The sequence below is a fragment of the Sphaerodactylus townsendi genome, linkage group LG06, assembly GCF_021028975.2.
Source record: "Sphaerodactylus townsendi isolate TG3544 linkage group LG06, MPM_Stown_v2.3, whole genome shotgun sequence".
NCBI lineage: Eukaryota > Metazoa > Chordata > Lepidosauria > Squamata > Sphaerodactylidae > Sphaerodactylus > Sphaerodactylus townsendi.
Window position 1 is genome coordinate 17072109 of NC_059430.1, and position 235445 is coordinate 17307553.

The window sequence follows — 235445 nt, forward strand, 5'->3', positions numbered from 1 at the left end:
TGGGGGGGGGGGGGGGTGGGGGGGGGGGGGGGTGGGGGGGGGGGGGGGTGGGGGGGGGGGGGGGTGGGGGGGGGGGGGGGTGGGGGGGGGGGGGGGTGGGGGGGGGGGGGGGTGGGGGGGGGGGGGGGTGGGGGGGGGGGGGGGTGGGGGGGGGGGGGGGTGGGGGGGGGGGGGGGTGGGGGGGGGGGGGGGTGGGGGGGGGGGGGGGTGGGGGGGGGGGGGGGTGGGGGGGGGGGGGGGTGGGGGGGGGGGGGGGTGGGGGGGGGGGGGGGTGGGGGGGGGGGGGGGTGGGGGGGGGGGGGGGTGGGGGGGGGGGGGGGTGGGGGGGGGGGGGGGTGGGGGGGGGGGGGGGTGGGGGGGGGGGGGGGTGGGGGGGGGGGGGGGTGGGGGGGGGGGGGGGTGGGGGGGGGGGGGGGTGGGGGGGGGGGGGGGTGGGGGGGGGGGGGGGTGGGGGGGGGGGGGGGTGGGGGGGGGGGGGGGTGGGGGGGGGGGGGGGTGGGGGGGGGGGGGGGTGGGGGGGGGGGGGGGTGGGGGGGGGGGGGGGTGGGGGGGGGGGGGGGTGGGGGGGGGGGGGGGTGGGGGGGGGGGGGGGTGGGGGGGGGGGGGGGTGGGGGGGGGGGGGGGTGGGGGGGGGGGGGGGTGGGGGGGGGGGGGGGTGGGGGGGGGGGGGGGTGGGGGGGGGGGGGGGTGGGGGGGGGGGGGGGTGGGGGGGGGGGGGGGTGGGGGGGGGGGGGGGTGGGGGGGGGGGGGGGTGGGGGGGGGGGGGGGTGGGGGGGGGGGGGGGTGGGGGGGGGGGGGGGTGGGGGGGGGGGGGGGTGCCTGGGGGGGGGGGGGCGCGGGGCGGGCGGGGGGGGGGGCCGGGGGCGGGGCGGGGGGGGGGGGGGTGGGGGGGATGAATGGGATTCTCATACACGGCTACCTTATCTTGAATCAGACCCTTATCTTTTATCAGTATTGTGCACTCAGTGACTTTCTTTGCCCATCACCCACTGCCTGGTTCTTTCCACTGGAGATGCCGGGGATCGAACCTAGGACCTTCTGCGTGTCAAACAGATCCTCTGCTTATGAGCTACAGCCCCTCCCCTATTGGAAGAGAGACGCACCAAGGCGCTGATTTTGACAAAGAAAAGGTCTTCCTAGTTCCGTGGTGGCGAACCTTTGGCACTCCAGATGTTATGGACTACAATTCCCATCAGCCCCTGCCAGCACGGCCAATTGAGCCCTTCGGGGATAGGGCAGTATACTAAATTTAACAACAACAACAACAACAACAACAACAACAACAACAACAACAACAACAACAACAACAATAATAATAATAATAATAATAATAATAATAATAATAATAATAATAATAATAATAATAGACCATGCTGGCAGGGGCTGATGGGAATTGTAGTCCACAACATCTGGAGTGCCAAAGGTTTGCCACCACTGTCCTAGTTTAAAGACTGTTCCTTCTCTTCTGTCTCCACAGTGCGGTCACAAGAGCATTTCCACATGTGATATTCAAAGCATCCCCGAGCCCCTTTGGGGTTGCTTGTGTGTATGTGTGAACAGTGTTGATTGGAGTCAGAAAGGGGGGGGGGAGACCCAGCTGAAAATTGAATGTGTGCAGTCAATGCCGTTTTCACAGAGAGGAAATGCACCGGGCGCACAAAAGCCAATTTATTTGTCGCTTGTAAAAAATGCCTTCTGTCACTTCCTCATTGACAATTTTTGTGGCAGTGAATTTCACAGTTCATTATGTGCTGCATTCGGGGATTCGGTTTGTCCTTAAACTGACTGATAAACTACTTTATTGGGTGACCACAAATTATTACGTTGAGCACGGCGGGGTGTGTGTGTGGGGGGGGAGAGACTCTATCATTCCCCTGCCCTCCTGAGACAAATATCTCCCTGGATGTCTTTCAAATTTCAGAACATTATTGGTTAGTTTTTAGTTGATTTTCAGTACAGTCTGCTTCTCTTGTGGAGGAATGGGGAATCAATCTCAGTTCTCCCGATTTAGTCCATTACTACACCATGCTGGGCCTGGCAGAGTCTAAGATTCTAATGGTATAGCTCTCAGCTCTGCTGACACACACAAGCCCCCTCGGTTTGTTGAGATGTGTTTCCAAAAGTAGCACTTAAGTTAGTATAATATATTTATTTTGTACATTTGGTAAACAGATTAGTATTGTACACCACCCAGAGCCCTTCAGGGGTGGGCAGTCTATCAAATCTAAATAATAAATAAACAAATACTTAGCAAGCAGGGTTTTTTTTTTTAAAAGGGACTGTCCTTTGTGATTTATCCATAACCTTTAGAGATATACTACTTCTAATCATGGGTGCTCCATTTAGCTATTATGGTTAGTAGCTTTTGACAGATCTTTTTTATCATCCATCAGTCAATTTACAGCAGCAACAAATCAACTTACAGCAGCAACAATCCAAACATGATTTAAAATGAGATAGTTGTTAAAAGCAGAGTGAAAATCTATCCATCGCAATATACCAAGCCGCACAGAGTCAAAGAGTCTCTGTTATTTTCCTTTCCTCTATTTCGTTTCCATGACAAAACCCTGTGGCCAGTTTAGACAGAGGGAGAGTGACTGCCCCACCCCCCACGCACCCAGCGAGCTTCCACAGCAGAGTGGAGATTCGAACCCAGGATTCCAGTCCAACCCCCCAACCATTGCTCCCCATCCATCAACTTCAGACTCTCATCTGTACAAAGGAGGTAATAAGAACCTACTTTGCAGGGTTACTGTCAGAATTTATCAAACAAACAGCGGCTTAGCGGCACTTTACAAATGAAGGCATTTTAATTCTGGCAGACATTTCTGAACTATTGATGTGTCTTGAAGTGATTGGGCAGAGCAGGCAACAGTAGGTCCTGCTTGCAAGATACTCCCGATGCAAAGGAACAACTGAGTCTGCCTTCTACGAAACCAGACCACTAGTCCATCTCTGTCTGCATTGCCTGCTCTGACAGGAAGCAGCTGTAGATTCCCAGGCAGAGAGAGTTCCCCTCCCAGAAACCAACGGGGGCCAGCGGGGATCAAAACAGGCTCCTTCCATGTGCAAAGCAGATGTGCTACCATTGAGCCACAGCTACAGCCACCCCGAATAGTTCTTGTGCTTTCATATATGCTGAATATGTTCAATATATTGTCGATAAACTGTAGCAATAATTGGCGGATGGATTTTGACATTTCACACAGTCAAATCGGGTTACAACAGGTGCGTACTGCCCAGGGGGTCAAAAGGGGTCAAATATCCCTGGGCTACGGCCGTTTAGACACACACACTCACACACACACACACACCGGTCCATACACTGATTTCAAGACCTGGTGCAAAAAAAACGTTGTTTGGTTATGGTGGGGGAGAATGGCCAACCATATGGGGGAAGGAGGGGCGGAAAACCCAGATTTTGCACCAGGCTGCATTTTCCGTAGATACACCTCTGGGTGACAAAATGCACTGAAAGCCAATTGAAAATGGTTTATTCAACATGTGTGAAAGGACCCAAAATAAGGAATGCATTGAAGAGACAAATGATGTTCACATGTGTCAGGAGAGTAAAAGCCCTTGGTTGTAATTGTCAAGCCTTTTGGTCATAAAAGCCTTTCGGTCATTAAATCAAAACTGCCAGCCTGGACCATCTGGTTGGGTCCTAATTCCACCTTGGGCCCTGCCTATCTCCTCCCCTTCCTTCCTTCCTTCCTTCCTTCCTTCCTTCCTTCCTTCCTTCCTTCCTTCCTTCCTTCCTTCCTTTGGCCTTAGATCGGGCGCCTGTGTATATATGTGCTTACATAATCTGGTTGTTTTAATTTATTTATTAATTGCTGCTGAGTTTTAATGGCTTAATTTTATGTTGTATTATTTGCTGTTGGGAGCTGCCTCGAGCCCTTCGGGGATGAGGCGGCCTACAAATTTAATAAATAAATAAATAAATAAAATAAAAGAAGACGAGTTTGTTTTTATGCCCTGCTTTTCTCTCCTGTGAGGAGTCTCAAAGCAGTTTACAATCTCCTTCCCTTCCTCTCTCCACAACAGACACCTTGTGAGGAAGGTGGGGCTGAGAATGTCCTGAGATTACCCAGCAGTCTTCATGTGGAAGAGTGGGGGAATCAAACCCAGTTCACCAGATAAGAGTCCGCCTGCCCTTAACCACTACACCACACTGGCTTGGCCTGAAAGTTGAGAGATAAATATTTTAAAAATTAATTTGCCTTTTTTGCCCTCATGGTGTTTCCTTTCCAACTAGGTTGCCAGCACTGATTGTGGGCTGTTGGGGCACAAAAAATCTATAGAAGAGCCCAGAATGGGGGGTTTGGATATTCTTCAGTCCCAAAGTCAGTTGCCTCAGAACTTTCAGGCCCCTTCCGCACACGCAAAATAATGCGTTTTCAAACCACTTTCACAACTGTTTGCAAGTGGATTTTGCCATTCCGCACAGCTTCAAAGAGCACTGAAAGCAGTTTGAAAGTGCATTATTCTGCATGTGCGGAATGAGCCTGAGTCAGTCCCCTCTCTCACCTCATAGCCACCACAGAGGAGTACCCATGTTAGTTTGCCTCAGCCAAAATAATTAAGAATCTTGTGGCACCTTAAAGACTACCACATTAATTGCGGCACATGCTTTCATGAGCTGCAGTCTGCCAGCCAGTGCGTGAAGCAATGCGTTCCATTGGTAGAGAGAGAGAGAGAGAGGCCCAAAGCTGCAAATAGCCAAAGGAATGGAGGGGGAGAGTCCCAAAGGTTAACTTTCCCAGGATGAGGTATGTGCCATTATATCACATCACAGATGACAAGAAGATCCAGTCAAAGGGCAAGTGATCCCTACCAACTGTTAACTGGAGCAGCAGACTCTAATCTGGAGAAAAGGGTTTGATTCTTCACTCCTCCTCATGAAGCCTGCTGGGTGACCTTGGGCCAGTCACAGTTCTCTCAGAACTTTCTCAGCCCCACCTGCCTCCACCCATCAACTCCACCCATCAACTGTCTGTTGTGGGGAGGGGAAAGCGATGGTAAACTGCTTTGAGACTCCTTAAAAGATGGAGAAAAGCAGAATTAAAAACCCAGCTCCCCTTCCTCCCCCTCCCCCTCCCCCTTCTCCTCCTCTTCCTCCTCCTCCTTTTCTTCTTCTTCTGAATTAGCAAAGTAGGTTGGGGCATTCATTTTTAGTAATAATTCCATATATATATATATATATATATATATATATATATCTATATATATATCTATATATATATCTATATATATATATATATATATATATATATATATCTATATATATATATATATATATATCTATCTATATATATGTATATATATATGAATAGATAGATGAATAGATAGATAGATAGATAGATATAGAGATATATATAGAGATATATAGAGATATAGATATATATAGATGTATATAGATATAGATATAGATAGATATAGATAGATATAGATATAGATATATATATATAGATAGATAGATAGATAGATAGATAGATAGATAGATAGATAGATAGATAGATATAGATATAGATATATAGATATAGATATATATATAGATATATATATAGATATATAGATATATAGATATATATATAGATATATATATATAACGTAGGATAGCATCAGATCCGTAGACGGCTGCTAACTCAGCAGTTTCTCTCATAAGTCTCCCTTAGAACTTTCCCAATGAAATAGTACAATCTTTAAGTCTATTACTGAACACCCAGAGAAATGGAAATGCTCTTTCACAGATTACTGTTTCCACTTTGATGTCTGATTTGCTCCCACTTATTCTCTATATCGGGGGTCTCCAATATGGTTCCCATGAGCACCCACTGACACCTTTCCGGGTCAGCCTGGTCGACCCAGGTCAGGGCCGTGCATGCATACTTACTCAAAGACCCATTATGGATGGAACACCTAGGCCCCTTCTGCACATGCAGAACAATCCACTTTCAGTGCACTTTGCAGCTGGATTTTACTGGGCGGAATAGCAAAATCCACTTTCAAACAATTGTGAAAGTGGATTGAAAGTGTATTATTCTGCATGTGTGGAAGAGGCCTTACATGGGGCTGTTCCCTGCAGAGCGGGGTTGTAGTGGGGTCTCCATGTTGCAGGTCAGCTTTTCCTGGTTCTCTTAACTCCACCCATCAACTCACTCCTAAAGGCACACAGTCACAAGATTGCTGACTCTGTCAAACCCCTTTAAGCAGCAGTGGAGTAGGAGGTTAAGAGCTCTTGTATCTAATCTGGAGGAACCGGGTTTGATTCCCAGCTCTGCCGCCTGAGCTGTGGAGGCTTCTCTGCGCAGAGTTCCAGTGTATAATTGGCCAATGTATTTCAACAAGAAAGGTGGGCTATAAATGAAAGAAGGGAATAAGGAAGTATTCTGCAAAACTCTGCAAGCTGCTTCAAATGCTCAGTTGGAGCTCATGAGGTCTAGAAGTCACCAGTGAAACTGCTTTGTACTGAGTCAGACTGTTGGTCCCTGTAGAATGTTTATTTCCCCTTACTTGGCATTCCGGCAGAAAGGGGTTTTAACCAGAGATCGAACAGTGAGACCTTTTGCATGCAAAGTACACCCTCTATCACCAAGCCATATCTCTACGGGTGGAGTTAATGACCTTATACCTCTTCCCCCTCCGACCCCCCGCCCCCACACACACATAAATCTTGGCCCCCAAATCTTCAGGAATTTCCAAACCCAGACTTGTCGACCCTAGGCAGGTTTGATTCTAAAGGCAGGGTCACAGAATCGTACAGTCAGAAGAGACCACCAGGGCCATCCAGTCCAACCCCCTGCCACACAGGAAGACACAATCAAAGCACTCCTGACAGATGGCCATCCATCCTCTGTTTAAAAACCTCCAAAGAAGGAGACTCCACCACCCTCTGAGGCAGTGAATTCCACTGTCAAACAGCCCTGACCATCAGGAAGTTCTTCCTCATGTTTAGGTGGAATCTCTTTTCCTCCACCTTGAACCCATTACTCCTTGCCCTAGTCTCTGGAGCAGCAGAAAACAAGCTTGTTCTTTCTTCAACATGAAGAGGTCTCAAGAGGGTAGCTGGAGGAATCAGTCCCACCTGGGTGATGCCTTCCATTGCCCTCCTCTTGACTTGCATTGATATAAATAAATAGTTACCATTGACGCTTGGGGGAACACTGGGAAGCTGGCCTTAATGACACCCCCAAGAAAGTTCTCTGCATGGGAGGAACAGTGTGTATTTTCAAACAGGGGCCGTCTTAGTGTGTCTTGGACCCTGAGCAAAGCTTTAGGATGGGGTCATGGAATGAATCAAGTCACACAGGGGTGATGGTGATGGGGTTCCCTATTCCTCTCCCCCACATGTTGGCTGAGTCTAGGGAAGAATGGGGGCTCAGCAGCAGCGAGGACTTGAGGGCAGTTGCTGGGGCAGCTGACCGTGGGGGTTTCGGGCCTTCCGGTGCAGGAGCCATCCAATGTAGGGTCCGAGGCAGCTGGTCCTGTGGCCGACAGCACCTGTGTTTACATATGTAGAGGCCAATTTACTGGAGGTCCCCGGCCCCTCAATGATGCGGCTGGCCTCCACTCGAGCCAGGGCCTTCACGGCTCTGGCGCCGGCCTGGTGGAACACTCTCCCTCCAGCTGTCTGGGCCCTGCGGGAGCTTGGGGATTTCCGCAGGGCCTGTAAGACTGAGTTGTTCCACCGGGCCTTTGGAGAGACTGGCCGCTGAGGGTGCCCCTGCCCCCTCCTCTTTACCCCCATGGGCCCTAATACCGTCAGGACCCATTGTTTCGCATTAGGAGGGTTTCGTAAGGGCGTGGGCGATGTTTTAAGATATGACTGTTGTTTTAATTATATATATGTTTTTAGCTGGTGTTTTATCTGTACACCGCCCTGAGCCCTTCGGGGATAGGGCGGTATACTAAATTTAATAAATAATAAATAATAATAATAATAATAATATAATTAATAAAGTATTAGAATATTTTAATGTTAATTGACTATGTTTTTCAAGATATAAGCCCAAAAGGGAAGGGGTGGCTTATTAAAACCAGTGAAATAAATAAAAAATAAAACAACAGAGCTCATAGTTGTGCACAGAAACGCATGAAACACTCACCCATACAAGGGCATTTTGCTATCCCATGATACCTGCCCTACATCTCCCACCCCATAGGCAGATCCAATGCCACACCGGACCGATAGGGTCGCCCACACCCACCGGTGTTCCTCCCGCAAAGCGTGCCCGTTAGATATACATATATTCTCCAATGTCCATTGAAGGCTGTAACAAGATTTGGGAATTTCTCCAAACAGAGCCGAGGGTAATTTCTCAAGCTTGATTTTTGGTGATTGACATGCTGTCCCAGGGATCATGAGTTAATCCCTTCTTCACTCAAGCCTTTTCATAACTCATTTCTCTCTGCTAGATGGAGACTCTGATGGTTGCCCAGGCAACCACGATAGCGCTAAGCCATTTCCCTCTCCGCGAGGAGTCCATTATTCTGCGTGCATAGGCCATTTGCAACAAAGGTCGCCGCAAAGTCATCCCCAACACGGCGCACGTTTATTAAACTTTTATTCTTTGTTTCTCTCCGTCCCTTCCCTTCTCTTCCCCCCCACCCTCCCGCCCTTTCCTTACTGAAAAGCTAGCTGGCACTTGTGCCTGAGGAGAGGGAGAAGACATCGCAAAATAGGCCACAATAATGGGAACAGATAATATTGTTCCTGAATGGCGTACGCTGGCAGAGGGAGGGGAAATTATCAAGAACCCGGAGCCCAGAGAGATCATGTTTACATGAGGAGGTTTTGTGTTGGCGATTTCTGTTTGCTGCCCTGCCCAATAAATAACTTCCAAATAAAAACGGGAAATTAAAATGTTGTGGGTTCCCTCCCCCTTCAAATAAGGAAAAAGAAGCAAGTGTATTCCCTCGGCGTTCATAAAGAAAACGCCTCTTCCAGCCCCGAATATTGTATCTTTGTAAGATCTGACCCTACAGGTCATTATGCTGGAAAATAACAGGCCAGCTTAAGGTGTAATGGCTGCTACACAGATCCTGCCAAACAGCTGGATCGGGGAGCCCGAAACAAGATCTCAAACAGATTGGATTTGCCTGGCGGTTCGGATGATGAAGTTCAAGGTGGAGTCTGTCAGTCAGAGGTTTGCTCTGGCAATCAAACCAACCTACCTCACTGGGATGTTGTGAAGATGAAATAGGGAAAGAAGAACCTTGTATAGTATCCTGAACTCTTTGGATGAAGAGCAGGATATTTTTTTTTTTTTTAAAAAAGGACTAGACAGATAAAAGGAGTTTTGACTTTCAAAAGTTTATACCCCCAAAATCTTGCTGGTCTGTAAGATGTTACTGGACTCGAATCTAGCTGTTCTCCCATTCGTAATTTTTCAAACCCTCTATTATCCCACTGTTACTATTTCCGCTCTGTTATTCCACTCTGTTCCCCCAAAATCTTATTGGTTTGTAAGATGTTGTGGTTTTGAATGTAGCTGCTCTCCCATTGTTAACTTCTCGAAACCTCTATTATCCTGCTCCAGTTCCCAAACATTTTACTCTTTCTCTGTGGCAAAATTTCAAAGCCTTGATCAAACTGGTTGTCCTTTTTTCCCCCTTCCCCAGTTATGTGATATCTTTAGGCCAATAGGTGACCAGAAATGGACACAGTATTTCAAACTCTGAACCAGCGTTGGGATATTGACAATCTTTTCCCAAATAATAATCAGAATCGAGTTTGCTCTTTTCCCTTCTGTGGATCGCTAAGGTTGTTTTTAGGGATGCTAGAACACCGGCCGGCTCAGCTCCTTAGTCCTGTTTGCTGAGTGCAGAGACCTGATTTTCCAGTGATTGGTTTGATGGTTTATCGATCTGGAGATGTTCAGAAGGATCTTTTCACTGTATTCCTTCCTCACCATGCCATACAGTGTACTTGACTTTTGGCACATGCAGATTCCTGTATACCACCACTGAGTTATCTTGCTCCCCCATCCTTTCTGCCTATCTGCTCCCCTAAGCAGGCAATGGTTTAATTCAATAATCAGTTCGCTCACGAATCATACGAATCAGGCATCAATAAATCAGCTCAGTTGTAACCGATTGGCTAGTTTGTTCAGTGTTTCTTAAACAATTGACTGTGGAGCAGCACACAATAAGACAAGGTCTGTGAAGGCCGATGAGAACTCACACTGGATTGGGGGAGCACGCACGTGTATGAAAGACAATCAATTGCACACTGGTGTATGGTTTGAATATGTCAAAACAACCCATTTAAAGCCCAAACTCTCTTGTCAGATTTTGGAAGCGAAGCAGGGTTGGTCCCAGTTACTACTTGAAAGGGTGGCCACCAAGGAAGTCCAGGAGTTGCTATGCAGAGGCAGGCAATGGCAAACTACCGCTGAGTGTCTTTTGCCCCAACCTGGATGGCCCAGGCTAGATCTCATCAGATGTCAGAAACTGACCAGGTTCAGCCTTGGGTAGTACTTGGATGGGAGACCACCAATGAAGTCCAGGGTTGCTATGCAGAGGTAGACAATGGCAAACTACCTCAGAGTGTCTTTTGCCCCAATCTGGATGGCCCAGACTAGATCTCATCAGATGTCAGAAACTGACCAGGTTCAGCCTTGGGTAGCACTTGGATGGGAGACCACCAAGGAAGTCCAGGGTTGCTATGCAGAGGTAGACAATGGCAAAATACCTCTGATTGTCTTTTGCCCTAACCTGGATGGCCCAGGCTAGATCTCATCAGATGTCAGAAACTGACCAGGTTCAGCCTTGGGTAGCACTTGGATGGGAGACCACCAAGGAAGTCCAGGGTTGCTATGCAGAGGTAGACAATGGCAAACCATCTCTGCTCATCTCTTGCCTTAAAATTTTATGAGGTCACCATGAGCCAGCTGCAATTTGACAGCTCTTTGACACCACCAGTAGCCAATGAGAGTTGCAACTCCCATAAGTCTAGGATATTTATTGATCGCTCTGACCTGGACGGCCCAGGCTAGTTTAATCTCATCATATCTCAAAACCTAACCAGGGTTAGTCTTTGGATGGAAGACCTTCAGGGAAGTCCATGGTTGCTACGCAGAGGCAGACAATGGCAACCCACCTCTGTCTGCTTCTTAGCTTCACCAGGATGTCCCACACTAGACCAGTCTCATCAGCTCTCAAAAGCTACAGAGGGTCAGCCCTGGTTAATACTTGGATGGAAGACCACCAAGGAAGTCCAGGGTTGCTACACAGAGGCAGGCCATGACAAACCACCTCTGAACGTCTCACACCTTGAAAATCCTTTAGGTTTGCCACAAGGTGGCTGTGACTTGACAGCACTTTCTACCACCAGTCCACTAGATAGGTTTGAGATGAACAGCAGCGCTCCACAGTGAAAAGCAAGCTGGACCGGCAACTACTAAAGCAGTGGTGGCGAACCTTATGGACTACAATTCCCATCAGCCCCTGCCAGCATGGCCAATTGGTCATGCTGGAAGGGGCTGATGGGAATTGCAGTCCATAACATCTGGAGTGCCAAAGATTCGCCACCACGGTGCTAAAGCGTCCCTATTAAGGAGCAGATCGGCTGAGGTCAAATGATAAACAAGTGGGTATTCCAGTGATAGATCAGACCAAGCCATGTATTAGATGCGCAGGGTAGTCGTTGGAGATATTTCCTCTTCCCTCATTTGTTGTATCTCCTGTGTTGAAACTAGATTGTGTATTGCTTGGGGCAGGGACCTGGTTTTGTTTTTATGCCACTCTCCAATGCACCATGTGCACTGGGTGTTATGTAAATCGTAACGTGTAACAATGTTGGCACGAGAGACGGCACATTGCATATATACCTTAGCCATCTGGGAATAAATGCCATCGGGGAGTCACAGAATAGCTGCATTGCAAAGCCTGTAATTGCAGAAGGATGTGGTCACCAGTTGAATCCGGTCACACAGTTTAACCCTGTGGTGACCAGTCAGATAGATAAGCCCACCACAGCAAGCTTGTAAGATCCCACTAGCCTTTAACATCAATGTCTGTTTAATTCTTGAACATATCAAACCATCTTATACTGAATCGCTGATACAAAATGGAGGGTGTACAGTCCAAAGGAATAAAAACAAACTGGGGAGCACTTAGGGAGCAGCAGTGGCGTAGTGGTTAAGAGCAGGTGCATTTTAATCTGGAGGAGCCGGGTTTGATTCCCAGCTCTGCCGCCTGAGCTGTGGAGGCTTATCTGGGGAATTCAGATTAGCCTGTGCACTCCCACACACATCAGCTGGGTGACCTTGGGCTTATCACAGGTTTTAGGAGCTCTCTCAGCCCACCCACCTCGCAGGGTGTTTGTTGTGAGGGGGGAAGGGCAAGGAGATTGTAAGTCCCTTTGAGTCTCCTACAGGAGAGAAAGGGGGATATAAATCCAAACTCCTCCTCCTCCTCCTCCTCCTCCTCCTCCTCTTCTTCTTCTTCTTCTTCTTCTTCTTCTTCTTCTTCTTCTTCTTCTTCACTGTACATGGGCTATTATATTTATTTTGTTTTATTTGGCTGATCTCCTGCCCTTTCCCAGACAGCGGCCAGCCTTAGAACAGCTAACATTCATGGACAAATGATACACTATCGAAAACAATTCAAAAGCAATAATTTACACCACCACCAATAGACATTAATAATAGATATTAAAATATTAAATATCAACTTTACCAGTGATGGCAGCTAGCCAATAATGGTGGCTAGTTACCCGAACCAATTGAGGTACTACTAAAAGGACCTCAACCTAAACTAAATTGACATCCCCTACCTCATTATGATTCAATTTGCAACTGATGATCAGAAGGGGATGAAGGGTGGATCAGCGGATCGGGAGAAGAAAGCAAGTATGAAAAGACCGCAGCTGTCTCAACAAAAGATCCAGTGGCAGGAAGGGAGGCAGCTCTTTCCTTGGCCTTGATGGGGGAAATCAAGCTTGGCAACAGGGCACGGAGGTGCAGAAAGGGCAGCCAGGGTACCCCCAGGTATGAGGCACCCAGGGCAAATGTCCCGGCTTACCCCACAGAAGATATGCCCATGTCTAATGGAACATCTCTGTCTTGCAGGCCCTATGGAACTGAAGTGCCTTAGAGCCCTGGTCTCAGCTGACAGAGACAACTACAAACATTTCATGGCATTCCATAGGGAAACAGTATGCATATCTGATAAGCTTTTTATAGTTCTTTCTAGTTGTCCAAGTCTCAAAAACTATATGTCACTTGGAGTTGAGATACACACTTTTGTACCACTGCTTATTGATTTATATGTTACGGTTGTGTACAATTTGTTCAATAAAGGGTATATTTAATAGGTAATTTATTCTACAGGTACAGCTTGTTGCGTCGAATATAATAGCCAACACACAGTTAGGTGTTTTTCGGGTTATTTTAAAAAAAACTGAATCAGAATATCAGTCCATCAAGGTCTACTCAGCCTGGCAGTCGCACTCTGGGGTCTCAGGCGGAGGTCTTTCTCATCATCTACTGAGAGATTGTTCAATTGGTTGCTCACAGGGGGTAGCAGTTGGTTGCTCACAGGGGGTGCCGCTAGAGACCATATTTCACCTGTGTTGCGCCACCTGCACTGGTTACCGGTTGAATTCCGAATCATTTTCAAAGTGTTGGTATTGACTTTTAAGACCTTGCGCGGCCTGGGACCTCCGTACCTGTGGGACCGTTTTGCCCCATACGTCCCAAATCGGCCTCTGCGTTCAGCAGAGGCCAACTTACTGGTGATCCCTGGCCCCTCAATGATGCAGCTGGCCTCCACCCGGGCCAGAGGTTTTACAGCTCTGGCCCCTGCCTGGTGGAACGCTCTACCTCCAGCTACGCGGGCCCTGCGGGATCTTAATGATTTTCGCAGGGCCTGCAAAAATGAGCTGTTCCACCGGGCCTTTGGGGAGTCCGGCCGCTGATGGCCCCTCCCTCCCCCCTTTTTCTACAATATCTGTGGACCCTGCGGTCCCTTCTCCCCCTCCCTTTTTTTCTTCTCAGGGGATTTCTTAGTAGGATGCCATCGATATATCTGATGTTAGAACGCTGCATTTTAATGGGGTTGGTTTTAATATATATAGAGCCACTATTTAATGATTATTTAAATCTCGATATTATTGATTTTATTGTGCTCTATCTATTTGTTTGTTCACCGCCCTGAGCCCTCCGGGGGAGGGCGGTTTATAAATATAATAATAAAAATAATTGGAGATGCCAAGGATTGAGCCTGGGACCTTCCGCGTTCAAAGCAGATGTTCTACCACTGAGCCATGACCCCCACCTGAATGGAATTGTCACATATTCTGAACTAGCACTAAAACTCATTGTGCTGAACACTACAACAGGAAAATAGTAGTGTTCCCTACAGCAGCAGCCTTTGCAAGGGCTGCTAGGAAATGTAATCCTTGCCCTTCCAGGAGGAGCTGGAATCTGGATCCTCCTGGATGGCTGAGGACTACACTTCCCAACAGCCCTCACCTTTTCTAATACGTCATCAAGAACACACTGCTCAATTGTATAGTAAGATTGCACTATGAGTCCATCCATCCATCAAGATCAGTATTGTCTACTTGGAAAGGCAGTGGTTCTTCAAGGTCTCACAGGTCTTTCACATTACCTACTGCTTGCTCCTTTTAACTGGAGATTCCATAGATTGACCCTGGGACCTTCTGCATGCAAAGAAGGGTCTCTATCACTAATCGACAACCCTTCCTTATTCCTCTTTACCCAGGCCTTCAATGTGTGTCCCCAGGGTCCCCTGCATCGTTGCCAGCTGAAGGATGGGGTGGGGGGGAGGATTTTTAATGATGTTTTTATTGACTGTTTTTAAAGGATGTTTTTATGGTGGTTTTTAATGTTCATTTTGTGTTTTTAGGATTGTATGTTTTAATGGACTTTTAACCCCATTATGTAAGCCACCCTGGCACTTCGGTGTAGATCAGGGTATAAATGGAATAAATACATTTATATTTAAATTTGTTGTTGTAGTAGTAGTAGATTTCACAGCTGCCAGATCTTTAGCTGGTTGTTGGCCTTCATTACAATTCGAGCCTCACCCAGAGGCCTAGGAAGTTATAATGTATCGGCGTAGTATTTGTGCGGATCCCAGCAGGGCTGCCTTCTGAATTTTGACAGATGTTAATTTTGTCAATTCAAAGATGTTTCAAGTGCTGCCCTAGTGTTTTTGGGATGGCGCCCAGCGTGCCGATTACCACTGGGACGACCTCAGCTGGTTTGTGCCATAAACGCTTGAAGCTCGATTTTTTCAAATCACAGTATCTAGTGACCTATTATTATTATTATTATTATTATTATTATTATTATTATTATTATTATTATTATTATTAGTGGTGGTGGTGGTGGTGGTAGTGGTGGTGGTGGTGGTGGTGGTGGTGGTGGTGGTGGTAGTAGTGGTGGTAGTGGTGGTAGCAGTTTCCTTGAGGAAACCATGAGAACCATTAGCCAAGCTGTGTTGACCCAAGTAGTCCTGCAGCATTGAATTCTCTCTATCCATCTGAGTTGGTTGACTTTTTCTTCTCAGCTAGTTCTGGGTCCATCAGGCTGAAGCTTCAGAGAAGGTGTGTAGGGCTGGCACAGTCCTTCCTCTTGAGATCTGCAATGGCATGCTTCAACAGGATCCAGCAGTGACCCACATCTCGCAAGTACCAATCTGAGGAACGTGCCCACAGGTCATTTCCCTGCGGCTACAAACCATCAGGTGCCCCGCTAATGACTTCCTCAAGATGGATCACCTGCTCTAGGGTGTCGAGTAGGACACCAAACAAACACCTTGCTGGGGGGGGGGAGGTTGACCCCTGGTGACCTCTGGAGACAAAACAAGGGAGAGGGTAAGAATTTGAGTTATGTCTAGAAGTATGCAGGACTATGATGGATACAAAATCCTATCTAGGATTGTCAGTCTTCCGGTGTGTGGTGTGGTGGAGATTTCCCAGAATTTCAATTGATTCACAGGCAGCAGAGATGAGTTCCCCTGGAGCAGTGTTTCCCAACCTTTTTGTGAGGTCCAGAATGCGCCTTTGGACTCCTCACTCTTCCTTCATATCTCACGCGGAACCCCCCTGCCCGCCAGCCTCCCACCTTCCCCACCCAATTGCCTTGCCACACCCCAGCCATTAATTTCACACCCTCCCAGGGGTGAGAGGGAAACATCAGGGGGGGGGGGGGCAACGGCTTGACTGCTGACCTTGTGGCAGGCCCTGGTCCATGGGCCCAGCTCACATGTCCTTGCCTGGTGCCAGTGGGAGACACCTACAAAATGAGAGCGGGTACTGTTTGCCTTGGTACCCCTAGGTTTGTACTCCATGGCACTCCAGGGTACCAGGGAACCCTGGTTGAGAATGGCTGCCCTGGAGAAATGGTTGTCAGGGGGGGGGGGGCTGTATCTATGGCATACACCCTGCTGAGGTCTCTCCCCTTCTCAAATCCACCTTCCCCAGACTCCACCCCCAAATCTCCAGGGATTTCCAATCTGGAGATGGCTACCAATGTCGTCCTTCAAGAATCTCCTCTTTCATTTCAGAAATGGAACGAGCTCACAGTTCTTGAGTTGACAGAGAAATGGGCGAAAACAGGGAATTCTTGACTTTGCCTTTTGCCACCACATCTACTTGAGCTAGCTTTGGATCCAGTAGCACCTCAGAGACCAACAAGATTTTGGAAGTATAATCTCTGGAGAGTCAAAACTTTCTTCATCAGATATATGATGAAGGAAACTTTGACTCTCCAGAGCTTATACTTTGAAAACCTTAAGAATCTCTGTGGTGCTGCTGGATTCCAATCTAGTTCTTCTGATGCAGAACAATACAACAACCCTCTGAAACTCTTCTACGTGTTTAATGAGTTCTTTTCCTGGGACAGCACCCACCTGCTCTGTTTATGTGTAGGTTGTGAATATATGTTTGTACCTGTAGTGTATATACGACCAGGGCAGGGCCTGCAGCTAGAAATGGAGGCCACGTTCTCCAGTCCTGGAGATGTATTCAGCCAGAGTTGAAAAGGCACGAGATGGTATATCTTGACCAGGAAAGGGCAAAAGGTCAGGTTCTTTGGCCAGTCAAAGGGCTTCAAACTTGCCAAGCGCAAGGTTACCAACTTCCAGACGGACCTTGCATTCTTTTCTCTTTTTTTTGCAAATTACATGTTTATTTCAACCAATGTGATACAATACAATAAAATTCCGTTTCATTTGTATATCAACAATTATTACAGTACATATATATAAACTTCAAAAAGGTTGATATTAATAGTAAAACAGTATACAGTGTGACAGAGAGAAAGAAAATAGAGAGTTAGAGATAGACAAAGAATAAGTTATTATCCGGCAGAGTAAAAAAAAAGAGAGAGAAAAATTAAAGGAGAGAAAAGGAAAAATTAAAGGAGAGAAAAGAAGAAAGGGAAAAGAGATATTTCCCATATATTCATGAATTAGTTATTATTTAACATTGAAGGTACAATAATAATGTGTTTGTTCCATCTCTTGCTTGAACGAAGTCATTTAAAGGCCAGAAGGACCTTGGCATTCTACCAGAAAGAAGAAAAGAAGAAGAATTTGGATTCAAATCTGACTTTTCTCAACTGTAAGGAGTCTGAAAATGGCGTACAAACTCCTTCCCTTCCCTTCCACAGACACCTTGTGAGGTAGGTGGGGCTGAGAGCAGAGGAGTATCTGCCAGAGGGACATGTGTGGTCACATATCCCTGGGCACCACTCATGTGATTATGTGGAGTACAAAATCGTCCCCACATCCAGTGGTCTGTAGCGTTCCCCATCCAGCCACATAGCAGCAGCCCAGAGCTCCCCATGCGCTGCTAGGGGCCCAGGAGTCCAGCCTGGGTGGGGAGCAGCACTTGAGCCCCCACCGGCCTCCTGCTCTGGCCCGTCAGAACGTTCCTGGAACTGGCCTGGCAGCCTCCGTACCCACCCCACCTCTGGCGCACCCACCCCACCCACTGGTCACATGATGCTGTACAGTGCTAGAGGCAGGAAGAGGTGAGTGCAGAGGCCGTCAGGCCAGTCCCGGAAGCAGGGAAAGTTTGCAGGAGGCCTGAGGACTCCAGCGCCGCTCCCTACCCAGCCAGACTCCCGACCCCCGGCAGTTCATAGGGAGTTGGCCTGCCATGAGTGGGGTCGGGCAGGGGGGCATGGGGGCCGTAAGTGGGGCCGGTCTGGGTGTCGCTACAGGCAGAAAATAGCCCTGGGTGCCATTTTCTGCCGGCATGCCTCTGGCTGAGAGAGTTCTGAGAGAACTGTGACTGGGGAATAAGGACCGGAAAAAACGAGTGACGCACGTTTGCTGCTCTGTGGCTTTAACTGTTATACGCAAAGATATCACACACAATTATACACAATACAATTCTAAATATTCATACGCTATAGTAACCAGTGAACCCTTTTCGGGAAAGACGCGACAATATAAATCCACGGCGCTTAAGTTGTTGAAATCCAGCATTATTGGGGATACAGTCATATTGTTATTTTCCATATGCTGTAATAATAATATCCCAAATGTCGTTATCTTAGTCTTGAGTTTCGGTCCTTATTCCTCAGTCTTAAAGGGCGCACGTTACTCATTATTCTCAGGACTGTGACTGGCCCAAGGACACCCGGCAGGCTTCATGTGTAGGAGCGAGGAAGCAAACCCAGTTCACCGGATTAGGGTCTGCCACTCATGTGGAAGAGTGGGGAATCAACCCCGGTTCTCCAGATTAGAGTCTGCTGCTCTTAATCACCTGGCTCTGAGAGTTAATTATTTGGCCCAGATCTCGCCAGCTGGCGGGCATCTTCTCACGTTTTCCCCCTCCTGCTGGAAGAAAGCTGCCTCGAACCTTTAGGGCCGGTTTCTCCCTCCCTGGCTGGCACTGCCAGCAGCTGCAATCTAGCCTTTCCCCGGTTATAATGAAAGTGGGGATTGAGCAAAACCGTGTGGGTGTCCGAGCACAGATGCCCAAAGCGACGTGGGAGTGGGAATTCGTGCCACGCCTGGACCGGGCTTGCAAGCCAGGCCGTGGAAGAGAATCAGGCCTGCACACCGGCCGGCCGGCCTCTCCAGTTGGGAGGCCTCTGGGTAAAAACCACACGGGGAAGGGCTCTATATTTTCTCTGTTTGATTGGTCTGGAACCAGGCTTTCCGGATGGGTCAGGACAGAGAAGTAGCAGTTTACAGGCTAAAGCGGTAATAAAGAGGAGGAAGCAGCCGTGTGAGGAATGATCAGCCCACCTGCTTTTCTTAAGAGAAGAAGAAAAGTTTGGATTTGCGCTCTTCTTTTCTCAGCCGGAAGGACTCTCAAAGAGGCTTCCAAACTCCTTCCCAGAGTGAGAGCCAGGAGTGATGAAGAGCAGCAGACTCTTATCTGGAGAAATGGGTTTGATTCCCCCCTCCTCTACACGAGTGGCAGACTCTCATCGGGTGAACTGGGTTTTGTTTCCCTGTGCCCCCACATGAAGCCTCCTGGGTGACCTTGGACCAGGCAAAGTCCTCTCAGAACTCTCCCACCTCCCTCACAAGGAGTCTGTTGTGGGGAGAGGAAGGGAAAAGGAGTTTGTAAGCTGCCTGGAGTCTCCCTGCAGGAGAAAAAAGGCAGGGTATAAATCCAAACTTAGAGTCTGTTGCTCTTGTGGAGGAGCAGGGAATCAAATCTATTTCTCCAGATAAGAGTCTGCTGCTCTTAACCACTACACCATGTTAGCTCTTTAGATAAACAGGTAGGTAGATAGAAGAAGAGATAGGAGAAGAGCTCAGTCGCCTGAGCTGTGGAGGCTTATCTGGGGAATTCAGATTAGCCTGTACACTCCACCATAGCTGGGTGACCAGCAGATAGTCACAGCTATAGAGACTCTCTCAGCCCCACCTACCTCACAGGGTGTTTGTTGTGAGGGGGGAAGGGCAAGGAGGTTGTCAGCCCCTTTGAGTCTCCTGCAGGAGAGAAAGGGGGGATATAAATCCAAACACCTCTTCTTCTTCTTCTTCTTCTTCTTCTTCTTCTTCTTCTTCTTTTTCTTCTTCTTCTTCTCTTTTTCTTCTTCTTCTTCTTCTTCTTCTCTTCTTCTTCTTCTTCTTCTTCTTCTCTTCTTCTTCTTCTTCTTCTTCTTCTTCTTCTTCTTCTTCTTCTTCTTCTTCTTCTTCTTCTTCTTCTTCTTCTTCTTCTTCTTCTTCTTCTTCTTCTTCTTCTTCTTCTTCTTCTTCTTCTTCTTCTTCTTCTTCTTCTTCTTCTTCTTCTTCTTCTTCTTCATGCATTTTGGTGCAGCCTGGCACTTATTTAAATTCAGGGGGCCGGCTGGGTCAGCGATCTGATCACAATGGGGGAGGGAAGTACTGACCTGGGATAGATTTTCCCCTGTTGGATCTTCACCTGACAAAACAGAGACAATGAGCAGAGGAAGACTGTGGCAAACTGCCCTCTGCTCGCTTTGGAAGCCCCTTGCTGGGATTGACAATCGGTTGCAACTTGATATCACATATGCCCATTACCCTAGCCATACGGCATCGTTGATTGGTGGTCTTTGCTCTCTTAGTGAATTGCTTTTCACTATCATTTTCTGAATTTTGTCTATTTTCTCCCCCCGGGAGGAAGAGAGCATTTTGGTTCGAGTCTATGATGGCTCCGAGGTGTGGCGTTGTGTGATGTTCTGGAATACTTTGGTGTTCAGTGACCATTCGGCCGGGGAAATCGTCTGCCGGCTCAGCCAGTCGGCTTGTAGGTTCAGGGTTCCCTGTATGTGTTCTGCCCTCAGGCTCTGGATGTTGTTTTCTGCCCAGGAGAGGATTTTGGAGACTTCTCTGTGTAGTTGCGAGGATCTCGATCCCCCCTGGTTGTTTATGTGAGCCTTGGCTACTATATTGTCCGTGAGGATTAGGACATGTTGGTTGAGGACAGATTTTTGGAAAAACAAGAGAGCTAGATGAATTGCTTTTACTTCCAGTACGTTGATGGCAGAGGTGGGATCCAGCAGGTTCTCACAGGTTCCCGAGAGTAGGTTACTCATTATTTGTGTGTGCCGAGAGGGGGTTACTAATTGGTGATTTTGCCCCGTGATTTTTGCCTTAGTTACGCCCCTCCTCTCAGCAGTAGCGCGCAGAACTTGAAGCAGTCTAGCAGGAGGTGCACCGGCGTGCGTGGCAGCCTGCACCTGTGTGCAATCATTTCCCACCCAAGGACCGGCTGCATCCTTGCCACAGCCCCGCCCAGGAATGCCCCGCCCCTGGAATGGCCGGCCATGTCCCAGTTGTGCCCCGCCCAGCCCCATTGGCACTACACCAGTTTGAATCCCACCACCATGGGAACCTGTTACTAAAATTTTTGGATCCCACCACTGGTTGATGGGCAGTCTGGACTGATCTTCCGTCCATTTGCCTTGACCGTATTTGTTCCCGAGACTGGCTCCCCAGCCTTGGAGACTCGTGTCTGTGAATATCTGTAACTGAAGTGAGTGTAGGTATTGTTTTCCCCGTGTGAGGTTCTTTTTGCACATCCACCAACGAAGTTGAGACTTTAGGGATTGTGGAATTTGCAATCTCCCGTCTCGCTTGAGAATGATGTCCTGTGGGTAGGAATGGAGGAACTGTTGTAGGGGGCGTGCGTGGAATCTCCCCCACCGGGTTTGTAATTTGTCATCTGCCTTGAGTGAGAAAGTCAGGTGGTAATAACTGCCACCACTACCATAATAAGCATCATCTCCCTTTATCGATTACAAAAGGCCGCATTGCTTGGATCTTTAAATATACTACGCCAATACATTACAACATCCTAGGTATCTGGGAAGAACCTGATGCATGTGAAGATCAACCCCAGCTTAAGATCTGGCTGTTGTGATTTCAAACGATGATGATGATAATAATAACAATAACAAGGGGCAAGGCTATCATGTGGCCTTCTAGATCAGTGGTTCTCAACCTTCCTAATGTCCTGACCCTTTAATACAGTTCCTCATGTTGTGGTGACCCCCAACCCTAACATTTATCCATTTTACAGATGGAGAACACTGATGCAGAGGGTCTTAGGTGACCCCTGTGAAAGGATCGATTGACCCCCAAAGGGGTCGTGACCCACAGGTTGAGAACCGCTGTTCTAGATCATCTAGAAGTATATTGATAATTTCGATGTCCCTCATGATGGAATGCATCATCGGTTATTTGTGTGTGCACGTTAAATGCCATCAAATTATTTCCGATGTATGACGTTCCTACACATTAATGTCCTCCAAAAACGTCCTGTCAGTTATTTATGGGAACCGTGCTAATCAGATCATCAATGCCCCAACACCTCCACGCTCAGCCTCGCAGGCTATGTGAACCATCACAGGATTGTCTGCAACAAAAACCCCACAAAACAAAATGAGGGATCTTTTGAGAGTAGAATATATGGCAGGTATCTACCAGGTCCTTGTACTAATTGACACCCGCTCTATACATCATCCCAGATAAAGGGTCTTCCTGCAGTAAACGCTGGTGTTTAGAGCCTCCAGATAGCATTTTGTTAACAAGAAGATAACAGAGGAGCAAGACATGTTTGTTTAGCTGCCTATAGATAAACCCACCGGCTTCTTTGTTAAGCTCCCCCCAATGACTGATGGCAAGGCCGAAATGCAATAAATAATACTCCAGCCCCCTGATTGGCCATTCAACTGTATAACATAGAATGCAACAGGAAATCTAACCAAGAAGCGCCCTTCCCCAGCCACAAATGAATTACTTTCCCTCTCCCTCTGGTGGCTAGGGTAATTCTTTAAACCCTCAACCTCTCCACGTATACTTTTGGAGCAAGCCTCCCTGGGGGCTAAAACAGTAAAGATAGATCAAAGGAGAAATGACACACAGTCCGAACTTCGGGCAAACTTTGAACGCTGGATTTTGGGTGCAGAGTGGAATCGCTCCCTTGCCACTTATCATAGGTCTAGTTCCAAGGGTGGCTCTGTAGCGTGGATCAAAAAATCTATGCCATGGGGCTATTCTGAGGCTAAGGCAGTGATGGTGAACCTTTTTGAGACGGAGTGCTCAAATTGCAACCCAAACCCCACTTATTTATAGCAAAGTGCCAACCTGGCAATTTAACCTGAATGCTGAGGTTTTAGTTTAGAAAAAAATGGTTGGCTCCCTCTTCCTCCGCCCCCACCACTGGAGCAGGGGCCAGCCTGCTCTAGTCTCCAGCAAGTCCCGCGCACACCTCTCTGTGCCTCTCTAGCATCTCTGCCTCCTCTGCACCCCCCACCCCCTGCAGCAGCCACCTGGAGCACAGGCTCCAGGCCCACCAGCCGAGTCCTCCTTGCTCACCGCAGAGCACGCACATCGTGCTCAGTGGCCCAGGCCAGCCTAGATGTGCGTGTATGTGAGTGTGTGGGGGGTTGATTTTCCGTCCCCCACATGATGAACTCTGTGTGTGCATGCCCACAGAGAGGGCTCCGAGTGCCACCTCTGGCACCCGTGCCATGGGTTCGCCATCACTAGGCTAAGGTATGGCCTTCTGCTAAACCTTGGTAAGGGTGAGGAGGGGAATCAGAGAAACATTAAAACGAGGGGAAATGGAATAAAATGAAAATTTTTAAAGTTTTTTGTTTTAACATCAAGATTTTATTGCATTCCTGTAGAATTCCCATCCACAGAGTTTTTAAATGCTGGAATTTCACTTCTGATCTCTCCCTGCTCTCAAAGCAGGTAGGTAGAGGAGAAGAAGAATTTGGATTTATACTCCACCATTCTTTCCTGTAAGGAGTCTCAAAACAACTTACAAATTCCTTCCCTTCCTCTCCCCACAAGAGACACCTTGCGAGGTAGGTGGGGCTAAGAGGGTTCTGAAGAACTATGACTTTATATTGATATAGTATCAGGTTTGTATATGGTATTAGGTTTGTAATTGAGCCAGGGTGATGTAGTGGTTAAGACTGGGTGGGCTCTGATCTGCAGAACCAAGTTTGATGCCCTGTTTCTACACTTTTAATGTCATCACCCCATTACCAATACTTGATGATGAAACCTTTCATGGCATATATATAAATTATACAATGGAAATTAAAATTGGCTGGTAAAAAAGTTAAAAAAAAAAACAAGCACCACGAGAGCTGGAATATTAAGCCACTGAATTGGGATTGAGTCTGCTAAGCATTTGGGAACGTTCAGTGATGACAACACACAAGAATCTAGCAGTTTGTTCGATGGTAACAGTTGAGTTGCTGTCTAACAAGAACAAAGTTTTGACAGCATCTGTAGTGTTGCCTAGATTAGCTAAGAGAGGATTCAGTAGTCTTTCCCGCTCTACAGCATATAGAGGGCAATATAATAGAACACGATGGACGGTTTCTTCAAGACCAGGATTGCAGGTGCAAGATCTATCAGAGGATGGAAGATGGTGCTCTCTGTTGTATCGTCTGGTAGAAGGAAGAACATTGCATCTGGCTAAGGTGACAGCGCGTCTCAGAGCGGGCTCATGTAGATAGTTAGCAGGAGTGGAAAAACAAGGCAAAATATGCATATGGATTGGAGACAGATTTTATTTGCTTGTGCCATCAGTTTCTGATAGTCCTGCTCAAAGAGTCTTTGGTTTCTACACATGAAGCCTGTTGGATGAATTTGGGTGAGTCACAGTCCTCTCAGAACTCTCTCACCTCCACCTAAAGTGTCTCTTGTGAAGAGAGGAAGGGAAAGGAGTTTGCAAGCTTCTCTGAGACTACTTGCAGTTGAGAAAAGCAGGATGAAAATTCAATCTCTTCTTTGTCTTGTCAATTATGTTTGATGGCAGTTTTCCATAGGTGTAATCAAGAATGAGAATAATACACTTTTTTCAGATCTTCGGTGGCTTGTTTGATGCCCTATCATTTCCACCATGGGTTGGATCTAGGGAATTGCATCTGAAGTCCAAGACTTCTGATAATGACCGACTTTCTCCAAAGGACAATACTTTCCCCACAGCCAGAGAAAAGCTTAGTGGAAGTGTGTCACTGAATCCAGCTGGGAGAAAGAGAGTATTTGGACGCAGCCCAAAGTAAAGAAATGCATACCACTTTAGTGTAACAAACACACCAGCTATACACAAGGCCAACAAGAAAATGACACCCACAGGGAGTGGCGTGTCAGCCATGAAGATTTTGGAGCTCTACAGGATGCAGTCACTGAAGGATCATGGGAGATCATTTTTCAAATGCTTAGCAAAATACTTTGTGAAAATGCATGGTAGAAAATGTGCCTGAACGAAGATCCAGCATGGTACAGTCAAGCAGGGGTCTGCAACCTGTGGCTCTCCAGATGTTCATGGACTACAATTGCAGACCCCTGGTATAGTGGTTAACAGCTGGTGGACTCAAAATCTGGAGAACCGAGGTCGTTTCCCCACTTACCTCGACCAAAGGTTGCTGCGGGCTACTCCCAGCGCGCGTCATTTCTGGTGCGCTCCCGGGCTTCCCCACGACCCCGCGGAGTCATCAAAAGGCGCCGTTTCGAGGAGCGCCAGGAATGACTTGCGCTGAGGGGGCGCAACAGCGGCAGCGTCGGGGCGGCTGCGTTGTCACCGCCCCTGTAGTGGGGAGTGCCGGGGGACCCCGCACTACTTGGGGAGAGTAGCGTGCAGCAGCAGGTAAGTGGGGAAACGACCCGAGTTTGATTCCTCATTCCTCCATATGAGCAGTGGACTCTTGTCTGGTGAACTAGATTGGTTTCCCCACTCCCCCCCATGAAGCCTGCTGGGTGACCTTGGGCTAATCACAGTTCTCTCAGAACTCTCTCAGCCCCACCTACCTCACAAGGTGTCTGTTGTGTGCAGAGGAAGGGAAAGAGTTTGTAAGCCTCCTTGAGTCTCCTTCCAGGAGAGAAAGGTGGGGTATAAATCCAAACTCCTCCTCCGTCATCAAAATCATCATCTAAACACTGGCATGTCCCTTCTTGGTGGTTTTGGTAATTTGGACCACAAGTGAGGAACTTTGTTTGGCATTTGCCAAAGCCACAGACTTTCAGTCTTGTATCAGGAGATATCAGATATTGAACTACGAAGCCTAAACTTTCTGAAAGTTCCGTTGATGCCTTGACTTCATTTCCCAGAAGAGAAATCAAGAACTCTTCAATTCTCCTGTTCGTAATAGTTCAGGGTCACCATGCCATCATTTGTAAATGAACAAGTGAGGTTGGAGTGGAAAGGGTCTATATCTGACAAAAGGCGCTAGGACAGTCGAAAGCACGTATCCTGAAAATCTAATTCATCTTTAAGATGCGACTGGACACAAATCCAGCCATGCCTCCTCATTGGGTTGTTGTGAGGGTAAAATGCAAGAGAGGAGAATAGAATCATAGAATCATAGAATTGGAAGAGACCCCCAAGGGCCATCAAGTCCAACCCCCTGCAATGCAGGAACACACAATCAAAGCACTCCTGACAGATGGCCATCCAGCCTCTCTTTAAAAACCTTCAAAGAAGGAGACTCCACCACACTCCAAAGTGGTGCATTCCATTGTCGAACAGCCCTGACTGCCAGGAAGTTTTTCCTGATGTTTAGGTGGAATCTGTTTTCCTTGAACCCATGACTCCTGGTCCTAGTCTCTGGAGCAGCAGAAAACAAGCTTGCTCCCTCACCAACCTGAAGAAGAGAAGAAGAAGAGTTTGGATTTATATCCCCCCTTTCTCTCCTGCAGGAGACTCAAAGGGGCTGACAATCTCCTTGCCCTTCCCCCCTCACAACAAACACCCTGTGAGGTGGGTGGGGCTGAGAGAGTTCCGAGAAGCTGTGACTAGCCCAAGGTCACCCAGCTGGCGTGTGTGGGAGTGTACAGGCTAATCTGAATTCCCCAGATAAGCCTCCACAGCTCAGGCGGCAGAGCTGGGAATCAAACCCGGTTCCTCCAGATTAGATACACGAGCTCTTATCCTCCTACGCCACTGCTGCTCTCCCTTCAGATATCTAAACATGGCTGTCATGTCACCCAGTGGTGGGATTCAAATAATTTAACAACTGGTTCTGAACTGCAGGTGATGGGACTCAGTAGTGGCGGGGTTACAACCAGTTCTCTGAACTAGAAAAAAAATTAACTACTGGTTCTACCGAACCGGTGCAAATAGGCTGAACCCACCCCTGATGTCACCTCTTAACCTTCTCTTCATCAAACTGAACATACCCAGCTCCCTCAGTCTCTCCTCGTAAGGCATGGAATCACTTCAGGTCCCCATTGGGGAGAAATTTGGAAAGCCAATGAAGTGAATGAATGAATCGAGCTGCTTGAGCTCCACTTGGTTCAGGTCACATCTTCTTTGTCGGATGAGAAGGAGTTGATTTTTTTGACAAATGGTTCCTTTGTTGATTGCCTTATTTATGACTACTTGGCAGATTGTTTACTGTGCTCCTTTCTAATGGGGCTGTATGGCACAACCAGCATTTTCCGTACGTGCGTCCTCACGTAGCCTTATTGAGTTCTAGTCCCTTTCCTAGTGCTGAGCCAACTTCGCCAATCAAGTTAATTGCTTTTAAATAGGCAGTTAAATCTGTCAGCAGCCTTAGAAAACCTACCCTTCACTATGCGATTCCTTTGAAATGTGGTGCCGGAGGAGAGTGGAGGAGAGTTTTACGGAGACTGTGGCCTGCCCTAAAACAAATAAGTCATACGATGAGAAGACAAGAATCATAGGATAAGGCAGTCATTCTGGGAAAAGGCAGCAGGAAAAGAGAAAGGCAGTTTCTGTTTGGAATGTCATTAATCCAACATCCATTAATCCAAAGGGTCACTTTGGGCGTTTCCCCACTCTCGAGGATCCCCCCTATGCCGCGCGCTGCTCTCAGCGCGCAGCATCCCTGGCGCGTGCCCGGGCATCATCAAAAGGAGCCGTTTTCTCCAGCGTCAGGGTTAGGGGCGCGACAGCGGCAGCGTCGGGGCGGCTGTGCTGTCGCCACCCCTGTTGTGGGGAGTGTCGGGGGACCCTGCGCTACTTGAGGGGAGTAGCGCGGGGCTTAAGGTAAGTGGGGAAAGGCCTTTTAAAGCCCTTTCTGCACATATAGAATAATGCACTTTCAATCCACTTTGCAGCTGGATTTTACTGTGCGGAATAGCAAAATCCACTTGCAAACAATTGTGAGCGTGGATTGAATGTGCATTATTCTGCAGGTGTGGAAGGGGTCTAAGTTGGAAACGACTTCACCATATGTAAAACACAAACTCTTTGGTGTTTGACTAAACCGTCCTGAGCAATATTGGTTGTTGCCGATTGGTTTGGGCAGGAAGCGTTTTGAGGAAAAAAGATAGCACCTGCTGTTGGGCAAGCATTTGAAACTTCTGGAGTCAAATAGATCCAATGACCCATTCATGTCTAGCCAACATGTCTGATGTGAATTATGTGGCACTCCATAATACCCTCTCTGATTTTGCCAGTCAGAAGCAGCTTGAGGTGTTAGAGTTGGCTCGGCATCTTCACACCAGTAGTGGAGGATAATGGAAAGTCACATTTTAGATGTTTTGGGGAGGGTCAGTGGTTCAGTGACGGAACATCTCCTTGGCCTGCAGAAAGTCCCGGTTCAATCTTCAGTATATCCAGTCCCAGTTCAATCTCCGGTATCTCTAGTGAAAAGGAACAGATCATGGGTGATCTGTAAAACATGTACCTGAGACCCTGGAGAGCCACTGCAAGTCTGACTAGACAATATGGACCCAGATGAATCAAGGATCTGTTTTCACTTTAAGGCAAGATTGCATGTTCAGTAGGCCACTATGTTAACAATGACCCAGAAGTAGAAAACCAGCACTGTGAGAAAGGACATGGGGAAGAACCTTATTTTACACTCTGCTAGTTTTCTTTTTCAGGGAGGCATTTTTTTAATGTGAAGGAATATTCCATTTTGGGATCCCCCCACATGTAGTCTCAAATGGCACAGTCCATCCTTCCGTATCAGCGTTCTGAATCTGACCTCATTCCTGCTTGCATGGGCGAACCAAACCTTGGATGGTATTGGAAGGTGAGATGGTTGACATGGAGATGAACTGGTAGGTCGATGTCAGCATCCCTGTCCAGGCCAGTTTGGTATAAATTCATACGACGACGACGACGACGACGACTACTACTACTACTAATAATAATAATAATAATTCAGATTAGCCTGTACACTCCAACACACGCCAGCTGGGTGACCTTGGGCTAGTCACAGTTCTCTCAGAACTCTCTCAGCCCTACCTACCTCACAGGGTGTTTGTTGTGAGGGGAGAAGGGAAAGGAATTTGCCAGCCCCTTTGAGTTTCCTACAGGAGAAAAAGGGGGGGTATAAATCCAAACTCCTCCAACTCCTCCCTCCTCCTCCTCCTCCTCCTCCTCCTCCTCCTCCTCCTCCTCCTCCTCCTCCTCCTCCTCCTCCTCCTCCTTCTTCTTCTTCTTCTTCTTCTTCTTCTTCTTCTTCTTCTTCTTCTTCTTCTTCTTCTTCTTCTTCTTTTTTCTCCACTCCTCCTCATGAGAGGGGGACTCATATCTGGTGAACCGGGTTTGTTTCCCTGTCCCTATGCATGGAGCCTGTGGGGTTTCCTTGGACCAGTCACAGTTCTCTTAGAACTCTCTCCGCCCCCAAGTATCTGTTGTGGGGAGAGGAAGGGAAGGAGGTTGTAAGCCACTTTGAGACTCCTTATGGTTGAGAAAAGCAGGGTATAAATCCAAACTCCAACTCCTCCTCCAACTCCTCCTCCAACTCCTCCTCCTCTTCTTCTTCTTCTTCTTCTTCTTCTTCTTCTTCTTCTTCTTCTTCTTCTTCTTCTTCTTCTTCTTCTTCTTCTTCTTCTTCTTCTACTCTCTTCCTCCTCCTTTGTTTCCTCTTTGTATTTCTTGTTCTTCTTGCTGTTGTTCTTCTTGTTCTTCTGAGACCAAACAAAACCTTGCAGCAACACCAAGCAGAACATCACAGTTGGGGAAACGGAGAGCTCATAAGAACTGCTCACGGTTTGTGGAAAGTAGGAGAACATTACAGTTCAACATGTTCAGAGTTTTGAATGGGCTATGATAACATCTTACATTATAAAGCAAGCCTAGACTTACATTATGAGAAAACGATTCCTTATGCTGATTATCTAAATTTGGGGATCAGAGGCGCAATCTTGGGTTTAGACATCATGCATTACTCATGACTCCATGAGTTACTCAAGTTTACACATAGACCTTTAATCTCTGAATTACACTTGTAGGATCATGATGAGATTGCAACCAGGAACACAACCAAACATTTGCAATTGAAACCAAGAAATTCCCATTGTCTCATAGCCTGCCATCAAGGTTTACACATGACAAAGGTACCAAAGATGCCCGATACTCTGTCATTGAGATGAAACACCTCTAAGGGTAATCAGATAGGAGTTTGGGACATTAGATTGGAAAACATTGCACAACTGGACAGCGTGATCCAATTGCTCAATTTGGATGGGCCAGCTAGCCCAGACTCTTCAAATCTCGGAAACAAAGCAGAGTTCGCCCTGGTAACCGCTTGGATGTTAGCACTTGACCTGTGCTACATGATACCTGCATTCTCATAGCATGTGTGAATCCAACATGTACAACCAGCTTGCAAGTTTTGCTGTCTGTGTCTCAGTCTGCGGATGTAGTGACTAGAGCAGCAGTGGCGTAGTGGTTAAGAGCAGGTGCATTCTAATCTGGAGGAACCAGGTTTGATTCCCAGCTCTGCTGCCTGAGCTGTGGAGGCTTATCTGGGGAATTCAGATTAGCTTATACACTCCCACACACGCCAGCTGGGTGACCTTGGGCTAGTCACAGTTCTTCAGAGCTCTCTCAGCCCCACCTACCTCACAGGGTGTTTGTTGTGAGGGGGGAAGGGCAAGGAGATTGTAAGCCCCTTTGAGTCTCCTACAGGAGAGAAAGGGGGGATATAAATCCTCCTCCTCCTCCTCCTCCTCCTCCTCCTCCTCCTCCTCCTCCTCCTCCTCCTCCTCCTCCTTCTTCTTCTTCTTCTTCTTCTTCTTCTTCTTCTTCTTCTTCTTCTTCTTCTTCTTCTTCTTCTTCTTCTTCTTCTTCTTCTTCTTCTTCTTCTTCTTCTTGATGCAGGACCATTTGCCTTTTGGCTCTTTGCCTTTTGAATGCCCTCACCCTTGATGATCATCTGGCATCTACTTCAGCAAGTCAAAACCAATTTATGGCAACCCCGCAGGATTTTCAAGGCAAGTGATTAAGCAGAATCCACATTTATACAAAGAATGCATCTTACAGTATAACAACAAAGGTGGCAGCAAAGTCAAACCCACAAGAGCATTGCCAGGGAATGGATCTTCCATATGCCACATTTCCCATGACCCTCTCCCTGGTGATGCTCTCTTCGGTTTAGCTTCGCTGCCACCTTGTACTGTAAGATGCATTCTTTGTGAATGTGGGTTTATTCCATGTTTCACATCCTGATATTGTTTTACTGTTGTGGGAATGTATTTTCTTTGATTAATGATTTCTACAGTGTTTTGCATTAATATGCATCGATAAAAGAATTTGTTAGGGAAAACCATTTGGGATTTTTGTGACTGGGCGCGTAACCTTTTTTTTTAGCTAAATCACAGGGCTGTTTATCTGTCGGACCCTCAGCATTCATTAGATGAAATGGCATGTAATCCACAAATATTTAACAGAACAAAAATCTTTTCAACATTCTACACTTCATTCTACTGCAAGATAAATATTTAGGTGTCTCTTATTTCCATCACTGGTGTTGTTGCCAAGTGAGTACCTGAGGGACTGCCTCTCCCCATATCGCCCCGTCAGGTCCCTCCATTCTTCAGAGGAGGACCTGTTGGTGATCCCTGGCCCTAAAGTAATCAGGCTGGCCTCCACAAGGGCCAGGGCTTTTACAGCCCTGGCTGCAACCTGGTGGAACAGGCTCCCAAGGAGATCAGGGCTCTTAGGGCCTGCAAGATGGACCTGTTCCACCAGGCATTTGGCCAGCCTGGATAAGAACACCGCTTCCATTCCATCTGGCCTCCCATAGGCACAAGGGGGGGAGGGGGAGGGATGACGCCATCTGATATTACATGGTTCCTGGTTTTAATTAAATATTAGTTTTTATTGTGTTTTAAAGTTGTATTTTATATTGGTTGTTCACTGCCCTGAGCCCTTTGGGGGAGGGCGGTCTACAAGACTAATACATACATACATACATACATACATACATACATACATACATACATACATACATACATACATACATACATACATACATACATACATACATACATACATACATACATACATACATACATACATACATACATACATACATACATTTTGTGTGAAGGGATTCTCCCTGCCTCCATTTGCTCAAGGTTGGGTCAGGTGTTTGCTCTGCAGGCTCTGATCCTTGGAGTCTTTTCAGTTCCCAAAATACATAATTGTAGTCAGCTGGTCCTGCCAATTCTGGTAATATATGGTTTCCTTTTTCCTTTTTGCAGAGGAGCTATCTTTGCAGCTACACAGACACACATGAGAATCTTAGTAGCCCAGAAGACAGGTCTGGGCCACTGCGAGTAGCAGAGAGCTGGACTAGATGGACTCTGGTCTGATCCAGCTGGCTTGTTCTTATGTTCTTATGTTCTTATGTTCTTATCTAAAATCCCATTGAAAAGCACTGAGTCGAATTGTCCTCCATAGACCAACTTAGTTTTTCTATGCAGTAGGAAAGCAACTGTTCATCCACGGAGGCCAGGTCAACCCAATGCTTTACAATGGGCAGCCGACCCATCTTCCAAGCCACTAAGATTCTCTTATGCGTGTCTGCGTAGCTATAAAGATAGCTCCTCAAAAAAAAAAAAAATAGGGAAAGTGCATATTGCCAGAATTGGCAGAACCAGTTGAGTACAACTATATCAGTGATGGCGAACCTATGGCACGGGTGCCAGAGGTGGCACTCGGAGCCCTCTCTGTGGTCACATGGAAAATCACCCCCCTCCCCCCCACACACACATCTAGGCTGGCCTGGGTCATTGAGCATGATATGCAAGCACCGCGGTGAGCAGGAAGGACTCACCTGGCGAGCCTGGTGCCTGTGCTCCTGGTGGCTGCTGCCCGAGGGGGGGAAGACAGAGGGGACAGAGGTGCTAGAGAGGCACAGAGCTGTGCACGCGGGACTTGCTGGAGGCTAGAGCAGGCTGGCCCCTGCTCGAGCGGGTGGGGCGGAGGAAGAGGGAGCCAACCGTTTTTTTTCCGAAACTAAAACCTCAGCATTCAGGTTAAATTGCCGGGTTGGCACTTTGCAATAAATAAGTGGCGTTTGGGTTGCAATTTGGGCACTCGGTCTGGAAAAGGTTCGCCATCACCAAACTATGTAGTTTTCAGGCTGAAAAGGTGCCCAGGATCAGAGCAGGCAGAGCAGACGGCCTTGGACAACCTTCAGCAAATGACGACTGGGAGAATCCCTCCGTTGCACACAAAATGTCGGGCACCAGGTGAGGGGGAAACTGACCAGGGAGCAAACGGATCAGGTGAGAATCAAAAGACACCTCCTGAGCAATGCATTCCACACAGCCAGGCAGAAGATGTCCTGCAGGCAGCTCAGGGGAAAAAGATCTACTTTGAAGCATTTTTTTAAAAAAGATTCCTTGCATAGAAATCAGGCGTCCTAAGGGTGTCTTGGGGGAAAGGCTGCGTGAAGTGCCTTCCCAGGAAACCTTTTTTCCCATCCTCAGGATGTCTAATTTCAGTTGTGTGGAACGGACCAATGTTACATACCTATTCTTCGTCCAGACTGCCTCAGTGAAACCCTTTTGTTCTTTGGCTGAGTCAATACGGAAGCCAATCCTTTAATCTACCTATTAACCTATTAGCCATTTTGTATTATTGAAATCAGCGTTTAACGAGGCTAGGAATTCTGATGGTTTTCTTTGTGTTTAGCTTGTGCTCTTTGTGTTTAGCTTGTGCTCTTTGGACGGCTTAGTTGATAGTTCCATGGGAATGTCAACTCAGTGCATGGCAGCTGTGAAAAAGGCAAACTCTGTGCTGGGGATAATTAGGAAAGGAGTTGAGAATAAAACTGCAAAGGGGTAGGGAACCTTTAACACTCAAAGGGCCATTTGGACCCGTTTTCCATGGGAAAAGAAAACACTTGGAGCCGCAAATAATTTTTGACATTTAAAATAAAGATAATACTTTATCTATTGGGGTTTTTTTACCTTTTACTCCACTCATTCTGAGAAGCGCATGGATGGACCCGCCCTGCTGCCTGCAGTGTGGGCAAGGATGGGGCCAGCGGCTCGGCCTTGCCGGCCACCAGGAAAGCACCCGCCCTGCTCGAACGGGGCGGGCGAGAGGGGAAGCCCGCGGTGCGGCCCAGCCGGCCATGGGCAATTGGTGCACCCGCCCTGGTGCCCTCAGGGTGGGCAAGGATGAAGCTGGCGGCTTGGCCTTGCTGGCCACCGGGAAAGCGCCCGCCCAGCTCCAACGGGGCGGGCAAGAGGGGAAGCCCGCAGTGCGGCCCAGCCGGCTGCGGGCAGTTGGTGCGCCCGCCCTGCTGCCTGCAGGGCAAGCAAGGATGGGGCCGGCGGCTCAGCTCGTGGAGCCACAGTGCAAGGGCAGAAGAGCCGCATGTGGCTCTCGAGCTGCAGGTTGCCTACCCCTGCCTTATATAAAGCCGTGGTGCGACCGCACTTGGAGTACTGTGTTCAGTTCTGGTCGCCACATCTCAAAAAGGATATCGAAGAGATAGAAAAAGTGCAGAGAAGGGTAACAAGGATGATTGAGGGATTGGAGCACTTTCCTTGTGAGGAGAGGCTGCACGTTTGGGACTCTTTAGTTTGGAAAGGAGACGTCTGAGGGGGGATATGATTGAAGTCTATAAAATTATGCATGGGGTAGAAAATGTTGACAGAGAGAAATTTTTCTCTCTTTCTCACAATACTAGAACCAGGGGGCATTCATTGAAAATGCTGGGGGAAAGAATTAGGACTAATAAAAGGAAACACTTCTTCACGCAACGCGTGATTGGTGTTTGGAATATGCTGCCACAGGAGGTGGTGATGGCCACTCACCTGGATAGCTTTTAAAAGGGCTTGTACAGATTTATGGGGGAGAAGTCGATCTATGGCTACCAATCTTGATTCTCTTTGATCTGAGATTGCAAATGCCTTAGCAGACCAGGTGCTTGGGAGCAACAGCCACAGAAGGCCATTGCTTTCACATCCTGCATGTGAGCTCCCAAAGGCACCTGGTGGGCCACTGCAAGTAGCAGAGTGCTGGACTAGATGGACTCTGGTCTGATCCAGCAGGCTCGTTCTTATGTTCTTATGTCTCATGCTGGTGTTGTTGGCTCATCCGTGATTGTCATAAATGAATTATGACGATGAATAAAAACTCACCAGCCTTTGAGATGTTTGGGTTTCCCAGTTCTTTTTGTCATTAAACAAAAACGTGCAATCCAGTGCACACTTTCCTGGAGTAGGCCCCACTGAACGCAGCGGAACTTACTTTTGAGCTAAACCAAATGGGACTGGGATTTATCATGGCCACAGATCGTCATGTGCAAATATGCACATATGATTTTTTTTTAACGTTCCCCAATATTCAAGGACTTTTCTCCAGCAGGCGATTAAGTTGTCGTCGCCTTAGAGCACACACCAAAGGAAACTGGTACAACCTGACCTAATTAAAATGTGAGAACTTGTCTGGGAGCCAAAGCTCAGCTTTGAGGCCTGATAGCAACACCTTGAGCAGAGACAAACAGACGCATCCTGCTTATCGCTGCCCACAGAATTAAAATAGGTAGGGGTGGAAAATGTGGCAGTTGCGTTCGGCCCACACGCCTCTTGTGTAACATGGATGCATGTTTGGTTCTGTGCCCAAAGCGTCGAGTCAATAACCGTTTGTACCTCTGGGATTCCAAGACTGAGGGAATTTCATGGACACTGTCTCCCTCGGCCCCTGAAAATGTCCCTCTACATTAAGCTCATAGCAGACACCTGCCTCAGAAATGAATCCCCTCCTAACCTCAAGGGTAAGGTAACCAGATGGTCACCTTTGTGGACCGGTACGGGGCTAGGCAGGGCGGGAAATGGCAAGCCCCAGAAGGCCGTGCTCCGCGGGAGGCTGCCACACTGCCTTGCACCCCAGAAGGCAGTGCAGCAGCCTCCCAAAAAGTGGGACAATTGAAATAACCCACGGGACGCGGGACAAATTGTTTGAGGGCAGGACTGTCCCGCCAAAAGCGGGACGTCTGGTCAGCCTGCTCAAGGGGAACCTTAGCCACAGGGCAATTGAGCCTCAAGCTGAGGAGGCCCTCAACTACTGAGACGCACTGGCTCAATGCTCAACCCCAGTGCTGGTTTCATGTGGCAGGGGAAGGCAGAAAGGGGCTCACCGTGCCAGCTGGTTGCTCTACAACTGTCAGCTAGTGCGGGCAGCAACAATGGGCCAGGTATTTGAAGGCCCACTGTCCAGGTAGAACCCCTTGAGTTTGTGGGACAGGACATATGGCCCCATCCTTGAGGTTTGTCTAGGGCGCCAAAATCACTAAGACTTCCCCAGCCTGGCTGGATGAAAAGGTCACAGTACACTGATCATGTGACAACAGTTTATATTTTCAGACCCAGTCCTCAAGCCCAGAGGTTCCCAGTGTGGTTCCCAACCACACCTTTCCCAGGACCTGCAAAGTGGGCAGGGCCAAAGAGGCCTTCTGGCTGGCCACTGGAGACTTGATTGGCTGCACAGATTTTTTAAAAGCTGTGCAGCAACTGCCGTCACAGCCCAAGAATCTTCACTGTGGGATTGAAGGTAAGCTACGGCAGCCATTTTGCGGCGGCAGTCAATTCTGGGCAGCCATCTTGGGGCTGTGCCCATGGTTAGGCCTCGATCCTTAAAACAATATGGCTGATCAGTAGTGTTTATTGGAAAGGTAACGAAGCACTCAGCTTGCAAGAAGACTGGCTTTTGCACCCCTCTTTATCCGGAAACAATCCCCCACCCGTCTTCCCAAACAGTGTGAGAAGGAGTTACATCGGAGCCTAAACATGCCCCAAGATCAGTGACAGAAAGAGATAAAGCCACCCGGACTCCTTCCTCCACAGATAACGGAAATATCCCACTTCCCATGGGAGTAGAAGGTGTCAGGGAAAAGCCTAGCTGTCTACCAAGCGTGTGAAACAGATCAGAGAAAGAATGTTCCATAAACACAGTGGTTAGAGTTAGCAGGCAGAGGACATATACCAGTGATGGCGAACCTTTTCAAGACCAAGTGCCCAAATGGCAACCTCAAACCCGCTTATTTATCGCCAAGTGCCAACCTGGCAATTTAACCTGAATACTGAGGTTTTACTTTAGAAAAAACGGCTGGCTCAGAGGCGTGCGTTACTCAGGAGTAAGCTTGGTGGTAGTCAGTGGCTTTCCTTTGAAGCAACCGTGCAACTCTTCCAATGGGTGAATCACGACCCTAGGAGGGTTTACGCGGAAGCAAGCCTTATTGCCAGCAACAGAGCTTACTCCCAGGTAAAGGATCACGCTTTAGTCTTTGCATGAAAATCAGTGGGGTTTAACAGCGCTTAACAGGGTTACCTACACTGCTCCCCCAAAACTAGGTCTTAGGTTTAATGCTAATAATTGAGCCCAGCAGCCCAGGCCAGCCTAGATGTGGGTGGGGGGGGGGAGGCACTCTACGTGTGCCCACAGAGAGGGCTCTGAGTGCCACCTCTGGCACCCGTGCCATAGGTTCGGCACCACTGACATATACCTAAAAGCAGTTACATTGATAGGGATGCATCTCAGCCACCTAGGAGTAGCAGTGGCGTAGGAGGTTAAGAGCTCGTGTATCTAATCTGGAGGAACTGGGTTTGATTCCCCGCTCTGCCGCCTGAGCTGTGGAGGCTTATCTGGGGAATTCAGATTAGCCTGTGCACTCCCACACATGCCAGCTGGGTGACCTTGGGCTAGTCACAGCTTCTCGGAGCTCTCTCAGCCCTACCCACCTCACAGGGTGTTTGCTGTGAGGGGGGAAGGGCAAGGAGATTGATTCTCCTGCAGGAGAGAAAGGGGGATATAAATCCAAACTCCCCCTCCCCTCCCCCTCCCCCTCCCCCTCCTCTTCTTCTTCTTCTTCTTCTTCTTCTTCTTCTTCTTCTTCTTCTTCTTCTTCTTCTTCTTCTTCTTCTTCTTCTTCTCCTTCTCCTTCTCCTTCTCCTTCTCCTTCTCCTTCTCCTCCTCCTCCTCCTCCTCCTCCTCCTCCTCCTCCTTCTTCGACTTCGACTTGATACAATCACCGTCTTCATTTGATATGGCCCTAACCCGGGGGTTAGGAATGTACCTCAGTCAAAGAGGTGCCATCCCTTACAACCATCCCCCTGCCTCAAAACTTCAAAAGTGCCTGCAGGCTCAGAAAGGTTGGGGGCTCCTGCTCCAGCCATTTGAAAAACAAAAATAAGAGCTAGTTTGAGACCCTGAGTCCAGAACTTCCTCCAGAACCTAGTGCTGGGTTCTGTGACCACAGTGCTGTTGACTGCCACGGATCCCATCCTTGATTCTTTTCCAGCTTGCTAGCCCCAGCTGCCCCTGACCTCCTAACGGCATCAAACCATTTGGGCACAGGGTTCCATTTCGAATAACCACAGATAAACAGACGAAAGGCCGCTGGAAGAGAAGAAAGATGACTTTGAGGGATGGGTAGCGGTTCATCTTGGATAGAGGCATCCCGTGCTCAAAACCCAACTCTTTCATTGGGTAACATCAACATTTTCTACCGCATGCATAATTTTATAGACTTCAATCATATCCCCCCTCAGACGTCTCCTTTCCAAACTAAAGAGTCCCAAACGCTGCAGCCTCTCCTCATAAGGAAGGTGCTCCAATCCTTCAATCATCCTTGTTGCCCTTCTCTGCACTTTTTCTATCTCTTCGATATCCTTTTTGAGATGTGGCGACCAGAACTGAACACAGAACTGAACACATTTTAAATGTATGAATGTTTTTAATGTCCAGATGTTCACCACCTTGGGTTTTCTATTTGGATAGAAAGACAGCACAGAAACATTTTACACAAACAAATGAAACATGGTGGCTTACTAGCACCTTGCTTATGTTCACTGCATTTCTCCCAGTAAGCTGTCATTGTTAAGGCAATGGCCCTTTCCACACAAACCTTTCAAAACATTTTTGAGGCAGAGAATAAAATGTTTCCCCCCTGGAGTTCTGTGTTGTTTTTTTCCCTCTTATGTTCTGAAAACTTTTTACTTCCAGCCTGGAAATGTTTTTATCTGAAAACCCTTTTATGACGATTCTTTCGTCTGAAACATTTTCAAATCCCCTTCCCTTGCTGTGTGGACATATTTAAAACATTTTATCTTTCCTGCTGTGTTTTCCACGCCTCTGTGCCATCTTTGAGTTTTCTCTGCTCCCTCTTGCCTCTTTATTTTTGTCAGTTCTGTGTTTTTTTTTTTAAATTAGTTAAATCTTCAAAGCATTGATTACACACAGCAACAGCGAATTCATGCATCAAGTCTTCAAAGCATCAATACTACAAACACTCAAAAAAGAGAGAGAAAACCCCTCATGATGGTAATGGAATGTTTCGAGGAGGTGAATGCGAACAAACGGGAGAGGGGATTGAAAACATTTTGCAAACATTCTGCAAACATTTTAGGTGACTTGTGTGGAAAGACATAGGATCTTTTGTTCATGGTGCATGATCTACTAACTAAAAATGATGTAGCACTGATTTGACTTGGTCCTTTGCAATCCTTGAGCAAGGCAATCCATCACGATGCGGTTCAATGATTGTCGACACCACTTTGATGTTAGGGCTTGTTGGTTCTTTCCATTTAGATGAAATTGTGGCCAATTCTGGGGCACCAGTGCCCATTAAAGGCAAATCTATGTAGAGGATCTTAGTCTTCAGGAACCACTCCCGAGATGGCTCACAGGGGCACATGCTGTTCTAACATGCTCATCTCCATGAAAACCTTGTCCCGTTCAGTGTCTGGACATGTCCACCCCATGAGCAATAAGCCATCTCCTGACTCAAAAACTTCACAAGGCCATTTTGTAATGGCACCTTGACAAAACCTCAAAGGTGAACTCCTTTGGTTAACATTACTAGCTTAAATGGGCCCAGAAGTGAAATTGCCTTCCTGATTTGATAAGCAACCCACGATCTGTTTCTCAATGTTGCTGAAAAGTGTGCGAGGAGCCAGTCTGTCGTTGTGGCTAGAACAGTGAACCTCAAACATGGCATCTGATGACTTTCTCAAGGCCCATTTCTTTCTTCAACGAAGAAGGACTTCCCTGCAACAACTAGTCTGTTCTAGCTTTCTTCAGCTTCGTTGGACTGGCAGTTGCTTCAGAAGAATCAGGGAGTCATCAATTTAGGGCAGTGATGGCGAACCTTTTCGAGACCGAGTGCCCAAATGGCAACGCAAAACCCACTTATTTATCGCAAAGTGCCAACACAACAATTTAACCTGAATACTGAGGCTTTTGTTTAGAAATAACTGTTGGCTCCAAGGCGCGCATTACTTGGGAGTAAGCTTGTTGGTAGTTGTTGGCTTTGCTTTGAAGCAACCATTCAACTTTTCGAATGGCTGAATCACGGCACTAGGAGGGTTTACTCAGAAGCAAGCCCCATTGCCAGCAACTGAGCTTACTCCCCAGGTAAAGGGATCACGCTTTTGGGTTGCTTGTATTGCATGAAAATCTGTGGGGTTTAACGAAGCGCTTTTAACAAGGGTTACCTACACTGCTTCCCCAAAACTAGGTCTTAGGTTTAATGCTAATAATCGAGCCCAGCGGCCCAAGCCAGCCTAGATATGTGTGTGTGTGTGTGGAGGGCAATTTCTCCCCCCCATGAAAAACTCTGAAGAAGAGAGCTCTGAGTGCCACCTCTTGCACCCGTGCCAGAGGTTTGCCATCACTGATTTAGGGGATGTAAGAACACCCATTAAGCACGAGCTCCTCCACAAGAGGTGGACGCTTACCTCGCAACTTCCCAACATCTTGTGGTTGGTCCCTGCTCTTCGTGAAGGCCATTTTGTGTTCGCCTCCTGTGGTAACTACTACAGTCTTGAGGAGCTTGGATTACACAACCATAGGGTGTCAAACTTAGGTTTGGCCCCTCAGATGTTGACTGAGGTTCCTATCATCCCCTGCCAGCATCATGCTGGCATCGGGAATCGATGGGATCTGCAGTCCATCAACATCTGGAGGGCCGCAATGCTTTCGACACCTGTGCTATAACAGATTGTCTACAGGGCTGACCTGAATGGCCCAAGGCTAGCCTGATCTTGTCAGGAGCTAAGGAGGGTTGGTCCTGCTTAGAATTTGGATGGGAGACCTCCAAGGACCATCAGGGTTGTGAGGCAATGGCAAACCACCTCTGAACATTTCTCGCCTTGAAAAACCGACATCACCATAAGCCAGCTGTGACTTGACAGCAAACATGTCTACACCGGGCTACTCTGGAAGACTGTTTGATTGCACTTGTGGAATGTTCTCATCTAGTTTTCTTGCATTGTTTACTGTAGCAGTTTATGTATTTATTTATTTGATTTATTTATTTGATTTATTATTTGGGCTTTGTATAACAGCCCACACATCTGTCTCCTCGAGGGCGCTGAAGTGAGCGCAACATAAAATTTCGCCACAAACACAACCAAAACAAGGAGAGCAAGAACTAAATACAGATAAATAAATTAAAATTTGCACAAGTTCCACTAGTTATAAAATATAATTACTAAAATCCCTTTAAAACAGCGGTTAATGCAATAAAACGGCATCCAGCGAAAAACCTTATACTAAAACCCTCCCAAGAGGGGAGGAACGTATGGTCCCCATCTATATTAAGGGACCCCTGATGTAAAAGGGGATAGAAGGGGCACTTCACTCAAAGGTCTCGTGGAACTTAACTCTGACTTTACAGGCTCCTGCGAATTCACTCAAGACTCCGCGAGGGGTCCCGGACAGCTGGAGGTGGGAGAGTGTCTCCATTCAGGCTCCGGGCCAGTGAGCCATAAAGACTTAATGGCCCACATGGAGGCCAGCAGCCACATCATTATTGTTATATTCCAGTGGTGGGATCCAAAAATTTTTAGTAACACAGGTTCCCCATGGAAGGTGGGATTCAAACTGTGGCGTAGCTGGGCCAATGGAGGCTGGGCAGGGCTACGACCGGGGGCATTCCCAAGCGGGGCTGTGGCAGGGGCGGGGGGCATTCCTGGGCGCCGGGCTGTGGCAGGGGCGGGGGGGGCATTCCTAGGGCGGGCTGTGGCAGTGACGCGCTTCGCTGGGCCGCTTCGTAGTCCTTGGGCAGGAAACAGAATGCACACAGGCTTACAGGCTGCCACGCACGCACCAGTGCACCTCCTGCTAAACTGCTTCAAGCCCCGCAGCATACTGCTGAGAGGAGGGGCGTGAACCAGAGGTGGGATCCAACCAGTTCTCTCACCACTTCTCTAGAAGTGGTTACTAATTTTTTTTCTGGAGTGCAGCAGAGAAGGGGTTACTTAAAGCAACCCTCCCCTGCCCAATAGGGACTGGAGGAGTGCGTGCAAAGTCTTGGCGGCTGCCACTGCTCTTGGAATCCCGCCACCATCGAACCTGTTATTAAAAAATGTTTGGATCCCACCACTGGGCGAATTCCTTAAGCAGCAAAAATAAAGGCTTTGGTAGTGAAAGTCCATTTATTAGACATCTTAAGCTCAGAATTGCGCGAGGTGGCAGGAATGACACTTCCGCCAAGCACAGGTTACTTATGCCAGTCACCCCATCCCTCCCTTCCCTGATTCCCTTGGGAGCGAGTTTCATCTCAGCAAAGATAAAGTCTCAGCCGTGCATCTATTGTCGCCCGGGCTGTGGAATACTCAAGGTTATTCAGCATCAACACCATTGAATCCTTTACCTCTGCCTCCCCTAAAGACCCCTTCCCCAGGTTTATCTTGGAAAGCGGTGGAAAGCAAAACTCGGTGGGGGGCTTCAATGTTTTCGGAATAAACCCATTGATTATACCAGAATATCCCACCAAAACTAAATATAGCCTGGCGGTTTGCGATTAAGCGAGGATCCGGATAAGCGTCAATTTATTGTGGTGCTGGCCATCAATAATAGTCGGGAGGGGCCTCTCGGCCAGTGCGTCTCAGACATGGTAAGGAGCCTCATGAGCAAGCTGGAATGGAGAGACAGGATGGATGTTACTAAGGGGATTGGAAGGCAGAATCTGGCGGGCATTGACTGTCATTAATCACTTTAATGTTGAAAAGGTCCCAAATCTTGCCAAAGTTTGGGAAAATTTATACCCGTCTCTGAATTTGCGTAGATAAATACACCCAGGAGCCTACGCGCAGAGGGAAACGTATCTGGCTTGGTGTTTATCATTGCGATTTTGGGGAGTTACTTTGCTTGCACTGTAAGTGGTCTGAACCGACTTCATCTCAGCTGAGGATGAAATCATTGTTAAAATTCTACCAGGGGGGGTCCGCTGCTGCGGGTGGTGTTAGTTGTAGTAGCGTGGGAGGAAGCGACCAAGATTTTCTTCAAGAGGTTTTCTTTGTACTATAGACATTATTGTAGGCGTGCTCTCCATAGCGGAATAAGCTTTCGCACCAGTGTCTTGGTGTTGGGTATGCTTGTAAATACTGCTCTAGGGTTCTGTTCGTTCTCTCCGTCGCCGTCCACTTTGAGCGTCTGTTGAGAGGCGGCTGACTGGCAGCTCAACAATCCAAAACGCTTTCCAGAACTTTGAGATGAATTGGAATGGGCTCCCTGCGGGGCGGATGGACAGATATAATTTGAACTCACCGTGCCAACTTAGGAGCAGGGGATGCGACACATGGAATAAAGTGGGCTTGCCGAAGAATAAGTCTACCCACTTAAACCGTGTTGCCAGCTGACTTCCGAACGGAAATCTGTAATGAAATCCATGGAGATGACTTCCCAGGCGGGAAGCTACGGAGGAACAGCAGTCCATGGGGCTTTTCGGGATGGTTGCAGCTTCTGCTGCAGCAGAGCAGCCTTTATGTAAGCCTCTCAATAACTTTGCGCGTGCAGCGCCACAAACTGCGGCGGGCCTGCAGTGCAGAAGTTTCAAAAAAAAGCAAAATATCCAGCCGAGCAGGGACATCGTGGCAGCTTTAAAAGAACTTGCTAACGGAGGAAGTGCGGTACCAACTTATTCCCCTCGCCAACTCCATTCTCCAAAAGCGCAATTGGGAGTCCCTTCAGCCGCTGGGGCTCATGCAGCCCGCTCCTCAATTCCGCAGGAAAGAGAGAGCGAGACTGGGAAGCGAGAGGGGGGTGGAGAGGGCGGTGCAGAATGGGTGACTAATAACCCAACTGGGAGGCGGTGCGTGGGAATGTCACCATGAGCCTCCACCCCCCCTCCCGGGTGGTGAGGCTGGCGTCAGCCAGTTGTTGGTTTCCCAGGAAAAAAAATGGTTTAATAAATGAAGCGAGAAAAGAAATGGAAGCTAGCGAAGTTGTTTCACAGGACATCTTGAGGTGAAGAGCTGCTAAGGTTTTTATGATCTAGACCAAACTTGAAAGGGTGCTTAGCCCCCCCTCTCCAGCCAGTGGCATGAAGTGTGGAAGTGCTGCTTTGATGGCCGCAGTCTCCTTGTCCTAGTCCAGTTGGGTTAGGCACCAGAAGGTACTGGGAGCAAATAAACTGCAGACCAGTCTACCATCTTTATTTTTTTGGGACTTGAGATGCTTTGTCGAGGCGTCCGTGAACCACAAGCGGAGAATCTGGGTGAGGTGCTTTAGGATAGGTTAGGAGTAGCATGAATTTTAATAGTTTGAAAGGCTGTTTGACATTCCCTCAATAGAGAAGGGCCCGGGCTTGGCCGGACAGAGTGAATCTTACCATAGTGCGTAGGGTCTGTGAGGAAGGAGTCAGTTCAGCAAATTGGGTGCTCAAAATCTAGGAAGAAATTAGCAAACCAAAAAAAAGCGACTAGGTTCTTCGCGGTTGCAGGTGGGGGGCAGGCCATGGAGGACTCACCATCAATTTTTTAGCAGGATCCATTTTTAAACCCTCGGTGAGATCGGTAACCAAATAATTAATGGGTCTGAGAGTAAACAACAGCATTTGGAGGTTTGGCAAAGAGAGTTGTCAAGCGGCGTTCAATATAGGACCAACATTTCAGCTCTTTATAGTTTCTTGGTAATTAAACATCATCTAAATATACAAGCAACTCCTTGGCACAGTAAAATCGTGGAGAACTTAGTTGATAAGGGCCATACGAAAACTCCGGGGCTAACCAACCGAGATAATTATTAAATATTGACTTCTCAAACTTTGTATTAGATCAGGTGTTCCATATCCTTGTGAGTTCTGACTCTGTGGTAAGCTTCTCAAGTCTAATTTGGTAAATCGTTATTTGCGAGTGCATCTAAAGATTCATTCCTTAGTCAAAAGGAACCAGGATATTTATTGGACAGGGAGACCGCATTGGAGACCTCGATAATCTACTTTTAAAAGCAGTAAGAACTACATCATTTCTTTTTTGAAAACAAACCACTTGGAGCCGTGTGTTTGGTAGCCCGCCCGATATGAAACCATGAGAGCAAGGTTCTTGTAGAAACGCAGTTCCTTCTCCTCATTGGGACTCATCGGTGGAATTCACACCCTTGGAGCCGGATTAAGCCCCCCTGGTTGTGGCTAATTTACAGTCAGAGTATCTCTGTGGGGTGGCAATTGATGTCCTGCTCCTGAAAAACTCTAGCTAGATGTCCTGATATGCAGATTGGGATGTCAATAAAATCAGGAGCAATCACTAGGAAACAGAGAGGAAGTCAGGAGACGTTGGTTGCTTTCTTTAATTCATGTGTTCGCGGAGGGTCAGTAATTCTAGGATGCTTTCTTTCCAGAAAGATTTTGGTTCATGTAACCATATGGGGCTGTGCTAAAACTAGCCGTTGATTTGTACTATTCGTGAAACTAATTTTCTCCCAATAAATTACAGTATAGCAGGAGGCCATTTAATGTTTGAATTGGGTCCTTACGTTTCGAGGGAGCTACAGATCCATTTTGGGAAGTGAATGGTATGGAAGCAGCCAGGGGAATTGGTCAGACCCTGGCTCCTCTGCCACCTGGGGCGCATTAAGCAGTGGGAGCAGCCAGGCTATAATGCGAGGAGATGTGTTTAGCGGGGTTGGCCAGAAATACTTGAACAGTATGGGGCTGCAACTTCACTCACCGCGCGTCAGAAATTGAGGCCCCATGTCCATGGGGGCTGAAAGAAAGAACAGACAGCTCGCCCCCCCTCCTCTGGGTGCTTAGTTCACCCCACAGCTTTAGAGCGAGCCAGATGGGAAGGCGGTTACAAGCCCTCGTGGTGGTTTGGCAGGCAGTCTGGCGGAGCCTGGAAGCTGGTTAGTTTGCTTCTTTAGAGACAGGTTAGGCTGTTAAGCCTGGCCCTCCGCAGTAAAGACACAGCCAAATTACGGCGTTCAGGGAGTGGTTTAGGTAGGCGGCTGGGCTTGACTTGGTGAGCGGTAGTGGTTTCGGGCGTGGAAATGACCTCCCTTGACAGGCAGTATTCAAAGCAGAGACGCCACTTGAGACCCCAACTGGATCCAATCTACAATAGATGCAGGAACCCGGATTAAAACACAGTTTCAAGTAGCTTGCCATGCCCATCCAGAAAGTACTGTAGCATCTCATGCGTTCAGGCCCTCAGGAGGAAGTCGAGCAGCAGCTGCTGAGAATTATAGGACAAATTCTGCAACCAGTGCCTTGCTGGATGGTTTTAGTGGTCGCGGACTAGCTTCATTCACAGCCTGGATCTTGAAAGCCCAGCACTCTCAAAGCTTCAGGAGGAATCTGGGGCACTGTCTGGGGGAGATCCTCATCTACAAATCTAAAATGATCCTGAACAAGTGGGCTGCCGCCCATCTAGGACTGAGCAGATATTTTTGATTCCCAGGCCGGTAGAGATCATCATAGTCTTCCAAGGAGCGTGGGTGCAAGATGAAAGTGGGGAAGTTTGGAGGCACGGTCCCATCAAAAGCAGACTTAGTGGCAGGGGGGCGAAAAGTAGCCCCGTTGAGCTGTCTGGCCTGCTGAGGAGGTGGTTGCGCTGGCTGAGCAGGTTGAGCGGCTGTTGTTGCTGGGGGGAAGGGCTGGGAATGGAAGCTGGCCCGGTGCAGCTGGCATTTGAATTGACAGGACCCAGGTGCGTGGCCCCTGGCACTGGCATGTCAGTAGCCTTATAGGTTTCCAACTTGCGGCCTCGGTCTGCCTCCTTAGTTCCCTCTCCAAAACAGCCAGCTCCTCTTAGGGCAATAGAAATGCCCAGATAGCATATGCAAAGCAGCACTCGCCTAATTTAGTTCAGTGCAGGTGGTTTTGTGGGCCTGAAACTTGCTGGCGTTACCGTTGTAAATCAGTCTGGACTGTTCCAGGACTTTATCGCCGGACTGACAGATTCTGGGCATATATTGCCTGGAGGCGGCGTCTTTGGCCCTTCAGGCTTCAGAACTTCTTTGCGTTACTGTTCCGGTCCCTCTGCAGGGGTTCAGCGCTCTTACTGCAACTATTGCCCATTCCTCTACTCCCTTAGCTGGCGTTCCACGGTTCCATGCAACTTGGGCATCTCGAAGTCGCCCTACTTCCTCATCCCAGTCTTCTCACAGTGGGAAACCGGTCGACTGGGGTGCAGGCTTTCTTCCAGACTCTTGTCATCAGAGCGAGCCCACCGAGGCGGGAGACTTACCATGCCCGTGCCACGGTGGCTCCCGAGAACACCCTCAAGTGCTGATTAAGCGGACCGGATGGGGGGGGGTCGATTGGGAGGCGATGCGGATACCTCCCAATTCAAGGTTGAGTCGGTGTCCTTTGGGCCAGACTGATGCTGTGCCGCGGTGGTTCTACTGGAACATCCGCAATTCGAGAATGGATTCAATGGATTCCCTGGGTTGCCGCACTGAAAGGTGAAATTAAAACTACCGTCTCCTCCATGACAGGTTGCATCTGGTTTGTAATCCTGCGAGGCTGGGTAGAATCCGTTTCAGGCTCGATCCATGGTTGGCGCCCAAGCGACTCATGGAAGTCCGCCATGCGTCGTCATTCTCGTTCCTTGAGTAAAGAGGCTTCGGTGCTGATAGGAAATGGGAAAAGAAACCCTGTAGGCCAGTTCTCCTGGGACTACCAGATCAGAAGGAAAGATTGGAGCCTCTTTGGGGCTACCGCATCCGCAGTAACATTCAACCTCTCCGCCTACATGAATAGGGTCCACTGCAAAAGTAGATGAATTGAGTTACCACCTGTGTAAGGAGAATTCCGCATAGCTGGCAAAAATAAAGGCTTTGTTGAAAGATCCCATTTTATTGAACCCATCTTAAGCTCGAGCTGCATGACAGCAGGAATGACACTTCCATGAAGACACAGGTTATAACTCTGATCACCTGATTCCAGGCGGAATATCTCCAGCGCCAGGAGCAAAAGTCCGCTTGGTACATCTAAGCTGCCGGACTGGAATACTCAAGGTTACTTCAGCATCAACACCATTGAATCCTTTACACCCACCACTGGGCGTAACTAAGGCAAAAATCACGTGGCAAAATCACCCATTAGTAACCTCCTCTCGGCACACACAAATAATTAGTAACCTACTCTCGGGAACCTGTGAGAACCTGCTGGATCCCACCTCTGGATATTATATGGTTATATTGTTGCATCTGCCTTGAGTCTTAGTGAGAACTGCAGACTAGTAAATAAGTCACTTGCCATTTGTGGGGCTGCTGATTCCTGATTGTCAACATTTCAAAGGTGCCGACAGGCTCCACAGGATTCAGAATCCCATCTTACAGCATCGAACCAGGTCCTGGAAGATCCAACTTCCAGTCTCCACTCTTCCATGAAACACATTGGGTGACTAGGACCAGTCAATTCGACCTATTTATTGAGAGGGCCAAGAGGATAGGTCAGAAAGCTACATGTGTCAGAAAGCTACTAACCCTAACCCTGAGCTCCTTTGAGGAAGGGTAGGCTAAAAATGCGATCGAGAGACACGCACAACTAACATTATATATATACACACACGATAGTTCATCCTTCATTGCAAAGATTCATTTTGAAATTTTGCAGCGGAAAATTCGGCAAATGTCACATCTTTGCCAACGTTCATTTTGGCCCTCGAGTAATGAGTAGATTTCAAAAGTCACCTGTAAAAAGAGATGATTTAGTGTTAGTAGACAGGCTGAGGAACGGATGATCAAGGAAATCCACAGATTCCCACTCCGATAGGAAGAGATGGCTTACGTTGTTTCCTGAAGTGCTTCTCTTGCTAATGTGATCCTAAATGGGAACCAACCAACGCCTTACCCAGATGGGCACACAGGCGTCATGCAAGTATTGGCAGGATGAACAACATTAAGGTGAGGTCCAACACCACCCTTGGGAAGAATCCAAGTAGTTGCCTCTGGGTCTTGGGAAATTAGTGTAGGATGTAGAGCTGGATGGCAGCTGGTTGGCTTGTACTTCTAGTTGAAAACACCATAATAAAAATGCAAACTTGCACTTAAGGAGACCGTACAATGGACCAGAATGACCCCATCCTATAGACGGGTGATGTCAAGGCAAGAGATGTGCAGAAGTAGTTGGCCATTGCCTGTCTCTGCATAGCTATCTTGGACTTCTTTGGTGGTCTCTCATCCAAATACTGACCAGACCCGGCTAAGCTTCAGAGGTCTGATGAGATCAAGCTAGCCTGGGCCATCCAAATCAGGTCCCAGGATCCATCTCCATCAGAAATTCCCACAGTGGCCATCGTCAGTTCCAATAGTGGAACTCAATGACCTACGACGTATCTTTTTGTGTGGGAGTTTTCACTACCCATCGAGTACCACTCTTGAGTTGATAGATGTAATTGCTGAGTCAATGCATGATTGCTGTGGTCACGTGACCAAAACAATGGTCACCTGGATTATTAGTACTGACAACAACACGACAGAAACCTGCAGTGCTTCATGAATGGGAAAGATGATCCCCGTCCCAGGGAAGTGACAGCGTGCGTTTGGGCATGGGAACGGCAGCAGAGGAACAGGAATTTACGGGCAAGGGGATGAAACAACAGAGAGAGGGGGAAACCAGAGGTGGGACCCAACCAGTTCTCACCACTTCTCTAGGAGCAGCAGTGGCGTAGGAGGTTAAGAGCTCGTGTATCTAATCTGAAGGAACCGGGTTTGATTCCCCTCTCTGCCGCTTGAACTGTGGAGGCTTATCTGGAGAATTCAGATTAGCCTGTGCACTCCCACACATGCCAACTGGGTGACCTTGGGCTAGTCACAGCTCTACGGAGCTCTCTCAGCCCCACCCACCTCACAGGGTGTTTGTTGTGAGGGGGGAAGGGCAAGGAGATTGTCAGCCCCTTTGAGTCTCCTGCAGGAGAGAAAGGGGGGATATACATACAAACTCTTCTTCTTCTTCTAGAAGTGGTTACTAATTTTGTCTGAGTGCCGAGAAGGGGTTACTAAAGCAACCTCCCTGCCCAATAGGGACTGGAGGTGCGTGTGTGCGGCGGCGCCACTGTTTGAATCCCACCACCATCGGAACCTGTTATTAAAAATGTTTGGATCCCACTCCTGGGGGAAACTGAGGAGAACCAAAGCAGTGTGGGGTAGTGCTTACGATTTTGGCTTATGATCTCATTTGACTTGCTCGGTCACCTGGGGCCCATCTCTTCCTCTCAACCAGATCTCCCTCAGGAAAAGGTGGTGAGGCTCACATAAAAGAGCATAGAACCATCTAAGCCAGAATTGTCAACCTCATTTGTTACGGGAGCCAGATATAACACAAATTTGACTTGGTTGGGGGGGGGGGGGGTTGGCTGCCTCAGAGGGTGAGCCCACAATGAGATTGCCTGCCCAGATTGGGGGGGGGGGTTTCGTTCACCATGATACATTGGGAGCAGGGCGGGGTAAGTGCCTGGACTGTGCCAACCCAATCTCCTCGGAAGAAGATCAGGATAAAAATGTCCTGAAATAATCAATAGTCAATAAAAAAGGCCATCATCCAGTGGTAGGACACATTTAGAAAAGCTCAGGCTCCAGCTTTGGAAGGGGGATTTTGCCATCCATTGTTGCAGGACCTTCATTTGAGAGTCACCCCTGGAGAAACACCCCCTTGGGATGCGATGGGTGCCAGCCAATCCAGCGCTTTTTGACTCTTGGTGTTGACAGCTCACTCAGCCTAGAGAGCTATGGAAACCAACCTGGCATCTGGACTGTCTTCATTCCTTGCTGGCAGATGAGAAAAATGCCAGTCAAATGACTAGTACCAGCTGAGGAAGGGTTGCCTAAAAATGAGATTGAGAGAGACATACAATTAATATTATACACACACACGATAGTTCATCCTTCATTGCAAATTTTCAGTTTGAAATTTTGCAGCGGAAAATTCGGCAAAGGTCACATCTTTGCAAACGTTCATTTTGGCTCTAGGGTAATGGGTAGACGTCAAAAGTCATCTGCAAAAGGAGAGGATATGGTGTTCGTAGACGGGTTGGAGAACGGAGGATCAAGGAAATCCTTCGACTCCCACTCCTAGGAAGAGATGGCTTATATTGTTTCCCGAAGGGCTTCTATTCCTATGTGATCCTAAACGGGAACCAACTGATACCTTATGCAGATGGGCATGTATTGCAAGTATTGACAGGATGAACAACTTACTAAGGTGATGCGTAATGCCACCCTTGGAAAGAATACTTAATGGTTTTCAATTTTTCTAACGTATTTTGTCATACTTGTCAATTAATGTGTTTTATCTGATGGAAGCCGCCCTGAGCCCGTAACGGGAAGGGCAACATATAAATGCAATAAATAAATAAGTCATCATCATCGGTTTGACTTGGTGAGAGGCAGCTTTAAGTGGGGGTTAGAAAAGACCCATGGAGTTCCATATATTCAGGTTGTGTTTCAACTAGCAAAGAAGAATGTAGAGGGAATCCCAAACCTTTATTGAGAAGGCGGGTCCTACAGGAGGAATTTGGGGGGGGGGGATACGGATAGCACGGTTATCTGAATTCTACCCAGAGGGTTTACAATCCACAACAGATAAAACAAGGATAGGAAAGCAAATCAGAGATTGAAAGATGAGTAGGAAAGATGGATAAGGAGAGAGTGCATCAAAATCACCGGAGGAGCCGGTCGAGTGGCGTCCTCCTATTGGCCTGCTTCGGCATCCACTTCATCTTGGCCTGGATTTGCCTACATGCTATTTCCCTATTTGGCTTAACTACCACCCTGCTGCAGCGGCCTCTCCTAAATCTAGATCACAGATAGGCAGAGCTAATAATTACAGCCTCTTTCACGGGGCCGACATCTGTCCGCGTGTGCATTTCATTTCCCCAGTAACCACAAATTGCTTCCATGAGGAGCCTTATCGACAAACATCTCCCAAGCAATGAAGATATCGTGAGATACATCTGCCGGGAGAAAATGAACCGCCTCCGCGTTCCCTCCCCCTCTCTCTTTCTCACTCTTTCTGGATTTCTAGATCCCGGGTCAGGAATGCGGAGATGCCAGTTCGGTCATAAAAGGAGTGGAAGGGAAAAAATGCCCGGACCGTAGCAGACCTTTGGGAGAGAGGAACTTTTAATTGTTTTGGCCCTAGCGGGTGAGCTCAGAGAAGAAAGCAGGAATGCAACCGCAGCGCAGCAAAGACATAAACAGCAAATTGGGAAACACAGTTTGGGAAAGCGCTTGAGATGATCCCTACCATGGTCCTTTTCAGAAGACATGTTCTGGAATGGTTCTGTCAAGAATGAGACAAGGCCACTGAAATGCCAAGCTACCATCATCCAACTATTTTCGCATCCCCAAGTCAGGTGGCCAGATTCAAGTCCAGTAGAACCTCATGTGGGTATTAGATACTGTCAACTTGATTTTCACCTATGGCGACCCTATGGAAGTCCTCTGAAACTTCTTATCACGAACAGCCTTGTTCAGGTCTTGCAAACCAAGGGCCATGGCTACCTTTAGGAGAAGAAGAGTTTGGATTTATACCCCACCTTTCTCTCCTGTAAGAAGATTCAAGGTGGCTTACAAGCTCCTTTCCCTTCCTCTCCCCACAACAGACACCTTGTGAGAGAGTCCTGAGAGAACTGTGACTACCCCAAGGTCACTCAGCAGGAATGTAGGAGTGTGGAAACACATCTGCCACTCAGGTGGAGGAGTGGGGAATCAAACCGGGTTCTCCAGATTAGAATCTACCTGCTCTTAACTACCACACAATGCTGTCTCTCAAGAGCCAGTCCATCCCATGTTGGGTCCTTCTCTTCTCTGCTGCTTTCAATTTTTCCTCGCGTTATTCTTTCCCAGTAATTATTGTCTTCGCATCATGTGACTGATAGCCTCAGTTTAGTTATTTCAGCTTCTAGAAACAGTTCAGGCTTGATTTAATCTAGAACCCACTGATTTGGTCTTTTGGGTGTTCCGCACTCCAAAGGAATAGAGACCAACAAGATTTTCAGGGTATAAGTTTTGAAGAGTCAAAACTCCCTTTGCCAGATAGCTGATGTATCTGATGAAGGGAGTTTTGACTCTAGAAAGCGAATATTCTGAAATTCTGGTGTTACTGGACTCAGATCTAGCGGTTCTACTGCAGACTTAAATGACTACCCTCTGGAACAATCTCCAGATAGGTAGGGATCCTGACCAGTTCACAACGAGCTGCTTCTTTAAGAGAGCCAGCATGGTGTAGTAGTTAAGAGCAGGTGGATTTGAATCTGGAGGACCAGGTTTGATTCCCCACTCCTCCGCCTGAGTGGCAGAGGCTTATCTGGTGAACCAGATTTGTTTCTGCACTCCTACATTCCTGCTGGATTATCTTGACCTAGTCACAATTCTCTCAGAACTCTCTCAGCCCCACCTACCTCACAAGGTGTCTGTTGTGGGAAGAGGAAGGGAAAGGAGCTCGTAAGCCACCTTGGCCGTTTCCCCACTTTTAAAATGACGTCGGTATCGTCTAGTCCAGGACCTTTTTAGCGCGAGGGTCGTGTTCCCGGGCTTCCCCACTGCCTCGCGCTCCACGCGGGGTCATCAAAAGGTGCCGTTTTGAGCAGCGCCAGAATGACCCGCGCTGAGGGGGTGCAAGAGCAGCAGAGTGGGGGCGGCTGCGTTGTTGCCGCCCCTGTAGTGGGGAGTGCAGGTGGACCCCGTGCTACTCGGGGAGATTAGCGCGCAGCAAATGGTGAGTGGGGAAAGGGCCCTTGTCTCCTTATAGGAGAGAAAGGTGGGATATAAATCCAAACTCCTCCTCCTCTTCTTCATGTATGTATTTTATCCTGTTTTAAATATTACCCAGTCTACTTGTTGCCTACCGGGAGCGATATTTATGACCCACTGGTTTGATACTGCTGTGGCATTTACGATGGCATTATAATTGTAAATTTGGGGTGGCTGGGGTTGTTCATTTGAATGTGTTCCCTGTATTGATTGTTGCCAGATTTTTGATGGTTGTTTTAATTGTTAGTAGAACTTTGGTGAGGCAACCCGCAAATCCACTGAATAAGACGAAATATGTATATGAGGCCCCCTGTGTTTTGGAGAGAGGTGGGAGATTTTTGGGAAGATCAAGAAGAACTACTGAAGACCACGGCAAAACGAGGCACTAACCAATAACAACGAATCAGGCACGGAAACGTCTTTTTGAGGATACAAAATACAGTAAACCAGGGTGAGATTTTTTTCAAACAAATCATAGATGGGGTGCTGTGTGGTTTCCGGGCTGTATGGCCGTGTTCTGGCAGCATTCTCTCCTGACGTTTCGCCGGCATCTGTGGCTGGCATCTTCAGAGGATCTGAATCAGAGGATCTGATCCTCTGAAGATGCCAGCCACAGATGCAGGCGAAACATCAGGAGAGAATGCTGCCAGAACACGGCCATACAGCCCGGAAACCACACAGTACCCCAGTGATTCCAGCCGTGAAAGCCTTCGACAATCCATAGACGATTAGATCGTGATGCCAGGACAGGAAGTGTTGAGGCAGGCATTTGCCAGAATGATGGCAGCTCATTGAAAAGACCAACCTACTCATTAAAGGAAGGAGCCACTGTAATGTGACAAGCCAACATATGGAAGGACTACTGAGGTTGATCACAGCACAGAGGGAAAGTCACTTGGTACATGCCCAGAAGCAATCGCTTATTGGGATCAATTCAAATGAGGCACGGCTGAGCCATGCTCTGACCTGGATAGCCCAGGCTAGGCAGATCTCATCAGATTTCACAAGCTAAGCATCACTGGTTACTATTTGGATGGGAGACCACCAAGGAGACCACCACGTAGAGGCAGGCAACAGCAAACCAGCAATGGCGTAGTGGTTAAGAGCAGGTGTACTCTAATCTGGATGAACCGGGTTTGATTCCCCACTCTGCCGCTTGAGCTGTGGAGGCTTATCTGGGGAATTCAGATTAGCCTGTGCACTCCCACACACACCAGCTGGGTGACCTTGGGCTAGTCACAGCTTCTCGGAGCTCTCTCAGCCCCACCTACCTCACAGGATGTTTGTTGTGAGGGGGGAAGGGCAAGGAGATTGTAAGCCCCTTTGAGTCTCCTACAGGAGAGAAGGGGGGGGGGATATAAATCCAAACTCCTCCTCCTCCTTCTTCTCAAACCCTGCAGGGTCCCCACAAATTGGCTGCAATTTGACAGCAAAGGAAAATTCAAAATGGTGGAGCCCTCCTGAACCTTTTCTTGGAATGGTTCATCTTTATCTCTGGGAATTGCTGGGGCTTCCCTTTGTGATCACGACTGGGAATGAGTCTTTCTTTTCTTTCTGGAAGGGAAGCTCAGATTTCTTAGGAGCAACCAGATTCCACATTGCCGTGGATGCTGATGGAAGTTAGCTCACAAAAGGAACGTTGCTGATGCTTGGGTTTAGGGGGTGGGGAATGCAGTGGACAAGAGCAAACTGAAGAGATCCAGCATGGTGTCGTGGTTATAGCATCACACTATGAGTGGGGAGGCCTTGGGAATATAATTTTAGCTCTTTTGAAATTGACATATATATTTTCATGGGCATCATGCCCGCTCCCCTCTTTTTTCAGCCTCAGTGGTAAAGCACCATCTTGGTATTCAAAGATTCCCTGGTGAAGGAGGAGGAGTTTGGATTTATATCCCCTCTTTCTCTCTTGTAGGAGTCTCAAGGCGACAGAAGAAGAAGAAGAAGAAGAAGAAGAAGAAGAAGAAGAAGAAGAAGAGTTTGGATTTATATCCCCTCTTTCTCTCTTGTAGGAGTCTCAAAGGGGTTTACAATCTCCTTGCCCTTTTCCCCTCACAACAAACACCCTGTGAGGTAGGTGGGGCTGAGAGAGCTCCGAGAAGCTGTGACTAGCCCAAGGTCACCCAGCTGGCATATGTGGGAGTGTACAGGCTAATCTGAATTCCCCAGGTAAGCCTCCACAGCTCAGGCGGCAGAGCTGGGAGTCAAACCCTGTTCCTCCAGATTAGATACATGAGCTCTTAACCTCCTATGCCACAGCTTACAAGCTCCTTTCCCTTCTGCTCCCCACAACAGACACCTTGTGAGGTAGGTGGTGCTGAGAGAGCTCCGAAGAACTGTGACTAGTCCAAGGTCACCCAGCAGGAATGCAGGAGTGTGGAAACACATCTAGTTCACCAGATAAACCTCTGCCAGTCAAGTGGAGGAGGGGGGGAATCAAATCCAGTTCTCCAGATTAGAAGCCACCTTCTCTTAACCACTACGCCACACTACTAAACCCTAGCATCTCCAGCTAAAAGGACCAGGCAGTAGGCAATGTGAAAAGCATTTCCCCGTGAAGGAGGAAATGTCAAGGAGAGGTCAGAGCCATAGGTCACAATCATATTAGAATGTTGAAGCAAGCAGTGAAGAGAAACGTGCATTTTTAAGTATCTGCTAGTACAAGGTCAGTTTCTGAGTAAGGGAAAGAATGTTTTTTAGCCCATCCCCCTACTTACCTGAGCGGTTAAAATAAGCCCATCAGCAACATTGACACTTTGCTAGCAAACATGGAACACAAGATAAAGTTTCGTTCGGGACAAACAACTTAGTGGGATTCTCAAAAGTTTGAAGAAAACGTCTTTGGGGCCTTGAAACAACTAGAGAACATTGACTTGGTTTTCGTTTGGTGTTGCGTTCAGTGCATAATCATTGGAGAAGGTTGACTTTTCTGTAGTGATGTAATTTTGCTTATATAAGATGGGAGTTTGCTTTGTTCAAGGATCAGAGTTATGAACTCACGTGGGGATTGACACTTTCCTTGATCATGGCCAATATGAATAAAGACCTAAGCTTCTAAGAAGGAATTTCTCTACTTGCCTACTTAGCAAATAAATCATGCTCACCCCTCTCTGTCGGAATAATACCGGAACAGGGGCACATAGCCAAATATCTTGAATTATTAAGTGAACCCCAACAGAGATGGATTATCACAAGGGCCAGATCCAATACCTTCCCATCGGCCATTACAAAGGGTCGTTACTTATCCATCCGTCTCCAGGATCGGGTTTGTCCACACTGTAAAAATCAAGTGGAGACTCTTGCTCATATTATTCTTGACTGTCTGAGATATGTGGGCATCAGGAATTTCTCTCCCAGGCTGGCCCTAGACAAATCTGAAAGTGACTCTGACTGTTCTGTTGTGGAGCTTCTGTTAAACAACACAGATGTCATGCTCTTGGGAAAAGTAGCAAAGTTTCTTTTACAAGTGACAGAACTTTCTAAGTAATGTATACTGCTATATTTATTTATTTATTTATTTATTTATTAAACTTTTATACCGCCCCATCCTCTAGGGGCTCTGTCTGCGCTTTGAATGTACTCTTGATTTGTATTTCAAAAATGTCTGGCAATGCTCTAGAACCTATTTTTAAATGCCAAATAAAGGTGGTGGTTGTTGTTACTTGCCTACTTTGAACCCCTTTGGTTGAACTCAATTTTTTCTCCTCCGCCAGAGACCTGGGAGAGCTTCTGTCAGTTGTGTGGGGGATGACTGGGGGTAGACGAGATTAGGTAGTCTACTTAAAGTCTTAAAGGTCTGGGACCATCGTGAGCCAGCATGGTGTACTGGTTAAGAGTGATGGACTCTAATCAAAAATGTAGGGCCAGTCGTGGTTACTTACTACACACGTGAGTGTGCTCCAATAAGCATGTGACTATCATGCAAAGCTTTTCACAAATCTGGTAGTGAGGCGGGGGACAGCAGGCTTGTGATCTGCAGTGTGTCCCTGCATTAACACCCCACAACCAGTGTAACCCCCATGCTCAGAATGGATTGACCCAGTAAGGGGTGGAGACTCAAAGCAGCAGAAGGCTGCAGAGCTAGTTTGGAGGAGACAAGGCTACCAGACTCGGACCTTGGTTGTATAAGCCCCTAACACCTTGTTAAGGTAAACTGCAATATTGTTGGGAACTACTGGGAAGGTATAGGGCGGTATACCAAATGCAATTAATAATAATAATAATAATAATAATAATAATAATAATAATAATAATAATAATAGTTGTTTATTTTTGCTATGTTGTAAATGTTGGAGTTTATTGTTTCAGGGTTTCTTTTTTGTGGTTGTAATGGGTGAGAGTTCTCCTGGAAACCTTCATCATGTTGAATCCTGTTCACCAAGCCCTTGGAGTCTTCAGGAGCCAACCCACTTGCAAAGAAGAATTGGACTTGGCAGTATCAGTAGACTGTAAATATAAGGACTTGAAAATGCAACCTGAACAGGACCTTGAAATGTGATGTTAAATGTTGATGTTATATGTTGTATGTTAAGAAAGTAAACCATTTTGTTTTTAAAAATTGTTGTTGCAAACTCATTCCACGTTCTGCCCCACAGAACCCACAAGATAGAGGTTACACCAGCAGACCAAGCCAAGAGACTTTTCTGCTTGTGTGGAACTTTTTTATACAAAGACACATCCGAATCCTGAATCCAAGACCTGCGACTGAAAGCCCTTAGGTTCCAATCCCAACATCTCCAAGGAACAGGGTTGGAAAAGATGCTTACCAGAGACTTGGAAGACCGGCCTCCTGTCAAGAGACAAGCAGGCCACACATACACGTCTTCTGGTTTAAACATACAGTAAACATTTTCTTCGTCAATCTACGAGGGTGAAAACCGAATCACTTGCGCAGCAAAACCCCCAAATAGAAGCCCACAAGGGAGGAATAACTTTTGCCTTTACAAAGCGTATGGAGAGGAGTCTGTGGGCTGAGTGCAGCGCATTTTAAGACCCTGGAGCGGGCATTCTTTTTGGAGAGATAATCTGCTTTTGGAAATGGTACGCCGAGCCGAGCATATAATTTCAGGGGGCGGGGAGGGACAAAGTGTTCCTTTTTTCTCGGGAAGGTGTCTGCAGCGGAGTACAGCGGGGGTCTTTATCCTCCCTCATCTGATTTGTGAGTCTAAAAGTCCTGGAGAGAAAAGAAAATCGGAGAGTATCAGAACCCCTCCCGACTTCGGCTGAGCTTTCCAGAGATAAAAATATAGTGCATTCCCTTTTCGGTATCACCTAAACCTCCTTTGTTCCCCTCTCTGAATAGGACGATTAAACAAAAGGCTCACTAACCAAATTAAAGTATAAAATGAAGGCTGAGATAGGGAGCTCTTGCCAGCAAGAATGTTAATGAATGAAGTTCACTGAAGCCACGCTGGCTAAGCTTTCAATACTAATAGTTTTATGCCCAATCTTTAGATCGGGCCAGGGTTTTCTCTCCCCTCCCCGTCTTTAGAAGTTTTTTAAGAGTCTAAAAAGGGGATGCATTTCCTTGGCTGGAGGTCGAAGCAGATAATATTCCGAATGAGGTCAGACGCTTTCTCTCTTTCAGCAAATGGTGTCGGCCGCTCTCTTGAGGAAGTGTTTTCTTTCTTTCTCGAAGTGGCAGAAACCTGGCTCCGCTGCCATCTCCCAAACACGCGGGGACTTTTGAGCCATTGACTTCGAAAATCAGATGCCATCAATAGGGAATTATCCATTAATATCTAGATAGGTGTACAGCCGGGGTATTTTAGAAGACGTTAACAGCTGGAGGGAACGAAAGGGAGAACTGGAAATTAGGGCAAGCAATTCACGTAAGGCAGAAGGTGGCTTTTTCGCCAAATGATTGTGTTTAACACGGCGAGCGTTCACGTCGGTGTGTTTTGAGCTTGCCCTGTGTCCAAAAAAGCTCTGGGTGGGATACAAGTAGTTTTCCATGTTCATCTCATGACAAAGCTGTAAGGTAGGTTAGGTTAAGAGAGAACAGCAGGCCCCAAATCTCCTGTTGAGTTATTCATACAACACATCTACACAACAGACATGCACATTGAAGAAGAGTTGGATTTATATCCCCCCTTTCTCTCCTGTAGGAGACTCAAAGGGGCTTACAATCTCCTTGCCCTTCCCCCCTCACAACGAACACCCTGTGAGGTAGGAGGGGCTGACAGAGCTCCGAAGAACTGTGACTAGCCCAAGGTCACCCAGCTGGAGTGTGGTGTACAGGCTAATCTGAATTCCCCAGATAAGCCTCCGCAGGTCAGGCGGCAGAGCGGGGAATCAAACCCAGTCCCTCCAGATCACAGTTCGCCTGCTCTTAACCACTATGTCACTGCTGCTCCGAATGATCTCGGCAAATTGCTCCGTCAACTTCAGGCAAGGACGCGGCCCGATTTTTTCAAGTTAATGTTGAAAACAAACCAGACGTCGAGAAGTCCCGAGCCTTTCCCCCGCGAGTCACTGGCAATGCTTCCAAGATGATAATAAAACGTTTCTTCCGTGGACTTCGGCACTTCCACTTGGCCCGTTCGGTTCCAGAAACATTTCCAAGCGGCTCTTACTGGATTGCTTCTGAAAACACTTTTATTGCGTTGTTTTTCGCCGAAACGTTTCCGAGCCAGCTTCCTCACACTGAAGTGTTCTTTTCAGCCCAAATGGTGAGCTGTTATCCACGCTCCCCCCCATCTAGTCCCCTAAACCAGGGGTGTCAAACTCGCGGCCCTCCAGATGTTCATGAACTACAATTCCCATCAGTCCCTCCCAACGTGAGCATTGGCTATGCTGGCAAGGGCTGATGGGAATTGTAGTTCGTGAACATCTGGAGGGCTGCGAGTTTGACACCTGTGCCCTAAACTCTCCTTTGGTGCTTACTCAGCACTTTTCGTCCCTCTCCTTGCCGTTTCAACCCCCCCCCCCCCAATTTCTTGCTTCTTGTCTTTTCCCCTCCCCTTTTGGGACCATCGAATCAGCAATGCATCATTGCTGAAGCGCAGGAGCGAAAAAAGAAATAATAATAATATTAATAATGGCTGCCAGGAAACAACATTTGGAGGAGGGCAGTGTGGACATAATTCATTGCGAATGATGGGATGGGAAACACCTTTGAAACGGGGTACGGCCAGTGTGCTGAAAGGCCCCAGCTGGGAGCTCTGCATTACACCTGTAGATCGGGGGCAAAGTGATACTTGCTCTGTCTGCACAATGGGAGACTTGGCAGCGCTCAAGACGCATATCAGGTACTCATTCTCATTTGCACTATTCAGAAGGAAGAGCGTGCGTGTAAAGTGCCATCAAGTTGCAGCTGACGTATCGTGGCATTGTAGGGTTTGCGAGGCGAGAGACTAGTCTGGGGGTGGTTTGCTGTTGCCAGCCTCTGGGTAGCAACTACAGAATTGCGTAGTGGTCTCCCACCTAAATAGTAACCAAAGCCGTCCCTGCTTAGCTTCTAAGAGTTGACAAGATTGAGCTACCCTTGGCCATCCAGGCTAGGGCAAATGAACACATTAAGAATTCAATAGCCCAGGCAGTGGTGGGATCCAAAAATTTTAGTAACAGGTTCCCATGGTGGTGGGATTCAAACTGTGGCATAGCGCCAATGGGGCTGGGCAGGGCATGATGGGAGCGTGGCCGGGCATTCCAGGGGAGGGGCATTCCTGGGCAGGGCTGTGGCAAGGACGCAGCCGCTGCACCAGTCTTTGGGCGGGAAACGAATGCACGCAGGCGCAGGCTGCCACGCACGCCGGTGCACCTCCTGCTAGACTGCTTCAAGTTCTGTGCGCTACTGCTGAGAGGAGGGGCGTAGCTAAGGCAAAAACCACGTGGCAAAATCACCAATTAGTAACCCCCTCTCGGCACACACAAATAATTGGTAACCTACTCTCGGGAACCTGTGAGAACCTGCTGGATCCCACCTCTGAGCCCAGGCATAAAAGGGGACACAAAAAGTGCACAGCTCAAGCCCATTTGATGCATACGCATGCTTAAGTAGTGTGCATGTGAAGAAGCAGAAAAAGACGACGACTTTGGATTCATACCCCACTTTTCTCAATTGTCCCAAAACGATTTGCAAACTTTTCCCCATAGCAGACACCTTGTGAGGGAGGTGGGGATGAGAGTTCTGAGAGAACTGTGGCTGCCCCAAAGTCACCAAGCAGGAAAGTAGGAGTGAAGAAACAAATCCAGTTCACCAGATAAGAGTCCACTGCTCGTGTGGAGGAGTGGGGAACCAAACCCGGTTCTCCAGATTAGAGTCCACTTGCTCTTAACTACATCACGCTGGCTCTTTACATGCAGAAGATCTCAAGCGTACCCCTCTCCCCCTCTTCATCATCAGCTGAAAGGGATCCTGAGTCGCAAACAGGGGGAAGATCCCAGCCTGTGACTCTGGAAAGCCGCTGCCTGCCAGCCTGGTCAATACCAAGCCATACAGACCAAGACTGCTGTCTCCGAATGGCTCACTCCACAATCTAATTCAATTATATGCTTTCCTTATGGGGAACGGCAGGGCTCTGCTGATTACACTGTCTTCCTAAGCTCCATGGGAGACCACCAGAGCCAGCGTGGTGTAGTGGTTAAGAGCAGGTGGATTCTAATCTGGACTGAAACACGGAGCAGCAGTGGCATAGGAGGTTAAGAGCTCGTGTATCTAATCTGGAGGAACCGGGTTTGATTCCCCACTCCTCCTCCTGAGTGGCAGAGGCTTACCTGGCAAACCAGATGTGTTTCCGCCCTCCTTCGAAATAAGTACTTTATAAATCAGACATCTTTTTGTCTTTGTGTATGTTTTGGATTTTGATTTTAAAGTACACGTAGGAAACTGAATTGAAAAGGCAATGGGATCTCTCTTGGCTTTTGTTTGATCACCCCGACCCCTCCTCTTCATTAACTCAAATTCCCGGCACACAAACATCTGCAAATCCCATGCCGCTTTGGGACTTCCCATACAATAAGAAGAAGAAGAAGAAGAGTTTGGATTTATATCCCCCCTTTCTCTCCTGCAGGAGACTCAAAGGGGCTTACAATCTCCTTGCCCTTCCCCCTTCACAACAGGTGGGTGAGGCTGAGAGAGCTCAGAAGAGCTGTGACTAGCCCAAGGTCACCCAGCTGGCGTGTGTGGGAATGTACAGGCTAATCTGAATTCCCCAGATAAGCCTCCACAGTTCAGGCGGCAGAGTTGGGAATCAAACCCGGTTCCTCCAGATTAGATACACGAGGTCTTAACCTCCTACGCCACTGCTGCTCTGTGTTTCAGTGGCAAAGCTCTTGCCATGCCGTGGGTTGTCTTCTTGAAAATGGTGAGAGCAACGGAATTTTTCTGTAACGCACAAGCTAAGTGAAGGGCCCAATCGTTTCCTAAATGCCCCTTCTGGGCTCAGCGAAAAGAAACGTCACCATTGAAACGTGCGCACTACCGTGTCACATGAAGGGGCAAGTTTTTTTCGGTATCCAAGGTTGAAACATGGAGTACAAATTGATTCTGATTCTCACCTTTACGCCTGCAACCGTTGTTCACTCTGGGGCTGACGTGGCAGACTGAAAAATACCATCTTTGAAAATAGAACTTGAGAGGCGGCGCTGAGAAAGGTAACCGTTTCTCAGCTTTAGTCCAAAATCGATATAATCTTATGACTGGAAAGCACATTAGTCAAGTTTCACATTAACAAAAAAGCCGTCGCGTTTATCCCGTCCGGGTGCTTGAAAATAAAACGACGGTAACTCACCGATCGCATCTGCTTATTTGAGGAGCAGGCGATTGGGAATGTTGGGATGCACCAGTGAACTGTACAAGAGGAGATGATATATGGGGGAGGGGGAAGGGGGTCTCTCTCCTATATTGCAGATTTACCCAAAGGAAGGAAACAAACGCACGCAGGGGAAAGAATGGCTCACGACAGAAACTTTTCTTTCTTAAAAAAGTTATTTCACAAAAAGCTCAAGCATTCTTTATTCGTGTTAAGTCTCAAAAATCGGGGGGGGGGGGGGGTGGAAAGGAGGAAAGAGAAGAAAAAAATCATATATTCTCATCACAAAAATATTTACCAGCCGCTTCGCCCCCACCCCATGTCATTTATGATTATCTGACTGTGGGATAGGAAGCGGAGAGCTTTCAAAATCTTTCTGAGTGTCGTCGTCCCCCTCCCCCAATCTCCTGCCTCGAGGACAGTCACTCAGATAGCAAGTCCTTTCCCATTTCTCCTGGGTAGAGGCTCAGAAGAAGAAGAAACAAACAGGACAGGGCAGAGGTATTTACAAACGTCGATGTGCCTGCCATCACAGAAGCGTTGCTCAGTTCACCGCTTTTCAGCCGATAAGTCCATGGCAGGTGATTCTTGATCAAGATCTGAGCTGCTTGATGATGAAAGGGGCAACTTAAAAAAAAAGAGAGAGAGAGAGAGAGAGAGAAGGAAAATTCTGGCTGGTAACAGACCGCCTAAGCTTATCCCTGATTCTCCCCGACAATCACATCCTCAGAAACTTGATGGGGACGAACGAGTCGGCTGAATTCCTCCACAAAAGAAATCGAGGCAGAAGTGCTGAAGCGACAGTCTGGGAAATCTCCGCAACGGCTTCAGTGGGTTTTGTGTTTCCATTTCTTGTGTTTTTTATCTTTCTTCTTGCTGGCACACCTGGAGCAGAACCACTGCATTTCTTCGGGGGGAGCTGCCGTAAGCCCAACGCAAGGCCTGGGTGGTTGACAAACACACACACACACACACATTTAAGGAAACGGTTGAGTGTTATAAAAAGCAAACCTGTTGTGTCGGCATGTGCAACAACCACTCATCAGTATGGTTTAACAACAGAAGATTCAGCTCTGCAATCACCTAGACAAAATGCTCTTCTGATCGGATACTGGTGACAGATGGGCCCCAGTTAAGACACCAGTAAAAATGACTGATGAATTATATTTGATAATGAATCCAATTAATCTTTTTTTAAAAAAGGAAACTGTATTAAGGATTTCTGCCCATCACACTGGAATGACACCTCGGCCCTGTAGTGATCCTCAGGGTTAAATTCTGCAGTGTCACTCAGACAGCACGGGTGGGAACTTCCTGGAGATTTGAGGGTGGGGCCTGGGGGAAAGTGCGGTTTGGGGAGGGGAGAGACCTTTAAAACAGTCATTTTCTCTAAAGAAACTGATCTCTGGAGATCAGCTGTAATTCTAGAACAGGGGTCTACAACCTGCGGCTCTCCGGATGTTCATGGACTACAATTCCCATCAGCCCCTGCCAGCATGGCCAATTGGCTGATGGGGATTGTAGCCCATGAACATCTGGAGAGCCACGAACATCTGGAGAGCCATGTATTCTATGAACATCTGGAGAGCCGCAGGTTGCAGACCCCTATTCTAGAAGGTCTCCAGGTTCCCCCTGGAAGCTAGCAATCCTACCCAGATCAAAGACAAGATTGGGAGGGCGGAACTATTGCTCTGCTGGGGTCGAGAAGAACGAGTCAGATTCAGGAACGCCAGTTCGGTTCCTGCTTTGCAGACGTTACAACCAGTATGAAAGTGGGCAGATCACTGTGGATCTAGGAAAGGTGCCTTCCCCGAGACAGGAGGTCCCTTGCACCAGAGGTCAGTGCTGCCATTAGCAGAAGGGATGCAGGGCATATGACTGCCATCTCTCTGAACAAGGAGTATTCTAAAAGCACCAAATCGTGTCCAAGCACAAGAAATCATCCCAAATTGACCGGAAAGAAATTTAAAATGTTTGATGTCATGGCTGGAGACGACATGCTGTGAAATGGGCAGCGGCAGGGGCTCAGTATATCTGGCGGGTCCTACTGCTGACTGGCCCCCTGTCTACTCGCTTGCTAGTGGCCCACTACCCATGCTCTCAGCGACATGCGCTTCCCCAAGCCGTTGGGAAAGGGTTGCAGGCAGCTGTGAGCATGTGATTGTGAATGAATGAATGAATCTATTTAGTGTTGCAGTCATAGGCCGTGACAGCAACATATGAAATACAGGGTGCAGCATGTAACAAGGTATAATAAGATGAAATACAATAATACTAAAAATAGCAGGTTAAATAAACCAATACACCATAAAGCTAGACCAGGGGTAGGGAACCTGCGGCTCTCCAGATGTTCAGGAACTACAATTCCCATCAGCCTCTGTCAGCATGGCCAATTGGCCATGCTGGTAGGGGCTGATGGGAATTGTAGTTCCTGAACATCTGGAGAGCCGCAGGTTCCCTACCCCTGAGCTAGACATAGCCAGAAAATCCTGTTTAAAACAGGCTATCCTAAAATCTGTTTAAAACAGGCTATCCTAAAATCTAACAATATTTGAGAAACATTTTTTCCTTACAAATTACAATTTTTTTCCCTTACAATATATCACAGGTGTCAAAACTCACGGCCCTCCAGATGTTATGGACTACAGTTCCCATCATCCCCTGCCAGCATGATGCTGGCAGGGGATGATGGGAACTGTAGTCCATAACATCTGGAGGGCCGCAAGTTTTGACACCTGTGCAGTATATGATAAAAAGGCAAAAGCAGCCGCTTCGAAAGTCCTTGAACCTATCCAGTGAGTTATTGTCTGAACAGGGAAACTGACATTTTGTTCAATGGGCTTTATTGCTACTGGTAGTTGTTAAGAAAAGGAAAGGTGGTGGGTTGGGGGGTGCCTGGGAACTCCCTACCTGAGGCCTCCCAAACTTTGAACCAGCGCTGTTGAACATACTAGTCGAAAGAATGAGGGGATGCCCGACCCACTCACCAGTGATACCAGTCGTCGCAGCCATCACAGCCAATCATCGGACTGCCGTCGTCTGGCTTCTCGCAGCCGGGGCAGATCCAGATCTTGTTGCCCCACTCGTCTCGGATCTGGGCAAGAGAAGCAGGCAGAAAAGAGGTGTCAGAGCAGGGGATTCATTCCGGATCACAAGGCTGCTGAGTGATCCCGGCACTGGCGCAGGCGTGGTATTACAAAGGTAGCTGGGAGCTCACTGGCGCAGGCGTTGTATTACAAAGGTAGCTGGGAGCTCATGGGAATGTCCTATTGTGACATGTTTCTGTGTGATTGAGACCGCTTGGATGCAGTGCCTGTGTAGACATCCCCACGCATCAGACAATCTGAATGGCCTCTTTTAAGGCAGAAGCAGACACATATCAAAGTGTATGCAAAGCCGTCGTGGTATTTCTACCCCACTCAGCTGAAATTTGGCACACCTGTAGCCCCAAGACACTTTGATCTGATAGTTCCATTGTATGCCCAGGACACTTCCCCCTTTCTTTTTTCCTAAAACAAAGTTTCCATCCCTCATTGTGTAAGGAAGAAAGCCTGAAAATATCCGTTTTCAGCACAGCAGTTAGAAAACAGAGAACGTGTGTATGTATGTATTTATTTATTTTTGGGGCTTCTATACCGCCCCATTCTCGAAGGGCTCTGGGCGGTGTACAACAAACAAAAGTAACAATATAAGACAATTAAAACATTAAAAGGCAGCAATAATTAAACAATAAATATCAAAAGAATAAAAGCATGAATGGCGTCCAGTATCCTAATTTAAAATTCCCTCCCCCCCAAAAGGGGGGGGGGCTTCTGTTAGAGGGGGCTTCTGTAGAGGGGCTTCTGTTAGGTCAGAGAGCAGCATTTCTTCCTCCGTATAAAATTGATGCACATCTGCCTCTGCATTTGAATTGCCTTGACTGCTTGGACCCCATGGTTTGAACATGGGGCCTTCTGGCATGGAAAGTAAATACCCTATCATTAAACAAATGGGCTGTCCCACTACCATCCTGCCCTATGTGCAAGAACCCAAATGAACCCAGTGTTCTGGGGTTGGAAAAGGATTGTTGATGGAGTTTGTCAATAGAATGGGGGTGTCAAGGACTTGAACAACCTTAGCTTGATTGTCAAGAGCTACCCAAACTCAGGGATTGATAGTGGTGAAGGCATAATGTGAAGAAGAAGAAGAAGAAGAAGAAGAAGAGGAAGAGGAAGAGGAAGAGGAAGAAGAAGAGGAAGAAGAAGAAGAGGAGTACCCTGTTTCTCCGAAAATAAGACATTCCCTGAAAGTAAGACGTTGTAGAGGTTTTGCTGAAGTGTGAAATATAAGGCATCCCCCGAAAGTAAGACGTAGCAAAGTTTTTGTTTGGAAGCATGCCCGCCAAACAGAACACAGAAAAATAAGACATCCCCTGAAAATAAGACATAGTGCATCTTTGGGAGCAAAAATTAATATAAGACACTGTCTTATTTTCGGAGAAACACAGTAGTAGTTTGGATTTATACCCCACTTTTCTCTCCTGTAAGGAGACTCAAGGGGCTTACAAGCTCCTTTCCCTTCTTTTCCCCACAACAGACACCTTATGAGGTAGGTGGGGCAGAGAGTTCTGAAGAGCAGTGACTAGCCCAAGGTCACCTAGCAGGAATGTAGGAGTGTGGAAACACATCTGGTTCATCAGATAAGCCTTTGCCACTCAGTGGGGGATCAAACCCGGTTCTCCAGATTAGAATCCACCTGCTCTTAACCACTACACCACCCTGGCTGGGGGTGGAAAGTGCCATCATTACAACTGACTTGCAGTGACCCTGAAGGGTTTTCAAGGCAAGAGATATTCAGAGTTGGTTTGCCGTTGTCTGTCTCTGTGTATACACCCTGGATTTCCTTGGCGGTCTCCCATCCAAGTCCTAACCACAGTCTTAGCTTAACTACTTAGTGCCAAAATCAGACATGATCAGGCTAGCCCAGGGGTAGGGAACCTGCGGCTCTCCAGATGTTCAGGAACTACAATTCCCATCAGCCTCTGTCAGCATGGCCAAGTGGCCATGCTGGTAGGGGCTGATGGGAATTGTAGTTCCTGAACATCTGGAGAGCCGCAGGTTCCCTACCCCTGGGCTAGCCTGTGCCTCTATGTCAGAGCACTGTAGATACTCTTTACTTCTGTGAGTCCTTTTCCCAAGGGGAAACAGTCACAGCCCCTCCTCCCCAGAAGACAATTTCGATGCTATGCATCTCCCATACAGAGGTGTGTGTGTGTGTGTGTTGCCATCTTATTACTTATTAGCCAAACTCTTCCAATTCAACTAACTGATAAGATCAAGGGTATAAAAATGGTTACTGAGTAACTTTCCATGTCTTTGACATTTATGCCACTGTTCCATTTTCTGAAGGGTAAATGGAAAAGAAAGCACGGGAGCGTGTTTACAGTTCAGCAACTGATTGTTAGAGACCACCTCTCCATTCTTACTCTACATGCTTAGGATATGTTATTATGGATTATCGTAATGTTCTCCGCCTGAAGAATTCTGGGACCCCTAAAATCAGGCTTGGGTCAATTAGCAGATCGTCACTGGCATTTTCTATATCAATTTTAAGTGTGTTTGGTCTTCTGACTCTTACGCTGTACAGAATCTGTGGGATTTTTTTCAAAAAATCACCAAAAAAAGACTTTGTAGAAATGTAAACACCATATATACTCACATATGAGTCGAATTTTTCAGCACATTTCAGCACCAAAATTTCAGGGTATCATCAGGTGACACTCCTGATGATATCAGCCAGGTTTGGTGAAGCTTGGTTCAGGGGGTCCAAAGTTATGGACCCCCAAAGGGGGTGCCCCATCCCCCATTGTTTCCAATGGGAGCTAATAGTAGATGGCGCTACATTTTGAGGGTCCATTACTTTGTATCCCTTGAACCAAACTTCACTAAACCTGGGTGGTATCATCAGGATAATCTCCTGCTGATACCAGCCAGGTTTGGTGATGTTTGGTTCAGGGGGTCCAAAGTTATGGATCCCCAAAATGGGTGCTCCCATCCCCCATTGTTTCCAATGGAAACTAATAGTAGATGGGGCTACATTTTGAGGGTCCATAACTTTGGACCCCCTGAACCAAACTTCACCAAACCTGGGTGGTATCATCAGGAGGGTCTCCTAAAGATACTCTGAAATGTTGGTACTGTTAACATAAACATTTCTCCCCTGACCAAAAATCCAGTTTTGAAGGATTTTAACTCTTGTGTTTTAGCTTGGTTGCTGGTTGAGCTAAGGTTTTTGTACTTTTAAAGTTATTGTTGAGACCACATTGTTCTTGTTGACCTTCTTTTCCACTTACAGAGCTAGTTTACTGTTGTTCTTTGAAATAAATATTCAAAAACATTTAACCTACTGATGCCTCAATTAATGTAATTTTATTGGTATCTATTTTTATTTTTGAAATTTACCAGTAGCTGCTGCATTTCCCACCCTCGATTTATACACGAGTCAATAAGTTTTCCCAGTTTTTTGTGGTAAAATTAGGTATATACGAGTATATACGGTAAATATATGATATATACGGTAAATTAAAAAAACTTCTCTGAACTATGAGCAACAGCAGACAAATGGTTTTTAAGTCAGCTTGATGGACAGACAGACTGCTGTTCAATATTTATACTGCATGATTTTACAGCGTGAGTTAAAAAAGCACATTCTAAAGATCAGACAACTCATGATGCCCTGTGTGTCAAACAACTGAGTCTGCCCTTTATGAGTTTTCTTTTTATTTTGGGGGAGGGAGTTTAAGAAAGGTTGTGCCTTATTCTGGAGAAATGGTGCTCCATCTGGTCTGAGCTCACATGAGCTCCCTGCCACACATTACTGAAAGGGGTGATTTCGCTGGCTGGAAAAGGTAGCACAGCTCAGCTCTCACCTCCTCAGGATTTTGGACACCTGAGAACCTTCAATTTGACATGTGAGCTAGGTGGGTTTTGTTAACAAACCCACCAGTTCTGAAAACGTCTAGGATCAGTAAGTTCATGCTAGCCATTGGGCTCTAGAAGCTGCCTTCTCCTTCCTTTCCCCTCTTTCCCCTTTATTTTTTATTTTCTAGGAGGGTTTTTTTGTTTTCATTTTTGATGTCCCCCCTTCCTTTTACCCGGATTTGCATTATGGGAAAAAAAGACTACCAGATTATTAATGCAGATCCACTTAATTTGGATGGGGCCATCAGTCTCTCTTTAGTTCAATTCCATATTTGTAAGAAACAAGAGGGAGCGACCTTTCTCTTGCATAGTTCCTTATTTTTTTTCTCTTTCTCTCAATCGTTCCACAGTAGCTGAGCAGAAGAAATGTTGAAAAACCTCGGGAGCTGAAGCAATATATTGGCCTGACTCCTACAGTTATGCTCAACAACCTTTGAAGACTTTCTGTATCCTAAAGAGTCCTTGTCCAAATGGTGGCTCTTCCAGAAGCAACAGAAAGCAGCCTTCAAGTTTTGCTGGAATACAAGCCAGTATGCATCTGGCCTTTGCTTTATGGACCGCTGAACCATTTATAATTTTTTTTGTTTAGTTTTTACAGGTCTGAGAGTTTTGGCTATGCTGAAAACCAGTATTATACTTGCATGGAAATCATGGCTGTTTTTAACAAGTTGCATCTAACCAGGGCTCGAGAGCTGGCACCCAGAGTGCGTTTACGGTTGCCGATCTTCCCTTTGCAATTTATTGCAGGAAACGCCAGCGGATCTGTGGCAAAACAGGATCACTGTTCAGACAGCCAGTAAGGGTAAGGGAAACTCTGAATCCTGTTTAGGGCACTCTGCTAGTGTCAAGAAGCATACTTTATTCTGCTCTATAACATCCAGCTGAAAAAGACCAGAGGCGTAGCTGTGCTATACTGCGCCCAGTGCACACACTGGGTTCCCCACCCCGCCACTGTGGCGTCCCGCCCTTACCTTAGTTCAGTCTGAAAGTGGAGGCTGGAAAAAGCAGCCTGTTCACTTGAGGCTGAAGACGGCCTGGTGAGAACTATATTTCCCAGGTGACCTTGGGGCTTGCAAGGTATCCTGGGAAGTGTAGTTCCCACCAGGCTGTTTTCAGCCTCAAGTGAACAGGCCACTTTTACAGCCTCCACTTTCAGGTTGAACTAGGTGGGGGTGGGGCAGGGGGTGATTTTCCACCCCTGAGGTGTGCCCCTCACCTCCTGGTAGTTCCAGCTCTGAAAAGGACATAATAATAAAAGAAAAAATAAACACTAGCTTTATAGTAATTTACTGCTCACAACAAGCAAGAAGAATATACACATAGCTGCCTTCATGAAGGTATACAATTTTTAGGAAATTTGTTTGGTTGCGTTGCATCCTTTTAAACTAGATGACAATCACACATGGACAAAAGTTGGCATTTACCAGTAACCCTTCATCTTTTAGGCATCAAGTTGATAAAACGTCAAAAAATGTGAATCTTTACTGGCAACCTTAAAGGCTACCAAGCAGTCCGGGCAAACAACCAAATTTTGTATGCCTAACTAGAATTTCCTGATAAAGAATACTGTTTACTAAATCGTGAGTGTAAAAGCTGGAACAGAAGTCTTGCGACACGACGGCTTTGGGCATTTAGATGTGCCGGAAATACTTGGGTCATGAAATTCATTCAGGGCATTTACTAATCTGTAGTGGTGAATGCCGGCCACGATCAGTAAAAGGGAATGAGGATAAAATTTGATCATTGGCCAGAAGCTTGGAATTTTACTAGTCCCAGCCAGAAATGTAGCTTATTCTGGACATTTACCACAAGGCCTTGGCATAGTTCTCTTGTCCTGGCAAATCACTCAAATGCTTTCTTGCCACGTCTATTGTTGATAAGAAATAAAGGATATCACGGTTCCTTCAGTATAGTTCAGATTGTCATGATGCATAACTGAGACAGTATCTCACCTTTACTAGACAGCTGAAGATGTTTACCTGCTACTAGGGGAATAACCAGGTGTGGAACTTAATCAGTACACCTGACTGCAATCAATGAGAGAAAAATTTATAAAGTTTTTTTTTAAAGGGGTGCAGACCATGGTGCATGTAAATATTGTTTTTAAAAAGGAAAAGAAAACAGCGTAGCAAACGTCTACGTTAGGGTTTCTAATCCTTATAAGCCTATGCAGAGTTGCGCAACACTTAATATTTCAGCCCTAGAAAGTGCTTAAAAGCAACAGCTGAGCCCTTCAAGGGTAGGGCGGTTTATCAAATTGAATAAATAAATAAATTAAATAAATAAAATAAATAAACAGTAACACTTTGCACGTTGACATTTAGGAAGTGGGGAGGGTTAATAATCCTCCTATAAATTGTTCTGAAGGAGGTTTGCAAGCCCTGAAAATATAGGCTTCGTAATACGGGAACTAACTTTTGGCTAAAGTGATACAGCTGAGCTAGGCAGTCGACAGGGCTTTTAAACCTGTAAAAACCAGCATTGCTCCCTCCTAATTTCATTTTGACAGAGTTTACCACCCACATGGGATCCCATGGATCTTTTCTGCTGGCGGTAGTGATTTCTTCTAGCGTAAGGAGCCTTCCCCGATTCAGGAGCCCCTTGAGCTGGAGGAAACAGCCACTCCCACCGGAACAGATCCACGGGATTTAATAAGCATTGCCAACTATGGAGATTTGGGGGGTGGAGCCTAGGGGTGTGGGTGAGGGGAAGAACCTCAATGGGTCATAATGCCAAAGAGTCAACCCTACAAAGCTTGCCATTTTCCCCAGGGAAACCGATCTCTGTGGTCTGGAGATCAGTCATAAAATCTGGGAGAAACCCTCTCCCCGCCCCCGACAGGTGAGCAACCCAGGACCCAACCCACTAAATGCCAAAACAGATGAGATCTAGGGAACGGGATCCATGTATGTTTACCCACGTGGGAGAATGTGTATGGTTTTTTTTAAAGATCCTGTTATTATTTTACAGGAATACATCAGAGAGGGGAGCTAAATACTATCCTGATACTGTTGACGGAAGACTTTTTCTCCAAGCCTGGCTCCAGAAGTGGCAGTGAGCCAGGCAGAAAGGAAAATACTTCAAGTGAATGAATAGAGTGGGGTATAGGATTCAGGTTGCCCTCACAAGTTGTGTTCTGTCATGAATAACAAAAACCTCTTCCTCTCCACATCACACAAGAGTGGGTAGAAACATGAACACATGGATCCTCCATTTAGTGTCTAGGTTACCTGAGAGCCGGCGTAGTGTAGTGGTTAAGAGCAGGTGCACTCTAATCTGGAGAACCGGGTTTGATTCCCCGCTCCGCCACTGTGGAGGCTTATTTGGTGAACCAGATCAGCTTGTGCAGTCCAACACATGCCAGCTGGTGACCTTGGGCTACTCACAGTTCTTCGGAGCTCTCTCAGCCCCACCCACCTCACAGGGTGTTTGTTGGGGGGGAGGGAAGAGAAAGGAGATTAGAAGCCCCTTTGAGTCTCCTTACAGGAGACAAAGAGGGGAAATTAATCCAACTATTCTTCTTCTTAAATGGCTGGCTGGGGAAGAATGGATTTACTTAAGGCTAAAGCAATGCCACACCATTATCAACCAGGGCTGATGGGCCTGGCGATTGGCAGGAGTGTTGGGGGTCAGATAATTGGGGGGGGGGGGGATTCACAAGAATGATGGGATTACTCTTGGAGAAACCCCAGAAACAGTAATGATAGCTCTTGAAATCGCAGGGCTTCTGGAAATTCCCAGATCTACTGGCACCGCTTATGGGATTTCCCATGATGTTCAAATGCTCACAATGCTGTTGAGGTTGTTTTTTTAAAGTCCCACTCTTGCCCCAGGTGGAAACTCAGGACAAGCGTTGGTAGTCCTATCATCAACTCAAAGACACATTCATGCCAAAATAAATTATAGTACCTACCACATAATTGCTGACGGTTTCCGTAACCACACTCCGAACGGGGGCTTTGGAGCCTCCAGTGGCGGACATCGCAGGAGATGGAGGAGGAATCAGAGCTGGGGAAATGGCGGCTGGAGGCAGCGGGGGAATGACCGGAGGAGGAGGAGGGTTTACGTGGACAGGAGCCGGTGCTGGAGATGGGGGAGGCGGTGGGGTTTTGGGCCGAGCCAAAAGAGGGGATGGCTTAACCTCCGGCGTCGAGACTACTTTGCTGATAACACTGTCAAGGAAAAAGAGAAAACAAACGCTGATATCATATCGTGCTAAAATGATGCCTGCTAAAACTTAGGCAGAAAAAAATAAAATGCACAGACATAAAATGGATGACACCTGGCTTGACATGTGAAAGGGATCTGGGAGTCTTAGTGGACCACAAACTGAACATGAGTCAGCAGTGTGATGCAGCAGCCAAGAAAGCCAATGCAATTCTGGGGTGCATCTGTAGGAGCATAGTGTCTAGATTGAAGAACATAATAGTACCGCTCTATTCTGCATTAGTCAGATCTTACTTGGAATACTGTCTGGAGTTCTGAGCGCCACAATTCAAGAATGATATTGACAAGCTGCAATGGGTTCGGAAGAGGGCAAATGGCGAAAAGTCTAGATGCCCAATGAGAAGCAGCTTAAGGAGTTTAGTGTGGAGAAGGGCTGACATGACAGTCATGTTTAAATATTTGAAAGGGATGTCATGTTGAAGATGGAGCAAGCTTGTTTTCAGCTGCTCCAAAGTCTAGGACCAGGAGTAATGGATTCAAGGTGAAGGAAAAGATATTCCACCTAAACATCAGGAAGACCTTCCTAACAGTAAGGAAGCTGTTTGACAGTGGAATTTGCTGCCTTGGAGTGTGGTGGAGTCTTCTTTTGAGGTTTTGAACCAGAGGCTGAGTGGCCATCGATCAGGAGTGATTCGATTGTGTGTTCCTGGATGGTCTTGTGAACTCTTCCAACTCTACGATTATATGAAAAATTCAATGGGAATTCTACGAATTCACAGGGAATTTTAATTTTACAATATGTTTCTTTAAACCAGCAATTGCCAACATGGCACCCCCAGTACCTGCTCTAGCCCCCACCAAATGCTTCTAGAAAGTGGGTGCAGCCAGGTAGGGCTTTTGGAGGCAAACTGCATTGGCCAGGGAACTCTTCCAAACACGAAGGGGGTTTCCCAAATGAATGTTGAAATGAGGTGGGGGGTGAGTGGGGAAGGCAGGGAAAGAAAGAACAAAACCAAGCTTCTAAGAAGGCCCCCTCCAAAACGTCCCATTTTCTGCATCCCATTCCCAACTCTCCCCTTTAAGCTGCAGAGGGACTTTCCTCAACCATTCCATTGAAGGAGAGGGGGTTAACAGCTGAAACTCTGAAGAAGAAGAGTTTGGATTTATACCCTGCTTTTCTCAACTGTGACGAGTCTCAAAGTGACTTACAAACTCCTTTCCTTTCTCTCCCCACAGCAGACACGATGCTGGCTTTGAGGACTCCCCCCCCCCACACACACTCAGCCCCTAGTTGTGGGTAAGGAAGCAGAACTGCATGCACCCCAGATCTCCCCCACCCCCAAAAAAATACAGGAATGGTGCGGCAGTCTCTAACACGCCATATCCCTTCTGAATCAACGGGAGTGACTCTGGGAATCCCTCAGTACACAGATAGTGGCACCTTTTTTAATAATATAATCGGGCCCACACAGAGTATGCTCAAAGCACACAGATCAGAGATTAGCTTCCCTACAGTTGCTCGCCTGGCAGTGTTATTGCCACAATAATACCCTTCATTAAAAGATAAAACATATATTAACAGGGAGATTTTTTTTTGCCCCTCCCAACCAAAATTGTCATCCCAGAGTGAAGGAGTGCATGAGAAAAGCCTCGGAGCTTTGTTGGGATGAGTCTTCAAGCCATTGAGGAAACCGAGTTGAAAGGTACCCCATGCGCCACTCCCTTCCCCGAAGGTGCCAGATCAGAAGATTCCAAACAGTGGCTGGCCTTATCCTAAGTACCCTGTCTATTTTGTTCTAACCACTGCTAAGCCTGAAAGAAAGAAAAAAAAATAAACAGCCTGAACACAAGACATACAGAGATCCTAACAGCTGTCACGCGGTTTGGGTGTCTCTCTTGTAATTTCTACATAAAACAAAATAATTTGTAATGACAGGGAACAGGTCAAAGATGTTTGCGTACAGGGGCTGCCCAAGATCTCCCCCCCCAAAAGTCTTAACTCGGGGTCCCCTATTTTATTTTATATTTATTTTATTTATTAAATTTGTAGGCCGCCTCATCCCCGAAGGGCTCGAGGAAAAGCATTTCATGGGGATCCAGGAAAAGCATTTCATGGGGATCAGTGGGTCGGAGTGGGCGGGTGGTAGATAGGAAAGATCCATCCATCAGGAAAATGAGTCTGGACGTAATCAATGGAGTTCTGTGTGTACATCGGAGACTTCACCTCTTCCCCAAGCCCCTGGGATAACAGCTGCATTCAGACATCACAACATGCTTCAGGCTCTCTGTGCATGGACGCAACGTCTCACACACCCCCTCCCCCATGGGCTTCCCCACTTAGGAACCCCTGAATCAAACTCCCAATTTGTTGCAACGTTCAGAATGCAGGCGCATGGGCAGGCTGAGTTTGCATCCTCCCCCTAAACTGGGTTTCTTCCGAGGTTTCGAACTCAGGTTTTCTGGAAGGAAACAAATTCCGATTTGTTCAGCGGCCTGCACGTGAGTGTCAGCGACAGTCAGCATTTGGGCAGAGATTTCCCAAACCAGGAAGTTTTGATTAGACCTTGGTCCGGAGGATGTGAGGCTCAGCCACATTTGTGCCCAGCAGGGCCAAAAAGGAGGGCTTGAACGGATTTTTCTCACTCGGCACCTGGAGACCCCGGAGAGAACAATGACTTGGCAACAAGTAGCCCAGGTTGACACTGCATTTCAACTGCTACTGTCCAATCCCATCCCACCACGTTTTTCTACTGAAGCACATCAAATCTCAATATATTCCCACCCCAACTGGTAGTGGAAAGTGGTGTCAAGTCAGTGCCAACTTGTGGCAACCCTATAGGGTTCTCAAGGCAAGAGGCATTCCCAGGTGGGTTGCCATTGCCTGCCTTTGTGTTATGATTATGGAGTTCCTTGGTAGTCTCCCATCCAAGTACCTGATCTGAGATTGCAAATGCCTTAGCAGACCAGGTACTCAGGAGCAGTAGCAGCAGCAGCAGCAGCAGCAGCAGCAGCAGCAGCAGCAGCAGCAGCAGCAGGAGGAGGAGGAGGAGGAGGAGGAAGAGGAAGAGGAGGAGGAGGAGGAGGAGGCCATTTCTTTCACATCCTGCACATGAGCTCCCAAAGGCACCTTTGGGCCACTGTGAGTAGCAGAGTGCTGGACTAGATTGACTCTGGTCTGATCCAGCAGGCTCGTTCTAACCAGGGCTGACCCTCCTTAGCTTCAGAGATCAGGCTAGCCTGGGCTCTTTCCCACATGCAGTCAAAGGCGCTGCCATATACTGAATCAAACCCTTGGTCCATGAAGCACAGCACTGTCTACTCAGACTGGCAGTGGCTCTCCAGGGTCTTAGACAGAGGGCTTTTATGTCACCTACCATCTGTTCCTTTTAACTGGAGAGGGCGGGGATTGAACCTGGGGCCTTCTGCATGCCAAGCAGAAGTTCTACCACTGTGCCACGGCCCCTGACCAGAATGGCACTATTACTAAATGGCACTTATACTAAATCGGATTGTTGGTTGCTCAAGGTCAGTACTGTCTACTCAGAGTGGCAGTGGCTCTTCCAAGCTCTCAAGGGGGAGTTCTTTCACATCACCTACCACCAGGTCCTTTTAACTGGAGAGGGCGGGGATTGAACCTGGGGAAGCGCCTCTTGGTGGAAAAAGCTTCTGCTTGGCATGCAGAAGGTCAGCAGTGCTTTGATGGTGTGTTCCTGCATGGCAGGGGGTTGGACTTGATGGCCCTTGGGGTCTCTTCCAACTCTATGATTCTGGGTCCCAGGTGCAATCCCCAGCCTCTCTCCGCAATTAAGCTTGGTTGATTCTGTCCAGTTGGGTTTGGACTCTGCTGTCATTCAGCTTCAGGCCAACTTAGTGGAGCTTTGCAGCCCAGACGGCACAGCCTAGATCCCGCAAAAGGGCAGAGGCGTTCCATCAGTCATCCTAAAGCCACAGGCAGGTAGGTAGGTCGGCTTGGGCTGTAATTGGTGCACACAGGTGCAAGCTGTAACACGCCGAATGCGAAGTGCAGGCAAGACTCTGAGATGAGAAATTATTTCCGATCTTTGGCAGCAGTTTATTTGATTTCAATCTCGTCCTCGCAGGCAAAAAAAAAAAAAAAGTCATGGACTGATTAAAATAAAAGTGGTGCCAGTAGGGGGATCGACACCCCGTGGGCACCGAAGAGGAAAAAACTTTTTTTAAAAAATCAGATTTAGTTCCCAGGTTTAAATGGCCGCTACAGTAAGAGATTGCTGGGGAATACGTGTGCGTCTGCTGATAAGGCGCAGAGCAATCTGGCTGTCCGCCCTCAAAAACACGCAAGTCCTGCAGCTTGAAAACCCCAACTTTTGTGCACAGATTTATGAAAGTCCTGCAAATTTACATTTACACTTGGATTATCTGATTTGCAGCTATTATCAACTGACAAGTGGAGGCCTGCGAAACTTTGCAGATTTGGCTTTTTTTTTTCGTTCTGTATGTGTCCCACCCTCCCTCCTGGCTTCAACATACTCCCATTCACATACAATATTCATCGACACACTAGTCCCATACAGAAGTCCTATATGCAGCCTAAGAGTAGTACTAGAGTAGTAAGAGTAGTACTAATAGTTTAGTAGTTGGACGCCATCTGTATTTAAAAATGGTTGCGATAATTTGAGCGCTGTATTTTAACTTTTTACTTTGTACGATTTTATTTATCCACTTGTTTACTGTTAATGTTGTGAACCGCCCTGAGCCCTCCGGGGGAGGGCGGTATATAAGTGAAACAATCAATCAATCAATCAATCAATCAATCAATCAATCAATCAAACAATAAATAAATAAATAAGAACTGAACAAGACTACTGTCAATGCCCACCTACAGTACTCTAGTCTTCTGGCAGCATTTCAATTTTCTTAAAAGGTGGAGTGTTCGTAAACATTCCGCAACACCTCAGAACATCTGAGCCAATCGCTGGGGACGGTTTATTTAATCAGCTGAAACGGCAGCACTTCCAGGGCGGCAGGATGAGTTTTCTCCAGCTTTTTTTTTTTTTAAGTTGAGCTTATCTGATCGTGCAGATAAAATTGCAAAACCACAATGCTTTTGCAAATCCATGTTCTGAGCTTAACTTTGATACCTTGGCTGGCTCCCTGTAACCAAAAACACTATCCCTAAAAGATTATCCAAGCAGGCTTTGCAATTATACAGTCAAAAAGATTATTTTAAAGAAAAAATTAGTGCAATTTAGTGTGTTGGTTGTTCTTCTTTTTCCTCTCCTTTTAAAGTGCTAAGCAATCCATGACTGACGTCCCTGAAGGACTACCTGCTTCCACAGAAACCTGCTGGTACTTTAGGATGTTCGGCTGACGGTTTGTTCCAGGCATTCCCATTCATGAACGAGGCTACTAGAAACAGAATCCTCTCATGGACAAAACTGTCTCATACTGACTTAGACCTTGTCAATACTGTCCAGAGTCTCAGCTAGGAGTCTTCCACGTTTCCCACTACATTACCCCTTCGGAGCCAGCGTGGTGTAGCGGTTAAGAGCAGGTGGACTCTAATCTGGAGAACCTGGTTTGATGCCCCACTCCTCCAACTGAGTGGCAGAGGCTTCTCTGGTGAACCAGATGTGTTTTCACACTCCTACATTCCTGCTGGATGACCCTGGGCTAGTCACAGTTCTCTCAGAACTCTCTCAGCCCCACCTGCCTCACAAGGTGTCTGTTGTGGGGAGAGGAAGGGAAAGGAGTTTGTAAGCCCCATTGAGTCTCTTGACAGGAGAGAAAGGTGGGGTATAAATCCAAACTCTTCTTCTTTGTCTTAATCGGAGACCCCGTGGATGGAATCTGGGACCTTCTGCACAGCAAAACAGATGCTCTGCCATTCAGCCACATGCCCAGCTATCTTGGAAACTTCAATTAGAAAGGTTAGGAGGAAAGGAAGGGTGTAAAAACTCTAACAAATAGCCATTATTTAAATCACCCTTCGACACAAATAATGGCTGTTTTTGCACAACACCACCTGTGCTGTCCCAAGCCAAGGATTCCTCAGCTCTGCTGTTCTCATAAACTAATGCTTTTAATGTATTTTATTTACTCGATGTGAATTCTATTTGTTTATTAACGTCTTCGCCTTGTTGCTCTTCAAGAATAGCTGCATGAGGGATCCCCAACCGTTTTGAGCATGCGGGCGCCTTTGGAATTTTGAGAGGAGGTAATGAATGCCTCCCCAAAATGGCCGCCACAGAAGGGGCAGCGAGGCTGAAAATGGCTGCCACAGGAAGTGGAGCCAAACATAGTGGCTACCTCCTCATTTTGAAAAATAATTTCAGGAGGGGAATGAAACAAACTAAGGAAAGCCTGGAGGAAAAAAGGGGCAATAAAACAAAGGGAGTTCTGAAGGGGGAATAGAACCACAACCCCTTTAACAGGCAGTCTTTAGGCAGCAGCTGGACAAATGCTTGTCTGGGATGTTCTAGGCTGATCTTGCATTGAGTCCCTTCCAACTCTATGATTCTATGACGCTTACTAGTCCTCCTGATTTTCCAGTGGCTCCTGCTATTGCTCCTATGGCAAGGTTTTTTAATTGGAATGACAGCAGTCCTGCCTTACAAAGGCCTCACCCACTTTCTGAACAGATTGACAGGTGCCAAAAGACATATTGGTGAATACCATAGTGTCCATGGACACTATGTCCATAGTGTTCATTGGGGGACCTTGAGTTGCATCCTTTCTCCTTTCTCTTTCATCTTTGGGAAGGGGGCTTTTCGAATTTCAGCCAGTTATAGGTTTATGATTGCACCCTTTCCCCCCTGATAGAAGCTTGCCAGGAACCTTGGGCCAGCCCACCCTGCTTTAAGATTGTCCTGAGGATAGAATGGAGGAGAGAAGAGTGATGTATGTCGTGTTGAGTGCCTGCTGGGGAGAAAGGTGAGGTGAAAGTAAATGAATAAAATGTACTCCAGAACCCCAATAAATTGCCACTAAGCTGGGAATTGTCCTCTTGTCTGTGGAGCACAATTAAGGATTCCAAGTTTGAGATGTTCTGAATAATCAATGCAACACCCCCTCCCACCTTAGAGATCCAGGATGGTGTAGTGGTTAAGAGCAGGTGGATTCTAATCTGGAGAATTGGGTTTGATTCCCCACTCCTCCACCTGAGTGGCAGAGGCTTATCTGGTGAACCAGATGTGTTTCCGCACTTTTCCATTCCTGCTGGGTGACCTTGGGCTAGTCACAGTCCTCTCCAAACTCTCTCGGCCCTACCTGCCTCACAAGGTGTCGGTTGTGGGGAGAGGAAGGGAAAGGAGCTTGTAGGCCACCTTGAGTCTCCTTACAGGAGAGAAAGGTGGGGTATAAATCCAAACTACTCTTCTTCTTAAATGGAGATGCTTCAGATTGGAGAGAACAGAACAGTCCCTTCCTGTGCCACCAAACTGTGACAGGAGGAAATCCTGCAGGCATCCATCCACCTTCAGGTTTGTGGCCTCGCAACAGAGAGTTTCTGTTCTGCTCCCACTGGTTTGTGCGCAGAAAGAGCCCTGCTCGGGCAGCAATGTGTCTGAACCTGCCTGAAGTTCTCGCTTGTTTTTTTCTTTTTAATTGAGATGTGCAGCTCGCCTGCGCCTCCGCTCTTGTGCAACGAGCAGCAGAATCAAACAATTTCGTGTTCCGTAATGGGCCTTTTCTTCCCAGTGACTCAGGCCTCTTTGTGGATTCACCTTAGGAGCCATGGCTTGAGTGCGGCCCAGCTAAATGAAAATAATTTTGACACTGCTCCCTGCCTAACACAACCCAGTGGAATAATTGGCGTGGTGGCTGCCGTAATTAAAAATACTTAAATTAACGTTTGGATGGGTTCTCACGCTTTAATTCTAGGTCAGCTTTAGGAGAAAGCCAGGAGGGTTATTATTGTTATTTTTTAAAAAAACCTTCTGGAACTGGCAATTTTATCTACAGAAGCCTAATTTACTGCCACATCAGCGTGAAAAACAGATAGCCCCACTAATCCGGCTTGCAAATCCATGGGCCCTGGACTTTGTAGAGGGGTATCTGAATTGGACTTTGCAGGGGAAAACCTTTGACTCTTAGCAGTCCACACAGGGCCATGTAAGTAGGGTTGCCAACTCCAGGTTGGGAAATTTCTGGAGATTTGGAGGTGGAACTTGCAGAAGGTGGATTTTGGGGATGGGGGCTCAGGAGGATATAGTGCTGCAGGGTCCACCCTGCAAAGCAACCATTTTCTCCGTGGGAGCTAATCTCTGTAGTCTGGGGATTAGTTGCAATTCTGGGTATCTCCAGGGCCCACTTGGAGGCTGAGATCCTTATGTGTTACCATATAAGCCAGCGTAGTGTAGTGGTTAAGAGCAGGTACATTCTAATCTGGAGAACCGGGTTTGATTCCCGGCTCTGCCACTTGAGCTGTGGAGGCTTATCTGGGGAACCAGAGTAGCTTGTGCACTCCAGGACATGCAGCTGGGTGACCTTGGGCTAGTCACAGTTCTTCGGAGCTCTCTCAGACCTGCCCACCTCACAGGGTGTTTGGGGGGGGGGGGAAGGAAAAGGAGATTGGAAACCCCTTTGAGTCTCCTTGCAGAAGAGAAAAGGGGGAGGGATATGAATCCAACTCTTCTTCTTCCTCCATGTAGTCTTCAGTTCTTAAAAAGATCGGCCTTGAGTTCTACTGAAGTTAGCATCAGGGATTCCAGCCTCCAGATGGGATTTGGGGATTCCTGGAATTATAGCTCATCTTCAGACTAGTGAGACCAGTTCTTCTGGAGAAAATGAATGCTCTGAAGGGTGGACTCGATGGTATTGTAGTACCCCACTGAGGTCTCTTCCCTCCCGAAACTGCATCCCGCAATCTCCAGGAGTTTTTCAACCCGGATCTGGCAATCCTATCGCCCCATCCCTCGCCGTGGCCAGGGCAGACCAGGCAACTGTAGTGGGACTTACGGCTTTTCACTCCTTCTCCTTGGGCTGGGACACAGGCACTTTGCAAGCCGCCCAGCTGAATGTGGTCCCACTTGCCCTGCATGGCGGCTTAGCAAGAGTTTTAAATAAGGTACGCAGGTTCAGGGCCATTCGCAGGGTGCTTTACATAGCTGCATAACAAAGTGAAAAGAAAAATGAGGAAGATCTCTGTCTTGAAAGGGGACAAACTGTGGTTGGCCAGTACTCCTGTCTTGCCTGAGGTTGGCTGGGATTTATTTATTTATTGGGAAAGTTCATGTGCTGCTTCTTTAGAGACCTCCTTCAGACGGCTGTGTTAACACGGGTTAACCAATAAAGTAAGAGAAGCTCAAGAAAGCTCAAGCCGATACAGAATAAAATCAGTTTGAATTTTATTCAGCCAACTGGGGCAAAAATAGTGTCAGAGGAGCCTAGTCAAAATGGCAGTGTGCTCTTACTTTTATAGCATTATAGCAGGTTACATTCAAAATGGCAGAAAAGAATACACCCCAAAATGCCCACATCATCAATCAATCAAACAGAAAGGTGGAGATTTTCCCTTTTCCCAAAACATTTGGGGTTGTCTAAGACCCTTATTGGAAGGTGTCGGCACCTGATTCTTTGATGCAAAATGAACTAGGGCCTGTTTCTTTCTTATCTCTATTGCCTTTTGTTGCCCTTCTTCCTAGACAAAGAGCCTAAACATTTTCATGTTTCTTTCTTCTGTCTCCTAGAAGAAGGGCAAATTCAAGGTATCTAGTCGGGAACAGTGAGACCTTAAAACAGTTAAGTTTGCACATTCTGTATAACTCTGAACAAGGGGCATTCTGTTGGGCTATCAAGCTTGCCTAGTAACAGGAAAAGAATAGATTCTCAAGCCTGCATCTTTACTTTGGTCAGCTACATTATGGTTGCCAACTCCCCATAACAGAAAGAAAGTAATGGGGGGCAAGAAGAAAACCTTTGCTTTTTCACAGAGTATATCCTCCTTATGCTTTCTGCGCCTACAGCTGTACCTGAACATTTCTTTCTGGAGGGCGGTGACTTTCTCACCTTCTTCCAGAATAGCTCCGGATGTCTCTCAGAATACTAAGGTGGACACTGCAAAAAGACAGCAGAGATAGAAAAGTTGTGTTCCTCAGACAGATATCCTTCTGTGCATAGATATACTCCAGGGCATCCAACACACTGACTAATAGGCACACTAATTGCCACACGTACCTTAAAAAAAGAATTATGTGCATCTATGTCAAGATTTTAAGCCCAGCAATCCCAAAGGTTCCGGATGAGACATGTGTGTTTGTGTGCTAACATCTCTAAATCACAAGATGGCATAAGTGTGCTCTTATGGGCAGCAGGGAGGGACATTTTTTAGATGTATTCATTTCCAAGAGTATATTTCTGCAACCTCACACTGAGAGACCTTTTACAATTTCACGGGACATTTAGGAATCTTGAGGAACCGCGACAGCGCATTTACCGAGGTCCTTAAATTGCGAGATCGGATGGTGATTCAGTAGAAATGCCTTTGCTGCGATCCCACAATTTAGGTATCACGGCAAATGCTCTTCCACGCTTCACAGTTCAGCCCATCACGCCGGTGTCCGTGGCTCGTGTAAGCACTAAGAACAAAAGCATTCTCAAAAATAAGTAAAATAAATAGATGCTGCTAGTGATTTCATCTGATGAACAATCTGGAGGAGTAGATGATCCTGATTCCATTGCAAAATCCAAGTTAACAGAACTTTGCACTCATCCTCAGTAGTTAAAAAAACAACCCAAAACCAATCCTTGATAATATATTTTTTAAAAGCCCTGCTAAGGCAACCAAACAAAAAACCATGCAGAATGCTAAATGTCGAGGCGGTACAGAGGAGCAGCAGTGGTGTAGTGGTTAAGAGCAGGTGCATTCTAATCTGGAGGAACCGGGTTTGATTCCCCACTCTGCCACCTGAGTTGTGGAGGCTTATCTGGGGAATTCAGATTAGCCTGTGCACTCCCACACACGCCAGCTGGGTGACCTTGGGCTAGTCACAGCTTTTCGGAGCTCTCTTAGCCCCCACCCACATCACAGGGTGTTTGTTGTGAGTGGGGGAAGGGAAAGGAGATTGTAAGCCCCTTTGAGTCTCCTACAGGAGAGAAAGGGGGGATATAAATCCAAACTCTTTTTCTTCTTCTACATCTCCAAATGCACGGAGCAACTCATGCCGGTCTTAACACCGCGTGATTGAAGAGATGCCAGTCCAAACTAGAATCCTATCAATAACTGCTTTTCAACTTCCTACTCTTTTTCCCCCTAGATTCGAGGAGGGGGTCGAAAAAGTGACCTGGCGGAGTCCCACTACCACTACCTCCGCTGTTCACGCTTAGCCATTCATGGCTAAGTGCTCCATTGTGCAATAATTGGGCTAACCATTACGCCTATAATCAACAGAAGAGACTCCCTGCCAAGCCTGCATTGTCCTGCTGCCCCCCTCCCCGCCCGGCCCAGGCGTCCGCTTAAGCCTCCTTAATGTCTTTCTTCTCCGAGTATCGCTTTTTCTCCCCCACCCCTCTCCCTATTTAATTCCACAGTCAAGTTCTCTTCAGGAACTTCCCCGCTGAATGGGCAGTGTCTGGCAGGGTAACCAACACCGCCCACAGCTGCAGGGCCACAATAGCTCCCTCCTGCTTGCGTTACCGCTCGGGGAAGAGTCGGTCACGGTGCCCTGCCCGAGGCGAACACTGGACCGATTCATAAAAACGTGCAGGGGGAGGGGCCTTCCAGCGGGATCCCTTCACCTGTTTCCCCACCACAGGACAGGGAGCTCAATGGAATGGGGTCGCGAGCGACTCTGGCCTGTAACGCAATCCCGCTGCCTGACAAGTCAATAAAGAGGCGACCCGCCCCTCCCCAGCCACACATAGGGAGCCAAGGTGAGAGGCAAGACGCAATTTGGATCGGCCTACAGCGGGGAGCTTAATGAGCCCCATTATTTGGCTATTGTGGGCAAACACTATGAAGCCGGTAATCTGAATTACCGGAGCCTGAATAAACTGGTCGCTAAATGGCACACGGAGTTCAAAATAATCTTTACAAAGGGCTGGCTTGTTTATCCTTTATGAGGAGGCTCATTGTCCAACCCCAAAGCCTGTGAAGAAGAAGAGACCTGGAAGGCAAATTATGAGCATTCTGTGCCTACAAATAATCTCTCTGGAACTATACAACTCTGCTAGGTTCTGAGCGAGGCGTGTCAACTACCGCTACCAATTTTTGCATAAAGCTGAAGAGTGCTGCTTTGAGAGAACGATATCAAACAAGAGTGGACAACAGTCTGAAGATCTGGATTGGTGCAGCTAACCGGGAGAAGAAGAGTAGAAGAGTTTGGATTTATACCCTGCTTTTCTCAACTGTAAGGAAGAAGAATCATAGAGTTGGAAGAGACCCCAAGGGACATCAAGTCCAACCCCCTGCCATGCAGGAACACACAATCAAGGCACCTTTGCCCGATGGCCCATCCAGCCTCTGTTTCAAAACCTCCAAAGAAGGAGACTCCATAAGGAAGTTCTTCCTAATGTTTAGGTGGAATCTCTTTTCCTGCACCCTGAATCCATTATCCTAGTCTCTGGAGCAGCAGAAAACAAGCTAGTTCCATCATCAACATGACATCCCTTCAAATATGTAAATATGGCTATTATGTCATCCCTTCACTTTCTCCTCTCCAGACTAAACGTACTTAGCTCCCTAAGCTGCTTCTGATAAGGCGTGGAATCCAGACATTTACTATTTTGTTAAAAGAAGAAGAGTTGGTTTATGTCCTGCTTTTCTCACGCGCGAGGAGTCTCAAAGCGGCTTACAACTCCTTTCCTTCTCCCTATCACAACAGATGCCTTGTGAGGTAGGTGGGGCTGAACGAGTTCTGAGAGAACTGTGACTGGCCGAGCAGAAGCTGGGAAATAAATCCAGTTCACCAGATAAGCGTCCAATGCTCCCGTGGAGGAGTGGGGAATTGACCCCCGTTCTTCAGATTAGAGGTCACCGCTTTAAACCACTACTACACCATGTTGGCTTCATGTCTCTCTCTTCCAATAGAGGAAAGGCCATGACTCAGAGGCAAAGCATCTGAAATCTGATTCCATCAGGCGAACCTGGCCCATCCAAGTCAAGGCAGGAGACTTACGGAAGTGATTGGACATTGCCTGTCTTGGCACAGTAACCCTGGACTTCCCTGGTGGTCTCCCATTCAAGTATTAACCAGGTTGACCCTGTTCAGCTTCTGATTCCATCAGGCGAGCCTAGGTCATCCAGGTCAAGGCAAGAGACCTCCAGAGGTGGTTGGCCATTGCTTGTCTTGGCATAGTAACCCTGGACTTCCCTGGTGGTCTCCCATCCAAGTATTAACCAGGGTTGACCCTGTTTAGCTTCTGAGATCTGATTCCATCAGGCGAGCCTAGGTCATCCAGGTCAAGGCAAGAGACTTACGGAAGTGGTTGGTCATTGCCTGTCTTGGCATAGCAACCCTGGACTTCCTCGGCACCCTTCCATCCAAGTACTTACCAGGGTTGACCCTGCTTAGATTCCAAGATCTGACCAGACAAGGCTAGCTTGGGCTATCCAGGTCAAGGCACCACCTAGGGTCTGATCCTTCAAACTAGAGATATTGGAGACTGAACCAGGGACCGTCTGCATGCCAACCAGGTGTTCTACCCCGAGTCACGGCCCTTCCCTGGATGTAAAATGTTGCAGAAGCATATTTCAAAATGATAGAAGACAGGTACCCAATGTCGACACTGGAGAAGTGAACAATTCAGTCAACACACGTTATTACTGGTTGAAGACAGGCGCCGTCTAAGTATCAAAAGTTACTGTAGTAAGCAGCTAAGATCTTCAGTTCAAATCTCAACTCTGCCATCAGCTCAGTAGGTGGCCTTAGATAAGCTTCTCCTGAAATAATAACGCTGCCTCCTTACAGGTCACTGTAAGGTTAATTATAAGACATTTAGCCATAAGAGACACCTTTGATGTGTGCGCGTGTTGGGCGGTGGGGAGAGTTGGATAAAGGCTGAACTATTAAGGAAAGGGGGACTTACTTCTTCCTTCCAAGACATTTCCTTAATTGAGGCCATCCCCCCCTTCTATTAACTCCATTTTTTGTGCTGTCAAGTCATAGGGTTTTCAAGGCAAGGGATAGTTGGAAGTGGTTGGCCATTGCCTGCCTCCATTTGTGTATGTGTGTTAAGTGCCATCAAGTTGCTTCTGCCTCGTGGCAACCCCATGAATTGCCTCACACAATGAACAACCAATGGCAGGCCACAGAGGGCAAGGCCTTCTCCTGACATGTTCGGTGAGAGAGTTCTGAGAGAACTGTGACTGGCCCAAGGTCACCCGGCAGGCTTCATGTGGAGGAGTGGAACTTCAAACCTGGTTCACTAGATAAGAGTCCGCCACTGTGAACCACTGCATCATGCTGGCTCTTGACTGCCCCTGAATGTGGAGGTTTCTTTTAGTCATCATAGATAGTAGGCACTGATGCACCTTATTTCCATGAGAACCAGCACGGTGTAGTGGTTAAGAGCAGGTGGATTCTAATCTGGAGAATTGGGTTTGATTCCCCACTCCTCCACCTGAGTGGCAGAGGCTTATCTGGTGAACCAGATGTGTTTCCGCACTCCTCCATTCCTGCTGGGTGACCTTGGGCTAGTCACAGTTCTTCGGAACTCTCAGCCTCACCTAACCTCACAACGTGTCTGTTGTGGGGAAAGGAAGGGAAAGGAGTTTGTAAGCTGCTTTGAGACTCTTTACAGGACAGAAAGGTGGGATATAAATCCAAACTCCTCCTCCTCCTGCTCCTCGTCCTTGTCCTCCTCCTCCTTCTTCATCGCTGTCTAGGCCTTTTAAAGCTGTCTATCCTCTGGCAGCATATTCCACATTTAATTTTGGCTGACGGTTCAACAGTAGACCATTTTCTATCTTTTGGGGTAAGACACCAGATGACTTTATTACTATAGCAGTGATTAAGAAGAGTGTTCTTAAAAAACCTATGCACGGAAAGCACAATACAAACAAACACACAAACACACACAGAAACAGGTTGACCAGAAAATAAACAAATAAACCAGTTTGCGACAGTGATTCAAGGCAGTTATTCCAAACCTTATTGGCAATTTAAGTACTGAAACTTCAAGCTAGTCTTTCCTAGATAGCCAATCTTAAATGCCTCCCCTACAGAGGCCGAATTAGTGATCTTGTGACTTGATAACACAGTACAAAACACACATGCACCAAGATGGTTCCCATCCTATATATTTTTTAAAAGTCCAATTTCTTAAAAACCCAGCAAACTAATAAGTCCTGGATCCATTAAGGATAAGATCTCTGCACCACAAATTAAATAAAACAATTCATTGAGGCCTGGGCTTGAGATAAACTAGATTTACTAGTTGACCTTTTATTCATTTGAAGAACAAAATTAGCTCTAATTGCATTAGAATAGAATCCAGTAAATTTCTTCTAATGTGGCATTTATGCAAGGGTTGCTGTAATTGTTTACTACAAAGATAGAAACGCTTGATTATAATCTATTTTCCACTTGGTTTTATTGTGCAGTCAGAGCACTTCAAGCAAACCCCTCGAAACAGAACACTTCCTTGTTCTCCTTATTAGGAGAACTACATCTAAACACTGACCTGTCAAACCGAATCGACTAAAATAATTCTAAATCAATTTTTAAACAATAAGAATGGGCCAACTCTATAGCACCCATGGTAAAGCTAACACCCAATTAGCTGACTTCATAAGTTTTAATTTATTACATCTGTAAGAATATGCACACGAATCAAAAATTCTGGAGGCGGGGAAGAAACCTTTCTTGGTGTAATGGTTAAGAGCAAGTGGACTCTAATCTAGAGAATCTGGTTTGATTTCCCCCGCTCCTGCACATGAAGCCTGCTGGGTGACCTTGGGCCACTCACAATTCTCTCTAAACTCTCTCAGCCCCACCTGCCTCATGAGGTGTCTGTTGTGGGGAGAGGAAGGGAAAGGAGTTTGTAAGCTGCTTTGAGACACCTTACCGTTGAGAAAAGTGGGGTATAAATCCAAACTCTTCTCCTTCTCTTCATATGATACAGGCACTGAATCACAGCAGGCAGCATTTCAGAAGAAGTATTCCCTCTGTGCAACTGGGAACTAGGAATGCCTCTTCTAAGATGGCTTCTGCCCCCAGCCATTTATGCGAGTACAGTACTTATACTCAAAATACCGGTAATTTACTTTTTAAAAATGAACCGCTGCCTGAACAGCTGTGCAAAATGAAATCTGAATTTTATTTCACTGTGTTCAAAAACAAGTTTTATACCACTCTGCAATCAATGGAATACTGACTGAGGTTTTTTCAAAGGTTCATCAGTTAGCTTCGATTCAACATTCATGGGCAGAATGCAAAGGCACAGCACAAAAAATGAAATAAAGAAGGAATGAGCTAGCCAGGTATTTAAGTTTGTCAACTCCAGACTCGGAAATTCCTGGAGATCTGGGGGTGGAGCTTAGTAAGGGTAGGGTTTGGGAAGCCCTTTGGGGGTAGGGCGGTTTATCAAATCGAATGAATGAATGAATGAATGAATGAATGAATGAATGAATGAATGAATGAATGAATGAATGAATGAATAAAGGGTCTCCACAGGGTACAATGCCGTAGAGTTCACCCCTAAGCTTGGTGCTCATTTTGCCAACCTTGGAAGGATGGAAGGTTGAGTCAACCTTGAGCCCGCTACCTGAACCAGATTTCCACTGGGACTGGACTCAGGTCGTGAGCAGAGCTCTGCAGCTTACCACTCTGTGCACACGCGCCAACAAACCTGGGCTGGGGACAGGGAAAACCCCGTTTCAGGGGGGAACTTCGCACGGCTAATGCCACTAAAGTGAGGCTGCCCCACGTTTCCCCCCTCCCCGAAACGGATTATTGGAGAACCGCTCTATCCGTGATTCTCTTGCTTTAATGTGTTTTGCAGCCACGAGCGAGCGAACGGCTGCCTCAGGAAGCGCTTTAAACAGCCACGCTTCCCGGGTTTTACTAGTCCCCGCCCACAGCCTTCTAGCGGAGGGAGGTGCATTTTTTTAAAAAAGCCATGTCTCCGTGCAAAGGCATGATGGCAGCTCACATTGCATCTGCGGGCTCCATTCGCTGCCTGCACGGAGGCATGCGAACGCAAAACAGGGGAGCAGGTTACTTTATCCCCCCAGCAACCCCCTCTCCCTGTGCTGTGCAGAAGGGGCCTGAGTTAAGCACTAGTTGTCGATGTTTCATGTTTTGTTTTATTGCCCATTTTATGAAGATATTCGGGTCAAACTTTTACTTCCACTTTTAAGGAGGCAGAACGAGTCGTCCAGTAAGCATAAAGTATTGTTTTTATTGAAAAGTCAGAATTAAGTCCTAATTAACAAAGTTGCAAAATTTTTTACAATTTGTTAAAAGTCTACGGGAGCTTAAACTCCAAGTTTAAATTTTGCACTACCATTGCACTACGGGAGCAGCAGTGGCGTAGGAGGTTAAGAGCTCGTGTATCTAATCTGGAGGAACCGGGTTTGATTACCAGCTCTGCCGTCTGAGCTGTGGAGGCTTATCTGGGGAATTCAGATTAGCCTGTGCACTCCCACACACGCCAGCTGGGTGACCTTGGGCTAGTCACAGCTTCTCGGAGCTCTCTCAGCCCCACCTACCTCACAGGGTGTTTGTTGTGAGGGGGGAAGGGCAAGGAGATTGTAAGCCTCTTTGAGTCTCCTGCAGGAGAGAAAGGGGGGATATAAATCCAAACTACTCCTCCTCCTCCCTCTCCTCCCCCTCCTCCTCTTCTTCTAAATGTGTATTTCTCTTTAGTTAGCCTTTGTTTATGTCAGTGAAGGACTGATTTGATTTGATTTGATTTAGTTTTGTAAGTAGATTGAGAGTCCAGGGAGAAACACCTGCCTTCTGAAAACTGTAAGGGTGGCACACAGTGTCATGTATTTATTATTTTTCAAACCATAAATATTCACAAAATAAGGAACATTTACCATCCATGCCCTGGAGAAATTCTGCTCTACCTAGTAACTAAGTTCGGAGCACTTAAACCTCAAGTAAGTGTGGTCGCTTAGTGCTCTCTCAGTTCTTCAGAGAGAACCATGTAGAAATTTTTCATGTCAAAATAGTCTGTCCCTGAGTTGGCAAATTCTTTACTGCAGGGAACATGAGGGTTGCATGACCAGAAGTTTGGATTTATGCTCCTGAGAAGAATAGGTGCTTTATTTAGATTAAATCAGTGTGTTTACATTTTCATAGCAGTAATAGCTGACAGAAAAGGGGCCGGGGGCGTGTGGTGGTGACGGCGGTGGGGAGACTACGAGTTTTTATATGCTGAGGAAGAATCTTTTAGAAAACACTGTTTAACCGTGGAACGCATTCTAACTGTTGCCAGCATACCGGGAGTTTCTGTATTGAGTTGGGAATTACTCTTAAATTTGGATGCTGGTATGTGTCTGAGATAGAACTGTGTGGCTTAGGAGCCTAAGGGACTGGACCACCTACAACAGTGGTGGCGAACCTATGATACGGGTGCCAGAGGTGGCACTCAGAGCCCACTCTGTGGGCACGCACAAACAGAGTGCCCCCCCCCGACATCTAGGCTGGCCTGGGCTGCTGGGCTCGATTATTAGCATTAAACCTAAGACTTGGTTTTGGGGAAGCAGTGCAGGTAACCCTGTTAAGCGCTGTTAAACCCCACTGATTTTCATGCAAAGAACTAAAGCGTGATCCTTTACCTGGGAGTAAGCTCGGTTCCTGGCAATGGGGCTTGCTTCTGTGTAAACCCGCCTAGGGTCGTGATTCACCCATTGGAAGAGTTGCACGGTTGCTTCAAAGGAAAGCACTGACTACCACCAAGCTTACTCCTGAGTAACGCACGCCTCGGAGCCAGCCGTTTTTTCTAAAGTAAAACCTCCATATTCAGGTTAAATTGCCGGGTTGGCACTTTGCGATAAATAAGTGGGTTTGAGGTTGCAATTTGGGCACTTGGTCTTGAAAAGGTTCGCCATCACTGACCTACAACATTACATTTAGACTACAGCAGGAAATAATTGGTCCACGGCTTTGGGTTTGACTACTAAACGAGCTGAGATTCCCTGATGCGAACGTAACGCTTAAATGCAGCCTGCTTAATTGAGGTTCTGTTTTTCGTGTTCTGCGCCTTTTGCACAATTTATTTGCATTAAACCACTTTGTTTACACTGTACATTAAGTTGTTTATTAGTCCCAGCAGCTTGGGCACGGTGCAGTTTGATGTTGTGTGTATATTTTTATAGCAACCAAGCACGCACAATTTTTTTAGCAATGCGCCAGCTGGCTAATTGGAACCTTTATTTAAATGAACGAGTTAACTTGCCTACATATCAATCAGATCGTCCGCATTTGACAACCAGTTGGGTCAATTTGCAGAAATCTCAACATGCCTTTGGGCTGCCACCCTGTATGCCAGGTTCCTCATTGGGATGCCCAGCAGTGTTTCCCTACTGGGCTTTTCAGAACGTGGGCAGGCCCATTGTAAGGCAGGCCTTGTTATTTGCTGCCCTCTTTCAAACGAAAGGACTTTTCATGGATGCAATAACAGCAGCAGCCACTAGAGGCTCAGGAGAACAGGTGGTTCCATCCCTCCTTCAGGTTTCCCATCTTTTCCTTTCCTCTTCACTTTTGCCTTCCTCCCCTTGCCTGGGCCTTCCTTTGTTTATTTTTATTTCACAAAACGAGGAGAGAGGCATTGTGGCAGCCATTTTTGGTTTGGCTCCACCCCCTGGGGCAGCCATTTTGAGGGGGCGCTCACCACCTTCTCTCAGAATTTTAAAGGTGGCCATGGGTTCAAGAAGTGTGAGGGCTCTTGTTGTTCCATTTCAATTGTACTGGTATAAAAGGTGTCCAGACTGGGAAACGAAATGATGGCGGGGTCGAAGCACCTTCCCCGCAAGGAAGGACTAAGGAGTAGGGTGCTTTTCGACTTAGGGAAAAAGACTAAAGGGGGTGGGGGAGTTCACAGAAGTTTTAAAACTAAGCACTGAGTGGGGAAAGCAGAAAGACAGACAGAACTTTTTCTCCCTCTTCCATAATACTAGAACTCAACTAAGCTGACAGGAAGTGAACTCAGGACGAAAAAGAAGTAATTTTCTCACACAAATGCACAATCACCTTGTGGAATTCACCGCCACATGACACAACAAGGCTCACTAGAGATCGTAAAGGCTTAAGAAGAGTCCCACTGGATCAGACCAGCGGTCCATCTAGTTCAGCATCCTGGTCTCACACAGTGGCCAGCCGGTTTCTCTGGAGGTCCGGCAAGAGGGCACAGAGGCCGAGGCCTTCCCCTGACATTGCCTCCTGCTACTGGATGTCAGGGGCTGACTGAATGTGGAGGTTATTTCCAGTCACCATGGTCAGCCGCCACTATCTTCCACGATTCCATCTGATCTCTTTTTAAAGCCATCTACGACTGTGGCCATCAACACAACCTCTGGTAGCAAATTCCATATGTTAATCACTCACTGTGCAAAGAAGTATGTTCTGAAGAGGGGTCTAGAACATTCATGATCATGATCTCTAAATGGAATCTCCATGCTGAGAGGCAGCATATCCATCAATACCAGCGGCTGGCTAACATTGTGGGAAACAATGCTGGACCACTGTCTGCCGTGGGTTTTTCAGGCGGTGATCTGGTGCTTTTCATTCCTAACCTTTTGCCCGCATCTGTGGCTGGTGATTTCAGAGGCATGGCACAATGAGATGTGCTTCTCCAATCGTGCCCTGGAGAGAAACACATCTTGCTGTGACATGTCTCTGAAGATGCCTGCCACATACGTAGGTGAAACGCAACGAGCTAAAATCACTAGACCAGGGGTCTGCACCCTGCGGTTCTCAAGATGTTCATGGACTACAATTCCCATCAGCCCCTTCCACCATGGCCAATTGGCCATGGTGGAAGGGGCTGATGGGAACTGTAGTTCATGAACATCTGGAGAGCCGCAGGGTGCAGACCCCTGCACTAGACCAGTGGTGGCGAACCTATGGCACTCCAGATGTCCATGGGCTACAATTCCCATCAGCCCCTGCCAGCATAGCCAATTGGCCATGCTGGCAGGGGCTGATGGGAATTGTAGACAATGAACATTTGGAGTGCTATAGGTTCGCCACCACAGCACTAGACCATGGCCATGCAGCCTGGAAATCCCACAACGGCTAGTTGATTCCGGCTGTGAAGCATTCGACAATACAGTGCCGGATATGATGGCAACCAAACATCCACAGACATCTTCAGTAGCTTGTTAATGCTGAACGAGAAGAAATGAAAGAAACCGGAAAGTGCCCCCTCCCCCCCACGTTTTTCCCAAATGGGTTCTCGGTACTCACATCTTGTCTTGACCGGCCCCCACTCTTAGAGTCAGCCTGGGGATTACTGGAGACGGTGCAGGAACGACAGGCTCCATTTTGATCTGCTGTAGAGAACACATGGAACTGTTAAGACACATCGCAGCTCGGAATGGAGGAACAGAAACATTCGTTTAGAAATTATCCCACGAAAAAAGGACTGACACCACTGTACAACAGATGAGAGTCCAACGCTGTCTTGGGGGTCCCTGTTCCCTGGCTCTGGATCCCTGTCTCAGTGGGGGGGTGGGGGGGGGCAGAAATGTTTTAAATACACATGAATAAAGATATTCAAAGGAATTTCAGGCATTCCACTAGCTATCTTTGGAGTAGGGAAGTAATTTTCCTCCAGGCTGGATTGGCCAGGGATCCTGGAGGCATGGGGGCAGAAGCGTAGCAAGGGGGGGAAAGCGCCCGGTGCGCTGGTGCATCCTCTCCCCCCCTCCCACCATGCCCCCATAGGGAGCGCGCCCGGTGCGTCGCACCCCCCTCCCCCTTGGAGCTACGCCTCTGTGTGTGGGCGATAACAGGAGAAGTAGTTGTGAATTTCCAGCATTGGGCAGGGGTTGGTCTAGAGCAGGGGTGTCCAACTCTAGTGCCCCAGATGTTCATGGACTAGGAATCATAGTCCATGAACATCTGGGGCACCAGAGCTGGACATCCCTAGTCAAGAGTACCTTGGAAGCTCCTTCCAACTCTCTGTTTCTATTATTTTATATACCACATAACAGTTTATCTGGGGTTGTCTTTGCGCTGAACTTCCGTTCTACCATTGTGGGCAAAAAGACAGAGGGGAAATTGGGTTTAGCTATGTTGTGAGCATACTGGCTTTTGAACAAGTGGATCGACCGAGCTGGTTTTAACTTGTTGTTTATAAAGTCTGTGTCTTTACTATGCCTTATTATGCAGAGAAATGGTGGGGTATAAATATTTTTTAAATAAACAAATTCAACTTCATGCATCCAATGTTCTTCTTTTCCTGTGATATAGATATTTCACAGGAAGGAGAAGGGCCTTCCAACCAACCAACCAACAAACCCCCTCCGAAACTGGGAACAGCTAGATGAGAATCACCAAGTGAAATCCCAGATTTCACCACCCTGGATTAGGCCAGTTCAGAGATAGGGAATACCTGGAGGTTTTGGGGGTGGAGCTTTAGGAGGGTGGGGTTAGGGGAGGGAAGGGAAGGGACTTCAATGGGGTATAATGCCACAGTGTCCACCTTACAAAGCGGCCATTTTCTCAATTGCCTCAATTGTCTAACGGCCACAGGTGTCAAAACTCGCAGCCCTCCAGATGTTCATGAACTACAATTCCCATCAGCCCTAGCCAGCATAGCCAATGCTCATGTTGGGAGGGACTGATGGGAATTGAAGTTCACAAACATCTGGAGGGCCACGAGTTTGACACCCCTGGATCTCCAATCACATGGAGGTTGGCAGACCTGCCCAGGATGCAAAATCCACTAGTATTAATTATTTATTCTGGCTTGCTGGATCAGAGCAAAGATCATCTAGTCTAGTGATGCATGAAGCTGCCTTCTACTGAATCAGCATCGTCTGCGCAGGCCGGCAGCAGCTCTCCGGGGTCTCAGGCAGAGGTCTTTCCCATCACCTCCTACCTCAGGGGTAGGGAACCTGCGGCTCTCCAGATGTTTAGGAACTACAATTCCCATCAGCCCCTACCAGCATGGCCAATTGGCCATGCTGACAGAGGCTGATGGGAATTGTAGTTCCTGAACATCTGGAGAGCCGCAGGTTCCCTACCCCTGTCCTACCTGGTTCTTTTAACTGGCCCCGCCAGGGATTGAACCGGGGACCCTCTGCATGCCAAGCAGATGCTTTACCGCTGAGCCACAGCCGTGCCTCCTCCCTGAAAAAGTGACCTGATTGTAACCAGAACCATTCAGATACCGGTGGGTGCACCAAGGGTAAGCACAAGATTTAATGGGCTTTCTTGGGGTATCTCTCCTAGGTTCTAGAATTCAGAGGTATGCTGGCTCTGCACATGCAGGTTCCGTTCTGTTCTTCTTCAGAGAACTCAGGACTCCTGTTTCAGTAGCAAAGGATATTATCCCACAAACTCATAAAAAGCCCTGCTGGATCGTCCCACCGAATCTGGCATTCTGTTGACACAGGGGTCAACCAGCTGCCTCGAGGAAGCCCACAAGGTGAGGAACTGCCACAGCATCCTCCCATCCGTCTACCCAAAAACTGATGTAAAGAGGCGAGGAGATATCTGTCACGGCTAGTAGCAGCTGTGACTAGTGGTCATCCTGACCGCTGTCTGCTTTTGATGGAGAAAATTCCACAGAAGTAGCCGTGCTACTCTGCTGCACAAGGAAGTCGAGTCTTGGCTAGCCGAACCATTTCATTTGGCTCACAGGGCTGCTTCACCGCTCGAAAGACCAAGGCTGGCCCTTGATGCTCTGGCAAGCCTGCTGGGGTTGAGTTGGCTCGCAGTGCAGCTAGTTAAGTACAACCTTAAGCTCCTTCCCCCTTTTCTTGCCTGGAACATCAGCAACTTTCTAGGTATAGACACTGTGGTTTGTTTGGGGTTTGTTTGTTTGTCATGCAGGCCCAAAAGATTGACTGCTTCCATGCTAGTGTACGATTGTCGCCCACCTGCTTGTTGCTATTTATGATGTCTTGCAACTACTCGAGAAACACCTCTACGAAGGGAACTATGGCACTTAAAAGTGTCAGAGCTGGCTGAGATGGCCAAGTTAACTCTGCTGCTTAAAGAAAAGAACTTAAATAAGACCGTGGCCAATTGGAAACCCTTGATAAAATATCTATTCAAAACAGAAAATAATAATAATAATAATAATAATAATAATAATAATAATAATAATAATAAGAATAAGAATAAGAATAAGAAGAAGAAGAAGAAGAAGAAGAAGAAGAAGAAGAAGAAGAAGAAGAAGAAGAAGAAGAAGAAGAAGAAGTTGATGACTAGCAGTTTCAAAGGTGAAACATTGTTAAAGTCAAATTCAATGACAATTTATGGACAACTGTCTATCTAAGCCAGTGGTTCCCAACCTGGGGGTATGTGGTTTTTAAAATAACCATGTTAAAGATGTACTTTCAACAGTAAATTTTTTTTTTAAAAGCTACGAGTTCTGGAATAACACTGGGTATCTGGGCCAGGAGAAGAGCATTTACAGTGGATTACCAAAGCTTCCCTAATCACCAAAGAGGTAAAGTCCAGCAATATAAGACTCCTTTGTAGCTCACTAAAAATACATTGTCAGTGGATTTGTCCAGTTTTATGTATAAGCAATACTTCTTTCACCTGAACTAATACTGGTAGTCATATAAGCCCCTTATTGCCATGTGCTGGTCTTTTTTTTGGGAGGGGGGGGTTAATCTTCAAGGGTTTAGCTTCTTTTCCACATACCTCAGGGCACCAACTGATAAAGCTCTAACTCTCCGTTTTTCCAGGACACCAGCAGAGCGGCCTTGCAAAAAATGAAAATCACTCAAGAGATTTAAAAGGGGGTGGGGGTGGATTTATTTTCAAAATCCTGACATGCAGCAAAGAGGAGGACTTTCCCCTCCCTTCAAAATATAGGGGGAGGGGGAAAAAAGACCTATCTCCGTTGAGATCAGTTTAAATTTTAATTCTATCTAGGGACTCTTTCATGCAGCCTAGCTTTAAAGTTTATCTTTTGACAGCGACTTTTCACCAAGGTAATGGGAAGCTTTGTCGGCGTAATCTGCCCTGGCTTATATTGCTTTCCCTAAAATACAATATATTTTAGGACTATAAAGAATAGACTTTTAATAGGGTTATACTGCCGCATTACCGTTTTAATGTGCCCCTGAATTTGAAAAATCAGAAAGAGAATACAAAAGCCACACCGAGAACCGGTGATGCGACCGGAGAAGAGCAATCGCTTGATTTTTGAGGAGATCTGTTTTAACAGCGCAATCATTGTTGGGTCACGTGTTCCATTTTAGGGTACAACCCATTAAAATGTGAATATTAAGTACCTGTTAACCCGTGGAGTTACCTGTGGAGTGTGGAGTTACAATCTGCAAAAACAAATCCACCTACAAACATGTGTTTATATATGCCAAGTTCCCCTCTAGGTAGATATAATACCCTCTGGTCAGTCGGCATATTAAAGAGATTTAATGGAGGGAGATGCCCAAATTTACAATGTTTATTTTAAAAAAAAACGGGGACTGAGTGAAAGTAATACAGGAGAAATAAAGAGAAAGGTTTCTGAGAAGATTAAAAACACAACCATACCCCTACTAAAATGTTCACTTCATCTCTCATGTCACCTGGTTTTCTCGTCAGCTCCCCAACCTCCCACTGGCAAGGCAACATTTATTACCTGTTAACTTACCTATAGCCCATCCTTGAGGCTCAGAGCAGCTTACAATTTCAATTCGCAATCATGCAAAAAACAATAAAGCCCTATTAATGCCCCCCCCCAATTAAGAAAACATTTGCAGCACAAACACTATTAAAATCCCTAGAAAATAAAATGGCCCTACAAGATCTTCAAAAAACTTGTAAAGACTTCTCCCCGCAAGGGTATTTCCCAAAAAGTTGGAGCCGCTACTGAAAAAGAACGGGGCTCTAATAGATGTCAATGGGGGACCATCTTAAGGGGCACCGTATTACAATGGATTAAATCAGTGGTTCTCAACCTTCCTAATGCTGCGACCCTTTAATACAGTTCCTCATGTTGTGGTGACCCCCAACCCTAACATTTATCCATTTTACAGATGGAGAAACCTGATGCAGAGAGTCTTAGGCGACCCCTGTGAAAGGGTTGTTCGACTCCCAAAAGGGTCCCGACGGGTTGAGGGCAGGTTGAGAACTACTAGATTAAATCCTATCTGGGAATGTCAGTCTCAGAAGACAATGTTTGGGGATTCCTGCCCTGCCCCATGGCCACTGACCTGTGGAGCGTCACGGGGGTTTCATCTTATCTCCCAGGCTATTTAATATCTATCTGAAGCTACTGGAAGAGATCATCAAGAGATATGATGACCTCTACCAACAGCTCATACAGGTATTAAATAGCATGGGAGACCTGCAAATAACAGAATATCTTTCTGTTCCACCTAATTCCAAAGATGCTGTTGATGTTCTGAACAGCCACTTGGGGTACGTAATGAGCAGGATAAAGGCGAACAACCAGTTCCTGCTGGTTTTGTGGCTCTTGACGTGGTTAGTGCTGGCCACTGCTTGCTGTTACTGACATACGATTCAATATGTCCGTAGGTTGCTCAGAGAACTGCTTGGAATAGAAATAGAACAGAAAAATTGTCTAAACAAAGAAAGACAATCCTGACTTTTTGGTTTTTTTACAATTCAATAGGGGACAGGTGTCAAACTCGCGGCCCTCTAAATGATATGATTGAAGTCTATAAAATTATGCATGGGGTAGAAAATGTTGACAGAGAGAAATTTTTCTCTCTTTCTCACAATACTAGAACCAGGGGGCATTCATTGAAAATGCTGGGGGGAAGGATTAGGACTAATAAAAGGAAACACTTCTTCACACAACGTGTGATTGGTGTTTGGAATATGCTGCCACTGGAGGTGGCCACTCACCTGGATAGCTTTAAAAAGGGCTTGGACAGATTTATGGGGGAGAAGTCGATCTATGGCTACCAATCTTGATCCTCCTTGATCTCAGATTGCAAATGCCTTAGCAGACCAGGTGCTCAGGAGCAGCAGCAGCAGCAGCAGCAGCAGCAGGCCATTGCTTTCACATCCTGCATGTGAGCTCCCAAAGGCACCTGGTGGGCCACTGCGAGTAGCAGAGTGCTGGACTAGATGGACTCTGGTCTGATCCAGCAGGCTAGTTCTTATGTTCTTATGTTATGGACTACAGTTCCCATCATCCCCTGCGGGCATGTTGCTGGGAACTGTAGTCCATAACATCTGGAGGGCCGCAAGTTTGACACCTATGCAATAGGGGAAGGGGGGAAAGATGACCCATAAAGCCCTTCCCCTCCTCACAGCCAATGCCCACGACTTACTTTTTCATGCTTGTGCTTTTCTTTTTCCTTTTCTTTCTTCTCCTTCTCCTTCTTCTCCTTTTCCTTCTCCTTCTTCTCCTTTTCCTTCTCCCGCTCCTTCTTCTTTTTCTTCTCCTTTTTGTCTTTCTTCTTCTCTTTCGGCTTCTCCTTTTCCTCAAACAGCTTCTCGGGAAGTATTGACGAGAGGGGGGGCAGGAGCGAGGGCAGCTTCAGGGCGGCCGGGGTGCTGAACAAGGGCAAGGGCAGATCTTTGGATGGCAGGAGAAGTGGAGCCGAGGAAACTTTCGCCTTGTCTTTGTTTTTATCTTTACCTTTCTCTTTCTTCTCTTTGTCCTTCTTGCTCTTCTCCTTATCTTTCTTCTTCTCCTTATGCTTCTCCGCTTCTTTTGGTGCCCCGCCCTCTTTCAGCTTCACCTCTTTGTCTCGGCTGTCAAAGAGTCCTTTACATTTTAGCAGATTTCGTAGGGGTCCAAATCTTCATCCTTCATCAGGTCCTTCCAGGGACACTTGCCCTCTTTGCCGCCTTCCTTGTCTTTCTCCTTGTTCTTCTCCTTCTCTTTGTTCTTCTCCTTGTTCTTCTCCTTCTGTTTCTCCTTCTTTTTCATTTTTGTCTTCAGCTCTTTCTTCAGCTTCTTTTTCACCTCCCCCGACGAAGCCAGCTTAGTTTTCTCTTCGTAAACCTTCAGCAGGGGCTCCGGGGTGGGCGGAGAAGCAGAAGGAGAGGAGAAATAAGAGAAGTTGGCCGGCAAATTGGCAGGAGCGCCCATGTTTGCCTTCCGAATGACCTCGTCGATTGAGTCATCCATTGTCCATGAAATGTCTGAGCTTGACGTTCCACCAGAAGGAGGAACTAGCGGGAGCCCGGGCTTATTTAAACTGCTGCTGGCCACAACGGAAACTTTTGGTGTCGTCGTCTCTGACACAGAAAGTCTTTTCGGGCTGGTAAAAATATCCCCCTCCGATTCCGACCCTGAAGAAAACTCAAACGGGTCGGGATCTCGTTCAGCACAAGCACGGGCGATGACGGCATCAATGGAGTCATCAATGGTCTTGTCGAGCACTGCCACTTTCTTAGTTGGGTTCTCACTGCTTGGTTTCCCGGGGTCAGCTGGGGCAGGGCCCAGTTTTACCTGGACGTTCTCCTTCCCCCATCGTTTCGCTTAATGCTGTTAACGGGGTCCGACTTGGCGCCTCCTGTTTAATTGCCACTGGGGGAACATGAGCTGGAACCAGCTCTTTGGGAGACTTCTCCGGGCTCTTGGCCCGGCCTGGCGACTTCTTCTCTTTGGGTCCGGTCTTTGGCGAGCGAAGGGGGCTTCCCATGACGGCTGGGGATGGAGACACTTTGGGCGTTTTAGTTTTCTGGCCCGGAGAGCTTGTTTTCCCCTTTGCTTTGGGCACAAATACTTTAGAATCCAAAGGTTTGGCCACAGGCAACTGGGATTTTGAAATGAGATCCAGAATGGGAGGTTCTGGAGAGGGAGGAGCCAGATCAGCGCTGTCCTGGACACAAACTGGGGAGAGCATTGGAGGGATCTTCTGGGTGTTGATAGAACTAAGAGGCTCACGAGGTTCCAGAATCCCCTCCTCAACTTTGATGCTGGATAATCTTGGCCGCTTCGTAGCAGGCATTTCCTCAGACTCCGGGCTCTCCAGCGGTCTCTTGCCTAGGTAATTTTTCATCGTTAACAGCCTCGTCTTCTTCCATCTCGCCGTCCTCTTCCAAAGGTACCTGCATGGCTTCTGCTGATGTTCCTCCATCTGTCGGCACCTGCTCCTCCTCCTCCTCTGTTGTAAGAAACAAGAACAAGAGAAGCGTCACTGGTAGTCTCTCTTGAAAGGAACGATTTTACGAGAAAACAAATTCGTGGGTGCCAAATCGCTCTCTTTAACAATTACAAATGAAGATAAGCAACTTAACTTAAGTATCACCCCACCTTAGCCGATTCCTTTACATTGGTGTGAAAGTTTTTGCTTAATATTTATTTTCTAAACCCATAAGCTACCATACACTGAATCAGACATTTGAGCCATCAAAGCCCATTCAGATTGGCAGGGTGTGGGCATCTCTCCTCCCTGCCATCCTTGCAAAGTAGGCTGGCACCCTGGTGAGCTACTCACATAGTGAAGAAGCATGCTGAGGTTAGCAGTTTCCAGCAGGTAGACTTTAATAGCAAGCAGTTTCCAGCACACTTCTCAACTCTCTCCTTCCTTTCCTTCTCCCCCGGCCTCCTCCCCTGCATCTCTTTCATCCCTCCCAAAAGGTTCCTCACCCCTTGGAATTCCCTGTTCCAGACAACTAGTGGCTGGTGGGCTGTCCATCAAGCCCTGCCAGTTCAGGATTGGCCCCTCAGGGCTCTGGGCCCTTTCCCATGATTTCGGCTGTGCTGGGGCTGTGGCTGGCCTCACCTTTTCCAGTGGAACAGCTGAGGCCTGCTCCTGCTGCCCAGGTAATCCAGCCAGTTGAAGCTTCTCTTAGCTTCCAGGAGGTTATGGTGTTTACTAGTAAGTCCAGGGGTGGAGTTACCAGTTGCAGGGCATCTTGCAGCCCCTGGGTAACTGTCTGGCTAAGGGAGAGGGAGGGAAAGATTTCAGAGTGCTAGGAGGCAGCCCCATCCCTAGGCACAGTGATACTCCAGGGTCTCAGGTGGAAATCTTTCACATCACCTACTACCTGGTCCTTTTAAATTGGAAACACCAGGAACCTTCTGGGTGCAAAGCAGAGACTTTTCCATTGAACCACAGCACCTCCCTCAACATATGAAGTTGCCTTATGCTGAACAAACAAAAGACGGGAGGAAAGACTTAACCCTAAAACAACAGGATTAAGTACCCAAAAGGTCAAGAACAAATGCACGTGTAAAGCCAACAAATTCAATTGTGAAAAATATATATACACAGCAGCTGAAAACAACACTACCAATAGGGTGCTTACTAGCCTACCTTACAAACATCTTTATACACAATGGTCACATACAAAATGATAACACAAAGGGACAAACAAATCCAGTTTCCAATCCTGATTAAATGTTTCTGCCAAATGGCCTTCCTCAGTGGTCAAAGTCTCAGCTCTGACAGTGGTAGATAGTTTTGCAGGACTAATCATAAATAATACTGAGACTTCCCCACATATTATTGGCTTTCATCAAAAGACAGAGCATTGACCTGGTGTTGATTGTTCTCATAAAAGACAAGATGGTGCATTTAAACCAGCCACAGTATCATAGAATCATAGAGTTGGAAGAGACCCCAAGGGCCATCAAGTCCAACCCCCTGCAATGCAGGAGCACACAATCAAAGCACTCCTGACAGATGGCCACCCAGGTCTCTTTAAAAACCTCCAAAGAAAAAGACTCCACCACACTCCAAAGTAGTGCATTCTACTGTCAAACAGCACTTACTGTCAGGAAGTTTTTTCCTGATGTTTAGGTGGAATCTCTTTTCCTTCACCTTGAACCTATTACTCCTGGTCCTAGTCTCTGGAGCAGCAGAAAATAAGCTTGCTCCCTCACCAACAGCAGAAAACAAGCTTGCTCCCTCACTAAACATGGCTATCATGTGACCTCTTCTCTTCACCAAACTAAACATCCCCATCTCCCTAAGTCTCTCCTTGTAGGGCAAGGATTCCAGACCTTTTACCATTTTGGTTGCCCTCCTCTGGACCCGTTCCAGCTTGTCAATATCCTTCTTCCATTGCGGTGCTCAGAACTGTACACAATCATGTAACGATGCCAGTAAAATGCCTGGGGCATGTACAACAGTTGTAAGGTCTTGACTTTTTGGGTGCTTAAGACTGCTCTATACTGAATCAAACCTTTGGTCTATCAAGGTAATCACTGTCTACTCAGTCTGGCAGCAGATCTGCAAAGTCTCAGGCAGAGTCACGCCACCAACAATGTGATCTTTTTAACTGGAGATGCTGAGGGTGTGGATCCCAGGACCGCCTGGGAACTTCGAAGTGGCAGCCCCGTTATACATCTCCCAAGTCAAACAGAATTAGGAAGGGATGCATCCCAGCACCTGAAGTCCAAGCTCCTTATCCTGCCAGCATGGCCAATTGGTCAAGGAGCAGCAGTGGCGTAGGAGGTTAAGAGCTCATGTATCTAATCTGGAGGAACCGGGTTTGATTCCCAGCTCTGCCGCCTGAGCTGTGGAGGCTAGGTGTGAGGGATGCAATTTAGCTTTTCACATAATGAACACATGAATCTGCCTTATACTGAGTCAGACCCTTGGCCCACCAAAGTCAGCATTGCCTACTCTGGCAGGCAGCAGCTCTCCACTGTTTCAGGCAGTGGTCTTTCTCCTCACCTACTGCCTGCTCCTTTTCACTGGAGGTGCCAGGGACTGAACTGGGGACCCACGCAGATGTTCTACTACTGGACGTATTACCTATAGCACAGAGGGGTCTGCAACCCAAGTGCTCTGATTTCACTGACTACAATTCCCTACTGCTCTGCCAGCATGGCCAATTGGCCTTGAAAACCCTTTGAGGGGTCACAATAAGTCAGCTGTGACTTCACGGTGCTTTCCACCTCCAGTATCTGCGCGTCTTAATGCTCTTGAGAAGAAGCAACACCTTGATGCCGCCTGGGAAGAAAATTGGCCATGCTGGCTGGGGCTGATGGGATTTGTAATCTATGAACATCAGGAGAGCCGCAGGTTGTAGACCCCTGCCATAGCACATTCCCCCTCCCCCCAAACGAATGCTGGTCACCTGAATTACAAACATGTCCTAGAATGGGACATCTGGGTGGCAGTACACCACTGGGCCCAGGCTAGCCTGATAAGAACATAAGAACATAAGAACTAGCCTGCTGGATCAGACCAGAGTCCATCTAGTTCAGCAATCTGCTACTCGCAGTGGCCCACCAGGTGCCTTTGGGAGCTCACGTGCAGGATGTGAAAGCAATGGCCTTCTGCTGCTCCTGAGCACCTGGTTCATGGAAGGGCATTTGCAATCTGAGATCAAGGAGGATCAAGATGGGTAGCCATAGATCGACTTCTCCTCCATAAATCTGTCCAAGCCCTGATCTCATCAGATCTCTGAAGCTAAGCAAAGCGGACCTTGGTTAGTAGTTGGATGGGAGACCACCAAGGAAGTTCAGGGTCAGCGTGTAAGAGGCAGGCAATAGCAAACCATCCTCTGAACCTCTTGCCTTGAAAACCCTTTGAGGGGTCACAATGTCAGCTGTGACTTCACGGTGCTTTCCACCTCCAGTATCTGCGTGTCTTAATGCTCTTGAGAAGAAGCAACACCTTGATGCCGCCTGGGAAGAAAATCCAGGACTATATGACCCCCCCTTCCCAAAAAAGTACATGATTTTATTGCTTCGCCAAACATAAAAAAGTAAAATCAAATTCTGAAACTCTGCAAAGTCTTCCTTTCTTCTGAATCCAATTTAAAGGAACTCATTTGGAAGCATTCCCCCCCTCTCTCTCCAGGCCTTTGGAGGGAATGCTTCTTTCCCTCTAAAATGTGTCAATGCCCCGATTTAGGAGAGTTGAGTCAAGAGCCCAGTCAGTCAAGTGAATCTTGGGTTGTAGCATCACAAATTAAGTAAAGCGAGCTAACAAGTCAAGCTTCTGCCAGGGCCCAGAGGATTTACAGCAGCCAGGCCAGAGTGGAGACTTATGCCCGGGGATAAAGCCTGAGCTGGCTGTGCAAAAGAGGAAAGTGTTACAAAGTTCGGTTTTGCTTGGCTGGACATCCGTATTTCTCTCTCTCTCTCTTTCTCTCTCAAAAAAAAGAACAGAACAGAAGAAGAAAGAACGAGCAACAGCAAATTGTTGTTGACTCAGTTGACCACCTGCTAGAAATAGATGCACATTGCAAATTCCACACATCTGATTCAATTGCTATCGGATAGATCATGGGAATGAAATCTACTCTTGTGCTCCTTAGTGGTGGGGATTCAAAGAGAAATTAGCTATTCTGGGAAAATACTGCCATAGGTGTCTTTCATAGGTGTGGGTCTTGGCATTAGGTATCAGGCCAACGCAGAGGTGAAAAAAAACAGCGCCCAAAACCCTTGCCTTGTGGCTAGCAGCCATGTTTTCAACCCTTGTTCAGGCAGAGGAGAGAGACTCCATTTTTGATTAAAAAAACCCCAGAGAATCAAGATCATTCCACACTCCATTAAAGAGGCGACTACATGAGGAAGCAGCTTGAAACCCGCAGGAATCTGGATACATTCAAAAGCAGAAGATTCTCATCCTACGACTACTCATATGAAGAAAAGAAGATTGGTGATGAAACCTTGATATAATGCTTGCTTTCTCTACCACAACGAGTCTCATAGTGGCTTACAACTTCTTCCCTTCCCTTCCCTTCCCTTCCCTTCCCTTCCCTTCCCTTCCCTTCCCTGTAAGCGACACCTTGTGAAGTTGGTGAGGCTGAAGGAGTTCTTAGAGAACTGTGACTGGCCCAAGGTCACTTAGCAGGCTTCATGTGTAGGAGTGGGGAAACCAATTCACCAGATTAGAGTCCACCGCTCACGAGGAAGGAGTGGGGGATCAAACCTGGTTCTCCAGATTAGAGTCCACCGCACCATGCTGGCTCTCACACACAAGGCCATGATTAATGACCAGTGTTTGTAGGCAATGCAGCCTGCCATGGAAAGGAGTCCTTTGCAATTAAGAAGAAGAAAAAGAGTTTGGATTTATACCCCACCTTTCTCTCCTGCAAGGAGACTCAAGGTGCCTCACAAGCTCCCTTCCCTTCCTCTCCCCACAACAGACACCTTGTGAGGGAAGTGAGGCTGAGAGAGCCCCAAAGAACTGCAACTAGCCCAAGGTCACCCAGCAGGAATGTAGGAGTGCAGAAACACATCTGGTTCACCAGATAAGCCTCTATCACTCAGGAGGAGGAGTGGGGAATGAAACCCGGTTCTCCAAATTAGAATCCACCTACTCTTAACCACTTCAGTGATGGAAGGAACAGCCAGGCTTAATCTTAGTTCTTTCTGTATTATTGCATGACACTGCACGCTCAATCACTTTCAAAGTGCACTTTTGACGCTTGGATTTTCCCAGCGGAATAGCAAAATCCATTTTCAAACAATTGTGAAGGTGGATTGAATGTGCATTATTCTGCATGTGTGGAAGGGGCCTAACAGGTAGAAAATGCTTTGTAGAGTTACCAACATAGTTAGTGATCTCCCGCTGTTACACCTGATCTCCAGGTGACAGAAATCAGTTCACCTGGAGAAAATGGTCACTTTGGAAGATAAATCCTGAGGATAGTGGTGGAACGGTTCTTATATCTCCAGATGTTAGGACTGTTGGCTCCCATCAGCCCCTGCCAATTGGCCATGCTGGCAGGGGCTGATGGGAATTGTAGTCCATAACATCTGGAGTGCCAAAGGTTCGCCACCACGGCTCTATGACATGAATGCTCCACTGAAGCTCCTCCCCTCCCCAAACCTCCCCCTTTTCAGGCCCCAGCCCCCAAATCTCCATGCATTTCCCAACCCAGACCCTTTCCACACAAATCCCCCAAAAGTTTATAAAATGTTTTCAATCCCCCCCACCTTTTACCATGATGTATGTCCGCACTCACCCTTTCAAAACGATCCCTGGCTGTCATTTTGTGACCCCCCCCCCCTTTTTAGTATGATGCTCAGTTGATGCTTTTGTGCTTCACAGCTTCACGCTGTGATTCTCTGAGCCTGCTATACTTCATACTTCAAAGATTAGCCCCCTCTCCAAACTCAAGAAACTCACAGAAATGGTGCAGGGGAAACAGGCAAGGGGAAAGGGGCGAGCTCAGAAGATGGTGCCGAGAAGGAAGATCAGGGAAGGCGGAGAGATGTGGGGAATGCCTTGAAGAGATGGCACAGGCAAGTGAAGCCTTTTTGAAAACATTTCAACTAAAGAACCATCTTAAAAGGGCATTCGCTTAAAACATTTTGAGGCTGCAAATAAAACGTTTGGGGAGCCAAAGGGGGTGAAAACAACGCAGAACTCCTTGGAGGAAATGTTTTAAAAGGTTTGTGCAGAAAGGGTTGATGTTTACCCAACAAATGTCCCATGGGCTTCTAAGTGCTAACCAACTCCTGTCTCTGTAAAGATGAGGCGTAGAATGCCGCAACCCCCCCCCCGCCCCCCCCGCCAGATTAAGACGTAAATTGTCAAGAACTGCCTTGGATGCTACAAGGTGGCAGTGTATAATTTCTACATACTTTATCAGACAGGCATTTGATTCTATACTAGCTTTTGTTGATTTCAAAGTGCTTCAGATATTTCAACACATTCCTTATGGGCAGGGGTCTGCGACCTGCGGCTCTCCAGATGTTCATGGACTACAAATCCCATCAGCCCCTGCCAGCATGGCCAATTGAGGCTGCAAATAAAACATCTAGTCCATGAACATCTGGAGAGCCTGCTCATGGGGATACACCGTCCATTGTTATTGAGAGTTGTTGTGCTGTAGCAGTAAGTGTTGGACTAGGATTTGTGAACCCCAGGTCTGAGTCCCTGCTCTGGGAGTTCCATTCAGGTTCGAACCCCCAGTCTGCCGTGTAAACTCGCTGGGTGACTTTTGGGCAAGATGTTGAAGGCATGAGCTTTCCAGAACCAAAGCTTCCTTTGTCAGATACAGGGGAACTTCTTAAACAATTCTCACCCTCTCCTTGCCCCTCAGTGTTCCCTCCGGCCTGTTCCCCACAGAGTTTCTTTTTATCCTGAAACCTGCATTGCGAAGAGAATGAACGTCCTTTCGGAAGCAATGACAAAGGAGAGGGGGAGATGCTCAGACGCGAAAAGGGCCTGACGGACAAAATTGCAGAGCCGAGCAGGTTTCACCGGCTGCTTGCAACAGGCTATGCTCCCGACTTGTCTCCTTTACCTGCACCTTCGTGATAAATCAGGCTTCTTTGACCACAAAACTCCATCAAGGATCCGCGCTGTATTCCTTGTTTAAACATATTTCATTTCCTCCGCCCCTCTCCGTTAAAAATGAAATTATTAGCAAAGACAAGGTAATTAGGCACTGACAACTCACACGCCGCGGCCAATCAATAACAGAAGTATATTAGCTGGGCTGACAGTCGTGTGACGCTGATGGGTTATAAATGGTTCGCGGCTGACCTGAGAAAACGCTGCAGTTTCCCTAACATCCCGCACAATAAGAAAAGAGGAGAGAGACAGAGCGAGAGAGAGAGAGAGAGGGAGAGCACGCGCACCCTAAAATGCTATATAAGCAAGCTAACCTGAAATGACACCTAGTATTATAAATGGCCTAATCTATATGTTAATATGGTTGTATCACATAACTGCAGCAAGACGCAGATAACAATATGACTTTGGGGTTTCTATGGCTACCATCCTGGGTGAACGCGCCAGAAAGCGCCTCGTTGCTGACACCACACAAGCTTTCCGAGGGCTCCTCTTTGGTTATTTATGATATGATTTATGACAACGACAACATCTCCCATTTTCTCCCCTCGTCAGATACAATAAATTGCCATCGTTAATCACCGCTCTCGGTTCGGACCCGATTACAATAGTATAATAGGGGCACCGCTATGGTAATAGCGTGCATTAGGGTGAGATTTCTCTCACAACCCGCTCGTCCTCGATAAAAAGAAATATACGCGCTCGGAGATCGTCTGAGACAACGTCGCTATCTGGAGTATTTCAATAATCTTCTCTTCGAGTGCTTCTGGGTCAGGATTTCGGAGCCATCTCAGATCCTCTGCCGATCGGCCGAGGAAAGGGTCGTGTTTGATGATGTAAAGATTGGAAACCCGGGCCTTTTACTGCACTCGAACACATGGTCGGTGGAGGGTATGCTGTCTGACAGAGGAGGTTTAAGATCGTTGCCTTGTCAAGAGAAGTGGATGGTCAGCTTTTCCACTCTGCTTAACAGCATAATTTCGGGAGAGGGGACAGAGCTTTTCATACGAGAAGGACGGGTCTTTTCTTTTTCAAGAAGTCACTCATTTTAAATGTGTCCATGTTCCAGTTCCAAATGGAAAAAGGCAATCAATTTCGCCTGGCCTTGCCATTTGCTCTGTGCCACCTGTATTATTTGGATGCAAGGGAAAGACCACAGGGAAAGGGAAGGGGCAGACAGCAATTTGGCTCAACAAAGGAGGGGGAGGACAAACCACCCCAAAATGGCCAGATGCCAAGAATTCTGAAAGGCTGGACAGGCAATGGATGCGCACAGGTAATGCCTTCAGAATGAGGTGCAGAAATGTAGCATTATGCAACTTGATGTACCTTATTGGCAACTCGAACGCAGCCTACGCAAGGACCTAGTTCTACTGAGTGGCCACACCTCAATCTGGCCTGTACAAATTCAGTAGGGGACCTCATGACTGGACGCCTGTTCCACTGAAAAGAAAACTCTTGCATTTAGAAGATCAACAGAGGGAGAAAGTTACTTCATTTAGTCAAATGGAACATGTGGGTTTGTTTTCCAAGTCTGCAATCAAAAAATAAAAGAAAAAAAGAGAGCGGGAAGTTATCTAACATTTGCAAAGAAGTTACAATTCTATTACTGGACATAACTGTAACTTCTATCGATGCAAATATAAGATGAACACACACCCCAATCTTTCATACATAACCTTTTTTTAATGGAGTTGTGTTAAATTCAGGGACACTATTTTTTAAAGTTACTGTGGAAGAATTAAACCTCCATCCCATCATTCCAGTTTTCTATCAAATGAGATGCCATGGGTACCACGGAGATCCCGAATAAGGAGGACTCATCTCAGTGAGAATTAGGGATTAGATTCATATGAATAATATATCTCTCAAAGCTCCAAGAAGACCTCTCCCTAGCTGGATAAGCAGGGGACATGTTGGAAAGGGAGGTTCAACACAAATACATGTAAAATGATGGATGCCAGGGTAAAACAACCACAACCCTGGAATGTACATGGGCAAAGTGTGAACAGGTGGCGACTCTTGCCTGGAACGCTGGCTGGATGGGGTCTCCATGCAACTTGGTGGCACATTTTTTCTTCCTAATCTGCCTTGAGCCAAGAGGAAAGGCAGCGTACCCATATTTTAAGACATCAAATATTAATTAAGAAATAACCTAGTGGTCCTGAGGCAGCGAATCACACAGTTATGCTCAGAGCGAAAGGGGACTTCCTTTTTCCTGTCCGGGATCTACTTTCCATCAACATCGTTGGGTGCCCCTAAGTTACAACATTCTGAGAAAAACGTATCTCGTTCAATTTTCTTTATCTCGTTTTACAACTTTATAAACCTCGTTCATGCCCCGCCTCTGAAAAGCTCCAATCTTCATAGCCTTTTCTCACAGAAGGTGAGACATTCCTCTAATCCTTTGGGTAACTCTTTTCCTGCAGCTTTTCTAGTGCTACAACGTTCTTCGAGAGATGCAGTGACCATACTCGACACTGTATTCGAAATGCAGCTGCACCATACAGATACGCAAAAGCATGAGTTATGGGCCGTCTTGCTCTCAATCCCTTTCTAATAATATTTAGCACACAATCTGCCTTTTGTGGCGCTGTTGCACACAGCGTTGATGGATTTGCTCAGCTATCCCATGATCCCTTCCCTGGTCAGTCACCACTTGTTTACTCTTTATCAGTGTACATTACAGAGCTGTTTTTGTTTTGCCCCAATAAGAACCATTTTACACTTATTCCCACTGTGAGTGCAATCCAGGGTGGAGTGAGGGAATGGAGCTTTGGAAGTGGGGTAGGGCTGCTCCAGCATGGGTGCCCACTCCACCAGCGTTAAGGGGCAAATATGCTGGCGGAGGAGCTATTATGCTGGCAGCAGAGCACTGCGCACCGGCATGACACCTGAACCCAGAAGCTACCACACGTAGTGGGGCCCCTCCGCCACAGGAGCCTGAACCAGCAGGGGTGGGGATGGTTTAGAGGCATTCCTGGAGGCAGAGTTTCCCAGTGCAGTTTCAGCCTGGGAACGTCTCCTTTTTGCAGCACAGACTTACACCACCAAAAAGGGTGGCATAAGTCATTCCTGGCTTCCCCAGAAGAGAAGAAGTTCTCCGCCAGTGCCTGCACTGCCAACCGCCTCTTTGGCTTCTGCTCTTCCACCCCCATCCCGGATTGGGCTTCCCATCTCACTTTCCAGAAAGTCCTCTGCTTTCCCAGCTTAGAGAGATCTTCTTGGAGCTTTTCATAAGCTGTTTCGATTCCACCACACTGAGTAATTTGGAATCATCTACAAACCCAGAGGTTTCTCTGCTCATTTCTGAGGACCGACTACATAACGAGTTCCTAACAAGCAAGAGTCCTGAAACCAAGTAGTTTTCCCAACAACCACACAGCACTTACAGGGAACATCTGATGTTTAAAGCCTGCGGGGGACCCATTTTGACTCAGGATCACAGCATGGGGAGAGAGGGTCTCCTGCCTTTCTCCCTGCTTGGTGTCTTCTTCAGCTGAAATGGCTCTCCCGGCGGGGGTGGCGGTGTTTACTTCCCCCATTTTGAAGCTGAACATGCACAGACTACTCTACGTGCAGCTCCAAAATTATGCCGCGGTTGTGCATTTGTGGGGAAAGTGAGTCGACCCCTCCAAAAAAGTGTCAAGAACTTCAGCCCTGATTCCTGATCATATAAAAATGGCAGAATTTCACAGGATATTGTACCAGTTCTATTTAATTAATAAAACTGGTACCATATCCTGTGAAATTCCGCTGCTCGCCACCACTGCAAGAACGGACCATGTACTCCTGCTATTGTTTCCTGCAGTTTAACCTGTTTCTAATCCACAAAGCAACCTGTCCTCTTATCCCGTCGCTTCTGAATTACTTGGAGCCATTTCTTCTTGCCCCTCTTCCTCACTCTTGGCAAGTCCAAAACACCGATGCAGATCAACGATTTCAAGCAATTCGGACTTGTGACTGCCAGCCTAGTTGGAGAAACCATCCATTGCTAATACACATATTTCAATTACAGCTGAGGCTCCAGAAAGTGGCTAACTCGGCCAGGGAACGGGGACCAGAGAGAAATCAAACTAAGGTGCTTCAAATCTAAGGGGAAGACAAATATGTGAAGGGGGTGGGGGTGGGGTGAAAGGAGGAGAGACAACAAGCAAACAGATAGGAAGGAAGGAAGGAAGGAAGGAAGGAAGGAAGGAAGGAAGGAAGGAAGGAAGGAAGGAAGGAAGGAAGGAAGGAAGGAAGGAAGGAAGGAAGGAAGGAAGGAAGGAAGGAAGGAAGGAAGGAAGTTTAGATCCAGGAGCATTTTTCATATTTGAAATGGGTAGGAAACCATGGTTTAAGAGATCAATGTTGCCGCACACTTCCACAGTTGGTGGCACCATATTTGATTCACACGCCTGTTGCACGATTCCCTCGCAAACCCAATTCAGACAGCACGGTGAGAGCGGCTGTGTGAAAAACCTGGATGGACAGATATTTAAAACTGTGCAGTCCACCCTTGTCAACTATTTTTGGCAGCAAAGGAAACATTTCTTATGTGCACGTACAAGTTGCTCTGCTCCCACTAAAACAAATTGATAGCATCTCTATAAAGAAATGACTCTCTCAATACATATGGTTTGCTTCTAGCACACTGCATCAGACGAAAGTATTCATAGCTCAATTAGCCAAATATCTTCCGGCACAGTATAGACAGGATCTAGGCAGGGCAAGAACCGCAATGACGCTACTAATAAAGACGATCCTGCCAATGCAGGTATTGAACTCTTGTGGTTCTGCCCTTAATAGGTTCCCTTAGCTGGAATGTCTTGTTCACTGCTGAATATTGATAGCATTCCTTGGGTTTATTGGGAGTTGGACATTTGTTGCCAACTTTCTTCTGCACCCGCCTACATGTATCGCCAAGAAGGGCATCTGGATTCTGAACCCACAATGGGGTAAGGAAGAGTCCAGGGAGGGGAGCATGGGGATGGGCTTTAACCTCTGAGGCATACGTGTCAAACTCGTGGCCCTCCAGATGTCATGCTGGCAGGGGATGATGGGAACTGTAGTCCATAACATCTGGAGGGCCACGAGTTTGACACCTGTGCTCTGGGGCATCCAAGAGGGATCTGAAGCTCTGGACATCTCCAAAGCAAAGGACAGGCACTGCAATTCAAAGGGCAGGAACCGCATTGTTTCATACAACAGCCAGTCAAATACTCCCCAAACAACTCTGCCATCTCCCCTGCCTCCTCGGTCATGCAGTTCATAGCTTTATTGCCTTGGAACATGGAGACTCCACCTAATTACTGACAGAGCTCATGAGAGCCAGCAAGATGTTGTGGTTAAGAATGGCAGACTCCGATCTGAACCGGGTTCAATTCCCCGTTCTTCCACATGAATTCGACTGTGTGATTTTGGGCCAGTCACCGTTTGCTCAGAACTCTCTTAGCTCACTCGAAGGCAGGCTACGACAAACCACCTCTGAGAGTCTGTTGCCGAGAAAACCCTACAGGGTCACCGTAAATCATGGTGATGGCAAACACACACACACACACACACACACACACACACACACACACACACACACACACACACACACACACACACACACACACACACACACACACACACACACACACACACACACACACACACACACACACACACAAGCAGATGAACCCCTCCCTCCATGAATTTGTCTAATTTCCTTTCGACGCTAACAAAGTGATTTCTGCAAGTTAGCTACTGATGCCAGAGTCCTGCTAATCGACAGCTACTGCAGTCAGCCATCAGGATGGTGCATGTTAGAAAGTGTCCTTAGATGGCATCTATATCATTCAGCACTGGTTTCACATAGATGTGCCCACCCTAAGGCAGCAAGGTGGTACGCAGGTCCTTGGAAGCGATTCCTGTCGAACCTAGTTGGCCTTCGCTCACATGCATGGGATTGGGCTCTAGGACAATGTGCCGAAAAGGAGCATGTCAGGTTCAAGAAAGTCTGCGAATAAATAACTGAGAAAAGTTCAGACGAGTGGCACTTTAAATCAACCAAGTTTTTATTCTTGGTATAAGTAGAGAAGAAGAGTTTGGATTTATACTGCACCTTTCTCTCCTGTAAAGAGACTCAAGGTGGCTTACAAGCTCCTTTCGCTTCCTCTCCCCACATCAGACACCTTGTGAGGCAGGTGGGGCTGAGAGAGTTCTGAGAGAACTGTGACGAGCGCAAGGTCATCCATCAGGAATGTGGAGTACGGAAACACATCGTGTTCACCTGATAAGCCTCTGCCACTCAGGTGGAGGAGTGGGGAATCAAACTTGGTCCTCCAGATTAGAATCCACCTGCTGTTAACCACTACACCACTCTGGCTTCAGCTGTGCATGCATACTTCTTCAGATACCAAATAACCGTTTGCCTGGTACTCACAGTAAAAATCACCTTCAAGCAACTGGGAAGATTTTGCAAAGTGAAAGGGTTGATCCCATCCACCTAGACTTGGAGAAGACCCTTATAAACTATGAATGGCATATGCAAAAAGGCAAGCTATTACAAAAAAGGAGGCCAGTAGGTTCGAAGTCAAGTCGAGCAGTATAGATTCTGGAAGACCTGGGTCAGGGAGGAAGCCCAATTTCTTAAGAAAAACAACCACATTTTCCTTACTGATCTGACTTTCCCCAATGCCTGAATGGGCTCACAGATACTTACAGCGCTGACTTTCTGAAATGCTCATTGCCAATGAATGTTCCAAATGCCTGTTTCAAAATGAGCCAGCATAGCGCAGCGGTTAGAGTATCAGACGAAGATCTGGGAAATCCAGGTTTGAATCACCACTCTGTCACTCTGCTGGGTGACTTTGAATCAGTGACTCTTTCTCAGCTTAATCTACCGTCCAGGGAGGTGGCTATAAAGATCAAATGGAAGAGTGGAGATTCATGGCAACAACTGGGGACCATGTCTGGGGACCCCTGAAGCTAAGAAGAAGAGTTTGGATTTTGCTTCCGAAAGGAGTCTCAAACAGGCTTACAAACTCCTTTCCCTTCCTCTCCCCACAACAGACACCTTACATAGGTGTCAAACTCGCACCCCTCCAGATGTTATGGACTGCAGTTCCCATCATCCCTGCCAGCTGGCAGAGGATGATGGGAACTGTAGTCCATAACATCTGGAGAGCTGCCAGTTTGACACCTGTGCTTTGTGAGGTAGGTGGAGCTGAGAGAGTTCTGAGAGAACTGTGACCGGGCCAAGGTCATCCAGCAGGCTTCACGTGAAGAAGCCAAAACATGTTGAGAATACAGGCACCAGTGACTTTTTAGGGCTTTTGCACTACGTAATGTGTGAGTTTTAATTGTAAACATGGCATTTTAATTGTGCTGTGAGCCGCCCCAGGCCAACATGGTCAGGAAAGGGTGGGCTGGAAACCAAAACAAATAGACATGATATTATACTATATAGTATTATATCAAACTGAAAGTTCTATAGATTTGCTGAGTTTTATTAGCAATCTGGAACATTTTGGTACCCTCGATTACCAATCACTGTTCTGAGTAATTGGGAAATGTGGCAACGAGGAAAAGTGTATTATAAATCACTTGGGGGGGGTGGCTGGCAAGAGGGTTGTTCATTTTCTCATTTATTTCATGCACTGACCCGTCTCCTCCCGTCTGTTCTATGAAGAGCTCTGAGCAGCATACTCAACGCTCCTTTTCCTGTTTTCCTGTGGCGTAGGTTAGGCTGAGCGTGTGTGACTGGCCAAGGTAGACCAGTGAGCTCCTGCAGACATTACACCCGCTGTCCTGCACAAGTTTTGAGAAAGTATACCATAATGAGGAGAGGGGGTGTCACCCTACTACCCTGATCTTATCACTCTGCGGCATCTCAGCCCTTTTCTCTTTGTGTTGTCTCTGGATGGCCTTGCCTTCCCCTATTTTCTCTTTCCACCCGTTCCCCCATCAAGTGTCCCTAGGGGTGCGGGTGAGGCCGGGAGGGAATTATCAGGCGGCGTGATCTCCTCTGCAGCTACACAGCAGCACCTCTCCGGCGGCACTCAACAGCCATCTGAAACCGGAGAGGAGAGGCCTACTCTCTCTGTCAGCTTCAAAACGCTCCTGTCAGCACCGCCCCCCCCCCTCCACCCCAGTAAAGTGCTACAAGAACGCCAGGCGATCACGCTGAGTAATAATTCTGCGGGCAGTTTTCTCAGTTGAGCGAGCAGCGCAAATTTAGAGGGCATGGGAAAAATTAAAACCACATCCAACTCCGAGGCCTCTTTGCGGCAGCGGTGGAGGAGGGCGACAGAAACCTACTACCTCTCCAGCCAGGGAGGGGGCTCTTGCGTCAGTGCAACACTGGAAAAATGAACCTTTCCCCCAAAGATCAAGAACTAAGAATTCTGTAGTGGGAACGAGCCACGGAGTTAGTTTATGAAGGGGCGAAAACATGAAGGGAAAAGGAATAATCAGTAACACCCTCTTTCCAAAAGAGCCAGTGTGGTCTAGCAGTTAGAGTGCCGGACTAGGAGATCCGGGTTCAAATCTCCACTCTGCCATGGGAGATTCGAACCTAGATCTCCTAGTCCAGCACTCTGACTGGGAGTTCGCCAAGCGCCTTTGAGCTACTCACATTCTTAGTCTAACCCAGGGGTCTTCAAACTATGGCCCTCCAGATGTTCAAGAACTACAATTCCCATCAGCCCTGCTACTTGGCCATGCTGGCAGAGGCTGATGGGAATTGTAGTTCCTGAACATCTGGAGGGCCATAGTTTGAAGACCTCTGGTCTAACCGATCGCACAGGATTGTTGGCAGGCTAAAATCAAGGACAGGACAATGTATTTTTTATTTATTGATCAATCTTATATCCCGTCCTATCCCAGAAGGGCTCAGGGCAGGTCACAACAGATCAATACATTAAAACATTAAAAAATAGGACAATACAAAAATTAAAACAATACTATGAACGCCCGATTAAACTGTACAGTATTAAGTTACTACTAAAAATAGATGGCTGAGTATAGTTCTTAGATCATCGTGATTTCCCCCTTCCTCACCCCAGAGGCCAAATGATGTTAAGCTGCTTTGGGTCCTATTGGGGTCCTATTGGGGAAAAAGACACGATATAAATAAAGTAAATCAGCCCCACCCACCTCACAGGATGTTTGTTGTGTGGGGGGTGGGTGGGAGGGAAAGGAGATTGTAAGCCCCTTTGAGTCTCCTTACAGGAGGGAAAGGGGGGGCTATAAATCCAAACTCTTTTTCTATGTGCCAAGCAGATGAGCTATGGTTGCTCCCCAAATGTGAAGGCAGCTCAATAGGTCCACATGCATACTTGGAAAATCCTCCGCTTCTAGGAAGTGGCAAATTAACAGCAGGGCTCAGATGTTACACAGCAGTAGGGGCAGAGAGGAACTCCACTATCCTTTTGTTTGTACTTTCCTGTATGCCAGATCTCAGATCTCAAGCAGGCCGCGTCTCCCCCTTGCTCAGACGCACAAGATCCCCGATTTGCAAAGAGCTGACGTATTTTGCAGCAACACAGGAGATGATTTCGCCTTTCAAATCAATCTGCCGCCTGGTTTTGCTTATGGAAAAGGATCCCCCCCCCCTCCCCCAAAAGTCCACAACTTGCAACAGAAGATAACTCACTTGCTGAAAGAGGCACACAGAGCGAAAAAGTCCATTTTAAAACCAAATCTGCAGCAAGGCCTAGTTGCTCTGAATGACCTTGACAAAAAATGGGGAGGGGAAGGGGAGAGAGAAAATCTCAGGACCTGGGGCTCTAAAACTATTTTAGACTGAGCTTTGAATAATTGTCCTACAATATGAGTTTCCTGATTAATTGCTTAAGATAAGGTCTCCTTTTCCTTGCCGGCCTCCCGTGGCTCCCCCATTTCACTTCCCATAATCACTTGTGTCTCAGTTTTCTGTACATTGGGAACAGCTAAGAAGGAGAGGGAGAGAGAGGGGGAAAAAATGAGATACACAATTCCATTACTTGAGGATTAGCCAAAAGATAACCCTAGGTATTCCATTACTGACCATTATTTGAGTAATTATGCAATCAAATTCAGTCAATTTGAAAGATACTCTAATTGTTTTCCGAGGTTTGTTCGCGCTGCACAGTCGACCAAACACACAACAGTAGGTTCAAGTTGGAAAGGAGAAATTAAAAAGTACCGGGGTCTGCTCCTGGAAGAAAATAAAAATAAAAGCGAATTAGGCCGCCGAGGGGCCGGCTGCCTACAGAAGGGAGTTAAGGATCTAGACTGATCAGATTTGTGGCCCCCAAACAGCCTCAAGGAGAACTGCAGAATTTAGAGATTTTCCAAAGGTGACTTTTCTATTTACCGCGTGCAAAACTGATATGCAGACGGGAGCTTTCTGGGAGAGAGTCAGGGCATACTTTCAAAAGGACGGAGAAGAATAGGTTCCTTACAGCCCCGAACCTGCCTGAGTGTTACCAAACGTGACCGAGTTCCCAAAAGGCAGCATCACAGACAGGAGAAGGGAATGAATGCAGCTGCCTCTCATTTAAATCGCGTCCTCAAAGGGCTTCTATCGGTGTGAATGACAACAGCTCCCACTTTCGACAAGAACTTAAGGCCTCTGCAAAACAGAGGCAAGAAGGTTAAGAGCTGACATGATAGCCATGTTCAGGTATTTGGAGGGATGTCATGTTGGTGAGGGAGCGAGCTTGCTTTCTGCTGCTCCAGAGACTCAGACCAGGAGGAATGGATTCAATGTGAAGGAAAAGTGATGCCACCTAAACATTAGGGCTGTCAGGGCTGTTCGACAGTGGAATGCACTGCCTCGGAGTGTGGTGGGGTCTCCCTCTTTGGAGGTTTTAAAAGAGAGGCTGGATGGCCATCTGTCAGGAGTGCTTTGATTGTGTATTCCTGCATTGCAGGGGGTTGGACTTGATGGCCCTTGGGGTCTCTTCCAACTCAAGGATTCTATGACTCTAAGACTCATGAGATAGAGCTGGCCTTCACAGAATCTGCTTGGGGGGTCCAAAATATTGTTCTACCAGTTGCCACCTCTGCCAGGGACACTAGATATAGAAATCAGGGGGAAATCCCAGGTTCCTTATAAGGTAGAACAGGGGTCTGCAACCTGTGGCTCTCCTGATGTTCATGAACTTCAATTCCCATCACTGGCCATGCTGGCAGGGGCTGATGGGAATTGTAGTTCATGAACATCTGGAGAGCCGCAGATTGAAGACCCCTGAGGTAGAAGTAGAGTTGACAGCTGTGGGTTGGGTAATTATTAGAGATCTGGGGGAGGGAGGCAGTGCCTGAAGAGGGCAGGGTTTGGGGAAGATGTACAGTTTTGAGCCTGTCTTCCTCATAAGGTATACTGAGACATTCTTCCTGAAAGTATCATAACGACACTTCTGCCCTTTTTATGACAGATTCATGGAGTTCTACACACTGAAAACTCACGAGAATTACTCACATTGTCAATAGCCAGAAATCCTGGAGAAGCCACTAGAAGCCTGTCCTTGCCATGGATTGGCACAAAGTCCGAGGTCAGAGAAGGTCCTCTAACCGGGTTGGATCCCCACTGCTCCACATGGGCCGGGGAAATCTAATCTGGAGAATTGGGTTGGATTCCCCCCTTCTCTGTGTGAGCAGCAAACTCTAACCTGGTGAACTGTGTTTGATTCCCACATCTTCCACATCAGCAGTGGACTTTGATCTAGTGAACCAGGTTCGATTTCCCACTGCTGCGTATGAAGCCTGCTGGAGGACCCTGGTCCACTCTCAGCTCACGCGGGGACAGCAGATGGCAAACCACCTCTGAGCATTTCTTGCCTTGAAAACCCCACAGGATCGCCATGGCTCAGCTGTGACTTGAGGGAACTTTTCACCACCACCTGTTGTCCAATTAATCGGATTAGGATTGGGAACATCATCCAGGTTCAAATCCACCCATCAGGCATGGAGCCGGCTGACCTTCAAAGAGTCCTTCCCTCCTAGCCAAAGCTACCTCACAGGACAATTCTAATAGAGAGACTGTGTGGTATAGTGGTTAGTGTCCAAATTAGGATCTAGGAGACCCAGGCTTGAATTCCCACTCTCCCTTGAAAGCTTGCTGGGTGACCCTGAGCCAGTCCCAGACTCTCAGCCAAATCTACCTCGTGGGGTTGCTGCAGAGGGAAAACGTAGCCTGGTGCAAAATCTGCGTTTTCCATGCCCCCCGCCCCCCCCCATAGGCAGCCACCCTCCCTCACCATGACCAAACAATGTTTTTTTGTACCAGGATGTCTCAAAGTCACCATCACATTATAGAACATGCCCCAACTCACAAATCTAAACATAGCAATGGTCCGTGCCACACAGCGGAAATACATTTTTCACAGAGGGGAGGAGGAGGAGCATTTTCTGCCCCCATGTGACTAAATGGCCACAGCCCGGGGACATTTGACCCCATATATCCCCCTGGGCGGTACACCCCTGGGTTGCTGTAAGGATAAAGCGGAGAAGATAAGAACGGTGTAAACTGCTTTAGGTCCCCACTGGACAGAAAGAAGCATATATAAGAACATAAGAAAGAGCCTGCTGGATCAGAACAGAGTCTACCTAGACCAGCACTCTGCTACTCGCAGTGGCCCACCAGGTGCCTTTGGGAGCTCACGTGCAGGATGTGAAAGCAATGGCCTTCTGCTGCTGCTGCTCCTGAGCACCTGGTCTGCTAAGGCATTTGCAATCTCAGATCAAGGAGGATCAAGATTGGTAGTCTTAGTTCGACTTCTCCACAAATCTGTCCAAGCCCCTTTTAAAGATCTCCAGGTTAGTGGCCATCACCACCTCCTGTGGCAGCATATTCCAAACACCAATCACGCGTTGCTTTGCTTCATATGAATGAAGCAAATAAAATAAATAAAATAAAATAAATAATAATAAAACAATCAGCATAGATGCTCCCCTCAGTTCCTCGGAGGAAGCGTAGGACAAAATGTACTAGAGAAATTAGGGTTGCCAGCTCCTGCTTGGGAAACATTTGGAGATTTGGGGGGTAGGGTCTGAGGAAGGGAGAGACTTCAGTGGGGTACAATGCCGAAGAATTCACCATCCAAAGCAGCCATTTTCTCCAGGTGAGCTGATCTCAGTTGCCTGGAGATTAACTGTAATAGAGGGAATTCTCCAGGCACCTCCTGGAGGCTGGCATCCTTAAGAGAGGGACAAAATTGTGATTTACTACTTTTGGTTGCTTCTACTCTACACTGTCTTGCCAAAAAAATGCCCAGTTTAGTGTTTGCTTCTTCTGCAACTATCTTGGCTCATCAAGCTGGAATATTCACTGGGATGCCAGCTAAGATTTCAGCTCTTCATCACGTCACTCTCTGCCTTTGAAATTATTAATCAGCTTGTTTTAATTTTAAGATTTATAGCTCACTGCATGTCATAAACCTCTGGGTGGGCGCAATCTCGTTATTTAATTTATCCCTGCAAGGTAAGTTGCGATTCCCCAACCCCCACCCCCACTCTCCCCAGTCAACAGATCGGGAACTGAAGATCGAGATAAGGGTCTTGCGCAAAGCCACCCAGAGAGTAGAAAGCCAAGACTGGATTAATTAACTAATTGAAATGCATGTTACCGAATCTCGACAGGAGGCAATATTTTGAGGATGTTCAATGGCAAGCGTTGCTTTCTTTTAAGCAAACAATGGAGCCCAATCACTCAGCAGTTGGAAAACACCCTTAAATACGTTGCATTCATCAATAAATAAGCACAGAGAGTTTCCAAACTGGGCTGGGGGGGAAAAGCAGGCGCATAAAAATACGAATTGAGGATTTAAGAACTGAAATACTTTCCCATTCTTTTTCCCAGCCTGCAGAGGCCTAATGCTGTATGATGTATCATCGAAGGCTTTCATGGCTGGATTCAACTGGTTGTTGTGGGCTTTCCGGGCTGTGTGGCCGTGGTCTGGTAGATCTTGTTCCTATGAGATACACCTCTGAAGATGCCAGCCACAGATGCAGGCGAAACATTAGGAACAAGATCTACCAGACCACGGCCACACAGCCCCGAAAAGCCCACCACAACCAACTAATGCTGTATATTTATTTATTAAATTTATATCCCTCCACACCTCCACACACAACCACAGTCAGGTTCGGAGTAGCTCACAGCATATAAAATCACACACTGATAAATAATCAAACAGATAAAGTACTATAATCAACATATAACTTCAGATGGTGAAGGAGGAGAAAATGAAGAAGAGATGGATTTATATCTCCCCCTTTCTCTCCTGTAAGGAGACTCAAAGGGGCTTACAATCTTCTTTCCCTTCCCCCCCCCTCCCCACAACAAACACCCTGTGAGGTGGGTGGGGCTGAGAGAGCTCCAAAGTACTGTGACTAGACCAAGGTCACCCAGCTAGCATGTGTTGGAGTGCACAAGCTAATCTGGTTCACCAGATAAGTCTCTATAGCCCAAGTGGCAGAGCCGGGAATCAAATCCGGTTCTCCAGACTAGAGTGCACCTGCTCTTAACCACGACACCACGCTGGAGAGCACCAATAATAAATAAATCACGCTATAAGAAGTTCATTCGGTTTACGGTCGTGATGGTTGGTGGTTAATGGTTGGGAGCAGTCAAGAGTTGTAGGCCCTACACCTTTAAGCCACCTATCTTTAACGTGCAATGAAAAAAGAAAGCCAATTACTGTGAACGAAAAAAATGCAACCTAAAAACAAGCTAGTCCCAGAGTTGCAGTGAGCCTTTCTTTAAAGAGGCACAAGATTTTTGTCACGAGTTCAGGCCGCCCTCCCTGGGTCGGAGGAGGCCGGGAGAGACTTATGGCACAGAGCTGTGAACTGTGGATAGTCTCATGATTCGGTTAGAATCTCCTCAGCCGTAGCCGGGCAACTTCATCCAAGTTGGGATTAAAGCCCCTGCTTGGGAAGCTTCCCTTTTAATGGATAAGAGGGCACGGCAGAGCACGCTCCGCCAGCCTCCGCCACCGCTTCACGTTTTGCCGATGCGCGAGGGCTGGAAAACGGGGTGGGGAAAAGGGGGCGGATTATCCCCTGGCTGCAGCTTGCCATGTTGAGAAACACCCAGCCTATTAATCTAGTTCCATGCCAAAACAGTAAAGCGGTGGTTTGATTGAATCCTATTAGCAACCATATGCCTAGCTCCCCCCCCCCCCCCACCAATGATTGGCCTGGGAATGCTGCAGAGAAGTAAATGCAAAGACTGAGGGAGCAAATGGTAACCTTAAGGTTTCTAGATGCATTCAGTTGTGTCCTTTGCTGGACGGGGTGTGTGTGTGTGTGTGTGTCGCGCTGTTTTGCCTGGGAACAATGCCCGAGGTTTTAGTCTCCTTCTCGGCAATTTTGAACACAAACTTTTGAAGCTCGGGATAGGATGCTCTTTCGAGCCCCAGCCCTTTCATTCTTTGTCAGTCCCAGACAGTCGGTGTTGAATTTCACCGGGGCATCGCCAGTGATTCTGAACAGGCAGCCGGTTCACAAAAAGCTAAAAAAAAAAGGACTACGGCATTAAAGGTAAAAGTGGTGGGTGTGGCGATATATGATCCATATTTAAAAATAGCCACTTGACTGGTTTGCCTTTAGTGGCTGAGAAAGCTTTTGCAAACTGGGGGAAAGAGTTACACACATCCCTCCCCGCTTTCGGGCTGTACAAATGACTGATCTAAGTATGTTTAATTGAGTGGATTGGTTGTTGCTGCTTTTAAAAAAAAAACTGGATTAGTCTTGGGTCCATAAAATAGTGCGCTCATATCCCACTTTTGAAACCATGAGACCATCGATGCAGGCAAAAAACAATGAGAAGCGATGCATCAAAGCTTTTTATTCAACAGAAGAAGAAGAAGAAGAAGAAGAAGAAGAAGAAGAAGAAGAAGAAGAAGAAGACGACGACGACGACGACGGAGGAGGAGGAGGAGGAGGAGGAGGAGGAGGAGGAGTTGTTTGGATTTATACTCTGCTTTTCTCAACCATAAGGAGTCTCAGGCTGATTCCGCATGGGCCAAAAACAGCAGTGTGAAAACGGTGTGAAAATGGTTTAAACGGGTTTAAAGTGATGTAAAAGGGTTTATACTGTTTTCACACTGCTGTTTTTGGCCCATGCGGAATCAGCCTCAAAGTGGCTTACAAACTCCTTCCCTTCCTCTCCCCACAACAGATACTTTGGGGCAGAGAGAGTTCTAAGAGAACTGTGACTGGACCAAGGAAACCCAGCAGGCTTCATGCATACGGGCAGGGAAACAAACCCGGTTCACCAGATATGAGTCCCCCTCTCATGAGGAGGAGTGGAGAATTGAACCTGGTTCTGCAGATTAGAGTCCAATTGCTCTTAACCACTACACCACGCTGACTCTCATAAATTCATACATACAAAAATTCAACAAGTCTACCTGGTAGCAACAGACTAATCCATGGGGGAGGGAATGAAAAAAAATGCAAGCACTACAGGAACACAGTCTCGGGTTATACGAATCCTGCACATAAATGTGCAAAAATTGTTGTAGTGATAGAGTTCATAATCTCTGAAGCTAAGGAGGGTCAGCCCTGGTTAGTAAGAACATAAGAAAGAGCCTGTTGGATCAGACCAGAGTCCATCTAGTCCAGCACTCTGCTACTCGCAGTGGCCCACCAGGTGCCTTTGGGAGCTCACATGCAGGATGTGAAAGCAATGGCCTGCTGCTGCTGCTGCTGCTCCCGAGCACCTCATCTGATATTTCAGTCATATTCAGAGCAATTGACTTGGAGTCCACTGTGGAATGGGGATGGGCTGCCTCTCAGTGGTAGGGCATATGGTTGTCATGTGGAAGGTCCCATAGGTAATCTGAGAAACCTCTACCTGAGACCCAGGAGAGCAGCTGCCACTCTGAGGAGACAATACTGGCCAAGATAGACCAAGGAGGTGGTTTGGTGTAACACTGTTTCATGTGTTCAGTTTGAGCCAGCATGCTGTAGTGGTTAAGAGTGGGGGACTCTAATCTGGTGAACCAGATTTGTTTCCCCACTCCTCCATACGTTCTCTCAGAACTCTCTCAGCCTCACCTACCTCCCAAAGTATCTGTTGTGGGGAGGGGAAGGGAAGGAATTTGTAAACCGCTTCGAGACTCCCTGAAGTTGAGAAAAGTGGGGTACAAATCCAAACTCTTCTTCTGCTCTTCTTTATGGGTTTGATTCCCCCACTCCTCCACATGAGCAGCGGACACTAATCTGGAAAACCGGGCTTCATTTCCCTCTCTGCCACATGAGCCGCAGACTCTAATCTGGAGAACTAGATTTGCTTCCCTGCTCCTCCACATGAAACCTTCTGGGTGACCTTGGGGCAGTCACAGCTCTCTCCGAACATTTTCAGCCCCACCTATCTCATAAGGTACCTGTTGTGGGGAAAGGAAGGGAAAGGAGTTTGTAAGCCCCTTTGAGACTCCTTACCATTGAGAAAAGTGGGGTATAAATCCAAACTCTCCTCCTCCTCCTCCTCCTCCTCCTCCTTTATGGCCTGTTGTTTTCTTACACTGTAAATTGATTGGAGTCCATGTTTAGCAGAATACACTGGGGGAAAATGTATTACTGCTACTAGTTTTAGCAACATTAGGAGTAGCAGTAGAAGTACTAATACTACTAATCATAGTAGTAATGTTGCTATTAGTACTACTACTAGCAGTAATGTTGATAAAATTATCTTTGCAAATTACCTTTGCAACTGAGCCCTTTGGGGATAGGGCGGGATATAAATCAAATCAAATCAATAAATAAATATAGTTTGTGTTGTAATATTCCAGTTCATGTGTGTGTGTGTGTGTGTGTGTGTGTGTGTGTGTGTTTTAGCAAAACTGCAAAACCCTGCAAGAGAATTTCAGAGATCTTGGCTTCTTCCTTGGACAGAACAACTTCCACAAACACTTGAAACTTGCCAATTTGTACTGAATGAGAAGAAAACCAAAAGACTGAGTAAAATTTAATTCAAAAACAAATTGTGAATAATCTTTTAAATCAAAATGAAGCACAGGAGGAAAAAAATTGGCCCAGGGCCACCACCAACCAGTTTATCTTTGCAGTGGATAAATGTGCAGGAAAGCAGCCAAAGAAAACTGCAGAGTCCTATCACATTGCAAAAAGAAAAAAGAAAAGAAATCTGACCACACACAAAGATCCATTTTAGTCCCTTCAAGGTATTTTAGGACTCTGTAATCCACTGCCTAAAAGACAATTATATAAATCTCATTTAAATCTCATTTTATAGATATTTCAGGAAGGGAAATGCATAGCAAGCAAGGGTGGTTTCCAAAACACAGCACTCTTCAAACAGGTTGTACATTCTCATCTATGCACTCCAACCAAGTGGACTCAGTTTTCAACATGCAGCATTAACAGAAAATTAGGAGATATGGACTTACATCCCACTATCTTATGGATTCAAAGTCCCGGTCCATCTCCCATGTATCAAACCTATAACAGTGGGAAATCTATTACAGCGTTCTATGATGTTGAAACTTCTGCCGGTGACCAGCTGAGCTGTACAAACACCACAGAAGAACAATCAATCATTATGATCACGGACCAGTAGGAACCACTGAAGAACAGACAGGAGCTGTTTGTTTCTTACAGGTAATCCTAAACACACGTTTTGGGGAGTAAACCCATGAATCCAATGGAACGTACTCTCAGTAGACATGTTTAGGAATGCTCCCTAGGCGTATGACAAACACAGTATTGAATAGGTCAATATTTTTAATGTTAGCAAGTTTAATTCTGTATCCAGATTGCTTGCACTAAGGTGAAAGAATGGGAAATTTTTGGCCAAACCATACCTTTCTATTACAACGTGTACAGCTTCTGTTTTCAGCTCCCTCCTTTCCCTGTCAGATGGCAAAACGTAAGAGTCGTAGGCTAATATAACAGAAGGCACAGAAGTTTGCAGCTCTCTCTGGGGGTCTATTGCAATTTTGTTGGTAGAAGACTAAGCATTTTACGCTTTCAAATGCCGTGAATATGCCAAACCATACTCTTTAAATTATACATTTGGAGATGGTAGCTACAGGCATGGATGGTTTAAAACAGAGATCAGATAGATCCTCAGAGGGCAGGTCTTTCCACACAACTCACCAAAAATGTCTACGGAATGTTTTCAATCCCCCCTTACCAGGATGTTTGTTCGGATTCACCCCCTCCAAGCATTTCATGTCCCTTTGTGAGGGATTTCCCCCCTCTTTTTTAGGATTATTTGCAGAAACAATGCTCCATAGAAGCTTAGCTTCTCTGTAGTTGTCATGTGTTCACGCTAAGAGACAGGAAAAAATGGTGCAGAAAGCAAGCTCGAGAGAGGCCACGGAGGCATGGAAAACGGCTGCAAGATAGAAAGTTTTAAAAGTGATAGAACAGCAAGAGAAGATGGCTTGAAAAAAATTTCAGACAATATAATGGTTATAAAAGGGTTTTTAGAAAAAAAATGTTTTCAGGCTGAAAATAAAGTGTTTCTGAAACCAAAGGGGTGGGGGGGGGGGGGGGAGAACCAGAGGAAATGCTTCATTTCCTGCCCGGAAACATTTTGAAAGTTGTGTGCGGAAAGAGCCAGGGGCAACCTGACAAACTTCTTTATATTTTTTAAATATTTATTGACACCTTTCTTTTTACGGAGCTCAAGGCACAATATTAATAAAAATGCATAACAATTTTTAAAACACACACACACACACAAAACACAAACTTAAAACCACAGTTTAGGATGGCTTTAAATAAACGCAGTCCTAAATACAACAGTTTTCAGCTGCCTACTACAGGTGGAAAGTGAGGGGACAGGCACATCTCTCTGGGGAAGACCCGCTCTTGTGCACTGACCAAACAAGATACTTTGATAGATGGCATAGTCAGGAGGAACCTCTCCCTGTGACCTTAATGCCCTGGGCAAGAACCTATGAGAGAAGATGGTCCTTCAGATACCCAGGTTCTAAGCCATGAAGACTTCACCTTGAATTGGCCTTGGAGGTGGATCAGTACCCATGTAGTTGCTGAAATATCAGGGTGACATGATCCCAATAACTGGCCCCAACTAGCAGTCTAGCTGAAGCACTCTGCACTAGTGATTCCTGTGAGGGGGGAAGGGCAAGGAGATTGTAAGCCCCTTTGAGTCTCCTACAGGAGAGAAAGGGGGGGATATAAATCCAAACTCCTCCTCCTCCTCCTCCTCCTCCTCCTCCTCCTCCAATATGAAAGTAGCATATTTTCCTTTATTGCAGGTTTATATTTCAGTCCTGGAAGTTTGCCACACCATTTTGTTACTGCTTGTGTTCTACTATTGTATCCTTGTGTGACATTTATATGTGCACATATTTGTTTTAAAAAAACTGCCTTGGAGAAAAAGAAAAAACCCAAACAGTAGCACTTTCCCCAAAGTTGCCAGCCTCTGAGGACAATGTATCATCACCCTGCCTGAACATAACTTAAATAAGTAAGACAACTGTTTTGTTCAGAATGTTTTAATTTATTTAAAAGAAAAAACAGAGAGGGGGGAAAAACTACTTCCTCAGCCTTTGGCCACAGACTGGCCTTTTGGAAAAGATTGTGTCAGGTTTTTTTTCCCATTTGATTAGCTCTGTGAGCAAAGCATTGCCCCCTTGAGTTATAGCCAGTTCAGGAATGCTCAAGGCCTCACTGGTAAAGCTTAGATGAAATTCTTACACAAAAGTGTATTCTACAGACTCGGGCACTTTTTTCGCTACAAGTTTTAATAGCCATAACATTCTGCTCCTGTACTGTCCTCTCCGTTTTGCTGAAGATTAGGGTGGAGAGAAGGAAGAATTATCTCCTGAGAACTATAAAAGATAGAATTGATTTTTGGTAAGAAGTCTGTAGAAGTTCTTAATACGACGTTATCTTGACTCCTCCACTGACTAAGCCTCTATCTTCGGAACTATTCTTGCCAATGTTATCTGTCGGAAAAGTAGCTTTTGAGGACGGGAAATAATATTGAGTTCCTCACTGGCTCCAATATGGCTTTGTCCAAGCACGTAATGCTGACTTGAGGTCCCATGTTGGCCAGGTATCCTCGAGTTTAGAAGATTCAACCATTTTGCTGTTGTGGAAAAGCACTGGGAAGCTATTATACACACAGTAAAATGGCCTTTTCTTATCCCAGTATTGGTTAAATTCCAACAAATAGCAGGGCAAATGAAGTTTGGAATTTAATCCATAGAATCGTAGGCTGTTTCCGCACGGATGGAATACAGCGACCCAGGGACGCTAAAAACAGCGTCCCTGGGGAGGGGTTCACACAGCATTGCAGCAGCAGCGGCCTCGCAACCCCCCCCAGCGGCGCAAAGCCGCTGTTTCCAAACCTCGCTCTCTGGGCGAGGTATTTCGAAAACAGCGGCTTCCAACCGCACCGTCTTGGCTTGGGAGCTGGAAGGTGCATATCCCTTCCTTTTTCTTGAAATGCCTTACCTTCCCTCCGACCTTCTGGCGCATTGTCCAGGCCTGGGGACACGCCCCCCCTGCCCTGCGACTCCAGAGCTGTCGCGCAGGGCAGAGGGCGTGCCCCCTGGCCTGGACAACGCGCCGGAAGGTCGGAGGGAAGGTAAGGCGTTCGGGCGACGGTGCAGCGCTGCGCCGTCTTCCCCGGCTCTACCAGGACAACTACTGAACTATGGCCACTGGCCAAAATCTAAAACAATTAAGAAAACAATATGGGTGATTTTAATGAAGGAAAATGCAAAAGGCAGCACCAACATAGAAGAACAACACACAGAACTGAACAAAACAAGCACTTGAGAGAATCCTCTATTCCTATGAACAACACCTCATATTATTTAATTCCTGGACAGTTGCATATTGTCAAACTGAAGTTCCAAACATCAAGACAGAGGATGAATAAGGTAAGCTCCCTGTCCAAGTTTGTAGCTTCCTCACAGCTGTCTCTTTTCTTGGCAGTCAATGGCTCTGTGATGACTTCCAACTGTCCTGTCACAAAATTAATGACTTGGGACCTCTCCCATTCAAAACTCCCATCTAGTTGGCAACAGGATGCGTCCCACGGCTTATAAACACATTTCGCAGAGACTTTGTCAGCCAACAATATACATGGGGGCCAGGCTCAGTTTAGGAAGGTAAATATCAAGGAGTTAACCTGTATAACCTCCCCTCTGGCTCACCTCTTCACGTTACTGAATCAAACCACAATTGGACCATTATATCAAAGCAGACCACTGAATCAGACCAAGCTCAGTATTGTCTACTGAGATCTCCCTACCAAAGCCCCACCCTCTGGCCTAACATATTTCACAACATTATCCAGAAGACAAGACAGTTTATTCTTATGTACGCTGTACATTCAACGACTGCACGGCCAAAGTTATTCCAAGAAGCATTTCCCACTGCTAAATTTCCCAATGTCAAATGGTTCCGTTTTCGGTTTGAAAGGTCTTGCTTATACAGCATATCCATTGAAACGTGTATCGGCATCTGAAAGACGTTGTCTTCTTGCCAGGATGGGGTTATGCGTATGCATAACAGCTTCCTTTTTATTTTCGAGATTACCTTGGCAACTATAGCAGAGGGAATATGATGGGACGAAGGGGGGGGGGGGCTGGAAAGAGCGTCTTGCAGATTCTCAATAAAAGATCCGTAGCCGCTGCTGAGTAGATTCTCTAGAGTGGGTGAAAAAAAAAGGAACTTTTCTGTGCATCCGCCGAGGCAAAATATGTCTGGCTTGAGCACTTCCAGAATTTTTGCTATCTGATAGAATACTTAAAACTGAGACTTCAATTCCGCTGTCGGACTGACTCTCCGCTTAACACGGTCTGTTCTGGTGCTCAATTGAGCTCTTGTGCTGCGTTATGAGGAGAAATATCATTTTTCTAGCCGGTCTGAAAAATGATACTTTTCCCCACTGCAGAGATTTTCGCCCTATTCCGGCCAGTTTAAATACAGCACAGTTATTCTCCCTGATATCCCTAATATGTCCTTTCCTAAAAACGCAAACATTTACAGGACACTGGCCAACACTGATTTAGAAACTGCAAACCTCAACTGCTTATCCTGGAACGGCGCCAACTGAAGTCAATAAGGCTACTCTGATGAAAGTGATCAGGGGATCTAAGCCTAGATTTCCAATGCAAAGTCTCGTGCCCCGTCCCTCCCCAGGATACAAATGAAGGCTTTCAAAAAGCTTTCTCTTCTGCGGAGGTGGTCAAGGCCGTCCTTCTACCTTCTTTCGGGGTTTCTTTGACCCTTCCAGTTCCTGCTCCATCTTTGATTTGCTCAGCTACACCAGCCAATGGGCAAAGCATCCAAATGGCAGTTGCCTTTACTGGTATGACTTTTCTTTTCTTTTTGAAGAAGGAAGATAAATCTGCAGGCTAAATATTTTTACTCATGTTTAGAAAGGAAAACATTCTCCCTTGCTCTCCTTATGCCAGGCGTCCTAAAGGTGCCTCTTTCCCTAAGACACCGTTCCTGTGGAATCCTGGCTTATGCCACGTCACACTCATCCTCACTGCTAGCCAAAATCAAATTTCAGCTCCTCTGAACGCAACTGTCTTTATTGCTCTGGCCTCTCCGTTCTATAACCTCCCTGTTGTTCTCTAACATACACGCTATCAAACTTTAGGTTATAAACACCCTAAGACAAGGACTGCCCTTTGCTTGCATAGCTTGAATAAACGAGAAATGATTAAGTTGGAAATCCTATACTGGTTTCACGGGGGTGGATTTCATTCCACAAAGACTAAACAGGCACTGAATTGCATTATGTAACAGTTCTTCCAAGTCTACTTGGACAATTAACTGATGCTCTGTTCTCCGTAGATATACGTGTTATTGTAACTACCAGAAATTTACCAGAACTCCTTAAAGTCTATAAGGCGCAACAGATCAGAGATGCTCTCGGAAGGAGATTTCTGTTTAGTTTTCTTTTTTACCTTTATGCCAGCCCAAAATGCTCTCTTTGGGAATGATGGAAATAAGGAAAGTGTTTTCGTATTTCCTAAAGATGACGAGAGCCAGCGTGGGGTAGTGGTTGCTGGGGCTGGACTGGGATCTAGGAAACCTAAGTTCGAATCTCCACTCTGTCATGGAAACTTGCTGAGTGACCTTGGGTCAGTCACACACTCTCAGCCTCAACACCGGCAAATATTTGGATGGGAGACCTCCAAGGAACACCAGTGGCATGGCACAGAGGCAGGATCAATGGCAAACCACCTCGGGATGTCTTTTGCCCTGAATCCTATGAGGTCATCGTAAGTCAGCTGTGACTAGATGGCAAAAACACACACACAAAGATACAGAATCATCTCTGACATTGACTTGGGCCCAGCCGATCTCCCAATGCTCTCCAGAAAGGTCCCTCAACTTGAAAATGAGCTGCTCTCCCTGCTAAGGCAGGAAAAATACTGGCTAGAATATGGTTGAGGGCTCCTACAGGAAGTGACATCATAAAGCTTTTCCTGCCTCTTCCTGATGGATGGAGAAACATTCCATCCAAGATGTCCTCCGCCTCCAGGAGAAGAGTCCTTTTGTAATCCTTCTGCAAGGCGCACTAAACAATGGACAGAATTCTTAAGAACCACAGGATCTTCTAAGGACAGGATTCTCTTCTCTCAAAAATAAAATGGAGCACCTTTCTCAAGGCAGCTTATAAACCCCTTTCCCTTCCTCTCCCCACAACACACCTTGTGAGGTCTGTGGGGCTGAGAGAGTTCTAAAGAAGTGTGACCGGCCCAAGGTCACCCAGAGGAGAAACAAATTCAGTTCAATATATAAGAGTCCACCACTCCTGTAGTGGGGATTCAAATCCAGCTCTCCAGATTAGAGTCCACCTGCTCTTAACCACTACACCACATTGGTGTTATGCTGCCAAAGTCGCAGTGCATATGTGAACCACCTGACAAGCACTATGGCAGTCCAGCTATGGCAGTAGCTCTGTGGCAGAGCTGGTATCAGTATACCCTGAGATGGGGCAGATGCCGGGGCCCACTGTCACTAACCACACACTAACCCACACACTTCCTGGACTACCTGCGCACCCTTCACTCTGCCACTTTTTTGCAAGCACTCCACCTACTATGCTCCTGGATGCCACCAGGGAAGAGTGCATGATTGGCATATGAGGGGCTCTGGATGTTCATTACAATGGCGCCTCCGAGCCGTACACGCTGCCTGGTGGTACTGAAGAAATGGAACATGGGAGTTGTATGGGAGTTGGGCAGCATCACGAGAAGGCGGGGGGAAGCAGGAGTACATGGAAGGCAAAAGGGGAGGTGTGAACAGGGATCCTGGTGGTGGGAAGAGGAAGGGGCTTCTCAGAGCACTGTCTGCCCAGGGCCCCACCCCAAACCTAGGACTGGCCCTGCTATATGGGATCATCATGAGTCAGCTGAAACATGACAGCACTTTCTGCCTACCTGGGCTAGTAAACCTTGGTTTGTAAATAAGATTTTACTCCCAAGACTTCCAGAAGTTTTGCCACACTGATTTCACATGCCACCTTTAAGATCCGGGATTAGTTCGTAGGCTGAAGGATAATTATCGGCATCATGGCTAGGCAGGGGGACTGGGTTGGTTTGACTTATTTTAATGCTGATTTCACGGATTGTTTCTAACTGAATGTAAGCCGCCCCGAGCCTAGCTGCAGTCAGGGATGGGTGGGCTACAAGTGAAATAAATAAATAAATAAATAAATAAATAAATAAATAAATAAATAAATAAATAGCTAGATAGCTAGATAGCTAGATAGATAGGTAGGTAGGTAGGTAGGTAGGTAGGTAGGTAGGTAGGTAGGTCAGCCGGTAGTGGATCCAGACCCCTGCACAGGCCTCTGATATCTAAGAAGAACCCAACAACAACAGGTACATTGGCACAAGTCCGTAACAGTTTCTCTGAAGTCGGCGAGCTGAAACCTGTATACGGGAGAGTGGATAAGGGTGTTGGAATGCGGCTCGAATAAAGCAAACAAAAAAAGGGGGGGGGCAGAAAGAGGATGCTCGGAATTGATTTTTCTAACGAGGCATTTACAGGCACTCAAAAACATGATCTCCACTTAAAACATAAAATAGTCATTGTGCTGATTTGCTACAGTGCGGCTCACTAAAGGATTTGATTCCACATTATCTGAAACGAGGCAGTTATCCGAAGTCTCATCTTCGTAATGGAATGGAATGTACAAAAGCAGAGCATTCAATTTAACACACAATATATTATCTATACAAATTGGTCCTCATTCAACAGACAAACTTAAAAAACCAAATTACAGCAGCCGGCCGGTTTGTTATCCTCCTGGAGGAATACTCCCCAACTCGGCGGCTCAAACCTACTAACTTAACAGGTCCATTTTTTTCCATTTTTCTTTCGAAAGAAATTGCAAGCCATCTGGGATTATATTTTTATTGGAGCCGTGTCCAATAAATGCTAGCCCAGATCTTGTCTAACTTGGATGCAAGCAGGGTCCTGGCGGGAGTACAAGAAAACAAATATTAAGCAACTTTTTATACTGATGACAACAATAGAAAGTAATATGAAATGGACAACTGTAACCCATTTGATGGTGTACTATCAGCTTGCATGATGTTTGCAGGTAGAGAGAGCAAGCTAATAAATGTACTTCTTTTTGCACTGGGATTTATGCAGTTTCAAATTCAAAACAGTGACTGTTCTCCAGATGTACAGCAAACATCAGTAAGCCGATAGTTGAATTTATACTTTGTATGGCTCACTTCAGACCATCACAAATAAACCAGACGGGAATAAACTTGGTTAACACCAGAATCGCACTCTCCGCCCCCTCCTGAAGTAATAACTCCACGATTGGTTATGACGCTCAGAACGGGAGATCAGTTTCTTTCCATGCAATCGGGATTACACCACGGTTGAGAATCCCAGTTACTGGAAAAGAATATCATGGCCAACTGCGGCTAGTTCCGAATTCCCGTCTTCTGGGTTTCAAGATTTTAAAAAGGTGACATATCTGGGCATTATGTTGACAAATATGAATTGTATATTATTTCAAAATAATTATGTCAAAACAGGGGATGAAGTTACAAAACTCCAGTTATAGTTGTCAGGGAGAACGTCTGATTAAACCGATGCTGGAAACTGATGCTCCATTTAAACAACGGCAGAAAGGACATACTAAACTTTGGTGGTTTCCACATAGCCCAAATACAACGGGCTGAGGAAGCTATTTATCCCTTGTGGGGGAAGAACTTTGCACAGGACGCTTCCCTCAAATGGGTTCAGCCCCGTTATATTTCCCTCGACCCGGGTCTTACAAAAATCACTGTATTAGCAATCTTTTTGGAGAAACGAAGGGGGCCACAGCAACCCAGACAGTTTGCAATTGCTTCCTGGAGTGGTGAAATCTGCATTGCGAAGACAAACAGGGGAAACTGAGTTCATCAATAACGTGTTACACACGTTATGAGTGTGCTGTGCAGAAACCACCTTCATCTGGCAAGGAAAGAAGCCTCTGTTTAAATATAAAATCTTGCAAGATGCAAAGGAAAGAGGAGGTCTAGATCTACCTGATGTGATGTTACGTTTTGCTGCCTGTTGTTTGGTTTGGATGGAGAAATAGACGATTGTTGAATTTAGAGGGACACGATTTGAGATTTTGATGGCATGCTTGCCTATGATATGATAAAGTTAAAGTCAGTAAAGATTTTAATAATCATTATATTAGGCATGCCATTCTGAGAATATGAGACAAATTTAAACCTAGACTGTTAAAAAACACTTATGCGGCAATCACCACAAGAAGGGTTACTCAGATGAGAATGATATTTGAAAATAAGTGGATAACATATTGTCATATTTTAGATTTCTCACATAGGGAACATAAAATGAAAATTAAGAGAAGAATTAAAGGCAGAAGGAAATTGGTTCCTTCAAGCACAATTATTAGAAGGATTTAAATCAGATAAAAGATACTTTGGTTTTGAATATCCTAAGACTGAATGGGAGGTAGGTTCAAATGATGTTCATGTTATTGCCAGAGTGTATAAGCTTTTGTTGAGATTTGAAACAGAAAAGGAGTGAGTGAAAGATTATATGACGAAATGGGCTATTAAATTTGGGGTAAAATATACAAATGGAACAATGGGAGAATATGCGATTAAAGGGTCTCAAATTTACTTTAAGTACTAGTCTTAAATAGAACTTTTATAAAATGATGTATCAGTTATTTTGTCACCAGAGAAATTGGCAAAAATGTATAAAAATCTCCTGAAGGTATATCATGAAGGCACTTATAATTCTGGACTTGTAAGGTTTAAATTCATGAAAAAATTCTGGACACAAATACAGTCAACAATCCAGAAGATTTTAAAGACTAATATACAAATGAGACCAGAGACTTTCTTCTGGGTCTTATAGTCAGAGATTGAAAAAAATATGGAATTTTGTTTTTAATTATCACATTAGAAGCAAGAATATTATATGTGCAGAAACGGAAAAGTTAATCTATACCTACAACAGAGGAACAGCTTGTGAGGTTGTTGGAACTGGCAGAGATGGGTAAACTTGCTTCTTTGATTAGTCAAAACAACTTATTCAATTTCATTGATAATTGAAAACACCTAGTAACCTTTTTGCATAAGACAGAAAAAAAGATGAACTGATGATTTTTGGATTGGAGGACCAGAAGAACAAGACAATAGATTTAATAGAGAAAAGTGTGAACTTTACTAGTAAGACTAATCAAGAATTAATTTTATAACTTTAATTAGACAGCAAGCAGTAAACTTTAATTGTGTCTATATTTGGTGCAGATGAAATCGGGAGCCTTCTCTCTCCCCTTGTAATGTGATTTTTAGGTACTTCTTGTGTGCTTCTTTTTGTTTGTTTGGCTTTGTTTCTTTTGTATGTCTTAAGAAAAATTGTTCACGAGGATTTCTGTCTTCCACTGTGGTGCACTATGTAAGGGAGGGAGAGCGTGAATGGGCAATTAACCAAGATCGCACCTGGCACCAATTGGTTTGTGATGTCAGAAATGAGCCCAAGGCTCAAGAGAAGTTTAAATACATGTGGGGTTCAGTTCCCATCTTCAAGTGCTGCTTACAAATATGTAATTTCACATTAGTAAACTCAATGGACATGCATATTTGCGAGAACGCCTCTTCCCTTATTGTCCTCAAAGGCCCCTCCAGTCTGCGGAGAGAATCTATTGGTGGTGCAGGATCCCAAGGATGTCCGGCTGGCATCGACATTGGCCAGGTGGAATGAACTTCCTAATAACATCCAGGCCTTGCAAAATCTGTCTCAGTTCTGCAGGTCCTGCAAAATGGAGTTCGTCAGCCGGGTTTCTTTGCCGAGCCAGCCAGGCATCCCTTCTTTTAATGCAGTGGTGGCGAACCTATGGCACGAGTGCCAGAGGTGGCACTCAGAGCTCTCTCCGTGGGCACGTGCAAACAGACTGCCCCTCCCCACACACATCTAGGCTGGCCTGGACCACTGGGCTCAATTATTAGCATTAAATCTAAGACCTAGTTTTGGGGAAGCAGTGTAGGTAACCCTGTTAAGCGCTGTTAAACCCCACTGATTTTCATGCGAATAACTAAAGTGTGATCCTTTACCTGGGAGTAAGCTCGGTTGCTGGCAATGAGCCTTGCTTCTGAGTAAACCCTCCTAGGGTCGTGATTCACCCATTGGAAGAGTTGCACAGTTGCTTCAAAGCAAAGCCACCGACTACCACCAAGCTTACTCCTGAGTAACGCATGCCTCGGAGCCAACGGTTTTTTCTAAACTAAAACCTCAGTATTCAGGTTAAATGGCCGTGTTGGCACTTCACCATAAATAAGTGGGTTTTGGGTTGCAGTTTGGGCCCTTGGTCTTGAAAAGGTTCGCCATCACTGTTTTAATGTCATTCCATGACCTACGCCTGGGTGTAATAAGCACGTCTGCCCCCTCTAGGTTCCTCTGCTAAGTTTTTATGCCATCTTGTTATTAACCGGTTTTTAATGTTAGTACTTTGTATTGCTTTTATAATTTTATATATTTTTTATATATGTAAGCTGCCTAGAGTCCCTTGGGAGATTGGCGGGATAGAAATGTAATAAATATAAATAAATAAATAAATAAATAAATGTTGCATATATAAGTGTGCACGTATGCATCTAACTCACACATGTAGTTGCCTCACCACTGCCTCCACCACACATGTAGCTGCCTCCACCACTTGAGCAAGACAAAAATTTTGTTAAGCTCAACCCCGTCACCCACCAACCCAGGCCCTGAACAAGGAATCAACAGCACAGTGGCCTAACTGAAGTACAGCTCCTTCCCAAGGGACCCCTTAGGCTGGTGAGGGCCACTGATACCGACGGTCTGTGTTTAGGAGACGGGGTAGTTTAACCAATATGGAATTTGGTGTGATCAAAGTTTGGTGTAGGGAAGAGGAAAAAGTCTAAACCATCTTTGAATCTGCAGACATGATTCAAAAGAGAGGAACGTCAACACAATCTCTTTGTAATGGCATTTTCATTTAAAATAGTCACTTTGAAACGTAGAAGTATGATCAGGTATTGGGGATTTCTCATCAGATAATAAAAGAGAGAACCCCCCCCCCCTTTCCTCTGGGCAATATCTGTCGAATTCTAAAAGATGATGCTTTAAAATGGTTACTTAAAATCTGAACAAAACAAAAAACCCAGAAATAAGCTCCGAGATCAACTTTAAAATGGTCTTAAAATTCGATTAACTAGATTTTAGAAAGTCTGGCTCTACCTGAGCAATTATACAACCACCCTGCATCACACTTGACGCTACATATTTTTTCTCTAATGGCTTTTCTCAATAGCTTACAAGCTTCTTCTATCTGAAGGAAATTTATCAGATCTAGTTTGACAGAAGGTTTTTTATTATTATTATTGAAGTTTGCACAAACACAGCCTTCTCGTTTTCAAGTGAGAAACTAGCAAAATATAATCTGGTGTTTCTCACTACACAGCATCACTGAAACCATTATAAACTCCGATTCCAAAATAGCTTTAAAGATGAAGATCAGCGCCGTCAATGGGTTCCATTCAGAAGGTCCCTTGAGTGTGTTTTGGGATACTCCCTTTGATTTGACCAAGGTAGAAAATGACTGGAAAAAGGATCGCCTGAAATTTTTAAAAGATGGGTACCTGAATGACAGTGGCAACGGTGATTTTTTAAGACAATACTCTGATATACAAACTTGAAAGTACTCTTCACACAATGTGCCAAATGTGCAGAGATTACTGTGGTTGAATCAAATGATGCATCACACTGGAGGAGTCAACTTCAGAACAGAAACTTGGGTACCTCCAACCCAGTTAAAAGTTGCTTCTTTTCTGGATGCAGGACATAAACCCAAATACGGAGGACTGTTTTAGACAAATTATTTATTTATTTATTTATTTATTTCATTTCATTTAATTTCTTCGACTTTTATACCGCCCACCTCCGGAGGATGTATTTGTCTATATGTAAAATAAGTCATTTGCTACACGGTCAAATGTCTTGATAAATTCAGAAAATGAAATGCTTTCCTGTCTAAAATGAGAAATAAATTCTGAGCATGCATACTTACTGTTTTAAAAGAGTTTTGTAGTTTGAACTTGAAATTTTTCTTGAATCCGTTCCATGACTACATTTAAATAACTTTTTAAAAGTCGCTTCTTCTAAACTCCAGAACTAGACAACCCAAAAACTTTCCCCCTGTTCTTGCTTAGAACATTTCTTCTAAATGCAACTGCATAATATTTTATTTATAAAGTCATGGGCAGCCCAATTCAGAACTTTGGGCGGCCAGGGAAGGCGTTGCTACAGCACTGCCCTCCTGTCACCAGAGGGCTTTAGGGCAGCATGGGGAGGGAGAAACCCCCCACCCCACAGAAAAACCCTCCACAGGGCTAAACGATAAACATAGGGCAACTGGCTGCAAACCCAGGATGGAAGCTGACTAATGGGCCATCAATGGGTTCTAATGTCAGCTACACCCCCAGGAACACCGCAACCACACCCTAGGGATGGCAAATCCATCAGTGCAAGCCAATGCCACTTCCACGAGTCACTTCGCCTGGTGGGCCACTGCGAGTAGCAGAGAGCTGGACTAGATGGACTTTGGTCTGATCCAGCTGGCTTGTTCTTATGTTCGCACCCCCCCCTCCAGTTTAGACCATTATAGTTCCCCTTTCTAACAAAGATGCAAGGTGTGTTACACGCTCTAAGTCAATTCAGCCAACAGTTTGCACATCCAATGGACAGTGCAGGAGCCAGCGTGGTCTAGTGGTTAAGAGCAGGTGGAGTCTAATCTGGAGAACTGGATTTGATTCCCCATTCCTCTCCCTGAGTGGCGGAGTCTTATCTGGTGAACCAGATGTGTTTCCCCATTTCTACATTCCTGCTGGGTGACCTTGGGCTAGTCACAGTTCTTCGTAACTCTCTCAGCCCCACCCACCTCACAAGGTGTGGGAGAGGAAGAGAAAAGAGTTTGTAAACCACCTTGAGTCTCCTTACAGGAGAAAAAGGTGGGGTATAAACCCAAACTACTACTACTGCTACTCTGCCTCCGCCACCTCTTCTTCTTCATCATCACCATCACACTCCAAGGCAGCATATTCCATTGTCGAACAGCCCTTACTGTCAGGAAGTGTGACCTAATCTCTTTCACTATACTTTGAATCCATTACTCCTTGTCCTAGGCTCTGGAGCAGCAGAAAACAAGCTTGCTCCCTCTTCAACATGACATTCCTTCAAATATTTTGTGGTGTTCTCACTCCCCTGCCAGGTGCTGAGCCTGGCCAACCGTTCCACCTTCCCTTTCCAGGGTGATGTTTTCTCCGTTGGTGGCCCAGGTCTTAGGGGGCCGTGAAAATGTTAGGGATTTCAGCCACAGGTTGCTGGTAGTCTCACCCGGGGTCAAGCTTCCCCATTCCTCAGGCTTCCCCCTTTCTCAGTAGTCTGGCCCCAGCTTTCTTCTCCCTCCTTAACTGTTCCTCTCAGCCAGCAGGCTCCCACTTCCCCTGCTTTCCCCCCTTCTGAAGTTCTCCACCAATGCTCTGACTCTGTCTGCTGCTTGCTCTGCTCTCCTTCCCTCGTTATGTCCTTTCTCCCACTCTCTGTCCCTCCTTCCCTTCTCTCTCCCTTCGTGTTCTCTTTACTGCTTTCCGCCACTCACTTTCCTCTGTTCGATCCTCCGCTCTCCTCCTCTGTCTCACGCTTCCAACCCCTCCAACTACTTCCCGCTGCTCGGCTCCTTGCCCGCCTGCCGCGCCCTCCTTTAAATAGGCCTGCGTGGCCTTCTGGGGCGACCCGCAGTTGTGGCGAGGTTCCTGTCGCCTCGCACCCAGTGCCGCCCCGCCTCATTCCACCTGGCCTCTTGAGACAGAGGCCTGCGCCGCTGCCGTCGGCATGGTCCGTTCGTTGCCACCCGCCCCCTCGACGATTGGCCGGCCTCCGACAAGGTCATGGCCAGCCAGGGTGCCGCTGTCGTCTCCGCCTAGGCTCTGCCCCGCCTCCTCGACAATCAGCCGGCCTCCGACAAGGCCGAGGCCCCATGGAGTGCCACCGATCAACCAGCTGGGCTGTGTGCGGCGGTGGGAGTTGGTGCCCCGTCAAGTCTGGGGTGGGGCCTCCGGGCCGCCCCTGGACAGATTTAAACATGGCTATCATGTCACCTCTTAACCTTCTCTTCTTCAGTCTAAACACAGCCCGTTCACTAAGTCTCTCTTTTTAGGGAATGGATTCCAGACCTTTAACCACTTTGGTCACCCCCCCTCTGGACCCATTCCAGCTTGTCAGTATCCTTCTTGAATTGTGGTACCCAGATCCGGACGCAGGATTCCAGGGGAGGTCTAACCAATGCAGAATAGGGAGGTACTATTACATCTCTTGGTCTAGACACTATATTCCTGTTGATGCAGCCCAGAATTGGATTGGCTTTCTTGGCTGCCGCATCACAACACATGGAATCTTATACAGGGATTTTGGTCTCAGTTATGGAAGATTATTTGTCCTTGAAACAAGGATCAGCTTTTTGCATGAAGAAGGCATGAAGAAGTCTTTTTAAAACCCCTCTGCATTTATATGCAGTCTATTGAGCCATTTGAGGCAGTTTATGGCTTTTTTAAAGGAGAGGTTTTCTCAGGTCTTTAATGGTCACAACTGATGTATGCTGAAAACATGCTAGCTCAATCTCATTATCTGGTTCAATGAAAAGGAAAGGAATCAGTCATTTGGAAATTTGTCTATTTGGGAACTTCAGTGTCATAAGCCAGTCCCTGGGTACTTACCAGGACACAGAGGACTCTGAGGCAGAACCTGAGGATATAGTACAGCTAGAGTTGGCTGCTCCGGAGGAAGACCAGGCAGCAGAGCCAACTCCCAACCCTTCCCCACCTGATGACATACAGGTGGAGCAGCCTGCAGACCCTCCTAGGGGAACCCAGTGATGAGCCAGCTGTGCATACGAGGCAGAAGCAGAGGCTGCTACTGCAGAAGCAAAGAAGAAGTGCTCGCTTGGCAGCAAGATACGGGAGATTAGACGTTTCTGCATCTGATGAGGATTAACTCCTTGCAGAATTCCAGCCCCTGAACAAGGCTCTCTATATAAGCCTTGCTGTGAGCTTGCTTTTGCCTGGGTGCAACAAGTGTGTTTCCTGTTGCCTCTGTGTGCCTGGTCTACTGCTGATCTCCAGACTGTTGACCTGATATCCTGTGCTGTGACTTGTTGGACTGTGACCTGACTGTGCCTTGCCTGCCGCCAGCCTTAACCCACTGGGCTGTGATCTGACTAGCTTGTGCTTGCCACTTGTTTGGCTCTGCTAGGTCAGACTTGGCCACGCCCTGCCTGCTGGCAGCACATTCAGCTTGTCCGCTCCTTTTTCCAGAGGAAAAGGTCTGGGGGACAGAAGGAGGGAATGGTGCTGGAAGATCAACAATCCCTGTGTTTCATGATTGATTCTGCTCTCATGAGTAACCAGTTTCCTCTACAGGAAGTAAACCCATAGTCCCAATTTGGATTGGCACAGGGTAGCTATCGAGAGCGTATTTTGAGCTGCAACCAGAGGCGTTCTATATGCAGTGCAGGGCTATAAGGAACTTGTAGCCGACGATCAGAGGAATTCCTCCAGTAGGTGTTTATTTAGGCAGCGTTTTCCTGTGCCTACACAGGATCTGGATGAGTCAGGCATCATACCTTCACTGAGGCTCTCCGGTTCTTTTCTAAGTTCCCAGTGCCCACTATTTTTTGTACGTTTAACATAACTCCAGGAGGTCACTGCTTTCAAAACAGATGCCAGCAACCCACAGCGGTCACTGCCAGGAATACTGCCAGGCTGACGGCAACATAGGAGGGAAAGGAGAATTTTTCCACTGCCAAGATGCAAAATGACTCGTGCGCGGGACATCATTTTTGTTGTTTTTTAATAGCTGGGGGGGAAAAAATCCAACTTAGCCAAAATAGTCAGGAAAGCTCCCAGTGACTGAGCTCCCAGTAAGAACAGCCTCTTGTAATACATATATCCTGAACCCAAGTCAGATGGCATTGTGGAAATATGATGGTGGATCAAGGCAGAATAGGATGTGGACCACCATGGACCACCACCAAATTCATGTTACATCATAGTAGACTCTTCATCTATTTGAGTGAAAAGGTTAGGGGGAGATTTGACTCTCTCTGGATCAGTGTGGGATTCAGTCTCAGGTACACTGAGTGTTAAAGCCAGCGTGGTGTAGTGGTTAGGAGCAGGTGGACTCTAATCTGGAGAACCAGGTTTGATTCCCCACTCCTCCCCGTGCCGCCTGATGCTAGCCAAATGACAGGAAACAAACAAACAATTGAAAAAATGGCTGAAGGCTTTCACTGCTGGATTCAACTGGCTGTTGTGGCTTTTCGGGGCAGTGTGGCCACGGTCTGGTAGTTTTTGCTCCTAACATTTCACCCACATCTATGTCTGGCATCTTCAGAGGCACGTCAAAGTGAGATCTGTTTCTGTCCATGGCACAGATGGGAAGAAGGCAAGGTGGAAAACCACTAGAAACTGAACTGACCCATACACCAATGGCCATTTCCAACAAGGGAACCGAATGTTCGAGCCTGGAGATCAGTTGTAACCCAAGGCCCACCTGGGGACTGGAATGCATGCACTCTGCACCCCCAAACCACTTGCCTTCCCCAAAGGATTGGGGGGGGGGGAGAGAAAAAACTTCTGCAAGAGGAAGAAGACAGGAAAGTCCCAGCGAATCCATGGAGTGGTGTCAAAGAGGTCCCTTCCGCACATGCAGAATAATGCACTTTCAATGCACTTTCAAAATTGTTTGGAAGTGGATTTTGCTATTCTGCACAGTAAAATCTACTGTATATACTCACATATAAGTCGAATTTTTCAGCACACTTTTTGTACTGAAAAGGCCCCCCTCAACTTATATGCGAGTCAGGTGTATTTTAAAAAATATTTTAGGTTTTTACTTTATCAACTGCCAGGCGGTGCAATTTTTAGGCTAGTTGCACCAAAATTTCAGGGATTTTTCAAGAGACTCTCCTGATAATATCACCCAAGTTTGGTAAAGTTTGGTTTAGGGGGTCCAAAGTTATGGACCCCCAAAGAGGGTGCCCCATCCCCCATTGTTTCCAATGGGAGCTAATAGTAGATGGGGTACATTTTGAGGGTCCATAACTTTGGACCCCCTGAACCAAACTTCACCAAACCTGGGTGGTGTCATCAGGAGGGTCTCCTAAAGATACTCTGAAATATTGGTACTGCTAACATAAACATTTCTCCCCTGACCAAAAATTCGGTTTTGAAGGATTTTAACTATTGTGTTTTTGCTTGGTTGTAAGTTGAGCTAAGGTTTTTGTACTTTTAAAAGTTATTGTTGAGACCATATTGTTTTTGTTGACGCTCTTTTCCGCTTACAGAGCTAGTTTACCGTTATTCTTTGAAATAAATATTCAAAAACATTTAACCTACTGATGCCTCAATTAATGTAATTTTATTGGTATCTATTTTCATTTTTGAAATTTACCAGTAGCTACTGCATTTCCCACCCTCGACTTATACATGAGTCAATAGGTTTTCCCAGTTTTTTGTGGTAAAATTAGGTGCCTCGACTTATATGCGGGTTGACTTATACACGAGTATATACGGTAGTTGCAAAGTACATTGAAAGTGGATTGAAAGTGCATTATTCTGCATGTGCAGAAGGGGCCAGAGAGAAACACATCTTACTGTAACTTGTCTCTGAAGATGCCAGCCATAGATGTGGGCGAAAGATTAAGAGCAAACACTACCAGACCACGGCCACACAGCCCGGAACACCCACATCTGCCAATCAGAAAATACTTGTCCCAACAACCGTCATGGCTCGAGAACTACCCACTGACAACCTGCAGCCTTGGAATACTTTTGCCATTTACCGCAGAGAACAAACAGCGGTCGGGTGCCGTGATTGTTATGAGCAAGTTTCATCCGTGCACCTGTCATCAGCTATAGAATAAGCTTTTATAGAGCAATCACACTGTCCCAGTTCCTGGCTTCTGTCAAGCCAAACAAAACCCAAGCACTAAACACATTTCATGCCTTGGAGTATCAAATGTTCTCCGCTATCAGTCGAAATGGAACTCTGTTCATTTTCATTACGGCGCCTTATGAAAATGTTAGCTCTATTCATGTTCTACATTCGGGATGTTCAACCTGAGCCCGCTGTATGAAAAGTCAATCATGCGTGCATAAATTCAATATATTCTTCCCATTTTGCAACAATACAACAGCCTACCTTGCAGACAGCAACGTTTGTGTATCGGTTCAAAACTATTCTCCTTGCCGGTCCCCCAATTCACTGGACGTATTTGAGTTGAAGACAAGGATGTTTCGGTTAAACAACCAATTCTTCTCATCACTCAAGACTCGTTTCATTTTGTACAAAAGCAAACACCCAGGTAACAGATTGTATATGCGGGTATGTGTGTGTTTCCCTCTCGAGCACATGTCATGACAGAAAGGGGTGTTTTTTAAAAAGAAAAAAAAAGAAAAAAGCCTGCTTTGCTGATAAGCAGGAAATATTTCTACAGTTAACATTTTTTGGTAAGACAGCAAACACTCCAGCTACATTTATGGATTTTAAAATAAACTTTGGAAAAGAGAACGTAACTAAATTGAAACCATCTTTCAGTCGGAGAACCGCGGAGACTTCATGAACATAAGATGCTGAAGGAGCCATAAGGAACATATCCTCCCCCCAAAAAACAACTGTTGCCCCCTCCAGCAAATTTTCACCAAGAGAAACTAGATAAGGTAGCCCAACTTTTACTAGAGACTATGAAATGAATTAACATTGAAACTGGACGCCTGAATTGCAGAGGGCAACAGCCCTTTCGTTACTTAAAAGGAACTTGAAACGAAGAAAGTTCTATCCGACATAACTTATAAAACTCTGGCAAAATGCCTGAAGCAAATGAACAGACACCAAAAACAAGAAGTCCTAAAAAACAGAGACTTGGAAATGATTTCTATCAAAAACCATGAGGCACGTGTACAATTAAACAGGCTTCAAAGTGAGAAGAAATCGGCGATAGGAAATTTTATTTTATTTTCACATCGCGCCCAACTAGTTTGGTAATTTGGGGAAAAAGAACTCTTCTGTGAGTGGGTAATTCAAAAGAAAGGCCCACCCGGTTCAGAGTGACTTATTCTCCAGCAAGAGCCCCAGTGACTCTCTTTGCTATGTTGTATTTCAGCGAAGACAGATTCCAGCGAAGGTAGCTGTATTCGTCTTTCGTGTGGAGCACAAATGCCTGTTGGCTTTGGGACAGCAAGATTTAATGACGTGGCAAGCTTTTGCTTCCTAGAATTCGCTCCATCAGATGCAACCAGCCAACAAACAAAGCCTTGGCAGAACAGGGGCACTGGATCCAACCCATTGTTTTTAAAGTAATGAGATGAGAAGAGAACCGCAACTGAGGGACGGGGGAGCCAAGCGTACAGAACACAATTCCTTTTTTCCTATTGTTTTGCCAAAGCTCTGGGGGACCTGTCCTTGGGACACCATACCCAGTGCCATCACTTAGTTATGCATCTAGGCCAGTGGTGGTGAACCGATGGCACGCGTGCCAGAGGTGGCATTCAGAGCCCTCTTTTTGGGCATGCGCACCGTCGCCCTAGTTTGGGCACTTGGCAGTGCCATAGCACCAAGGGGGCAAAGGGGGCGTGATTCACTGGGCATGCACCCCTGTGGGGGCATGACGAGGGTGTTCTGGGGGCATGGTGGGGGTGTTTTAGGGCATTCTGGGGGCGTTCCAGGGCAGGGTGGGGGCAAACAGGGGCATGGTAGGGATGCAGGGCGCACGTGTGCCCCAGGCGCAGTTTCCTTTTGCTCTGCCCCTGGCATTCAGTCTCTAAAAGGTTAGCTATCATGGATCTAGGCAATACCTAGGTTAGGGGCTGCTTTCTTCTGTGTGCCCACACTGATTCTTGCGAGGGGCTGTGGCTCAGTGGCAGGGTATCTGCTGGGAATGTGGAAGTTCCCAGGTTCAATCCTGGCATCTCTGGCTGAAAGGACCCAGTGGTAGGGGATGTGAAAGATGGGCTACCGGGGAAGCCCTGACCCAACTGCATGCGAGTGACTTGAGATATTAAGAGGCCTGCAGGCGCCAAGGGAACAGAGGAGATGAAGAAACAGAGCGGTAGGCACAGAAAGGAACAGCCAACCACACCAGTCCTTTCCTAGCTGTGCGGGGGAAAGCCTTAACACGTTTTTGGGCCAGGTGTAGCGCAAAAAGACTATTTCCCAAGGAGGAGAACAAGGCCGGTTCATCTCGAGGTCTTTTAGTCTTGAATTAGACCACAGAAACCTTCACAGCTGGAGAATGCTCCTGTTCAGACATGCCACAAACTGCTGGTGGGACTCCTGATATTTATGCAATGAAATATCTTCCACCTCCATGCCACAGACCCTAAATAACGAGGCTGGTCTCAATTTAACCGAAGTAGTTTAAACTGAAACAAAAAAAAATGCCATTCTTTGTCCGCTGCATTACACCTTAATTTCATTTTTAATTGCAATTTAATTTTGATTGTCAATTTATGCTGCTGCCTTGAGTATTTCAAAGCATGCCAAAGCAACTCTTTTTATACGACGTAACCTCCCGCAAGTTGGACTCTTCCAAAGTAGTAACCTTTTCTTTCTTCCTTAAAAAAAAAGAGTCCCTCGGTTTGCAGAACAGGTTTGGAAAACGGCACACCACTCCACATGAATGCAAATGCTCTGTTAATGATTCAACAAAAGCCTGGTTGAATCGAGCACCCTGTAAGTCTGGGTACACACCGTTTCGCTAAAATATGCAGAGGGAAACAAACAAGAGGCGTTTCCGTAAACGCTTCGGCAGAGGCGCGTGGAAGTGGAGCGCTCCGAGCGTGCGGGATGCCTACGCTAGTACAGCTAGCAAGGAGTTAAGTTTTTCTTGCAGGTACCGTTTCTGGGGAGCAACACAAAACGAACGATTCACAGTGCCCTGTAATACAAACCAGTGTGTGTGCTGCTGAGGAAATCAGCTCACTCCAGAGTGATTGACGCTTGCTGGCCGTCAAGACCACCTGCCTAAAGAGGCACCGGTTAGGAGCCTGTTATCCTGTGTGGCTACACGGACTGAGCACACAGGGGCATTTGAGAGGCTCAGTTAGTGTTAAATGAGTCCTAAATATCACGTCCCGGTTAATCATGTCAGAGGAACTGCTGTGCGCTGCTTTTGCCGAGGAAACGCTTCGGAAATCAGCCCCGTCGAAAACTGTGCCTCCTTAGCAGAAATGTGAAAACTTCCCTGCGGCTCTGGAATATCTGAAACGATCAGGCCGCCTATATTAATTGCTTTACAAGGTTCATCTTTCAAACGCAATTTAGCCTTGATGGAATACCGCAACCGTGTCTCTGGCTAACGTACCATTTGTTCCTCGTGTTGTAAAGGGTGAAAATACGAGTTAGCTGTGGGGACAAAAAAAGTACATTTGAAGGGTATTTGTTTCACTTTCTGGAATACAAACCGCCTGCTCCTTAGCACTGAACATTTTGTCAGAGAAATTTGCGGGTTTGTTTATCACCAGCGCAGGGGGGGGGGGGGGGGGGATCACAGTAGATCCAAGAAAAGAAATATGGTGCACAGTATATTCGGTTTAAACTGAGTCGAAATCCCATGATTTCTGTCGCCCAAAGCATTCTCTAAATCTCAACTTGTAAAATAGGAACAGCGTCCAACTCAGCACAGCGTTGTTGGGTAGAACAAGCCCAATACAACTCACACAGTGAACCGCCTGTTTTTGAAATGCTGCATAATACATACTCATTTTGATATCTCGGAATGTGTTGGAACGTTCTTGAAAAAGCGTTCGGCGCCCGCTCTAAAACTTTGCTATTGGCTGCAAAGAGACCAGACTGATAGAAGAGGATCGTTTTTCACTTCAAAGCAAAACTAATTATGTATTTTACTAATTACATTTCCAAAGACACACAAAGCTTTATCAATGAACCCTACACAAACAGACCAGAAAGCAACATCTATGTCTGCCCGGGTCTGGAAAAGAGCTCTCGAAAATCACCCAGGGATTCCGGCTTCCCTCAAACAGGGCAGCACTAATATCCTCCAGATTTGCTGGCCCAGCCTCGAACCATCTTAAGAAATTGTTTACATTAAAGTCGGGTTCAGCTGGAAGGTCAGCTAACTTTTAAGGCTTTTGGGAGAGAGAGAGAAAAATCGGCAGTGGTCTTGTCTTCTCTGGTGGGGCGAGGAGGGGGGGATCAAAAAGAAAATCATTAACCTGAAATGTGAATGAAAACTGATTTTGTTCTATTTCAGCGGCTACCAGAGGGTTTAAAAAGCCCACAGCAAAGATCTCTCAAGTTAAAGAAACAAACAAACATCTAAAAGTCCACATTTGGAAACTTCTGCATGATATTTCAAGAGAGTTTTTCAGGCTCAGCCTCTGAATCAAACCTTTTGGAAACCGGGATGAAAATAAAAAAGGGACTACCTTGCACAATTAGCTATGATTTTTATCAGCTCTCTGGCTTTGAAACTGCACGTGTATATCAAAGCAAACAAGATAAGGCTTTTAGATTGTACATATTCAGACTTTATTCCTTAAAAATGGCTTCGATGAACACAGAAGAGATGGCCGGAGATTATTCGCCACTTCATTATGTCCTGTGCGGGGATCAATACGAACTGGCTTTATGCTGGCCCGACAGCGAACACTACAATTTTACATCTTGCACCTGATGAATGATAGCAATAAAATGTGGTCAGCGGGGAAGCGTGTGAGTCCACCATTCATCTAATTGTCGGAAGTACATAAAACAAGTGAGAAACACAGCCTGTCGAAACCTGTTTTACAGGGTTTAGGTAAGCTAAGAGTATTGCAGCCCGCCATTTTTTTTAAACATCAGCCACATGAGTTTTCCAAACTGCTAAATAATTATAATTCTATGAGGATAGGAAGTCAAGAACAGGCTACGGGGAGCCGATTTTCATACACAAGAGTGATTCAGCTGGCAAATGCCTTCAAAACAATTGAGTTAGTTTAAAAAAAACCCAAGCATTAAATGCTTCTGGAGGTTACAACTGGTTGTGGATGCAAAGCTAATTCACATTAAATAAGTTTAGCACCACAAAGCCGGGCATCAAATGAACTACAGCAGACGGCAAAATCGAAACTACGTTCTGTGTAAGAATCCAACATTATACTGTTCACTTTTATTCAACAGTCCACAATGTAAAAAATGCAACGACAATGCATACACTTACGAATTTTGCCCATCCGAAATGCCTCATGTGCTTCTAGCTTTGAAAGTGCTAAAAGGTTGATTAATAAAAATCTCCTGTAATAACACAGCAAGGATCACATTCCAGCTTTTTTTTTACTGTAATGGATTCAGGACAGGAAAGCTCCAAACGTGGCGAGTAAAATTCAAAATATAATCTGCCCATATACACAACCGCACCTTTGTTGCTTCGCAATCTCCCCCCCTTTGGAGTTAAGAGTTCTGCTTTGACCAGATCTAGATTTCTTAAAGGCCAGAGAGGTGCCCAAAATGAAAAGTGTCAGCGAAGAAGCGTCCCAATCTTTGGAAAGGGGCCCTCTTGCCCAAGAAGGTCCTGGCAGTTAAAACCACTTCTGAACTGTCCCCTTATTGGACGCTAAAGACACAGGTGACAATTTAAACTACTAGGAAAGGTCTGTAAAACCACCCCATGGCCTGTGATTCGGGTTTGGACGGCGGCACTCAAGGTAAGCAATTCTTTAGCGATGAGAACGGCCAGCATGTATCTCCATGCAGAAATCCCGTATCAGAGGGGAAGAAACACAGAGCGCAAATTACAGAGCATCAGACACGTCAAGCAGCTTCAAATCACTCCACGGGGCCCGCGTTACTGCAGCACACACCAGCATTAAGTGGACGATTGGCACTGGCTTCGGCAACTGCCGCCGACTGCCATCTGCTCTTTCATACCTAAGTGTAACGTTACAGCCTGTATGTTTGTAACCTCCCTTGGAATCAACTGGCATGCGGTGAGCAAGATGAATAAATAAATATTATAATGCTGACTTCTTTCAAGGACTTGGGGGGGGGGGGGGAGAGAAAGGTAGAAAGCCACTTCTTTTGAACCCGGTTGCAAAATGTTTCTCCCACCCCATCTTGAAATGTAAAGTTAGTCCCCACTCAAATGTCTCTTGTGAAATTACAGTAATCTAAAACCAGATCCCCCTATCAGCTCCTGATTAAGTATAGGCCTCGATAATTAAGACATCTCTCCTACGGGCTTCCAGTTCTCCACATTTCCACCTCAACTCAAACTTCTGTAATCTATTAAAACAGCATCTCTTTATTGGAGCCAAACTGCTTAGTTGACATAAGCAATGGTGGGATTCAGCCGGTTCACACCACTTTGGCAGAACCGGTTGTTAAGATGGTGCTTGTAAACAACCGGTTGTTAAATTATTTGAATCCCACCACTGGAGATAAGTTATAGCCAGTGACAGCCTACTTGAACTTTAAAAAAAGTATTTTAATCTCCAATGACAGTTTGACGAAAACTCAAAAGTTAGGAACCAATACGCTCATGTTCAAAATATAACAATTATTCCACGTTATGTTTCTCATGGGGGGGGGGGGGAGAACAATATAATCGGCAAACATTTGAATACCAAAATGGGGGATTTCTTTTGGGGATTTAGCCATCAATGGACTTCTTCATGAATTTATTTAAACCCTTGTAAACCCCATGAATTATTAACCCTCCCCCCCCTTTAAAACTGAAGCGAGCAGCCATCATTATGTGGGTTCCACACAAGTTAAGTACCGCTTGCAAACTTACTTGGCCTGTTCTAATTCCATGGCCCATCAATCTAATTGGGTGCCTACAAGTTGTATTATTACAAGCAGAGACAAAAACATCTAACTGCTTTCCCCACTCACTTCTAAAATGTCAACTTATTTTTCCTCCAAACTAAAAAAAGACCCAAATTCCTGGGCCTTCCCTTGTAGAGAAAGTGCTTCTGTCCCTTGATCATTTTGGTCATTCTTTTTCTGTATTTCCAGAGTCATAATAATCTTTCTGTAGATACTGTGACCAGAACTGTACACAATACTCTAAATACGGCCACCCTTTAATGTACAACGATATCACAGTACTGGCTAGCTTGCTCTTTCCTACTAATCCCGAGTATAGATTTTTGGCTTTTCACTGTTTTCAGCACACTGAGTCGACGTTTTTGTGAAGATAGCCACCACAAACCCAAGATCTCTTTTCTGGTCAAATGAAAAGTGTCAAAACCTTAACGCCTATCTAAAATTAAGAATTTTTTTGCTTCACTGTGTACCACGTTATGTCTGGACTGAATTTCATTTGCCACGCGGTTGTCGGATCAACCAGTTGGGAGAGATCATCTTGGAACTTTCCATGATCCCCTGTGTAATTAGGAAAAATCTACTAACTTGAACATTTACTTCCACTTCCAGACTACTTATGGAAAATCTAATGGCAGTCGTCCCGATTTCAATTCCTGTGGGATTCTATTGACTACTTCCTTCCACTGAGAGAATGGTGCATTTATTCTTATTCAACTTCTACTCCTGCTCTTTAAGCAGTTTTTTGTCAGGATAGGGTCCTTCAGGAAGGACCTTGCAGAATGTTTTTACCAGAAAGTCAAGCTCATAAGACTGACTGGGATCACCACCGCCCACATTTGAGCTAGCAATGAAAGACCTACATAAAGTTGTTGAAACAGGAATGCTCTTTGAAGCAGCCAGTCTGGTTCTTCTTCAGCAGAACGTTTTCCCCTTATAACCTTAACCCATTTAGCCACAACAGGTATCAGACAAACGGGTCTTTAACAGCAGGCATGGCATGGGTAACTGCTTTACATTTCCTGCGGCAAAACAGGACACAATGAATCGTTTCTCTGCTTCTTCCTTTGTGATCCATCCCCCCATAACCTCTCTAGCAGTTTTAGTAAAGGTAAAAGTAGTCCCCTGTGCAAACATTCGGGTAATTACTGACCCATGGGATAATGGGGTCAGTAATGAAACTTACTGAAACTTAATGAAACCCATGAAACTTACTTGGCAGATTATCTTTACAATGAGGAAGGAAGGAAGGAAGGAAGGAAGGAAGGAAGGAAGGAAGGAAGGAAGGAAGGAAGGAAGGAAGGAAGGAAGGAAGGAAGGAAGGAAGGAAGGAAGGAAGGAAGGAAGGAAGGAAGGAAGGAAGGAAGGAAGGAAGGAAGGAAGGCTGAGTCAACCTTGAGCCAGCTACCTGAACCCAGCTGTGACTTGATGGCACTTTCCTCCACCATCAGTCTTATAAGATGGAGCAAGCTTGTTTTTTGCTGCTTCAGAGACTAGGACCAGGAGTAATGGATTCAAGGTGCAGAAAAAGAGATTCCACTTCCTGTTTGACAGTGGAATGCACTGCCTCAATGATGGAGTCTCCTCCTTTGGAGGTTTTTAAACAGAGGCTGGATGGCCAGCTGTCAAGGGTACTTTGATTGTGTATTCCTGCATGGCACAGGGTTGGACTAGCTGGCCCTTGTGGTCTCTTCCAACTCTATGAATCTAGGAGCTGGAATAATTTGGAGGAAGGTCTTTATGAACTGAGCCAGTTGTTGTGTACCGTGTTGCCCTGCCTTAAGGCTTCATACTCCTTTTGGAAGTTCCTTTTCATTGTAACGGAGGTGACCCCATTCCTCAATGCTTCATTAACATGGTACAGCTGTTACATTGACGCCCCATCCTTGTTGACTGTACTTGTCTTATGCTATGCAATTGGGCCTGAGTCTCAGTGAGGCAGGCGGTCTATAAATAACAGCAACAACCTCAGTTTTATCAGTGCAAAGGAGAACGAACCCACCAGCTCCATCCCTTAAACAGCCAGATCACAGATCTCATCAATGTAACTGGAGACTTTTAATTGTAAGGAGGTGGGAAGACAGACCACCTTTGTCTAGCATGGTGCCTTTAAAAAAAAGGGTACCCACTAGAGAGCTAAAAAAGTGGTAGGTGAATTTCATGATAAAGCATAAGCAGGACTATTTGGAAATCTGGGGAAAAAACCCTGAAGATTACAGGTAGGACTTCTGTGGCAAACTGGAAAAGAAAGGCACCCTCCCTTTGCATCTCTCAGAGGGAACAGAAAGGTTTGCACAGCTGGACAAAAGAGTACGCCTGCATTTCATTGGCTGGTTCTCCATCCCCAAATTGACTAATTTTTGTTTGTTTTCAATATACTTTGAAGAAGAAAACTCACGGCACGTTGTGGGTGGGTAGCTGTACTGGACTGCAGTAGAAGGGCAACATTTGACTTGAGAAGGAGGAAAAGGAGAAAAAGGAGGAGGAGTTTGGATTTATAACCCACCTTTCTCTCCCATAAGGAGCCTCAATGACGTACAAGCTCCTTCCCTTCCTCTCCCTGCAACAGACACCTTGTGAGGTAGGTGGAGCTGAGAGAGTCCAGAGAGAACTGTGACTGGCCCAAGGTCACCTAGAAGGCTTCATGTGGAGGAGCGTGGAAACAAATATGATTCACCAGATTATAGTCTGCCACTTGTGTGGAGGAGTGGGGAATCGAACCCGATTCTCCATATTAGAGTCCGCCATCCTTAACCACTGTGCCGTACTGGCTCTCTGACTTCCATGGTTTAAGCTTTCGAGAGTTGAAGCTCTCTATTTCTGAGACAAAAGAAGACTGCTATCTACGTAGATTCTCAAAACGCTGAACGCTGTGGACGAAGGTGTGAATGTGATCCATGTAGGAACTTGTTTCATAATGGGAAGGACGAGTGTTGAACTTGCTCTCTGAAGCGCATGAATTTGTTCGGCCCTTTGGAAGGCCACTTGAACTATTCAAGGTGCCTGATAGATCTACGCAGCTCGACTCAATGAAGCTACGAGCCTCTGTTAGCGTCTTCCCATTCCACGGGGGAAGCTGTCCCCAGTGCTTAAGTAACTGAGAAAGCAGGAGTGCTCATTTGTAACGGAAACAGATTCTTAGGTTTCTTCAAACTGGGAACTATAGTATTCAATGTCTGAAACTGTCTCAAAGTCATTTTTTGGGAAGTGAAATTCACTGACTTCATTGATACCCCGTCTATCTCCCCAAAGTGGTTCTCCTCTGCTCGCAAGAACCCTGTGAAGGAGGCGACCCTGTGTGTGACTGGCTGAAGGTCACCCAGAAAGTTTTAATTGCAGAATGGGGGATCTGAATAATAAATAAACACTATCAGGCAGATATTAGCCATCCCAAGGATTGGCCAGGTAGATTTGAGTTCATTGCACCTTAGAGAGGACAGCCTTTCCAGGGCATGCACCAACTTTCACTGTCTCTGACCTGGATAGCTCAGGCTAGCCAGAAGCTAAGTAGGGTAAGCATGGTCAGTATTTGGATGGGAGACCACCAGGGAACTCCAGGGTTGCAAGGCAGAAGCAGGCAATGGTAAACTACCTCTGAAGTCTCTGAAAACCTTACAGGATGTGCAATGTTGGCTGCGACTCAACCCGAAGGCTGGGGGAAGAGCTACTTTGAGAGTCAAAGCTTCCTTTGTCGAATGAAGGGAGCTTTGACACTCGCAAGTTTATACACAGAAAGTCTTGCTGGTTTCCTAGGCGCTACTAGATTTGAATCTATACTCTGTTTTCCACAGAAGGATGATAGTAGGGTTGTATATTCCTCCGTCACAGAACAAAACATGCCGGATCTTCTTTGTTGAAGAATGCTCCACTGGGGTCGTAGTGCCCACCTAGCCCCGCTCCCCTCATCCGTTTGAAAGTCAGACAGTAAAAATACATTTTGGCATAAATGCTCTTGTTCAATTATGCACAGAATAATGGTTTTGAAAAAAGACAGCGTGAAAAAATGAATAATTCTCATATTCGTCCAGGACTATATTCTAATGCGGAAGCATACAATGTTCTCAACCACTGCACCTCAAAACTGACCGAACGATCATCTTTCTGTGGAACAGAGTATAGTTGTTCTACTACAGACCAACATGGATTCCCACTGAAGCTACCTTCAGGGATCTGTCAGTATAGTAACAGGGACGGCTTGGTTGAGCACTTTAACTGGAGAATCAGTGGGACACTAGCCTTATAAACAGTAGGGTTGTTTCCCCCCCCCCCCCCCCCCCTTACCGTGCATCTTAAATGCATCTCGAAACCGAAATAACAACTTCGAGTACCCTTCTATACCTCAAGATCCAGGTGGTGGGTCCACTTCTACCCCCCTTTTCAACCTTCCATGTGCTCTTAGCTGGCAGAGGTCCACGAGGCCGTTGGTCCGTATGGATGCATAAATAATCAAGATACGCTTCAACACATGGAGGGCACAAGTACAAATAGGCACACTGAAAAGTTCTTTTAAAAAAATCTAACCAGTGCAAGCTTACAGAACAAGAAGCAAATGCCAGGAGGGCCAAGTTGCAACTTTTAAGGAATGCTGATTTTAGGATGGAGTTCTCCCTACAGAAAAGATACTTTTAAAAAATCCCTGTTCATCTGCAAAGAAGCTGCAGCAATCTGGAATCCAACAAGCTGTGCCGTAGCTGGGTACTTGGGTGTTCTTAAAATAAACATTCCGTCCCTTTGTGTGGAAATGTCGTTCTTCTCACTCTACATCTTTAGAAACAAAAGCCCCTGGAAAAGTATACAGAAAAACCTCCAGAACTCCCGCAGCACGTTTGCGTAGCTCAAGTTAAGATATACAACGGAAATGAACCTGTAACGCTATTGCTGGTAATGCAAACCATCACTGTCTACTGTCACCATTTAATTTGCATTACGGCTCCCTTTAGACATGGATCCTCCATTTAAAGGAAACATTATACAGAAAGAGAGAGAGGAGAGAGAGAGACTTTATTTTTCCTGGTACCGGTTCATTTTCTGCCCCGCCTCTTCCTCGGGGCTCGGTGGGAAAGAGCGGTTCGAAATAAAACATACAATTTTTTTTTAAAAAAAACCAAAACAAAACACACTCGATTCGAGAAAAATTGCCTAATGCCTGCTGATTACTTAAACAATAGGGAATGGTTTATCGCTCGTTCCATAAAGACCCCAGGCTCAAAGTCTGATGAATTTCTGGGGGGAAAGGCATTTCATAAGTTATAGCTCATGAAAGCCATTAACCCATCAACAAGACAGATTTTTTGCACAGTCAGCTAAACTAATGCCGAAAGGTCAGGGAGAAAAAGGATTGTACGTACCTCTTTCACAGGCTGTTAGAGGTGGCCACAGGATACCGAGGCAGTGTGACCAACGGAAGCTTCCTGTTGTGTTATGTTTCCAGATGGATTACTCTTTTTACTTCATTTGCGTAGATACATTCCCACGCGGAAACCGGTGCCGAACTTTAAGGCATTTCATCTTGGAATTGAATGCCATAAATTGAGCACACGTACAAAGGACGGTTATGGTGTTACTTTTCTGCAGCTGCATGCTAAAAAGGTGACTATAAACCACAGGAAAATATGGCCCCAAACAGTCCTCCCCTTCTGAGAAAGGTCTAAGGAGAGTCTCACATACAAGCTAACCAGAGAGAGGGAGCAGAACATTTCTGGGGGGAAAAAACGCAGTGCTTTAGTTTACCATACGATACGTCTCAATTCTAAGGATTTACTGTTTCACAAAATCAACAGCAATGAATGGATGCAGCTGCCAAAATTATACTCAGCAAACTCCCCAGTTTCAAAGTTGTAATAGATGGGTTTTTTTAAATTATTCTTAAGGACTGAGTAAGAGAGAACATGGACTTGTTATCAATTTGTGATTTTAACCCCCCCACTCCCCACATATGAGTCACTACTTAGGTCAAATCAAAAACAAAACTGAAATACATATTTATGCATCTTCTCATATTGTGGAAGGGACCTTTGAACTCAACCTGATACAGAACAGTACAAAAATGCTATCTGGAGTGATATTAAACTACATAAGAGCAACACACAAATTTTACAAGTGTTATTACAATAGGAATAAATTTAGTTGGGTGCTGTGTGGTTTCCGGGCTGTATGGCCGTGTTCTAGCAGCATTCTCTCCTGACGTTTTGCCTGCATCTGTGGCTGGCATCTTTGAAGATTCTTTGAAGATGCCAGCCACAGATGCAGGCGAAACGTCAAGGGAGAATGCTGCTAGAACACGGCCATACAGCCCGGAAACCACACAGCCCAAGTGATTACGGCTGTGAAAGCCTTCGACAATACACAGAATAAATTTACACGTAAAGCTTTAAATATGACTCAACATAAACTTAAACCATACAAGTTATTTTTTCCCCTAAACCAATATTTCAGTTCAAGTATTTATTGCTATTGGGCAAATTTGGCCTTTGGCAAAAAGGTGCCCGCACATGTCTGTATTCAGTGTGACTGTGACTCTCTGCTCTTGGAATTTCGTGGGCTCTCTGCCCTCTGAATGGAATCATGTCCTACAAGAGAAACACTTCCCCATCAAATCTATGGCACGATGCTTCATTCCACTGACATCGAGTTCAGTCCACTGACATCGATGAACTTCTAATATATACCTGAAACAATTAAGGTCAGCAGTATGATCACAGAACAGCATTTCCCTCTAAGGCGTTTTTCTGCCACGCAGTCAAAAGAACAGCAGCTACGAAACTCAATTTCCGGTCCTGTGTGTGTGTTTTAATTCGCAGCTGTGAAGTTATATTAGTATCTTTTTTTTACCCCTAGGATTTCCTCCGGTTTAAGAAAGGGAACAAACTGCAACTGATTACCCATTCTTAAAACTGCAAAGTTTATTTGAACACGAAGCGTGAGAGTTAAATGAAGGTGCTGATCTGGGATCTGAATATTCTCATATATACAAGATTGTCCATCGAAACAAACACAGCTGGAATTGATTTTGGTAGGTTGAGGTCTAGCTGTATGGGCTAGGGTGCCACTGGGCAGGAATCTGGAATTATGCACCTTGGTACATGAAAGATTATTGCTTGGGGCAAAGAGAAATGTGTGATCTGTAAACCAATCAGAGAACTTTTGGGAAATTAACACAGTTGTAGCTGTTGTATCAATAGATTCCAAGAAAAAGAAAGAAGCTCACTTGGTCCATGAATGTCAAGCTGACTGATTTCTTTGTGCTAAACACAGATACCAATCCAATGGAGAAGACTGGATCTCAACATGGGAGCCTGCGACAGATTCTGAACCTATGTCATAAGAACATAAGAACATAAGAACAAGCCAGCTGGATCAGCCCAGAGTCCATCTAGTCCAGCTCTCTGCTACTCGCAGTGGCCCACCAGGTGCTTTTGGGAGCTCACAGGCAGGAGGTGAAAGCAATGGCCTTCTGCGGCTGTTGCTCCTGATCACCTGGTCTGTTAAGGCATTTGCAATCTCAGATCAAAGAGGATCAAGATTGGTAGCCATAAATCGACTTCTCCTCCATAAATATGTCCAAGCCCCTTTTAAAGCTATCCAGGTTAGTGGCCATCACCACCTCCTGTGGCAGCATATTCCAAACACCAATCACACGTTGCGTGAAGAAGTGTTTCCTTTTATTAGTCCTAATTCTTCCCCCCAGCATTTTCAATGAATGCCCCCTGGTTCTAGTATTGTGAGACAGAGAGAAAAATTTCTCTCTGTCAACATTTTCTACCCCATGCATAATTTTACAGACTTCAATCATATCCCCCCCTCAGTCGCCTCCTCTTTCAAACTAAAGAGTCCCAATCGCTGCAGCCTCTCCTCATAGGGAAGGTGCTCCAGTCCCTCAATCATCTTTGTTGCCCTTCTCTGCACTTTTTCTATCTCCTCAATATCCTTTTTGAGATGCGGCGACCAGAACTGGACACAGTACTCCAAGTGCGGTCGCACCACTGCTTTATATAAGAGCATGACAATCTTTGCAGTTTTATTATCAATTCCTTTCCTAATGATCCCCAGCATAGAGTTTGCCTTTTTCATAAGCCATGCATTTGAGTCGGAGCATTCCTATGGAACCATCACCTAAGATGCCACAGGCTAGACTCCTGCCTCCCAGCCACTCACCTGCCAAAGTGGTGGCATTCAAAGGTAAGTCAAAAGTAGCAACCACACAAAAGTGTCACCCCAGCACACTACAAAGTTTGCTCAGCAGAGGAGCTTCGGGAGTTTATACTTCGCTTTTCTCCTCTGTAGGAAATCTCAAATGACCTTACCAACTCTTTCCTTTCCTCTCCCCACAACAGACACCTAGTGAAGTAGGTGGGGCGGAAAGTGTCTGGAGAGAACTGTGACTAACCCAGGCTCACCCAGTAGGATTCATATGGAGGAGCGGGGAAACAAATCCAGTTCACCAAATAAGAGTGTGCTGCTCATATGGTAGAGTGGAGAATCAAACCCGGTTCTTCGGTCGACAGCTCCGTCCAAGTCCTGGCAGCAGGACACAGTGCCTCAACAACAGCACGGGGAGGTAAACAACAAAGAAAAAACCCTCTGCCGCCCAAGAGCTCCCCATTGGGCTCTATGGACTTACACCACCCAAAGTGTGGCATAAGTCCAAGAGCTGGGCCACAAACCCGGGATGGAAGGTGCCTAATGTCAGCTCCACCCCTGGGATTGCCCCCACCACACCCCTGCTGTGCCAATGGATCTAGTGGCAGCGTGGTAGAGTTGCTGTGGCAGTGGGCGCCGTGTCCAGGTGCACGTGGTGTGGCGATGGCCTCTTGCCGGCGTTTCTGCCCCTTTGTCAGGGTAATAACCCCAGGGAGGGCAAATCCGCCAGCACAGGCATGTACCACTTCCATGGTGTGTTTCAGGTCCCCTCCTTTGGAGGGGGTCAGGGCTGTATTAACCCACAGCCAGGCCCCTAGGCATTCAGGAAATCTGGGTCTCCTCTGGCACTTATCTTTCACCCCACTACTGCTGACAATGTGATCCCGGTACTAGATCGCAGGACACAGCCCTATATCCATTTTGAGGGACTTCTGAAGAATTTTACTCACTCATATGCGATCAAGGTCATGACTTGACTGTGTTGCTCATGGAGGTGTAATAAGGGAGGAGGAGGCATGACGTCACAACCCTGATGCTAATGCACTATTGGCCTGCTGTCCCCCCCCCCCCCAACTGACTCAAAACAAGCTCAGTTCTAGGAGGAGCAGCAGTGGCATAGTGGCTAAGAGCTGTGGCTAAGAGCAGGTGCACTCTGATCTGGAGGAACCAGGTTTGATTCCTCGCTCTGCCGCTTGAGCTGTGGAGGCTTATTTGGGGAATTCAGATTAGCTTGTACACTCCCACACATGCCAGCTGGGTGACCTTGGGCTAGTCACAGCTTTTTGGAGCTCTCTCAGCCCCACCCACCTCACAGGGTGTTTGTTGTGAGGGGGGAAGGGCAAGGAGATTGTAAACCCCTTTGAGTCTCCTGCAGGAGAGAAAGGGGGGATATAAATCCAAACTCTACGAGCGTGCCTTGCAATTTGCTCTCAACCGCCTCGCATAACTGTAAGAAGGGCCGAAGCCTTAGGGCGCTGGTAACAGCACCTCAGCAAAAATAATAATAAATAACCGGCCCCTAGTCCCTGTGAGGCCAACAGGCTTCAGTCTAGTCTGCCTTATGGAGCTTGGAGCTACGCCTCTGAGATTCACAGCATAAAGCAATCATGGAGAGAAATCTGGAAGTGCCAAAGACTGAGCCTGAAACACGAACTCTGTTCCACCCTCTTTCCTCTGCTTCCCCATTTCTCCCTTTCCTATTAAATGTTTCTCCTTGGTGCCTTTAACTCAAGGGGAGCAGAGGAAGCTGAGATGAGGTTTGGGTTATGGCATCAAAGAGTACCCATAAAATAAACTGTTTCCAAGGACAGGTCTGATACATTTCAAGCTGTGAAAATAATTAGTTCCTTCGACAACAGTTAACGGGGAACATAGAAGGGAAAAGGACCAAAAGGGATATATGGAAAATGATGCTTGAGTTCAATCAAGACAAGACCGTGCTGTTTATACACGTTAGACTCAGGTCTGATGTACTGAAGGAAAGGACAAAGCTCACCCAACTGTGAAGAGAAGACGACATTAAATCTATTCAGTCTAGGTTTAATCTAGATCAGGGGTCTGCAACCTGCGGCTCTCCAGATGTTAATGGACTACAATTCCCATCAGCCCCTGCCAGCATGGCCAATTTGCCATGCTGGCAGGGGCTGATGGGATTTGTAGTCCATGAGAATCTGGAGAGCTGCAGGTTGCAAACCTCTGATCTAGATTTAACTGTCTAGTGTGCAAGCAACTGGCTTTAACACAGCAACCAAAAGGTTGGTTACCCCACCCCACCCCCCGGCCCAAGTTTGTTAAGAGCAAAATAATTATTTTGATGGATCGGGATGACCCAGCACCAAAGTAGCCACCTAGATACTTGTGGGAACCTCAAAGTAGGATGGAGACAGCCATTTCTCAGTGCTTCTCCGGGTAGACTTGGTACCTGGAACTGGTAAACCTGGTAATTTGGGAACTGGGAATGCTATTTTTCTTTTAAAAATTATAGCTTAAACGCCACTGACAGGACCTTCCTCCATAACTGCAGTCTAATCTTCTTATAAAGCTAGCCAAACCTGTGACTATCGCTACTTCTTGCAGAAATGAATTCTGAAAATTAGTGGCGGGAGGGTGGCCAGTTGGGTCTGCAGCAGCAGAGCAAGATTTGAGCCCAGTAGTGCTTTGAAGAGAGCCAAGATCAAGGGTCCAAGCTCCCTTAGTTAAAAATTGGCTGTGTACTAAAGAGACACCTCCTTTGGTTTGTCCTGCTGCTCACTGTTGCGTCAGCATCACTGAGAGGATCCCATGGTCATCTATCTCTGAACGCAGGCCAGGTCATCTTGGAGCCTGTGCGCTCTATACCATCTGTCCTTTCATAAAACTTTATCCCTGGTCCGCAACAGAAGAGGCCGATAGAGCCTAACAGACCAACAAGATTTTGAGGGGAAAAGCTTTCGAAAGTTGCAAATCTCTTGGTCAGGTACTGTTTCTGAGAAAGGGAGAACTGGCTGTTGAAAGCTTATACCCCCAAAATGTTGTTGGACTCTGCTACTGGACTTGAACCCAGTTTTTTTTCACAAGCTGACAATCTCACTGACTGCAGTCGGGGAGGGGGAGGGTACAAATCAATCAATAAAAATGGCCACAGAAATGTTTACATCTGTATTTATATCAGTTTTATGTATTATTGAATATGTTGCGATCCACCCTGAGCCCGTCAGGAGAAAGGTAGAAGAAGAAGAAGAGTTTGGATTTATATCCCCCCTTTCTCTCCTGCAGGAGACTCAAAGGGGGTTACAATCTCCTTGCCTTTCCCTCTCACAACAAACACCCTGTGAGGTGGGTGGGGCTGAGAGAGCTCCGAGAAGCTGTGACTAGCCCAAGGTCACCCAGCTGGCGTGTGTGGGAGTGTACAGGCTAATCTGAATTTCCCAGATAAGCCTCCACAGCTCAGGTGGCACGGCTGGGAATCAAACCCGGTTCCTCCAGATTAGATACATGAGCTCTTAACCTCCTACGCTCATCGTTGTCGTCATCGTCATCATCATCTGCTGCTGGCTCTGTGGTTTTCCAGACTCTCCCCTAAAAATACATACGTACACATTCTAAGGAGGGACTCTCAGGGCCTGCTGTGTTTTATTCCTAGAACATCAGGTAACTGTAAGATTTTTTCAACCAGGATATTTCTTTGAAAAGGGAGGAGACTGGGAGAAAAGACTGTGGCTAATTCCTCCTGACTGCAATTGTTCTAGGGTAGCCAACTTCAAGTTGGGAAATTCCTGATGATTTGGGAGGGGTGAGCCCACGAAGGGCAGAGTTTGGAGAAGGGAAGGACCTCAACAGAGCATAATTTGGTAGATCCTACCCTCAGAAGCAACCATTTTTTTCAGGGGGAGTGATCTCCAGGGCCTGGAGATAAATCATAACTCTGGGAGCCTGGAGGTTGGCAACCCTGGCTCGTTCAGTTTTGACCGCCTGAGTTGCTGAACAGCACAGAACTGAAAGTAATTTTGACAGAACTTAACCAGGCAAAAGGGAATTAGCTGAATGTCATAAAGACAAAGGGGGAAGAGTGATGTGGAAGGAGGCATAAAGATGCAGAGGACGGGGGGCGGGGGGCGGGGAGAGATGAAGCGGGGAGAAATTGGGGATTCACTTACTTAAGTGGCTTCGCAGAACTGATCACCACCTTCCCCCAGAGCCTCTTTAATCAACCTTGATGCAATTTCACTAAAGCAAATTCTATTTAATTTCATTGTGTCCGCCCAAGCGTCACAGTTCCCACTTACTGGACGCTTACTAGGCTTCACCGGAGGTTTTGCATCAGCGTTCATTCCCTGGGATTTATCAGTGCATTTATCTCCACGTTTCCAAAAGTGCTGGCTCCGTGAGGCTGAACCTCACGCTCAGTACGTTATTTGTATTCCGCAGACCAACCTTTCCGTTCCCGACTATGACTCGGAGGAGCGGTCCGTGTTTCCAGGATTGCTGTTGCTTTGCAAAACAATCCCCTGCATATACCAACATACACATCGGCTAGGCATCATGGCGCTGAAGGATTTTATTGCTTTTTATTAATTAAAAAAATACACATCAGGGTATTGTCGAAGGCTTTCATGGCCGGATTCAACTGGTTGTGGTGGGTTTTCCGGGCTGTGTGGCTTTTCGGAGCTCTCTTAGCCCCCACCCACATCACAAGGTGTTTGTTGGGGGGGTGGGAGGGAAAGGAGATTGTAAGCCCCTTTGAGTCCACCAGACCATGGCCACACAGCCCGGAAAACGGTCCATTGGTTCACTTACCGTGAAGAGGCCTTCTCTTGTGAGGCAGAAAGGCATCTTGTTGGGTGCTTTCCACCCCGGCTCAGGGAGGCAGGAAATAGAATTATGTCACTTCCTGTCGAGGCTTGGAACCCGCCCCTTGCCAGTATTCGACTGACTGAGCAGGTGGAGTAGAAGAAAAACTTAGAAATAAACAACGGTTAGAGAGAGACAAGAACATGTATAACACCTCTCTATCCTGAACAATGATAGGCCTAAACAATTAGCCCTTAACCCATAACAGGCGGGAAAATTCCCAACTATATACATGACTCCTCGGAGTCTGACTGATGATGACTGGAACTAATGACACAGCGAAAAACGACGCTAAGGGAGGGTCAAGATGCCTTTCTGCCTCACAAGAGAAGGCCTCTTCACGGTAAGTGAACCTCTTGGAGGCGAAAGGCATCTTGTTGGGACCTCCCAAAGCAGTGTCCCCAGTAGGGAGGGCTGTCATTATGCTTCTATGATGTGTTCCAGGACCCTTTGCCCGAACACAGTGTCGGCTGCCCCCCAAGACTGTAGTCTATAGTGTTTTGACAAAGGTCGAGGGGTTGGACCAGATCGCTGCCTTACAGATCTGTTCTACAGAAGCATTATGTCTGAAAGCAGCATTGGTAGAAGCTGATCTGGTGGAATGTGCCGTGATTCCTTCTGGTACAGGGAGGTCTGAGGCCCTGTAAGCCTCCACAATACATAATCTAAGGTTGGAACTAATGGAGGCTTTGGACATGGGAAGACCAATCTTGGGATTGGAAGTGTTGATAAACAGTGTCTGTGATTTTCTAATGGACTCTGTTCGAATTATGAACGCCTTAATGGCCCTCCTAACGTCTAGTGTGTGCCAAGAGCATTCTCTGGGGTGAGACGGACGTGGACAAAAAGAGGGTAGTACAATGTCCTGTTGCAGGTGAAAAGCGGAGGCCGCTTCAGGTTTAAAGGTAGGGTCCATTCTAAGAACCACTCTGTCATCATGGAATATACACAGGTTGGGGTCAATGGAGAGTGAGCTGAGTTCCGAGACCCTTCTGGCTGAGGTGATGGCTATCAGAAATAATGTTTTCATTCTGAGCCATCTCAGATTGATGGTTTGGATGGGCTCAAAGGGCGACTTGGTGAGTGCCGAAAGAACCGTGTGTAGTCTCCAGGATGGGAAGCGATGACAGGTGGGAGGTTGTGATTGTTGGACCCCTTTTAGAAAACGGATAACGTCCGGGTGTTGAGTTGCTGGGAGACCGTGGAAGGGATGCCATACCGTGGATAGGGCAACAACCTGTCTCTTAAGAGTGTTGCTACGGAGTCCCGACTCAAAACCTTCCTGAAGGAAGTCCACAACCAACACATAAGGGTGCATTTGATGGGTCGATGTGTTTGTTCCTGGCCCAACTGACGAATTTCTTCCAGGTGTAATTATAGATTCTGATGGTGGACGGACGTCTAGATGCCATCAGGGTGGAGGTCACTTCCTTGGAGTAGCCTTTGCTGGTTAGTTTTCTCCACTCAACAACCAGACGGTCAGTTTGAGCCAGTCTGGGTTGGGATGCAGGATTGGGCCTTGATGGAGAAGATCCCAAGAGACTGGAATCTGGTACCTGGGGCCTATGGCCAGTTCCTGAATTATAGAGAACCAGGGCCTTCGAGGCCAGAGCGGTGCCACTAAGATCACCCGCGCTCTCTCTGTCATGATCTTCCGGAGAATTTTGGGAATGATTGGAATGGGCGGGAAGGCAAATAAGAGTTCCTTGGGCCACGGACTGGATAAGGCATCTATCGCTAGGGCCTTGTGATGGTAGAATCGGGACATGAATTTTGGAACTTGGGCGTTCTGTGCCGTGGCGAACAGGTCCACTTCTGGTCTGCCGAACCGACGTTCGATGTCCTGAAAAACTCTCCTGTTCAGGGTCCACTCCGCTGGGGCAACGGTTTGCCGGCTCAGCCAGTCTGCGTTGAGGTTCAGAGATCCTTTGATGTGTTCTGCTCTGATGCTCTGAACGTTGAGTTCCGCCCAGTCCAATATCAGGGAGGCCTCCTTGGCCAGACGGGAGGATCGTGAGCCTCCCTGGTTGTTGATATAAGACTTGGCTGTGGTGTTGTCCGTCCAAATCAAGATGTGATGTCCCGCTATGAGGTGCTGAAAAGCTTGAAGAGCTAGGAGGATAGCCTTCACCTCCAGCACGTTGATTGGCAGTTTGGATAGGTGTTGTTCCCACTTGCCTTGGGCATAATGTTGGTTGAGGCTTGCCCCCCAACCCTGGAGGCTGGCGTCCGTGAAGATCTGTAGCTGGTTGGGGTACAGGTAAGGTTTGCCCTGGGTCAGGTTCTGTTGTTGAAGCCACCATCGGAGTTGTTGTTTGGTGGACTGCGGTACCATGATGGGATGGTCCCGTTTTAGGATGATGTCCCGTTGGAAGGGCCGAAGAATACATTGGAGGGGACGCGCGTGGAATCGCCCCCACTGGACCAGATCCATGGCCGCGATCATCGTGCCAAGGAGCTTGACTAGGAATAGTAAGGAGGCTGTTCTGGGGAGCATAATAGAGGTGGTCATTTTTCGGATTTTGGATATCTTCTCTTCTGGGAGAAAGAGGGCATTGTTCCTGGAGTCTATTAGGGATCCTAAATGCAAGATTCGTTGAGTTGGAGTGAGAATGCTTTTCTCCCTGTTGATTAGGAACCCATGGGCCAGAGCGACTCGATGTGCGGACGGGAGAATTGGTAACGACCGGTGGAGCGCTCAGGGGGCGCTCGGAATGCGTCCGCGCGGGTCGTATTGTTGGCGCCGAGGAAGAGGGGGCGGAGCCGGAGCTCTTCTTTCTGGCCGGCTCGTTAGTCAGGGCGCGTTCCTTATCGGTGCGGCTGTAAGCCGTTCCGCTGCTCCCGCGGTTCAGGTCTTGAGTCTCTAAGGACCTGGTGGAGTTGGAGCGTTTGCGCGCGGACCTGGTAGCTTCGGCTGCTGATTTATGAAAATATCGCCTGGGAGGGGAGAAGCGTTGGTCGGCCATATTGGTGGCTTTTTGGCGGGAAGGGAAGTGGGGGGGGAGGAACTCCGAGGGAACCCTCTATAAGACCCCCTGGGACCCTTAAACACTTACCCCTGCCAATAGAAGTAACAGACACAAGACAAAGGTAAGACAGGAAGACAAATAGGTTGAATAAGAATCGTCAAATGGAATTCTGTGCAGAGAGCCAGAATTTCGTGCACTCCCTGGCGAAGGCAGGAAAGAATACTGGCAAGGGGCGGGTTCCAAGCCTCGACAGGAAGTGACATAATTCTATTTCCTGCCTCCCTGAGCCGGGGTGGAAAGCACCCAACAAGATGCCTTTCGCCTCCAAGAGAACTCAGAGGTGATGGCTGAGTTCTGAATTAGAGCTAACAGGAACAGAAGAGATGATGCTGTAGATAACTCTTTTGGCATTTTTATTATTGTTGTTGTTATTGCCATTATATGAAATCACAGCCACCAGGTCTTCAATCGGTGTTAATCTTCATATGCATTGGGTGCTTCCCAAGAACGGACGAACGAACGGATGAACGACCGACCTACTGACCGCCCAAGTTTTTATATCATCACTCCCCTTTCAGCAGTGTTTCAAATAAAGCAATACATACCTAACTACATAAGAAATACAATAAAACTATAACTACTCACTACAAATGAAAATATTTACACTCTACATATTTCGTAAAAGAAGATGGTGAAAACATCCAACTTCCTGAGTGCAGATAAATCTTAAAAAGGAAGGGAGGAATAAAAGTCAAACCCCTCAATTAATAGAGGGGTTGTAATGCATCAGCATAGTATATGTGTGGATCCAAACAATGTGGCCATTTGTAATTGATAGGTGGAGATTTTATCAATATGTGAAGGTTCAAGTGCTGTCTAAGGTATTTTTTATTATTATTATTATTATTATTATTATTATTATTATTATTATTATTATTATTACTATTATTATTATTACTATTATTACTGTTATTACTGTTATTATTGTTGTTGTTGTTAGTTTAACCTGCTGTGTGTCCTCATAGGGCCACCAAGCCATCTAACGAATTAAAACATACAAATGAAAATCTAATCTGAAAAGCCATTAAAACTAGCAGACAAGTACCTTACTAAAACAATTTAAAACCAGAGCTTAAAAAAAAGCCCTGACTGGTCTCAGAAGGTGGGGACACTTGAAGTGGGGCTCCTGAAAACGACCACAGTGGTCAGGAAAGTCGATACAGGACTTGGCAATCCTTCTGCTATATTGGTCCCGAACCACAGAGGGGTTTAAAGGCCAGGACTTGAATTGTGACCAGAAACAAACTGGAAGCCGACGTAGATGAGTCAAGTCTGGAACGATATCGCAACTACATCCCAGTCCAGTCGATATCCTGGCTGCAGCGTTCTGCAGCAATTTGAAGTTTTCAAACACTTTTCAAGGGTTTTGAGCGTAAGGAGGTCGATGAGAGGGTAGCTAAGCACAGAACAGTAATTTTACAAGAAATTAGCTCCAAACAGTATAATCAAGCAGTTGATTTTGTAAATCATCTAAGTGTGAACAAAGCAATAATTTCACACCCTGAGAATCGTAACAGCCCCCTAGGCTATTATTAATGCTCGCTTAGTGGCTTGGCAGCCAAATGCGGCTCTTTGACATACCACCTGTGGCTCTTCTGAGCACCATTCCCCAAGTACCAGGAAACTGGACCATTTCTTTAGCTACTGAAACAATTTCATCATTATTATGGGCCCAAGATGCAACGGGGCAGTTTAGTTCTTAATGACACAACTGGTCTGTGATGATCATATCAAGGTTATGAAGCTAGAGGGGGTATAAGGCTGGGGACAATATGTGCAGTTGGAATAAGTTGGTGAAATGAGACGCACCACTATTGAATGCTGGCCTGCAAAACTGGACTCATCACAAGGAGAAAACTAAGAATACTTTTACTATCCAGCCTAATTAAGTGTTCTGGAAAACTTGAAAGCTTGCCACCTGTAGCGTCCTATCACTCTGAATTCCAGCCCTTTCCTCTTACTCCAGATACAAAAAGGTTGGGTAAGATTCAACAGCAGTGGGGAAAGATAGCTGTATGTACTCAGAAGTACTCTGGTAATTAAAAGGTTCTCATCATTATTGCTTGGGGTGGTGTGTAGGACATACACAACACCCACGTGGATCTCTGGGTCAATGTGTATTGCAATGTGGCTCTCCATGATCCAAGGAACGAGTATCACTGCCTGACGTAATGTCCAACATCACATTTTGTTCCATTTTGACACTACAGTAACATACTGAAATGCATGTTACACTAGCCCCTAGGACCTCAAAGGATGCCAGCTCAGAAGATTACCTGGTGTGAAGGTGGAAGTTATTGGAGGTGGTGTGACTACCACTGGAAATGGGATTCAACAAAGGTCCCAAGCCATGTGTGGAAACATTGAGTGCGATCCCTATCTATTATCTTTTAATAATTAGATCTCACTGTGAAATGCCTCTGAAGATGCCAGTCATAGATGTGGGTGAAACCTTAGGAGCAAAAACTACTGGACCACAGCCACAAAGCCCAGAAAACCCACACAGCCAACAAATTATTTTCTCTTGGCTTACGATGAACTAATGTAAATATTAACGATATTCAAAACCTACACCTGTCACCTACAAGTGGTAACTAGACGTACTCAGACACAATTTGCTGTTACACCATCATATATATTATGTCAGCAGGCAATAGGTACTTCACTGTGGTGGCCCCTCTGTGGAATTCACTGAGATATAAGAGTAGATCAAAATTGGTCTTCTAAAGACAACCATGCCTTTAGAAAACTATCACTGGACATTTCCCATTAGAGTAGCTTTTAGTCCTTATCCATTCTTTTTTTCCACTTGAAGGATACGTGAATGGATTGTTGTAAAAGAAATTACAGTTTAACTGAATTTTGAAGCTGCAAACTCTTTATCTACTTCTGCATGCTAAAAAAAATCTTATACCATCTACGCTAAATATTCGTACAAGACTTGTTCCTAATTAGGTACAAAACCATCAAGACATTACAAAAAATGCAGCCTAGATTTGTTACAGGGAACTAAAAACTAGATTGATTGTTAGAAACTATGTTCCTATAAAGTACAACAGATGTCAATTATATCCAAAGGAATCTGGTTCTGTTATATCCACAATCCAAGTATAATACTAAGTTTGTATTAAACTATCTGTCCTATGGTTTTGAGAGCTATTAATTTATTGATATCATTTTTTGCTTTTCCATTTAGAAGCAATTAAGGTTTCTGCCCATATAAGCATGTTAGAGACTGTCTGATATTGATTTTTCCTGACAGATTGTTCAGTTGTGGTTCTGTAGCGTGTTTATTATTACTGTTTAACATCCCAACTGGAAGAGAACATCATATCAATGCAAGTATTAATATTATTTGCACCCACAATTGCAGAAGAAAGCCTTTATGAACAAAATGCTCCATAGTTCTTCCCCAGAACTACTTGGAGGGGAATGAAATCTGAGACAGAAAATTCTCAAGTGGAAAACCCACAATGGAGCAGATACTTCAATTCAGATCTACATCAGATTCGACAAGGCTGTTTGAGGCCCCTTTGATTTTTGGCAGGCAAAGAGAACATAAAAAAAATACAGGCTACCAATTAAGATGGTCCACAGGGGCTCCTCTATGTGTACCCTCCTTCCCCAGAAGAAAGAGGATACCTGGGATTGGGGGCTTCTCTGTTACAGCATCTGAAATTAATTCCAGTGTAGTATGGTGGTTAAAAGCGGTGGTCTCTAATCGGGAGAACCAGGTTTGATGCTCTACTCCTTCACGTGAGTGGCAGACTCTAATCTGGTAAACCAGGTTTGTTTTCCTGCTCATCCACATGAAGCCTGCTGGCTGACCTCGGGCTAGTCACAGTTTTCTCTCTGAACACTTTCAGCCCCACCTACCTCACAAGGTGTCGGTCATGGGGAGAGGAAAGGAAGGAGTTTGTGAGCTGCTTTGAGACTCCAGTATGGCGTAGTGGTTAAGAGCAGGTGCATTCTAATCTGGAGGAACTGGGTTTGATTCCCCGCTCTGCCACTTAATCTGTGGAGGCTTATCTGGGAAATTTAGATTAGCCTGTGCACTCCCACACACGCCAGCTGGGTGACCTTGGGCTAGTCACAGCTGAGCTCTCTCAGCCCCACCTACCTCACAGGGTGAGGGGGAAAGGGCAAGGAGATTGTAAGACCCTTTGAGTCTCCTACAGGAGAGAAAGGGAGGGGTATAAATCCAAACTCTCCTCCTTTTTCTCCTGTGAGAGATTTACCTGAAAGAACCTACCTAGTGTCAAGCACCACCTGAAAATTCCCTTCCCTGAGTATTACAGAACAATTCTATGCAACATTACTTCAGTCATTGATTTCAAACTTTAAAAGGGGCTTGGACAGATTTATGGAGGAGAAGTCAATTTATGGCTACCAATCTTGATCCTCTTTGATCTGAGATTGCAAATGCCTTAACAGACCAGGTGATCGGGAGCAACAGCCGCAGAAGGCCATTGCTTTCACATCCTGCATGTGAGTTCCCAAAGGCAGCTGGTGGGCCACTGCGAGTAGCAGAGAGCTGGACTAGATGGACTCTGGTCTGATCCAGCTGGCTTGTTCTTATGTTCTTATGTTCAATGAACTTAGTCTGGAGTAACACAGCACAGGACTGCCCTGTTAATTGACACGTTCCCTTTCCCAGGCCTTTCCTATTTTACAGAGCTCATTTGAAGGTAATCTAATTATTCTTCGATGTTCTATTCCTACTTTCAACCTGTTATTTTCTATTGACTGGGTTTTATAGCTGATCTGCAACTTTTATATCGGTAATATTTTACCATGTTGTTAACGGAAGCCTCACTAGGCTAAGAGCTGTGGGACTAAAATGGCTTGTGTGAGCAACAGATGAAACTGTTCTTCAATAGTTCTTCACTCAAGTTGTCTTGCAGAATTCCACAGCCGACATGACGTGGGGGTTTGAATGTTGGACTAGTATGCAAACCACGTATCTTCGGGACTGCATTTCCCCATCCTGCCCAAGAAGGACATTTTGATCCCTTGGAGGAAATCGCTGAGTGACTCCTGGCCCCGAGGACATTCAATTAACCTCAACCAGAGGCTATGTAAGGGTCCTATGGACCCCAGGTTATGCCATCATTGATATTTATATTGTTTTAAAGGTTATTAATCTATGATGATGTTATCCATTCAGTCGTTCTCGACTCTTGGCGACCCGATATGCAAGCTCTTTCCACATTTTTCAATTAAGTACTGCTTCCTTCAACTGGTTGATGCTCATGCCTGTATCAGCTTTTATGGTATCTAGCCATCGTATTCTTTGGCGTCCAGGTCTTCTCCTGCCACTGACAAGTCCGAGCGTCATAGATTTTTCTAATGAATTTGATCACATCACATGACTGAAGTATGTAAGTCTGAGCCTGGTTATTTTTCCCTTCCAGTGATATGTCTGGTTTTATGCAGCTCAAGACTTCTGCGTTTGTCACCCTAGCTGTCCATGGTACGTGCAGTAGCTTTCGCCAACACCACAACTCAAACGCGTCTATTCTTCTTCTGTTGGCTTTCTTTGTAGTCCAGCTTTCACACCCATACATGGCTATGGGGAAGATGATGGCTTGGACTAGCCTGTGCTTGGTTTTGATGCTGATATCTCTGCTTTTCCAAATTTTATCCATGCTATTCTCCGCTTTATCTCAGGGGTTACCTCTCCATTACAGTCAATTTTTGACTGTATATTAATATTATATATTAATCTATTAATCTATATTGTGAATCAATTGTTTTTATGATTGTTTTAAACCATGTATGTGAACCGCCCCCAAGCCTGCCTTATCTGGGAAAAGGTGGGGTATCAATAAAATAAAAGATCAGAGAGATCCTGGTTCAAATCCCACTCTGCTGTGGAAGCTCACTGGGTGGCCTTGGGCCAGTCACACACTTTCACCAGACCACAGCCACACAGCCCAGACAGCCCACAACACACCAGGAAGCTTCTACCAGTCACAGGAGACAATACTGAGCTTGATTGGCAAGTGGTTTGAGGCAGCTTCTCAGGCACACCTGTTTAAGGAAGCACACAAACCCACAAATGGACTGTGACACACAATTCTAAACTATTTAATGAGCCCTTCCCACTCTTCATCCAAACATTCAGATTAGCAGCCATGGTTTCCCCTGTCCCACCATTTTAACTTCACAACAATCCTGTTAGAAAGATTAGACAGTAACCTTGCCAATGTCACTTGGTCTTCACTGGCTGAGCAGGGATTCAAACATGGTCTACAATCAAACATGCCAAGAATTAAACCACCAGAATTGCCAACTCCAAGTTAGGAAATTCCTGGAGATTTAGGGGTGGAGCCTGGGGTGGATGGGGTTTGAGGAGGGGAGAGACTTTAGCAGGGTTCAATGACATGGAGTCTCACCTTCCAAGCAGGGAATTCCAGTTCCTCCAGTAAAACTGACTTTAAGAACATAACAACATAAGAACGAGCCTGCTGGATCAGACCAGAGTCCATCTAGTCCAGCACTCTGCTACTTGCAGTGGCCCACCAGGTGCCTTTGGGAGCTCACGTGCAGGATTTGAAAGCAATGGCTTTCTGCTGCTGCTGCTCCCGAGCACCTGGTCTGCTAAGGCATTTGCAATCTCAGATCAAGGAGGATCAAGATTGGTAGCCATAGATCGACTTCTCCTCCATAAATGTGTCCAAGCCCTTTTTAAAGCTATCCAGGTTAGTGGCCATCACCACCTCCTGTGGCAGCACTTCATTATATGTATAAATGCTGTTCCCCCTTGCAGCCTGAGGGTCATTTTCAACATATTAAAATTAATCAAAACATAAAACCATAAATAAGTTTAAAAAATCAGATGGCAAATTAAATCAATTTCCATTAAAATAACCCATCAATATCAACGACAGAAGAGAGGAGACATTCGGATGGTACAACTTTGGCTGCCTCAACCATATACATGGTGGAACAGTTCGGTCTTACAGGCCCTATGGAATTCCATCAGGTCCCACAAGGCCTGGATCTCTCTAGACCAGGGGTCTGCATCCTGCGGCTCTCCAGATGTTCATGGACTACAATTCCCATCAGCCCCTGCCAGCATGGTGTATTAATGCCAAGTTGATCAATAATGTCAACAGCAAGAAGTTTATTCTTCCTTTAAGGCACTATTGGACCATATTCAACACTGTTAACAATAACTTTTTAAAAGGCAAGGATCAGCATGATCTGTTTATATTCCATATTACAAATTAAAAAGTGAAGACATACACTCAGTTATCAGCATAGATTCAGATCGGCTCAGAAACAGTCTCCATATTTCCAGTCCATCAGAGATAGGAATTAAAAGTATTATGTTCTGGCAAAGTTTCAGCTCAACAGTTTGATTAAACCCAACCGAGCTGGCAGTTGCCAAAACAGGGAAAAAAAACCACGCTCCGTAAAACTCTACACAAGGTGCTATTCTCCTCCACAGAACACTTCCAGAAATAACCAACGCCCTCCTGAATGGGAGTAAAATCTAACTAACCGGCTGAAAGATCCTGGGAAAAAATGTTGATGGCCAATAGGAATGGCCCATCAAAAGCCAGGAGCTGCCCAGCAATCCTCCGCAGCCCCCATTTCAAAGGAAAGTCGTTCTCAATGGTTGGGTGGTCAAACCCAACTTTAAATAGCAAGCACTAAAAAGTTAATTGAATGTTTGCCAGGAGACATACGACCCATTTTCGTGCTGGATAATTAATTTCTTTGTTTTTATAAGAATTTTAAAGACTGGCCGACATGCACCCCGGGGGTAATTAGCTCCATTCAAGGGAAACCGCTGGTGGTTCTCTTGGCTTGTGAAGGCACCAGGTCTAACTGGGTACCTGCTGGACTGCTTTGTTACACTGATCAATCACTCTAAAAGGTTCCCTTTCATTGCGGGCAAGCTAAACTATGCAATGATTTTTGTACGCCAGAATTTCTCATGGAGTCACTGCCCATGGAGTAGACAGGTGTTTTCCACTCCATTATGGACAGTGAGAGAAAATATTATTATTTTAGATTTCTCAGTTCAGTTGAACAAAAATACAAACTTGCTCTCCAATACGTAACACCCCCTAAATTCTTTCCCATGGGTCACAATGTCACAAAAAGCTGCCAACAAGTCTTTGGAAGCCAAAACCCCCAACATTTTACAATCTATGCAGTATGCCACAAAGACTGAAAAAAGTTAGGGTGTTGTGGGTTTTCCGGGTTGTATGGCCGTGTTCCAGTGGCATTTTCTCCTGACGTTTCACCTGCATCTGTGGCTGGCATTTTCAGAGGATCTTCAGAGGATCTGAAGATGCCAGCCACAGATGCAGGTGAAACATCAGGAGAAAATGCTACTGGAACACGGCCATACAACCTGGAAAACCCACAACACCCTAGTGATTCCAGCTGTGAAAGCCTTCGACAATACACTGAAACAAGTTGTTGGGTGTATGTGTATGTTAAAAAGGTAAAGGTACAGTGGAACCTCAGTAATTGTCGCCTTCAGGTTTTGTCCATTTCAGTTTTCGCCGGTCACCCCAGGCCAGTTTTTACGGCCTTGGTTTTTGCTGGGCGCCTCCATTTTCAGCTACGTCGTTTGCGTAAATTTACGCTTTTTGCGTAAATTTGCTACGCCGTTTGCGCAAATTTACACTTTTTGCATAAATTTGCTACTCCGTTTGCATAGCGCATGCGCAAATGGCATAGCTTCGATTTTCGCTGGTTTCCGTTTTCGCCGAGTGTCGCCGGACGCATTACCGGCGAAAACCGAGGTTCCACTGTAGTCCTCTGTGCAAGCACCAGGACATTACTGATCCCTGTGGTGATGCCACATCATGCTGTTTGACTTTGTTTACAGGGTGGTTTGCCGTAGGCTTCCCCAGTCATCTACACTTTACTCCCAGCAAGCTGGGCCCTCCTTTTACCCACCTCGGGAAGGTGGAAGTGTATGTTAAGCGCCATGAATTAATGATCTCTCGAACATCCTAATCTTAACAACCCTGCTCATGCCTTGCAAACTGAAGGCCATGGTTTCCCTGATCTAGTTTCTCTCACGATGGATCTTCCTCTTTTCCTGTTGCCTTTAGTTCTTCCTAACATTATTGACTTTTTCAGTGACTGTTGTGTTCTCAGAGTTGGGAGGTCCTCGAATATGATCACATGAAGCTGCCTCACACAGAATCACACCAAAGGTGTGTGTGCATCGTTGTTGTTGTTTCTTTGCTGTCAAGTCATAGCTGACTTACGGAGACCCTGTAGGGTTTTCAAGGCCAGAGACATTCAGAGGTGGTTTGCCACTGCCTGCCTCCAAGTCATGCCCCTGGTATTCCTCGGAGTTCTTCCATCCAAATACTTGCCAAGGTTGCGTCTGTGAGTGAGTGGCTGGTCCAAGGTCACCCAGCAAGTTTCCATGGCAGAGTGGGGATTCGAACGTGGGTTTCCCCAGATTCTAGTACGACAATTCAACCACTACTACACCATGCAGGGTTAACCCCACAAAGGATATCCTCATGGTTTAAAGGTAAAAGTTCTCTCTGTTAGAAGTGACAGGAGGAAATATGCTCATACTATCATATGTGGTAGGGCTGTAAAAAGTTTTTAAAAATTGGAAAGCAATACATAAAATAATACAAGATGTATACTGAAATTCATACCTAGTCCAGAATTATACTTACGGTACTAGGATTAGGAATAAGTGGCTACAATAAAATAAATGTTGATTTGTTTTTATATATAACAACGGTGGCAAAGATTTTGATTGCAAGACACTGGAGAATCGCAACGGGACCCACAATAAAAGATTGCTTTACTGTTGTTTTGGAATATTACTGACTGGACAAACTGTCAACAGAATTAAAGGATCAACCAGAAGAATGATTTTACGAGACTTGGAAAGACTTTACGGACTATTTGGAAACGAGCACCTCTACTAAATGCTAAGAACAGTAATGTAAACATTATTAATTTATTTATGTTTTGTGATTAATTTCTAGGAGATGTAGGGTTTTTTAATTCTTTTCTTCTATATATATGTATTTGAGATCTGTTTAGATATTATGAAGTACCGGTAATTGATCTGTGAATCAAAGAGACGTGGAAGCCAAACTTTTCCTGTAATTGCGTATTTTTTTCTTATTATATAAGATTAATACACTTTCTTTAAAAAAAAAACACGACACCATATTGGCTCTTCAAGGTTACCCAGTTGCAAAAAAACTGTCTTTCTCTCTTTTTAAAGGGCAGAAGTTGGCTCACAAGCCTTGCCACACTAATCTTAAGACTAAACTGCTATACCACGCTCTATGTGGGACTACCCTTGAAGACTATTTGGAAATGAAAATTGTTTCGAAATAGATCCTCCATGTCATTAAAAGGCTATGCAAAATGAATGCATTACACCTGTAATAGAAATCCTCCACTGGCTACCTATTCATTTTCAGGTTCAATTAATGGTGCTGGTTGTATGGTCTTTCACTGCCCATAAATCGTCCGGACTGCCCCTCTCACTGAACACTCCCGTGACAAGTCCCGACAGTTGAAGAAGGTCTGTTAAGAATTCTGTCTTGTAGAATGGTTAGAAAAAGTCAATACCCACACTAGCACGTTTTCAGTGATGGCGCCATTTGGTGAAAATGACTTTGGGAGTAATGACCCCTCTGCTACAACTCTTTTTGGAGCTTCTGCAAATGTGTTACTGTAGGTCTGAATTTGTCATTTTTGCTGATATGATTATATTACGTTGTTTGTCTTTGCTTTTAATTATCTTGGTTTTGCTATGACTTTAGAGTGTCCTCCCCCCCCCCTTGCCTGCCGTTTTTAATTAAATCTGCAACACGTCTTCAGTCCTCTAGGGAAAAGGCGGGTTGGAACTCAATTGATCTTTCCAGCTCAGGGTGGTCTATTTCCTGCTGGCAGCAGATCTCTGGGATTCTTGATACTACTCGATCCCTCAACGGGAGGCACTTGGAACAGAACCGGGGACCTTCTGAGTTCAAAGCAGGTGCTCCACCACAAACCAACAGCAGCTTCCCTGTTTTCCACAATGCTTCATCACTACAGAAGCATGTATGCCATGAACAGGAAAACCTCTACCTGGACTGTCCTATCTCAGAATGAAGGTGAAAAGGTTCACATGACAGAATGGTGCGCCACTCCAAAACGATCCTTGAACACAGGAAACAAATGGGCTGGATTGAGCCAACCTTCCCGCTCAATCGTGCTCAATTCTTCTTCCAATTCCAGCCTCATTTCACAGAGCTTTCTGCACATTCACGCTCCCTAAGTTTCAACAAAGGCTTTTTTTTTTTGGGTGGCCAAAAAGGAGGACTCGCTTTTTCACCAGGAGAAAAAAGCTGGCTGGATCTAATTCAATATGTCAGGGAGATGATTGAAAAAGAACCCTCCTGGGTTTCTCTGTGTACAGTTTTGAAACAAAAATATTCCTCCCTGTCACTCCACCACCCAGAGGTGGGCTGCAGTTTCCTAGTTTTCCAACAGCACTGATGCATCAGCAGTTATAATATAGTAAGCAGATAAATAAATAAACATCATGACAACAGTTCTGTTCAGTCAGGTCAACCCCCCAGTTCCCACAGTGGTCAGATGCACCCAAGGAGCCGACAGGCAAAGACCTAAGAATCCTCTTTTCTTATAGGACACACGCCTCCTTCCCCCCGCCCCCATTTGGGATTTCCCGATTTTGAACAGTCTATTCTTTTCCCCATTTTCACTTTCCTTGAAAGGTTCTAAGATCACCCAACCAATTTTGTTCCCAAATAGTAGTGCTTCAATGGATGGTATGGCCAGGATTCTTCTCTATATATCATAAGCAGAATGCAGTCAGATTTTAGAACACAACTGGGCTGGCCTTACGAAGGCAGAATTACGAGGTAGAAGCCTTGGAGGGCAGAACGGACTTCCAATTGCACCTAATCAAGTTTTTGTATGTTTTATTACCGTGGTGGCGAACCTATGGCACTCCAGATGTTCATGGTCTACACTTCCCATCAGCCCCTGCCAGCATGGCCAATTCGCCACCACTATTCTATTATGTGAATAAAATTTCCCAAGCAGAATATTAGCATAACAGGGATAGGCCTAACCCAGTTTCCCATGTGATGCCAGTTTTCTACTTGTAAGGTTTTTTTAAAAGGGATAAGGTGACATTCAAAGAAGTGTGACCCTCCCACCTGTAGCGTGATGTGACAATCTCCTATTCGGCTGCCTCGTTCTTCTGCATGTGTAAACCTGACCTTAACCACCCTGTTTCTCCGAAAATAAGACATCCCCTGAGAATAAGACATAGTAGAGGTTTGGCTGAAGTGCTAAATATAAAACATCCCCCGAAAGTAAGACGTAGCCAAGTTTCTGTTTGGAAGCATACCCGTCGAACAGAACACCAGAGAATGCAGCTGTGGAGCGGAAAAATAAGACATCCCCTGAAATAAGACATAGTGCATTTTTGGGAGCAAAAATGAATATAAGACACTGTCTTATTTTCGGAGAAACAGGGTATAAAGATCTTTATGGTGTCTCAGGACTTACTGGGTAACAATCCCTACGAACAAAAGTAAAAAAAAGACTGGGAAAGAGAGGGGGAAAGACTGTTATCCTCAAAAGGGGGTGGGGTCAATTATCCTGGCTTCAGAACCATATGCAAAGCTACTTATCACCATGGAAGTGGAAATGAAACCCCTCCCTATACAAGCTGATGTCTTGAGGTCACAGTCTTATAGTCTTACCTTCTGTTCTACAATGCAACACGCAATTAGGGTTGTGGGTTTTTTTTTTAAAAAAAATCATACACGAATTACTATGCCGCAAAACGCTTTCAACTGTAGAACACTACTTACACACGGCAGAAGCGTGTAACGCTGTCGTGGTCAAGTTAGCGCAAGATATGCCATTTGCGCTGGCAATTTTCCACTAACAACAAAGACCCGGGCCAGTTGATGCAACGTTTTCAAATTGCATGTAAACTATTTAGATGGATTCTTTTGACTGCTGGTCCCCAGAGGATGGAGAGAAAATGATTTGTTTTACCCTCCGAGCTCAAAAGCTCTCTGGGGAGGTAATTCAATTGAAATTTCACATTCAGAGTAGCCAGACGGTGATAAACAGATGCTTAAATTAGCCGCACTACGCCACAATCAAACATCTTAAGAAAGGAGAGAAAAGTTTTGTTTTTCAAGCAACACCACAAAGGGGGGGCGGGTGTGCTTGGGGGGGGAGGGAGGGGCTGCCGCTTGGTATTTTTAGAAGGAATGTTTTTCATACCTCTGTAATCAATCAACCACAGTTAAGACTTCTTGAGACACAGAAACCACTCACAAGATGGAGAATATGCAGGCGCATCCGGCACTGCGAACGTTGCTTTATCTGATAAGAAAGCAATATTTGGGAATGGAGAATTTAAAATCCAACACATCTCCTTCAAGGAGAAGTCTGAAAAAGTCACTTCCAACAGAATCTCACCACGGTAGAGATTTACAACTTTCCATGAGTTCACTAATCCAGCAGCTTCAGTAGCGTTAGAGGAGATCTACGTAAACAAGATTGAAATGGTTGCACAAACCTGTAATTTCAAAGTAAGTTTAGCCCTATAACGAGACTGGGCAAAGAAGAGCCTTGGAATATGCTGCCACTGGAGGTGGTGATGGCCACTAACCTGGATAGCTCTAAAAGGGGCTTGGACAGATTTATGGAGGAGAAGTTGATCGATGGCTACCAATCTTGATCCTCCTTGATCTATTGCAAATGCCTTAGCAGACCAGGTGCTCGGGAGCAGCAGTAGCAGCAGCAGCAGGCCATTGCTTTCATATCCTGCATGTGAGCTCCCAAAGGCACCTGGTGGGCCACTGCGAGCATAGCCATGCTGGCAGGGGCTGATGGAAACTGTAGTCCATGAACATCTGGAGAGCCATAGGTTGCAGACCCCTGGTGTAATCTCTTGGGAGGGTGAAGGTGGTGGAGCAGCAGTGGCGTAGGAGGTTAAGAGCTCATGTATCTAATCTGGAGGAACCGGGTTTGATTCTCAGCTCTGCCACCTGAGCTGTGGAGGCTTATCTGGGGAATTCAGATTAGCCTGTACACTCCCACACACGCCAGCTGGGTGACCTTGGGCTAGTCACAGCATCTCGGAGCTCTCTCAGCCCCACCCACCTCACAGGGTGTTTGTTGTGAGGGGGGAAGGGCAAGGAGATTGTAAGTCCCTTTGAGTCTCCTGCAGGAGAGAAAGGGGGGATATAAATCCAAACTCCTCCTCCTCCTCCTCCTCCTCCTACTAAACTGAATGGAACTAAATGGCATACAACTAAATAATAATCATGATCTCACATTCTATGGGGATTATTTCTGCTCATGCTTCCTGTGTTTTTCAGCTGTCAGGTGCTGGTGTGTCTGAGATCACAGGAGACATATCTCGTGCCTTCACAGTAGGTCTGGCCTCCCTCATCTTCTCCCATTTGGTTTCTGCTCCCCTCTTGCCACCCAGCAAAACCCCTCTTCATAGCTATGAAGAGAAAAGTAGGTAGCCTCAAAAACTGAGCTAAAAACTGTGAAGTCTGTAACAAAATCATTACATTTATTATATCGTGTAAACAAAAACATTTGTTAAAAACATGAAGCTTGAAATACAGGACACACTTTTAAAAAATGGTATGAACTGTTACACCAATCTCTAAGGTGGATCCCGCATGGGCCAAAAACAGCGGTGTGAAAATGGCGTGAAATGGTTTAAAACAGTGTAAAAGGGTTTACACCATTTTCACACCGCTGTTTTCGGCCCATGCGGAATCCACCAAACTCTGTTGATGATACAATCATATAAATGACCAACAAGAGATCACATTTTGGCCCATTCAGCATTCCGCAGTTATCTATATACATGCAGACAAGATTATTAAAGATAACACATCTTGAAATACACCTTACAAGCACTGTTATCCAAAACTGAAATACTCTTATATTCTGTGGGGCCTGAAGTTGTCTATTCACACAAACCATGGATTTTTTGCCAATGAAACTGGCTCATACTGAATCTGGTATCTACCAATGTTTTGGCAGGAGGGGAATATCAATCAGCGATAAAATGGGCTGACCAAAAGAAAGTGACCCTGAGTGCTCACTTAAGTGACATTCTGCAACCATGGCAGACTTAAATCCCACCCCATCCCCAAATTCTGAAAATGGCAAATTCAGAACGAGTTAGCAACAAGGGTCTTGAGTCGGACCTGAGACCACTGAAGCCAAATTTTCCAGCTCTCTTGAGCTTTTCGAGCAGTCTCATGCAAAGTCATGGGTGGTGGGATGCCACGCAACTGTGACATCACCCTGACGTCTCCTAGAGCGTTTTGTGGAACGGGAAGCAAGGAAAAGCCTTGAACCCTCCCTCGGCACCATTGAAAAGCCCCATAGGGCTTATAGGACTTTTGAGGTATCCCTAAACCCTAATGTCCCTGCTCCTCCTCAGGAGTGATGGACTCTAATCTAGAGAACCAGGTTTGATTCCCCACTCCTCCTCATGAGCAGCAGACTCTAATCTAATGACTTAAGTTTGATTCCCTACTTCTCTTCATGAGCGACAGACTCTAATCTAGTGAACTGGGTTTGATTCCCTGCTCCTCCTCACGAGCAGTCCTCTTCGACATGAAGCCTGCTGGGTAACTCTGGGTCAGTCACAGTTCTCTCTGAACCCTCTGAGCCCCATCTAAATCACAAGGTCTCTGTTATGTGTGATTGTGGGGGGTGGGGGTGGGGGAGAAGGTGACTGTAACCTGCTTTGAGACTTCTTAGAGGTTGAAAAAAAAGCAGAGTATAATGTCTGAAAGATTTTTTTATGTTTGCTTTGAACCCGGCAGAAAAGCAACACAAAAATATCTGAAATAAAAACACAGTGGCCCAGACACTCCCTTTCTCTGCAGCTCCGCCCTGATACTGTTAAGAGCTGTAACAATGGGAGCCAACGCTTTGGACAGAGCCTGGAAACAGGCCAGAGCAAAGGAAATCCTTTGAGCACGAGGGAAAGGTGCTCCCTTCTGACCATAACTGTGAATAGACGGGAAGCAGGATCCCAGCTCAACTAGCTGGAACATTCCTCCCATGTAGCGAACAATACCCTTCTCTTCTGGCAGGAACCAAGGCCATCCTAGCTCAACTGACTAGAACAGGGGTGTCCAACTCTGGCGCTTCAGTTGTTCAAGGACTACAATTCCCATCAGCCATTGGCCATGCCAGCAAGGGCTGATGGGAACTGCGGTCCATGAACATCTGAAGCGCCAGAGTCGGACACCCCTGGGCTAGAACATTCCTCCTGTGTAGCCCGCCCGACACAAAGCAGTAACCAAGGCCTGGACAACGTTGGCCAGATCGCTCTGTTGTGGTTTGTGTTGGTGTGCGGGATCCACTCGTTATGGAAGCAAAACAAAAAATGTTCTCAGGCTGTTCACTAGTCTGAGGACAAAGGATTCTGTTAGCTGCTCTCAGCATGGTCACTGCATCCTGATAGGACCTCATTTCTTAGACCTCCATGGTAGCTCCTCTGAGCTTCCCAAAGGAAGAGCAGGACAGGATAAGTATGCTCAATTAACAGTTATTTAAGAAGTCCCTGCCCCTCGGCAGCCACGACGCCACAGCTAAAACATCACTTTCTTCAAGGGTCATTTTCTCCTCCTCTTCAAAACAGCTTGGATTTCTCCATCCGTATATTACAGTCAACCCCCCCCCCCCCCCCCCCACATCAGACAAGTCCATCAAAGTCCCTCCTGGCTCAGAGTCAAAAATACAAGCCCACTTACTAAATGCATTAAGCAGCCTGCTACTGGAAGCGCCCAGAGGTCTAGTTAAAGTTTCCTGGAAAGCCGGCAGCACGCAAGATACCGTCGGAGGCACCGCAAGAAGCATTTCACAGGAAAGCTTGATAGACACCGTGACAGACCTAACGCGAAAGTTCAAGTTCATTTGACCTCTAGGTTACTGCCACACTGCGGGCAACTGCTGTGGTCTCCTTTTTTTTCCTTGAAACCCAATGCATCAGGGAAAAAGAAAAAAAAAGAGGGGGAAACTAACCTTCCAGGTTCCATTCACTTTGGAAAGTGGAAGCCCGGATTGATTTCAGACAAAGATCCCTGTCTGCAAAACGTAATACGCAGAGATCACCGATGCAAAAAAAAGATAAAAATGTATCACTTATTATTCTGTGGTGGCTTGCAAAATTACTTTTAGCACTGAGCATAATACAATTTGGCCGTGTTCTTGTTTTGTTTAAAAAAAAAATAAAAGGTTGGGGGAAAGTATTTTAAAGCCAAGAACAAACATCCAATAACCGTTACAAGCGACAGGATCAATACCTGTCCTCCTCCTCCTTTCCTCTTCCAACACCCCCAAAATTATGCATGTAGGTAAACTGGTCCCAGTCCTCCCTCAACTACCCCCCCCCCCACAAATGATAGAATAAAACAAAACACACAAATCACCATTTGTGTTTTCCACCATAGGTCAGCCTTTCGCAAATATCTCTGAACTTTGCCAGGCACTAGCAATATCCAAGATAAGCTCTCTGATGAACCGAGAAGTTTGCTTGGCAGAGAGATTCCCCGTAAGTTTTTAATAATAAAAAAATAATCTTCACAGCCAGCATTAAAGAGGCCCAGCAATGGGTAGGAATTGTCCTATGTCTGAAAACGACAACGTGCAAATCCGCTCCTGAACACTGAAGAGAAGATGTTAGACGTTCTTCATTCATCTTCACACACTGACACCACTGAGCCTCTCTCTTTCTCTTTTGCCTAGAATAATTGAATTTGTACACAGGAAGTGATCTTCCGTACTGATCAGGCCTGGAACAATTCCAGGGGATGAGTCACCAAGGCTACTAAAAATTTGACATGAGACGATTTTTAAATCTATCCATATTACGTCATCGATCTGTATGGTGCTTTACAAAAGAGGAGGAGGAGGAGGAGGAGGAGGAGGAGGAGGAGGAGGAGAAGAAGAAGGAGAAGGAGAAGGAGAAGGAGAAGGAGAAGGAGAAGAAGAAGAAGAAGAAGAAGAAGAAGAAGAAGAAGAAGAAGAAGAAGAAGAAGAAGAAGAAGAAGAAGAAGAAGAAGAAGAAGAAGAAGAAGAACAACTTGCAAACTAAAATGGGGCAGAAAATAGAAACACTAAGATGGAGCAAAAAGGTGGAGAACATTTCATTCACTGCTGTGGCTCCTTGTGAAGACTTAGGCTCATTCCGCACATGCAGAATAATGCACTTTCAAACTGCTTTCAGTACGCTTTGAAGCTGTGCGGAATGGTAAAATCCACTTGCAAACAGTTGTGAAAGTGGTTTGAAAACTCATTATTTTGCATGTGCGGAAGGGGCCTTAGTTTCAACAAGGGATGGGATCTGTGCAAAAGATCAACAAGGGATGATCTTTTGTTTCAACAAGGGATGGGAGCTGTGCAAAAGATCTTGTGATAGAAGTGGGCTCTGTGGAGGGATCTGACAGCAGCTGGAGCACATGAAGAGCTGGCGCAAGGGAGGAAGGACCATGGATCAACGGTGGAGCACCAACTTTGTATGGAGAAGGTCTCAGGTTCAATTCCCAGCATCCCCAGTGACAAAGAACTAGGCAGAAGATGATGTGAAAAACCTCAGGCTGAGACTCTGGAAATCCACTGACCTTGACAGACCAAGGGCCTGATTTAGTATAAGGCAGCTAATAAGAGTGTTCCATTCAAGGGAGAGGCCGTGACTCAGTGGGGGAGCATCTGCTTGGCGTGCGGAAGGTCTCAAGTTCAATCCCTGGCATCTCCAGTAAAAAGGACCAGGCAGTAGGTGATGGGAAAGACCTCTGCCCGAGACCCCAGAGAGCTGCTGTCAGTCAGAGCAGGAAATATTGACCTTGATGGACCAAGGAGCTTCAGAATAGCTCCCAAATAAGCATTTCAGCCTGCAGCAGATTCAGCCATCCAGAGGAGCATGCAGGCATTTGACAACTGTGAGCCTGCCTGAAATATGGTTAGGAACAACCAGACCAGGCTTTAAGGAAGTGGAAGGATTCAGGGTATGAGAAGAGATGGGGGTAGAAGAAGAAGCCCCCTAAACTCTGCAAGACGACTTCTGATTGCTCAGCGCATGGGTACCTGTGCCAATCTGCTGTGTGTCTGGACGGGCTCTGGGGACTGCTGTTAACACACGTTGCCGTAGCCAGACTTCATTAACTGCATTTTCAAAGCACTGCAGGCCAGACAAATTTCTTATTTGGGGGGTGGGGGTGGAGGTGAAGCTTTCCACTACTGTGTGGCTTTAAGTTTTATTTTTAAATTGGAAAGGACTCGTGATTATTCAGAACTCTGCATAACAGCTGCAAGGCCTTCATTTGCACAGCAAGAGGCTTTTCCAAACAAACCAACAAACCATTCAGGCACTTTATCACTTTCAACCTGCCCAAACTCTGGCCAAATTTGCATCGACAAGGTAAAAAAACAGCCTCAAAGGATAAAACAAACAAACAAGGTCATCTACTTTTATCAATTCTCCTTTGCCCCGGGGACTCTGAAAAAGGCTTCAAGTCCATCTCTTTATGAAAGCGATGTTGAAAAAAAAAACCTGAACAGAAAGAGAGAAGAAGAAATAGAGTAAAAGAGGCTATGGCACCATCAGAGAAATAAGGAAGTCCCTGAAACTGGACATACAGAAGAGTTTTCAAGGCCAGAGGCACACAGAGCTGGTTTGCCATGTCTCCCATCCAAGCACTAACCAGGGCCGATGCTGCTTAGCTTCTAAGACTTGATGAGATCAGGCTAGCTTGGACTATCCAGGTCAGGGCAAGAGATAAACAGAGGTGGTTGGCCACTGCCTGGTACTCTTTGGTGGTCTCCCACCGGAGGCCTAACCAAGGCTGACCCTGCTTAGCTTCTGAGATTGGACGCAATCAGGCTAGCCATGTCAGGGCATGGCTATTTTGGTTGATGGAAACTGAAAACGCGCCTCTCTGTGAGCTGAAGAGGAATACTGCGGGTCTGCACTATTTAAGTGTGGGCTCCCCTCAGGACGTCATGCCTTCTGGAATCCAGACTGACAACATATTTGTTTTCATTCTTTTAACGCCCCACTCTTCTCCCCACAGGGACCCAAAGCTGCTTACAAAGTTATCCCGTCCACATTCTATTTACACTACATCCATTTTGTCCTGACTTTCAAGTAACTTCCCAGAGAGATGCGATGCTCCTAAACCACACAAGATTTCTTCTGATTGGTCTTCTTTCAATACAGAGTTCCCCACTTACATAGAATCATAGAGTTGGAAGAGACCCAAAGGGCCATCAAGTCCAACCCCCTGCAAAGCAGGAACACACAATCAAAGCACTCCTGACAGATGGCCATCCAGCCTCTCTTTAAAACCCTCCAAAGGAGGAGACTCCACCACACCCCAAGGCAGTGCATTCCACTGTCAAACAGCCCTGACAATCAGGATTTTTTTTTCTGATGTTTAGGTGGAATCTCTTTTCCTTCACCTTGAACCCCTTACTTCTGGTCCGAGTCTCTGGAGCAGTAGAAAACAAGCTTTCTCCCTCACCAACAGGACATCCCTTCAAATATGTAAACAGGGCTATCATGTCACCTCTTAACCTTCTCTTCACCAAACATCCCCAGCTCCCTAAGTCTCTCCTCGTAGGGCATGGATTCCAGACCTTTTACCATTTTGGTTGCCCTCCTCTGGACCCGTTCCAGATTGTCAATATCCTTCTTGAATAGCAGTGCCCAGAACTGTACACAATATTCCAGGTGAGGTCTACCCAATGCAGAATAGAGAGGTACAATTACATTCCTCGATCTCGACACTATACTCCTATTGATACAGCCCAGAATTGCGTTGGTTTTCTTGCATATAGCATTGTATATGATACTGCTATGAGCACTTGTTTCAATGGGTTCACCAACACTTCAGTCTTGTTCCCAATTCTGGCCAATGCTTGGCAGGACGGGTCAGTACCTATTGAGAGAGAGAACCCACCTTACAAACAGAAGGTCCATTTCTCATCCAGGGCACAAAGATCAAATGCCAGGGAATGGCCCGAGAGTCCAATGATGCACTGACAGAACAGACGACGGAGCAAGAGACAGGCCAATATTATGATCCCAAACAAAACACTTGCATTTACCAGAATTGTATTATTAATCAATTAGATGTGTGCCCCGCCTTCCCTGCCACAGCCGAGCTCAGGAGGCTTCCAACAACAATAAATACAATGTAATGTTAACATTAAATTACGTAACTGAAAACTTTAACACTGTGAGCCCGTTCGAAAAACACAGATACTGCCTCAAAATATATAACTAGCTCATATATTTATTATCATTATTATTTAGATTTAATAGGCTTCCCCTCTCCTTTTGGGCTCAGGGCAGCTTACAACATAGATAAAAAACATTAAATCACCTAATTTTTTTTAAAAAAATATTCCAATACATTCCAGGTATTTAATCCAAGATAGCAAAAAACAACAATTGTGTAAGGGGTTAAAGCTCATTAACAACCAGATGGAATGATGCAGAAACAGAGGGGGAGGCCAGAGATGATAACCGCAGCTGCCTCAACCATATGTCTGGTGGAACAGCTCTGTCTTACAGGCCCTGCGGAACTGGAAAAGAACAAGAGTTGGATTTCTATCCCCCCCTTTCTCTCCTTTAAGGAGACTCAAAAGGGCTTACAAACTCCTTCTCCTTCCCTCCTCCCATAACAAACGCCCTGTGAGGTGGGTGGGGCTGAGAGAGCTCCGAAGAACTGTGACTAGCCCAGCTGGCGTGTGTTGGAGTATACAGACTGCTCTGAATTCCCCAGATAAGCCTCCACAGCTCATGCGGCAGAGCGGGGAATCAAACCCAGTTCCTCCAGATTAGAGTATACCTGCTCTTAACAACTACGCCACTGCTGCAGAAAAAAAAATCCTGTGGGGCCCTCATCTCACTAGGCAGGGCGTTCCACCATATAGATAAGCTGTCCTCAGCAGAGGAAGCTGCCCTAAGGATGACAATCTTGATTTATTTCCAGGTTAATATATTAATCTTGTTCAATTGCTCAATTGCTCTAAGAGGCAAGTCAAATAAGAGGCTGATGGGGAAAGTCAAGAGGACAATGTAAGCATGGGTTCAAAAAACAATGTATTGGGGGGGGAGCAGGTAGGAAAGGGAAACCAGGGGTGAAAAAAGCATGGCTCAGGGTGGCAAAATCCCACCTAAGGGGCTTATGCATGAATTAAAGACAAGTGGATGTTTGACCATGAAGACGGCACTGATGAAACCAAATGTTCCGAGTCTGTTTGCCTTGTCATTGTTTTTCAACAGCTGGTATGCTCCTTGCAGAAATGAGGGGATGGAAGGTATTATTCCATAGAATCATGAAGTTGGGAAGGGCCATTTGGACCATCAAGTCCAATCCCCTGCTCAATGCAGGATCAGCCCAAAGAAGTGGTTCCTAATTTGGGGTACACATACCCCAGGGGTATGTGGCAGAGCATTTGAGCATGCACAAAAAATTACGTAGGGATTTGCTAATATGGGGTTACAATTTTAGCAAAATGGGTTGCCAAGGGGTACGCAAGTGAAAAAAGACTGGGAACCCACTGGCCTAAAGCATCCCTGACAAGTGTTCATCCAGCCGCTACCTGAAGACAGCCGGTGAGGGGGAGCTTAGCACCTCCCTAGGCAGCTGATTCTAGGCCAGTGGCAGCGAACCTATGGCACAGGTGCCAGAGGTGGCACTCAGAGCCCTCTCTTTGGGCACGCGTGCACAGAGTTTGTCATGTGGGGGGGGGGGGGCGGAAAATCGCCTCCCCCACACACACACATCTAGGCTGGCCTGGGCCGCTGGGCACGACATGTAGGTAACCCTGTTAAGTGCTGTTAAACTCCACTGATTATCATGGGAAGAACTAAAGCGCAATCCTTTACCTGGGAGTAAGCTCGGTTGCTGGCAATGGGGCTTGCTTCTAAACCTTCCTAGGGTTGTGATTCACCCATTCGAAGCGTTGCATGATTGCTTCAAAGCAAAACCACCAACTACCACCAAGCTTACTCCCGAGTAATGCGCACTTTGGAGCCAACCGTTTTTTTCTAAAGTGAAACCTCAGTATTCAGGTTAAATTGCCGTGTTGGCACTTTGCGATATATAAGTGGGTTTTGGGTTGCAGTTTGGGCACCGGTCTCAAAAAGGTTCACTGTCACTGTTCTAGGCTGTTTGAAAAGCGTCTTCCCCCCGCAAAAGTATTTCTACAATAACATCCACTCAGCAAGCAAAAACGAAATTTCAGCAAGCAGAAATATTCCACTTGGGGCACGTCACTGCTGTTGCTAACAGAAGACACAGCGTCACAATTGAGACAAGCAGTAAATCTGGGCCTTGTTGAGTATAAATCAAACCACCTTCTGTAACTCATGGGGAACTGGATAACAGGAGTGAGAAATCTATATTAAGCAAGTCACAATCCCAGCTTTCCAGAGTTTTCTGCGCTCAGGTTCTCATTTCTCAACCAAAAACAGGACAGAGACATTTTGCCAGCACAAAACCAGATGGAGCCCAAAGTCTTTTCTATTCTGCTGCAGAAGACAGTTTACTTTAATAAGGCTGACACACGGCATGCCCTTTACCGGGCTACGTGCTGTCACAATGAATGAGTTTCTCACAGAGGTTGAGCTACAAGGGGGCCAGGGGTGGGTGGGTGCGCGTTGCACCGGGAGCACAACTGGGGGGGCAGCAAAAATTTAATGTTTGTAGTTTTTAGTGTTTTCCAGTTTTTGGTCTGCAGGGGGCGCAGTTTTTAGGCTAGCAGCACCAAAATTTCAGGGAGTTTTCAGGGGATTCTTCTGATGATACCATCCAAGTTAGGTGAGGTTTGGTTCAGGGGGTTCAAAGTTATGGATTCCCAAAAGGGGTACCCCATCCCCCATTGTTTCCAATGGGAGCTAATAGGAGATGGGGTCTACACCTTTGAGAGTCCATAACTTTGGACTCCCTGAACCAAAATTCACCAAACCTGGCTGGTATCATCAGGATAGTCTCCTGAAGTCACCCTGAATTTTTGATGCTGCTAGCCTAAAAACGGCACCCCCTGCAGGCCTAAAGCTGAAAAACCACTAAAAAAATACCAAAAAACACAAATATTGGGGGGGGGGGGGCGCAGAAAAACTCAGATTTTGCACCAGGCACCATTTCCCCTAGCTACACCTCTGGTTTCACAGCAAACTTCTCCTGGCTGTACCTTTATCTCGCCTAGTTGTATCAGACTGTCTACAGTTATTAACCAGAGCAGCAGCATATAAATCTAACAAATAAATAAATCTCACACTAGATTGTGAGCTGCCTCTGCCATTTAAAATCTGTCTAACCACTTGCAGCTATTAGAAGTCACTTTCTTTTGAAAGGCCGCCATTAAAAGGCCGTAGTTAAGGCTGATGGACAAACAGTGGGTGTGGTAATCAAAGCTAAGAAAAGGAATCCGTCTTTGGAAGGACAAAGCAGTTGCTAAAGGCATTTTCTCCTACTAGCTTAGTTCCTTTCTGAGTTCATTGCCAGTCAGTGACTGAGCTCTGTCTTTCCAGTGATAAAGGCACATTTTTGATTTGTTTCCCTCTTGAAAAGCCAAGTGTGCTTTCATTGGCGGGTTGATTAAAGTGGAATTAAATCATTCTCCAAGGGAGAAAAAGAGAGAGAGAGAGAGAGGTGCGCGTGGGGGGGGACTTGTCACCTTTTTTGCAATGCTATCTACCCCACTTTAAGAGATAAGGGATCCCCCCCCCCACTCCTTCCCCGAGCCATGGACACCAGATACTTTGTGGTAAATTAAGAAAACTCATTACATTTTGAAAAGGATGATTGTTCCTATTTTTAAAGCTCTCATTTTTTCCCCCTGAATGTTGGATTAAGGCTATGTTACCAAAGATAACTTCTGCAAAACAGACAGGTGGTATTTGGTTTTTTCCCTCCGCTCATTAAATTTCAGCTCTGCTCCAGAAGTTCCCATGAAAACGCCTGAACCCTGCAGAAATGTGGCTTCAGGAGTCACTTCTGGAAGGGCTTGTGCAGATGTGCCAAACCCACCCCACCCAAAGCTGAACTCACTGTCCACCACGGGATCATTTGCTAATTTGTGGTGGACAGGGTCAGAGCTAGGGGGAACCGGGCCCAGGGCACGCATGCGCCCTGCGCCCCTGCCATGCCCCCACACTGGCGCACGCCCGGTGCATCGCACGCCCCCCTTCCCCCTTGGCGCTACGCCACTGGTGGTGGACCCTACTTACATGCCTGGCAACTGCTGGGATTCCCACCATGAACTTCATGCCCCTGCAGGGGATTTTTCCAGCAAGTGCACAGAACAGGGATTGCCCAGTGCCAATGGACAAGACGTGCCTTGACTGTGAAGATATCCTGAGTCCATCCTTCTATTTTATAAATTCAGTGCACGTCAGTGCACCAGGTAGATCCCATTAAATGAAATAAAATTTAAAAAGTATAAGTTGGCCACACTCAAGGCTCAATCTACCCACTGGCTTCAACTGCAAACTGGGATCCAAACTGAAGAATTCCTGTGGATTGCAAGACAACGCTTCCGCCACAGAGAAATTAAAAAGGGGTTCTGTTTTATATACAGGCACAGAGTGCTCGCGAATGGAATCCACACCAGAAGTTGACGACTCCCTCTATTTAAAAGCATTTAACTAAGATGCTCAGGACAAAGCCCTGGAGAGAAAAATAGTAGAAAAGTAGTATAATTAGGATAGCAACATCAGCTATTGCGAGTAATATTGTTATTCTCCATCAAGGAAGCAATAACTTTGAGGAATAATCCCCTTAATGAACCACCAAGATGGGTTTTGCCTCCCTAATTAAATTAAATTAAAAAGTATCAGGTATCAAGCCTCAGTGGTAACAACAAGCCGAAGCTACGCAGTTGCTTCCCAACACGATTATGTTCACAATACTGATTTTTAATTTCTGGGAATACAGCAGCTACGTAGATGAGAGGCTCATTTAGCAACAAGACGGATTGGGCCGGCGTGGGAGGAGGGCAGAGAACAGGACTAACAGGGGAGAGCCGAGAGATTCTCAGTGACATTACAAAAGCCATTTAAACAGGCTGGGGAATGAAAAGCACGGTCTACCTCCGTCTTTTTATGTGGCTGTTTAAGGTATGACAGCGCTTTAAAAGCCTGCAAAGTTGAACTAGAATAATCTTTGCCAAATAATGGCAGGAAAAATTGCATATGTTTAACACAGCCCCCCAGATACTTTGAATTGCACACAGGTTTATGGAGACACCATAATGGACACAGATATGATATAAATGAAGGTTATGAAAAGCTTATCGATTTGGTTGGAGTGATACAGTTAAGGGAACTTCCAAACCAGCTTCCGAACCAGATGCAAACAAGCAGGAGAACAATGGATAATGGAAACATTTGTTTGGTTCGTACGTCCCCATTTGATATCTCTAAGATCAGAGGCAGCCAAAGTTTCCCTTATGACAGTCGTCTTCCAAACCTACACTGGTGATCGCAAAAACCAGAACACAAGCTGGGGAATTCGAGGATTTTGCTGTGACTCTTTTACTACGAAATGAAACGAACTCCACTTGAGAAAGCACAAAACAGCAGCCTTTTTATATTAGCGGGGGAAATATCATACGTGGACTGAGAACGGTTTCTCTCCCCCTTTGGCGAACGGAGTAGTGCCAAAGACAGATGCCTGAAAGGTTTAAAAATTCATTGGAGTCTCGGTAATAAATATGACCACTGTATTTTACTGTAACAGTATTGATCGCAAAGCACTTGACTTATCTAGAGAGATAAAACTTATCTTGACCTTGTCAAATAGGAACACTCTGGGGTTTAAAAGAACACCACCACCCCATGCTAGCCTCTAGTTGGGGAGAAAACTACACACAAAAGATAACACAGAGATGATACAGAACAATGTACGCATCTTAATGTATTGCACGTAAGGGGAATTTACCTGCAAAAATCACTCTCCCTCCCACCATCAAGGAACATGTGTGGACATTACTCAACCAGAGAACAGAAATTTCTGAAGAAAACCAAAACCAAAAAAAAAACCCCTCCTAATGCGAAGCTTGCTAACTGAGTTCAAGGGGAGTGCAGGAAACAAGCATGGGAAGTTATAGAATCTCAGCGATTTAAGGAACCACAAGGTCAGGGGGTACTGAGCTCCTGCCCCCAGAAAAGATCTTTCATACAACAGAGCTCAGCAGCCTTCCGCTCCTGGTGAAAACGATAACGGCCTTGCACGATCTCAGCTGCATTGTGCCACAAGTGAAAAAAACAGTGAACAAGGTGTCAGAAATCTAGTACAGCCGTCAGACGGTAAAAGTAGCTTCATTTAATCTGAAAAGAATTGCGCCTTCTCCCAGAAGGGCCACTTCTCTGGGATGGAAAAGCCTTAAAATCAAACACCTTTGTCTCCTGAATGTTAAGAGGGGCTTTTTCTTTTCTTTTTTTCTCAGCCCAGAATTTGAGATCTTCTGAAATTGTGCCTTTTTGAACAGATGTAGCCCAATTTTTGGATTTCCCTCAGAGCTTCCTGCCTTAGCTCCAAATGGTTTCTCCTTCCCCACGAAGGACTCCTCCACTTAAGGGAAGCAACAAGAGGCGAAACACTGTAGAAGTGTGATTTCTGAAAAGTTGTTTCTACTCTTGCGTAGCCACACAGATGATCTAAATGGCTTTCTCCGGGCCTCATGCATTAAAAAAATCCACAGAGGAAGCATAGGAGAGCTTGCCCTCTGGAGACCGTGAAGAACAACTTGCAGCATCCAAACTTCTTGGGAACAGGGTTTGGCAATTTTAGGTTAAAAAAACTCAAACTTTTAACAAAAAAAGGAGCAAAAAAGAGAAAGATCCCTAAAGCCAAGTGAGAGTGAAGATTCTAGAAATTAACCTTGCGGCAGTTACAAATTAAGGATTCAGCGGGAGCAAATTCACACTGTACAGTCTTCTGATTTGCCGAGGGGTTTTCTTTTCGCTCCACTGTCTCCAAAACGGAATGTCACAAGGGCAGCTGATCTATGTTTGGAGATCTCAGTGCATTCTTGCCTCACTGAAATACTGTTCATGGCTGTAAGGCACAATATGTTATTCCAGTGTCTGGGGAGCGGGAGAAGAGAACAGCGCCAATATTAAAACAGTGTTAGTCTGTTTACAGATATCTCGGATGCCTCAAAGTGAACTACTTTACAGCCATAATAACTACTTTAGCATTTGCTGTTCATTAAGTAAGTGTTAATTACGCTTGGGTGTGACACAATTTAGATCTCAGTATGCTGAGCATCACCAACAATATTGTATAACTGCTTTGCAAAAATGCAGGTGAAGCAAATTAGAAGGGGAAAGTACGCCAGGTAGGTATTTTGATTTATTTTAATTTTTTTTCAAATCACATATTGATAGACACACAAATGCACACACAAATTTGTGTGCAGGGCTGCCATGCAAAAAGTTCTTCTTGCATTGCATGCAAAATGTTCTTCTGGCCTTGCATGCAAACGTAAAAGCACATAGCTATGTTAACCGGACAAGCACCAAAACAGCCTTTGGGATTTTTACACGACATTGGGGGGGGGGGGGTGTTTTCCAGTCGGGCAACCTAAATAAAACTGGAGCTTTCTATTGCCACCTTCAATAGCCCTTAACCGACCGAAAGCACATGAGAAAGGCCCTGCAATTAGGTGAGCAACAGTTTTTTCCAGGGAGTGAAGACATACAGGATGAAAAACAACGCTATCCACAGCAACGGCACAAAGAATGAGGCTCCATTGCTAATTATTCAGGGAACTGAATTTAATTACAGAGAGAACATTAAATGCTTTCCAAAACTGAGGAAGGGGGAGGGAGGGGGAATCAAGAAGAACCGGAGAAAAACCATTCCAATGGTCACCGGTGCTACAACATTGCCCTCTACCGGCATAATGATATCTTGCTTCACGCTGAAGGAGCAGAAAGGAAAAAGGTACCAGGTTTAGACCCGTCTACTCTAGCATGAGGGTCTTTTTGCAGACGTTGCTGCTCCAACCGCGAAACGAAACAAAACCCAGACTGCGATCTCTCCTCCCCGCCGATACACCCTTTCACCTGCTTCGCTTCAAAACACCAGCCAAACTACCTATGGAAACAAAAACACTGTGACCTGCTTTCAGAACACCCTACAAACCCAACGAGATCAGGGTGTCTCAGTAATATGGAAATTGCTTTTTAAGAATATACCTGCAATGAAAAGACCACCTGACCTACTTATTTTATTAGATTTCTACAGAGGGCTGGATGGAACAGCTCTTCAGACATTTTCCAGTTTCCAAAACTCTTCTCCGGATGCCCTGACACCCAGTGTGGGGCAGTAGTTATGGGAGCTGAACTAGGATCTATGGCAGTGGTCTCCAACACATCACCCAAGTGCCTCTTCTGGCGCCCGCCAAATGCTTTTAGAAAACAGGCAGGATTAGGTAGGGCTTTTGCCCAGCAAGAGTTCTGATTGGCTACTGGCTTGTGTTCATTCTTCAAAAAGTTAACCTGTGGCCATCATTTTGAGGCTGGCTTCGCCTCGAGGCATTCCTGACAGATGGCCATCCAGACTCTGTTTAAAAACCTCCAAAGAAGGAGATTCCACCACCCTCCGAGGCAGCGTATTCCAATGTTGAACAGTCCTTACCATCAGGACGTTCTTTCTAATGTTTAAGCAGAATCTCTTTTCCTCCACCTTGAGTCCATAACTCCTTGTCCTACTCTCTGCACCAGCAGAAAACAAGCTTGCTTTATCTTCAACACAGCATCCCTTCCAATACTTAAACATGGCTATCATGTCACTCCTTTCTCTTCTCCAGACGAAACATACCTAGCTCCCTAAGTCTGTCCTCATAGAGCTTGGATTCCAGACCTTTTACCATTTTGATGGCCCTCCATTGGACCCATTCCAGCTTGATTTTTAAAAAAAATTAGAAATGTTGAGTCCTTAGAATAGCAAATATCAGTTCGGCCACGAGTAAACAGCAGCTGCTGCCTCGGAATAATTGTATGCGTCACAGTCAGCTATGCAGGGTTGAGGGTCACATGCGTTATGAAATTGAGGATTGCTCCAGGCTGTTACGCAACTTTGTGTGGGTAGATTCAAATGCGGCTCTTCTTCAAGGCCTTAATGAACAAGCTGTTTGCTGCGCTCCCTTCCCAGCCCCTGCCCTTCAAAAGGGTCCCAAGCCACAACTGAAGAAAACACTAAAGCTCTTGCTTTGCTCAGAGTAAAGGCAATGAAGATGTCTGTGTGAGGAATTAGGCGATCCTATGGGGAAAAGAACAGCCCTGAAAAACAGTCTTCTGCTATCAGTGTAGCTTGGAATCAAACCCTGTTGCCCGACTCAAGCCAATAAAGCAGATCAAACAGAGGTGCCAGGTGTACGATCTATTGAAAATGCAGGACATGTACCAAGTTACCTCAAATCTGGTGGTACTCTGCTCCTAAACCAAGCCCGTTCTGCATAATTTCTCTTATTTGGGGTAATTTTTCAGTGTCTCTATGGTTTCTCTTTGGTAGACAAGGGGACAGAGGAAAAGGATGTTCTCTGTGGGGGGCAGGGGGTAAGTCATAACACTGAAGGGCTTGGCCTACAGAGTAGAATAGAATCTCCTTCATCCAATGATTGAAGGGGGCTTTTCCGCAAAAAATATTGAATGGTTGGTTGATTGACTGATTGATTGATTGACCGATCTTAGATCCCGCTCTCCACCATCCAGATAGGCTCAGAGCAGCTCATGACAGATAATTCTACAATGAGGGTTTTCCAACATGGAAAGTTTTCCAAAATAGAAACATTTCTAATTCTACATTTTTCTATGGAATCTTCTCCACCACTGATCCGTAACTGGTTTTTTTTTTAATGTGGTTTTTCAAAAGTGTAAGCCACCTAAAGGTGTACATATGTGGCGGGCTATATATTTTTTACAAATAAATAAATAATTGTCAGGGCTGTTGTGCTGCAAATCAGTCCTCTTAGATGGGCTACATGTGGAATATGAAGCATGGACAACCTCAGGTGCTTGTTCACAATCCACATTTGTACATGGTATATTTGCCTTCTTCCACTTAACGTCAGGTAATAGCCCCATCCGGGGTGTGGGGGAGGAACAAATCCGTCAGAGGGAGCAGAACGGGGCTGCTGGTGAGCAGCTGCCGCAGCCTCCCCAGAAGTGGTATGCGGCACCAGATGTGGTGCCAGCACCACTGAGCCCCCACAGCCAGCATAGAGAGGCTGGCCATGGAGGACTAGATGTTAGTCATAAGAACATAAGAACAAGCCAGCTGGATCAGACCAGAGTCCATCTAGTCCAGCTCTCTGCTACTCGCAATGGCCCACCAGGTGCCTTTGGGAGCTCACATGCAGGATGTGAAAGCAATGGCCTTCTGCGGCTGCTGCTCCTGAGCACCTGGACTGTTAAGGCATTTGCAATCTCAGATCAAGGAGGATCAAGATTGGTAGCTATAGATCGACTTCTCCATAAATCTGTCCAAGCCCTTTTTAAAGCTATCCAGGTTAGTGGCCATCACCACCTCCTGTGGCAGCATATTCCAAACACCAATCACACATTGCGTGAAAAAATGTTTCCTTTTATTAGTCCTAATTCTTCCCCCCAGCATTTTCAATGTATGCTCTCTGGTTCTAGTATTGTGAGAAAGAGAGAAAAATTTCTACCCCATGCATAATTGTATAGACTTCAATCATATCCCCCCTCAGACATCTTAGTCAACTTCTTCCCAGACTTTACCCCCACTGCACCAGCAGCTGGCACTTCAGCCTAATACCACTGAGCCCAATGGGGGCCTCCTGGGACCAGGGAACCTTTTTTGCAGTTTAGGCCTTCCTGCATTGCTGGGAAACTTCCTTGGGGGCAGGAGGCCGGGTGCTGCATCCAGATGCCCAGTCTGTTGGACAGGGCTGCAAGTTTCGCTAACTTTATTTGAAGTGAAATTATTTGTTTAAATTTGAACTGGGCATTTTTCCAATTTAAATCCATATACCTGATTCAAGCTGACATACGATCTCCTTTTTTGAGGAGGCAAAGTGAAAATCACTGACTTCTTGGAGGGGAGGGGGGGGGATGGAGAAAATTAATCCTCTTTTGAAATCAGCCACAAGGGTAGAATGGGATATGTGCCTTATTTAAAAATAGTAGCCCACTTTTTTCAAAATTCTACAGATTTGTGTTTCCTATCTTCAACTTCCATTTCATCATAGGTGGCAAAAAACCAAGATGCTCGTGCTAAGGTCGCATAGGGTCCAGATGTTTGCAACTGTCTCTCAAATACTGGGCATTGCACTTTGTCTTATAGAAAAAGGAAATATTTATACTTTTTAATCTCATGAAAAAAAATTGCCATCAAGTCATAGCTGACTTATGATGACCCTATGAGGTTGTCAAGGCAAGAGACTTCTGGAGGTGGTTTGTCATTGTCTGTGTGTCACAACCCTGGTATTCCTCTGAGATTTCCCTTCAAAATACTAACATATGAGAACGTATGACCGGTCCAAGATCACCTAGCAAGCTCCCATGGCACGAATGGGGATTTGAACCTGAGTTTCCCATGCCCTATTCCAACACCTTAACCACTATACCACGCTGGTTCTTGTAAATGAAATAGTACAATTTTGTAAGCTAAGGCATCCATGACAAATTTTAATGGGGTTCAGTGAGTAAAAGGAGGTTAGGTTTGATATGAAAGGAAATATTACCTCCTTGTTTCCCCAGGGGAAAAAAGCCCCAAGCTTTTCCTTCAAAGATTTCAACATTTCCAAATAACGTACATCTCTAGTCTGAGCAACGACTGACCACGTTCACATTAAGTCACTACCTAAGGCTGAAACAACATGCCTGCACAAAAGGAAAGTGTGCTGTGTGTCCTAATTGCCTCACACACTACTGGGGAACCAGTTTTGTTTAAATGAGTCTCTACGTTCTCATGTTTATATGAGACAGTGGAGAAAGCCACAAGAGATCATACTGTGAAATTATATACCTGCACAGTGCTAGAGTAGAACAGATAACTGTGGCAGTCAACTAAACCATGGTCCAAGAAGAAAAATCCATAGATACCCTGGGCAAACCGTCTTCTCTTAAATGCAGCATAATTGTTCTACTGATATTACCTTAATACATGTGGGTTTGCTCTTATGGCTGGCTCTCTTTGGTTAAGTTCTCCTTCAAGGAAGAAAGCTTTTCTCTAATGTAAAATGGCTTCTTCTGGTGAATAAGGCTTCCTCTGATAGAGAAAAGCCTTTCTTGGAGGGAGACTCAGTGGAAGGGACATCCAAAGGAAATGCAGGCTTCTCTCTATGATCTGATCCTCTAAGCAGAAATCCTACAAGCAACTCAAGGTGGATTTTCACATTCATTTGAACACACTTCCATTCAGCAGTATACTGCTGTATTGTTGAAGGCTTTCACGGCCAGAATCAACTGGTTGTTGTATGTTTTCTGGGCTGTGTGTGGGTTTTTACCTGACTGGAAATTTTAGCTCCTAAGGTTTGCTCACATCTGTGGCACGTATCTGTGCACAACTCTGAACTTCTGTGGTGGTCTCCCATCCAAATACTAACCCAGGGCCAAATCTGCTTAGCTTCTGAGATCTGACACAATCAGGCTAACTTGGGCCATCCAGGGCAAACAGCTAGCTCAGTGAAGAAACTGAGAACAATATTCCTCCCCAGGGAATATGGTACCTTCTGCAATAAGACCCCATGAGGCAGAAACCAGGGACTGCTGCCCCAAGAGGAAACTATGCACACTGAAGCACAAGCTCTAGATTTTTTGGATCCCAGCCATAAAACATAGATGCCAGTCTGGGTTTTCATGTATAGGAAATAAAGGTTGCAGTCTTTCCAAATCATCGTTCTTCAGCAGTTGGCATTCACAGGTATACTGCTACTGCGCAGGCCAGATTGCAAAGGAAGGCATAGAACCCCTGTTGAGTAGTTAGTTAAAGTTTCACCTCAGGACTAGAATTCTTCAACTTTTCCAGTGAAAAAAAGGGAAACCAAACGGATCTCAAATCCGTATTTTCCCCGGGATCCTCAATGCACCTCTGAGGTCTGAAGTCAGCATGAATCCCCCGGGGTTGTGATTTGTGTGTAGGGAGAAGGGGAAGAATTACGTGCCAGGCATACAGCTACGGGATTTCAACAGAAGCCGCCAGCAAACCATAACGTTGGCATGATTTCACACATCCTGGCTGCTTAAAATATTGTGTGTATATATATAGGCTATAATCTATGCACCCAAGTGACTCTGAAACGCCAGGCCCAGAGCATGAAATAAGATTTAGAACTGGAGTGACCATAAAACTCCGCACCAAGATGCAAAACGAATGCAAATAATCACAGAATCTTTGAAGGGAACCCCACAAATAATTTATTCCAGTTCAGGAAACTCTACTCTGAAGTCACCTCCCTTAAAGGAACCTTGTGGCCTTTTCCCTGAAGGTCTGGAAGGTCATTCCAGTAGCTCCACCAAATGCTTGAACTTAATCGAAGTCTACGTTATTCCCATTCAGACTTTTCTTCTACATTCTCAGTGAATTATACAAACTCATTGCAGAGATCCATCAACAGCTATTCACACTGACAGCAAATGGAGCTTCCTTGCAGAGAAGAAGTATACTCCGGAATATCAGGGGCTAAGGAAACAAGAGATGGGCACCTTCATGCCCTGATTATGAGCATAAGGTATCTCTACAAGAGTGAAAATAAACTGATCTGTCTGACTCGTTCAGGCAATCTTTTATCCCCCTTCTTGAGGATGATCTTCAAACAGTTAAAATATTGAGAGCTGGTATAGTGCAGCAGCTAAGAACGCTAGCCAGGAGGTCTCCAGTTTTTTAAAATATTTTTTAGAAATAAACTTTCAAAACTTTAGCTTTTATAATTTTTTAAACCAAAAAAAAAAAGGGTGTTGTGGGTTTTCCGAGTTGTATGGCCGTGTTCCAGTAGCATTTTCTCCTGACGTTTCGCCTGCATCTGTGGCTGGCATCTTCAGAGGATCCTAGTGATTCCGGCCGTGAAAGCCTTAGTTATTCCAAATACTTAGAAATTATTTAAAACAATTAAATAAAATATAGAAGTACGTTAACACATGTGAACATGCAAAAAGGAAGGAGGGCTAATAAGAGTGAGGGAATGCAAAATAAAACAGAAACATCTTCACTTGCTGGTATAAGGCAACAATATAGGGTAGCAGACAAATCTCCCTAAGGGAGGGAGTTGCAAAGCTTTGGTGCCATGATCAAGAAGGCCCTTGCCTTGGATTGCCACCCATCTATCCTCAGATGGTGGAGATACCCAAAGCAGAGCCTCTGCAGATTATTGAAATAGTCTGGCAGGTTCATCCAGGAGTAAGTTATTCTTCATATATACTGGCTCTAAGCCCTATAAGGCAGTGGTGGCAAACCTATGGCATGGGTGCCAGAGGTGGCACTCAGAGCCCTCTCTGTGGGCACGTGCAAACAGAGGCGCCCCCCCCCCCCCACATCTAGGCTGGCCTGGGCCGCTGGGCTCGATTATTAGCATTAAACCTAAAACCTAGTTTTGGGGGAGCAGTGTAGGTAACCCTGTTAAGCGCTGTTAAACCCCACTGATTTTCATGCAAAGAACTAAAGCGTGATCCTTTACCTGGGAGTAAGCTCGGTTGCTGGCAATGGGGCTTGCTTCTGAGCAAACCCTCCTAGGGGTGTGATTCACCTGTTGGAAGAGTTGCACGGTTGCTTCAAAGCAAAGCCACCGACTACCACCAAGCTTACTCCCGAGTAACGCACGCCTCAGAGCCAACCATTTTTTCTAAACTAAAACCTCAGTATTCAGGTTAAATTGCCGTGTTGGCACTTTGCAATAAATAAGTGAGTTTTGGGTTGCAATTTGGGCACTCTGTCTCGAAAAGGTTCGCCACCACTGCTATAAGGCTTTACAGATCAATATCACTCTGGGCCTGGAAGCAACTTGAAAGTCACTGCAGAAGGAAGAACACTGCAGTCACATGGTCCATATTTATTTCTTTACATTTATAACTTGCCCTTCCCTGCAGGGCTCAGGGCGGCGAACAACAAGAAAGATAAAAACAGTTAAATCAACCATAACATACAATAAATAATGAAACAATAACAATAGCAGATGGTGACAGACCCACCTCCCACCATACAGAGGTGGGATCCAGCAGGTTCTCACAGGTTCCCAAGAGTAGGTTACTAATTATTTGTGTGTGCCGAGAGGGGGTTACTAATTGGTGATTTTGCCACGTGATTTTTGCCTTAGTTATGCCCCTCTTCTCAGCAGTAGCACACAGAACTTGAAGCAGTCTAGCAGGAGGTGCACCGCCGTGCGTGGCAGCCTGCGTGCATTCATTTCCCGCCCAAGGACCGGTGCAGTGGCTGCGTCCTTGCCACAGCCCCGGCCAGGAATGCCCCGACCCCGGAATGCCCGGCCATGCCCCCGTCGTGCCCCACCCAGCCTCATTGGCGCTACGCCACAGCTTGAATCCAACCACCATGGGAACCTGTTACTAAAATTTTTGGATCCCACCACTGCCACCATACCCATGAGAAGCCAAGGTGGTAGTATGGGGTTCAGTACAATCAACCCGGCTGGCCATATGGAAACGCCTGGCAGAATAGTTCCGTTTTGCAGGCCCTGCGGAAACCCTGCAAATCCCACAAGGTCCTTGTCTTTCTAGGGAGCTTATTCCACCAGGCAGGGGCCAGGGCCATAAAAGTCCTGGCCCTCGTGGAGGCCAGCTGGATTTCTTTTGGGCTAGGGACTTCCAACAGGTTCTCCTCTGAAGACCTGACGGGGCAGTACAGGGAGACACAGTCCCTCAGATATGAATCAGTCCAATCAACATTCTAGCCAAAGTATTCGTCATGCACCAGCTATGGTTTCTGAACAGTCTTCAAGGCCAGCTCTTGCAGAACACACAGAAGTAATCTAAGTAATCACAGCAAGGAGCAGCAGTGGCGTAGTGGCTAAGAACAGTGGCTAAGAGCAGGTGCACTCTGATCTGGAGGAACCGGGTTTGATTCCCAGCTCTGCTGCTTGAGTTGTGGAGGCTTATCTGGGGAATTCAGATTAGCCTGTACACTCCCACAAATGCCAGCTGGGTGACCTTGGGCTAGTCACAGCTTTTCGGAGCTCTCTCAGCCCCACCCACCTCACAGGGTATTTGTTGTGAGGGGGGAAGGGCAAGGAGATTGTAAGCCCCTTTGAGTCTCCTACAGAAGGGAAAGGGGGGATATAAATGCAAACTCCTCCTCCTCCTCCTTCTAATCTAGATATTACCAGGAGACACATCACAAAGACAACAGCTTTCCTGCCCAGGAAGGGTTGCAACTGATAAGAGGCGTCCTGGCGCCCCTGCCACTTGTTTCTCCCAACAAGAGGTTCAAGTCCAGCCGCACCCCAAACTATCAACCTGCTCCTCTGAGTGAAATGCAACCAGAAGGTATCCCAGTTCCAGCCCAAGGGTTGGATCCCGTGGACCTTTTCTGATGGCAGAACTGCCTTTCCTTGCAGAAAGAGCCTTCTCCTGAGTCAAGAGGTCTTCTGGCCAGACCACAACTCCACTACCCCCGCCTTAGTTCTGTCATAACCACGACTAATGAACCTCAGAAAAACTAAGCAGCCTTCACTGCCCCAGCCCTGCCTACTCGCGATGATTTTGCAAGAACGGCTAATTCTCATACCGGCCATGTACAAGCAGTGCTCCGGGCTTTTATTTAAAATGCATTCATTAAAATATTTTTATGCTGCTTTTCTCCAAAGTGATGGGGTGTCAAGAGAAAATCCATTTTGTTGTTGAAAGCCTAGTAAAAATCCTTGTTTTCTTTTTCATGAAGTAGTTATAATTTTTCATGAAGTAGTTTTCTTTTTCATGAAGTAGTTATAATTTTCGGTAGTTATAAAATGCAGCTGTTTGTTTATTGGGAACGAGCGTGCTGTTCCTCCAAGATCATATTGTTTGTTAAAAGTATGTGCTCATCTTCATTCACCTTAACCAGCTGAAGCCAGTCAACTAAAAGGCTGGGATAAGTTTAATTTCATTTGAGGAGGGAGGCGGGGTAGCGCGCTCATCTTCCAGAATATTTTCATCAAGAACTACTTTGGTGAATTGGCCAGCCTAAACCATAAATTAATTACAACAGTGCTGGTAGTTAACTTTCTTTTTCTTTGTCTAAGGTTTTGCCTCAACTCTGCCTGAAGATTTAGTGGTACTTTGCACAGGTACTGAAGGCATCTAGCACCTCTTTGCCCGCAAGTATTTCTTGCTAGTAAGCAGACTTTAGTTTTTGTTATTTTATTATGCATCTGAACTGCACCTTTGATTTGTGTTCACTGTTATGTATTTAAACCTTGGTTTGCAATCTTTAGTTAATAAAAATGTTTAAAGGACAGTTTGTTGTCTGGGGAGCTGGTTCAGAGCCCACAGCTTGGGGTTGCTACCACCCCAAAGGCTGGATCAGGTCTTTGAAACGGGATTTCAACACAGACCCTCTGAAACATGACATGAAAGCGGTTATTAAAACTTTGGGTTCTCTGTCACCCTGTTCTTTCCCAATACCATTTTTTACACTAAGAATGTAGGTGGTAGGATTCTCAAAAAAATTTTTTGAGAAAATGCTGATTTTAAATGTTTTTATGATTGATGTTGGACCCAGCCCTGAGCCCTTTGGGGGCGGGCGGCATATAAAATTGATGATGATGATGACGACAACAACAACAACAACAACAACAATAACCCAAGTGTTCTGAACTATACAATTATCTCTGTAGTGCCCTGTATGAGTTGTATAGAAATAATACACCCCCTTCTATAAACGTTTTAAGAAGGACCATATTTAGTCGCCATATTTAGAGAATTTGTCAACCTATATTTTTAGAATGGCATTTACTGACCTGAGATTCCAGGCTATACCAACGGCAGTGTATAGCACACGATATAGCAGTGGTTCTCAACCTTCCTAATGCCGCAACCCTTTAATACAGTTCTTCATGTTGTGGTGATCCCCAACCCTAACATTTGTCCATTTTACAGATGGAGAACACTGATGCAGAGAGTTTTAGACGACCACTGTGAAAGGGTCGTTCGACCCCCAAAGGGGTCCCGACCCCCAGGTTGAGAACCACTGAGATATAGCAATGTGCCGGTATCTAACTATAGATGCATCTGTGGCAGTGAGGCAGATGGGGACATTCTGCATTATGTTTTGGAGTGCTCTCTTTATAAGGACATAAGGACCAAATATATTAAAGAACTTCTCCCAATTGTGGGAGAAACTTTTGACACTGGGAAATTATTTTATCTACTATCCGATGGTGATCCATTTCCAACCGAGTAGCACTTTTTCGCTCACGCTGCAAGAAGAATCAGGCTACTTTTTGCGTAATGATGATGTGCTTTATTATTTGTCAGGGACATTTGAATTAGTACTAATTAAGTTCATTTTAGCTATATTGGTACATATAGGGTGTTTTCTGTGTCTGTTTTAATTTTACTATGTTTGTGTATGAGGAGACTGTGAAGGCCTCTGGCCAACACAAAACTTATTACTACTATTACTTGTAGAAAGAACAGAAATTCTGTGATTAGTCCAATGCATTTTTTACCACCCAAGACACGGGGGGGGGGGGAGCGGGGGGGAGTTACACCCTTCCGCGGTACTGTGGCTGTAAGGTACACAACACAGAAAGAAAGCCTCTTTAACGAATGCTTTCAAGCCCCCTTACACAAAACCAAGCGTTGCTTTGTTTCATATTTAATTTGCAATAGGATACCCAGCAGCTTAGCTAAAAGAGCTTTTTTGGCCGGTGTCGAGACGCCTGCTGAGATGGACTCCATACAGAGGCAACACTCTATCGGAGGCCAAATCCTCCGAGCAGCATCACATTCTCCTTTAAAGTTAATCTGAACGTACCGGACTCCAGAGGAAATGAAAGGTGAGTTCTCTCCCTTCCTATGGCCCTGAGACTTCCTGAGCACTGCCGATTGGTCAAAATATGCTATTTCCTCTTTGCTATTCCCAATTGTGTCTGTCAGACAGAATTAGCATGGCACACAAAGCGGGGAGAGGAGAGAAACAAAAAAGGGGCTAATGTGCCATTATGCAAAGGCTAAGTGTATGTGGAAAAGCTAACACTACTTCACACAAAATAAGCACTCTTGTAAACCGTTATTATCCTAAAAATGAGCTTTTTTGCAATATTTAAAACTGCAAAGCTGGCTTTATGCTGGAGAGGGGGAGAAAGACAGAGAGAGAACACATTATTCTAAAGGATACTCTGCTACTGAGAAAAAGTTCCATTTAGTTATTGGAAGCAGTAACAGGGCACAGCAAAACCAAATACAGGTTGGCGGAGGATCTCCAAAACTCTCCAATCTAGACATATCAAGACAATCAAAGCACATGAAGTCTCCATAATATAGCCACTGGGCCTCCCAGCTGCCTTGAACCATCCGGAAAGGTGAGAGACAAATGAGGTAATTAACAAATATCAATAAACAAACATCTTATGATGCCTTGTCTAAATGTCTTAACAAACAAATATAAATGAAAGCTCAGCCATGGGACTTACTACACAACTGAGGGCCGACTGTCACACTGGAACGGTTGTCAACCTATTTAATTCTATCCGGCTTTTCTCCCGAATGGAGACCAACAGCAGTTTACTTCATTCTCCTCTTGTCCTTTTCATCCTCAAAATAACAAACCCTGTGAGGTTGGTCAGGCCCTAAGTACTGTCTGGCCCAAGGTAACCCAGCAAGCTTCCACGACAGTGGAGATTCGAACCTTGATCTTCAAGATCCTAGTCCACTACACGACGCCAACGACTGAGATAAAATAGGAGGAAAGCAATCTAATCCATCCCACGCACAACTCCATCGACATAGAAACTAACTTTGCTTTAAAAAACTTGCAGTTATGACAGCTTAGTATCAGAACCTGAAAAAATTATCTTTTCAAAAGTATGAAGATTTTAAGCACTTCTAAATGTCATTGTCCTGACTTGGAGAGCACCGGCTAGTCCAAGCTCATCAGATTGTGTGTTTGATTGTGTGTTCCTGCACTGCAGGGGGTTGGACTTGATGGCCCGCGGGGTCCCTTCTGAATCTATGAGATCTCGGAAGCTAAGCAAGGTCAGCCCTGGTCAGTATTTGGATGGGAAACCACCAAGGAAGTCAAGAGTTGCTTGTGTAGAGGCAGACAATGGCAAATCATTACTGGACGTTTCTTGTCTGGAAAACCCTACCGTTCGTTCTCTGTAAGTTGGCTGCTACTTGATGGCAAAAAGAAAAAGGGAAAAAAATGCATTCCATTTCTATCCCTGGACTGATCACCATCTTGTCTTCTCTTCAGTGTAAGTATTTGATGCCATGAAGAACTCATACACATGACCACATCCCATGAACAATATCTGATAGTGTGAAGAGCTGCTTGGGGTGCGTGCTGCAACTAAAGTCTATCTCGATAACAAACGTTGTTATTTATAACAAAAGCACGCTGCCATTTCAGTAAACGCAAGGCTAGGTACACATGGCCAGGAACAAATATAGCAATGTATCTCAAACTGGATATCAGAAGTGCAAAGCCAGCCAACCACACAAGACTGTTGTATGCTATATTTCTGGGGAAGAAACTCCCGGAATCCAGCTGAACATCTGGCAATTGGAATCCTTCCAACTTGTGTCACTTTTGGGATTTTCACTGAAGGGATATCATTTACACAGAGCCTTTGAGTTCTAAGTGTATATTTTGGGATCCCCTTTCTGTTTGTAATGTCTTATCCATGTTTTGTATTTTTCTTTATTGTTGGTCTTTTGGTCTTTTGATAAAAACATATTAATTATTTCTATTAAAGGTATAGTTTTAACGCTGTTCTTTGAGCCAGACGGAGGTTTTCTCTTTGCAATATCTGTACTGTTTCTGGCTCTTCTTGCATACTGAAGAAACTCCCTTCCCCCAGACACCTCAACACCAGATGCAAACAAAAGAGAATATCAGGCAGCTGGTGTACTTTGCACCCAATTCATGAGCCACTGAACAGTTTCACTGAGGGCAGCATCCCCATTTGCAGCCGTGAGCCTTAGAAAAGCACCTTTTAAAGCACCAAGGAACGGCTGCACTGTTTTCTCCCAGAAACATCTGTTTTTGAGGCACAAGAAAACTTGGGCATCTGCTTCAATTAAATGAAGCACAGGAGCAACTTTTCTCCCACCAGATAAACAGATGTTTCTGGGAAAAGACGGGGCAGTCGTTCCTTGGTGCGTTAAAAAGCAAAAGCCTTTCAAACTCGCCTGGGACAAGGGGCGACGGCTACTTAGCAAGCAAATGTGTGGCAAACTATACGGAGGAGGAGCCCTGAGGAGCCCTTTCATCGCCAAGGTGTGTGAAATGGCTCTCTCTTCCCCTTCTTCAGACCTTCAGGCCTCTAAAGATAGAGGGCAGAAGGAGTGAGCCATGATATGCAGTCACCACAATACTGTATTATCTTGGTTCCGTGATCATTCATTCATTCTCTCTCAAAACGGTTTTTTTGCAGTGAATATCATCAACTAGGAATTCTGCTGCCTGCTCCCTCCCACACACCCCCAATTCTAAAAAACGCACCAAACCTCCATATCCCGAAAGGGGAAAACACAGTGCACATCTGCATGTTGTTTCATTTAATTCATTTCTTGCAGGTTTTGCAGAATTCAGAGTTTTCTATCCCAGGTTTGTTTGCTTGTTTGGTGTTTTTTTGGGGGGAGGGGGGGAACAGGGAAGCTGCAAGAAAGTAGTCAGGAGGTGGTTTGGTTTGTTTTTGCTGTCAAGACACAGCTGACTTACGGCCACCCTGCATGGTTTTCGAGGCAAGGAACATTCCGAGGGGGTTTGCCGTTGCCTGCCTCCGCATCACAACCCTGGTGTTGACACCAAAAATATACTTCTGCCAGGCAGTGAGTACAATTTACGACAACATAAGGACCAAATACATTAAAGAACTTCTCCCAATTGTAGGGGATATTGACAACACTGGGAAATTGATTTGTTTATTGCCCGATGGTGATCCATACATTTCCAACCGCAATTAGAATTAAGCTACCTATGGTGTAATGATGAAATGTCTTATTATTTGACAGGGATATTTGTACCAGTACTAATTAAGTTCTTTTTAGCTATATTGGTATGTACTGGGTGTTTTCTGTGTTGGTTTTAATATTACTATATGTTTGTGTATGAGGAGATTGTGAAGGCCTAAGGCTAAGACAATAAACTTACTACTACTACTACTACTACTACTACTACTACTACTACTACTACTACTACAATCTGCCCAGAACTTCTCCCTCCAGAGGCTTCGTTGAAATTCCTCAGTGAACGGGAGCTCCATAAGAGCTCTACGAAGCATGAGGTGTTCCCTGCGGACGGTGCTTATTAGCCTAATTTGAAACGTATGCATTCAAGAGTAGTACCGTTCCCGAAGCTCCTGATGTAATCAGATCCCCGAGTTGTACACAGCGCAGGAAGCAAAGCGGCCACCGAATAAAGCAAAACATTGTCAAGAAGAGAAGAGAGAAAGAGTAAAATGACACGACAACTTGAGCCCAAGTTTCTCATTTTTTTCCCAAGTCTTCCTGAAACAGGCACATTAAGAAAGGTAAATCATTAGCCCCAAATATACAGTTAATGGACTCCTTTGGGGTTCAGACCCATTCTACACGTCTTGCCCCCGTGACAACAAAGCCCAAATTGCAATTTTTATCTCAACAGAGCGATCCCTCCACTGTTAACAATCCAGAATTTAATTAGCGGTATTACTTACTGTGGAACAATTTTTTTTTTTGCCCCCAACACGCAACTGAACTGAAAAATAATTAAACTCTGAATTTTTTCCCCAAAAACCAGCCCAATGCATTAATCAGGCAATTTCCACTTAAACTTTTAAAATATTGATTTTAAAAAGCATGCATGTAAACAAAACAAAACCACCTCCACCTCCCCCCCCAGAAAACATGTTTCCATACATCAGAAGGGCAAACTTCCAGCCTAATGGCTAATTTGTTTAACAGGTCTTACAATCACATGTAAGTTTGGAGTCCAGACCCATAGCAGGATTCCTGCCAGACTTAGTTTGCTATGGGCCTATTTCAAACCAAGATGAATGGAAGAGATGGCTATCTCAGAACCAAGTTCCCCAAATAGCTTATGCTCAAGGAAAACACATCCTTCTAATCAGTATCCTTGAAACATTGAAAAGGAAACTGCAAATATTCTGACGACAGCCCCTGCGTCTGTGTCCTATTGAAAAACCAGTTTCGCCCGCTGCTGAACAGAAGCTACCCCCCCCCCCCACATCTTTGTTCTGGCTGCCTACCCTCTTCCTTTTGAAACCTGTATTTCCTTGCTGGCTCCCCCCCTCCCCCCCCAACAGAATCCGTCTGTCTGCTTCTCAAGCTTGGCTGCCTTTCTCATTTTGTCCCATTTCTCCTGTTGCTCCTTCCTGGCTAGGTTGATGCACGCATGGAAGTTCATTCATATAAAAGCAATCAGTGTTTGGAGCTGGACAAGTGGACTGCAGGGGAGGGGTGGGGGGGACTTAACACAGACTTGTGTGGAACTTAACAATCAGACATGGGTGGTGGCCAGGAGAAAGCGTTTCAGTCTGGTCTCCTAGCCAGAAACACAAGGGGGGTGGGAGGGAGGGGGTTCGAAGTCACTGGCTGTACTGTTCCCGCGGGCAGATGCACAGCTGTTTGCCGGCGGCAGCACAGCACTCCAAAAGATCTCCAAGGTCCCTGCTGTTTGAAACTCAACTGCTACCTGGGCGCTCTGAAATTAGAAAACTACAAGAGAATAAGGTTTCAATGAGCTGGATGCAAAAGCACAAGGATTGTTCTCGTTGTACCAACCAGCCAAATCATACTGCAGGGTATATCTACATAACAAGGTGCGGGATCTTGGGATCTTCCTGGCTGGGGAACTGTCAATGGAATCCCAGGGGGCAGCAACGACCGGGAGAGCCCAATGTCTCCGGCTGGTGTGCAAGCTCTGTTTTTATCTGGTCCAGGATGACCTGGTAATGAGCTAAAGGTGGGGCTGCCTTTGAGGACAGTCCAGAAGTTTGAGATAGTGTAGAACAGGGGTGTCCGACTCTGGCGCTTCAGATGTTCATGGACTACAAATCCCATCAGCCCCAATTGGCCATGCCAGCAAGGGCTGATGGGACTTGTAGTCCATGAACATCTGGAACTCCCTAGTGTAGAATATGGTGGCCTGTCTGCTGACCGGTTCCTCGTACATCATCTCAATTGTGAGGAGTGCTCACAATTGTGAGGAAAGTAGGGCTTTCAATGCCCTACTGGACCCAATTCAAAGTACTGGTACTAACCCATAAAGCCCTAAACAGCTTCGGTCCTGGGTATTTGAGAGAGTGCATCCGTCCATATGCTCCTGCCTGGGCACTGAGATTGGAGGAGGAGGCCCATCTGGCTATCCCTCCACCTTCAGAAGCGAGGGAGGTGGGGACAGCCCGCAGGGCCTTCTCAACAGTGACCCCTGCACTGTGGAATGCCCTCTCACTAGAGGCCCACCAGGCACCTGCTCTTTTGGAGTTTCAGCGCCAGGCATAGACCAGCCTCTTCATCCAGGAACCCCTTGGGAACACATGTATGGCTGCTGCGTTCCAGAGACACATGCGTGTATAAAGACTTCATGTCTAGATGCCAGCATTTTTGTTTTCTTCTAAACTGTGGTTGATGGAGGTTTGCACAGCAGGGAGAGTAATTTATCCTGCAAAGAAGTGCACTTATCTTTCTCCGTGTTACAGATTAATTTGGCATTTTTATTGGCAAAGAGTGATGAAACTTATGAAACAGCGTTTAGGCAGCTTTCGGTATATTTGCCTATGTCTATTCATCGCCTATATACCGTATATACTCGTGTATAAGTCAGCCCGCATATAAGTCGAGGCACCTAATTTTACTACGAAAAACTAGGAAAACTTATTGACTCGCGTATAAGTCGAGGGCGGGAAATGCAGCAGCTACTAGTAAATTTCAAAAATACAAATAGATACCAATAAAATTACATTAATTGAGGCATCAGTAGGTTAAATGTTTTTGAATATTTATTTCAAAGAAAAACAGTAAACTAGCTCTGTAAGTGGAAAAGAGGGTCAACAATATGGTCTCAACAATAAATGTTTATGTTAACAGTACCAACATTTCAGAGTATCTTTAAGAGACCCTCCTAATGATACCACCCAGGTTTGGCGAAGTTTGGTTCAGGGGGTCCAAAGTTATGGACCCTCAAAAGGGTAGACCGATCCATTAGCTTCCATTGGAAACAATGGGGGATGGGAGCACCCACTTTGGGGATCCATAACTTTGGACCCCCTGAACCAAACATCGCCAAACCTGGCCGGTATTAGCAAGAGATTATCCTGATGATACCACCCAAGTTTAGTGAAGTTTGGTTCAAGGGGTCCAAAGTTATGGACCCTCAAAATGTAGTCCCATCTACTATTAGCTCCCATTGGAAATAATGGGGGATGAACCAAACTTTACCAAACTTGGCTGGTATCATCAGGAGTGTCACCTGATGATACCCTGAAATTTTGGTGCCACTAGCCTAAAAACTGCACCCCTGGTGGCCAACAAAGTAAAAACCCTAAAATATTTTTAAAACACACCTCACTCATGTATAAGTCGAGGGGGGCTTTTTCAGCACAAAAAAATGTGCTGAGAAACTCAACATATACATGAGTATAAACAGTACATTAGACTTAAGGCAAATGTGCGCCAAATGTCTATATACCGTTTGACTGCGACTGACACTGTGTTCTTGCTAATATAAGCACCATACAGACTGATTGTTGTGTTGTCTTTACTTTATGAAAGCACATTTTGCTGATACAAACAATTTTGGTTGCGTCACCTTGCTCACACAAGCATCACATAGATTTGTCTTGTATTATTTATATTTTTTGTAAGCATTAATCGCTGATGCAAATAATTCAGCCTCAATACAGGTTTTTGTCATTATTCTTTCCAACTATATTCTGGCAAGTATTGTTGTAGCCAAATCATGTTATTCCATCCGAATGAGCAGTTCGGCTGTGATTCTCCATTTATGTTGTACTGAACAAAATATCCAATCCGGGTTGTACAAAGTAGGTTGCACAATCCCATTCAGGAATCCACCAGTCCCTTGATACACAATTGGACTATTAATACAAAAGGTCATACAAGAGAATAATTCTAATTTCCAAATACAATAATTTCTTGAAAAGTCTGATAAAGTGCTTCTGCCTGTTCAAAACTAGTACAGAGTGCAGAAGAGTTCTGAATCCAAGTTTTACAAAGCAGGACAGCAACATCTGCTGGACACGATGTGTATTAAACAAGAGTATATATTGACAACCGAAAGACTAGCACAAGCAATATGAGTTGATTCTCAATACCTGAGAGAATACACTGCTGCATAATTATTCTTGGAGCAGACGGAGCAAATCAGATCAGCAGAAATCTCAGGAAGAAAATCAACTTTTAACGTCCACTAGTGCCTCAAAGTGAAGACAGACTATCAAAGATGTCTTTAGTTGAATTCAAACAGCTTCATCAAATTTACAAACAATACGTCAGCATTCACCTTATGGGACAAGTGTCAAACTCACGGCCCTCCAGATGTTATGGACTACAGTTCCCATCATCCCCTGCCAGCAAGATGCAGGAGGGCCGTGAGTTTGACACCTATGCCTTATACGGCTTCCTTCATGTTGTAGAAGAGAGAATGTAACAGCTGATCTGTTTGACAAGACCAATGAACCATCTAATCCAGCTTCATCTCATGATTGTTCTGAACCAGCCAGGAAGTTTCAAGTCCTAGTATTTTGAGAGAAGTATAAGCTTTCTCACCACCACTACTTTCTCTGCCCTCATGTACAGGTTGATCTACATACCTCAGGTCACCCCTGAAATCATCTTTCCTCTAAACTAAGGATCTCCTTGGTGGCCTCCCATCCCAGTACTAACCAGGGCCAATCCTGCTTCTGAGATCTGATGAGATCCTGTTACTTCCAAGCCATCCAGGTCAGGGCTTAAAACAGTCAAGTCATAGATGAATTATGGTAAACCTGTAGGGTTTTCCGGGCAAAAGACAAACAGGAAATTTCCTCCCTCTGCATAGCAACCCTGGACTTTCTTGGTCATCTCCCATCCAAGTACTAACCAAGGTCCTAGCTTCTTAGCCTTTTCTTATAGGGAAGGCACTCCAACCCCTGCTAAATTTGTATTTGCTTTTCTGAGCTACGATAAGTGTTTTGAGATACACAGACCAAAACTGTACACAGAATTCCAAGTGCAGCCATACCAGGGATCCATACAAAGGCACAGGCCCCTTTTTGTTTTCAATCGCTTTCCCTAGTCAGCTTTTGCTTCCAGACCACTCTCAACACTGTTTTTAAGCAGCGGGGACACGCCCCGCAAACACACCAGCTAAATTCACTCAAGCTACATCTCCACATTCAAAGGCACTGCCAGGGGGCCACATCAGTGGAAGCCCTCAGCTTCTGTGCCCTCTTGCTGGATATCCAGATGAACTGGTTGGCCACCAGATGAGCTAGGATTCTGGATTAGATGGACCACTGGTCTGATCCAGCAGGGTTTTTCTTATGTTTTTAGGATGCTGGGCTAGATGGATTACTGGTCTGAACCAGGAATCCTTCTTGTGTTCTGAAGATGCTGGATTAGATGGACCACTGGTCTGATCCAGCAAGGTTCTTTTTATGTTCTTAGGATGCCAGATTAGGTGGACCGCTGGTCTGATCCTGCAGGGCTCTTCTTATGTTCTTAGGATGCTGGGTTAGATGGGTTACTGGTCTGATCCAGGAGTCCTTCAGATGTTCTGAAGATGTTAGATTAGATCAGGGGTAGGGAACCTGCGGCTCTCCAGATGTTCAGGAACTACAATTCCCATCAGCCTCGGTCAGCATGGCCAATCCCTACCCCTGGATTAGATGGACCACAGGCCTGATTCAGCAAAGTTCTAATGCTTTTAAGATACTAGACTAGGTGGACCACTGGTCTGATCCAGCAGGGCTGGAGATGGAAAATCTGGACTTTGTAGCGTGTGCCCCCTTCCCATTCTTTGCACCATTTATCTTCACTGATCTATCGCTGTGCCCTAGTGTGTTCTGAAGTACAGTTCAAGAAGCCTAGCTAATAAATCCTCAGAATTCACTAGCCAACAAAACACATCACCCCTGTACCAGCCTGTGACAGGTTGGATGCCACCAGCTTTTCTGCTGGCAGAAGAGGACTTGAAGGGTTCTTCTACCTGCACTTCTTCCTCACTGAAGCCTCCTATTCCATGTGGATCCCCCAATCCCCAACAGAGTCTTTGGGGGGAATTAAAAGGAGCTACTGAAGGAAGGGGAAAACAGAGAGTGCTTCACTTGCCTAGTAGAAAACAGGATGGACCCATAGTAGTTATCAATAGTATGGCTGCACCTTGAAGGAAATAAGACAAATGCACACAAAACCCTGCTTCATCTAAACATCTGCCGAGTCTGATTAACTATAGGAGATTCTTACTCATCACTGGTGTCCAGGCCATTTACACGCTAGCTTCACAGGTGCCTGCAGCAATCTGATTTTTCAAACATAAGGCTCTCCTTAATACTGCAGCATCCTTTTATCAGAGGAGGTTCCTTGGCAGCCTCCCCTTGCCCTGCTTCTTAGCAGCCCATTCAATAGTTGCAAAACTGAACACAAGACACAGTCACTTGCCCAGCACCTGACAACTACAACTAAGGGCCAAGTAAGAATTTGAACCCAGGCCCAAACATCCAAAGAGCCATCTCTACCTGCATAAGCCTAGGAGGCCCAAGCTGTGCGATCTTCATGCCAACACCTGCTGCCTTGACAGAAGAAAGCTTAGCCACAACCCACTCCTGTGCTTTTCATAGCTCCAGGGCTGTGGAGGCTAATGGGAGCACAGAGATTTCTCTCTGTATCTGATTGTTGTATAGAAGGGTTGTTTGGTTGTTTGTTTGGTATATTCCTTGGATCAATGGATTTTAAATGAGATTCAGTTTTAAAGATACAACACTAGCTGCCTTGAACACTTAACGGGAAAGATGAGGTATGTACTGTGGCCAAGAATGGGCTTGGATCAAAGCCAGCTGGAAGGGGGATATATCTTCAGAACGGGGAGCCACGAAGCAGGCTGGGCCCTAGGGCAGTGATGGCGAACCTTTTTGAGACCGAGTGCCCAAATTGCAACCCAAAACCCACTTTATCGCAAAGTGCCAACACAGCAATTTAACCTGAATACTGAGGTTTTAGTTTAGAAAAAATGGTTGGCTCCGAGGCGTGCATTACTCAGAAGTAAGATTGATGGTAGTCGGTGGCTTTGCTTTGAACTCTACCGTGCAACTCTACCAACAGGTGAATCACGACCCTAGGAGGGTTTACTCAGAAGCAAGCTCCATAGCCAGCAACCGAGCTTACTACCAGGTAAAGGATCGCGCTTTAGTTCTTTGCATGAATATTAGTGGGGTTTAACAGAGCTTAACAGGGTTACCTACACTGCTTCCCCAAAACTAGGTCTTAGATTTAATGCTAATAATTGAGCCCAGTGGCCCAGGCCAGCCTAGATGTGTGTGTGTGTGGGGGGGGGGGGGACTCTGTTTGTGTGTGCCCACAGAGAGGGCTCTGAGTGCCACCTCTGGCACCCGTGCCATAGGTTCGCCACCAGTGCCCTAGGGGAATGCCAGGAAAGGCTCCACCTGCAGGCCAAGTGTGGCCAAGCACCCATACAATTGCCCAGGATCGGTTAGCTCAGTGTTTCCCAACCTTTTCGAGGTCAGGGTACCCTTGACCTCACTCTTCATATCTCACGGTACCCCTGCCGCCACCCTCCACCTTCCCCTCCCATTACCCCTGCTTGCCACACTTCCCAGGGTGAAGGGAAGCACTGGGGTGGGGGGTGGGGGGTGGCTGCTGACCTTGTGGCAGGCCCTGCCTCATGGGCCAGCTCCATGTCCTTGCTGGCGCCGGTGGGAGACACCACAAAAATGAGGGGGGGCGGCAGTGTTGCCGCGGTACCCCTGGGACATGCTCAGGGTACCACGGTACTCTGGTTGAGAATGGCTGGGTTAGCTCATAGGTGTCAAACTCGCGGTCCTCCAGATGTTATGGACTACAGTTCCCATCATCCCCTGCCAGCATCATGTTATGGACCAGTAGTCCATAACATCTGGAGGGCTGTGAGTTTGACACCTATGGGTTAGCTGCATCCGTGGGTATTGGGGGTAAAGGAATAGCCCTCGGGGTATGGAACTCCCGGGGAGGGTCCCAAGGGCCTGGTGAAATTTTAAAAGGTAGACCAGGGCACATGGGCAGCAGATGCGGAAAAAGAGCATCTGGAAACCAGGGCGCAAGAGGGGAACACTGTGAAGGAACTGCCAAAGACAGCCCAGTAATATCTCTGGACCAGCTGTGGTGAAGAGTCGCTGATAGTTGCTTTTTGATCGTCTCAACAAAACAGGGTTGCATCGCCCATTTGAGACGGCCTCTCATTTACAGCTTCCTGGGGATGGAAAAACTACTGTGTTTTTTGCCTAGTCTATTCCAAGCTCCCATTCTGAGGTGGCCTGGGAAGGCATGTCCACTCCGACACACATGCTTTTAAAAAATAAATTTGCTAAACGCTGACACTAGTGTGGGGTTCCTGATTTGGTCCAATGGGCACAGATGTGCCCAGAGACCAATTATGGTCCTTGCCAAGTGTTTTTAGAAAGTGGGCAGAGCTAAGAGAGAGATTTGCCTGGCAGGGCTTCTGACTGGCTGTGCAGAACCTCTGCCTGAAATGGGGAAGAGGTCCTATTGGAGTTATATATGCTCATGCTCCTTGATATTCTGCAGTAGGCTCCGAATCCTGCAGTAGCCATTTTAACTGGTTCCGCCTCCTGTGGTAGCCATTTTGTGATTCCAAAGATGCCCGCAGGCTCGGAAAGGTTGGAGACCCCTGCACCAGCGTAATATCACAGAAGCGGACAGGGCACTCTCTTGACAGATGTGGGCAGCGACGTGACCTTTCCCCACACATCCATCCCCACGTGAAGCGCTGTTACCACACTGAATGCCTCCCTTTACAAATTGCTGGGAAATCATACAGAAATAATACATCCCGAAGACCAATTTTATCCTCGCGCTCTGCTGAATGACAATGAACCGCCACTGTAGGCAGCCAGCACGTGAAGCAAACATCAGCCGCGCTCAGAAAACAAGCAGGCAAAAATAAAAACAGAGAAGTGATTCATTTCTCACCTTCTTGAGAAGAGACAATGGGTGGCATGTAATCAGGAATGTACTCTTTCCTTTCTTCTGCATCTTTGCTTCCAAGCTGCGGGAACTGCAAGACATTATTTTTGCTGACAGGGAACGAGGGGATTTGATGCGTGAAAGTGACTGGCTCAATATTGAGTATGTAATCTTCCAGTTCATGCAGGTTGACCCCCATAAGCTTGAAGGCATCCTCAACATCCTCCAAAATTGGATCTGTCCGACCATCTGGAACAAAAAAGGAATTTTAATAAGGATCAGCTATTTAATAAGGCTTTAAAAAACGAGCACTGGAGGCATCCCCTGTATGTCAGAAAAGCGCTCATCGAGCGGCTTTAATATTGAAAGACAAGTCGCGACCGGCACCCACCCACCTGAGGCATGCAAGACCTTCATTCAAACGACTAGGGACGTTAAGAGCTTTTCAGCCTCTGCTACGCCGTCACTTAAAAATTTGGAATTTTAGATACATTTCTTTTTAGCTCAGGTTCCAACATTAACACATCAATACTCACAGGGAAAGGAAACAAATGGCATCAGAGGAACTCCTTTTCATATATTCCTATGTCAAACTCAACTGCGCCATCACACCCAGAGCCAAGTCAGACTATTTATGGGGTGCTGTGTGGTTTCCAGGCTGTATGGCCATGTTCTAGCAGCATTCTTTCCTGATGTTTTGCCTGAATCTGTGGCTGGCATCTTCAGAGGATCATACAGCCATACAGCCCGGAAACCACACAGCACCCCAGTGATTCCGGCCATGAAAACCTTCAACAATACATCAGACTATTTATGTTTGATTCTCCTGCATAGACAGAAAACTGGGGGAGTGGTAAGCAGCAGAAACAGCACAAGGGCCCGTCACTCACCCATCTTGCCAATTTGGTTCTCTGGGATTAAGATGTGAAGGGGGGGGGAGCCCAGGATGTTAAATCTTCTCCTCACCCCCAGACCTTTCCACCAAAGCCTTACACCCTCAATTGGTTTTGCCAGGATCCCAGCAAGACAGTTAACAACGGGATGTTTTTGGAGGACAGTGATTTATAGGGTCACCACAACTTGAAAGCAACTTGGCAGTACTTAATGCACATACGCACACATATGCACACAAAGCTAACAACTAAACAAGATAATATCAGGTGATTACAACTGCTGTGTAATGTAGTCATGTACAGCTACGCAAACTCTCTTTTCGCCTTCAAATTCCTCCATTTGCTACAGCATATGAAAGAAACAAAATATTGGATGACAGAAAAGGGGATTTTCTACTCACTTCCCTCTCCTGATAGTCTAATCTAGTGATTCCCAACCAGGGTTCCGTGGTACCCTGGGGTGCCGTGAGCCTGTCCCAGGGGTACTGCGGCAACGCTACCAGCCCCCCTCACTTTTGCGGTGTCTTCCACCAGTGCCAGCAAGGACATGGAGCTGGCCCAAGAGGCAGGGCCTGCTGCAAGGTCAGCTGCCACTTCCTGCCCCACAGTGCTTCCCTTCACCCTGGGAGGAGAAGGTGGTGGGGGTGGCAAGCAGGGGCACTGGGAGGGGAAGGTGGGGCAGATGGCAGGGGTACTGTGAGATATGAAGAGTGAGGTCAAGGGTACCATGATGTCAAAAATGTTGGGAAACACTGGTCTAACCCTTGCTCCCTGTACATTTTCTTGAGTATCCATCTACCCCAAGGCATACAGCACTGGAGGGTACAACAGGCAGTAATGAAACAGAGGAAGCAAGAAAATGCTCCATGCACGTGCCTCTCCACTCACACTAGAAAGGATCAAGTCTAAGTTTGGTAATACACATACAAAATCAAGGAACAAGGAAAATCAAGGAAAGTGGGAAAGCTTTTCAATCCATGCAGTCCTTCAGTTCTCAGAAATCCTCTGTGATAAACTGGAAGTTTCAGAATCAGAAGCTGTCACTCCTGCAAAATTGATTCTGATCAGAGACAGAAACTCAGTTCTAACACATCAGTGAAACTACGTTCTGGTTATTATTGTAATAACTCTGAGTGATATGTGGCTCCGTGGGCTCCCGCTCTTTTCATACAGTTAAAATACCAAAAGATGAAGACTTCTGAATCCATATCAAACCACAGTTTGTTGCGACATCTAACCACAAACACAAGTTTGCATTCTTCCCTCCAAATAGGATTCCAAACTGTGGTTTAATCTGGATGGGAAAGAAAAAAATATACAGTTTGAAATCTGGACATAAATGACATAAATCTGGTGTGAATCCAGAAGCTTATGATCTTAAACATCCCTCTCTTACTATACATAAACATTAGCAATAGAGCCTGTTGTAGGAAAAAAACACAACAGGCTGTAAAAAAAACTCATCCTCCCAGGGCAAGAGACATGGACAGGGCATATCTATAGGAAATGGCACCCAGTGCAAACACTGAAATTGCACTCCTCAAAACATCCCAGCTTTGCCAAGGAGGGGCAGCACGCAGCTTTCATAGGCACCATCCCCTCTGTTTGCAAAGCTGGATCCTGCTTTTGTGAAGGGGGAGGGCAGCAGGATGCCTGCGAAGATGGGGAGACTTCTCCCCATCTCCACAAGCACCCCGATCTGGGTGGGCGTGGTGAGACTTCTCCCCCGCACAGTCCTGCTCTCACTGCCTCAGCCTGAGTCATTCCAAGTGCGATGAGGCCTTCCCCCTCTCCACCAAATAGCCTGGAATGGGTGGCCTGCTCAATCCTGGCTGCTGGGACTGGACTTGCTGCTGACTTACTTGAGAGCTGGTTGATACCCATAGCAGACCAGAGCCTACAAAATGGCGGGCGCAACTGCACAAAAGCGAAAGTGCAAAAAAACAACACACACCTTCTCCATCTCCATGTTTCTCCCTTGCTAAGATTATCATTGTGGATGCAATGCTTCTGCTACTCAGCCCTTTCTCTCTTGCCATTTGTCCTCAGTCGACCTCATAGAGGCACTAAGGCAGTGATGGCGAACCTTCTCGAGACCGAGTGCCCAAACTGCAACCCAAAGCCCACTTATTTATCGCAAAGTGCCAACACGGCAATTTAACCCGAATACTGAGGTTTTCGTTTAGAAAAAAACGGTTGGCTCCGAGGCATGCGTTACTCAGTGGTGGTAGTTGGTGGCTTTGCTTTGAAGCAACCATGCAACTCTTCCAATGGGTGAATCACGACCCTAGGAGGGTTTACTCAGAAGCAAGCCCCATTGCCAGCAACCGAGCTTACTCCCAGGTAAAGGATCGCACTTTAGTTCTTCACATGAAAATCAGTAGGGTTTAACAGCACTTAACAGGGTTACCTACACTGCTTCTCTAAATTTAGGTCTTAGGTTTAGTGTAATAATCTCCCTGAAATAATTGCGCTATTATCACAATAATTGCACTATTATCACATTATCACAATTGCACTATTATCACATGCACTCTGTGCATGCGTGCCCACAGAGAGGGCTCTGAGTGCCACCTCTGGCACCCGTGCCATAGGTTCGCCACCACTGCCCTAAGGGCTGTTCATGAGTGTGATCTTCCTCCCCTCCATTGTCATAACAGCCCCGTAGCTTTCTCCCTTACCACCTATCTGCATTTCCACAAAAATCCCACTAAACTCTTTCCCAAGTCCTGCTTTGCCCTTCCACACACACCCCAAACTCTCCCATATTACCAAGACAACACCAAAGATCTCACACACACCGCTCAACAATATCCTGCGTTTACTCTTTCCCATCTGTCAGACCTTCATCATGATAACCGCATAGTTCCCCTTCCCAGCTCTCCCATCACTATGTCAGTTACCAGATTCACCTTCCCATTCAACATCTAATCCTTGTTACAACCCCATGACGCTCCTCTGCTCTCCAGTCACCATGATAACCACATGGTCCCATCCACTGTGTCCTCACCATGGCAAGTCCATGGCTCTCTTTCCTATCTACCCTGATTACATGGCTCAGCCTGGTCTGGCTGGGGGCCCCTGGGAAGAAGACTCAGATGGAGAGGAGGGGACAGTCTTGGTTCCAGATTCCCAGGCACTGCCTGTAAACGCAGAGCCTGAGCAGTCAGTAGTTTCTGCAGGACCAGGTCCAGAGGCTCAGGCAGAGCATTCAGGCTGGGATCCACAGCCAGCTCCAAGCTCTGAGATTCCCCAGCCAGGGTGAAGCTCTGAAACTCTTCAGCCTCTTGACACTAAGCCAGAGGGGACCCTGCCAGCTCTATCTCCCACCCACCCCTCCCGTCTCCAGAGCCCCAGGAACAACACAGGAGGAGGCTGCGTGCTAGCTTATAGCAAAGGAGACTCAGCAGCAGGTTGGCAGCTATAGGGTGAGCTGGATTGCATGCAAAGCCTTTGCAGAAGCCAGACTAAAGTAACCCAGCGGCACGAGGTTGCTGCTCTAGTGAATGGAAGGCTGGCTATAAAAAAGAGGTTGAAGCTGAACTAGTTTGTGGCAGCAACACGGTTCAGTTTGCAGGTCACTGTTTCTAGTCTTGTCTTGGTTCCAGGCTCTGTGTACGCATTAAACTACTGAACCCGCAGAGAACTGTGTCTAGTTTGTCTTTGATTCTTGAGGGCCTATCTATGACACTCTTCTCCTCCCCATCCCAATGCCTTGACTCACCTTCCTCCATCTGCCCTACACCCACAGCAACATCAAGAGTCTTCTTCACTCAATAATTTATCAACCACCCCACAGCATCCCTTCCAAGCTCTCTAAGCATCACCATGCCAGCCACAACACTCTTTCTCCTCCCCCCTTTCACTGCTGCATCCATATCATGACTTCATGATACCCATTTCCCACATCTACCCAGTTGAAACTGCTGCCAGGGGCCCTAGATTGTGTGCTTCTTGAAGGCATCAGTGTGGCCACTGCTGGAAACACAGCGTTGGACAACAGAGCAGACTGGCCTAACCCAGCACTACTACTTTTATCTTCTTATGTGACAGCTCCCTGGCTCTTGTCCTGCCTACCTTGTTGCAACATCAGAAACATGGTTCTCCTGCTACACACTCACTGCTACATCACCATGAAAGCTCAATGGTTCCCCTTTCCATTATTGTCACCATGACAACTGCATGGTTCTGGACCATACCACTATCCATCCCTACAGTTCTTGCAATCCTTCCTCTCTACTTCATCCCCATGACAACCACATGGCCATCCCCTATCCCACTGCAATACCATGGTTCTTGCCTTGACTAATGACATAAAGAAGTGTCCTGCTGGATCAGGTCCCTGGTCCAATCATGACCATGTCCTGTTTGATTGTGGCCTACCAGTTGCCCTGAAGGACCAAGAAAACAAATCAGGGCCTCCTCACAATATAATTCAGAGATAGATTCATTAGGAGATTCCGTGTAGTCACCAGGAGTACAAAGCAAAGATTGATCCACTCAGTGAATTAGTTTAACCCCGTTATAAAGCCGTTTATGCTATAGTACAGCCAGGGATCTGCAACCTGCGGCTCTCCAGATGTTCATGGACTACAATTCCCATCAGCCCCTGCCACCATGGCCAATAGGCTGATGGGAACTGTAGTCCATGAATATCTGGAGAGCCGCAGGTTGCAGACCCTTGAAGACCATTTTTATGTGCACAGGTGGAAAATTCAAGAATTTTGTTCACTCTATCCTAACTACTCTACAACATCAATACTCCATCACTACAACAACCCCGTAGCTCTCCTTCCCAGGTTGGGTTGCCGATCTCCAGGTAGGGTCTAGAATGGTCCAAGAATTACTACAGAGATCATTTCCCCTAGAAAAAAGGGCTGCTTTGGAGGATGGATTGTACAATGTTATACCCTACTGAGGTCCCAGTCCAAAACCCAAACCTCCCAAGCTCCCCACCACCAATCTTCAGAAATGTCTCAGCCCAGAGCTTATTCCTTATTCCCAGTTGCCTCATCACCCAGTCAGTCACAAGGCTGTTCCTTCTCCTCCACCATCCCTCCTCTATGAATCCCTCCTCCCACCCCTGGGTCACCAACTCTACATCAAAAATTCCTGGAGGTTTGGGATGCAGCCTGCGGAGGGCAAATCTTGGTGAGGAAACAGACTTCAAGAGTGGTATAATGCCATCGAGCCCAATCTGCAAAGCAACCATCGTCTCCAAAATAACTGGTCTCTGTAGTCAGGAGATCATTTATAACTCCATAATGCCAGGCCTCATCTGGAGATTGGCAACCCTATCTCCCCACTGGCTCTGTCTCCTGACAATCACAAGGCACTATTACCCTACCATCCACTGCTCTGCTATAACCACATAGGTGTCATTGCTATTTACGGTTTTGCCATGACATCCACCCAGCAGCTGCTTCCCATCCTCTCATCCCCATGACAGCGACAAGGCACTACTTCCCCACCATCCACTGTCCTGCTATAACAGAGGTCTCACTGCCGTTTACCATGCTGTCACGACAACCACGTTGCAGCTCCACTCCCCAACTATGATAGTCTGGAGGCTCCCTATCCCCATGATAATGAAAAGGCACTATTCCCCCATCACCCACTGCCCTGCTATAACCACGGAGGTCTCACTACCATCTACCATGCTGCCATGACAACCACGCTGTAGCTCCCTTCCCCAACTATGATAGCCTTGTGGGCTCCCCATCCCCACAACTCCCCCATCATCCACTGCCCTGCTAAAACTGCGTAGGTCTCGCTGCCATCTGCCATGACAACCACGCTGCAGCTCTCCTCCCAATAGCCTGGAGGCTCCCTATCCCCATGATAATGATGGGGGATAATGAAAAGGCACTACTTCCCCACCACACATTTCCCTGTTATAACCACATAAGTCTCACTGCCATCTACCATGCTGCCATGACAACCAGGCTGCGGCTCCCCTCCCCAACTATGATAGCCTTGTGGGCTCCCCATCCCCCCAACAACAACAAGGCACTACTCCCCCCATCATCCACTGCCCTGCTAAAACTGTGTAGGTCTCGCTGCCATCTACCGTGCTGCCATGACAACCACGCTGCGGCTCCCCTCCCCAACTATGATGGGGGGGGGGCATTCCCAGGATAACACAAGGCACTACTCCCCCATCACCCACTGCCCTGCTGTAACCACGAAAGGCTCACTGCCATCTACCATGCTGCCATGACAACTGCTGCAGCTCCCCATCCCCATGATAACGACAAGGCACCACTCCTCCATCAACCACTGCCCTGTTATACCCGCGTAGGTCTCGCTGCCATCTACCATGCTGCCATGACAACCGCATCCGCCACTCTCCCGCCCCAACCACGACAACCCCTTCCCCTCATCCCCATGACAACTCACGGCCCCGCCTTCTCCCATCCCTATGGCAACCCCGAGGCGCTTCTCCTCAGCCGCCTCCTACTCACAGAGTTCGCAGTAGCGCCGGCAGCCGCGGCCCAAGGCGTGCAGGTAGTGCTGGAGGACGTCGGTGAGGAGGTCGCAGGCGGAGAGCTGCACCGAGTCCCAGCCCAGCGCCTGGCACACCTGCGCCACCGACACGCGCAGCAGCCAGCGCGAGTAGCTCTCGCACATTCTCGCCTCACTGCGCCGCGCCGCCCGGGGAAGCCCAGCCGGCGGCCATGGCCCGAGCGGAGTGGCGGGAGCGAGGCGAAGGCCGGTCACGCCGGAGCCTCCTCGGCCGCCTCAACCTCAGCCAGCGCCGCCATCTTGGGGTCGCGCGGGCAGCCCAGCAGGCCGCGCTGGCCGAGCCCAGAGCGCATCGATGGGAGGCGGGGGGAGAGAAGGCTCTCGCGGCTGCCGGTGTCCCTCCCATCGATGGCTCCGGCATCGCCTACCTAGGCATGAGGAAGTAAGGAGGGAATTCGTGGTGATTTTGAACCACGCGTTTCATTAACCTAGTGATGATGATGATGTTATCCATTCGTTCGTTCTCGATCCTTGGCGACCCGATATGCAAGCAATTGCATCATGATTTATAACGCCTCAATGCTCAGTGCTTGTTTTCCTTTTATTTGTTTGTTTTATTTTATTTCGATGTGCATGATCATTCTTGCATTATTTTAACGGGCAGTTAGGTTGGAGCCCGGAAGAACCTTGGAGAGCTATAAGATTTTGATTGTATGAGCTTGAGTCGAGGCTCCCTGCATTAGGAAGCACCAGGAATTGCAAGGTTTCCCCGAGTCCTATCCCAGTCAGAAGGTAGGAGGGGTGTTTGCAAAGAGGAGTCAGGATGCAAAGGTACAATTAGACCAGGAATTTCCGAGCTCTAAAGAGAGATCCCAAATTACAAGCGATCTCTAGATGACAGAGATCAGTTCCCTGGTAAAAATAATTTCAGGAGGCAGCAGCCATATTGGTCTGTAATAGAAGAGTAAGATTGAAGTCCAGTAGTCCCTAACAATGAGATTTTGGTGGTATGAGCAAAACTCCCTTCATCAGATGTTAGCAGGAATGGAAAGACCTGGGTGTTTTTATTCTAGTCAGAAGGTAGGAGGGGTGTTTGCAACGAGTCAGGATGGATGCAAAGGAAAAATTAGACTAGGGCTTGTAACATGGGTTTTCAAACTCCAGGGAGAGATAGGAGACCTCCCAGAATTACCAGTGATCTCTAGGTGTCAGTGATCAGTTCCCCAAGTGAAAATAGTTTCAAGTGGGCAGCCATGTTGCTCTGCAGTAGAAGAGCAAGATTCAAGTACACTAGCACTTTACAGTCCAATTCAGTTTCAGGGTATTAACTTTTGAGAGTCCAATGTCCCTTCATCCGACATGAATCTTTTACAACACCCCTCCCACCTTCTGATATAGCTCAACTGGAAGCACATTCCAAAGTTCAGAGGCAACCACAGAAAAGGCTCTTGAATTTTGTATTCCTGCATGAAAAAGGGTTGGACTCGATGACCCTTGTGGCACCTTCTAACCCTGATTATGTGTGGTCCAAAATTGGTACTATCTGGAATTATTCATTGGCATTATTGATATTTTTGTTTTAGTGTGCAATGTCCATTATTCTTCTCTTGGGTCATTTTAATTTGGATTGTGTACTGTTTTATCATGTTAAGCTTTAGTGAACATTCTTGTTTTGTAACACATGATGAATTGCTATTAATATTATTTTAATGCGCCATTAGTCATTCTTGCATTATTTTAATGTGCTGTAACTTGGTATTGATATTTTTACGATATAGTATTCCTTACTGATCATTACTTATGTTAATAATTTTAGTATGCATTTTACTTATTAATAGTGATCATTCTTATCAATTGTATTTTAAAAGATGGATTTGTATTATTTTAATATGGTTTATTATTAATCACCATTCTTCAAAATTATTATGTAAACAAAGGTCTAAGCTAGATAACCCAGGCTAACTTGATTTTTGTCAGGTCTAGGTAGCTAAGCAGGGTTGGCCCTGGTTAGTACTTGGATGGGAAACTACCAAGGAATGCCAGGGTCGTTATGCAGAAAGCAACGGCAAACCACCTCTCGCTGTTTCAGGGTCACCATCAGTCAGCTGTGACTTGGCAGCAGTTCTGACCACCGTATAAACTAAGCAGTGTATGTGAAAGACCATAAAAACCATTTCTGAGTTCACAATCTGAGGCTGTAATGCTATGTGGGTTTCCTGGGAGTAAGCCCCACTGCAGTCACACTGCAGTGTTTTAATGTTTAATTTATTTATTGTTTTAATTGAAACTATTTGACGTATTTAAACGTTTGATTGTTTTGTGAACCGCCCTGAGCCCTTCGGGGGTAGGGCGGTCTATTAAATTGAATAAATAATAATAATAATAAAGGCCTTGGACGGCACTTAAAAACAATCGGCGCTGACAAAATCATCATATGTCAGCTGCAAAAGGCCACCCTACTCGGCTCTGCACGCATTATTCGTCGATACATCACACAGTCCCAGATGCTTGGGAAGTGTCCGACGTGTGATGCAATACAAAATCCAGCATATTGATCTTGTTTGCTGTGTATAACTGTTTTTGTATCAATATAATAATAACAACAACAACGAGCCAACATGGTGTAGTGGTTAAGAGCAGTGGGCTCTCATTTGGAGAACTGGGTTTGATTCCCCACTCCTCCACGTGAAGCCTGCTGGGTGACCTTGGGCCACTTACAGTTCTCTCAGAACTGTTGGCCCACGTGGCGGTGGGCAATGGCAAACTCCCTCCAAATGTCTCTTGCGTTGAAAACCCTTCAAGGTTGCCACAAGTCAGCGGCGACTTGACAAAACATACACACGCAGACATAAATGGGGTGGTTGGTCTATATCAGTGATAGCGAACCTTTTAGAGACCGAGTGCCCAAACTTCAACCCAAAACCCACTTATTTATTGCAAAGTGCAACACGGCAATTTCACCTGAATACTGAGGTTTTAGTTTTAAAAAAACGGTTGGCTCAACTCTGCACCTCTCTAGCATCTCCGCCTCCACTGCCTCTGCCCCCACTTCGAGCAGCAGCCACCCGGAGCACAGGCACCAGGCCCGCCAGTAGAGTCCTCCCTGCTCACTGCGGTGTGCGCACGCCATGCCCATCGGTCCAGACAAACCTAGATGTGTGCGGGGGGGGGGGGGTTCTGTCCCCCCCACATGATAAACTCTGTGCGTGCGTGCCACAGAGAGGGCTCTGAGTACCACCTCTGGCACGCATGCCATAGGTTCGCCACCACTGGTCTATATGCAAGGCTAAGGCATGCAAAGAAATGAAAATAATTGTGGGGGGGGGGACCTATTTCCACAGATGAGAGTCTCTTGGGTCAGGGAAATCAGCTTACACCAGAGGAAGACACCACCAGTAGCATAATAGATCTGTCTGAAACTCCATCACCCTCACCAAACGGGACTCTTATTCTATTCCAGGTTGCACACAATGTTCAAATAACCACTCAAGTGGGGGGAATAAAAGCATTTTTTTAGCTAAAAGAACTGTCAAGCTAGCTAAACAAAGCCTTAATTGCAAGAACACCAAGCAGAATACTTTCAAGATTCACTGCCTTCACATTTATGCAGAAGTAGGTGCGACGTTGGATGGCATCCACGTCGTAAGGATCCAATTCTCTCCTCAAGCAGCAGCGCTAATTTTCCATGAAGGATTATATTTTTTTTATTAATATTTAAAAGCAGAAGTTAGCCAAAAACTCCCCCCTCGAGTTTGCTATCAATTTCCTCCAGCAGTTTTCTCCCCCTAACCGACTCAGAAACTGGGCACATGTCCCATTTTAAAGCCCACTCGGGCTGGAAGAATTATGCTCTAGCCTGTGGAACTGGGCTCAGAATTCAAGTTGAGAGCAAGCCTAAACAAAGCAGGCTCTGACAACGGGGTTTAATTAATTGCAGAGACAGTCAGGTTGAAGAGGCAATTATCCCCGCCTGAACCAATGAGAGACAGAAGTGTCAAACTTATGTTTGAGCTGAGCCACGGCAGGATCTCAATTACCAACACTTAACGTTTTTTTTTCTGCAAGAGGATTGCAGTCCACAAGGAGTTAAGTCACGACTGCTTGTGATTGGCTGTCTGCGAA

The 235445-nt window shown here is 46.2% G+C and overlaps 1 protein-coding gene across 1 annotated transcript; it reads right to left on the bottom strand.

The window, feature by feature from the left end:
* Window positions 1-64048: 64048 nt before the first annotated feature.
* Window positions 64049-231645, bottom strand: TAF3 (TATA-box binding protein associated factor 3). Its single transcript, XM_048499552.1, is given in 10 exon segments — window positions 64049-64833; window positions 66879-66985; window positions 74764-75022; window positions 96353-96438; window positions 102379-102813; window positions 102816-103526; window positions 103528-104055; window positions 104057-104166; window positions 223972-224214; window positions 231323-231645. Coding segments are annotated over 10 exon segments (2760 nt in total). The 5' UTR covers window positions 231489-231645; the 3' UTR covers window positions 64049-64718.
* Window positions 231646-235445: the final 3800 nt, after the last annotated feature.